This window comes from Miniopterus schreibersii, assembly GCF_964146895.1.
Source record: "Miniopterus schreibersii genome assembly, chromosome: 11".
NCBI classification, from domain to species: Eukaryota; Metazoa; Chordata; class Mammalia; order Chiroptera; family Miniopteridae; genus Miniopterus; species Miniopterus schreibersii.
The window spans coordinates 44,945,111-45,233,468 of NC_138111.1; the positions used below are offsets into that span (position 1 = coordinate 44,945,111).

A 288,358-nucleotide genomic window follows, 5' to 3' on the forward strand; every position below is an offset into this window, starting at 1 on the left:
TAACTCTCAATGTATAAGGCCAACACAAACATCAGCGGTGAGGAAGTTTGAACAACTGAATGTAACCACCGCCGGATTTCAGTCTGGACTTGAGCCCAACTGATTTGAATAATTTTTTTCTTTAATTTTCCCCTATTTTTCACTGTTGTCACTCCCAGCACAGCTCTAGTATGTGGAAGCACGATTGGGTCATTTATGGCCTCTGACTAAGCAGCTATGGGTTTGGATCCACGTGATGTAAATGATATCATTATTATAAACAAACAAATGAACCAAATCAACCCACTATTTATGTTGCCATAGACATCAAAGATGCTTCCATAGATATGAAATAAATGAAACATTTGGACCTTGGGAAAGCTTGCAAAAATGACCAGAGCCTATATTTATCCAGTCTGAGAACTGAGTTTAGCAAGTGAAGTTTTTGCGTAAGAGTGAGATGAAGCTTTTTGGTCAGCATTTTAGGGGATATTGGTGACTATCAAAATCCCCCAACCTAGGCTTCCCCTTTTAGCATCTTGGCTTCTCCGTGGGAAACTTTGGCTGCCTGTCTGCAAATCGAGCATCCAGCCTTTGACAAGACACAAGAAGCTGTTTCGCCTCAATGGCCTGCAGTGGTGAAGACTGAAAAGGGAAAGATCATGGAGAAGTTACTCAACAGACAATAATGTTTACATAACTGAAACTGAGTAGAAGAACTTCTGTTGTGCGAATTAAAGAAAATGCCATGTCAAGCTTGAGCAATAAAAAAAAAAAAAAACACCTAATATCAGCAACAGCAGATGACTGACCGCAAAGCCTTCACCTGTCAATCACCTTTCTTCCTTTCTGGATACAGATGGCTTAGCAAGCTTGGGGTAAGTTGTGAATGCTGATGTATATGAGATCAAATAAAAAGAACTCTTCTAGGACACTAAAGGTGTTTGGGGACTTGAAAACATGATTAAAATAATTCAGGCTTCTATCAGAAAACTGAAAAAAAAAGAATCATTGCTGTAAAACTTGCTTCATTGTAGGTGACAATAAAAAGGGAAAACATCTAACTGTGTATTGAGAAATGTACATATATTTGGAAAGAGTGGGAATTTGCTTTAAAGACCTACAGTTTGTCAGACCCAAGTTCCAATTTTATTAACTCTATGGCTTTGGGTCTGTAATTTAACTTCACTAGGCCTGTTTTCTAATGGGTAAAATAGAAGAAGGAATATATGAGGCAGCATATCTAAAATGCTTAGAACAATGCCTAGTGTAATCAATTTGTTTATTGATATTATTGATGCCAAGAAATAATTTATTAAATTATTTTAAGGTCCAAGAGCTATGATGCCAGCCAGACTGTTATTGTTGTGAATGACTTAAAAACTATTTTTAATTAAAATTAACTTTGTATTTATTATTGAAATTTTATTTATTTTTAAAAATTAAAAACATTTAAGTTAAAATGTTTAATTTTTCTTTTCATCTTTAAAGTTAAAATAACCATGAATTAAAGTTGTGCTGGGTTGATGGTCCAAGCTGAGAGTCTTAATAATTTTGGAATTTTTCATGTTTAATTAGAATTTCTTTTTTTCTTCAAATTGCACATTTAAAATTCTGGCATCAATTCCTTTTTGATTCAGCTGGCATCCCTCAGGTCTGGAGAAGGTTCATTTAATCCTCTTATTTATCAGCTTTGATCACTCTTAAGAGGTTTCACTTTTTATGACAGGCTCAAAAGCTCCCATTAGCTTCTCTAAGGCTCCCCTGATACATGCATACATATGTATATTCTTTTTTATGACTGTTTCAGGAGTATCTGGTTGAAGATAAGCCACAGATTCCATTATTACAGAAATGAAGAGAAGCAATAGTAAACACAGACAACCCACAGGTAGATGATGGGGGTTAAATGTTAGCTGTCTTATTTACTCAGTGTGTAATCCCCAGCAAATCATGTACATTTTCTGTGACTCAGTTGCCCTATTTATAAAATGGGACCAATCAGTATCCCTACCTCCTAAGAGTGTTACGGAAGTTAAATGGGTTAATGCACGTGTAGCACTTAGAATTGCTCTGGCAATATTTAGACCTCTGGAAACGTTAACCTGTATTGCTGTTCTCCTCTTTAGTGAAGAATCGCTAAAAGGAGTAGGCCGCACATTCCGCTGACCTTCTGCCACACTAGGCTTGTGAGATGGAATGTTCCACCCAGAGCAGCATCAGGAAGGGAGGCTGGAGTGAAATGTGTAGCACAGCTGACCTCTACTTTCGAGTGGGGGCCAGGCATGTCCTCACCTCCCTTCACGTATGAGAGGAGCCAGACTGAACTGGCGAAGCTTGATGCTAGCCTGTGGCCTTTCCTTTGCATTTTATTGACCTTTCGTTACCCTCTAGGCAGTAGAAAGTGCTGGTGTCATGGCCACCGCTCTTATTTGTTGCCTTACATTCTGGCTTTATTTGCTAAGGAAAATGCTCAGGATCACTGGCTAAGTGAAGAGGAATCTTGGGAGTAGGAAAAATCTTCCCCAAGCCCGACTGGAGCAAAATTCCCTTATATCCTCAGAAGGTTCCTCAAAAGTTAAGTAACATTTTTCAGCCAATTGAACTTCCTTAATCTGATTTCCTAGAAAAGCCAGATATTCAGAGAAGTTGTAGGGCACTGGTGATCTAACAACGAGGTCAGTAAATTCTCCCACAGAGTCCCTTCTCAGACCTGGAAAATCACCTACCAGCATAGGAACGTGTTCAAACCTACTGGAAGGGACAGCCTCCAACTACTTGCCCTCCCACAAACTGGTCATTGGCTTAATTGCCCTTCCACAACTAGGTCCTGAGTTGCTACAAAAGCCCTGTTTACATAGGTCCTGTCACATAGGCTGACCAGCCAGTCTATTTCCCCACAGTATGAATCACGCTATGGGGACATGTGTCTTCAGGTACACACCCTTTGATCCAGAGATTCCACTTGAGCAAGTTTTTCCAAGAAATGATTAGACAAGGGCTCAGAGGCCACTGTACAGAGTCATTCATGGTGCCATTGTTTTATAATATCAACAATATTGAAAATAACCTAAGTGGCCATCACCAGGGGATGGCTTAAATAAATTATGGTATAGCCATACAATGAAATACTAATTAGTATTTACAAATAATCATGGGATCTAAAATTATTGACATGGAAAGATGCCCACAGTATCTTTGATGAATGATAAAGCAGTTCACTGAGCAGCATTCTGATATAATGACACTTAAAATTAAAGTTTCATTCATATAGATGTATCCAGAGAGCTATATGGGTAATTTTTCTTTTTTTTATATTTAAAAATTATTTTACAATAATACATTGTGTCATTTTACAATCTGAAAAAAAACACTACTAAGCTTTCTACATTTTAATTCTGAGGGGAAAAATGAGCTAGTTGGGTTTTTTTAACTTTTTTATTGAATTTATTGGGGTGACATTGGTTAATAAAATTATATAGGTTTAAGGTGTACAATTCTATAATACATCATCTGTATATTGTGTTGCTATGTGTTCACCACCCTAAGTCAAGTCTTTTTCCATCACCATTATCTCCCCTATACCCTCTTTGAGCTAGGTTTTAATCATGTTTTGGGGAAGTGATCTTGTGTTGGCCACACCAACCAGGTAATAGCTTACAAATAATATAATTAATACTTATTGAGCACTTACTATGTACCAACAGGCCCTGTTCAAAGCACTTTCCGTGTCTCAAATCATTTACACAGCAATGCTATGAGGCGGGTCTTTTATGATCCCTATGTTACAGATAATGAAACAGGAACCAAAAGAGAAAGACATTAGATCGAGATCCCAGGGCAGGTAAAAATGAAAGAGATTTGGACAGAGGTCTGTGATCATGACCTCTGTGCAGCTCCACATGCAGTTCGCCCGCTCCTTGTCTTCAGGGAGCTGTGGAAGGGGCTGAGGGATGGGGCAGGATTCTGTCCTGGTCTCCCTGCTGTTCCTGAAGTCTCTCCAGCCACCCACTGGCCACCTGTTTACTTAACCCCTCTAGGTTTCAGTTTCCTCCTTGGTAAAACAGGGAAGCCTTCTCAGGCCACCCAACTTAGAATTAATTAGTCCCCTCTCTATGTCATACATGGACCTAGTAACTATGGCACTTAGACTCCCCCCACCTTCATTCCAACATCCTTTCAGGCTGGGAGACAGGCTCCAGTTTCACCCAGTGGAATTGTCCTCAGAGCAGGTGGAAGCAGTGGGCATTCTCCGTGCCTGCACTTACCACCTTGCGCAATAATTCTGTTCATTTGCCATCCGCTGCTCTAGGACATGAGCCCCTCAAGTCAGAGATAGTGGGTTGTACACCTCTGCATCTTGGAGCCTGGAAAATAACGTTGTTCAGGTAATAAACATCATTTGTGGAGGAACTGGAAATTAAAGAGCGTGGCCTTATGATTCTAGAGTAAGAGTTAAGGAAAGCAAAGCTTGCATATTAATTATTTTTTATTTTGTATTCTACCTCATCTGGCAACAAGTTCAGAGCAAGAATTGCTGGTAAATAAAGAAGTCACTAATTTTAACATGTGTCTACATAACAAATGTCCAAACCCATAGAGAATTTTTATTATGAGTTTATTTGAGCCAAACTGAGAATAATTGCTGGGTAGCAAAATCTCAACAGGTTGAGAAAATGCTCTGGAGAATGACAGTTTTGCAGTTTATTTTATACATTATAATAAAAGGAGGAGCTGTACGTGGGGTCCCATGAAATCCATTGGTGGTAGATTAAGGGAACAGGAGAAAGCAAAGCAGGGAAATCTGGAAGACTGGGTAAAAAGCAAATGACACATACTTCTATTACATTGGATAGGTAATAATTAACATTTACAGCACATAGTGATGGTATGCAGGGAACCAGGAAACAAGGAGAGACTGGTCTCCTGCTCTGGTGCAGTTAGTCTGGAAAAGACAATTACTCTGACGTTTCAAATGTAAGCTATCTTAGATGCAAAAAGACAACATATAAAGTGTTGTATCCTTAGCACTTTGGGCCAACCTGGTGCTTAGCTCACCCTCCATCTGCATGGGAATAAGTAGACTTGGGTACCTCCATCCAACAGAGCCATAAACATTTGAGTCCCTCCTTTCCACTCTCTGAAGTTGCCCAGAACACTCAGCTTCTTCCCTAAAGCAGCTGAAGTTGGGAGAGAAACGGGGAGAGAGCAGCCCGGTGCCAGTAATTAGCCTTTGCATTCACTCTGTTTCACGGGGCCTCCCGCCACTGGGCTCAACACACAAGTTTCTAATGTTTGTGGTCTGCCTAAAGTTCTGTAACCTCAATGCTGACACCACTATTTCAGCTTTGGGGACCCCTTGACCCATGAGCCACAGCTGAGGTGTGGGGCTTGATGCCCCACTGTCATGGTAACATCCTTCCTTCTCCCACCCAGAGGAGAATGTGCCACAACCAGAGTACCATCTGGGTGGCCTGTTTTGCTCCTATGTTTTGTTGCTCAGCCTCATTTAACACCTAGGACAGCGAGAGACCCCTCCCCTCCCCTCCCCCCCTCACCACCACCTAGGTGAGAGCGTTTCCTACCTGATCTCAGGGAGTTTTCTTATATCTGGTAACCCACCACTGAGGGCTCTTGTCCTTTGTCTTCCAGAATGCCATGTTTCTATGAGCATCTCAGCTTTGTCCCCAAAGCAGGCAGGCCCTGGGAAGGGTCTGGGATTTACCCTACTGGCGAGTTAACAGCTTAGCCTGGTACTGTTTCAGGGAGGCTGCAGGAGACTTTGTTACTTACACAGCAGCAAGCAGCATGAGCAGGTTCACCATGAACGTGAGGTGTTTTCTATGCGCCCCAAGTCCCATGGAGGGATGGAGGTGGGCCTGGCTGGACGCTGAGGTGGATGCAGCAGGTTTGCGACTTAACTGAGGAACAGTGAGCTGTGGAATCTACCACTTTTATGGTGAGTGCTCTGCAAGGCTGCTCTTTGCTAAAAGAGGCTACTTCATCCCTCAAGACTGCTCACTGCAAACAGAACCCTGAGAAATGGCGCAGGTAAAGGGCAGCCAGGCCGCATCCTTGGCCTACCCAGCAAGAAAGTACAGGAATGCACAGGGCCCATGCCAACTGATTCTCTCAGTATGTGTGTTGGTTAAGATGATTAGTTGTCCTTGTTGATCAGGATATACTTTATCTTCCAATTTCAAGAAAGGAGACAAAGAGAATATAGATCAACATGGTTGAAGCAGCTTTCCAACACGAAAGTTACTTCAGTTCTGATCCTAACTGGGGAAGCTTAGAGAGAAACATACTCATCTACAGCCATTTTGAAAGATCAGGTTGGTCCTGTGAATGTTCCCCATTGAAAGGAACTAAACTCTAGCATCATTCTTAGGGTTTTAGCTATTCTTATTTTGGAAAGAAAAGTATCATGTTAGATAATATGCTTGTAAGTTTTGAAGCATAATGAACACCTATGAACCCACCACTAAACTGAAGAATTATGTCCTCACGACACCCCTGAAGCTATCCATGGCTTCTTCCTCACATGTGGAGTGAACCCAAACAGCTAAAGCTAGGCTGGAATTGACCTCATGTCCCAGAGCCCTGAGGACTGAGCAGGACTCTGCGAACGGAAGAAACGGGCCACTGTCGTGGAAGACAACACGTCTTTGTAAGTTCTTCAATGGGGAGATTTTTTAAAGCCCTGACTGAAACACCATGCCTATTAATATCTTTAGCCTACTATGACCTTGGACTCTTTTCCTCAATAAATGTCACCTCAATACAAAGGGTAAATAGAAGAAATGAAGCAAAAAAGTACAGTGTTTGCTTCATAGAGGGTCTTGTGGTGACAAGGAGCCCAAAATGTAGAGTAGGCAGTGAAGAGGAGAGGAAAGCAGCCAATTCTGTATCTGTAGGAAGCAAGATAAGCAACTGGGAGTTGGTTCAAGAACTGGAAGAGTCAGGGGACTTAACCAGAAGCGCCTTGAACAAAACAGGTAGAAGGATCAACACAAGTTCACGACAGTGGGGGCTACAGGGACGGCTACGATGGCCTAACTCTTGGGCTTGCATTCACCTTCATCTTCCTCATCCTACTCATAGCCTGTGCATAGCCTCCCCATGCCCCTCACCTGTAATCTCTCTCCTGAACTTCCCTTTTGATTGAATTTTTATTTTATTTTATTATAAACTACATATAATATAAAATTAACCATTTTAAAGTGTGCAACTAAGTGACATTTAGTACATGTACACTGTTGGGCAACCATCATCGCCATTAAGTTCCATAACATGAAATCACCCCAAGAGGAAACTCCATACCCATTAAGCAGTCAGCTCTCATCCCCTTTCTTCACCCAACCCCTGCCAACCAATAATCTGCTTTCCGTCTCTATGGATTTGCCTATTGTGGACATTTCATATACGAGAATTCACATAACAAGGTCATTTGTGTCTGACTTCTTAACGTAGCGTAATCTATCAGGGGTTCATCTATATTGTGGCATGTATGAGTATTTCATTCCTGTTTATGGCTAAATAACATTACATTGTATGGATATACCACATTTTATTTATCCATTCATTGGTTTATAGAAATTAAGCTTCTTTTCACCTTTTGGCTATTGAGAATAGTGCTGCTATGGAAATTCTTGTACACATTTTTGTTTGAACACTTGCTTTTCTGTTCTTTTCAATACATACCTAGGGGTGGAATTGCAAGATCATATAATGATTTTATGTGGAACTTTGAGGAACCACCAAAATGTTTAAAATAGTGCCAGCCTGCTGTTGTTTTCTCTCCCAAAGTTGGAACAGATGGAAATAAGTTGATTGAACTGCATCATGAAGGATTGGATCTAAATGCAAAGAACATAATGAGTTGCTTGATTTTTAAAAGAGGCTGCTAAAAATGTTCAGCAAGTCTCTTTAAAGATGAGGCAAGGTATGAACATGTCTGGACTCACTCAGGGGAGTTAATGAAAATCCTCTCAAGACTTAATTTTCTGGATGTGGTCTATGATCAGGCATGGTAGGAAATGAAAGTAAAATAACTCATAAAGGCCGTTGGTGCCACAGGCACTTACTTCTACAAAGGTAAACAAATGACAAAGAAAGGTCAAGCCACCAAGCTGATCCCTTGCTCCCTAGCCCTTCCATGGGGACAGTGGGTCCAGCACCCTTTCTGCACGCAGTTCTCCAAAGGGGACACACTGGGTTTTGGTTTGTTCATAAACTTAAATGAGACCATTAAATCCGCTCATGGACTGGCAGAAAGATTTCCTTTTTCTTTTCCTCCCTCAACTAGAATTCTGTTTTCATAAATCTGATCACAGTGAATTTTAATTCACTTTAGTTGTCATGGCTTGAGCAGGAGAGGTCATTGATTAATTAACTCAGTACAGCATTTCATGAATATCTAGTATATAGAGAGTTGGGTCACAAAACTATTAATTAGGACATGATCCTATAGCTTTAACAATTATTTCTGTTTCTCTATAAAGCTTCATAATATGTGCACATGCACACATACCCCACCTTATTCTAAAAAGAATTTCAGGTAGGCTGCTGTTAAAATCTTTAGACTTCTTACATGTGTCTTATTTCTACTTCATTTTCTTCCTGAAGATCATTAAGAATGCAGGGCAGCAGGGAGAGGAGGATTTGAGAGAGAGTAGCCTCTATAAACATCCTTAATATTTTACATAGGGGAAAAATTCCCAGTGTCTTTATTCTTGAATAGTTTTACTAAATGCAGAATAACAACTCCACATTTTAAGAACTATTTAGCTGCAAGAATTTTAGATTTGTAGAAATGTTGCAAAACTAGTATAGAAAGTTTACGAGGGCCCTGTCTAGCTGATGTTAATAGTTGAGAATGATGAAAACCAGGAAATGAGCAGGAGTGTAACACTATTAACTGAATTTCTGATCCTTTTGAAGTTTCACCAGTTGTTCTCATAATGTCCTTTCATGTTCCAGGATCCAATCCAAGATCTTATATTGCACTTCACTGTTGTGTCTTGGTCTCTTTCTGTCTCTGACGTTCCTCATTCTTTCCTTGGCTTTCATGATATGCACTTGTGATAAGCACTGGTCAGTTACTTAGTAGAAGTTCTGTAATCTTGGGTTTTTCCAATGTTTTCTCGTGATTAGATTGAGGTTATGGCTTTTGGGGTTTCTTGGGCATATGATTCTTAAACCACAGAATGCTATTGTGTCTCGTCATTGCATCATGTCAGAGGACACCTGATCTTATGTCGTATTTCTGGTGATGTTAATCTTGATCTCTTGGTTAAGGTGGTGTCCACCAGGTTTCCCCACTGTCAAGTTACTCTTTTTTCTTTTCTAACTGATAAATATATTTGAATAGATACTTTGAGACTGTTAATGTCTTGCTTCTCCTCAATCTTTTGCCCACTCATTTTAGCATCCGTTGGTGGGATCTTACATGCAACAGTTATTACTGTGGTGTTTGCCTACTTGTGATTGTTTTTATCTCCTTAATTTCATCTACATTTGTTAATTGGAGAAGCTGCATCTTCTCCGTATGTTTATTTATTATACTTGTTATATAAGTATTGTTTCATGGACATTTTACTTTGTGGGTTATAATCTAGTACCGTCATTATTTATTTTATAACTTAAATTGTTGTTTTGGCTATTGGGAACTCCTTCTAGGTGGCTCCCAAGTCCTTTTGATACATCCCATCTTTTTTTGAACAGTTGATTATTTCTGTGATCGTAAGATATTCCACATACATTGCCTCTGCCCCAGGAGTCCTGGTTCTTTTTGCTGGAGAATTGTATTTAGAAATCGAGATCAGGGCTCTTGGTGTGCTTATTGATATGGCCATTGTTTCTAGATCCTCTCAGCAAGAACATGTACGTATACCAACCTGTGCATATGCATACACTCACACCTATTTCTACATCTACCTGTAAGTATATATTCAGGGTGGGACAAAAGCAGGTTTACGGTTGTTGGTATGAAAAAGAATATAATAATTAATAAACAATAATACAGGAATGAACTGTGGTTCGCATACTCACAACTATAAACCTACTTTTGCCCCACCCTGTATTCTAAACCATGAATTCGTACTGACACCTCTGGTTCCAACTCAGACTGACATTTCATTCCAGCCTTTCCCTTTATTTTTAAATTATTTCTCAGACAGCGCAAAACCTTTTCTAGAGGCCACCTGAATTCCTTGGTTCATGTTCCCTTCCTCCCTTGCAACCAGCAGTGTGGCATCTTCATGTCTCTCTAACTCTGACTCTCTTGCCTCCATCTTTCATTTATAAGGACTCTTGTGATTACATTGGGTCCATCTGGATAATCCCGGATAATCTCCTCATCTCAAAATCTTTTAATCATATCTGCACACTCCCTATTTGCCATGTAAGGTAATATACCCACAGGTTCAGAATGTGGATTTTTTTCTTTCTTTCTTTTTATTTTATTTTCCCCCATCACCATTTGGCCCCCCTATCTCTCTTCCACTTCCACCCCCCTACTACCCGCAATAACTGCACTATTGTCCTTGTCCATGAGCCCTTTCTCTCTTTTTTTTTCTTTTTTGCTCAATCCTTCCACCCACCCCAAGATTCTCCCCACCAGAGCTGTCTGCCTGCTCTCTATCTATGAGTCTGTCTCTATTTTGCATATAAGTTCAGTTTGTTTATTTTTTAGGACATAGACTTCCTGGGGGGAGGGCATTATTCTGCCTACCACAGGTACTTACTATTTCCAATGTTTGCTATTATAAACAGTGCCACAAGAAATAACCTTCTGCTCTCACATTTGTGTTCTGTTGGAGGTATATCTTCAGGGCAGATTTCTAGAAGTGGGATTGCTGGGTCAAAGGCAGGTGCCCAGGTAGTTTTGTCAGGTATTGTCACATTTCCTTGCCTAGGCTGTGACTACCATCATAACCCACTTTTCATTAGGAATTTGTATGTTCAGACCACCTTATTTGTTTACTTTTGGTTTCTGAGTTTGTGAGACTTCCCTGGACTTTCAGGTTTAGTATGTGACCCCCTTTTCAGTCACACAGACCATTCAAGCAAAAGAGACCAGGAGGCCCTATTTTATTTTGTCTAATTCAAGAAATTCTAGGCATTCTATATATATTATAAAATGTCAAACTTCCTCTCTTAGTTCAGGTATTTTACCACCAATGTAACCACATATTGAAGTAGCCACTATTTGTCTTGGGTTCTTTCCTTCCTTTTCTCCCTTTTACTCATTTTTTTGTATGGGGATCAATGTCACCAATGTCATCAAACCCAGGGGTCCCCAAAGGCTGAGCTATAGGGCATGTTACTTCAGAACCACCTCATCAGAGTTTCAAAAATGCAGATTTCTGGACCCCAACCCTGGAGGTTTTGAATTAGAATGTCTGGGGCAGTGCCCAGACGTCTCTACATTTTTTTCAAGTTCCCCAGGGGATTCTGATGTGCAGCCAATTTTGAGAACCACTGATCTGACTGCAAAACATGAGTCAGCTGTTTCCTCCTGCCCTTGACTATTTGAGCAGATGAATTACCATTTGAATCCACATGACACTGTTGATTTCCTTTTCCTGAGGTTGGTTGAGTTTAGATGTCCCCTCCACTTCGACCAAGCAATGCATCTGCTTCCCCAAATCTTAAGGCCAAATGACATTGGTCTTGGCTTCAGGAGATAGATTATTCCTTTCATTTAGTCCTGATCAGCCCTGGTTAGGGAGTCCCTGGGTGAAACAGCTGTGTGATATTGTGATTTATAATAGGAAATAAATATTTGGTCTTTTGTCCATTTCTGGCTCAGAGCTCCTAAAACCCTTGGAATTTCCTAAGTGTTGAGGGCTATAAAGGTGTCTTTTGTGATTTTAATGAGGTAACAGTAGGCACACCTAAATTTGGAGGCTGGTTGCCAGGAGAACCAACCATGAGATTAGAGGGTTGGAACTTTCAGTCACTACCCCTGACCTCCTGGGAGGGGATAGGAGCTGCAGATTGAATCAATCACCAATGGCCAATGATTTAATCAATCACACCTATTAATGAAGCCTCCATGAAAACATAAAAGGACGGGGTTCAGAGAGCTTTCAGGTTGGGGAACCAGAACACTTCCATGTGCCACTGTGCTGGGCCCAAACTCCATTGGCTTGAGGCGCTCCTTTTTTGGGATATTGATATCACCCTATGTATCTCTTCATCTGGCTATTGATTCATACCCTTTATTATCCTTTGTCATAAATCAGTAATCTAGTGAGTAAATTGTTTTTTGAGATCTGTGAGCTGCTCTAGCAAGTTAATCCAACCCAAGGACGGGGCTGGGGGAACCTTCAGTCTGTAGGTGATCAGTCAGAGGCCCAAATCACAATCTGGACTTGTGATTGGCATCTGAAGTGGAGGGCGGTCTTGTGGGACTGAATCCTACACCTGTGGAATCGGATTCTATTTCCAGAAAGTTAGAGTCTGAATTGAGTTGAATTGTGAGACACACAACTGGTGTCCAAAAATTGCTTCATTGGTGGTATGGGAAAAACCCACCCCTCACACAGACACTGGAATTGCATGCAGAATTTTAGGCTGGCTCTGGGGATCCTTTAGTCCCAGGTTGCTGGGACCACACCAGGTTCGTCTTACAGCCGGCCCAGGTGTCTGGGTCCAACAGAGATGAGCCAGGATCAGGAAAAAGAAGAGACTTTAGGCAGCACATAGATTATTCAGTTCCTTCGGTCTACCTTGTCCTCCTACCTCCAACCACCTGAAAAATGAGCCAGCCCTGGTCACACGCAGCAGTAGGTGGATCTCAGGCACTTATAGTTTTCTGTGCTTTAGAACTGTCTGAAGGAACAGCGACCCACTTGAGCAAAAAGCATAATTCTACACAAGCTTCCAGCCAAATCTGAGGCTAGGACCACAACCCACACTGCAGAAGGTGCTGGAACAAGGAGTAGAGTGCTAGCCAGGACTGTCTCTCCCGTCTGCTTCTTTCTTTAGTTACTCTCTTAAGAACTTCTCTGGGCTACCTGGTTGAAGGTGCTCTCTGCCTTCCCACCTACACATCATCTCCTACAGTTACATTCTGTACTTTTTATTTCACATTCTGTACTTTTTATTTCACATGAAGTAACTTACTATCTCTTAGACCCACTTCAAATGCCCAGAGGAAAGAATCTGATAAGCACATGTCTGTGGGGGTAGGAAGTAAGGTGACGTAGCACAGATATGGCCACTAGAAACCAATTTTATGATCTGGAGAAGTTTCTAGAGAAGAGGTAGATCTCTGTGCCCTAACAGGACACAAAGGTATTATTTTCCTTGGATGGGGGTGCAGGGACAGATGTCTGATGTGTTCCAAACCAGGCGAGCTGGGGCAATGGCAGAAACCCTTCTGAGTATCTGAACTATAATTGCAGCCCAGGGCCATTATCCAGGCCTCGGCCCCCATCAGAAGCATCTGCCTTCTCCCCACTACCCCTTTCAGTCAAGCTTCAGAGCCCCTTTCGCCCTTCTGAGAGAAGTTTCCCTGCCTTCTTCCTTTGTCCAGAAGGACACCCAGGAAGCTGGGGTTCGTTCTGTGTGACCCACTTCCCCCAACTGCTCAGTGGGCCAAAGAACGGTCGATTTGCAGGTGGGTTGGTGGCACAGGATCTGCTGGCTTCGGGAGGCTGAGTCAGCCATTCAGGCCTCAGGACAGAAGCAGCTGGACCCGAGCTCTAGGAAGTTACTAAACTCGTGATGGGAGATGTGGTGTCGAGGCAGCAGGAGCTCTGAGAAAGTCAGTAGTGAGAGGGAACAGACGGCTGTGCAGGGACAAGTAGAGACAGAGGGAGAGACAGCTCAAGAGGCCGGCGAAGAAAGCAGCTGGCGCTGGCGTGGTCTTGCTTCTGGTGGTTCCGGGCCCCCACCCATCCCTACATCACCGATTTGATTGTGAAGACTGAGCTCATTGAAATGTTTTGCTTTTCTAATAACTGTTGTCAACAATATTCTGTTAATCTTCCCAGCCTGCTGAGTAGAGAGTGACCTTCATCATGACGTCAGTTCAGTTTCGTAATGTGCAGGTCACTTGTTTCCTAATAGCGTTTTGAAGCATAATTCACATACCGTACAATCCACCCATTTAAAGTGTACCCTTCAGTGGCTTTTAGTACGTGCACAGAGTACAACAATCACTTTAAAAACATTCTCATCAGCCCTAGCTGGTTTGCTCAGTGGTTAGAGCATCGGCCCTCAGACCGAAGGGCCCTGGGTTCGATTCCGGCCAAGGGCATGTACCTGGGCTCCGGTCGGTGGGTCAGTGGGAGGCGACAGATCAATGCTTCTTTCTCACATTGATGCTTCCCTCTCCCCCCCACCTTTCTCCCCCCCCCCCCACTCTCTGAAAAGCAATGGATACAATATCCTCAGGTGAGGATTAAATAGGGGAAAAGAAAACCATTCTCATCATACCGAAATGATGTCCCATACCCTTTCTCCGTCACCCCTCTACCTCCCCCCATACCCCCACTTCTAGGCAGCCATTAATTATTTCCTGTCTCTATGGATTTGTCTATTATGGACATTCCATATAAATGGAATTACTGTATATAATATGTGGTCTTTGAGACTGGCATCTTTCACAAAGCATGATTTTTCAAGGTTCATCCACACTGTAGCATGTATCAGTACTTCATTCTTTTTTAAGGCTGAATTACCCACTCCATGGATGTACTAAAATTTACTAATCCATTCATCAGTTGCTAGACAGCTGAACTCTTTCTACTTTTTGGCTATTATGAATAATGTTGCTGTAATCATTCATGTATAGGTTTTTGTGTGGACAAATATTTTTATTTCTCCTGGACCTATATCTCAGAGTAGAATGCTGGGTCAGACAGTAACTCTGTTTAACATTTTGGAGAACTGCCCAAGTTCAGTTCCACTTGAAATTCCAATCCTATGCCCTTTTCAAATTTCCCAGCTCTCCTCCCAGGACAGGCTGAACTTTTGGCTCTGCCCTCTTGAGCGGGGGAGGGACATATCCCCAGGCTCCATCTGGTTCAGTCTGAAGTCAGTGGCTTGTTAAGGGCCCAGGACTGTGCCTCTGATTTCCCTTCCTCCTGCTTTGTCCGAAGTCACAGAAACTGTTGGGGTCTTCAGTGGTCACTAAGAGCTCAGGGACCTGGGATGAAGAGTGCCCCCATTTTTCAACAACCCTGCCGCTCTTCATCCCACCCCCACCCCCATATGGGACAGTCCAGCAAACCTCCCCCATTCAGAAACTTCAGGCAAGAAGCAGATATTTATCTCTATGTAAGGGCCCTCCTCTCAAACTTCGAGGATGTGTGTCCAACAGCCTCTTCTCCCCAAGAATGAGAGGGGAAGACGACAGTGTATGTTTCCTCTTAGGCCCTCAGAACCTCCTCCTTGTCTCTAATCTCTCTCTTTAATTTTTCATTGTAAAGGTGAGTGGACCAGTTCAACTTCTCCGACACCCCTTTCTTCTCTACTCTTACTTCCTGACCCAATCCTATCCCTGGGGAAACTCACCTGAGGAATTAGAACTTACTTAAATTTGAAATTTGTTCTTTCAGTAACTTTTTTCTCAACACAAAGCTATCTCTCCAGTTCTTTCCCATTCAGTAATGTGGGGGATGCTGGGGCAGGAAAAGTACCTAATCAATAGGTTACATCGACCCATTAAACAGACAGTAAACCTCCCTTTTATCTGAGTTCCTTTCAGGGAATGAGCTAAACATGAACAACCTTTGTTCAAAAAATAAACAACCATCTCAGTTGCTTTGGCCAGACTATCAATCTACACCTTCCCTTCCCTCCTTGTGAGGCCAAGCCTTCCTTACAGACAGAGGTCAGGTGGGATTCCAGGCCAAGCGTTTGACCTCTGGCATAAGTGACCAATCTCCATTCCCTGAGCTGACCATGACTCAAGGAAGGCAAATTTTCAGGTGGCCCCATGTGGACTCCTCCCTTCTCTCTTTCCTCTCACTGCCTATGACTTTCTCCCACCTCTGAATTCCCATCCCCATTTCAAAAGAGGGGGCCTGCCATCATTGCCTTTCATCACATTCCAGATAAACTCATATCAAAGCCTTGGTTCCTGACTTTGGGAATGTTGCTAAGACTGGTTCTAGATAAACTGCTGCCTCCTTGTCGTTGTCACCTTTTCCTGAGCTCTTCTTTTTGCCCACTTTCCAGAACCCTGGGTGCATTTCTTTCTCACTCTTAGGCTGTGTTCTTTTGTTGTTTTGTTTTTCCTATAAGGCCTAACTGAGAGAGAAAGAGTGGACTTACTTTTAAAAATATATATATATTCTTATTGACTCCAGAGAGAGGAAGGGAGAGGGAGAGAGATAGAAACATCAACAATGAGAGTCATCGACCAGCTGCCTCCTGCAAGGCCCCTCTGGGGGTGGAGCCTGCAACCCAGGCATGTGCCCAGACTGGGAATCGAACTGCCATCTCCTGGATCCTAGGTTGATGCTCAACTGCTGAGCCACGCCAGCTGGGTGAGTGGACTTACTTTTTGGACCTGAAACAGCTAACACTGATTTAGTGCCTGCTCTGTGGCAAGCACTGTTCTAGGTGCTTTATATGAACACTTACATCACATTACGTTGCATTGCATTATACACATTATGTTGTATTACACTGCATTTGGAGGAAAATGGGAAGAAAGTATAGAAATGGTTGTGGTAGTTCTTACCCCCTCTGCCTTGCACTCACAAGGTGATCCTGGTTAAGCTGCGTAATCTCTCTTCACCTAGACTTTTCCTCTGTAAAATGGAAAGGGGACTTGCAGACTGGTTGTATACACTGGTGAGATCATTATTATGCTTAGTATAGTGCAGTATTTATCACCTAAATTACAATTGTCCATGGCCAAGTATCATCTTACACACTGTTAAAAACAAAATTCATATCTATGATGATCCTATCCCAAATCTGAATTTCTATTGAAAAAACTTAATATAGATCTGGCTTCGGAGATAGACCATTATAAGGACAATAGCATTGTTGAAAATGAATTTTAAATAAGTTTTGAAAAAATAAAAATAAAAACAAAATTCGACTGAGTAAATTTTTAAAATCTTATTGGCTTTACTCAAGTATTCATGAATCCAGCAGTATCCAATTTAGCAAATAGAAAGGGGCTCCAAGGACCTATAAGAAATGAACAATTTTCACAGACAGGAGGGAGCAGGAACAAAGAAGTTATATTAGATGAAAAAGCAAATTCCCATCAGGATTCCTATCAGGCAGATTATCTAACTAGTGCTTTTCTAGGCAACTCTTTTTTTTTTTTTTTTAGATTGGAAAGGAAGAAGATGGTCTTTATTCACTGATGACATTATTGTCCATATACTAGAAAATCCTATAAAATGTATAAAAAGCTACTTAAACTAATAAGTAAGTTTAGCAAGTTTTCAGGATACGAGATCAATATACAAAAATCAATTGCATTTCTATACTTTAGCAATAAACTATTAAAAAATTTAAAACAATACTGTTTACAGTAGCATAGAAAATATGAAATACTTAGGGATTAATTTGACAAAAGATGTGCAATGAAAACTACAAAACATTTCTGAGAGAAATTACATAATATCTAAGCAAATGGAGATATGCCATATTCATAGATTGGAAGATTCAATATATATATATATATATGTATATTTTAATTTATCTTTAATGTTGAAAGTATTACAGGTATCCCATTCCCCGCCCTCTCCCCTTAACCCCCTATACCTTGCTTCCACTCCCTCCCCAGGCCTTCGGCCCATTATTGTTTGTGTCCATGGGTTATGCTTATATGCATATAACTTCTTTGGTTAATCTCTTCCCACCCTCCACACCCCTTCCCTCTTCCCCCTTTCCTCTTCCCCCTTCCCTCTTCCCCCTTCCCTCTTCCCTCTTCCCTCTTCCCGAGATACAACCGTCTGTTACATGCTTCAGTATCTCTGGATCTGTTTAGTTTGTCAGATTCTTTTGTTCATTAGCTTCTTCTTAAAGAAGACTCTTCAACAATTCATATAGTACTGGTCAGGTGATGATGAAATCCTTTAGCTTTTCTTATCTGTGAAACTCTTTACCTGACCTTCAGTTCTAAATGATAGCTGTGCTGGGTAGAGTAATCTTTGTTGTAGGTTCTTGCTTTTTGTCGTGTTGAATATTTCTGGCCACCCCCTTCTGGCCTGCAAAGTTTCTGTTGAGAAATCAACTGACAGTCATATGGGTGCTCCCTTGTAGGTAACTAATTGCTTTTCTCTTGCTGCTTTTAAGATTTGTCTTTAAACTTTGGCATTTTAATTATGATGTGTCTTGCTGTGGGCCTCTTTGGGTTCCTCTTGTTTGGGACCCTCTGTGCTTCCTGGACATATAAGTCTATTTTTTCCCCCAGGTAGGGGAAGTTTTCTGTCATTATTTTTTCAAATAAGTTTTCAATGTCTTGCTCTCTTTCTTTTCCTTCTGGCACCCCATAATATAAATGTTGGACTGCTTGAAGTTGTCCCAGAGACTCCTTACACTATCTTCATATTTCTAGGTTCTTTTTTCTTTTTGCTCTTCTGGTTGGGTGTTTTTTTTTGCTTCCTCATGTTCCAAATTGCTGATTTGATTCTCAGCGTCCTCTACTCTACTGTCGATTCCTTGTAGATTATTCTTCATTTCAGTTTGTGTAGCCTTCATTTCTTACTGGTACTTTATTATGTCATTGATGATCTCACTAGTTTCCTTAATAGTCTTACTAAAATCCATGAGCATCCTTATAACCATTATTCTGAACTTTGTATCTAGTAGCTTGCTTGGATCTATTTCATTTTAGTTCCTTTTCTGGAAATTTCTTTAGTTCTTTCCTTTGTGAATGTTTGTTTGCCTTCACATTTGGGCTGCTTCCTGGTGTTTGTTTCTATGTATTAGGTAGAGCTGCTATGTCTCCTGGGATTTGTAGAGTGGCTTTCGGTAGTAAGTGTCCTATAGCGTCCAGTGGCTCAGCCTCTCCAGTCACCTGAGCTGGGCCTTCTAGGTGCTCCCCTGTGTGGTCTATATGTGCTGTACTATTGTAGTTGAGCCTAGGTTGCTGTTGGTGTCACCTGGAAGAAATGACCCCCAGTCCAATCAGCTTCAAGGACCAGCTGAAACTACAGCCAAAGGGTTGCTGTGCTAGAGAGACCCCTATAGAGCAGGATTTACTTCAGTGGAGCTTTGGTGTTCACCAAGTCCGCCCCTTGAGTGTGTCACTCGTGGGTGTGGTAGGACTGTAATCTAACATTGTCGAGTCTGACCACCAGGTGCACTGTCTCTGGGGCCTCCTGGGAGGTGCAAAGTCAGCCTCTGCCAGTGCCTTGCCTGGGCCACCCAGCATGAGCTACACAGCAAACTGTAGTTGGCTGCTACTTGTGCTGGGCTTGGAGGTGCCCAGGAGAGGCCAAGCTATGGACTAATGCAGCTGCCGCTAATGCCACGCCTGGGGCCACTTATTGAGAGGTATGGGGCACGCTGAGGCCAGCTCCTGCTTGTTTGAGAGATTTTAGGAAAGTCCTAAGCATGAGGCTCGAGAGGCCACTTGCATAGAAAACCCCCTGGAAATGGCCTGGATGAGCCTGCAGGTGGGGAGGGGCAGGGCCTCTGGGAATCACGGGGCGGGGCCAAAGGTGTGAGTCAGGCGCTGGCGATTCAGAGAAGGAGACTGCCTGCCTGCTGTGTGCATGGAGGACTCGCCAAAGGAGCAATAGTCCCCGCCAGCTCTTCTGCCTGGGAGAAAGCTGCCCCTCACCTTTCGTCCCGATTTCAGACAGGTTAGTTCCTCCCCAAATGTCCTAGGTCCTTTCAAGCTGCTGCCCGGTGCTGGGGATCAGAGGGAGCGCGTCTGAGTGAGTCCGTGCACGGACCCTTTAAGAGGAAAGCCTGGGGCTCCCTCAGCCACAGTCCCCGCTAGTTTCACAGCTCGAAGTTGTGGGGACTTCTCCTCCCGGCCCTGGAGCCCTGGGTTGGGGGCCTGCTGTGGGGTTCGGACCCCTCACTCCTCCGGGAAACCCCCACCGCCGAGATTCCTTCCCGGGTTTAAACCGCAGCACTGGGTGTGGGCCCGAGGCCGCGTCACCGCGATCCAGCCCCGATCCGCCCGCGTCTCTGCCCCTGCTACTGGTCTCGGTGCTTCTTCGGTTCCCTGGTTGCAGGGCTTCTGTTCAGCCAGATTTCAGGAGGTTCTGAGTGATGGTGGTTCTGTATTTTAGTTGTGATTTTGATGTGGCTGTGGGAGGTGGCGGGTGCAGCTGTTACCTACACTGCTGTCTTGTTGTCTCCAAGACTCAATATTTTTAAGGTGTGAATTTGGTGTAAATTGACCTGCAGGTTCATTGCAATCCCAACCCAAATCAGAGCAGGCTTTGTTGTTGTTGTTGTTGAAATGGACAAATTGATTCTAAAATTCATTTGAAAATGCACAAGATGTAGAATACTCATGCCAACTTTGAGAGAAAAAACAACAAAGTTGGAAAATTTAAATGATCTGATTTCAAGACTTATTATAAAGCTATGGTAATCAAGACCATGTGGTATTAATGTCGAGATAGCTATATAAAACAATAAACAGAATAGATTCTATAAATAAACTCACATTTATATGATTGATTGATTTTCAACAAAGTAGCTAAGGTAATTCAGCAGAGAAAAGATAATCTTTTCGATAAATGGTTGAAACAATTGGATATCTATGTGCAAAAAAAAATTAATTTCAACCTCTGTCTTACATTGTATATAAAAATTAATGTAGCATAGATCATGGTCACAAATTTAAAATTTAATACTACAAAATTTTGGGGGCCTTAGGTTAGGCAAAGATTTCTTAGATATGACACCATAAGCACAATCTATAAATATGAATAAGTGAAACATTATCAAAATTAAAAATATCAGCTTTTGAAACATACTTTTAAGGGCATGAAGGGACATGTCACAGAATGGAAGAAAATATTTGCAAATCACAAATCTAAAAAGACATATCCAGACAAACCTCAACCAACATCATACTCAATGGTCAAAAACTAAAACCATTTCCCTTAAAAACAGAAACATGGCAGGGATGTCCACTTTCACCACAGCCATCAGACAGGAAGAAAACATAAAAGGTATCCAAATTGGAAAGAAGGAAGTAAAACTGTAATTATTTGCAGATGACATGATATTGTACATAGAAAACCCTAAAGACTCCATCAAAGTACTACTAGATTTGATAAACAAATTTGGCAAAGTAGCTGGATACAAAATCAACATCCAGAAATCAGTGGCAGTCTTATACACCAATAATGAACTTTCAGAGAGAGAAACTAAAAAAGCAATACCATTTACCATTGCAACTAAAAAAATAAGATACCTAAGTATAAACTTAACCAAGGATGTAAAAGACCTGTACTCGGAAAACTACAGGACACTGAAAAAAGAAATAGAGGAAGATTTAAACAAGTGAAAGAATATACCATGCTCATGGGTTGGAAGAATTAATATCATTAAAATGTCCATACTACCCAAAGCTATTTATAAATTCAATGCAATTCCTATTAAAATACCAACAGCATATTTCACAGAGCTAGAACAAACATTTTGAAAATTTATATGGAACCAAAAAAGACCCCGAATAGCTGAAGCCATCTTGAGAAAAAAGAATAGAGTGGGAGGGATCATATTACCAGACTTCAAACTGTACTACAAAGCCACTGTAATCAAAACAGCCTGGTATTGGTACAACAACAGACATATAGATCAACAGATAGAACAGAATCCCCAGAAATAGACCCAAGCCATTATGGTCAGTTAATATTTGACAAAGGAGGCAAGAGCATACAATGGAGTAAAGACAGTCTCTTCAATAAGTGGTGCTGGGAAAATTGGACAGCACAAAAAAATGAAACTAGACCACCAACTCATACCATACACAAGAATAAACTCAAAATGGATGAAAGACTTAAATGTAAGTCACGAAACTATAAAAATCCTGGAAGAAAACATAGGCAATAAAGTCACAGACATCCCACATAGTGGAATTTTCACTGATAACATCTCCTAAAAAAAAGGTCAAGAGAAACAAAAGAAAAAATAAACAAATGGGACTACATCAAACTAAAAAGCTTCTGCACAGCAAAAGAAAACAGCCTCAAAATACAAAGGAACCCCATGGTCTGGGAAAACATATTCACCAAGGATATTTCTGATAAGGTGCTAATTTCCAAAGTGTAAAAAGATCTCATACTCAGCAAGGGGAAGACACAATCCAATTAAAAAATGGGCAAAGGACCTGAATAGACACGTCTCCAAAAAGGACATACAGTTGGCCAAGAGACACATGAGAAAATGCTCAATGTCGATAATCATCAGAGAGATGCAAATTAAACCCACAATGAGGTATCACTTCACACCTGTCAGAATGGCTACAATCAACAAATCAACAAATGACATGTGCTGGCGAGGGTGTGGAGAAAGGGGAACCCTAGTACACTGCTGATGGGAATGCAGACTGGGGCGGCCACTATGGAAAACAGTATGGAGGTTCCTCAAAAAATTAGAAATGGAACTGCCTTTTGACCCAGTGATCCCACTTCTAGGAATATATCCTAAGAATCCTGAAACACTAATCAGAAAGAATATATGCACCCCTATGTTCATAGCAGCACAATTTACAATAGCTAAGATCTGGAAACAGCCCAAGTGCCCATCAGTAGATGAGTGGATAAAAAAGTGGTGGGGCATTTACACCATGGAATACTATGCAGCTGTAAAGAAGAAGAATCTCGTACCCTTTGGGACAGTATGGATGGACCTAGAGAATATTATGCTAAGTGAAATAAGCCAGGCAGCGAAAGACAAACATCACATGATCTCACTTATATGTGGAATCTAAAGAACTTAATAAACTGATAAACAGAATAGATTCAAAGACATGGAAGCATGGATCAGACTGATGAATCTCAGAGGGATGGAGGAGGGTGAGTGGGTGGAGGGGAAGAGATTAACCAAAGAATTTATACACATATATGCACAACCCAAGGATATGGACAATGGTGGGGAGAGGGACTGGGGAGGGGTGTGGGACGGGGTGGAATGGGTCATTGGGGAGAAAAAGGGACATATGTAATATTTTAAACAAAAATAAAATAAAATAAAAGACATATCCAGATTATGTAAAGAACTTCCAAAACTAAATAGTGGGAGAATGCACATCCTACTTTTAAAAAATTGGCAAAAGATTTAAATGGTCACTTCATTAAAAAAAGATACATGGATGGCAAATAAGCTCATGAAAGGATGCTTAACATCATCAGTCATTATATAAATACAAATTAAACCTACAATGAGATACCACTACACATCTTTTAGGCTGTCTAAAAAGTGTGGGTGAGAATATGGAGAATCTAGAACTCTCATTCACTGCTGGTGGGAATGTAAAATGGAACAACCACTTTGAAAAATAGTTCGGCAGTTTCTTAAAAAGTTAAACATACACCTACCACAAACATACACCTACCACCTAAATGACAACCATTTCACTCCTGGGTATTAATCTGAATAAAAGCATATATGCACTCACAGACTTGTGCATTGACGTTGATAGTTTTGTTTGTAATAGCCAGAAACTGGAAACAACCTAAAAGTCCAACCGAATTGTAGCATATCCATATAATGGACTATTACTCAGTAATAAAAAGAAATAAACTATTGATACACTCGGCAATTATGAATGAATCTCAAAATAATTAAGACTGATTCTCCCCCCACCAAAGCACATATTATAGTATTCCATTTATATGCAATTCTATAAAATGCAAAATGCAAACTAATTTATAGCGACCAAAAGCAGATCTATGGTTATTTGAGGAATAGTTATGGTAGATTGTGACTGGGAGGAGGGATTACACATGGGCAGAAGGAAACTTTGGGGGTTGATAAATACATTCACTGCCTGAATTGAGCTGATGATTTCAGGGGCCTATTTGATTTTTACATATATAAAAACCAAATAATACACTTTAAATGTGTAGGTTTTTGCATGTCAACAAAAATTCCCCATCTGAGGTGTGGGGAAAGGAGAATTCTTTTCAGATGAACAGTTTGTAAATGGCGCAAATGCAGCCTCAGTTGAAAACCAAGAATGCCCTCGCCCCGCTGGGCGTAGCTCAACAGATGAGCATCGACCTAGGATCCAGGAGACTGAGGTTCGACACCTGGTCAAGACACATGCATGGGTTGCAGGCTCGATCCCCAGTCGGGGGCGTGCAGGAGGCAGCTGATCAATCATGACTCTCTCACCATTGATGTTTCTGTCTCTCTCCCTTCCTCTCTCTGAAATCAGTAAAGATATTTTTTTTAAAAAAAGAGGAAATTATTATTAAAAACAAAACAAACAAACAAAAACTGAGAATGCCCTCCACTGAGAGGAGGGGAGGAGCACCTTTTACAGAGAATGGTCCCACCCTGGTTCCCAATTGACACATTTTATGCAAATAAATCCGAATCTGCACAGTCCTGATTGGTCGGCACTGCGTGTTCTGATTGATCATTATGGAGCAGTTCTGATCGGCCGGGATAGGTGCAAATGAGGTTATAGTTGTCCAGATTGGGTAGTATAGGGGAGGTCTCAGTTCACTAGTGGAAAGATGATACTAGGAACTCCCTACGAAGTGTTGAGTCGGGAGGCACAGCACAATGCAGGAGGCTGACAGCTCAGCTGGTGACTTTTCCTGAAATGCAGAGTGAGAGGCCTCAGTGAGCAAAAGCCACAGACTCTGATCATGAATTTGGGCCCTGTTGACCACGAGGAGTCCTCTTTGGCAAATATATTTCTTCTCAGGGTTCACATCAATAAAGCTGGGGTTTTTGTTTGTTTTTAATGCTCACCTGGGGATATTTTTTCCATTGCTTTTCAGAGAGAGTGGAGGGGGTGGGGAGAGAGAGACATCCATTGATTGCCTTCCTCACTTGTCCCAACTGGGCTGGGAATCGAGCCTGCAACTGAGGTACATGCCCTTGACTGGAATCGAACCCCGAGACCCTTTAGCCTGAGGGCCGGTGCTCTAACCACTGAGCCAAACCAGCTAGGGCTGAAGCTGTTTTTGTTTGTTTGTTTGTTTGTTTTAAAAGGGGGGGAATATAGAGAAAGAGGCAACATGTGATACTGTGAATTTCCAAGTTTTGCCATCAGACAAAGCTGGCCTGGTGTTCTTGAGCAAGTCACTTGGGATTCTCAGCTGTAGAAATAATACTGCCCTCTCATGGTTTAAGGAATAGTGGAAGCTTTGGTAAAGCATATGGCCCTTGGCTAGGCATTCAATTTTGGTGTTGTGCAAGGTGGAAGGGAAGCAGGCAGCCTGCATTCAGCTTCAAGTTCTAGTGCATTTTGGGGTTTTTTTTTTGTGTGTGTGTGTGTGTTTTAATCTTCACCCAAGGATACTTTTTCCATTGCTTTTCAGAGAGAGTGGAAGGGAGAACAGAGAGAGAGAGGAGAGAGAAGCATCGATGGGCATTAACTGGTTGCCTCCTGCAAATGCCTGGAAGGGCCAGGGATGGAGCCTGCAACCGAGTCCATGAATCAGACCAGGATTCTTCAGTCTGTGGGCAGTCACTCTAACTACTGAACCAAACCGGCTAGCACTCTAGTGCATTTTGGATCTGTGACTTTAAGCAAGTTCCTTAACTTCCCTGTGTCACTGTCTCAGTTGTAGAGGGGATTAAATGACACAATCTGTGTAACTAGCATAGTACCAGGTACACACCAGGAGAGGAGCCATCAGTGATGTTCTCGACCGGCTGGCAGGGGTGTCGGGGCTGAGGCCTGGGAAGGCTGAGCGGCTCAGAGGGTGGAACAGGAGCGGCAGTAAAACCCACATCCCGAAGTTCCAGCGAACAGTGGGACAGGCCAACCACGCCACCCCCACCTCCCAACCTGCCCTGATTAAGCAATACTTTATCCACTGGTTTAAGATTCCATTTGGGGAGAGACAAAACTATAATCAAGTCTTGGTTTGGTGATGAGAATCATAGTGTAACTCACTCCATTTTGAGCCTGTTGTCTTGTTTAGGAGCCCACACTATGCCTCTTAGGGATCTTCTATTAAGGGAACGATGCTAAATGAAATAAATTAGAAACAAACATAAGCCCTTTGCAAAGTTCTTGAAATGTTTTCTTGTTGCTGTTGTTTAGCAATTTAACTATACTTTCCCATTACTGATTTTTTTTTAAAAATTGTTTCCATATCTTTATAAAAGTAATTTGTGTTCATGGCAAATTATTTAGAAAATAAAATATAAGCAAAAAGAAGAAACTAAAAAATCACCTGCAAGTCTTCTACCTAGATGCCCCTGTTAACACTTTGGTATCTCCCCCTCCAGTATTTTTTCAAGGCACATAGATTTATGAGGCAGGAAAACATGCTGAGATATTAGTTTGAGTTGTGTGTGAGCCCTGTTGTGGAAAACACCCTTGCTCTGAGATGGGTCTGGTTGCCCAAACCTACTGGATGAAAAAAGAGCCCAGAGGAAAAAGAGTGGGCCAAGTGGGAGACAACTTGGATGAGACAGAGAAGGGAAACAGTAGGGAGTGCATCTCCCTCCTGAAGAGGGACAGGCATTCTGATGGGTGGTGTGTGACTCCTGTGTAGACACTAAACCCTCGGAGCCATGCAGGAGACATATGCCCATTCCTCAGGCCTCTGTGGTTCCACTATATAGTGGGGCTTTTCAGTGGTGAGACTAAAACCAGGTGGCAAGAAAGGCCAACTTGAATATAGACCTGGATGACCAATCTCATTTCTAGTGAGATAGGCTAGTAAACCAGGACAAGCTGAATAGGGAAACTGAGACAGATAGTTAACAGCCAAGCAGTTTACAGCCACCTAGGAAACTGCAAAATCCTACCTTCCCTAAACAAGGACTCTTGAAGAGTAAATGGTTTACACTTCTCCCTCTAAGGTGATGAAATAGCTTAAATCACCTTACTCAGTGAGATATCAAAAATCCAGTTAGTGTGATTTGTGCCAACCACACCAAAGGATGGATGAAGTCAGTGGAATAAATCTCATTTTGGTACATCAGCATAAAGCTGATGGATATTCAATTGAAACCCTCCCCTAAGACCTCCCCTAAACTCCTGGCCTTTAAAATCCTCAAGACGAAGGACCCAGGGTGCTCTCTCCCTCTCGGGAGCATGCCCCACACCTTTCCTTTCCCCCTGCCCTTCCTTCCCCCAGGCGTTACCTTTGCCTGCCTCTCTCCTAAGCTCCCAGGGCCCTTCTTCTGCCTCCGTAACTTATTTCTTGAGCCTACACAGCCCAGCTGGCTCACTTCCCTTGCCTCTGCAACCTCATAAATAAACATTCTGTTGTAATTTGAGTTAGCTCTGAATTCTTTTTTTGCCGAGCTCAAGAACCAAGATCCAACTCTGCTGGTAACACCTCGTGCCCCTTTGCTGTCACTGTCGTCGATACCGCAGGTAACACTGCCATAGCGCTCCCTCGGGGTCAGCAGGGGGCCTCTCATGCTGACAGGGCACGTGTTCTTAGCCCCATTCCTCTAAGTTTTCCTTATCCCCTCTCCATGCCTTGCCTCTGGCACACAGCTAGGACATGCTGATAGTCTTTCCTTGCCCTTCTTTGCTGCTTCTAACTTTAAACAAGTTTTCCTAGGGAAACTGTCAGAGATTGTTTGCTGCGAAGCGACCCCCGAAAGCAAAACCAAAACTCCGTAGGTTGGGCTTCAATTAGTTCCTGAGAAGCGGTTGTGGTTGGAGCTACTCTGACTTCTTTTTTCTTGTCGGGCAGACTTACGATGGCTTTTCCTTGTGCATCCTCCGGTGTCCCCGTGCCAGCTGGAAAGAAGCCTGGCTTGGGTCTACCGCTTGTTGCAGTGGCCTAGGCAGCAACCTAATTGTTTTGTTTTGTTTTGTTTTTTGGCTCTTTGTTCAGTTGGCTTCTAGGAAGGAATCTAATGGAAAGAGCAACTTTTATTCTTTTACTTTTCTTTTGTTTGTTTTTTTGCCTGAGGAACAAGTGCCAAGTCTTCACGTGAGTATTGAGTGGTTGAGATTTTCCGGTACTTTGAGTCGGAGGTGTGGGACATGATGGGGCTGTCACCGTGAGCTAAGTGTGGCCACACTTTCTCTCCACGTCATCGGAGGCAGGAGAAATTCCGCCTCAGACATTGTGCTCAGAGGCACAAACAAGCTAATTTCCTCCTGTCCCCAAAACAGTAGGATTTCTCTTGCTTGTCCCTTTGCTTATTAGTATTGTTGGGCAGTTTTATCAGGTGAGATATTTTTATGCACAAAATAAATGTGCACTGGGAAAAAAAAAAAGGAACTATTCCTGAGATTATCTCTCAGTTTAGAATTTTTGAAGGGTTAATGGAACTTTAAAGTGTGTTTTTCTGCCTCTGACATCTGTCCTGTTAGCAGGGAGTCAACAGTCTGGGCTGGCCTGTGTTTACAAGCTCTGCTCTAAAAGTTAGCTGTTTAAAAACAAAACAAAACAATAATTACATTAACTTATACTGCAGACAACCATTATGTAACAAAAATGTGATCTGGGGCCTACTAAAAGGTTTATTTTTCTATGTGAAATGATGAGAGGAAAGATTAGTAAAATGAAAGAAAACTGCAACTATTTATTGCTCTCTGCCTTGGTGCACATAATAGAAAAGAAGTGACAATGGATTCGTGTAAGAGAGGGTTGGCTGTGGATCCCTCGGTTTTCGAATGTTTCAGAGCTTGAACGATTTTCCGGAGCGGATCACATTTGAAAACCGAGGTACCACTGTACCAGTAATGAGTTCCCGAACACTAGAGGTGAGTAGCAGACACAATTGAAGCAGAACAAACAGCTTAAGACACTTTAGAGAGGCTTATCCACTTGTGTTAAATGCATAAGGATGGAAGACTATGTAAGGAGATATTTAAGATGCAATACTATTTCTTTAAGTACGTGAGGAAATTGAGAGAGAGGAAAAATAAGATTAGAAAAAATAAGATGAGATCAGACATGAGAGATTAGAATTCTTAAAGCACTTGTGAGATCCTAGGCATGGAAAGTGCATGTTTTTTTTTCTGGCTGAAGCAAGATGGGCCATACCAGGGAAGGTTCTGCAGGTCACTCTAAGGAGAACTTTACCTTATAAAGAATGGGAGCTATTGAAGCCTTTTAAGCAGGAGTGACATGGTCAGATGTGAATGTTCAGTATTCAGGAGATTGTTATGCCTGCTAGGTAAAGCAATAATCTAGTCAACAAATGTTAACAGAGTGTTTGTTTACTGCCAGACAATGTTAAAGGGGCTGAAGGCATAGTAGTAAGCAAAACAGACAAAGATCCTTGACTTAAGTGATCAGATTCTTACAAAAGATGGCAGGCAACAACATGATAAACAAGTACATTATATGGTATGTGAGACGGTAATGAATGCTTTGGAAAAGATACAGATAAGAATTGGGAATGCTGGAGGACTGGTGCTGTTGCAATTTTACATAAGGTACTTTCAAGCAGAAAGAGCAAAGGAAGTGCCTGGTTACAGGGATATGCACACTGGCAGGAAGGTTCGACCTTGGGGGGACGGATCTGGGAAAGAAGCTGCACAGGCCTAGAGTGGGCTTAGAGCCATTGGGCAGGGAATTCCAGCATCCCAAGGACCCAGATTGTGATGGGTAGTGGGGAAAAGTCAAGGGCTCTGGAAGACACCTCTCAGCCCTGCAAACACCTCACAATGCAGGGAGAGGCATGGCCACAGTGGGCTCCTCTAAAGCATGGAGCTCAAAAGTCCCCTCTTATCTGGGCTTTTGGAAGGACTTAAGATTTTACTCTCAGTGAAAAATTGAGCCATCAAAAGCTTTTGAGCACACCTGATTTATATTTTTAAAGAATTTTTCTGGCCTCTGTGTTGAGAATCAACTGTAGGAAGGCAAGGTCAGAATCATAGAGTCCAGTTATCTGGCCGTTACAGTAATCACCACAGGAGATCATAATGGCACAGGCTGATATGGAAGCAGTGAGATTCTAGATACATTTGAAGGGAGGGCCTATAGGACTTGTTAATGAGTTGGGTGTAGGTGAGAGATGAAAGGAGTGGAGGTGGATCCAAGGTTTGTGTCCACCACCTGGACAAGTGGAAGATGGAGCAGAGGGAAGCAAAACTAAACAGTAAAAATGACAGTGAGGAGGCCGTGCTATGGTATAAGGAGAAATGATGAGGAGCTGAATTAAAGCAACGGATAGCGAAAAGAGGAGGCATCATCCAAGAAGAATTCAGGAAGTAGAATTAACAGGACTAGGGGATGGACTGGATTTGCAAGATGAGAGATGAGTAGGTTTAAGCTGACACCCAAGATTCTGGCTTGAAGTGGGTATTATTATTATTGGCATTATAGGAAAATGGGGCACAAAGAGTGTTTACAAACTGTCCAAGGTCTTAGAAGCTAATCATTTCTAGAACCAGGATTTGAATTCAGATGTGTCTGACTTTAGAACCTGAGCTCTTAACCCTTGCATGGGGCATATTATCCCTGGAAGAAAGAAGGCTGTTATTTGGAAAATACCTTTACAACAGTGTCTGTCTCTCCATTAGCAGTAGCTCAAGTAGGCAGTGTGCAAGGAAAGTCCCCTTGGATGGGCAAGGAAGAAGGGGAAGTTAAGCCCAGTGGTGGCTGAGCGAGGAGTCCTTTCTGTTGCCAGAACTACATGTTATGTGCTATCCTTTCGTGCTCTAGAAGTAAGAATGCTGGACAAGTCCCAGGCCTGCTGGTGCAGCTTAAGATGATATCTTTTGTGGATATATTTGCATGTTTGATATATTTGCATTCTTCAGGTCTAGCTAAGGAGTGCCTTCAGCATTTCCCTATGGAAAGCACTGGATTGTGTTCCTGTCCCAGTTGTACTACCTCCTTCCCTAAAAGAAAAGCAAGAATACTGCCTACTGCAGGCCTCACTTTATATTCCTGTCTAGCTACTGCCTCATCACTCTTCTCTAAAGTGTGGCCTATATTCTGTTATCTCTATATCTTTACCTGCTATTTTCTTTGGAATCCACACAGGTTTTCATCAGCACCAGATGCACTGATACCACACTAATCAGGCCACCCATGACCTCCATACTGCTAAACCCAACTCCAGGAGCTTTTGGCTCAACTGATCACTCCCTCCTTGTAGCACTTTGTTTTAAACTCTAGGTTTTATTGTTATTTAGCTATGGTGAGGCCAACAAATCAGGAAATGACTACCATTGAAAAAATATTTTTTACACTCTTTCCCAAGAGAAAGAGGCATGCGACACCACAGGAGGCAGAGGGTGAAGGGGGAATGTGGTCAGAAGCCTTTATTGTGGTTTTCACAGGAAGGAATGGCAAGGTGTGGGGAGCAGGCTTAGAATTGGCTAGTTTGAATCATTTCAAGAGGCTCTGAGGCATAGGGGCTGTCCCTTGTCCTCTGGTACCTGGCCCTGGGGTGATTAGAATAGACAAGTAGTGGCACAGAGTGTGAGAACCCAGTTAAAAAGGTGGTTGGAGGTATGGGTTCTGGATTGGTTGGTGTGCATTTGAAAGAACTTCTTTTGAGGAATCTGGTAATCCTAGGCGCAGCAATCCCTCCAGAGTCATCAAGACCCCAGATGTCAAAGCATCAGAATACAGAAAATAAATGACATGGTTAATTTGCCTTTTTACTTTTACTCTCAATCCTCTTTTGCTAGTAGCCCCCTCTTAAAGATTGATAAATCGATAATGTTGGAATTCCCATATCTCAGTCTTTCAACACTCTCTTCCCTATCTCTATTGGTTTTAAGTAACACTTACACTTTGATGACTCCCAAACTTATATCTCCACCACCAAACTTTAGACCACCTATTATCCAACTGCCTAGTAAACATCTTCACTTGGATGTCTAAGGGGCATCTCAAGCCAAACACATTCCAAACATAATTCTTGTTGTCTGCTTCTCTGTCTTCTCCATTTTAATAAATTGTACCTGCATTTGCTCTAGCGATTCAAGCCCTAAACCTAGAAATTTAACTAGTTTCTATTTTTGTCAAGCTACATATATAACCTGTGAGAAATTCCCATCAAGTTTGAAAAATATAGAAGACAAATAAATGGAAAAACATTATGGCCCTGGCTGGTGTGGCTCAGTTGGTTGAATGTGATCCCAGACATCGAAAGGGTGCAGGTTTGATTCCTGGTCAGGGCACAGACCCAGGTTACAAATTCAATCTCCTGTCAGAGTGCATACAGTAGGCAACCGATCAATGTTTCTCGCTTACATCGATGTTTCTCTCATTCTCCCTTCCTCTCTCTCTCAAAAATCAAGAAAAACATATTTTGAAAAGAAGGGCACTGTGTGTTCGTGGATTGAAAGACTTAACATTATTATATGGCTATATTTTCCAATGGACATACAGATACAGCGCAGTCCCTATCAAAATTCCAGCTGCCTTTTGTGTGTGTGTAAATGAGTAAGCAGATTCTAAAATTGACATGTAAATACAAGAGAGCCAGAATAGTCTCCCCCCTCTCTCTTTCTCTCTCATACACACACACATACACACACACACACACACACACGCAAACATACAGATACACACCTGCAAAACTTGAAAAAGAGCATAGCTGGAGTATTCACATTTCTTGATTTCAAAACCTACAACAAAGCTACTGTAATCAAGTCTGTGGTACTGACATAAAATAGACATATAGTTCAATAAAATATAATTGAGAGTCCAGAAATAAACCCATACATCTATGGCAAATTGATTTTAGTAAGGGTGCCAAGACAATCCAACCTTTTAAACAAATTGGGCAGGGGCAATTGGATGTCCACACACAAAAGAATGAATGTGGAGCGTTGCCTCATACCATGTACAACAATTAACTCAAAATGCATCAAAGACCTAAATATAAGAGCAAAAGCTATAAAATTCTCAGGAGAAAACAGAGATAGAAATCTTTTTTTACCTTGGATTTGTGAGTGCTTCTTATATATGGCAGCTAAAGCACAAGCAATAAAAGATGAAACAGAGAAATTGACTTCATCAAAGTTAATTGTGCTTTAAAATTAAATGAAAACATTTGGGCTTCAAAGGACCTATCGAGAAGCTGAACAGGCAATCTTCAGACTGGGAGAAAATATTCGTTAACTATGTATTTGATAAACAGCTTGGTGGTTTCTCAAAAGGTTAAATGTAGAGTTACCATTTAATCAAGCAACTCCTACATATATACCCAAGAGAACTGAAACCATGTCTACACAAAAACTTGTATATAAATATTGATAGATTCGTTTGGAATAGCTAACAAGTGGACACAACCCAAATGTCCATCAACTGATGAGTGGATAAACATGTGGTTTAGACATACAATGGAATACTATTCAGTTATAAAAAAGAATGAAGTACTGATATGTGCTACAGAGTAAGTGAGCCTTGAAAATAGAAGCTAGACACAAAAGGCCACATATTGTATGATTCCTTTTATATGAAATATCCAGAATAAGCAAATCGATAGAGACAGAAAGTAGATTAGTGTTTGTCAGGGGCTGGAGGGAGAGGGAAGGGGACTGGGGAGTTTCTGCTAATGGGTATGGGGTTCCTTTTTGGGGTGATGACAATCTAAAATTAGTGGTGTGGGTTACGCAATTCTGTGAATATACTAAAAACCACTGAATTGTACCATTGAATCATCTGTTTTAAATATATACATATACACATGCATGCACACATGTACACCATACACACTCATAATTCTCTATATGTCAATTATTCTTCAATAAAGATGTTGGAAAAATTTTAATAAATTTAAAAGACAAATTATATATATGTACATGTACATGTATGTGTGTGTGTGTACTAAACCTTCAACAAGAACCATTTCTCACCTCCACTGACCCCACAACTCTAATCCAAACTATCATCATCTCTATGAAAATATTCCTCACTGATCATCTTGCTTCTAGTCTTGCCCCACCCACTCTCCTTCCCAACAATAGTCTATTATCTACACCAGAGCTGAGTCCTCTTTTAAAAATGTAAATAAGATCACATCATTCTGATCCAGATCCTCCGCTGGCTTTCTCCATTATACTCGGAGCAGCTCTGCTTTTACTTGACTTACATGTATGGCTCTAACACATTTCCCTTGAAGAAATGGTTCCATGGCTAATATAATTGTGAAACCCTTTTGGAAGACAAAATAACTGACAGTCATGCATCCTGTTCCTTTTTGCCTTCAATCATGAAAAGTCCTTGGATGGGAAAAAGACCTGTTAGCAAAGGAGAAAGTATAGGAGGTGAAATAGGACCAAGGTTGAGCACCCACTCAGCAGAGCCAGTTCTCTGCTCTTCCGGTTTAAACCTCTTAGTAACAGGTAGTTAGAGTGATGTGCGAACTCATTCACAGCATTCAAAAGAGCTTGACTACCTCACCTGCTCAATCAGCTATCAAATACTTGTTGAGAATCTAGCTCTGTGCTACTGAGCACTGTCCCGAGTGTCTGAAGCCCAGAGTTCTGGTCCAGCTGGGATAAATGGTGTGGATTATTTATTTGACAAGCAAGACTGGTTTTCAAGGGCCTACTACTGAAACTATGGAAGGCTCTGTGGGAGAGACAAAGAGATAACCACCAGTGTGGGTAAGTCAGAGGACTGCTTCATATTCAGAAAAGGCTATTAGAAAAGGAGGAAGAGCTTCTAATTTGGATTGGTAAAGAGGCCCTCACTTCCTCTTACCCTATCTTCCCTCTCTCCCATGCCCATAACTTCCCTTCCCAGATTCACTCCGCCATGGCCCACTGCTTCCCTTAAAGATTTATTTAGGAACCCTGGCTGGTCTGGCTCAATTGGTTGGGCGTTGTCCCATAAACAAGGGGTTGCAGACTAGATCCCTGGTACAGGGCTTGCAAGAAGTAGCCAGTCAATGTTTTGCTCTTTCTCTCTCCCTCTCCCTTTCTCCCTCTTAAATTAATAAAAATATATTTTTAAAAAATTTGTTTATAAGTCATTTCCCTGATTTTAGGAGTTGAGCAAGTCGCCAAGTCATGAGACCTGCAAAACTTTGGGAGGCCCTGAGACTTTCAATTGTCTGTTTCAGATCCAGAACAGAACATGTTCCTCCTGCTGCTAATTTTGAGCCTGGAACTACAGCTTCATCAGACAACAGGTAAAAATGAGCAAAGGGAGGGCCTGAGAAAGAGGCGCAGGAGATGGCCCCTAGCTGAAGCCAACGATGAGAATGTGGTCCTCAGGCTGAAGGCTTTCCTTGAGGGGAAGTGTGATTATTGGCTGTTACAAGCACAGCAAAAAGAATGGTGGCTTGTGCACACCCGTGTTCCTGTGTTACAAGAACAGGGACTGAGAGTATTGGTCCAGTGGAGGTGGTGACAAGAAGATGGAGCCTCTCAGACCATGCACCTCTGAACTGATACAAGAGGGTGTTGGTTGTTTGTCCTGAAAGGTGAGGTGCCAAGCAGCTGTCCCTTCTCTTCTGGCAGGGAGAGTGAGGAGACAAAGGTCAGGGGGACACCTAAAAGACTTTGTTACTCTAAATAGAGCCTCTTGCAGACATTCTGATGATTATTAAATATTTATTTTGTTGTAAGCAGTGGGAGCAGCACCAGGTGTTAGACTGATGGAGTCAGACTGGACCTGGGTTCAGCAACCTTGGTACTTGGGCTCTGGCTAGGAAAGAATTCAGAGCCAAGACTCAAACTATAAGAGAACATTTATTTGGAAAATCACAGAGGTGGAAGAAGTAATTCATAGAAGAAACAGGCTTAGGAAATAAGTTATAGAGGCAAAGCAAGGGCCTTAGGAGCTTGGGAGTGAGGAAGGTAATGGGGGAAAGGGGGGGGGAAGGCATACTCCTGGGAGGGAGAGTGCTCTGAGCCCTCCATCCCAAGGGTTTTAAGGATGGAGATTTTAGAGGAGTCCCAGGGGAAGATCTTAATAGAATATTCAGCAGCTTTCCAGGTGTGTCCTTTCACAGCCTAGGCCTCCACTGATTGATTGGTTGGCTCCAGGACAGGGGGTCATTATCCTATGCAGCTGGTTCCGAGGTCAGCTGTGGGATCACTTGTCTGGTTTTGCTGCTTGTCCAGGCCTAGAGCTGAAATACAACTGAGGCCTAGATATTACCTCTAGGGAGAAAAGGTCAGGGCTTCCAAACTCTGTGACCCCTGATATGCTAGGGAAAGAAAGGTCACCCTGGGGGTGAGATCCCACCTACAATTGTCCTTTGCTAGGCACCTGGGGCTTTCCTCCCTAGTGACCTCCTGTACTTGGCCCATCGTCCTTGCTCTGCCCATGTCTGTCTAGCTACCTACCACAATTTGAATTCCTCTTTTATACAGCAACAGTAGCAGCCATTGGTCATTCACACGCTAATTGTGGAGGCTTGAATTGGAAAATCAGAGTCTTCCTAACCTCTAAATGAGTAATGCAATGCCTTTGGATACAGAAGAAAGGAGTTTTACCAGCAGGTGTGGAAGGGCAGCAAGGAAGTTGCAGAGTTTGTTGCTCTCCTAGGCAAGGTAGTTCAGACCACTTGCGTGTGCAGTCAGGACCACGAGTGCGTTATTTTGGGTGAACACCAGGAGGTAAGAGAGGAAGACAGAAGCGGTTGCAGGGGATTAGGCCCTCGATGATAGCAGCCTCAATCCCACGGGAAGTCACCCAACATTCTGCCTTTGATTGAGAAAGAGTGGCTTCTTTGGCACTAATAACCTTTTGAAGAACTTTCCCCTCCCTTCTTGGTGATCCCAAACTGCTCTTTACCCAGGCACGTTCCTCTTCCTTCCTTGGGCTGGACAGCCTGGTCTGGAGGGGCCGTCCTTGGAGAATACACCAATATTCTGCTTACTCCAGCCCTGTCCTGTGGAGCCAGCTAAAGAAAGGTTTAGTGTTTCCTTTCTAAGGCACCCTGCCTGGCTGAGATTTTAGACATGTGAAAGGCACAAATGCCTCCTTGTTACCACAGAGCTTTAAGTCTCCATAAAGTGATAAGAAAAGCCAAAGTCAAAAGAAGGGTCTGAAGCTGCCGTTCCCCAGCCCCTGACAGGACTGGGGACTCCAGGAGAAACCTTGAGAATTGTGCAACCTCTGTGGGTTTGTAGCTTAAAAACACTGAGACCCTGGTTTTTTTGTTGTTGTTGTTTGTTTTTGTTTTGAATTTTCTCTTAAGACGGGAGAGAGCTAGGGTAACAAGGGGCATCATTTTTCATCCCTTACTGAATCTTTCTCCAGAGACAGTACTTTTCTTTCTAAGATAAGTAGCACAAGGAAATGAAGGTAGGTACTATTAGGGATACCAATGGGGCATAGGGAAGAGAATGTATATTTACTGAGGACTTACTAAATGCCAAATAACTGTGCTAGGAAATTTACATATGTTATCTTATTTAATCGTCACAATAACTGTTTGGTAGATGAGGAAACTGGGACTCAGAAAAGTTATTTAATTTATCAAATATTACATAGTTATCAGGTGGCGTGGGCAAGCTTCCTGCAAAGCTACTGTCCTTTCTATCTTACGGTGCTACAATGGTGATGGTGAGCAAGTATGGCAAACAATCCCTAGCCCACCCACTCTGGATTGGGTTTTTGGAGTTGATTATGGACACATATTAAATGTTTATTCTGGACATTCACAAAACCAAAAAATATATATGCTGAATTATGTTTATGAATTTACCAAGAGGAAACTATACACATATTGTATCTTGCTTTCTCTACAAACTTGGAATTCTTCTCTGCTACATATTATGCAGATAATATCAGTTCAATCAAACATTAAATACCTGCCTAGATTAGAATGCCTATTCCTCATGGGGTTTTTTGTTTGTTTGTTTGTTTGTATGTTTGTTTTTGAAGTCTTGACATTTCATGTCTCCCTAATTAAAGAGTTTCTTATAGAGGCTACCTGAGAAAGAAAAGGCCAAAAAACACCTCCACAAAAAAACAACTAAAGCATCTGAGGACCGGTGAGATTACTTCTAGAGAGCAGATGAGTTCTGGAATGAGTGTAAAAAGGGAAATTTTATTTAGTATCTTCAGTGGGTGGTGGTTGTTTGCTTTTTTAACAAGAAGTATGCATTTACTTGTATATTAAAATAAGTCTAGAAGTGGATTACTTATATAATTTAAACAAATTATTAAAATATAAGAATCCTTTAAAAAGAACATAGGAGCGATCAGGCTACAACATCCAGTGCCCAGGGAGAGTCATGGCTATTAGGGTGGCCCAACTGATGACCTCTCTTCCCACATTACCCTTGTGCATCCCTAGACCTACACTCTCCTTGAAAAAGAAAAAACAGATATATGAACTGGATCAATATAATTTCTTATTACCATCTCTGTTTAAATTTCTACTTTTAAATTTTATAAATAATACTTATAGCAGCATCGTTAGTCGTTAAAAAAAAACACACCCCAACCCAAATGCCCATTTACAGGAGGATGCATACATTACAGTGTATAAGCAAAACAAATTATTATATAACAGATAAATTAATTACAAAAACATGCAACTACACTGAAGAATTTTAGCAGCATAATGTTGAGTGAAAAACAAAAAAATCATGTATAGAAGATGACATCATCACAGTGTCCTTGTTATAAACAAAATATTGCTTAGGCATACATATATATAAGATAAAACTAAAAAAAAATGAGCAAGAGAATGATAAACACAATATTTAAAATGGTGATTACCTTTGGTGGAGGCAGTAGATATATGTCATTAGTAATATTCTAGTTCTTGGCTTTTAGTAAGCACTGGTAAGTATATATTTATTTTACTAAATTCAATTTCTTAAATTATTTCTGCATTTAAACCTTTATACCACACATACAGAAAACCACATAAAACAAATGTAAAGCATCATGTTACTGTAAGGTAAACACTTTTAGAGCCACCCAGGTTAAGAAACAGAACTGTGCCAACCTCCTCAAAACTCTTCACCTGCCCCCCTCAATATAACCTTCTCCCCAGAACACTCCCTTGAGCTCTATCCTATCTGCCCCCTTTTTATCCCCATTAAATAAATTACTAAAAATTATTAAAAGAAATTTTAGTAAGCAATTGGTAAGTATATGTTTTTTATAGTTTTTATATCAGCAAATATAGACATCCCTCATTTTTAAGAGGCTCTGCATACTTCATTGGACATGCTGTTATTTATTTAACCAGTCCACTATTGATGGACATTACAGTTATTTTATGTTTTTTTTTCCTGGTTTTATGCTTGAAAGAAATGTATCTCTCCTAAAAATTGTGATGAAAATTGATTCTCAGTATAATTCAAGTTAACCATTAATCATGTACTCTTTCATTACTTGTATGCTCTGAGGATGTTCTACTGTGGTAGCTATAAAACAGTTTAAAGTTTGAAGTAAAAGTTAGTGAAAAACATTTTCATTTTATTTTAAAAATATTTATTTTTAAATTAATATACAGTAAAATTTACTCTTTTTCATTAAAAAGTCTATGAGTTTTGACAAACGCATAGTCATATAACCACTACCACAATCAAGATCCAGAACAGTTCCATCGCTTGCCAAACAAGCAATGAACAAACACAAAACCTCCCCCAAGTCTTAAGCCCAGGCACCCACTCTTCTCTACCCTATAGTTTTAATTTTTTCAGAATGTCATATAAATGGGATCATCATTAGATACTTTGTGTCTGCCTTCTTTCACTTAGTATAATGCATTTGAGATTCATCCATAGTGTCTGTATCAGCAGTTCATTCCTTTTTGTGGTTGAGTGGTATTTCACTATATGTTTATACCACATTTTTAAATTCAATCCCCAGTTGAGGGACTTTTGGGTTGTTTCCTCTTTGAGGCAATATAAATAAAGTTGCTATAAATATTTGTATTTAAGTTTTTATGAGAACATAGGTTTTCATTTCACTTGGTAAATACCTAGGAGTGGGATTGCTGGGTCATATGGTAAGTATATGTTTACTTTATAAGAAACCATCAAATATTTCCATAGTGTCTTTATCATTTTTGCATTTCCACCAATAAGTATGAGAGTTCCAATTGTTCCACATCTTTGTAAGCACTTGGTATTGACATTGTTTCTATTGTGTGTTTTTAAGTCAGTCTGAAAGGTGTGTAGAAATACCTCATTTGGTTTTAATTTGCATGTCCCTAATATCTAGTGATGATAAGCATATTTTCACATGCCTATTGGCCACTTATGTATCTTCTTTGGTGACATGTGTATTCAAATTGTTTGACCAATTTTAATTGGGTTGTTTATTTTCTAATTGTTAAGTTTTGAGAGTTCTTTATAATTTTGAATAGAAGTCCTTTATCAACTATATGATATGCAAATATTTTCTCCCAATTTATGGCTCATTCTTTCATCTTTTTATAATGTCTTTTGCAGAGCAAATATTTTAATTTGATAAATTTCAGCTTATCAATTTTTTCTTTTATGAATTGTGCTTTTGGTGTCATGTCTAAGAACTCTGCCTTACTGAAGCTCCAAAAGACTTTCTTCTGTGTGTCTCCATGCAGAGCTCCTACACACGGGAGTGCATGAGTCAGCTGCCAGAGCATGCTTTCACCTTAAAGCAGAAACTAAAGTTTTCTGAAAACTGTGGCTGTGTAAAGCAGCCCCCCAGCCCACCTTTCAAGTACATTAGGTAGGAAGTAGGAACAAGCCTAACGTCCTGTTGTTAAATGGAAAAAAAAGTATAAAATTAGTTTAAAGAGGAAGCTATCTTGGGAGGCAATGCAAATGATTTATTTTGTGTTTCCTGGAGATGTGACAGGTGCTGACTCCCATTGATGCCTGATGGCAAATAAAATGCAAAGTTTCCTCAAGAAATTTCAAAAAGGCTCCAGCATTATAAGTGTACCCTAATCTTATGTGTGTTTAACTGGATTACATAGATTCTTATCTTTTGTTAAAATATGTAGATTCAATGGTCCAATATAATATCAAAATATGTACGTATTTTTTTTAAGGCTCCAGCATTACTCAAGGCAGCTGCTTTAATTTGTCTAACGAACCTGCATGTGTAAATTTTTTATGCCCTGGCCAAGCCCTTTACCCTTGCATTAGTCCTAAATGAATGGGGGGAAAAACCTGTTTTGTCTGCTTAATTTTGTAGTCATGAGAACTTTCTAACTTTCTCCTTTGTCTGATAACTTCAGGAGTTCAATGCAGGTTGAAGTTTAATTTAATAACCATGAGGCGCATAAAATAGAAAACAAATGTGTTTCCCTTAGCACAAAGATGGAAAATATATATATATCTCATTCATGGGTATAGTATATACATGCCAGTGGATATATAGTCATATCTGTAAAGTTGTTAGGAGTATAGATTTCTGAGCCACAGAGATATAAATTTGAATTCCAACTTCATGAGCTACATTTTTTGACCTTGGGCAAGTGTATCATTTCTTTAAGCCTCAGTTTCCCCATCTGTAAAATGGAGATAGTAACTTCTACCTTGCAGGATTTAGGAAGCATCAAATGAGATGATAATGTAAAGGTTAGCCCGTGTCTGCCTCATTGTGTTCAGTAAATGTTAACTATTATTCTACTCCCATTAAAAATCCAAATGCAGAACAGAGTTGTAACTCTGCTTCTCAAATGTTAATGTGCACTTGAATCACGCCAACAATGAATGCTAAGATGCAGATTTTGCTTCTCTAGGTCTAGGCAGGGCCTGACAGTCTGCATTCCTATAACTAGCTCCCAGGTGAAACTGAGGACAAACTGAATGACAGGATGATGGAAGATGTTTGCAAATACAGGTGTTTTATTTGTCTAACCAATGGTTCTCAGTGTTCTTTGCACATTAGAAGCTTCCAGGGAAATTCAAAAAAATGAATTTAATTTTAAAGGATCCTAAGTGGGGCCAGAGCATTAGTATATTTTAAAAGCCTCCCCAAATGACAATTAATCTTCTAGTTCTTCTGAGCTACTCAGACACATGATTCATGTTTGCTAATTGCTCTTTTCTCTTGTAAACATTAGCTGAAAAATGTCACCTGTCTGAGAGGTAGCATGCTTTATGCCTACAAGCCCTGTGCACACACCCCCTGTACGAGACAGACGGGGAAAGCAAGCAAAAAATGTATTTTTGTCTGAGGCCCTGACAGTCAAGAGGGGAGTTTTGCTGTATGCTGTGGGGAGTTCCAGAGGAAGTTATAGGCGTTCCTCTCATGAAAAGAAAGCATAACTGTGATAAATAAATTTGTTAAATAAATTCAGTAGATACTACACCCAGAGTCCTCTAAATCTTGTTATATCTCAGACTCAGACACTAATCTTCCTGGCAAACCCTGTTTCTCTTCCCTGCTTCCTGTTTTATCATGTGCAATAAAACAAAGAAGGAAGTACTGTGAGGAGAGTTAGAGTAGTGCAAATTCTTGAATCTGGCACATTGAAGATGTCATATATTTGATACATGAATAAATAAGTGCTATTCTTCAGGGCCGAGCAGATTTGGTGTCAAGCGGCTCTGTCTTACTTATAAGGGGGCTTCATAATTCAAGTCTTTGAAGAGGATTCTTATCATAAAGGGATCTACCTTTAAGAAGGTCCTGTTTGGGGGACCCAAGGTGAGAATTATTACAAGTGTTCAGTGGATTCCAGAAAATGGAATCATACAGGAAATTTGGAAGCATGACATCTCTTTTCACATACATCATCCCAGGGTGTTCTCAACCTGGCCAAGCAAATGCAAATGTGATCAGCATTGTTTTACACAGAAGCACTCATGTTCTATAGCTCTGCCCCACCCCCACCCTGCACAAAAGAATCCTTTCTGTACCATAGATCTCCGTTACAAAGGCATGTTCATGTTCTAGTCCTGGTTAGAACAGGGGTTGGAGGCCAGATGTAAATTTGTCAGTGATTTTTGATAAATCTCAAGTTTGTGCATAGCACTTATGATCAAGTATGCTGTGTGTGTGGTAATTAAGAATGCCAATTTGTGTGATCTTGGGCAAGTTGTGTTTTGATGAGAGGAAAACAGAAGTGAATACAATTAGATTCATTCTTTCTTTCTCCCTCTTCCTCTTTCTGTCTTTTGTTTGCCAAACCTTAACTGGAACTTAGTATGTGCTAGATAGACACTGGAGATACCAAAACAAAGTCAACCTGGCCACTGCTTTCATAGACTTGTAAGATAGTGGAAGGAAAACCATGAGTAAGCAGAGAATTGCAATGCGAATGATTTAAGCAACTTATAAAAACCCCAAAATTACTTACACTGTGAAATCTGTTGCCCAGGATGGTCAGGGAATGAGCTTTCCTGGTTAATAAAATATTGTCATTAATAAAGAATAGCCAAGCATTCCATATATGGAATGCCAATTACCACTTTCCCAAGAATTAAAACATGGTACAAAAGAAAGGAACCAGTTTGTTGACCACCCACTACCTGCCAAAATCAGATACTTCACAGGTGCCATTTTTCTTAGTTTTTACAATACTGGGAGGCAGAAATTAACCTTGTACCTTTACAGATAAAGAGGCTGAGACTCATAAAGTTAAAATGACATGATCAAGATCAAAGAGCTCATAATCCCAACACAGTCAGAATTTAAACCCAGGTCCATCTGTCACTAAATCCAATACTCTTTTCATACGCTTTTTATATGGAAGCAACTCCTCAAGTACCATATGTTTAGAAGCCTCCCCAAATATTTATTGTAAGGTTAGTCTGGCTGATTAAATGAATGAATGAATGATGCAAGCTGTACCGAACATAACTTGATCTAACCTCCTGTCATGATTCAGGATCTTGCTGTACCTTAGGTAGTGAATATCCATTCATTAACGATGGAGGCAGCAGGATTTTGTACAATCTCACCCTTTCTTTGTGCATGCACCACCTTCATTAGTTTACCATGTTTGACTATATGTTATTGTTTTTGTAAAATTCTTTAAACCATACATAAGCCAACTTTTATGTTTTTGAGAAAAATGGTAAATGGAAAACCAGCATCCCTGGTACTGGTAAACAGAGGATAGGAGCAAATATAAATGCAGTGAAAGTAGAGTGGTGTTATTAAAATCTACCTAGATACTACTATCTGTCTGGGAACTTCCTGTTTTATTAAAAAGAAAAATATTCATTGTTGGAGGTGTGAGAGTCTGGTTGCAAATTATGTGTAATGTGAAGGATTGAAATAGAACTGAAGAGGAAACAACTTCCTCTGAATAATCCAACTCCCTTTAGGCCCTGATTTTGCCCCATCTAAAATCATTTTGTATACTTCTAGTGGTACGTGCCTCACATTTTGGGAAATACTGCTTTAGTGAAAACTACAGATTTTGAAGTCAGATACCTGACTGGCTCTGGATTTTAACTTGACTAACTATATGTCCTGGAGCAAACCTCTTTGAGCCAGTTTCCTCAACTATAAAACAGTAATAATAATACGTAGTTCATGCTCATGTTTTCAAGATTAAATGATATAAAGAGCTTAGCATAGTGCCTGGCAAATAGTAGGCACACACATAATATTAGTTCCATTCTTCCTTTCCCCTTGTTGACAGAAAATAAGCTTCTACGGTGGGTTTGTATGATGGGTGGTTAAGAGCAACTGGGATTTAGCAATACCTGGGTCTGACCCTGGCTGTGCAATCTTAGGCAAGTTGCTTGACCCTTCTGTGTCTCAGTTACCTTTGCTAAAAAAGAGGGTGGTTCTACTTTGCTGGGTTTCCTGGGAAGACTAACTGAGATCATGTGTTAGCAGAGGCCTAACCCATAATAAGAACTCAATACGTGATAGTCGTTGTTATTACAGCCACTAGCGAAAGGTAGGTGATGTTTTGCAGGGAATGATGTAATTTGATTCACATGGGAAGAATGAGCCTGGATAATAGGTGGTAGGAGGGCCATCAGCTGCACAGGCGGGGAGTGCTGAGAGGTAAAAACTGCCACCTCAGAGCAAGGGATAGAGAAGTCTGCTCTTGCCCAGGCTGGATGGGGAAAGGAGGGAAAAGAGCCCAAGTGATGCCCAGACAATGACAGGTATTTCCTAGAAAATGGCAGTGGCCCGAGTCTCTCCAGCTCCCACTCTGTACAGAGCTGAAATGTGAAGGCAGACAATGGAGAGCGTCCTGTTTTCTGTTCAGCTTTATTCAGAGTGATGGCCCCTCAGGAACTGTACACAGTAGAACATGGCGACAACGTGACCCTGGAGTGTGATTTTTACGGAGATGATCTGGAAGTGGAACATGTAGAAGCCAGTTTGCAAAAGATGGACAGCAATGTGTCCTCGCACAGCGCCACCCTGCTGAAGGAGCACCTGCCCCTGAGGAAGGCCTTGTTCCACTTCCCCCGGGTCCAGCTGAGCGACGCAGGCAAGTACCGCTGCGTGATCATCTACAGGAGCTCCTGGGACTACAAGTACCTGACTCTCAAAGTCAAAGGTGAGTGCGTTCAGGGGCTGGGATCTGCCGAAGCATCTCTCCAACGGTGACCTAAAACGAGCTCAAGCTAGAGCTGGGAGGGTGTTTATAAGGAGACAGCGCTATCTCAGAGAAAAGAAAAGTACCTGTTCAGAAACAATTTTCGACAGATGAGTGTAAAGCAGCTGAGGTAAGAGGAAATGGGGGTGGGAGTTGCGGGAATAAATGGGGCTAGAGGAAGCCAGGAAATGAGACCTTGAAAGGTGGGAGGGTGCCAAAGACTGGCTGGCCTAATTCATAGTTTTTTCCAGGAGCAACACTACTGGATTATTAAGCTACTCTTTGAGAACAGCTTGTCCCTCCAGTCCAGAGTTATTTAAACCAGGGTTTGCCTTCCACTTGTGAATTAAAATGTCAGTTTAGTGAGTAGTAATCAGGTGGATGTCTTTTCTCCAATAAAATGACGGAATAAAATGAATAGAATACGTCAGAGGGTATCACATAGTAGGGCTGTTGTTTTGTGAAACCCTTGCTTCAGAGGGTGTGTGTACGTTGGCTCGTGGTGTAAAATATTTTTCTCACTCTGGGTCTGTCTACAACATTTGGGAAGCACTACTCTGCTCCTAGCTTCATTAATTGCAGATAAAGCAGAAATTCACAGAAGTGAAACGGGTGGCCTGAGGGAGCCCAGTGAAGTCAATAGCTGTCCCCATTCCTCTGGGCTCAGGGCTCTTTCCACCACAACAGGAGCCAAGAACCTAAATCTGAAGAGAATCTTCAAGTTCTTGTTGGCTCTAGGAAGGGTCATTTTGGGAAAGACATGTAACAACTATAAAATAATAGATTTGGCTCTGTCCATTGGCTTGTGGTTTTTAGTCTTCGTTGACTGTTCTGAGTTCAACTGTACCAGTTTTTCTCTGTCTCCTCCTGATCTCCTGTTAGACCTCTGTTCTGTCTTCTCGAAGGTCTGTGGATTTTGGTCCCTAAAGACTAGTCAGTGACCTTGGAAGCAATGGTGTGACCTTATGATCCAGTACAAAGAAGGACACACTAAAAGGATGAAGCATGAGGGTGAATGTTGTTTTCACCTGTGACCTTGGGCAGGTTATTTCACCTTTCGTAATCTCAAATTTTTCTTACCTGCAAAAGGAGGGCAACAGTAGCACCTACCACATAGGATTATTGTAAAAATTAAAGGAGATAATGGACATAAGGAACTGAGCACGGTACCTGGCATATGATATGACGAGTGTCCAGAGATTTGATTCAAACACCCTCAGTTGTTGCAGGGACAGTGACCTCCTCATACCTCAACTATCCACACGTCACCAGGAAAGCCTTTAGCCAGGAGGTACCTGCCTTCTGTCTTTACTGCATTTCTCACATCCGAGCTTAAACTGGGAGGAACTCCCAGAACATTGACATTAGTCAGAGTTCAATTAACAGAAAGAGAGAGGGCTGTACATTTTCATGATCCCCTAATGGACTCTGGTGTCTGCACCTCTAAATATCTGCCCCCATGATTGTGGATCTCTGTTTGAATGCTCTAATGCATGTAGGGTCTTTAGGCAGTTTGGGGCCAGTCATCCCACTTTTTCTCTGTGGCTGAGAGCTATTCCTCATTCTTGGGAAGGCACCCTGCCTGCTTCCTCGCCTAGACCAGGGATGGCTCAAGTGTGGAGCAGATTTATTCCTTAAATGTTAATTAATTAATTCCTTAACTTGTTAATGGTCTCCAAACAAGGATGTATGAGGGTCCCAAAGACTTTCTGAGGGACGCATAGGCACATGCACTTTTAGGAAATGAGTTTCTCAGTCTTCATCTTCCCCAAGCACTCTTTCCCCCAATTGAGTGTGCCTGAGAATGTGCCTTCCAGGCAAGGCTCTTGGGGATCCCCTAGAGCACTTCCTCTTTTAGTATTGCTTTCTCCCACAGCATAAAGGGCCCACCTGTCATCTGTCATGAATTCAGTGCATTGTCCCACAGTGTAAAAGGCTCCATAACCCTAAAACAAAGAGTAATTAGAAATATTGATAACTTATCAAACTAATGACTAACAAATCCTTTTGCAGCTGAAAAGGTAGCAAATTCTCTGTTTTCAACAAAATTGAAGGAGGCGCTCTGAGAGTGAGCAGCCAATAGTAAGAGATGAAGTAATTTTTGCTGTGTAAATCATAAGGCTTCCAAAAAATTAAGTGCATTACTTCCATCCCCACCAACTTATTCTGATAAACAAGATTCCTTAGCCCTTATAGCTATAAGAAATGAAAAGCATAAGTAGAATTGATGCTGAATCTTGTCTCATTTCAACCGTAAATCATATGGATCCTCAGGTTCATGAGCAAGTCAAGAAGAAAAGCTCCATCCATCCCATTAAGAGATGCATTTCCAGTAAACCTTTATCTTTTGTGTTTAATAATTATCAATATTCATATTTTATGTTTTTATTTTTATATGTACTAATAATAATGGGAATTAAATTTCAATGCAGAAGAAAGCTTTGATCACTTAGAGCCTTATGGTCACAAGAAAAAAAATTTAATTTCAATAGCCATACATAGTTTGTTGCTGCAAAGAAACATGGGGTAATCAATAAAAGAGCTTTTAAACATGATGCGTTAGGATAAAATCCTAAAGAAAAAGTGGAATGGGAACTGAGGTCCAAGGAATAAAAAAGAAACCAAGTAAATCTCTCACCATTAGAGAAGAGTTTTTGTGTGTATTTTTCAACGGGTGGTGGTGTTTATAAAAAACACCTTCTTTGAAATCTAGGTGACATTGAATACATGTGTAAGAGTGAAAGAATTGTTTTACTAAAAATATAAACGTTTCTAAACTGCTAAACGTCATATATTTTTCCAACCTAGAAACATGAAACACTTTAAGAATCAACTTAATATGTGAGAGGGTGCATACTGCATCCCAATTCTTTCAGGAGGAATGCGGGGGTGGGGGGGGCGGTAGTTAAAATCATCACCTCAGAGTATTTTACCCTGATCAGGGATATCTGAAGAAAGCTGGAGAGATCTGGGGCACCAGTTAGAGTTTGCTTAAATGAAATAGAACTAGAGGAAGGACAAGCTTTCTCTTAAAATGCCTGACCTATGATATCAACCTTGAAAATAGGTTTTTTAGCACCTTCTTTGATGTCTGGGCAACAGTTCATGTTAAATATAGTGAAAAGAGAACTGGTTAACAGATTTCAAAAGCGTAGAGGGGAAAAAAAGTATGTAGGATGGCTGGAGAGCCCAGAAGAGACAGTAATAGGAGGCTGCAGCTTCTGAAAAGCCAGGTTGCAACTGCAAAACTCTGAGTAATCTATCCAAGGAAGGGCAGGGAGCATGGCTGAGGAAAAGAACAGTGATTCTGAGAGGCTGAGAGAGCCCAGGAACTGAGCCTCTGCAAAGAATCCCCACAGGCACAGAGCAAGTACTAAGAATGGGAGGACCACACCCACCCGAAGGGCTTGGCAAAGCATGAAGGTGAGGATGGGGCAGAGCCAGCACCTGGAACGAGCTGAGGCGTACAGAATACTTGCAGCCAACGAAAAGGCCCAAGAGAGACAGAGTGCAACTTCAGCAAGTGGAGGAAGGAGGCAGCATGGCTTCGGTTCTTTCTTGCAAGAGCAATGGTCTTCAAGCTAAGAAGGGAAGGCAAAGGGCATAGGGGGGAAACAGCCCAAGAGAAGCGATATGGTGGTGAAAAGATGACTGCGTTTGGCCAATAAGCCCAGAGAGAGCATGTGCTAAAATAACTTACTGATGGGGTTCTGGTCCTGATGTCTTTTCTCCATTGAGGAAACAGAAGGGAATAAGGAAAGTTGAAGCTAAGAAAACAATGAATTTTGAAGGGGGAAAAAGCTCCTGGGAGTTATAAGCTGTTTAACCTAATGTTCCTCTCCAGGCCTTTTAACAGTCAAATTGAGAGTAACCCTGAAAGATTTTTGTAAGTGATTGTCAGAAACCTGCCTGGGTTCTCTAAGGCCAAGGCATGTAAAACTACATTTTTTAAAAACCTTAGTTATTGTCACTATGTTGATAAAGCAGATAATACTAGGTATAGCTTACTTTATTTCAGAAACACTAGAGTTGCCAGGATTTTATGAATCACATAGTCAGGGAAACAGAAACCATTTAAACCAGTGGAAACTTAAATCCGGAAATAGTAATTCTTTTGATGGAACAGACTGAGAAACCAACTGAGGAACAGGAAGCTGCTACCACAGGTGGGCTGGAGGGAAAACAGGAAGGCAGGGTTAGTGGAGGCCAGGGCCCAGAGTCACATCACGCACACACACTGGAATCCTAGTGGGCCTGTCTAGTGGTAGCTAGAGCCAGGGAAGAGATGTAGCTGTTGCCAGAGAGACCATTATAGCATAGAGCATGGGGGAGAAATACCCTAACTTTTCCCTCTCTCTCATCCTCCAAAATCCCACCATGCTCCTGTTGGCTGTCAAGAACCTGGAATGCGTAGCCTGCATGAGTCAGTTTTCTTGCAGTAAAAAGCGGAGAAGAAAAATTGAGGGATGGATCTGAGGACAAATAGGCCCAGGACCCACACAGCACACACCTTGTGCATAAAGTTGTAAAATGTGAGTTGAATAATAGTATAGTTAACTTTATCTATAACAGACTGAACAACTTGTAGTTGTTGACTCAGGGCCAACAAAAGGTGATTGATGGCTTGGGCCAACCTGGAGATAATTTCCAAGTGCCAAGGGGTATGTTATGGCCAACCAAGCTGGGGAGTAGTTCATTCATGTAACAAAATTGATCTTATGACCTTAGGCTGCATTCAAACCCTGTGTTGGGCCTAAAGTGTGCTCAGCACATAGGAGGTAATTAGTCACACTATACTTTGTATTGTTTAGACAATATCTGGAATATAGCTCATGTTACATTGGCAAAAATAAAGTGAACCTAAAGGCTGGTATCTAGAACTGGGTTTGACAACTGTGTCCTGTGAGAAACGGGTGAAAGAAGGAGACATGTTCTATCTACAGGTGAAAAGACTATATGGAGTCTCACCAGTATCTTGAAATACTTGAAGGGTTGACTTCTCATATGGAAGAGCTAATAATAATTACTAACACTAATTGAGTATTTATTATGTTTTAGGCACATAACTCGTTTAATCATTCTAACACTCCTGTTATGTATAAGTATTATCGTACCTATTTTATAAATGAAAAAGCTGAAGGCTCAGCAGGTCATGTAACCAGCCCAAGCCCAGTCAAGCCCAGTCAAACCTTTCAGACCCTGAAGCCTATGTTCTTAACTACTCTGCTTACCATGTGTTGTTTTACTAAGCCAAACAAGAACCAATGGTTGGAGCCACCATGAGGCAAAATTTGACTTGGCATAAGGATGACTTTTTTCCAATGAAAGTCAAACTTTTTAATGTCTAATGATGGCAATAACTACTTCTGGAAGTAGGAGCTTCTGTTCATAGATGTACTTAATGAAAAGTTAGTTATCTAGCAAGTTACTAATATTAAAAAAGAAGTATTATTAAAAAATAAAAAGGGACATCTCATAATGATAGAAAATGAATTCGGCAGGAAGACATAGCAATCCTAAATGTGTGTATAACTAACAACATAGCTTCAAAATATATAAAACAAAAACTGACAGGCCTACAAGGAGAAATAAACCCTCAATTATATTTGGAGACTTCAACTCATCTCTACTGTAACCGAAAGAACAAACAAAAAATAAAATAGAAGAGTTGAACAACACAGCCATTTTGACCTAACAAACATACATGAAACTTATGCCCAACAACTGCAGAATATTTATTATTTCCAAGTGCATGTGAAACATTGATCAAGGTATTTATCTAGCAAAGTTGCTAAAGAACATATTACTCATTGAGCAGGAAGTTGGGCTAGCTGTATTTTAAGACTACTCCTACCTCTGAAATTCTAAAATTTACTCATCTTTTCCTAAGAATAGTACCCTCAGTCCAGCTTCCACATTGTGTGTTGCTGATAGTAATGCCATTTCAGCCACTTCCCAAATACCGCAGAGGCTGTGGAGATGTCTTTAGGTTGTATAAATGTAGATGTGGTCTTTTGTCCCTTCCCCAAACCTTGCTGATTCTTTTAACTGAACAACTCTTCCCATCTGCTCACTCATTTATATATCCCCAAGTCCAAACCTTAGCCCAGCTCCTGATTCCTCACCCTCCTATCTCTGAAATCGCCTGTCAACTTGGCCATGAAGATCAGCTTCTTTTCCCAAGCTGCCCTGTGGGAGCAGGCCAGACCTTCACCCACAACACACTACTCCTATGAATCTATTAATTTCTCCTCCATCTCCCCCAAAGATCCCATAGCTTCAGAAATAACCTACAATATAATAGGATGAAATGATTATAAGAGGACATTGTGCCAAGGTGGAAAAAGTGCAGATAAAGAACATAAAATGAAAGTTAAAGTGAGTACTCAGATGCATGACTGCTTTGCTAGTATTTGGCTCCAAGGAGACTGGTGAGTCTAACCGGTTCAAGTCCTTCAGTAGGCTGGCTCAGAACCCGATTCTCCTCATGTACTAGCTCTGGGCACTCCTAAGTCCCCCTGGAAAACTTGCCATTCTATATTGTTCCATCCCTAGACTTCTGCAATTACATAGAAAACCATCCTCTGACAATGATTCCAATGCAGCATTCAGCATGCTGTAGCCATGGAGGGCATGAAGTCCCCTCTCCCCACCCACCCCAGGTTCCAGCTGTTTTCTTATTTACAAAACAGGAATATGAATTTTCCCACCTCATATGTCCTCATGTAGTTTAAATGACATAACGTGTGTTAAGGGGAGGGAGTCAGGTGTTAGAGCCACTCACCCTGGCTCCTCTCCAAGTTCTGGATTAAGTGAGGTATATACGCAAGAATCAACACCAAATGGGAAATGAACTCCATTTTTTAAAATTAATAACTGCACGAGCACATGATTTCCCCCTTTCCCCTCTTCCAATTCTGGGGCTCCTCTGTTAATTTACATGGGAGAACGTGACTTGGAATAGGGGCCTCTTGTTTCTTGATCCTTCAGCTTAACCTAAGAGTACTGGTTTGCCGATCAGACCCTAAGGTCACTCATCCTTCCAGCCTCATGGATAAGAAAATCTGCCCCACCTACCCAGCCACAAGCAGAAGCTGGATGACGTGAGCTGGGAAGATGTCAGAGCTTTCTGAGGCAGGCAGGCCAGCGGGCCCAGCCGAGTATGCTTTCCTGGAAGGAGACCAGAACTTCAACAGAGGGCCTGGGTTTTTAACAGCACTTGAAGGCGCAGTCACCCTGCTCTCCAGGGAACTGTGCACGGCCCAGTGGGCGTCTGGCTATAACTAATCAAATTAGCGACTCATAATATAGGGACACACAGGGGAGGTGCTCAAGGGGCAGACACAGGAGAGGGGCATGAACATTCCTTCCTTCTCCGCAGTATGTAAAAGCACAAGGCATCAAGCTCAACACCTAGAAAACACTTAGTAAATCATACATTTTTCTTTTTTTCTTTTTTGAAATCCTCATCTGAGGGTATTTTTTTTTCCATTGCTTTTCAGAGAGAGTGGAAGGGAGGGAGAGGGAAGGGGAGAGAGAGAGGGAAGGGGGAGAGAGAGAAACATCGATGGGTTGCATCCCGCAGGCTCCCTGACCAGGGCTAGGGATTGAGCCTGCAACCGAGGTACATGCCCTTAGCCTGAATCGAACCCGGGACCCTTCAGCCCGCAGGCCAATGTTCTATCAGCTGTACCAAACCGGCCAGGGCAGTAACTCATACATATTTTATCTTTTTCACATGGTTGTTGCTTCTCAAAGTTTGTGCCCATTTATATTCCCCAATTTTAAAAAAAGAAAAAAAAAGATTCATCACACTCATGCCATATGTCTATCTTTACTTCAAAGATTGTATTGAAATTCTATTTCTTTAGGAAATATTTTCTACTTAATAAAAGCTAGTGCTCATTCCCTCTTCCCTTCTCCAAAGATCAACAGGTTATTTTCCACATTCCCTGTCTCTGCATATGTGGTTAATCCTTATTTATTTTTACCTATCATTTAAGATAACTGGACAATTTGTCCTTGTGTCCTTGCTCTCAGTGTCACCATGTCTATTTACAGGGCAGGGAGCCATATCTGATTAATTCACTTAACGTATACAGCACAGAATTGTGTGTGTGTGTGTGTGTGTGTTGGAGAGAAATAAATAATAAATACACGTAATTTTTTTACTATTTATACACAGAATCTAGATTTTTATTTCTTCTCACCCTAATCTCAAAGCAAACAGAAGAAAGGGGGAAGTGAAAAAAATTTTTTCTCCTGAAGATGTTAGAAAAAAACTCTAAAGTGAGATGTGGGCTTAGCTAGTTATTCTATTTATGCACCCTCTTTCTTATGTCTTCAATTGTGACATAATTTACAGTAATATGGAAATCCACAGAATACGGTGGCATAAAGTACTATTGAGATTTGGAATCAAATTTCCAGTGTGCAAATATTGGCTCCACCAGTTATTAGCCCTGTGACTTCTAGGCAAAATACTCAACCTCTCTAGCTTTAGTTACCTCCAACAAAAATTGGGACTATCAACAATGCCATTTTTGTTGCATTGTAAGAATTAAATAATTCAATGTGTATAAAATAGCATGATATCTGAAACAAAGGAAAAAAGTATTTTTTAATATTGATAATGATTATTTTATTTCCTTCACATGGCATTGAGTACAGAGACTTATTTGTTGTTGTTTTTTCTTCTATCGTCCAGCTTCCTACAAGAAAATAAACACTCGCACCCTTCAGGTGCCAGGGACAGATGAGGTAGAGCTCATCTGCCAGGCTGAAGGTTATCCCCTGGCAGAAGTATCCTGGCCAAATATCAATGTTTCTGCCAACACAAGCCACATGGAGACTTCTGAGGGCCTCTACCAGGTCACTAGTGTTCTGCGCCTAAAGCCACTCCCTGACAGGAACTTCAGCTGTGAGTTCTGGAATGCCAATGTGAAGGAACTTACTTCGGCTATCATTGACCTTCAAGGTAAGAGCAGCCCTTCCTTCCTGGCTGTCAGGCAGGGTTCAGGCGAGACACAGGTGACACACTCAGAGTGAGTAATCTGAGGAGAGCGTAATGAAGTGACTATTTATGAAGCTGTGATCAGGATTTAGAGAAACTACTGAGGGTAGTACAGGATCGAGGCTTGTGAGGACAGGGGCTTCAACAATGAGGGAGCAATGACCGCTGTTAGAGAGGTGACTGGAACCTGGGGAAGGGAGCTGTAGGGAAAGCACCACTTGACAGAGCTGTGGCCTCTAGCAGAAGGATGCTGCCACCTGTAGTAATGCCTAAGGGTGGAAGCGGGTGAATAAATACCCCAAGCTCATGCACTTCCCACCCTCTGATCTGCTGGTGCCTCCCATTGACTGAACCCAGCTGGAAGTCAGAGAACAAGGGAGTCCACTGATCCATTCCATAAAGACCTACCTCTCAGAGCTCAGAACGGAGTGCTGAAGTGTAGATAATGGATCCGAAGAGGAAACAGAAAATATCTGGTAGGATGAATACCACTTTGCTGGCTTTCCTGCTGGCTAAATGGTTTGAGAGTTTTATAGGAAAACTGGCCTCTTAAAAAAATCTTGCAGAGCTTTGGCTGGCTATGCCGAATCCCATATTTTTAGAGCTTCATACAGGAGCAAAATTTCAAAAGATTTTGGAAGCCTGACCTTTTTTCATGTGCCAAGTAAGATCATTTATTTGCCAAATAAGAGCAACTAACATCTAGTATTGCAATCATTTGATAAGAGACAGGTCATTTTATCCCCAATGTGTAAGTTTCCTATTGCTCCTGTAACAGATTACTACAAACTTTTTGGGCTTTGGACAACACCAATCTATTAGTTTACACTTCTGGGGGTCAGAAGTCTGAAAAAGGCTTCACTAAGCTCAAATCGAAGTGTTGAGAGGATAGCAGAGGCACTAAGGGAGTACTACTCATTTTCTTGGTTTCTTCAGCTTCTAGTGGCCACCTGCATTCCTCGGCCCATGGGCCCTTCCTCCACTTCCGAAGCCAGCAATCGCATTACTCAGACCTCTGCTTTTTTCATCACATCTCTTTCTTTAACTCCTTGCCGCCTCTTCCTACCTTTTAGCAGCCCTTGTGACTGCAGCAGAAGCTGCCCCCCTACCTGAACTCAATAATTCAGGATTCTTTACCCATCTGGAGTTCCTTAATATAACCACATCTGCAAAACCCTTTTGTGATGTAGAGTAACATAGTCACAGGTCTCAGGGATTAGAATGTGGACATCTTTAAGGGACCCATTATTCTGCTACCATGCAAATAAAGGATATCACCTCAGAATAAAGGACAGTCCCTAGTACTGGTTAATTTAACTTTATAGAAAATTTACTCTGTTGTCATTACATGTCGCTCTTTGTCCTTTGTCTTAGACAAAACAGAGCCTAGGATAAGGGCTTGTGGACATGCAAATATTTAGGCGGTGATCTCAGTAAAAATGAGAGGTTTAAGAGGAAAGAAAAAAAGTCAAATATAAGGATATGTTATCAAAGTCGACGTGGCAACAGGGGCTCAAATATGCAAGGACTCCCTGGGCAGCACACAGGTGGCCTCCTAAGATGTTTACTCAAAGGACTTCAGGTGGAAGGACTAACACACCTTCTTTCACTGTCAGTGGTTGACAGTTACCCCCAGGAGCATGAGATCCCTTCCTCTGTGAGCTGTGCATGCATGTGGGCTGAGCTCCCCCAGCATCTGCAGCATCGGAGTCAACCCAGGACAGAAGGCAAATATCCACTTGACATGAGTCGCTGACCACGAAGTGAGTCAAAGTCCAACTAGGATTCTACCCACTTTGTGGCTGAAATCAGACATGAAGCTGACAGGAAGTAAGTCATGACTAAAGCAGTCTAACCTTTGCACTTGTGTCTTACATTAAGTCCACTGCCTCTGAGCCTTCAGGCAGGAAAGCAGCTACAATCTCTGCAAAAGACATCATATGCAAAAGTTGGTGGGACAAACTACTGTTCCTGCTGCTGCGATTGATCCCAATTGACACTTATCATCTACCTCAACCACCCTACATTCTAGATTTCCCTCACTCAGCACTTCACATGCAATAGTTTGTTTGCCTGGGGGACTCAGGCTTTCAACCCTTATTGCCCTGCCCTTAGCTGACTGAAGTTGCTACAATTGCCTGTTCATTGTTAATACTGGTCGTGGAAGTAACAAGGATCAGAATGGTGTATCCCCGAGTTCCAGACATAGTCTTCCTTGCCTCCATTATGTAATAGCTTTCAAGTTCTTCATGGTAATTAAGATCGATTACTCCATCAGTATAATAATTCTTTTCTTTGCCTGCTCGTCCACCAGTGGGTAGAACTCAAGCTTATGAGGCGGTAGCTATAACTGTAGATGCAATAGAACATATTTCTTGGTATATCCCTTGGTAGAAGCATTCGCCACGAGGAAACTGGACCTTTAATTCAGTAAACCCAAAATTTGTGGAGGTGAGAAGCAAACCTCCTACAAGTGGGTCACTGGAAGTAGTGGTGAGAGGAACCAACCTTCAGCACTGGGGGAGCCCTGGCACAGAAGCAGCACATGCTTGAGACGAGACTGTCAGGGGAAAGTGAGTCCAAACCTGCACAGAACCATCCATCATTTCGCCACGTTCAGCCATGCCTGACATTGGGTGGGGCAGACAGACCATGAATCTGGGCATCAGAATGATCTGCTCCATCTCAAAGTACATTTTACCATGGACTAGTACCAATCAACAGACCAGACTGAGAGTTAATTTCCTAGTTTTTTCTTCTGGGGGGAAAAAAACAAAAGCAAAACTTCCCGATACAATTCTTAGAGGCAGCCAGCTGTATTGTCATTTCCAAGCCCCCAAGTCCCCACTTCCCCACCTATCTACACTTCACTACGCAATTCCAACACTAACGTCAGCCCAGCTTCTCTCTAACTAAATTATTATGGTGAAGTGAGGTAGAAAAAGGAGTCATGCTAAGAATCTTGATAGAAATAAAGACATGAGAAACACATCATTTTTAAGGTCAACTTTGGATGAAAATAGTGAATTAGGCAAGCTGATTTTTCAATAATCTTTATCTCTGTTTTTATCAGAGACCACCAGGCTTGTCACCTTATGAAAACTGAACTATAACCAATTCATACTAGAGTTTTAGAGGCTTAAATACTAACAGTCCCCGGGGAATTTACTTTTCCTGGAATTGTTTGCTCAGTTGTCCTTTGTTATGTGGGATTTTCTGCTTGGTTAAGAGTAGGCCAGTGCTTTAGATGAAATGTGGTTTTCTAGAAGAACACTTATATAAGGCTCTCCACAGAGAAATACGGGCTCCGGTAAGATGAACTTGGAAATAACTAGAATCTGCCCTTTGCACCATTGATTACATCAGTGTTCCTTCTTCATGGTAGAGAAGTAGGAGGGCAGACTGATCATTTCTCTGGAAGCCTTGAGGCTATGAGAAGTTAAGAAGAAAATAAGGTGGCCCCTCTCTCTCTGGGAGCCAACATAGCTGACTGAATAGTCAACAGTTGTGGGAGGGATTTACGAGGTCTCGCATAAAAATGGGAAATCACTCATGAATGCAACCAGCAGGGAGATGGAGAAATCTTTGTGCAATTAGAAATTCTCAGCCTAGCTTTACCAATCCTTGCCAGCTTTATATTCATGCTACTATCCCCTGATATGATTCCCTGCTCCAGTCAGCTCCCCTTCCTTGCCCCGTACTCTGTGAGCTTGCTTGACCCCCTCCCACCTCCATGACCTGTGTCCTCAGGCACTTTCTTTCACATAAAATGTCATCATTCACCAGCTCCGAACCTGCCCACCCTCTCTCCAGGGCAGCTCTGGTAACTCCAGGGTACAAGCAATCTTCCCTCATCTTGCCTCCTGAGACCAATTACACCACTTCTTTGTTTGCCTGTAGCTGTACCTATCTTTCCCCTTCCCACTGCTATTTCATTTTCCATGTATTTTCATTGCTCCCATGAGTCTTCTTTATATCCAGAGTAAAGCAAAAGCAGAGTGCTCTGCTCATAATAAGTGCTCAATAAATGTCAGATTATTGGGTTGACGGCTTAGTCTTAAATGGTCCCAGACCCATCTTCCCAGCCTCCAGACCGTGTGGACAGTCAGATCTGAGCAGTCAAATGATGCCCTGGCTTGTGGTGCAAATACCAGCAACAAAATAACCACAGTCACGCATCTTTGCATGGGTTCCTGGCTTCTGTTTCTCAAAGGCATTTTAAGTTGTCTTATGACTCTCCCCTTTCTACTCATTCTCATAAGTGGAGCTGCTCACTGCTGATTTCTGTGGCCCACCACAAGGTTTTCCAGAAGTCAATGAATCAAACAAATACAGCAGTGAAGTTCTGTGGGTGGGAGGTGTTCCCACAACTCTAGAATGAACATTCTAACTTTTAATCTGAAAGTAGGAAGCAGTGGGATGACTGTCCTTTTGAAGTAGTTTTTTCTGCTCGGTCAGTTGTTGCATTTTCATTAGGAGATAGTGGGATTAGAGCCCAGATTCTTATAAGGCTGGCAGAGAAGCCCTTCTAGGAGGCCTGGCAGTGACTCTGGCGGTGGTCAAGCTCGTGGGCTCTGAAGTCAGGTGAACTTGAGTTTCAAATCCTTTCCGCTACCTACTAGCTTTGAGAACTTGAGCCACCCTAGAACTGTCCCTTTTCTCTCATTTGTAGAGCGAGGGTAAATAATGGTAGCTACCTTATAGGGTTATTGTGAAGGTTAAATGAGATATACTTGTAAAGTCCTTAGCACTCAGAAAAGATGGAAATGGGGGGAAATATGGCACCTTTAGCAAGAGGCACGGCTTCCCCGTGAGTGGATAGGACTGGCAGTAAGGATAAAGCACATAGCTTTCCCACACAGCCTCATATCATTGTGAAGTAGCATGCAAATATTAGAAAAGAACTTAGGAGAATATGTATTAGGATATAGGCTAAGAGACCTCAAAATATAGTGACTCAGACAAGACAGAAGTACATTTCTCCCTCCTGTAATATTCAGGGATAGAAGGCGGTTCAGAGCAGGTAAGTAACTGTAGTCCATAAAGTCACTCAGCGATCCAGGGTCTTTCCATCTTGTTCTGCCAGGGTGTTATCACTGTTGAACTGTCAAAATTAGGTCACTGCCACATCTACGTCTCAGCCTTCAGAAAGGAAAAAGAGACATATTCAGTGTTTTAAGGCCAGGTCTCAGAAGACCCATTCTCCTGGCCTGAAGTTAATTTACATATCTGGCCACACCTCACTACAGGGGAGGCTTAGAAATGTTGTCTCTAAGAAACCGTGTGTCCAGCTAACACCTAGCTAATACTAGGGGAGAAAGGGAGAATGGATTTAAGGAATAAGCCACAGTCTGCCACGGGGTAGCCAATGACAAGGAAGGTCGGGTTAGGTGGACTAGGTAGGTGATCAGTTCAGCACAGCAAATCCTTACAGACACCATTCATGTAGCTGGTGCTTGGCTTTATTGGGGATTCAGAGGTGACTTAAAGTCTTTGCAATGCAAATATAATCTGAGCAGACCGATGTCCTACTGGATGTTCAATGTTAGAACGTCTTCAAGGATGAGTGAGCTTTTGTGTGTGGAAAGGACTATGAGGGAACCTGGACAGGACAGGTGTTTGCATAAAGCCACTGAGATAGGGACCTTCCCTGTTGTGGAAACAGCGAGGGTCCCAGGACTCCTTGACTCGTGGTACTACATGCAGCAAGTGCTTAAATAGCACTTCCTAGGAGTGAAGGAGCAGACTGTAATCAATATGGGTCATGCACTGAGGGATGGTACCTAGACTTACCGTGGTGATCATTTCACAATATATACAAGTATCGAATCATTATGTTAGACACTTGAAACAAATATAATGTTATGTGTCAATTATACCTCAATAAAAAGATTTTTTAAAAGTATGGGTTATCCAGTGTGTAGATGAGCCAGGCTTTTTACTCCTTTTATTTCCTTTCTACACTCTTTTGGACAGAGACAAGTATCTGTTGGGCCCGAGCTCTGCATCAGACAGGTCTGAGTTTGTAATCCTGCCTTTGCCACTTACTTAGCAGTGATGATCTTCGATTATTTAGCATCTTTGAACTTACTTTGTCAACTCTAAAATGAGGAGCTCAGATTAAATGACGTCTATTCCCCTCTCAGCTAAACTGTCTATGGTTCTCAGAAGGCACCGTGGTAGGGGAAGGGAAGGGAAGGCGGTTGTCAGGACTGAGCCATTCCTCCTGAGCAGCTTTGCCAGGTTTTTCTAGGGCCAGGCTGTTATGCTGATTCTGTATAAGTTACTCCATGAGGCAAAATTCAGGTTTAGGGAAAAGTCACAGATTACCTTTGGTCCCCTCCCATCTCCCTGAGGGAACCCCCTCCAGCCCTGTCCTTTGTAGGTCTGGGGCCCTCATTCTAACCATTAGATATCTGGAGCTCTCCTTGATGAGGTTTTCCCCAGACCTCCAAACACTCTTCTCATCCACTTCTCTACTAAACTCATCTTTTCCTCAGTGCCAGGACTTTGATTAGCGGTGACAAGGGAAAAGTTCTAGTTATTATAATTCACAATGACTGGACTTTGTGTATCAACACTACCTACAATATTTTATTTTTTCAAAAGGATCATGTGACTCTTTGAAATTAAATAACTGATGATATAGATTCTAAGCAACGTGAGTGCTTGACAGAGGAGTGGGGAGACAGTTTGGGGCTGAGAGACTATCCTACTGGAAAGAGAGAGATGACAAAGAAAGAAACAGAGAGAGATGTGTCAGAATGACACAAAGCATGGAATCTGGAACCAGACAACCTGGATTATATCTCAGCTTTGATGCTCACTGTATAACTCTGGGGAAGTCTCCTAGGCCTCACTTTCTTTACCAGTAAAATGGGCGTGATAGTAGAGCCTGCCTCACAGGGTGGCTGTGAGGGGTAAATGAGCTAGGGCACGCAGCATGTAGCATGAAGTAAATGCTCCATGCAAGCTGGCCATGGTGGTTATAGCCTACCCAGGAGGCCAACTTGCTGGTTTACCTCCAAGCACCATGTAATCGACTGTTTTTCCTTTCACCCAGGTGAGATGAAACCTAAGGTCCCTCCAACTTTGCTGCTTCATATTATCACCCCTTTCTTCGTCATTGTTTTAATATTCATAGTTACAGTGATAATCCTAAAAAAACAACTCTGCCGAAAGCTTTATTCAAGAAAAGGTAAGTGAGTTTTGATCACGGTAACCATGTGGCCTGGGTGTCTGCAGTGTGAGGCTCTGCTCTGCATTGCTGGCCTGCCGGTTTTACACTAAATCCACTCAGGGCTTACAAATTGTATTGGGTTTGTCCTAATGATTTTCTCCCCCAGAGGAAAATGGCTCTAGTCTTCAGTGAGCTAAAACCCTTACACTGAATATCTTTAAAGGATATTATATTCTTGTGGCTGAAATTGTCTGCCTTGTTCTTTGCACCAAGAAGTGTCATCAGCCTCGTGAGATCCGTGTTATTTTGTCAATGTTGGGCAGCTATGTGGTCAGAGTTCACCTGTGGGATCCTTTCTGAGGATCCCTTCAGTTCTCATCTCTCCTTTCCTCATTCTGGGTATGGCTGGGCTATGCCCTCGCCCTACCCCTAGGAATCTGGATCTACTGGTTGTGTAAGAGACTGTTTAGGGGTGGGGAAAGCACCTGTTTGGTGGTGCCCTGAGGTCTTTCAGCAGCTCCCCACTCCTATTGTGCCAGCAGGGTCAGGGAGTGCCTGCAGCCTTTAAGCCTTGCTGGAAAAATCTGCAGTCCCATCTGGTTTTGTAAACCATCCCTTTGTCAGCACCCAGCCAGCTCCTTCCAAGATTGACACATGGCCTTGTCTATAGAAAAAGAAATAACATCTGGGAATAACTCAATAGGAATTTGGGGTGATCACTATTTGAGGATTGGGCGGTTTTTAGGTGGTGGTTGTCCTACATTTACCATCTAACTTCTATGTTTTCATCTGCCATGAAATATTGTCATACTCTATTTTTGCCCATGGCCCTGTGTGTGCACTGGTTTGGGTAATAACCACAAAACCCTCTACTGTAGAATCCAAGGAACTATGGTCAAAAGAAGTGGGGGGAGGGAAAGAGGAAGAAGAGAAAAAGGAAAAAGAAAGAGAGAGAGAAGCGACAGAAGTGGAGGGGAAGGGCGCCTCGCCATAAAGGAATCACAAGGTCCTGTTGGACAGAACTGTGACTAAACAGAATCACTTCTGCAAATCTGTGACCTTAGAGAGTCATGGCAGGTGCAATACAGCCCATTAGAATCTTACCTTCTGCCATTTTTCTTTCTACCTCCCTCATACATACCTCTCAGAAATAGCTTTATGCCAAGTTTCCAGGCCTGCGGCCCGAGACCCCTTTAGTCACCTGGAAAATGAGCAGCAGAGCCTTCTGTCTCTACTCCCTTTGAGAGAATAAAATGGAGTCATACTCAAAGGCAGAGCAGAGAAAAATCCTCGCCTCACCCTTCATCTCAGTCTCAGAGTGAGTGAGCTCCCGGCCGGGAGTGGCTCAGAGGTTGAGTGTCGACCTAGGATCCAGGCGATCGGGGTTCGATTCCTGGTCAGGGCACATGCCCAGATTGCAGGCTCGATCAATGACTCTCTCATCATTGATGTTTCTATCTCTCTCTCTCCCTCTCCTTTCCTCTCTCTGAAGTCAATAAAGATATATTTAAAAAATAAATTAATTAAATTAAATTTAAAAAAAGAGTGAGGACAGCAGTAGCTCCTGGGTGCAAAGCTCAGGCACCAACTGCAGTGGGAGAGTTTTGCTGCTAATAAAGGTTAAATGAAGACATTTGCAAATGATACCTGTTTTGTTTTTAATGAAGCAGAGTGAAATCATGGTTGCCTATTTAATACCCCCTCCCTCTAACTCACATGCATTGGGATCTGCTTTCTTACTTAGGAGATACACGGATACAAATGTGGAAATGCAGTGGCCACGCGCACACACTCACATGTCATGGAAAAAGGTTGAGAGCCACTGGTACCATGGATAGAGCTTTAAATCAGGGTCAGAAGGTTAGGTGTGGACCTGTGCTGTCATTTATTGGCTCTACGATCTTGCACAAACCACCTAACTTCTTTGAGATGATTTTTCTACCTGTAAAATGGGAGCGACATGGGAATGACCATTTTACAGCTGATTGACCCAATCTCACTGCCACGACCACGACCACGGTTCGACATGGACTAGAGCAGATCCCTCCTAACTCATCTCCCTGCATCCACTCCTGCTGTCTCCAGTAAGATCCATTTTCAGAATCGAACTGGTGACCTCTTGGTTCATGGATTGATGCTAAACCACTGAGCCACTCTGGCCGGGCACTAACATGGGCTTTTAAATTCTCAAACCTATCACGTCTCCTCTGTTCAGATCTCTTCCATGGCTTCCCATTGCTCACTGGGTGATGTGACTCATGTCTCCAGCTTTATACTGCATCACTATCACCTTTGTTACCCGAGCTTGAGACATACAGGATTTTCTAGTCTTCAGAGACATCCCCCTCTTTGAAATCTGAGAGAGTATTCTCTCTTCTTAAAATACTTTCTTTCTCTTGTCCACTTGAGTTGGTGTCATCCATTAAATCTCAGCCAAGCTGTCACTTCACCAAGCCTCCCCTGAATCCACACCCTTATCACACTCATTACACTAAGTCCCCTTGTCAGGTGCTTGCCTAGCACCTACTTCTCTTTTCCATATAGTCAGCACATAATTACATAGGAGCTGTTTTACTAGCTTGAGCTAAAAATGCAGTGGCATCTCTTTTAATTTTCCAAGTAATGCTCACGCACACACCTGCCCATCTTAGCAAGAAGTCCAGTGTCTCCCTCTTACAGCATGTAATTCCCCACCTCCCGCAAACGGCCAGGAAACCTCCTTAGCCCACAGGGCCAGTGCTGCCTCCAAGAAGGCCGCTGGGGCGCTAGTTTTAAGCTGCTGCTGTTTCTATTCCTGCCGAGCAACATCCCTGTTCCCTCCAGGTGTCTCCATCACCATACAAAGGCACCCTTGCCAGTCCAGATCCCCACACAGACCAGAGTGATGGAAGATGACAGCTCTCCTGGCTCCTCTCACATGTTCTGGCATTGCTGCCAAAGCAGGACCCTCAAGGGCTGATAAGAGAGGGCGGCCGTCCTGCCTCGGCCACAGCTGTGCCCCGCCAGCCTCTTCTGTTCTCTGCCTTCATGTTGAGCCTGGGACACCAGTCCTGACTTCCTTCTCCTGTGTCATTGCTGTTCTGAACTTCTCAGTCTATTGGAGAGAGTCAGTTCTAGTCCATTTCTGTCCAGAAAGCTCCTCAGCTCCTAAAAAGATTTACCCTCCTATGCCTCAGTGACCCTCTACACACCAAAGTGTACTGGGAGGACAGCTGTTGTCAGTGCATAAAAGGTTCTGTTTGCCATCTCCCACTAAGAGGAACCATTCGAGAAAGCAGGGCTCCAGGGTGATATTGACATTATTGCAAAAATAATGTCAAGTTCTGTTTCATCTGCCGGTCTTTAAGTTTCATGAATACAGGGACTGTTTCTCTTATTTGCCAATATATGCCCAGTGTCTAAAACATTACCTGGCAAACATAAATGTTCAAGAAAATTTTAAACATTAAGCCCACTATATGCAGGTACATATGCTAACCTGCTTTGTACAATATACTAGCCACATGTGGTTTTAAAATTTAAATTAAATAAAAATTCAATTCCTTGGTGACATTTTAAGTGCCTACATACTGTAAGGGCTCAGTAGCCACATGAGTCTCGTGGCTACTGTATCAGAAAGATATACAAGGCATACAATTATTTCCATCTTTGCAGAAGGTTCTATTGGACAGCATTGTGCTAGACCCTTTGCAATTAATTTCAGAAAAAGTGCTTGAAGCAAGAGGTAGTGTCTACTTTGTAAAGGAAGAAACTGACAGAAAATATTTCTAAAGTTATATAGCTGGGGCTTGAACACAGGCCTGACTCCAACACTTGTGGCCCTTCTGTTGCAAAAGTGCTTAATAAAAATGGGCTCCATCTGAATATATTTTACATTATCTTTGGGCAATAGAAAGAAAGTCTCAACCCAAACTCATTGAGTGACTTGTTCATTGACTTGCTGGGTCCATAGCAAAGCCAAGAAGAGAATCCAGTAGGAATTATGAGCTATAGAGACCAGGTCTCTAGAACAGATCTCTAGATCTCTATTTCTCAAACTCTCTATGGTGAAGAACCAGTTTTGGTTTTCTCAAACTTCTGATATGTTAAAATTGATACTTTTGTAATATGTACATACTGAAAAATTACTAAAGAAATGAAACAGAAAGAACAAAGACATAAAACAACAAGCCCAATTTTCACTGGGTTCAATAAATATAAGACATTTGAATAAGTATGATCCGAAAAAATATAACATAGTAAAATAATTACTATAAAGTTTTCTAAATGCTTACATTCTACTTCTGTTCGTATCTTGCTGTGGACTGACAACAAACAGTTCACATACCAGCACCAGCCTATAGACCACACTTTCGGTGGCACTGTCCTAAAAGATTGATCAAGGACTTTATAGGATCTAAACCAAAGGCCAAACATGCTGGTTTATGATGTATAAGAACCACAGAGAATGGCAGCACTGGCCTTGGGCATTAGAGAGGCCTTCACTGAAACTCCAACATCCCAGGGCAATATCTGTGTGTTAATCATTGGGCTCCTTTCAAATATAAAGCCTCTTGGAGGAGACTTGAATGCTGAATTAGAGGCCCAATATGGTCATAAGGGAGTTACTAAAAATCTGGTGTACAGAGCAAAAGTGGAATGAAGGATGGAGTGAATTTAGGAACCTAGGCAACTGCAGGAGATGGACATCAAGCCCTGGAAGAAAATAAAAGTGAGAGGGAATGTGAGATCAGGGACTGAGAAAGATGAAACCAGGGAACCGGTGGTGAGCAGCATCCCATTATGTGAAATTTTGCTTCTGCCAGCTGAGTTGCTTTGAACCAGTATCAGTCATTTACACCTTAGTGCAAATTAATTGATCAGAACTTTTGCTCTGTGTGGGGCTGAGAGAAGAAAGTGGCAGTAAATACTGAAGCAGAAGAGGGAGAGAATTCTGGAGCCACACATTTCCTGGACTGAATCCCGAATTAGCAGTCCCTCAGCCTCTGAGTGCCTGGGGGTCAGGGACAGACAAAGGAATGGGAATGGGGGCCTTCTTTGTTCACAATCTTGCCTAAGGGTATGGTTTTACATTATGCATTATTCAGGCTGAGGTCTCAAGCCATGGTAGACATTTAGACTTCCATATATGTGGATTTATTTGGATTTACTTTTTAAAATAATTTTTTATTTTTCAATTACAGTTGACATACAATATTATATTAGTTCCAGGCATACAACCCAGTGATTAGACACTTATATTACTTATGAAGTGATTACTCTGATAAATCTAGTACTCATCTGACTCCATATACAGTTATTACAATATTATTGACACTATTCCCCATGCTGTACTTTACATCCCCATGATTATACAGTAACAACCAATTTGTACTTCCTAACCCCTTCACCTTTTTCACCCATTCCCCCAACACCTCTACCATTTAGCAACCGTCAAATGTTCTCTGTGTATATGAGTCTGTTTCTGGTCTGCTTATTTATTTATTTATTTATTTAGATTCCACATATAAGTGAAATTATATGGCATTTGTCTTCCTCTCTCTGATTTATGTCACTCAGCATAATATCCTCTAGGTCTATCCATGTTGTTGGAGATGGCACGGTTTCATTCTTTTTTTTTTTTTTATGGCTGAGTCATATTCTATTGTTTATATGCACAACTCCTTTATCTGTTTATCTGTAGATGGACACTTAGGTTGCTTCCATATCTTGGCTATTGTAAATAATACTGCAATGAACATATGGATGCACATATGTCTTTTTGATTGGGTGTTTCGGGATTCTTTGGATAAATACCCAGAAGTGGAATTGCTGTCTTTTTTTGTCTTGTTATAGGCTTTGTTTTAAAATCTTTTTTGTCTGGTATAAATATTGCTACCCCAGTTTTTCTTTTTCTTTTCTATTTCCATGAAATATCTTTTTCCATCCCTTACTTTCAGTCTATGTGTCTTTTTGAAACTGGACACAATGGGTTCAGGCTGCCTGTGAAAACAACCCTAGAAAACCCTAACAGGGTCTGTGTTTGGCTTGTACATAAGATATGGCAGCACATATGCACAAAATATGACTCAAAGCCAGCTGAGCCTCTCCTGGGCACCTCTAAGCCAAGCACAAGTCGTAGCCATCTGCAGATTGCTCTGTAGCTCATGCCAGGTGGCCCTGGGAAGGGCACAGGTGGCAGCTGACCTTGGTCTGCACCTCCTAGGATGCCCCAGAGCCAGCACACCTGATGGGCAGCTTCAGACCATGCCCAAGCACTTCCACAAATGACATATTCAAGGGGCAGACTCAGCCTGCACAAAAGCCCTGCTAAAGTAACTCCTGCTCTGTGGGGTGGGCCCCTGCACAGCAGATCCTCCACAATGGTCACAGCCAGTTCTCATAGCCAATTGGCCTGGTATAAATTCCTCCCATTGATGTGCAACAGCAGTCAAGGCTCAATTACAACAGGAGGATGCACACAGCCTACACAGGGCGTGCTCCTGGAGTTCCCTGCTAGGGTATTCAGGGAGGCTGTGCCACTGGGCCCCATAGGACACCTACTATATAAGGCCACTCTACCAAGACTAGGAGACACAGCAGCTCTACTTAATACATAGAAACAAACACAGGGAGGCAGCCAAGATGAGCAGACAAAGAAACATGTCCCAGTGAAAGAGCAGGACAAAACTCCAGAAAAAGAATTAACCAAAATGGATACAATCTACTAGATGCAGAGTTCAAAACACTGGTTATAAGATGCTCAAAGATCTTAGGGAAAGAGTAGATAAACTTAGTGAGAACATCAACAGAGAGATGGGAAACATAAAAGTGGAGATAGAAAAAAACAAACACGGTCAGAAATGAAGAATACACTAACTGAAATGAAGACTCATTTGCAGGGAATCAACAATAGAGGAGATAAAGCATAGGATCAATCAGCGATTTGGAAGATAAGGAAGCAGAAAACACCCGATCAGAACGGCAAAAAGAAAAAAGAATTTAAAAAATGAGTATAGTGTAGGGAGCCTCTGGGATAACTTCAAGCACACCAACACTCACATCTTTCTCTGGAAAGAGAAGAGAGAGAGCAAGGAATTGAAGCCTATTTGAAAAAAATGACAGAAAACTTTCCTAACCTGGAGAAGGAAATAGATATACAAGTCCAGGGAGTGCAGAGAGTCCCAAATAAGATGAACCCAAAGAGGCCCCCACCAAGACACATCGCAATTAAAAGGCCAAAGGTTAAAGACAAAGAGAGATTCCTAAAAGCAGCAAGAGAAAAGCAGTTAGCAGTGCCAGGACTGGGGCTGCTTCGTGAGAGCTAGAGGGCATGCCAAGGCCAGCCCCTGCTTGTTTGAGAGATTTTAGGAAAGTCCAAAGCCTGAGCCAAGATAGGCCATTTGTAAGGAAAAGCTACTATAAATGGCTTGGGTAAGCCTGCAAGTTTGAGGAGCTGGCCTCTCAGGGAATCACCAGGGCAGGGTGAACAGTGAGCCAGGTTGAAGGAGACTCACATATGGTGCCCATCTGCCAGCTCTGTGGAGGGAGAGCTCAGCAAAGGAACAATGACCTCTGCCAGTATTTCTGTCTGGGAGAAAGCTGTCCCTCTAGCTCTTGACCTGACGCCAGATGTTTCAGTTCCTCCCAGTACGTTCTTGGCATGCCTTTCCAGCTGCTGTCTCAGCACGGGAGCTCAGAGGGAGGGAGTCCAGTAAGTCCATGTGCAGGCCCTGTAAGAGAAACTGCCTGCGACTCCAGCGGCCCTTGGTCTCCCCCAGCCTCAATCCACACTGGCTTTCACAGCCAAGTTATGGGGACTTCTCTTCCTGACACTGGAACCCTGGGTTGAGGAGCCTGAGGCTGGGACCCCTCGCTCTCAAGGGGGCACCTCTGCAGCCAAGGTATTCCTCCCAATTTCTATCCCCCCTCACGGGTGTGGGACCAGCTCATTCAGAGTCTCTGGCCCTCCTACCAGTTTCAATGTGGCTTCTTCTTTATATCCTTAGTTATAGGACTTCTGTTCAGTTAGATTTCAGGTGGTTTTCAATGATGGTTTTCCTGTAGTTTAGTTGTAATTTTGATGTGGCTTTGGGAGGAGGTGAGTACCGCATTTACCTATGTTGCCATCCTGACCGCTGGTCTGTTTTTGGATTTGCTTTTTGCTCTGCCACCTTTTAGCTATAAACAGAACAATTTCCTCATTAATTTTATTCCCTTACTGGGATTTTTCTTTTTCAGACACAACAATAAGATATGTCACCACAAACAGGAGGGAAGTGAACAGAGTTTTGAATAGTCATGATTTTTCTTGTTCACTTCTTTTTCTCTCCCAGCTTAAATTAAGAAAGAGCCACTGTTCTATTAATGCAAAAAGGATAACTGAATAGTTTAGGCCTGTACAGAGTCTTCCTGTTCAGTGGCTAGTTGTTCCTACAACCTTGCATTGTTCCATATCTTACTTGGAGAGCAAAGATGGTATCTTCTGTACAGCTACAGAACAGTTGTGTAGCCTTTGGTCTGTCTATAAGGCTAAGTGCTCCTGTGGAACACTGCACAGGGCATATGAGGCCACATAATTAGAAACAGTTAAAATTTAACATCAAAGGGGAGATGTTCAGCTGCGTGCAATCAGTAGCTGTTGTTTTTGCAACAATTGTTAAGTGTTTGGTGAGGGTTTGTGGGTCAAGGATAATGCTGGGGGAATAGAAGTCTTTTCATGAGGTTGACAGGCTTGGAGCTGGAATTTGTAGAAGGGAAAGGATGTGATCTGGAGGTCAGGAGAAGTTAGGTTGCTGAAATCATTCATGCTGGTTGGAGGAAAAGCTCAGACCCTGGCAAAGCAGTGTGCTGGGGACTGACAGGCCTGGGTCATGTTGTAAAATGGGTATTTTTAGCTTTCTTGGGAAAGTTGCCTGTCCTTTTGTAACCTAAAAATCACATGTTGTGACATATGAGTTCATGAGTTCACCAAAATGGTGATGGGCAAATCATAGGAATTTCTAAGTAATTTTGTATCAGCTACTCAGAATATTCATACTATTCATTTTAGAATTCTACTGAATATATCCCCAAAATTCCAGAGGCACCGATTGTGAAAACAACCCTAGAAAACCCTAACAGGGTCTATGTTTGGCTTGTACATAAGATATGGCAGAGCATATGCACAACATGTGACTCAGAGTGGTGAAGTTGGCCCCTACACCCTCTCTATCTCTCACCACTTCCCTGAAAGCCGCCTGTGAAAATATATCCTGTGACTGTATCCTCTCCCCTGTGCACAGAATCAAGGAAACAAATGCAGCATAGGCCTGGACTTGAGGTTCAGTGACACTGAACTTCTCTGAATCAGCAATAAGATTTTCTTGACTCAGAAGTTTCAACACTGGCAGTTTTGATTGAAACATTGATTTGCTGAGAAGCAAAAAATCCTCCATTCCTGTAAGTTGATCTGCTTGACCTACAGTGAGTTTCCATGGGAGAGGCCCCAGTGTTTGAGTTTCATGAGCTTGACATCTTCGTATAAGTGACTCCTTCAGCGCTCAGCATAAAGAAGAAATAGTGAAAGGCTTGAGAGCAGAGGTGGTAAACTCAGATGCCCACCAGGGCCAGGCAGGGATATTGAACACCCTGGAGTTAGCAAAAGCAGGGAACAGTTAACCATCCCTAGGCCTGAAGGGGAAAAGGAAAGGTGAAGTTACCAGAACCCTGGCTCGGAGTAAGGACAGCAAGAGGAGAGAGACACCCACAAGGAGCTATGGCCTTGAACAAAAGGATAAAGTCAACCTGCAGCCTGTCTGGGAGGTTGCTGAGGAATACGTACCCCAACCTCACTCTCCTACCCACTGCAATCTCCTTTCCCTCCTAGGCTGAGGGGAAGTGGGATGGCAGCCAGGGGGAAGAAAGCCCAGTGACACAGTCCACAATGTCATCCTCCTGAGTCTCTAGGAACAAACAGAATAGCAGGCACAGCGGGGAACTAGAAAAGATTCTGACTAGGGAAGCCCCATGAGCTGTGCTCCGGTCGTGCTGAGCTCTCTGCAGCCCAGAGAGGGAGGGAAGAGGGCTCCTGCATTAGGCCTGGAGAGAGGCTGAAGACTTGGACTAATGGTAGAGGGTTAGAAGGAAGGATTGTGAACCCTGCTGCCTCCAGATAGATGAGTTTTTTTTCCTAAAGTAGTTTCTCGCTCCAATCTGTTTTTGAGAATGTCTATATTTCCTAATCAGAAAAGTGATTCTCTTATTTGTGAACTTTCCTCCTTAGATTCGCCGTGTGGTCTCCCGAGCTGGGGTGACTTGATGAGACATCCTCAAGAAGCCTCTGGACTCTGATTGAGAATCCCTTGGCCCACAGAACTTCTGTTTATTTTTCAGATGCCCGTGTATGACCCAGCACTTTAATCTGGAGACTGCACCGCAGCTCCTGGCCACTGTGTGCGTAAAGGAAGGCAGGCAGGCCACCCCTTCACGACCCAGCACTCACCTCTGCAGCCTGTGACTGAGCAAGCACTTTTGCACTTTAGAAAATGGCCACATTGACCTTGGACCCTACCGAGTGTCCTGAGGCTCCTTCTTGCTATCAGACTGAAAATAGAGGGGGTTATTTTTCCATAAGTTTCCAAAGTAATTTCCAGAGCAGAGACGAATGGGAATTTATAGTCAATAGAGTTATTCCCATCTATAGGAAAAGCCTATTGAAACTATTAGCTCAGAGATGGGGCTTTCTACTAAGTGAAGCCGTAATTGGTGTGTTTTATGTCTTACTGGAATCTTTGAAAGTATTTCAGTTTAATTAAAAGGAAGCATTTAAGATTTATTCTCTCTTTTTTTGTTGTTGTTAAATATATCTTTATTGATTTCAGAGAGAGGAAAGGAGAGGGAGAGAGAGAGATAGAAACATCAATGATGAGAGAGTCATTGATCGAGCCCGCAACCCGAGCATGTGCCCTGACCAGGAATCGAACCCTGATCGCCTGGATCCTAGGTCGACGCTCAACCGCTGAGCCACGCCCGGCCGGGCAACAGGAAGCATTTAAGTACATAGAGTGGCCAACGACAAATCGTGGAGAAAAGCCACTGAGTATTTTTGTGAGATCTAAATCACAAAGCATTTATTTTACCTGTAATGACACCGTGTTGAATGGTAGTTTTGTTGTTTTAACTACATCTTTCCTTCCAAGAATTCTGTTGTTTTTTTAACCTTAGAAACTAATGATATAACATATAAAAATGTTGTCATGTTAATATGCTATGTCTGCAAAGATTTCATTCAGGTAAGTAACCATAATGGTCAAAGCCCCAAACTAAGGTTGTTTGCTGACCCTGTTTGGCTTTAACCCTTTCGGAGGTTCAGTTTCTGCGTCTGGGGTACGCTGATACCCACTAGTCAAGGCTTTGATTGTTGTCACTGTAGAAATCCTGTGGGATCCCATCAGGTGTATGGCAAGGGGGAGGGTAAGTGGGCACACCGACAACAGTTTCATTGTGTTAAATTCCATCTCCATGCCGGGGCCATGAAGCTCAGAGCATTGGCTGACCCATGAACTACCCAAATGTGTATCTTAGCAAGTATAACAGGGTCTTAGGTCAGAGGGACTAAAAGCAAGCTCTTGAACTGGTGCTCCGACTAGGGAGAACTTGGAATTAATGGGAATGAGGGCATGTGAAAGTGAGTAACAGACAAATCATATAACACCTCAATTCCTCCATTCCCTGTCTCTACAAATCAAAGAATGCCTTTGAAGAATAAAGCTCAATTGTTTATTTATCAAAGTGTTCCAGATATTCCAGTTTTGGCAAAGTGACCATCCAGGGCCCATCCAAGTCAGTAAGTTTCATATTCTATGAGGCCAGTTGGCTCCCATAGGTTTGAAAGCCTTTCGCTTGGATGCCCTCTTCAGAAGGGTGGGGTCCAGAATGGTTTCCCAGGTCTGTGTTGGTGTGGGGTCCCTGCTGGAGGAGCAGCACTTCCTAATGCTGTGGAGATCAGGGCAGGCAGACAAGGTCTTCTCCCCGGGGAAGCAGGCCCACCTCTTCTGAATCCCCATGTGCTCCCAGATATGTGGTCAGCATGAGAAATCCTTGAGGGGGCGGGGAAGGTTTAATTTAGGAACCCAGTGGCATAATGGTTTCTGTCTAAATACCACCGTCTTTGGTCCTAGATTGGGGCTATTCTCTAGAATACCAAATAGTGAGAGGGATCCCCAGCTCTAGTATCCCCAAATTCAGGCTCCTTCACAGAAGAGGACAGATTATAGGCAGTGTGAGAAATGCTCCATGCAACAGCATGCTGTCGTAATGTCGAGCATTTATCAAGTACTTACTACATGCCTGATATTATTTAGCATTTTACGTGTATTTATTGGGATACGTTCTCTCAAAACCCTCTGCAAAAGGCACTGTTTATGTCTCTATTTTAAAGATAAAAAGACTGAGGCACGGAGGGGTTAAGAAATGTGGTTAAGGCTGCCTGTTTAGTTTTGAAGGTATAGAGCTAAGAGTATAAAGCCATATTCATTATATCCCGTAATGTGCCCTGATTTCCTACCAGGTGGATCTCTACCGATTGCACATACCTTGTGGTCTCTTTTGCTGGTCAAAGATTAATTTCACTCTTACTCTATCTGGAGAGGCACTAGAGGAGGCTGGGTGGAGTGTAGACTCTGTCTTCAGAGATTCCAACCCCAGCTGAACTATGTATGAGTTATACAGCTTTGAATATATCAGTTGATGTCTCTAAGTATCAGATTCCTTATAAAAAAACACACAAATGAATAAGGAAGGTATTTAGCACCTTCCTTTATCAAGCACTTTCTGTGTATGTGTGGCAGACAGTAAATACTGATAAATATCAAGTACCATTGGTAATCCCCCTATGTACCGGCCCCTTTGCCCTTGCTAAATGGACAGTGGTCGGACACTGTCAGAGCTGCAGGATTACTGCTAAATCCTACTCCTAAGGGATTTCCAAGGAATTTCCAGCCAAGGTATATCAGCATGGGTTTCACGTCCGGTACAGGCTCTCTGCCACCCAGAACACATCCTTCCTGAAACCTCATTTCTCCCCTGGCAAAATTCTATCCATCCCTCAGATGTCAGTCGTGCCAGAGGATATTTTCTGGTTTTCTCCAACTGAGTATGAGCTCTTATCTCGGACACAGCTACTTCTTTGTTCCTCTCTAAAGCAGTTATCTTTCTCAGTTTTGAATCATGAGGATTTAAGCCCTTTATTGTTCCCCCTTGGAGTGTAAATTCCTGGAGGGCAGGAAGATTGTGGGATTTTGTCATTTCTGGAGCCTCTTGTATGTGATGGATACCTCATGCATGATTGGCTATGAGACTCAATATAATACTGAGGAGAATAGCTACACTTGACATTCTTACTTTTTATGACCTTAATATGATTGGCTAAAAAGAATATAAATGGTCATCTTTAAAACAAATGAGCAAGATGAGTTTTAAGTCTTTTTTAGAAAAGTACCTTTTACAAAGGAAGCAAAAATAGCATTTGGGAGAATCTGAGGAATTGAGAAAAACCAACCAAACAAAAACCACCTATGATCTCATCATCCAAGCAAAAGTATTTTCGTTTTTGCTGTCAGCACTTGCTCTTCAGACATGTACGTACTTTCAGCTGTAGCTGTAACATGTAATTTTCTATCCTGTTTTCAAATTTGTCATTGTACCATAAGCTCACACCTATGTTGCTGACTGGTCTTCCTAATTATCATCTTAAATGGCTGCAAGGGTCACAGATCCATGATGACGAGAAGGAATTGGGCCCAAACTCTATCCCCTTGGCCACTCTACACCTCTCCTTCCTTATCTGGGGGGCATGTTCCAAGATGCCCAGTGGATGCCTGAAACTGCAGATAGTGCCAATATATACTGTAGGCACAGTAAGAGATTAACAACAATAACTAATAATAAAATTGAACAATTATAACAATATAATCTAATAAAATTTATGTGAATGTGGTCTCTCTCTCTCAAAGTATCTTACTGTTCTCTACTCACCTTTTCACTTAAAGAAAGCATTTTACAACTTCTCTTTGGCATATCCTAATTTCCAGCATTACTGTGCGTATGCTTTGGGGCCATTACGAAGTAAAATAAGGGTTACTCAAACACAATCACTGCAACACCTTGGCAGTCAATCTGATAACCGAGATGGCTACTGAGTGACCATCTTCTGTCTCTTATGTATGGGAGGGAGCCTAGATAGCATGGATATGGTGGACAAAGGGATGGCCTCGAGGGTTGGGAAAGAGGGTCAGTATGAGATTTTATCACGATGCTCTAAAGGGCTTACAACTGAAAACGTATAAAGTTTTAATATTTAAATTTCCCATTTAATATTTTTGTTCCATAGTTAATTGCAGGTAACTAAACCCGTGGAAAGCGAAACTGCAGATAAGTAGGAGTGCTGTAATCCCCCCTTTTGACCAGTGGACCACAGTGGCATTTGGGGTCCCTAAGGATTAGTATCATTTTAGAGTAGTGTTTAGGAATCTCTGAAAAGTCTGGGTATTTCCATTTCTCCCAATGCATAAACACCTTAGTAATTGGCTTCAAGTCCCTTTGGGGATGACTTGAAGAAAGTTCTATAGTAAATATTTGTGGCATTGTTGCAGCGTCCTTTCTCAAGAGGTCTCTTCTGCCTTTTCAACCAGAAGCTTCAGATATTCCTCCTGTGTTGAGCTTGAAATATTAGATTGCCCATGTCATATTGCCTGGAGCCATCATGAGGTTAATTAAGGTTACCATATAGCTAACTTTCACACCATGTGCCAGACATGGCTCTAATCACTTTACATGTATAATTTCATTTAAACTTCACAATTCAATGAAACAGAAATTATTACTGTCTCCATCTTACATACAAGCAAACTAAAACCTGGTGAAATTTGATAAATTGCTCATAGCAGAGTTACCCTTAAGATTCTGCAAGCCGGCCATGTGACAAGAAATCAGATCATATATCTGTAACAGGGTCATATGGTGTTTTAAAATGATATATATGTTCAGTTTTCTCCAAAAGCCTGTGAGGTGACTGGAAGCAGGAACTGGGTTTTTATTTGTTTATGTGGTCCCAGCATCCATTACAAGGATTGGCACATAGAAGAGGCTTAACAAATATTGTGGAATTGAATTGAAGGCAAAGTGCATGAAGTCTAGGGAAAAGAGGTCAACATGAGAAAATGTGTTAGCGAATCCCAAGCCTGTCCCGTGGAGAGGGGTCCCTGGCCCACACATTCCTATCACCCATCAGATCTGTCCCTCCAGTGGCGCTGATTGCATCAAATTCACATAGCTTGATGACATCAGCCACTGAAATCATTCCAGCCATCACCCCCATGCCGCACCCCATATTGATTCTATGGTTACCAAGAACCTGATTATAATTTCACTTCTCATATAGCCTTTTCTCTGGGAATAGAATGTTCTGAAGCAAGTTCTGATCTGCACATTAATGGCATTTTTCTTCTTTAGTTGTAGAAACGTCTTTTAGGAGTTTGGTTAACACAATCCAGTTTTTTTCAGTCTAATTGTGAGTATACAGAATCAATTTTCTGAACTTTTTTTTTTATACCTCACCTGAGGATATTTTTTCCATTGTTTTTTCAGAGAGAGTGGAAGTGGGGCGGGAGGGGGGGGGAGAGAGAAGCATTGATTGGTTGCCTCCTGCACGCCCCTGACCAGGGTCAGGGATAGAGCCTGCAACCGAGGTACATGCCCTTGGCCAGAATAGAACCTGGGACCCTTCAGGCCATGGGCCTATGCTATAACTACTGAGCCAAACTGGTCAGGGCAATTTTCTAAACTTTTAAGGTAAGACCTTGATGTTGCCAACAGGAAACTATTTTCTTATAAAGGTGCTTATGGTGGTTATCAGCTGCCTCCTACTACATCTTGTCTATAACTGTATACTCTCAATAGTAGGCTCCTTTTAGGAGAAGTAAACTCAAAGAGAGTAGCATGTTTTCTGCTTAGTTCTGCTTGTTCTATAAAAATAGAATTCCATGTTCAAAGAGAACAGCTGCAAAAAGTCCAGAGGAAGCAACTATGCCTGAAATTTTGAGTAGTACAGATGGAGGAGAAATATAATCAGGCTGCTAATCAAATCAAATAGCTTCCCAGCATCTTAGTTCTCCTTGCTTTAAAATTTAAAAAATGAAATGCTGAAATTACAGTTAATTTAAAATATAAATCAAACAAAATTTAAGTAGGTCTTTTCAATCATTACATTGGCAAAGCTTTTAAATTACAACATATAATGTTCCAGAAGGTGTTGTTAACTTGGTAGACTCATAAATTATCAGTGGTCACATAAATCAGCACATACAATTATTTTGAAGGGTGATTTGTCTATAGATAAGAGGCCATATGATTTGTCATACCATTTGTTCAAGTAATTATACTTATGTATCTCTACTCTAAGGAAATAACCCAAAAATATAGAAAAAGCTAAAGGCATGGAATGGTCCATTGCAAATATAAGTAGATGGTTTTTTTAAAAAGCTTTGCCATAACAATGAATTAAAAAAGCAAGGTATAAAACTATATGACCTTAGATTACTTTTTTGAGGTCATTAAAAAAAGTAAACTCAGAAAAATATCCTTGGATATGTAGCAAGAACCATGTCAAGATTCATATTTTTACCCAAAAATACCATTCCAAGGATTTTTCTAAAGGAAATTTATAGACTAAAGTGAAACATGTATTATATGAAAAATAATATATTAATTGCAGTATTATCTAGATGGCTCTAAACTGGAAATAACCTGTCAGACAAAATGAAGGCGAGTTTGTCTTAGTAATTTGAATTTGCATGACACTATAGCCATACAAGTGACGGTTGGGAAGATTATATAGAAATATGAAATAATTGCTACGATATAATTTTAAGTGAAAAAAAAGTTTCTATATACTGAGCATTTACTCTGAGCTTATCACTGTGTCACTCAATTTACACACATTATCTCTTTTCATGCTCACAGAACCCAACATGTAGGGATGAAATTGTACAGATGAGAAAATTGAGACAAAATTGCTTAGTAATTTTCTCAAGTCTACACAGTAGAGCCAGGATTCAAACCTAACTAATATCAAAGCCATTTCTCTATATCCAACATGCTATAAAAGCCCTAGAACCCCGAGGATAATAAACAAAGGTCAGGGAAGGAGGGAGGGAGAGAGGGAGAGGGAGAGGGGGAGGGGGAGGGGGTGGGGGACAGGGAGAGGGGGAGGGGGTGGGGGACGGGGAGGGAGAGGGAGAGGGACAGGAGGAGGGAGAGGGGGACAGGGAGAGGAGGAGGGGGTGGGGGACGGGGAGGGAGAGGGACAGGAGGAGGGAGAGGGGGAGAGGGAGAGGGGGAGGGGGTGGGGGACAGGGAGGGAGAGGGACAGGAGGAGGGAGAGGGACAGGAGGAGGGGGAGGGGGAGGGGGAGAGGGGGAGGGAGAGGGACAGGAGGAGGGGGAGGGGGAGGGGGAGAGGGGGAGGGAGAGGGACAGGAGGAGGGAGAGGGACAAGAGGAGGGGGAGAGGGGGAGGAGGTGGGGGAGAGGGGGAGAGGGGGAGAGGGGGAGAGGGGAGGGGGAGGGGAGAGGGGGAGGGGGAGGGAGAATCGGAATGGGGCAATGATGTGGGTTGTCTTATAATAATTGTTTGCTTTCAATTGCAATGTTAAGTCCAAATAAATAAAAAGAAAAAAGAGAGAATGGACAAAAGGCTGGAAAGAAGTGTACTAAAATATTAATGACTTTGTTAAAGTGGTAGGGTTGTGTATAATTTCCCACTTTTTTTTCTATTTCATAAGATTTCTTGTAATTTATAGTACTTTTGCAAAATATTGTTTTAAGTGCTTGCTTTGGCAGCGCATATACTAAAATTGGAACAATACAGAGAAGATTAGCATGGCCCTTGTGCAAGGGTGATATGCAAATTCATGAGCCATGCCATATTAATAGTATATACGTGTGTGTGTGTGTGTGTGTGTGTGTGTGTGTGTGTGTTTTAAGTATTTGTCTTATGTGGTACATAGAAACTAGAGATCTGTAAAGCTTATTGATCAATGAAACACTGTGATGTATACTCCGGCATTGGTACTTCTGGCAATACAAGTGTTATTACAAATATGAATATCTGTCATTTCTTCAAAAAAGTTTGGGGATTACTTCCACAAAGTCCTTCATTTTTATTTTATTTTTTTTTTACACATTTGTAAAGAAAATCTAAAAGCTCATATTCCTTCCCTTTTTCCTTCATCTCCATTGCTTTCCCAACTGTAAAATTAGATTGGTACTAACAGTAACTGTCTGTTGATGTGATGAGATTATGAGGAACTTTTCTGTTCTTTATAGGCTTCCTGTATGTGAAAGGTTTTAAATCACATTTAACATTTTAAATCTGAAAAATAATGTTTACACTTAATGTGCTAAATTAAATTATCTTATTTAAGTTGCAAAGCTCCCTTCATATTTTGAAATATTAGAATTGTATTGTCTGTCTATTAAAAATCAGAAGTCACACAAATACCAAATATAGTGGTATTTTTGCCAAAACTTTTATATGTACAACCCATGTTTTTCCCCTTAGGTCAGTTTTGCCTGAGTTTTTAAGGGAATCTGAAGAGAAACTAAAAGATAAGCTTACTAAGTGAAAGTGTGAAAAAGCACTGGGGTTGCCAGCATCCTCCCTGCTTGATCAAGTGTCACACCGCGTCTGCACACAACGCATGACTGGTCTGTGACTGGGCATGTGACGCACATGTGATGGGATGGGCCACTCTATCTTCTCAAGTAGTGCTCTGGGGAGTTGTCCTCAAGCACCGCCTTCCTGAAAGCAGAAAATTCAAGGGGAGGGAGAGAGAGGGGTCTTTCTAAAGCACAAAAACTACTTTGAGTGTTCTAACAGGAAGGGAAGGAACAGGGAGTGCTGGATGCTGGGAGGTGACATTTGAAAGCTGTTAGGTCAAATGTCAGTCTGACAGGCTCCAGCTGTTATCCCCGAGAGGCAAAACAAGAAGCTGCGGCCCAGGCTGCCAGGGGCTCTGCTTTTCTGAGGGTCATCGCTGAGACAGGGAATTCATTGGACTATCCCGGCAGCATCCTATTTTTTTCAGGGCTGTTGTGGGGAAAAGTCCCCAGGATCTTTTGGAGCCTGTCTTGGGACTTTGAACCCCCGTTTAGCACTGCGTGAGGTATTTCAAGGGATACATAGTCTGTATTAGATCTGCTCCAGGTGGAGGGATTCATAGGGAGCTAGGGAAATACATCACACACAGGAAAAGTTGCATGAAAACAAGGCCACACACAATTAAGTGCCTGATGAGCGGAAACAGAACCTAAGACTCAAAGGAATTCAGAATGGGTGGGAGGGCCCCACCTGGGAGGGGAAGCACAAGGGAGCAGGGAGGGAATGAGCAATGCCCTGGACCTGGGAGATTTTCAGTGATGGGTAGAGAGTAGATAAGTAATGGGGGCAGGGCTGATATTCAAAAACATCACCAACCTGCCCGGCAGTGGCAGTGGCCCATTGGAATGGACACTAATCCAAATGCTGGGGAATCGTCCTGGAAACTCTGGCTGAGCCTGGAGTTACTCCTGGGTTGTTAGATTGTGGGAATATCAGGGAGTCCTGGAGGAGGGACAAGTCTCAGGAGATGGCCGGGGTGGTAAAGTACTCAGGGTGCTTGGGGCAGTGGTTATTTTCTATCCAGTTCTATTCACCACAATGATGCAGCCATGCCAGTGAGTATCTGCTGAGAATCAGCCTTGGATGAGGTCAATGGTAGAACCAGAACACTCAAAACATGCTTTTGCCTGTGGTATTTCATTCGATCTACCTACCTGTCAGTCTATCTATTTGTCTAACTCAGGAGTGGGGAACCTCTTTTCTGCCAAGGGCCATTTGGACATTTATAACATTATTCTCGGGCCATGCAAAATTATCAACTTAAAAATTAACTATGAAAAAAGCTCCTAGATTTATTGAATTTCGAGTCCTGCCTGCAGTTGCCTTGGCAGGGCCACACCAAATGATTGCTGGGGCCATATATGGATGTTCCTCACCCCGGGTCTAACTGGTCATCTCTCTGTCTGTTTCTCTGTGTATATTTGTCTGTCTGTTTTTCTGTGTGCCCATTCATGAGAGAATGAAAACACGGTAAAGGTACAGAAGTGAGAATGAAGGCGGCCTTCCTTCATCTTTCATTCAGTTATTCAGTCATTCCTCTAACAAACTCAGTGTCCCTGGGAATTGAGGGGCCTGCCCAGGGTTGGAATTGTCACAAGAGAACTAGGCATCCTGCAACAAGCCCTGATGTGTATTCAGGTCTGAAACTGAAAATGGCAACAGATGGAAACAAGAGAACTACAATCTGAGTATGAATCTATTCCAGGGGTCTAATCTATGCTAATTAGGTCCAACTGGAGGCAAGGGTAGATCAGAAACCCAGATTCAGTTTTGAGTCAGGAATTGATGGGCTAATAGACATTGCAAATAGTAGTAAAAGAAGCAAGTCAGGCCTAAATCACTTACACTGAGCATTAGTAACAAATCATCATCATCATCATCATTTAGATTTCTGTGGCAAGTTAAAATTTGCAAAGCATTTTCAAATGTCTTATACTAGTTGAGTCTTACTAACAGCTGGGAAAGGGAGTAGGGCAAACATTGTCATTTTATAGATAAGGAAATGGGTTAAAGAAGTTAAGTAACTTGCCCCAGATCTTTTTCAGTAGTATTACCAGTTGGGTAGCTTAGAGAGATAGCATAGGCACGTAATATCTTGATTTTTATCATAGCACATCACAAAGGGTTGCATTTACACACATGTGAAGAAGTGAATATAGCTGGGAAAAGAGGCCAAGCTGACAAAGCAACTATTAAAAAGTTGTCTTGTTTCTGTTTACCTCTCTCTGACTGGTGACTGGGATGAAGACATAGCAGATTAGCTTATACTATATGAAGATTAATAAAGCAGGGACAATATTCAGTTAGATATGTGAGAGCTTTCTAATTTAAGACCCCAGGTTGAGTCTCTAGCTCAAAACAAAGAAAGTAGAAAATAAAATCTTGCTTTTGATTCACACCCCTAAGACGGAAGAAGCTTGTGTTAGGAGTTAATAGGAAAAGGGAGCTTAATATAAAGTAATATGAGTAATGTCATACTCATGACCTGCAAATGTTCCACAACTACAAATGCAGGTCGAATTGAAATTTAATTGATGAAGAGCTAAGGATAACTTTAGTACCACTGATAGTAGGATACTGTTCAGAACTGGGAACAAATAGTCTTGCTGTGCCTACTATGTCTAGACCAGCCTGTATGTAGAGTACTTTGTTCTATTCTGAGCCCCACTTGCCAACTGGAACATTGATCAATGGGAATAGATCTGGGGGAAGCACCCAAGATGCTGATGGGACTGGAAACCACCACAGACTAGGAATACCTGAAGGAGCTGGGTGTATCTCACCTAGAGAAGAACCATTAAGGCAAGACCTGAAAGCCAAGCTCAATGGGTACACTTACACTGAAGTACAGTTTTGTCCAAAAGCTAGAAAGAACTCACTAACAGCTAGAGCTATTCATCAAAGGCTAATCTCCTGGTTGCTGGAAATACAGGGTAGGCAAAAGTAGGCTAAATTACCAGCCACCATTACCTAAAAGATAAATCATAAGTAAGGATACAAAATAATAACAATAATAATAATAATGAGGACAAATAATACAAATATATAACACAATAATTAATAAGTAATAATACAAAACTAAACTCTGCGTTTCTCATATTCAGAACTGTAAACCTACGTTTGCCCAGCCCTATACATACGGCATGCAACTGCCATTTTTCAGGGTACTCTAGAAGGTATTCTTCCGTTAGGAGGTGAACCTTTAAGGCCTCCTTCTTACCCTAAGATTCTATGACTTTTTAAACTAGTCACTTTACTTCTTTTGAGGAGGGGCTGGGGTTGGAATGAAATGGCTCTTGAATTCCCTTCCAGCTCAACCCTTCTACGAAGTACCTGGTCCTAAGGTGCAGCCTCACTCACGTCTCACAGCAACACCAGAGCCAGGAATCTTTCATCTTCAACTTGGTTCCCAATAGCTTATCCTCAGGTGAACTTTTCTCTACCAACTGAAACAAGCCCTTAAGATCTTCTAGTCAATACATCATCAATGAGCCCGGTTTCTAAACCTCATTGGTATGGTTCCTTGAGACCTATTGACATTCAACTTGCCACATTCCTTTCTCAAAATTATTTTTTCCCCTAAACTCTGTTTTTAAACTCAACCAGGGTTGCCTTTTACCTGGTGGCTAATGTCAGGATTACAGAAGGGCTGATGTGAAATTCTGGGTTTGGTTTTGAGGCAGTAACTAGAGATTTTATTGCCTCAAAAACTCGCCTCCGGGCAGGATCACTAAGTGACTGCGCCTGGGTGTGTTAAGAGGGACGCTGGGAAATGCCTACCCTTCCCCCGACACACACCGCCCCCATTTCTTCATCCTTCTGCCTGAACACTCCCCTTTAGAGAGAATTTCATTCAGGACTCAAAGCCGTTTTAGACTTTAAGCTCTTTAGGGGCCATTTGTTTATTAGTTCAACCAGAGCAATATACTACGCCTTGGGAGGAAGGACCATTTTTTAGGGATGTAAGGTCCAGGGGTATCTTTGGGAGCACAGTCACGGGAAAACCAAACTGTTTCCCTTTTTCATTTGTTTTGCCACTGATTTAGTGCTAAGCACTGTCCTAGACGCTAGGGATACAGTGGTAGCAAAACATCATCCCTGTCCTCAAGTGAACTGAGATGATGGGATCTTTCTCTCTAACCTTTTACATTGATGACATTCCATGTAGCAAGACATCACAAGATGACTAAATTGGGGAAAGCAGCTGGGGCATGTGTGGGGTGGGGGAGCCCAGGGCAGGGCCTTTACCCTGGTGGTAATAGCAACTCCTTTAGTCACTAAGGGGAGTGGCCAGAACCTGCTGATTTCATCAGTGGGGGGGAGGGGGGACCAAACCAAGGGAGGGAAAAGTGATCATATAGGGACTAGAACTGAACCTTTCATCCAAAAACCCATTTTTGCTGTAGGGTTTATGTTTTCTGGCAGTGATTTACAGAACTAAGTAGGAGTCACCCTGGGCAATATTGGTGAGGGTGAAGAGCTAAAATGCCCTCAGAGCTTTTTTTGGAGCCTCAGACAGCAGAAGGCAGAAAAAAGAAGCAGCATGTTGTGGTGGTTCTCAGACTTCTTACCCCAAAACACTGAAGGATAATTTAACACTCTCCATCAGTAACAACTTCTAATTTCTGCAGATATTCAAAACAATTCAGGGCACATGGCAGAATATCACGGAGAAGCAGGGCATGGGGAATAATTTCATAACTTCCTAGTTGAGCCTATATTTTTAGGCTTATGGGTATGGGCCTGACTTGAAGACACTAATCTGTCTCAGCAGATTGTTTCAGGGGGAAAAAAACTAATAGTTTTTTTTTAAATCACATAAGTATAAAACCAAGATTCTAATCTGAAATGGGAAGGTTGAGACCATTCATTTATTTATTTGTTCATTGAACAAATAGTTATTGAGCACCTGCTACATTCACACAAGGCACTGTACATAAAAGGCACTGATTATGTAAAATGGTTGTGTTTGCTGTGAGTAGAATTGCAACCTTGAGACTGGGTTTCCTTGGGGTCACAGTCAATGGACTCTTGTCTGTAGGAAAATTGATTCTTCCCACGTGGCAGCAGGATAGGGACTGAGGGGAGATACCCTTCCTATGAGGTCAGAGTAGGAGAAGCTTCGGAGGACTCAGTTTGATATTCTTCTTTTCTGGGTTGCTATTTCTTTGTGTCATTCCCACATCTCCTTCAGTGAAATTGGGTTAAATGTGACAGTCTGTTCTCTGTTTCGAGGAATTATAAAATGCACTGCCACTGGGGCCCCAAGTGGTTGCCTGAAGTAAGCATTCCTTAGGAATTCCCAGAAATCCTTGAGGAGAAGTGGAATTGACTTCCTTGTAGTCATGTGATGGGATTCGGCTGAGAGTTATTTGGATTATTTGGATATTAATCAGAAGTATGACCCTTTGAAGGCTGGACACCTCTGTTACACATTTGTCCTTGCGGGGGACTTGAATGATCCTCACAGAGGGACTGGGCACACTCCCATGATACCAGTCACTGGGCATAGGGGGACACGCTAGGGCAGCTCCCTCTCCACTAACGTGAATAATATTAAAAATGCAAGTTACTTCACATGATGGGGTAAAAATATCCTGATCCAGCTGTCTTGAACGGATTACAGGTTGCCAATCCAAGGTTATTTCCTTTGATTCCTGGCTTTTCCTTCTTTACCTACCATCCATGTTTCTCCCAAGTTCTGGCCCAGTTGTTCAAGTGAAACCAAAGAAGAATGTAACACATATGGAAATCTGCTAAGCTACACTCACTGTGTGTGCAGTTCTGCATAAATTCTTTCATTTAATCTCTTACAACAACTTGGTGAGATAGGTAGGATTATCTCCAGTTTTCTGATGACACATGGAAGCTGAGAGTCCTATGTCCAAAGTAATGCAACCAGTAAGTAGGTAGAGTCCTGGGGTCCTAACACTTTACACAAATCTCAAAGAAAAATGTATTTTAGGATTAGTCTAAGCAAAACGTAAGTAATTATAAATAATTGCCTATCAGTGGACACCAACTTCCAGTTGTATCTGAAACCAGAGCTGCAGGGGACTCAGGTGCAGACACTTCCTCTTCACCTTGAAAACTGCCACAAAGAAAAAGAAGTGAAAGGCAGTTGCAGGCAGATCATGGCAAAATCGACAGCTTTCTCAGGTGATAGGAGTAAAGGAGCCATATCTACCTGTCTTGAGGAATCAAACAGTTGCCTAGAGGTTAATAGAAATCTGTGGTTTCAAACCCAAGTTGTTTTGTACGTCTTGCCCAACAGTTTATACTTAAAATATATAACCCCCACTCATGCAAAATCATGGTTACATATAAAGGCATATCTGTGGTCTGCAGTTTGGTCATCCACGACCCTCTTACGGAGGACTGGCCAAGGAGGCCCTTGCAGACCAGTAGCAGTTTGTGGATTGGCTCAAATGTGCAGATTGCACTTTGAGAAGCACTGAAACTACTTTCCTTTCTGATACTGCAGCCTTACCATGGGTTACTTCTAGGATAAATCTAACCATTTGACCCTCAACGTGGTCTCTACCTGTCAATTCTTTGCAAATTATTTTTTTCCTCTTTTCACTCTTTTTTTAAAAAAATTCAAACAACCTGCAGGCCTGCTTAAAGCAGTCTTTAATTACCGCAGACTTTCTGAAGGAAATAAGAGAGATTAGCGGTCTAGATTTTATGTTCTTTCCAATGATTTCTGTGTAACTCTAAGGAAGACTGCTATTTTTTATCATCTCAAAGATTAAAGTTGCCTCTGACAACAGTAGGGTAGAACCTCAATATTTGCATGTTTCTTCTTCTGATTTTCCCCTTTCCTGATCCTGTACCCACATTTCTAGAGGAACCAGATGCCAGTGGGAAAGAGGTAGAGAGAACACGTAAGCAGAGCTACCAACTCGTGGTAAGCACCTATGTTGGTCTCTTCATAGTCATCTTGTAGAATATGATTTAAAAGCCAAACCAGACACCACCATACCACCCTCTGGGCCTTCCCTTAGTCATCCCTGATTTATGGTAACATCATTTTCTATCACAGAGTGATGATACCATTAAGGGGTTTCTATGCTGAATTACCAGAAAAATTTGGGGGAATAGTGTTATTTCTCTTTTGCTTCCTCTCCCCCAAAGGTCCACTCTGTGCACCTCAAACTTACTCTTCAACCTGGTCTTCTTTTGAGGGTAAATTAGTCAATGGTTCATAGGGAGACACCCAGCTTTGACCTCAGTGGCTCACCAGACCCAGAGCTAGTCCCCCACTCACTCAAGTTCAATAATGATCTTCCACAGGTGCGGTGCACCCCTTGAACTTGGATCCCCCCCTCAGGGTTCCCCTTGGAGAAAAAGAATCAGGGAAGTTCACATGCAGAGAGTTGAGCAGAGAACAGAAACTCCAGAGTCTTCCATTTTCAACTGTTCCTACTGTTCTGATGAGTTGCCTGGGGCTGGAGAGGGAGATCTAGCAGAGGAAGGATGATGGCTTTTAAAGATTTGGGGAAGGGATCTCTGGGAATTTCTCAGGGGATCTGAAGAAAGATTTGTAGAAAGCTCTGCAGTTACTGGGGAAATGTAAACATCAGTGCCTGACAGACAGTAGGTGCTCAGTATATACATTAAATAATTGAATGGTTGAATAAGTGACAGGGTGAAAGGGAAGAGGCAGGAGAGATGAGGGTGAAGCAGGGCTGCGTACAGGTGACACCTGCCTTCCTTTCTTTCTAGGCTCTTCACAGTTGTTTCCATTCTTTCCATTTGCTCCAGGATGATGCCCAGACACCACCTCCAAGGTGACGTCTTCTCTATCATTTCACCCCTCCAACCTCAGTAATTGTGGACTAGGAGTTCTATACCTCCTAGGTGGAGGCTCAAGATAAGCAAGCCTGGAGAGTAAGAAACAAAGAGAGAAAAGGAAAGGGCAAGCAGAGAAGTCTGCATTCTCTTCCTTCCATTTTAATTTGCTGGTGGTTATGGGCGAGTTAGTTACTTCCTTCACTCCTTTGTTTTCTGTAGCTGTGAATTGTAGGTAATATCACTGGGACACACTGAAGGTAAATCTGTGGGCAGTAGATTTAGGAAAGCATAAGGAAAATACCATGCTTCGTAATATCTAGAGAATATGCCTTAAAGCAAACCCTTAGTTCTGTCAGCTCCCATCTAAGCCGGTGCAACACAGACTTCAACATGACCATGAACCATGAGAGGGCTCATTAAAATGCAGGTTCAGACTCAGGAGGTCTTGGGTGGGGTCCAGGATTCTGCACTTCTAACAGGTTGCCTGCTAATGCCAAAGCTGCCCTACAGAGCTATACTTTCAGTAACAAGGACATAGGGTATAGGTCCTAGATCATTGCTATAGTATCTTCCAACTTTAAAATTTGCCAAGTCTCTGCCCCCCTCCTCCCTCCCCACTTGGCACTCTGCCATCATCAATGACTGGCAGAGCCCCAAACATGCCATGCTCTTCAAACCTATGTGTCTTTATGTATCTTCCTTCTCCCCTTCAGCCCACTTCTCTGGATAATTTCCTTCATGTCTTAGTTCACATGTCACCTCAGCTCCAGGAAATCTTCCCAGGCTCCCCATCCTACTAGGCAGTCAAGCCCTCTCTCCTCTGCCCATCACACTGTACTATAGTATGTTGTCTACATGTCCAGGGTCATAGCATAGGGTTGCCCAGGGTATGCCTTACGCAAGGGTCCCTGGCCAAGGAGCCAAGAGGGGGCTGAAATCCGTCCTGTTCTCCACTTGCCGTGCCGGAGCTCTGGTGCAGAGCGGCCTCCACCGGGAGGAAGGGATGATTTTTTCTAATTCACACAAAGATGCCATATGGGCTGATAGCCTGTCTTTTCTACCAGATGTGGGGGCTTTGAGGAAGGTATCAGTCTCATCCATCTTTATGATTTCACCGTGGAGTACAGTGCCTGTCAATGAAATGTTTGAATGAATAAATGATGAGAGAGAAAAATGAAGAGCTATTGAGAAGAATGCACAGGCAATAATTTCATTCAGTTCTAAAAGTAAATCAACTGAGTTGTAAGCAAGAGGTCCGGGATTTGTTATTGTGCTGCTGAAAAGGCAAGGTCCTCAAAGCCCCATTTAAAATATATATATATCTTTATTGATTTCAGAGAGAGGAAAGGAGAGGAGGAGAAACATCAATGATGAGAGAGTCATTGATCGGCTGCCTCCTGCACGCCCCCGACTGGGGATCGAGCCCGCAACTCGGGCATGTGCCCTGACCGGGAATCAAACTGCGATCTCCTGGATCCTAGGTCGACGCTCAACTGCTGAGCCACGCCGGCCAGGCAAGCCCCATCTTACTAAAAGGATTACCATAGCTATGAGTAAAAAGAGGTATAAAGGCTACAGTCAGCACCTTTAGAAGACTCATCAGTCCCAGCAAAAAAATAGAATGCCCAGAATCAACACCATATTGTCACGTCTTTTCAGAACTAGGGGCAGATGAGGGAGACTCTAAGGATATGACTTGGTCATAAGATTTATAGGCTACTGAGGGCAGCAGTTTCTATAGCAAAAAAGTCCTGAGGACAAGAAGAGGGGATGACAAAACCATGAATTTACCTAAAGGGGAGGAAGTCAGAAACAAAACAGAGAATGTGTTGGATAGTGAAAGTGAGGTTCCCACGACTGCTTAAGGGCCCCGGCTTGGTTGAGAAAGGCACAGCTCTAATAAACAAGTCTTGACACAGTATACCATATTATATTTATTGGGGTGGCATTGGTTAATAACATTATATAAGTTTCAGGTGTACAATTCCATAATGTATCATATATATATTGCATTGTGTGCTCACCACGCAAAACCTAGTCTCCCTCTGTCACCATATATTTGACCCCTTTTACCCTCTTCACCCTCCTCTCACCCCCCCTTCCCCTCTGATAACCACCCTTCTGTTATCTGTGTCTCTGAGTTTGTTTTGTTCATTCATATGTTGCTTTGTTTTACATCCAATCTTTTAAATGGAGTTTATTTGATCTGCTCTGACAAACTGTAAGCTCCCAAAAGTTGGGACCAAGCCTTAGACACTTTTTATCTTCCTGAGACTGTGTGATCTTTGTGAAATGAAGTAGGTACTGGATTTGCAGGGAGTTTACAGCTGTCGCTGATGATAAAATAAGGAAGTGCCAAGTGCTGGTAATCCTCAGCCAAAATATCCAGAATTTCACTTTGGGACTGTGTAGAGATTCCTCTAAGAAGCATACTGATACCCTGTAAAAATCCAGCCTCTGCTTTGCCTGTTGCGTCATCTTATTCTCATTAAGGCCGGTTTCTGTGGTTCTGTAGGAAAGGGAACTGAGAATCTTGAATACTGTATGCTATCATGTGACTTCAGGATAAAACGTTAGTTAAAACAAAACCTAAATTAAACGCACATGCAGAGAAAGTAGGGTAAGATCTCCAAATTTCCATTTATCTCTTACCCAAATTTAATCCCAGATCTCCATCACCTCAAGCCACTGCAGCAAACAATTGATAAGAGTGTGAGAAGTGTTTTGGGCCTGATCTTTTCATCTAAGGAACATTCTGGTCTAGTTATCTAGGACCAAATGATGATGAGTAATTATTTAAAAGAAGAGAGATAAGGTCTTTCTGACATGTTGACACCATGAGACTTAACATCGATAATCGCCCAGGAGCCTGTGGGCCATACTAGAAGCAAGAATTGGGCAATTGCAAATTTTCCTCCTTTAAAGGCAATAAAAAAATGCTGACTTAATGTACTTATTTCCTGGGTCATTTCTAGAAGAAAGGCAGGCTAGTTCATTTTTCCCCTCAACCCCCAAATAGCAAACAATTTTTTTAAAGGCTTTCAATTATTTTGAAATGCAAGCCCAATTTAGAATACATGAGTTCAAAAAAAGATCCCTCCAATGCTACCAACTAGCACAACCTTACTAATATCTTGCTGTAGATTTTCAAGTCATAGAGAAAATCAACACATGAAAAACTGTGTTCATATGTACATTAAGTGAACCAAATGCAGGCTATGCTCTTACACTCTGAGAATCATGGAATTGGGTAAGTGGAATAATCTGGAAATCTTAAACATCAAATTAAAAAAATAAGAAAACTCATGAATATGGATCATTATTTTCAATGGATGACCTGTCACATGAGTTTTTGTCTTTTTTTCAAACAAATTGAAAAAGTTTTTATTCACTTGTTTTCTGTTTCTGCATCTTGGAGGAAAGCTAAAAGCACCTTCTCAGATCCTGGTTGGCACCAATAAAATAAAGTCCATTCAGGAAAGTTAAAGAAATCTCAGAACAGTATTTATTAAGCAATTCAGATGTATCCTTTTGAAAAAGATTGACACTGGAAACCTGATTACTTAGAATGTCAGTTAGAAGCCATTTCTCCTGAGTGTCCATAACTTTTTTTTTCTTTCTTGCCCAGCTCTTCTTTCTTGACTTCTCTACCTGGTTCTCCCAAGAAATCTGAAGTGATCTAATTCCTTTGGAGATCACAGAGTAGGCTGATAAATGTCTTATTCTATGATAAGGAATTGTTTTGAAACTAAAAAATAACAGCAACAGTAGCCCTGGCTGGTGTGGCTCAGTGGTTAGAGTGTCAGCCCGTGTACCAAAGGGTTGCCTGTTTGATTCTCAGTCAAGGGCATGTACCTGGGTTGCAGGTTCAATCCTGGCTCTGGTCAGGGCTCGTGTGGGAGGCAACTAAACTATGTGTCTCTCTCACATCAGTGTTCCTCTCTCTCTCTCTCCCTCCCCGCCCTTCCACTCTTTAAAAATTAATGGGGGAAAAACCCTCAAGTGAGGATTAACAACAGCAAAAATGATAACAGCAACAACAACAAACACATCAAGTTCTTACTGGATGTCAGGAACTATTCTTGGTGCTTTACAACTACTCGCTCATTTAATCTTCATAACAAAGCCTCATAATCCTCCCGTGAGCTTGATGCCATTCCTATCCTCATTTTCCAAATGAAGAACGGAGAGTCATTTGCCTGGAGTCACACAGCTAGGAGGCGGCAAAGCCAGGATAGGAACCTGGCTGTCCGTCTCGGAGTCCACACCTCCAGCTGCCACACTCCATTGTCTCACGTGGCCACCTGTTTGCCCAGGTGAAAGCCACATTGGCTCCCCTCCTCCAGTATACCCACTCGAGTAGCGGATGCCAAGCTTAACAAGGCTGCATTCTCCAGCAACTCCCTCTCCAAAGGCCCACCCCGGAGAGGCGGGCTCTTTGCCCATGAAGCCTTGTTCACTCCCTGTTTGAAGGGGCGTGATGGATGGAGACTAACACTCCCTCTGTGGTACTAGGGGAAGAAGGTGAGTTTTCTTGTTCATTTAGCATGAAGAGTCTCTTAGGTTCAGAAGCTCCCATTCTCCTCCCTTCAATGCCACCAGCTACAGGAGATCTGCCTCAAACAAAGACAGGTTGTGTGCCGCAGATACAGCAACTTCGTGCCTCAACCTTACTGCTAACTGCATGTTTCATCTACAGAAGGAGTTTAAGGAAATGAGCAGGAATTAGAAAAATTTTGCTACTTGCTGACATAGATAAATCTCATCGGCTTTCACTTTTTCAGCTGGGAGTGAAACCAACATGATTAACAAAGAAACCCTCAATTGACGTATTACCAGTTCTGTTCCTTGAACAGGACAACATCACACCTTGGGATAGCAGAGCTGGAACATCATCTCCTATGTTTTACAGATAAGGAAACTGAGACCCAAGGGGACTAATGGCATGCTTATGATACCACAACTCATTTTTGACTTAAAAAATATATATTTCCTTTTTCGCTTGATTTCTTTTAAAAAAGAAAAGAAATTAATTAGCCTGTGTGCCCTCTGGAAATGGCTCATGGAATAAGGCTCATGACATGAAATCAGGCTTTTATTGCTTTACACAAAGGAAACCGCAGTCACCACCCCCAAAACCAAAAGGGGTCATTCTAGAGCCTAGGGCTCAAGTATTAGCATGAAAATGGCCGTTAGGCCCTCAGCTACTGGGTCACTCACTGCCCATTGCTGGCTGGTCCTTTAGGATCTGTTGGGCCTTATTGCCTGACTGCACAGATGCTCCCACAAAGGTCGTCTCCTTTGATCACACGTCTGTCACATGGGATTTTGCCACTGTTCTTGCCCAACTGCTCAGGCCAAGCCACCATAGGCATCTATCCTTCCTTTCCCATCAGAGGGCTCATCCTCTTTGGACTACTGTGCGAAATGCACTCAGGTCCCAACCCTTACAGACCCTACTGCACATTCGTTCCTCCCATTTCCCTATCCATGCCAGTCTCATGCATTCTCCCTTCTCCTTAGGGTCAGGCCACGTACTTTCCTCTTCTCCAAAACTCCAGTTCATACTCTCCCAGAGCCTTTCTAAAGCAAAGGTTATAATGCTTCTCTGAGACTAGGACACAAAGCTGGGTTTATATTCTCTTTCAGGGGATGTAGAGAGCAGAAAACAAAATCCCTGAACCAATTATTTGTATAATTGTATGTTTAATGTCTGACTCACCAGATTATAAATGTCAGGTATTGAGGATTGGGATTAAGCTAAGAGTTAGATTTAGGATCCTTCCATCTTGTTCATTTTTTGCATCAAGGCTTGGTAAATAAGGGTCATTCAATACATACTTGCAGAGCGAAGAAAGGGAGAGAGCAGGGAAGGGAGGGAGAGGAGAAGGGAAAGAAAGGGGGTAAAGACTAATCGCAATAGCCCATAGAAATAACCAGAGTCTGATTCAAGGTAGTCTCAGAGGGGATAGAGAAAAAGAGATGGAAATGAAGTTGAGAACAATTAAGACGAAATAATTTTGCCGTGAAAGATGTGAAAGACAGCAGTCAAGGACAATTGTGAGATTGTTTTAATTGATTAACCTAAATGTGACATGTGATTATGAGAGGAAGACTGGGTTTGGTTTTGTTGATAAAGGGTGGTGGAAGGTGGAGGCTTGTGACCAGTGTGTCCAGTTTGGAATCTGGAAGCTCTATGGGGTGGACGTGCAGGAGGCAGGCAGATGTATGGGTCTTGCTGTTTTAAGTACATGTGAACAGGAAAACCAAAATGAAATAATGAAGTGCACAAAGTTATCTTTAGGAGCTCCCTTTTATTTTAGAACCACTTTAGGTCCCCAGTTCCCTAATTTCTTCATCCATATCTGCTCTTGATAATCTCAGATAATCTCAGTTTAAAAGATAAACTATTGATGAGACACCATGCGTTAGCTCTCTCCCGTTGTACTATAATGCTAATATGAGAGCACAGCCTCAGACCAAAGGAATGATAACACCACTAATAAGAGACAGTGCTTATAGGCATCTTAATATACGCCAGGCTCTGTTCCAAGCAACACGGAGGTAGAAACCATTTAATAGGTGAAAAAACTGAGACACCAAGAGGTTAAGTGACTTGTGCATGGTCACACAGCCAATTAATAATAGATCAGGAAACATACCTTGGAACTTCAACTCTAGTATCCATTCTTGTAACTACCCTGGGAATGGAAGTGTAAGGGTGGAAATTTAAGAAGAGTGGAGATGGGCAGTAAATTTTGTGGAAGGACCCTCAGCAAGATTCAGATTCCATTGTGCAAGTCATTATGATGATAAGTGCTCTGCAAGGAATTGACTTCAGAAAACGCAATCTCTTTCAGTTTCATCTTTCTCATACATAAAGTAAGGAGAAATGACCCACGTTCAAAGTTACTCCTTGTAGCGATGTTTTGTAATAGCAAATGACTGGAAACAACTTAAATGTCTATTGATAGGAGACTAGCTAAAAAATGATTGTACATACATAAAATAGAATATAATGCAGCCATGAAAAGGAGTAAGATAAATCTCTATATACTACTATACAGTGATTTCTAAGATATATTATTACATAAAAAAAAAATGACAGTGCTGACCTGAGTATATGGTGTGCTACAATTTGAGTAAATAAGGGTGATAGGAACACACACACACATGTATGTGTAAATGCTTGTATGTGCATACATACAGGAAACCTATGGAATTTGTTGCTTTAGGAGAAGAGGGTGGATGGGGAACCAGAGAAAGGAGGAGGGAGCCTGTACCAATTAGGATCCCAGCAGGAAATACATGGCACACTCAAAAGGTGTAATGGAAAGGAGTTTAATAAAGGAATGACTTACAAAGGTGTGGACCGGGCTCAGGTGCCCATCAAAGGATGGTGATGTGCCCACCCTTGGGCTAGCTACAGTGGGGAATAATTACCATGCCTAGGCCCTAAGGAACAAGGTAAATGGTTACCTGAACCCAGAGAGAGAGAGAGCTATAGGTACAGAAGGGGCTACTGGACAGAAGCCATAGCCTTCTCTAAGTAAACCTTCAGCCAGCAGGGAAGGAGCTGGGAAAGTCAATACCCTGACCACCCCTTCTCCTCCTGCCCTCGGGTCTCTTGCCAGTGCTGCTCCATGGGAGAGCCCTACCAGAAACCCAAGTTTGAGGTCACTGTGGAGGCAGCCTTCTAGATGAGCCTCTTGGGGCCCCAGTGGACCTGGAGGGCAGACAGGGAGTATCTACTGAAGAAACTGCAATGCCCTTTTCAGTAAATTTAGAACTATGTGAATAGATAACTGTTTTGAAAAGTAGTCGATTTTGCACACACAATAAAAGAAATTTACAAATAAAAGATAAAAGGAGGGATTAAAGCAGACAGTTTCTAAATCTCTCCCGTTTCCAAATTCCCCTCATTTCTTTGGAGCCTGTTTTTCACCAAATCACAATCCAGAGCTCCACCTAGTGTCAGAGCGGCGGTGCCTCGCTGAGTTCGGGGCACAGTCTCATTGCAGGGGAATCCTGGGACTTTCAAGCTCTCTTCCCCAAAATGGTAGTGGAAATTTACTTAAATTCAACTTCGAACTAAGTAGTTATGATTTCCCCCCATATTTCAAACTGCTAAATAAACTTAGGGGTAAACAGCCTGTGACCCTAAGACTGTAAATCATGGATAAGCCCACTTTTGAGCTTGTCACTACCCTGTTCATATGTCCTTAATGCAGTGATTCTCAACCCTCACTACTAAATTGTATCCCCTGGGGAGTTTTAGGGAGCTCCTACAGGAGATCCTTAATTGTTCTGAGATGGGACTCAGGCGTAGATTTCTTTTAGGCCCCCTAGTCGTCGTAAGGGGCAGCCAGGCTGGGAGGCCCTGCTTCCCTGATTCCTTGCTGCCTACTAGGTGTGCTCGTGCCCCTTACTACTGGGGATGAGCTCTCTCCGCTTTAGACAAACTAGGTTAAGACCTTTCTCCACCCCCTGCGCCTTGCTCGGGCCACCCTCTTGCACTGCTCATGCCTTCAACCCTTTGCCCGCTGCCTCCATCTCAGCTGCGGGGTCTACTCCAGACCCTGCTTAAGGGCTGCCTCCTCCAAGAACTCCCCCCACACAGATGTTTCTTCTTCCGTGGAACCCCTGAAGATTTTAAAAAACAACTTTTATGATCTTTTTTTCCTTAATCAAAAGTTAATGCAGTGATGGAGTATTCTTTTTAATATTAAAGTGACAACAATTAAGAATAGAGCTACCATGTGACCCAGGAATCCCTCGTCTGGGTATTTACCTGAAAAATATGAAAACATTTATTCGTAAACACATATGCACCCCTATGTTCATTGCAGCATTATTCACAGTAGCCAAGACATAGAAACAACTAAGTGTTCTTTGATGGACGACTAAATAAAAAAGATGTGATACACATGTATAGTGGAACACTACTCAGCCATAAGAAAAGATGAGATCCTGACATTTGCAACAACATGGAGGGATCTTGAGAGCATCATGCTAAGCAAAATAAGTCGGACAGAAAAATCACAAGAGCGTATGAAATTGGATTCCTACCTCATGCAATACATAAGAGATCAATTATACATGTATTCAAGACTTTGGTGTGAAAGCTGATATTTTTAAATATCTAAAAGAAAATATAGGATGGTCTTTGGAGTGGGAAAAATTTCATAAACAAAACACACACCAATAAAAGCTTATCCAAAGCTGAAATGATTGACAAATTTGACCATATTAAAATTAACAATTTCTGTTCTTCAAAAGATCCCACCAAAGAATTTGTAGTCCAGCCACAAACCAATAGTATATATTTACAATGTGTATAACTAGTGATGTGCTGGTAAATGTTTAAAAACTAGCTTTCCAGGGGAAAAGCCATGGTTTGTAGGGTTTGATCATTTCCATGGAGGAAACACTCCCATCAAGGCCTATTTCAAGGTACCAACATGATGTCGCTCAACAGTTAGGGAGAGATGCACGAAAGTGCTCTTGTGAGACTGTGTTAGCAAGCTCCAGCACTCTACTGCATATGACCCTAAAGGATTTGTTTCCAGAATTTTTGAAGAGCTCCTTCTGTATATCAATAATTAAACATCAAACAAAACAATGCCATAGAAAAATGGGTAAAAGGAATGAATAGTCATTTTGTAGAAGAGAAAATATGAATAGAAATACATATAAAAAGATTCTCCACCTTCATTAGTAATTATATAAATGTTAATTAATATTCTAATATAAGCCATATTACACTTTTCAGATGAGCTAAAATTAAGAAGTGTTACTATACTAAGTAATTGCAAAGACTTGGATCAAGGGGAACTCTTTTAAGAGGATAAATGCTACCTAGCCGGTTTGCTCAGTGGTTAGAGCATCAGCCCATGGACTGAAGGGTCCCGGGTTCACTTCCAGCCAAGGGCATGTGCCTCAGTTGCAGGCTCAGTCCCCGGCCACAATTGGGGCTCATGAGGAAAGCAACCAACTGATGTGTCTCTCTCACATCGATGTTTCTCTCTCTCCCTCTTCCACTTGCTCTGAAAAGCAATGGAAAAAAATGTCCTCAGGTGAGTATTTAAAAAAAATTAAAAATTAAATGCTGGTGTGAGCATAAATTGGCGCAATCACTCTGGAATGAATTTGACATTATCTTATAAAGTTGAACATTTGAATGACCTACAATGCAGCAATCTGTACTCTTAGGTATGTATTGTAGAGGAATTCTTGCATAAACACACCAGAAAGTACAAACATGAACGTTCACAGTGGTATTTTTTTTAACAGTAAAAACCAAAACAAGAAAAATCCAACCCGAATATGTCAGTCAGGGCTTGTGCAGAGAAGCAGAACCACTGTGAAAAGTAAACACAATAAGGGATTTATTATAGGGATTTGCTGTATGCAGTTATGGAAGCTGGTTATACTGTATGTGTGAGGCTGGTGTTCCTGTCTAGTGCTGGAGTCACAGTCCACAGGACAGGCCGTCAGGACATGAAGCCGGGTAAGCAAGGACACACTGGAACCCACAGGGATGGCCTGGGATCTGCGTTAGTCTCTCAGCGCTTCCAAGTTTCTGGTGCCATTCATGGAGTTCAACTTAAGCACACCTGACCCAAGAGCTGGAGACTCTGAAGCAGATGATCTGAAAGGAGCTGGGGGGAGCTGTGGGCCTGCAGAGACCGCCTCAGTGTACGGAAATGTGGCCGTCCCTTCACTCCGTCTTCTGTACCGGGAACACAGTGCCTCTTGTCTTTTGACATAAGAAGACTAAGAGCCCCAGGAAAGGGAAGTGACCTATAACCTCAGAGCCTGTTTTAAAGAAAGATTCTTATGCATCTGCAACTCTGTCAGTATTTTGGATCTGGATACATGTTATTGCTCCTCTGCAAGGGACATTCCTGACCCATGTACTTGTGACTATTGCCTTTGATAGTTTACAACAAAATGCCCCACCGCCCACATTTTTATGAACATTGCGCTTATTGGGTTATGTTCTGATACGGTTATTATTCAGTGACCTTTTTTGTTCTTTTTTATTATTTTATTTTTTCTTTTTATTGAATGTAGTGGGGTGACATCAGTTAATTAAATTATATAGGTTTCGGGTACATAATTCTGTAATATGTTATCTATTGTGTGTTCACCACCCCAAGTCCGGTCTCCTTCCAGCATCCTTTATCCCCCTGCACCCTTTTCTACCTGCCCCCACCTCCCTTTGCTTCTCGTAATCACCATACTGTTGTCTGTGTCTATGAGGTTTTTTTCTTAATCCCTTCACCTTTTCCACCCGGCCCCCCAACCCCACTCCCCTTTGACAGCTGTCAGTCTGTTCTCTATTTATGAGTTTGTTTCTATTTTGTTTATTTTGTTCATTGGATTCCACGTCTAAGTGAGATGATGTGATACCTGTCTTCCTCTGACTGGCTTATTTCACTCAACATAATGCTCTCCAGGTCTATCCGTGCTGTCGAAAATGGTAAGATTTTCTTCTTTTTTACGGCCAAGTAGTATTCCATTGTGTAAATGTACCATAGCTTTCTTATCCCCTCATCTACTGATGGGCACTCGGGCTGCCTTGGCTGTTGTAAATAATGCTGCAATGAACATAGGGGTGCATATATTCTTTTGAATTCGTGTTTTGGGTCTCTTTGGATATATTCCCAGAACTGGAATCGAATCACTGGGTCATAAGGCAGTTCCATTTTTAATATGTTGAGGTAACTTAAAAGAGAGAGAGGTAAACTTCCTCCTGCAAGTGATTATTAAAACTACCAATAGAGACAATAATAGCCTGCTTTGACTTCCTTTATTCTTTTGGGTTTAGACTTGAGGGTTTAAGGTGTCTAGATATGTGCTGCTGGACTGTGGGTACCTGCCACAAATTGGATTCTCAGGGAAGTCAACTCTGAGGCAGAGATTAGGAAATAGGAAGTTTATTAGGAAGTGCTCTTGGGATCAAACCAGTCCTGGCTAAGGCCAATATTAAAAGAGAACAGTGTCCTCCATCCCAGCACAAGGGAAAGACAATTCAAGGGAGATACAAGATCCAGCTATTCCTCTCTATGAGGTGATTCTCCTTCAGTATCAATTTTGGAGGATATGTGTTTATTTTAATTAAGGAAGGCCACTTTTTTTTAATCAAGGGCCTATAAATATTAGTAGCTAAACATTTTTTAAAATTTGCAATTTGAATTATAATCTTCATGATCGGGGAGTGATTTAGAAAAATACTGCATTGTACTGATATAAACTACATATTTCTTATCTTAGACAACTGAAAAATGAATGTTTTCTGATTTTTGGAAAATAAAACCAATTTTCTCTAAGTTTCCTTTCGTTGTTGTCTTTATGTGGCGTCAACGGGCTCCCCATGCCCTCTGCACCACATTCCAAAATCTGTTTTTGCTGTTAGTTACATTGAGATGTTTGGCAACAAAGGAAAACCTAAGCAGGACCAACCCAGCTTTTATATCCTGCATGGCTGAACTGTAATGAAAGTTTGAATCTTTCCAGAAGTCTGGTCTTCACAAACTGTGGAGGAAAAACAGTTGGGGGGAAAAAAATGCTTTGAACATGTGAACCATGTAATTTCATCTGAACTAAGGAATTCCAAAAATACTTGCTTATTGAAAGGGAAGCTGCATTTTTGTGTTGGAACTTGCTGTGGAGAGGGATAAGTACTAGTTTTTTTTTCTCCCTTATTTTTTCTCATAGACATAAAAATAAAAATTAAAGAATGTCTGAGTGGCTGGGTAGGAAAATAGTGTGGAGAAGGTAAGCTGGACCACGAAGGTGGGCTTGCGCTAGAATCTACTCCTTTGATTGGAGATCTATCTATTGAGTCCCACTCAACTGGAGACAATTCTCTCCCCCCACCCCTGATGATAATTTGGGAGTCTGGCCACGTCTTCAAGACTAGTTGGCTGGAGACCCAGAGGTTTCATGAGTTCTGCTCACTGACACCAATGTAAATACCACGCCAGTAGCAAGACTGGAACTTCTGGGTCCCTCGTGGGCAACCAGGTCAAGCAGAACATTTAAAGGTCCTGTTTGGTTTTAGGTCTCTGTGAGGTCATCAGGTGTTAATAATAATATTAATAGCTAGAATTTGAGGAAATATGTACTATGTGCCAGTTAAAAACAATACTGGGTACTTTTTTACATGAATTACATTATTCAATCTCCACAACAATCCTTTGTGGAATTTGAAGCTTGGAGAAGTTATGAACCTAGATTTTGAAACCAACTAGTCTGTCTCCAGGGCCTGTCTTCTTCCCTATTCTGTGAGCCCTGGCTTTTGATAATGGATCTCAGTGTACCAGATTGAAATATCAGACACCAGTGCAGCAGGTGCCGTTGGGGACCTGCCCACGTCTCCCTGGGGCTTTAGCAACTGCCAGCAGCTGCACCACCTTGCAACGCCTTTCTCTAGTGGCTAGAGGTGACTGTGAGCATGGAGGCTGGGTGTTTGGAGACTTACTGCCTCCCAAAGCAGCCCTTAACTAATGATTGATTAGAGTTGGTGTACATATACATCTCCAGCTCCCTCGCTTCTCAGACCGAATAACTAAGATGCACGGGTTCTACACTGATTCCCAGAATTCCCCAGAGAGACAAAGCACCTGTTACCCGTAGTGCTAACATGCTTGAAAACATGCCCTTTATTTGGCTGTCTTCCCTTCCTTCTCTTACATCCCTGATGGCATTTCCCGAAATCACCACCAAAAGAAACTGTTTGTATGTGTATTCTTGTCTCAAGGTCAGCTTCTGGGGGAACTAAAATGAAGACAAAGATGAAAAGAAAGGTGGGTCTATGAAGGAGAGCCCAGGTGGAGGAGATGCTGCATTGCTGCATTGCTAGAGCACAGTGTTGCATCTGTGGGAAGCAGAATCTCATAGATGGTTCCCTGTTCTCGAAGGTGAAGTTCTTTGTGAGACAGGAGAGAAAGAGTTTGAAGGATTATTGAATTTTGACCCACCAGATGGTTCCTGATGGCTTGGTTGGGTGGAGCTCCTTTCAGAAGTACTCTTTCGCTCCATTCTTTTTTTATTTATATTTGTCCAACATTTAATAAGAAGAGAACCCAGGAAATGCAACCATTAGTACATGAAATAATGAAACAAGATAGAAATGCCAACATGTTCTCAATAGAACATTGAGGAAGCAATCATAAGTAAATGAAAGACAAAAAGAGCATATCTAATTTTGGAGGGTTTATAACTTGCCTATATAGTCTGAATATAATAATGCTATGTGCCGTGTTTCATACTAACTGAAACTGAATTAAGCTCTTTCGCCAACTTTACTACATTTAAAGGATAGTTTCTCAACTTGTGAGTCTATGGTCTTTTTTGATTAACTGAACTTCCAGTGGTGCCTAACATATTTTCAGGGACTAACATGGGCGTTGAGAAACTCTTGCTTTGTTAAGGTTAATGGCATTGTAAAGTGTTAACTATTGCATTCACCCATTTTAATTCTTTGACTGTCTTCGATTTCATATACCCAAATTTGTGTCTGTGTTAACTTAATTTTGCCTGAGAATAGACATTTTAAAAATTATTATAGGGTCTGAATAAGTTTGTTTTGAAACTTTTGCCTGGGGGTATTGTTATTAGTGCTTTCATGATTAACAAACGTAGAAATGCCCATTACAGCATTTTTATAAAATCTGTAGATTAAGAGATGATAAAACCTTTTTTTATAAAACTGTAGATTAAGAGATGATGACTAATTGGTTTCAAAATCTGGGTTCTTAACTTCTCCAAGCTTCGAATTCCACACAGGATTGTTGTGGGGATAGATATCTCTTCTAGCCACAAGAGGGAACTGTATGAGCAGTAGTAGGATAGTTCAAGATAATTATTAGAGGATCTCAGTACACATTCCAAATTCCTTGAGTCTTGAAGCATCCCAGTGTGCTTGCCACATTTTAGCCAAACAATATTTTCACCAGAGATTTGGTTGCGTTACGGAGCTGGATAATCCTCACTGCTTTTTAACGTATATTAACAGGTAAACTGGTTCTTATCTGCTTGGTCATGGAAAAACATGAACTTAACAACAAAGTATACGCAGGCAATGGTCACCTTTTTTTCTAATCCACACCCCTGGCTGATCTAAACCCATGTGTTTCCCATGTGGTCAAGATAAAAACATGGAGAGAGCTCTTGCCATCTTTGTCAATTTTCTTGTCCTTACTACAGAGGAATCCTGAGAGCCTCTGAGAACAATATGCTTGCTTGGGACTGGGGAAGTATAGGTTGAGAGGATCAGTTGGGACACTATGCTCCATCCCTGAGGGTGCTGAAGATTTCTCTCTGATGGGAAGCAAGAGGCAATGCAGCACAAGGCAACAACACAGTCAAATTCTCAGGATCTTTGAAGGAAATGAAGAGCCTGCAGTGCATTACATTGAGTATTTCTAGGGAGTGACTTGGGTAGGGACAGATTCTTCATTTGGTGAATCACATATTGAATGATTAATGTTGTTAAAATACTATCCAATTTGTTAAGAGATTAATTTCTTGATTCATTTACAGCTTTCAACATCATACCTGGGTGATGTGTTTCCATCTTCCCTTTTTCCTTCCACTGCTTATTTTCAAGAATTCACATGACCCTTTCAGTACATTATTGTTTTCATTTTTACTCAAGATACAAAGAATGTTATTCTCCATGTGAATGTGGAAATCTTGATTTCATTCATTTTCTTAGAGTATTTTTTCTGCATGAAGGATTGAATAAGAAAAAATATTCTTAAAAATTAAAAAGAAAAGGTAGTTAATAAGCCAGAAATACTGTGTATATTTAGTTAGTGAGAAAATAAGTTTGTGAAAAGAGACAGTATAGTGAAGTCATTAAGTGGTGAGGCTCTGGGTTCAAGTTTTGACTCTTCCACTTCCTAACTCTGTCAACCTTGAGCCTCTCTAAGCCTTAGTTCCTTCATTTGTAAAAAGTGATAATGATAACTACCTCATGTAATTGTTCAGAGGACAAAAATTAAGTGATGTAAAGTGCTTAGAGCAGTATCTAGCACATAATAAAAGCTGAATAAATACTAGTTATTATGATGATGGTGATTTGTGTAACAGCACCAGTTATTAGGAAGTTCTTCATGGCTAATCCAAAACATATTGCCAAGGGCATGGATTACTCTGAGCTCTTGGTTTCCAGCATTAAAAAAATAATAAAAGAAAAATCTGATAAGATAGGTGTTATTATCATCGCCACTCTACAAATGAGGAACAGTTATGGGTAGCTTAGAGGTCTAGTAGGGCCACAAGAAGGTGATCAGCATGGGCCAGCGATCATGATGTTGCTATGAATGACCTAAGGTCATTTCAACCACCTGGTCTCATCTATAGCAAACTTTTTATATCCTTCAGATGGCTCTTTCATCAGGACATCAAAAAAAATTCAGATTTACTGGAGAAGGAATCATGTGCACACTTCCTAGGAATCGAGTGCACTTTTTAACTTGTTTATGTGCTAATAGGAGAATTGAGAGATTTAGTAGAAAGATTCTAGCCCACAGATAAAGAGAGTACAAAGAGGGGGCACTTTAGTTTATTTATTCCTAATCAACTCCTTATCAAACTTATTAATATGCATGAAAATAATCAGGGTATTTGTTTAAAATGCTAATTCTTGGGACACACAATCAAGAAATTCTGATTCAAGAATCAACTACAACAGGACAGTGCACACAGCCCACACAGGGGAGCACCTAGAAGGCCCAGCTCAGGTGACTGGGGAGGCTGAGCCACTGGACCTTACAGGACACCTACTACACAAAGCCACTCTACAAATTCCAGGAGACACAGCAGCTCTTCCTAATACATAGAAACAAATACCTGGAAGCAGCCAAAATGTGGAGGCAAAGAAACATGTCACAAAGGAAAGAATAGAAGAAATCTCCAGAAAAAGAACTAAATGAAATGGAGCCAAGCAAGCTACTAGATACAGAGTTCAGAATAATGGTTATAAGGATGCTCAAGGGTCTTAGTAAGACTATTAAGGAAACTAGTGAGATCAGCAATGACATAATAAAGTACCAGTCAGAACTGAAGGCTACACTAACTGAAATGAAGAATAATTTACAAGGAATAGACAGTAGAGGACGCTGAGAATCAAATCAGCAATTTGGAACATGAGGAAGGAAAAAACACCCAAAAAGAAGAGCAAAATAAGAATCCAGAAATATAAAGATAGTATAAGGAGCCTCTGGGACAACTTCAAGAGGCCCAACATTCATATTATTGGGATGCCAGAAGGGGAAAGAAGAGGGCAAGAAATTGAAAACCTATTTGAAAAAATAATTACAGAAAACTTCCCCTACCTGCTGAAAGAAATAGACTTACAAGTCCAGGAAGCACAGAGGGTCCCAAACAAGAGGAACCCAAAGAGGCCCACAGCAAGACACATCATAACTAAAATGCCAAAGGTTAAAGGCAAAGAGAGAATCTTAAAAGCAGCAAGAGAAAAGCAATTAGTTACCTACAAGGGAGCACCTATACGACTGTCAGCTGATTTCTCAACAGAAACTTTGCAGACCAGAAGGGAGTGGCAAGAAGTATTCAAAGTGATGAAAAACAAGAACCTACAACCAAGATTGCTTCACCCAGCAAAGCCATCAATTGGAATTGAAGGTCAGATAAAGAGCTTCACACATAAGAAAAAGCTAAAGGAGTTAATCGCCACCAAACCAGTATTACATGAAATGTTGAAGGGTCTTCTTTAAGAAAAAGCTAATGAAGAAAGTAATCTGACAAACAAAATAGATCCAGAGACACTGAAGCATGCAATAGATGGTCGTATCTCAGAGGGAGGAGAGAAGAGTGGTGGGGGGTGGGAAGAGATTAACCAAATAAGTTATATGCATATATGCATAGCTCATGGACACAGAAAATAATGGGGTAAAGGCCTGGGAAGGGGGTAGGAGCGAGGTATGGGGGTCAATGGGGGGAAAATGGGACACCTGTAATACTTTCAACAATAAAAATAATTTTTTAAAGAAATTTAGTATATATATACACACACAATAGGATATTATTCAGCCTTAAAAAGGAAGAAAATCCTTTCATGTGCTACAACCTTGAGGACATTATACTGAGACAGCCAGTCACAAAAGGACAAATATTGAATGATTCCACTCATCTGAAGCATTTAAAGTAGTCAAATTCTCAGAAACAGAAAGTAGAATGGTGGTTATCAGGGACTGGGGGAGAGGGAAAAGAGAAGTTATTGTTTAATGGATACAGAATTTCAGTTTTGTAAGATGAGAAAATTCTGGTGATCTGTTTCACAGCAATGTGGGTATACTTATGCTACTGAACTGTATATTTAAAAATGGCTATGATGGTAAATTTTATGCTTTGTGTTTACCACAATAGAAGAATATAAACTATAAAAAAAGGTAAGAACAAAAAGAACAGTGTTGCCCTTTTATAATATTTTGGACTGTTACAAAACATAACAGTTAATATTAAGGTTTGGTTTGATAAAAATTTCATGGAACTTGTTAATTTCTGGAACTGTACTCATTTGGTGCTTATAATTCTTGACGTTGTCAGATTAAATCTAGTGGAAAACATAAGAATCATGGATGAGAATAAGACAGAAGCCCAAACTATTATATACCAGAATGGTTTGTTACAACGGGGAACTAAATTTGACTCTAAGTTTACTGATAAAGGAAATAATGGGATAGTGCAATGAATATGAATTTCTGTCCAAATTAATGAAGTCATATATGTCTGAATAGAGAGGGAGAAGGTGGAGGAAGAGAGAGAGAGATCTGATTAGAATTATGGTGGACTTTTTACTGTTTCACATTATGGGGTTAAACAATTTCTCTTTCCAATTCCTCTTGCTATTTTAATAAAGAATACACACAGAAAATTCAGGTATAGCATTTTTTATACTGGAAAACTCATTGAGACATGATCCAACAGAACAATTGTTATTGTTGCTAATTTGAGGGGCATCAGGTCTGTTTCCAACATTTTTTTAAGTTCTAAAAAGACTGAAGGTAAGAGAAAGAATAGTGACTCTCTTCCCATTTTGCTTGATTAGGAACAATGGACTTCTTCACTTGATTTTCTAGTTTGTCTTCATGCTCCAGCCCAGGGAGTCTCATTTGCATCCATTAAGGCTTATTAATAATAAGCCATCCTGCCTTTATGGTTAATTAAATATTTTGAGTAATATTTAACACTGTTTACTGTGAGGAGGGTTGTGGACAAGGTAGACTGGTTAGTCATATATGACCAGAGTTACTGAGAGGTTGTTTTTAATTTAAAGGTTTACACTTTCTATTATTCAAAATTTCAACCATAAAGAAAAGGAGCATGAATAACACAATAAATTCCCGAGTACCCATCATTTAGCTTCAAAAATTATATATATTTCCACCTTCTCCACTCACCTACAGATTATTTTGAAGTAAAACACAGACATCACATCATTTAAGCTGAGATATTCATTACCAATCTTCAGAAGGGGATAAATGATAATTAAGAACATAGCATAGGCCCTGGCCAGTTTGGCTCAGTGGTTAGAGCATCAGCCCGTGGACTGAAGGGTCCCAGGCTCAATTCCATGCAAGGGCACGTACCTCAGTTGCAGGTTTGATCCCAGGCCCTGGTCAGGGCATGTGTGGGAGGCAACCAGTCAAAGTGTCTCTCTCATGGGGATGTTTCTCTCTCTCTCTCCCTTCCACTCTCTCTGAAAAGCAATGGAAAAAATATTCTCAGGTGAAGATTTAAAAAAAAAAGAAACCCAGCATAGTCCTGGTCAGTTTGGCTCAGTGGTTATAGCATTGGCCTGAGGACAGAAGGGTCTCGGGTTTAATTTCTGGTCAAGGGCATGTACCTTGGTTGCAGGTTTGATCCCCCAGCCCTGACCCGACCTGTGCAGGAGGCAACCAGTCAGTGTGTCTCTCTCATAGTGATGTTTCTCTCTCTCCCTCCCTTCCACTTGCTCTAAAAATCAATGGAAAAAACATCCTTGGGTGATAAAAGAAAAAAATCCAGAATAGTCACATCACATATGAACTGTTTCTGTTTAAATAAATTGATTATATATATATGAATAGGGACATTTTCAGTGGTCACTTAACATATATGGTAATGTGGTAGCCCCCCCCCCACATACACAGAGTCTAATCCAGAAGCAAATACATCAGTTGCACATAATGAAAGTATAATGAGGTTGAATATTAAAAGCATATTAAAGAGTCATAAACTAAAGCAGTATCATCTTCAGTGAATATTATCATTGGCTCTTACGGAGGCCACCAAATATTGGGAGCGGTGTGCTTGGAACCAAATTCTGGTCCCAGTTCTGTGCCATCATCAGAAGTCTGTGAATGTGTCAAGTGCACAGGGTGTACTTTTAGTCTTGTGACTCAGGGTACCTATCCTCTTCATCTTCCCCTCGATAGTTTTGGGACTGTGCCTGAAACTCCCAAATTACTACATCATTCCCTTTGATTTGTCAGCACTGCAGGCCCCACTAAGAGCAAGACAAGTGGGACATTTTCAATCATATGCAACTTAACTGTTTTACATAACTTTTTTTCTTCATTGAAAAAGTAATAAATTCTTTAAGGTAATTTGGAAAATATACAAAAGCCCCAAAAAGAATATAAAAAAGCACCTATAATCAGTGGTAAGCACCAATATTATAGTGCATTTTCTTCCTTTTCTTTCTAAGCACTTTTTTTTTCCGTGAACACAGAATATTTTACGTACTGTTTTAAATCTGCTTTCATTACTTCATAGTATATAGTGAAATACTTCTATATGATTAAATATTCTTTCCCAACATAATTTTTTATTCTTACAAAATATTCCATTGTAAGGAAGGACTATAATTAATGTCTTCTGGGGGGCATTTATTCAGAATTTTTTTTTATATTTTAGTTATAATTCCAATTTGGTCCTGGAAGAGTGTGTGTAGCTTCCACTCAGTCCGCTGCCATCTTTAATCTCCTTTTGGGGGACATTTAAATTATTTCCTTTTAGCTACCCCTTCGTGGAGTGCATGTTAAAGCTAAAGCTCTGTACGTATCAGTGTTTATTTCCTTAGAAAATAATCACAGGAAAAAATAGTTGGGGCCAAGGGTATGCATATTTTTAAGCTCTCTCTCTTTTTCATTTTATTTTATTTTTATGTTTTTATTGATTTCAAAGAGAGGAAGAGAGAGAGAAACATCAATAATGACAGTCATTGATTGGCTGCCTCCTGCACACACCCCCACTGGGAACCGCTGAGCCACTCGGGCTGGGCTCTCTTTTTTTAATGTAATGACAACTATGCTTCAGATATTGTACCACATTATATCCTCACTAAGAGTTTGTAAATGTACCTCTGTTTTTGTGTACCATTACCAACATTATTTCTTGTAATAATAATAATTTAAAAAAGCCTGTGAGTTTGATAGATGAAAACATGCACCTATTAACTTTCTTTTATCAGCTTAGTCTTAGTTCAGAATAGAGTTCAGTAAGTTTGACTAGAGAGTGGTAGTGATGGAGTAGGGGAAGGAGGGGAAGCAAGATCCAGGGCATGGGAATTGCTAATCGATTTTATAAAATAAAGTTGAAATATGATACTTGAAAGTTGGAAAATCCAGTCCATGAGGTTTCTATTACAGTGGGGGAACTCTTAAGCAAGGGGTCAGATATTTCATCCCCCCACCCCTGCAGGGAGAAAGGTCCAGAGGATCTTTCCCTCTCCCTCTCCCTGAAGGAAGCAACTACTACAATTCAGTTCAGTCCAGTCTAAAAATCACTGGGTCTGTAGAAGGAACACAAGTTCTTTTCAAACCCTGTGACTTTAGGCTTTTCCACCACTCTGGCCCTGGTGATGTTATTCTCACTTTAAGAAAGTGAGAATAGCCCTGGCTAGATAGCTCTCAGTTGGTTAGGGCATTGTCCAGATACACCAGGGTTCTGGGTTTGACCCCAAGTCAGGGCACATACAAGAATCAACTAATGAATGCATAAGTGAAACAACAAGTTCATGTTTCTCTCTCTCTCTCTCTGTAAAAATTAATAAGTAAATTTTTAAAAAAGAAAGTGAGAATAAACCACACCAATCTTGAAGATTTACTGTGGAACTAAATCAAGTCATACATTTGAAAATATTTTGTAAACCTTAACTGTTACAAAGGAGTGTGGCAGGGGAATTACAGTCTAAAGTCAGCAAAGCAAGTAAAGTTAAAATTGAGTGCAACAAGTTACTCACGAGTTCCTTAAACTACACCAGTGCAGAAAGATGCTCACCTTAGGAGTCTGAGAACAAAGAGCCTCTGACCAAGAGCTGAGACAAATACACTCTCAGTAAAATTGCCAGTGGAATTGCTGCAGTGTAACTTATTTTCATTTCCCCTCTCTTTCTGCCAAGTGCATAAATGAATCTGAGTAAGTTAGAAGAAAGTATGATGCAGCTGTTATTCTTCTATAAATTTATATTGGCAAGTCAAGAAACCTCTCTGGGGCTCTTTGTCTAATGGTGTAGTTCAGCTGGATCAGGATTTCATCCAATAGTTCATTTGACAAATATTTTCATTGTTTATTATTTTTACTATGCTCCAGGCTGCTGTGCTGGAGTGGGGAGGTGCGGGGAGGAGGAGAACACCAGGAAGGAGACAAGAGTCTGACCACAAGAGGCTGGCAGTGGTGAGGCAGTTTCAACTTTGATTTGAGGAATCTGGTTCTTTGATCAATTTCTGGGGAATGCAGTGAATGTTTAGAAAAATTATGGAAAGGTACATATTGTTATGAATACCAGCTACAATGCTACATCTGATATGGATTAAGTTACTTATTTTTGTTGTTTATGTTGCTACTTTTTAACGTGAGTTAACTTCTTGTTTTTAACATGGGCTAACTCAAGCAATTTTAATTGAAAAGTAATATAAACATGGAAAACTTCAAACTGTACAAAAAAGGTAAACAATGAGAAGCAAGTCTTTTATTCTAAACTCCCCCCCTCCCACTCCACACTCTATCTCTACTCATGCTGTCCACCTAGTCACAGGTAATCACTGGTCAACACTTTAAAAGAAACAGTTGTTAAGGTGATCCCTGTGGTCCAAAAGTTAAACACTGAACTACAGAATGTCTCAAGACGTTCCAGCTCTAAAATAAAGTCCAAGTCTTTTCCCATACATACCCTACGGAGGGTGCAAAAGAGAAGGCCAGCCTCACCTTGTCTAACATAACTGGTAAAAGGACCGATGACTGCAAATAAATTAAAAAATATAGGGCGTCCCCCCCAAATGTATACACACACTTTGAATAATTATAAAGGCAGTGTTTATTAAAGTACATTTCATTTTCAAAATTGAGCTATCAGCTGTTACAGCGTGTATACATTTTGGGGGCACCCTGTATATGCTAGATTTAGTACTGAAGGACAGAGGACAGGACTCAGGCACTTTCCTTATTGAATAAAGGCTCCCTCTAGGACGTAAGCTCCATGAGGGCAGGAATTTCACTACCAGCTTTCACGGCAGACCTCAGCACACATTAAGACATCACTGGGCCTAGGACCCAACAGCCCAGGACTAAGGTCGCGCCCAGGAGCCCGGGGTGGAAACTGTAGCAGGGAGGGTCACGTGACAGCCCCCTCCCCCAATCTCCCCTCCTCCCCGGCCAGCCGCTGTCTCTAGAGGCCTCACCAATCCAGAAGGGAAGTCAAATTCGGCTAGGCCAGGGGAGGGGCGTGTACCGCAGCAACGCCCCGCTGGGCTCCACCTCCTTGCCTTGGAGTCTCGGGCGCTGGTCCACCCCTCTCGGCCCGACCATTCGCTCCAGTTTGCCAGCGGGAGGTGCAGAGGGGCGAGGAGCAAAGCCCCTTGCGTGATGACGCTGCGCAGAGGGCGCACGTGAAGATTAGGGCGGAGCTTCGGAGTACCGAGCTAAGGGGAGGGAGGAGTCTCCAATGCGCACGCGCGCGCGGCAGCCTTCCCACGCGGCGCAGTGTGGTGACGCCCGTGCGGCCCGAGGACGGGGCGGGGCCGGGGCGGGCCTCTGCGCTCCTCCCGCCCCCTCCTCGTCCTGACTCTCCCCCCCTCCCCCACACTGGGCCCCGTCAGCTCGGAGGTGCCTTCGTAGCTTAGCATCGCGTTGGCCCGGCCCGGCCCGGCCCGGCCAGCGGGCAGATGTCCCGAGCTGCCGCTGCCGCAGCCGCCGACTCTGCCGGTGGCGGTGTGGGAGGAGGGCGTCCGGCCCCGGGCCGCTGAGTGTGTCGGACGGGGCCGGGGGCCGCCGGGCGCGGCGGCGTCGGCGGCTCCGCGCGGACCATGTATTTCCTGAGCGGCTGGCCCAAGAGGCTGCTTTGCCCTCTGGGGAGCCCGGCCGAGGCGCCTCTCCACGTTCAGTCGGACCCGCAGAGGACTTTCTTCGCTGTGCTGGCCGCGGCCCGCCTCAGCATCTGGTACAGCCGAGTAAGTAGAGCCGCCCGCTGCCTCTCGCCGCTCCCTCCCCAGCGTCCCGGTACCTCCCTGCCCTCAACTTCCACCCAGAGTCCCGGACTCCTGCCCCTTCGCGCAGACCCACTCGTCTTGTCCGTCCACCTCCTCGGACCCCGGGTCCGGGCACGTCCTCCGTCTGGGGCTCCGGGGTTGATGCAGTCGCTGCTGCTGCCGAAAATCCCGGTGCCTCCCCGGGCTGGACGGACCGCCGTGCGCCGGGCAGACCCCGCGCGCTCCCTCGGCTGAGCCCAGACTTGCCCTCCTCTCCCTTCCCCCATTCCCCGAGGAACAGATTTGTTTAAACTTTCCACAATTAGAAATCTGGCCGCCGTCGTGTTCCCAGCCCTCTCGTTTTAAAGGCCGTTGATTTGGAGTTAGGGAAAGCCTGTTGGGCTTCTTATCCTGTGCCAGACTTTACAGGCCTCTCTGATAACTTCTTTCTAGCAGCTACTGCTCAGCCAGAGTTCGTTCTTTTTCCCTAAAGGTCTGGTTATGCAACTTCTCCCCTCACCCCGGCTTCTCCCCACTTTCAAGCTAGTTCTTTTCTTTGCTGTTCCTGGACACTTCAGTAGAGAATGCAGGGGTGGGGGAGAGTTAGTAGGGGCAGAAGCAGAACTCAAATCTGTCGGTGCTACACCCGTGTACTAACACCTGGCAATAATAAGGTTTGGGTAGAGCATTAAACTGAGTTCTGTTCTTGCTTTGTGTGAATCTTGTTTGTTTGTTTGTTTTCTTTCTTGTATCTAATTACTAAGTAGATAAGAGAAAAAGCTTTAAAAAATAGTGGATGGGATACACTCTATATTTTTTGCGAACTGTCTATAAAAGCTACAGAATAGGGTATAAAAGTGTTCTTGTCTATTTTTTTTCAAATAAGGCAGTCCTAATCGATGTCCGAGTGAAGTTTTTCTCTTTTCAGAGGTAGCTTGACCATGTGGGAATAGGTTGTGACGTTGGCTTTATTAGATCTATGTGAAATACTGGCTTTAGTTAAATTAGTTGAACTCCTCAGCTCTCTGTTTAACCATTTGAATGCCGACAAGGCCTTTGGCTATCCTTACATGCAACCCTGGTAAAAGCAATGATGAGATTTAGTCATTTCTGGTACCATATCTCCTTTGTATGACTATCATACTTAGACTGTAAATCAGACTTTTACTATTAAGTTTTGACGATTTAACTTTTAAATATACATTAAAACACAATAGGCTGTTATAAAGCTGGCAATGTGACTTCTGTCTGGTGTTTGATTGCATTTTTGAATATATATCTTGCATATCATTTGGTTCTTAAGTGAGAAACTAATTCCTTTACATTGTGTACGCTAATTGATACTTTTTTATGTTTGTGTGTGTGTAACTATTATATTACAGCACCTGCAGAAAAAAATAATTATAACTTGAATTTTAAATTGTCTTCTGAGTTAAGTAGGTAATTTCAGTCTAATGTAACACATTGTAAAGACTAAAATTTAGCTTTCCTTATCTCCAAAAAGGCAGACTTAACTTGTTTTTAGGCAGAACTTAACTTAATATGACGGACGAATAGACCAGAAGCCTGTAGGTTACTTTAATCCTTTGTAAAAGAAACAAAAATATGCCTCAATGTTGTGAATATTGAGACTATCTGGTTTTTGGTTTTTAGTCGTTTGTTTTTTGTTTTTTTCAGTTACCATGCATATACTCTGTAAATCTAAGGCAGTCCTGGAATTTAAAACTACTCATACTCCTTTCATTCAAACTCCTACCCTACACGGATAGCTACTTTCTACAGAAGGCTTGGGGCCACTACCATTAAGGTCCAGAGTACAAAAAGTTCGGTTGTAGAGAAGCTATGGGTTCAGAAGTATGAGTAAAATGAAATGCAAGACTATCTTAGGGGAGGCCGCAAAGTACTATAGGTTTATGAGTGGTTAATCTTGATCTTTGGAGTAAGCTTTGCCACTTTAAAAATGAAGTATTGGACCAGATGATTTCAAGGTCTTTGATTATATAACTGGGCGAATGGCGGACAACAGTAACTGGGTGAATAGGGAACAGGTGCCAGATTCCAGCTTCTAGTCTCCTCTTCCTGGGATGTGCTTTTTTACACTAAATCTGAAAGTTTTTATTTTGATTTTTTAAATTTCTAAACTTACTGAAACTATGGAAGTTAAAATAAAGTTAAATTAACAAACTTCTTTTAAACATGAAAACACCTCTAGCTAAGTTGAGGGGCTATCAGTTATTCCCACATAATTTAGTGTGAATTGGTGTTTGCATGAGAACATGAAAGTTTTGATTTTGGAGAGGTTGTATATGCAAGTAATTTTATAAAATAAATTTTGAAGCTCTAAAGGGTTTTACGGAGTAGTTGAGATCTTAAAAGCGACTTGAGGGCTTTTAGAGACAGGGAGAGACATCAAGGAGATGAGAGGATATAACACAATTTGCTCACTTCAAATTTTGGATCTCAGTAAGTTAAACTCACTTAGGAGGGATGTATTTTTTTTTTTTTTTAAAGAAACCTAGCCTTGTGGAGGGAATGTGCATTTATTAGTCTAACCTGGTTTTTTTAATGCCCCAAAGAACTGAACTATGGAAACATTAAAGTGAAATCTCTAAGAATAACTTCTGTACATTTCATGGGTCTTCTAGTGAACTTTTACATATTCCTATAGCTACTATTATATAGCCTAAGTACCTAATAGAAACCCAGTGCTATAGAGTCATATCTCTTCAAAATTCTTTCCAGACTCCAAATTTGAGAAATGTAGTGTAATACTATTTAGATGTGTTTATGAACAAAAGAGTTTCTGTGGATACTTTGTTATTTCATTTTTAGTGTGAGGGTGTAACTTGTTTTCAGTGTAACTTTATGTAAATTTGGTTTCTCTACTTTGTGATTCTACTTAGGAGTTCTAAAAACTACTCAAGAGTTTACAACAGAGATCATTTAGATATTTTTGAACCCAAAAAAGGGTGCTCAAAAAAGATTTGATATGTGTATGTTAAATTGGGGTGGCAGAGGTACGACTAGTTTATTCATGGGACAGTTGATGATGTATTTCTGCAAAGGGTATTGTAAAAGAACTAGTTTCAGCTTTGAGGATGAGTTTTTTAAACACATTATGATTTATGATTCACATGGGTGTTCTGTGAAATAAATTTTGTTTTACACTGTACCAGAGAGACTAGAATTATTCCTATGATATACTATTTAACTGTTAATGTGGAAGTCTACATATGTGAATGTGAATCACAAAATGATACCTTAGAATGCTGTAATTCTAAATTAGGCTTATCTCAATTTTATGGTCATTATTTCAAATATATAAATTAGCCTCAGCAGGATTTTTGAACACTTCCTGTGAAAGAAAGCATAGATGGGCCATATGTAAAGGGGATAAAGGGATATGCTCTATGTAGTAAAACATTTTCTCCAAAGACATTAGTGTGTTAATACGATAAATGAAAATTTTGTGAGTTATCACTGTAAAGGTTGCTAATAAAAATAGCTTATGAAATAAATTATGTGTCTTTGAATAGAATCTTGTTCTTGTTGGTGTATGCTAATAATAGAAAACAGTGAGATAGGTGTTCAAAGAAGCGAGTTGTTGGATCAGGTATCTAGTTAACTGTGTGAACTCAGGAAGGACATTTAATTTGTACCTACCTTTTCCCAACTCTCCCATTTCTCACCCTTTCAAATCTATTCTTTTACTCACTGCCTTTAGAAAGCCTTCCTTATAAACCACTGCTTGGAAGTCTGTTAGGGTTCAGCTTCGGTTAAAGAATGAAGTTCAAACTCCTTAGTTTGATATCAGAGACACTCCCCTCTTGGAGTGCTCTCTTGCCCCATCTCTGCCTATCAGAATATTATTCATCCTTAGCTTCTGTTGAAATTCTGCTTTCTATATGAGTCATTCTTTATTTACCATAACCAGAAGTATACTTTTTTTTTTTAATGAACTCTGTTTGTATTGTAAGTTTTCCGTTCGTTTTATTTCTCAACTATATTGTAACTGTTTGGAGGGCAGAAATGATCTTATTTTGTATTATTTATAATGCCTTGCACAAAACATGCTTAATAAGTATTTTTTAAATAAATAAATGAATTCATGATATCTGTCCTAATGTGTACACAGAATTTTTTTAAGGTTTAATAATTGGAAGATTTTAAGTGTTGACATGTAATTTTAAAAATATGGTATGGCAAATTACAGTTTACATTTAGAAAAACTTCTTTAAAGAGGGTTATATAAATACAAGTGAATTAAATAGCATTTTTTATATATAGTCCAAATTATGTTAGAAAAGTAGTTCTTGTTATTCACAATAGCCAAGATATGAAAACAACCTAAGTATCTGTCAATGGATGAATGGGTAAAGATGTATATGCATATACAGTGGAATATTATTTAGCTATGAGAAAGAAGGACATATTGCCATTTGCAACAACATGGATGGACCTTGAGGGCATTATGCTAAGTGAAGTAAGTCAGACAAAGACAAATATTGTATGATATCACTTATATGTGGAATCTAAAAAAGCCAAAATCATTGAAACAGAGGCTAGAATGGTGGTTACCAGGGGCTGGGTGGGCTGGGGAAAGTGGGATGTTGATCAAAGAGTACAAACTTCCAGCTGTAAAATGAGTAAGTTGTGGGGATCTAATGTACAGCGTTGTGATTATAATTAATAATGCTGTATTATATACTTGAAAGTTGTTAAGGGCGTAGATCTTAAATGTTCTCACCACAAAAAAGAAATGGTAATTATGTGACTTGATTCAGGTGTTAGCTCACAGTATGGTGGTGATCATTTTATAAGATACAAGTGTATCACACCAACATGTATGTTTTAAACTTAACAGTGTTCTATGTCAATGATATCAGTAGAGCTGGAAATAAAAGTGGTACCTGATAAAGGGACCTACTTTAATTTTATTAGATAATCTGTAGTTTATGAAAACTTAAATTATTGTGCAGTATTATAATCAGTGGGAACTGTTGGCTCCCAGTATGTGTTTTTATAAACATAACCTATGGAAAAAGAAAGACACACAAAAAAGAAGCAGTATAAACAAATAAAGGTATTTCACTCATCTTTAGTTGCTTGTGAATCATGATCCACATTATAGGTTAAACATTCATTCTGAGCTTACTGTGCGGTTTGTGCTTCACATAATGGGAAGCAAATTTTCGTGATTTTTGCCCTGTTCTCATAGAACCTATCCAGTCTAACTCATAAACTTGAGATTACCTTTCAAAATACAGTAATTTATATCTTTACTATGAAATGGAAAGCTAGCACCACTTGTATAAATAGAGGGTTACTGTATGAGGGAAATACAATAAAAACAATGTTATGGAAATCCCTTCCTGTTAAGGGCTCTTGCCCTGTTCTTAAAAAGGGCAGTTAGCAGATATACATGAGAGCGGTTTAAAAGTAAATTAGCACCTCATACATATTTCTTCCTTATCTAAACCAAAAGGGTTAAAAAAGAACTGAAAAAATTATTTTCTTACTATATGTTTAAATATTTAATACAATGTTTTTATGCAGTTTATAAAATTAGGAAAAATAAATTTTCAATTTAAAAATATTTTTAAATATTCTAGAATTCAGACTTGCTACAAAGTGAGACAGTTACTTAATTTTTTTTTTATTGACCAGCAAGCATCAGTTGGTTGGAGTCAAGGTATCTTATTTTGCTTTTAAGTTCATTATAATAATTGCTTTCCTTTGGGTTGCCATTACAAACCTATTTGTCGTCTCAAGTGATTTGCCTTATTTCGATCATAAATTATACATAAATTTACATATGAAATTTTTTTGATATTGCGGTTTTACAGTAGAATTTGCTGTGATTTAATTTTCTAACAGCTTTATTGAGGTTTATAAATATGTAAGTGCACCAGTGTGTGGCTCAGTGGTTGAGCATCAACCTATGTTCCAGGAGATCGCATTTCGATTCTTGGTTGGGGTATATGCCTGGGTTGCGGGCTTGATCCCCAGTAGACGTGCAGGAGGCAGCCGATCAATGACTCTCTCATCATTGATGTTTCTATTTCTCTCCCCCTCCCTTTCTCTGAAATTAGTAAAGACATATAAAAAATAAGTGCACAGTAATTTTTAGTAAACTTACAGAGTTGTGCAGCCATCTTCACAGTCTAGTTTTAGAACATTATTAATAACCCAAAAAGTATTATCCCCATTTGCATTCAACCTCTGCTTCCACTCCAACCCCCAGAAAACCATTGATTGGCCTGCTTTATGTCCCTTTGGGTTTGACTTTTCTGGAAATTTCATATAAATGTAATCATACAATATGTGGTCTTTTATGTCTGGCTTTTATTTAGCATAATGTTTTTGTGGAACTTTTTATTGCTGAGTATTCCATTGTATTAGTATACCACAGTTTTTAAATCCATGCAGCAGTTGATGGGTATTTGGGTTGTGTCTAACTTGGGGCCACTGTGAATAATGCTGCTATATAAACATTTGTTGACATGTCTTTGTGTGGATATATATTACCATTTCTTCTGAGGAGATATCTAGGAATGGAACTGCTAGGTCATATGGCAAATTTATGTTTAGCTTTTTAGGAAACTGCCAAACTGTTCCAAAGTAGCTGTAGTATTTTACATCTCCACCAGCAATGTATGAAGTTTTGTTTCTCTGCATCCTTTTATTGTAGACATTTGAGTGAGCTTGTTGAGGTATCTCATTGTGACTTTAATGATTAATAATGTGTTTATTAGCCATTTGAATACCTTATTTGGTGAAATGTCTATGCAAATTGGCTTTCCTCCCCCCCTTTTATTTTTTTAATTATTTAGAAAAGCAAGCAAGAATTTATTGGCTGCAGCAAAAATATACTTAGGACAGTGAAACAAGGAAGGACACAGAGAAGGCAACAGGAGAGCTTAGGCTGGGCTGCTTTGGCTCACTGGGAAGTAAGAGAAAAGAGGGCCTTGGAGACAGGTTCAGGGGGTTAGCCTGGGATGAGCTGCCGCTGCCCATTGCTCCCCTGGTTGCAAGTCTCATGGGGTCCCTTAGAGATTAGGGGATAGTGCCTGTGGGGGAAGGAGAGGTTCCAAGGGAATGGTGTGCTCCCTGGAGGAAGAGTGCTCCCCTCCTTTTAAATTGGAGTGTTTATCTTACTGGGTTTTAAGAGTTCTTTATATACTCCGGATACAAGTTCTTTATCAGATTGATATTATTTGCATATATTTTCTCACAGTCTGTGATTTGTCTTTTGTTTCTTCATAGTGTCTTTTGGAGAGCAAAAGTTTAATTTTGATGAAGTTTATCTTTTTTTCTTTTATGAATCATGCTTTTTGTATCTTATCTAAGAAACTTTTGGCCAATCCAAGGTCACAAGTGTTATCTATGCTTTCTTTTATAAGTTTTATAGTTTAAGTTCTTATACATAGGTTTTTCATGCCTTTTGAGTTGATTTTATATATGGTATGAGGCAAAGATCTAACTTTAGTTGTTTTTTTGAATACAGATTCAGTTGTTTTAGCACCATTTTTTGGAAAGACTCTTCACTATTGAGTTGCATTGGCACTTTTCTCAAAACCCAATTGATAAATATAATGGTTTATTTCTGTTTTTTTTCTGTTCAGTTCTCTTAATCAGTATATGTCATCATGCATGCATCACACTGTAGCTTTCTAGCAAGTTTAGAAATTGAGTGGTGAAAGTCCTATTTTGTTTTTGTTTTAAAAATTATTTTGCTTATTCTAGACTATTGCATTTCCATATAGATTTTAGGATCATCATGTCAATTTCTATCCCCAAAACCCTTGCTGGGACATTCAGGGGACTGCACTAAATTTGTAGATCAATACAGAGAGTTGCAATTTTAGGATAGAATCTTCCAGTCAATGAACACTCAGTGTCTCTCTATTTGGGTTGTAAAAAATTTCTCTTAGCAGTATTTTGTAGTTTCCAGCATATAGGTCTTTCCCTTTTGTTAAATTTATTCATAAATGTTTTATTTATCTTTTATGATGCTGTTTGAATGTAATTTGTTAACTTCATTTTCATATTGTTATTGGCATATAGTATAGATATAAAACTGATTTTTGTGTATTGCTCTCCTGCAACATTGCCAAAACTTGTTTGTTCTAGTAGTTTTTTTGTAGTTAGAACTAATAAACAAATTTAGCAATATTAAAAGACACAAAATTAACACACCAAATAAGTTGCATTTCTATACAGTAACAATAAACATCCAGAAATGAAATTAAGATGACAGTTCCATTTATAATAGCATCAAAAAGAATAAAGTACTTAGGATTAAACTTAACTAAGGAAGTGAAAGACTTGTGTGTTCAAAACTACAAAACGTTGGTGAAAGAAATTAAAGGTGACTCAGATAAATGGAAAGCTATCCCATCCATAATCATTGATTGGAAGACTTAATGTTGTTAAAATGCCAATACTACCCAAAGCAATCTACAAATTCAGTGCAATCCCACCAGTTTGCTTTTTGCAGGAATATAAAAACCCATCCTAAAATTAATAGGGTATCTTAAGGAAATCCGCTTATCACCCTAGCTAAAATTTTATCGATTTTGTGGATCTTTTCAGTGAACCAACTTTTGGTTTTACTGATCTTAGCCTATCCTTTGTGTTTTACTTTGTTGGTTTTTTAAATTATTATTTTTTCTGCTTGCTTTAGGTTTAATTTGCTTTATATTTGCTAGGTTGGAAGCATAGATTATTAATTTTATTTTATCTTTAAAATATAGGCATCTTAAGCTGTAAGTTTTTCTAAACACTGCTTTAACTATATTCCATAACTTTAAAAAAAAACAACAACTCTATTGATTTCAGAGAGAGGGAGGGAGAGAGAAACATCAATGATGAGAGAGTTAATTGATCGGCTGCCCCCTGCACGCCCTCTACTGGGGATTGAGCCCACAACCTGGGCATGTGCCCTTACCAGGAATCAAAACGCAGTCTCCTGGATCATAGGTTGTGCTCAACTTCTGAGCCATGCCAGCCAGGCTCCATAACTATTTTTTTGAGCAGTTTTTGGTTTACAATAAAATTGAGAGGAAGGTATACAGATTTCCCACCCCCTGCACCTGTATAGCTTCCCCCTTTAGCAACATCACTCATCAGAATGGATTTTTTAATTTTTATTTTTTTTGTCAAGGATGAACCTATATTGACATCATAATCACCCTGTTGGGTCTCAACCTCCTAGGAGGCTTACCTGGTGTAATCTGAAACTGGCCCCCATATACAGAGGGCATAGGAGACCTAAGAACAAGGCATACCATTTCAGATTGGTACTTGGAAGTTTTAATAAGCAAGGGAACTTAATGAGGCTTGTCTTGGGTGGCCATAAATGAGTAGATTACCATATCCACTTGCCAGATCTTAAAAGTTTTATATAAAGGCCTTAACTGGGGTCAGTCATGTATTTAATCTAGACAGTCTCAACAATACATTTCTATCTCAAGGCTATATCCTTAGAACAACTTCTGGAGAGCAGGGAAAGCAAGTGCACATTGCAAATCATAGGGGAGAGGATGGGGAGTCTCCAATTACCTGGGTCCGGCTCATGGGTCAGCAGGTTTTCATGTCTTTTTTATCACCTTCCCCAGCACACCCAAAGTCCATAGTTTACCTGAGTTTACTCTTGGTGTTGTATGTTCATTGGCTTTGGACAAATGTATAATGACATATATTCATCATTGTAATATACAGAATACTTTTTTTGCCGTCAAAATCCTCTGTTTTCTGCCTGTTCATCTCCCCTCATTCCGTAACTTTTGATGTATTTGAATTTTGTTTTCAGTTCGGTTTTTAAACTTTTTAAAAGCCATTTCTTTGAATAATGGGTTATTAAGAAATGTGTGGTTTAAATTCCAAATATATGAGGATATCCCCAAATCTTTGTTTTTGATTTTTAGCTTAATTCCATGTGGTTAGGGAATATATTTTATATTATTTTTTTTTGAGGTTATTAAAATCTGTTTTGTGGGTTAGTGTGTCATTTGTGTTAGAAAATTTTCTATGTGGACTCATAAAGTATGCATTCTGCTGTTGGCAGAGTGTTCTCTAAATGTTAGGTTAAACTGGTCGGCATGATTGTTCATATTTTCTATATCCTTGCTAATAATGCTCAGTCTAGTTTTAACAGTTATTGAGAGTGGAAATTGAATTGCCTGTTTCCTCTTTAAGTTCTGTCAGTTTTTGCTTTATGTATTTTGGGTTTGTATATATTTAAAATTATTATATGTTCTTTTGGTATTAACCCCTTTATCATTATGAAATGTTTCTCCTAATTTTTTTTCTTAAAGTATATTTTTTATATTATTACCACTACAGTTCTCTTATGGCTACCACTTATATGACATACTTTTTCCATCCTTTTACTTTCAAACTACTTATCTTATGTCTTTGAGTCTGAAGCTGTCTTATATGGACAGCTTATATTTAGATCTTGGCTTTTTTATTTTTTGTTACTGTTTTTAAAAATCTAGTCTGATGATCCCTGCTGTTTGGAGTGTTTAGTCTATTCACATATAATGTAATTATTGATGTTGTTGGTTTTACATTAGTTGTTTTGCTGTTTGTTGTCTGTATCTCTCACGTCTTTTATTTATCTGTTACTCCTTTAGTTATTTTGACTTCTTAACTATACTTTTAGAGTTACTTTACTAATGGTTTCTCTAACAGTTATAATATGGATTTTATTACAGTACACTTCAGGTTGAAATTTATTTAATTGTAGTAAAATAGCAATTTTTCAGCCTCTTTCATTTTGCTTTCATGTTTTTAATGTGGTAATGTATATATAAGATAAAATTTACCATTTTAGTAATTTTAAATGTGCAGTTCTGTGGCACATTGTTGTACAACCATCACCATCAGACATTTGCAGAACTTTTTCAGTCTTTCCAAATTGAAACTCCATATCCAGTAAACAATAATTCCCCATTTCCTCCTCCTTCCAGCCCCTGGCAAACAACATTCTACTTTTTGTCTCTATGAGCTTGACTGTGGTGGAAACACAATATTTGTCCTTTAGTGAGAGACTTATTTCACATAGCATGTCTTCAGGGCTCTTTCATGCTATAATACGTCCAAAATTTGCTTCCTTTTTAAGGCTGAGTAATATTCAGGTGTGTGTGTGTGCGTGCGTTTATGTGTTATATTTTGTATATGCATTCATTCATTGATGGACAGTTGGGTTGCTTTCACTTTTTGGCTGTTGTGAATAGTGCTGCTGTGAACATTGGTGTACAAATATCTGTTTGAGTCCCAGCTTTTGATTCCTTTGTGTATGTCCCCCAAAGTGAAATTGCTGAATCATATGGTAATTCTATGTCTAATTTTTATAGAAATTTCTTTTTTTTTTAGAAATCTTAATATCATTTTTGACTGTGGCTCTACCATTTTACATTACCACCAGAAATACACAAGGGTTACAGTTTCTCCACATTCTTGCCAATGCCTGTTCTTTGGGGGTTTTTAGACAAGAATTATTACATTTTTTATTTGTATTTATTTATTTTTGTTAATCCTTACCCAACGATATTTTTTCCATTTATGTGGATATCCAGTGAATGGTCTTGGTGCCCTTATTGAAAATCTTACAATCGTATATGCGAGGATTTATTCCTGGGCTCTCTGTTTCGTAGGTCTGTTTTGATTGCCATAGCGTTGTAGCAAGTTTTGAAATTAGAAAGGGTGAGGCCTCCAATTTTGTTCTTCTTCAAGATTGTTTTTGGCTATTTGGGGGCCCCTTGAGATTCAATATTAATTTTAAGGTGAACTTCCACATTTTTGCAAAAAAAAATTGTGAGAGGATTTTGACGGATTGCATTGAATCTGTAGATTGCTTTGGGTACTATGGACATCTTACTATTGTTTTTTAAAAAAATTATTTATTTTTTAATCCTCACCTGAAGCTGAATAGTAGGGTTCTATTGTATGGATACACCACATTTTCTTTATCCACTTACCTGACAATGGACATTTGAGTTGTTGCCATATCTTGATGGTTGTGAATAGAACTCTAGTGAATAGGACTGGAGTGAATATGGGAGAGCCATCTCTTCCAGGTCCTTATTTCGCTTCTTTGGATGAATACTCAGAAGCAAGATTGCTGGGTTATATAGTAGTTTTATTTTTAATTTTTTGAGTAACCTCTCTTTTCCATATTGGCTATACCATGTTGCATTTCCAACAGCAGTGTGCAAGGGTTCCAATTTCTCCACATCCTTGCCAACACTTTTTGAATTTGTTTTAGTAATGGTCACTGTGATGGGTATGAAGTGATATCTCATTGTGGTTTTGATTTTCATTTTCATGATGATTAGTAACATTGAACATTTTTTCATATATCTAAGCAATTTGTATGTCTTTTTCGGAAAAATGTTTGTCTTTAGGCTATTTTTTTAATTGGTTATTAGTTTCCTTGTAGTTACAGGAGATTCTCATATGTTTTAGAAATTAATGCATTATCAAATACATGGTTTGCAAATATTTTCTCCCATACTATAGATTTGCCTTTTCACTCTGTTGATGTTTCCTTTGTTGTGCAGAAGCTTTTTAGTTTGATGTAGTTCCTCTGGTTTGTTTTGCTTTTGTTGCATGTGCTTTGGTGTTATCCATGAAATCATCTCCAAGACCTATGTTATAAAGCTTTTTCTCTATGATTTTTTCTAGGAGTTTTATAGTTTCAGTTTGTACCTTTAAGCCTTTAATCCATTTTGAATTGATTTTTATGTATAGTGTTAAAGGTCCAATTTTATTCTTTTGCATGTGACTGTCCATTTTTTCCAACAGCATCTGTTAAAGAGACTATACTCTTTCCATTGTGTATACTTGGAACCTTTGTCGAAGATTAGTTGACATGTATGTCTGAATTTCTAGGCTCTTCACTCTTTAATTGGTCTGTGTCTGTCTTTATGCCAGTATTATACTGTTTCAACTGTTGTAGTTTTGTAATATACAGAAAGCCCTTAAATAACATCATTTTGTTATAATGTTGATGAGGTGCCCTAGGAACTTAACTCTTGTTTAGATCAACTAGCCTATGTTAAAATTGGCTTTATGTGTCATTTCGCTTAAAGTCACCAAACTGACTGACGTTGAGTATTTACTATATTTAGAAATCAAGAAGTGTGATGCCTCCTGCTTTGTTGTTCTTTCTCACAGTTGATTTGGCTTTTCGAAATCTTTTGTGGTTCCATATGAATTTAAAATTTTTTTTTTCTATTTCTGTAAAAATTACCATTGTGATTTTGATAGGGATTGCATTGAATTTGTACATTTCTTGGGGGTAGTATGGACATTAACAATGTTAAGTTTTCCAGTCCACAAACATGGGATGTCTTTTCATTTGTGTTTTTTAAAATTTTTTTCATCAGTTAGTATTTTGTAGTTTTCAGAGTGCGAGTCTCTCACGAGCTCTATACAGTCAGTAATTTATTATGTTATTAATTTTTGGTGCTATTGAAAATGGGATTCCTTTCCTGATTTCCTTTTCAGATTGTTTACTGTTAAGTGTGTAAAAATGCAATTGATTTTTATATGTTGATTTTGTATCTTGAAACTACTGAATTTTTTTTATTAGTGCTAAGAGGGTTTTTTGTTTTTTAATGGAGTCTGTAGTATTTTCTATATATAAGATAATGTTGCTTGCATACAGGGAGAATTTTACTTCCTCATTTCAGACTTGGGTGCCTTTTATTTCTTTTTCTTGCCTATTGGTTCTGGCTAGGATTTCCAGTACTGTGTTAAGTAGAAGTGGCGAGAGTAGGCATCCTTGCCTTCTTCCTGATCTTAGAGGATAAACTTTTAATTTTTTAGTGCTGGGTATGATTTAGCTGTGGGCCTTATATATGGCCTTCTTAATGTTGAAGCACTTCTGTTCCTAATTTGTTGAGAGCTTTTATTATGAAAGGATGTTGAATTTTGTCAGGCACTTTTTGTACATTTATTAAGACCATCATGTGATTTTTATTATTTGTTCTGTTAATGTATCACATTAGTCCATTTTTGTTTGTTGACCCATTCTTGCATTCCAGAGATAAATCAAACCTGGTTGGTGTATGATTCTTTTAATGTGTCATTGAATTCAGTCTTCAGGTATTCTTTTGAGGATTTTTGCATCTCTATGTATCCAGGGATATTGATCTGTGGTTTTTTCTAGTGGTGCCTCTGTCTGGCTTTGACATCAGGGTAATGCAGGCCTCATAAAATGATTTTGGAAGTATTTTCATCTCTTCAGTATTTTGGAAAAATTTGAGAATTGACATTAATTTTTTAAATGTTTGGTAGAATTTATCAGTGAAGCCATCTTGTCCCGGGCTTTCCTTTGTTGGGAGGTTTTCATCACAAATTTAATTGCCATACAAATTATAGGTCTGTTCGAATTTTCTATTTCTTCATGATGATTTAGTCTTGGTATGTTGTGTATCTCTAAGAATTTATTCATTTCTACTAGTTAAGTAGCTTGTTGCCTTACAACTGTTCGTAGTCATTTTTTATGATTCTTTGTATTTCTATGGTATCAATTGCAATGTCTTCCTTTTCATTTCTGTATTTAAGTTCTTTTTTTTCTTAGTCTGTCACCAGACTGGGGCCAGGCCTGAGTCTGCATCAGGCTGGCCTGTAGTGTATGGGTTCTTGACTTCATGCAGGAAAGATTTCACAACATAAGTCCAGGTCATTTTTTAAGACTTTATTAAAGCTAGACACAGTGAGAATTCAGGAGAAAGAAAATTAAAAGTTCTTGCTTAAAATAAGGCTTGGGCGAGCTTCAGAGAGGCATCCTTTGTCTTGAGGGCTTTTATGTGTCTTTGCTGGCCGGAACCCTTGGGGAGATCTCAAGGAGGGTTTCTGTAGAATATTCTTCATTTTTCCAGGTGTATTCTTAAATATGTTGATGTACCAAAATAAGTGCGTAGAAGGAGTAGGGTCATTTTCTGGTCAGCTTTCTTTGCCTCTATCTTGGATTTGTTTGACTCTAATTGAGTTTTTTGTTATTTCCTCCCCTGACTTCATCTGTCTTTGTATTTGGCTGGCACTAATTGGGAATCTGTTTTCTATCTCCCTTACCATGGTGATTTAAGCTACTTACTCCTTGGTTAGGGAAGAGAGGTATAAGCTATTTGCTTTCAAGTGTACTTGGTTAGGGAAGATAAGCTCTTGCTATTTACTAGCTGACTGTAAATTGCTTGACTCCTTTGGCCCTATTGTCTAACCGTTTGCCTCAGTTTCCCTTTCCCACTTGCCAAAAAAATTCTCCTGACATCTTAACTATCCTGCCTCAAGTCTAGCTGAAGGTTTGTCAGTTTTGTTTATCTTTTAAAAAACCAATTGTTTTGTTATTTTTATTTTGCTTTACTATTCTCTATTTCACTTATTTCTGCTTTAGTCTTATTTAACTTTGAACTTCATTCTTTTTCTATTTCCTTGAGGTATAAAATCAGGTTGTTTTGAGATCTTTTTAAATGTAGGCTTTTATCACTATAAGCTTCCTTCATAGTACTACTTCTGCTGCATTCATAGATTTTGGTATGTTGTGTTTTAGTCTTTGTTTATTCAGGATATTTTCTAATTTTCCTTTAGATTTTTCCTTTGACCCATTTGTTGTTGTTGTTCAAGAACATGTTTGATTTTCACATATTTGTGAATTTTCTAGTTTTTCTTTTGCTATTGGTTTCAAGTAGCATTCCATTGTGGTCAGAAAAGATAGTTGGTATGATTTCAGTCTTCTTAAATTTGTTAAGACTTGTTTTGTCACCTAACCATTACAGTATTACAGTATTCTGTATTTGTCTACACATTTACCCATACCAACCAATTTTGTACTTTTTTATGCTGTTGTATTGCTGTTTAGTGACCTTTCATGTCAATGTAAAGAACCCCCTTTAGCATTTCTGGTAAGTAGGTCTAGTGGTGATAAACTTCCTCAGCTTTTGTTTGTTTAGGAAAGACTCTCTTTCATTTTTGAAGGACAGTTTTGCTGGATGTAATATTCTTGTTTGGCAGCTTTTGAATATATCATTGCACTCCTTTCTGGCCTGCAAGGTTTCTGCTGAGAAATCCACTTACAGTCTTACGGGGGTTCTGTGGTACCCGACAAGTTGCCTTTTTCTTTTGTTTTCAAAATATTCTCTTTGCTTTTACTTTGGACAGTTTTTAAGTTCTCTTAGTGTGGATTTAAGTTCCTTTTTTGGGACTTCTTTGGACGTATTGTATCTGGATGTCCATTTCCATTTTCAGTCTATTTCTTTGAATAAGTTTTCTCGTCACTTCTCTCTTCTCTCCTCTCCTCTTCTGTGTATATACTGGTCTGCTTGTTGGTGTCACATAGTCCCTTAAACTTTCTTCACTCTTTTTTTTTGCACTTGTGATTGATTTCAAATAACCTTTCTTAGAGTTTGCTGATCCTTTTTTTTTTTTTAATCCTCACCCCAGGATATTTTTTTATTGCTTTTCAGAGGGGGTGGGGGGGAGACGTATTGATTGGTTGCCTCCCACACACCCTGACTGGGGTGGAGATAGAGCCTACAACTGAGGTACATGCCCTTGTCTGGAATTGAACTTGATACCCTTCAGTCCTCGGCCGATGCTCTAACCACTGAGCCAAACCAGCTAGGGCTGCTGATCCTTTCTTATCTAGATGTAGTCTCTTGTTGAACTCCTCTAGAGAATTTTATTATTTCAGTTATTATATTCTATAACTCCATGATTTCTATTTGTTACTTTTTTATATTTCTTTTCTCTTTGTTGAAATTCACTTTGTTCATCCATTGTTCTCCTGACCTTACTGAGCATCTTTCTGATGGTTATTTTTAATTACCTGTCTGGTAAATTATGTGTCTCTGTTTCATTAGGGTTTGTTTCTGGAGATTTATCTTCTTTCCTTTGTTTGGAACATACTTGCTTGTTTTTTATCTTCATTAACTCTGTGTTGGTGACTGCTTATTTGACAGAGCAGCCACCTCTCCCAGTCTTCACAAACTGGTCTCATATGTTAGAAGCCAGTCAGTCAGTTGGCAAGAGATTTCTGATAGCCTCTCAAACCTCATGTCAGTTTAATGCTCTTCCTTTGTTCTTTGCAGTTATCCATTATCTAGAGTATGCTGGGTTCCCTAAGTGCACTTCAACAAGTGAACTGAAAATTGTTCATCCTGAAAAGTTGGATTCAACTCTTTCCCTTCCTAAAGGATAAGCTGGGAGCTGGGGCCATACCCCCCAATCTCTGTGCTTCTGTGCTGAGCTAGGAGTGGGGTTAGGGCAACTCAAACACCTCTGTCTCTGTTTTCACTAGCTCCTTGGTGACCAGATTTGCCAGGTCTCATCAATGCCCTGTGAAAAGCAAGGCAGAACCCCCCTGTGCACTTTGGGCAGCCTCCAGAAAAGTTTGGGCATTGGAGCTGTGGACTAACTTGCTCCCCAGAGAGAAGTTGCAAGCTGGGGGTTATTGTCCACTTGTTTTGTGCTAAGCCAGGGGCAGGGGCTATGGCAACTGCCTTCCTAAATTTCTGTGTCTGTTCTCACTTAGGTCCCAGACAGCCAGATTTTTCTAGATCCCATCAGCACTATAAGACAGGCAAGGCAGAAGCCATTCCTTTGGATTGCCCCCATAGAAGTTTGTGCATTGGACATGTGGACTAGTGCTTTCTTTGCCCAGGAAAGAGCTGTGAACTGGAATCTTTCCTCTGCTCTCTCTCTGCTGAGCTGTGGGGAGGAGATAGGGTGACTATCAGTCCAAGCTACTGTCTCTATTCTCCCCAAGGTGGCTAGATTATGCTGGTTCTGTCAGTCTGGCAAGACAGAGGCCAGTTCTCTGGGGAGCTTTTGTAGAAAGGTTGGGGCATTGGACATGCAGCTCACCTCTTTTGCTCCTAGGGGATTAGCTGGGAACTGAAGGATTTCTTGGCATTGTATTGGGGGTAGAAATTCTGACAAGAGTGTGTCCTGAATCTCCCTATCAGGTTTGATGAGTCTAATTTCATGTTTATCCAGCATTCAGGTGCCTTTCAACTAGTTTCTGGAATACTCAAAAGTGGAATTTTTTCTGTGAATTGTTGCTGAATCTGTATTTGTGTGTGGGGTGTGTTCGGGGGAGAGTCCAGCTCTTCCTATTCTGCTATCTTTGCTGATGTCATTCCTCCCAAGGTACTTGTTTTTAACTTTCAGTTGATAATTGAAGTACAAACAGCTAATGTCTAGCAGTTTTAATGAGTTTGGAGCATTGTTAGCTTTTTAGAAACATTTGTACTTAATTTTTAGAGATTAAAGAAAGCTTTTAAGGGGATGGCCTATATAACTTTGACCATCCAAAGTAAAAGAAGCTATCCATAAAAACTGTATTCTGGTTGTAAATTAGTTTTTTATATGGATACAGTTAGCAATCCCAAACAATTCTATGTATATAGTAGGGTCAAACAAAGAACTAAATTAATTTTAAGAAATTATAGCCAGTTTTCTCACTGTCAGAAAAAATTTACAAGTAAGTAAAGGAGAAGGTTAGAGTGAACTGCTGTGCCTTATTAAAGTCACGTGTTTCTGTGCATAAAGACATGCATATATTGAAAGAAATATAAAGAGGTATATGTGTATAAATTGGTTGGTATAGGCACATAGATTTTACACTGTGTTTTTTGAGAGGACCTAGAAGCTAGAAGCAATGACACTAGCAACAAACATCTTGTTTCTAGATCTTGTTTTCTAAATACTATTCTCTAATAAAAAGAAACAGGAGTCCCTGGAAAATATGGCTGATTCTAGGGCAGGGGCAGAGAAAGTACAAGATGATCCTTGGAATCTTCTTGTGTGCCAGAAAGTGGATGTCCAGTTATTTCAGCACCATTTGTTGAAAAAACAATCCAATTCCTATCGTGTTGCTTTTGTTCCTTTATTAAAAGTCAGTTGACTATATTTATATGGGTGTATTTCTGGGCACTCTATTCTGTTCCATTGATCTGTTTTCTTTTTTTTTGCAAGTACCACTTTGTCTTCATTATATCTTTATAGTAAGTCTTGAAGTTGGGAATATCGGTCCTCCGACTCAGTTCTTTTCCTTCAACATTGAATTCGCCATTCTGGTTATTTTGCTTCTCCATATAAACTTCAGAATCATTCTGCTGATATCTCTAAAATAACTTGCTGTGATTTTGTTTGGGGTTGTGTAGACTCTAGATCAAGTTGGGAAGAACTAATATCTTGATAATGTTGAGTCTTCCTATCTATGAATTTGGAATATATTTCCATTTATTTAGTTCTTTTTAAATTTTGTTTATCAAAATTTAGTAGTTTTGTTCATATATATCTTGTACATACTTTGTTAGATTTATACCTAAATTTTTTTTGTTGCTAATGCAAATGGTATTGTGCTTTTAATTTCAAATTCCACTTGTTTATTTCTGATATATAGGAAAGCAATTGATTTTTTTTTTTAATCCTCACCTGAGGTTATTTTTTTCCATTTCTTTTCAGAGAGAGTGGTAGGGAGGAAGGGAGGAAGGGAGGGAGGGAGGGAGGGAGGGAGGGAGGGAGGGAAGGAGGGAGGGAGGGAGGGAAGGAGGGAGGGAGGGAGGGAGAGAGAAAGAGAGAGAGAAACATCAACGTGAGAGAGACGCATTGACTGGTTGCCTCCTGCACCTGCCCCGACCTGGGAGTGGGGAGCAAACCCAAATCCCAGGTATGTGCCTTTGACTAGAATAAAGCCCACTACCCTTCGGTGCGTGGGCCAACATTAACCACTGAGCTACACCAGGCAGGGTGAAAGCAATTGATTTTTATATATTAGCATTGTATCCTGAAACCTTACTATAATCACCTATTCTCACAATTTTTTTTCATGTTTGTTGGTTCTTTCAGATTTCAGGCAGTCATGTCTTCTATGAACAAAGACAGTTATCTTTCTTTTTTCCCCAATGTGTATTTCTTTTATTTCCTTTTCTTGTCTTATTGTATTAGCTAGGATTTCCCGTATGCTTTTGAAAAGGAGTGGTGAAAGGGGATGTCCTTGTTGTGATCTTAGCAGGAAAACTAAGTTTTTTACCAGTGAGTATGATATTAACTGCAGGTTATTTGTAAATGTTCTTTGTCAAGTTGAGGAAGCTCCCCTCTATTCCTAGTTTGCTGAGAGTTTTTATCATGAATGAGTGTTGGATTTTGTCAAATTAATTTTCTGTGTCTGTTAATAGCATCATGTGATTTTTCTTATCCCACTGATGTGATGGATTACACTAATTGATGTTCAAATGTTGATCCAGCCTTGCTTACCTGGAATAAATTGCACTTGTTTGTGTTTTATAATTCATTTTTATACATTTGTTGGATTAGATTTGCTAATATTTTGTTGAGAATTTTTGCAGCTATGTTCATCAGTGATATTGGCCTGTTGTTTTCCTTTCTTGTAATGTCTTTGTCTGGTTTCAGTATTAGGGTGATGCTGTCCCCATAGAAAGAGTTAGAAAGTATTTTCTCTGCTCAGTCTTCTGGAAGATTATAGAGAATTTGTTTCTTAAATTTGTCCCTTCAATATTTGGTAGAATTCACCAGTGAACCCATCTGGGCCTGTTTCTTTATATTTTTTATTTTTAATGATTATTGAGTATAGGTTCAACTTCTTTAAAAGATACAGTCCTATTCAGATTATCTTTCTTTTTGGTTCTTTTTAGTTGATTTGTTTGGATTAATTTAAGCTAATGATTTAATATTTGATTGTTATATTTTATTACACTTTTAGAATACTTTGAGTACTTTGTGATAAATTATCTTAAACTTGTTTTTATATATTCTTATGAGACATTAATAAAACACAACTGTCTTCTTTCAGCCTAGTGTGTTAATCGTAACCTACAAGGAACCTGCAAAATCATCTTCTCAGTTTGGATCCTACAAGCAAGCTGAATGGAAGCCAGATAGTACAGTGATAGCTGTGTCAGTAAGTAGATTTTTCAACTTTAATAGTGTTTTCTTATTAAATCATTACATTGCATTTGAACTTGGTTCTCTTAGGTGACTTCCTTTCAATCTTTCATACCCATTAGTGTGTTTATCTTCTGTGATGGGAATTGCTGAGCCAGATCTTCTATTCAGGTTATTTTTTCCTATATCTTCTTTCTTGATTCTTCTAATTCCTCCCATTTCTAACTGTAGTGGCCATATCCTTTTCTGTTTATTCTCCTCACTTACCTGCTTTTCCTTGAAGTCTATTTAATCCAACTTTTAAAAGCTTTTCTCTATATTCACATGGTACTCCCAAATTTATACAAGTCCTGCCCTCCGTTCCCAAGGATGTCTCACAAAAATGATAAACTTTGTGTTTATGTCATACTAAATTCTCATCTGCATTTGGATCTATTTCTGCATTTCTTTTTTGTTCCGTTAATATTCTTAAATCTGGTTGATTTTACCTTTTCAGTTTTTGTTTTGTCACTGTCGTCGCCATCATCTCTTGGACTGTTATCATTACCTAATATGAATTAGCAGTAATGTATATGGTTAAACATGTATTGAGCACTACATAAGTATTTTTATAATTAGTTTATGTGGATCATATAATTTAATCTTTAAGTCAACACTTTCAAGTAGGTACAATTATCCTTCATAGTAGATAAGTATTTTGAGGCTCTAAGAAAATAAGTTTTATCCAAAGTTACACAGATAGTGTATGTTGAAGAGAGGAATTTAAACTTAGGTGCTCAGATTCCATTTACTGTACTCTTAACTGCTACACTAACTTTTCTCTTTGTTTCCTGTCCTTTTCTAGTTCATGCTATGTAATGCTTACTGGGTTAATCATCTGAGAATGATCCACATGATCAGAAATATTGAGTAGTTTCTCACTTCCCACAGTAGGGGTATTGCAGACTACCAGCTACACACCAGGTCTACCCTGCTGCCTGTTTGTGTATGGACCATGAACTAAGAATATTTTTATGTATTTAAATGGTTGAAAAAAAAATCAAAGGGGGATAATATTTTTGGCACTTGAAAATTATATGAAATTTAAATTTCATTGTTTATAAATAACATGTCTTGGAGCATGAAAATGCTAATTTGTTTACATTTTGTCTGGCTGCTTTTAAGCTGAAACCGCTGACTTGAGTAGTCCTTATAGTGACCACATGTGACACTTCCACTCTTTACTGTCCTGCTCAGTGCACCATAAATTATGGTAACACGTTTATAAATTCAGTGTTTCCAGTGAATTCATGCATCTCTCCATACCATGACATTTTTTTATTATTTTTATAGTGCATACCTATTACATCAGAAGAGGGGGAAAATAGTCTTTGGAGTGTGGATTATTTTATTATTGAATTAGATGGCAAAATATTGTGTTTATTATGCATTGACACTAGTGAAGCCAAAGGAATATAAGTTGACATTACCCAACTTAGTACTTAGTTAAATAATAATCGTAGTATTTCCAACTCAGTGAAATTAATAGTTAGAAAAATTAGCAAAGTTAAAAGGAAAAAAAATCTCATCATACCAGAAATTCTTCACAAAAATGAAAATGAAAGTACAACCAAAGTAAGTTTGCTAGGACTGCTCAGTTTATTTGAATAATCAGTGCAGAGTATGAAATGACTGAGAATCACTTCCTATGAATATAGTTTGGGTAGAACACCTTCAGGTGTAAAGAGTTTCAAAGAAGTTCAAAACACACTAATTGAATACAACTTGAAGCAGAATCCACTAAGGTGTGTTTTAACTGATGATGGTAAAAATATGTGTGGAACAGAAAAAGGCTTATTTATTACTTAGTCGGACAAATTTACAAAGTTTGTGCGCATATAAGCATTTAAAGACTATGGTTACTTTAGTTTTTTATCGGAAATAGAAGCTAACTGTCCTGACTTGCTTAACCCCATAGCTGTTGATGGCTTAGCAGTCAGTGGTAAAGGTTTACTGTTAAATTTTTTAGCTCAGGGGCTGAGGTAGAAATTTTTTTAACTTGAAGAACCACCTGCAGGTACTGATCAGACACCGAATGACTTTGGAAGATAGCTTTTGCTGTATACTTGGTATTGTCTAATGACTTCAGTCCAAAACTACAAAACAAAACAGTGCTTATATGTGAAATGTATATATGGTAAAGTCATTTGATGACAACTAATGTTTGAATCACAAGTAATGTCAGACTGCTTTTCATACTTCCACTGCTTTTAAGAGTTAAGAGAAAAGAAGTAAGATTTCTATTTCCAACAAAAATTAGCAGCAGATATATTTCCTGAGTCCAGACTATACCATTTTTCAGAACTTGATGCAATTGCAAAGGAAACTTCCATATTTCCAAATCTATTTAATTGTGAAAATGAGAAATGTTCCATTTAACCTTCAGTTGGAAGTAATTAATCTACAATGTGAGGACATGTCAAAAGGTAAACATCAGGAGAGGAATCCAATAGACTTCTCTAATTGCCTACTTGGTACTGTATATAATCAATTAAAATTATATGCTCATGGATTGATATCAGTATTTGACAGTACTTGTGTAAAAAGACATTTTCAAATGTGAGGTATGTAAAATCTCATTACAAACCAGCATTAATTGAGGAAACTTTGCAGTCTGTTTTGATATAGGGAGCACTAACTTTAAACCTAATTAAGCAAGTATGTTATCCCCACAAACAAATGTCATTCTCTAGGGGATGTGTATTACAAAGAAAAAGTATACTCAATATTCATAGCTATTATATTTAGAATTTTGTAACAATAAAATTTATAAAAATTTGTTTTCTCTATTCTTTCTTTCTTTTTATTTTTCTGTATCTCTGATGCTTTGATATCTTGGGTCCTTGCTGACCCTGGAGGCACTGCAACTCCCAGGGCTAGCCAATTCCTAAAGATAGTAAAAGACTCATCTGTTGATATACCTCGCATATACAAACCAACCAAGTCATAGCCTGTAACTGCAACTACCTCCTTTATGGAACTCTTACACTCTGGGCCACTATTCCCCTGCCCTAATAACCCCAGGTCAGGTACCAGTCTCTATACCACCAATAAAGGGGAAACAGTCCATTAGCTTTCTTTTTAGAGCAGAAATAATTTCACATTAATTTATTAACCTTTTACAGTCTACTAATTATTTAAGAAAGCAAAGAAGTTAGAAGAAATTATTCCTTTTCACATTGGGGAGATAAAATGTGTACATAGGTGAAGATAAAAACAACTTACTCTTTTTGGCTATTGAAAATTCAATTTGTACTTTACCTGGTTATTGCTTACAGTCTTTTTCTAGAACCTTGTGAAGATGTCATGGTGAATTTCATTTTAGCTACTGTAGTCTGGCTCATATTAAATATACTGAGTAAATGCTGGTAGGATTCAAGTTAATTCATCTCTGTATAATTTAAAATATGAATTAATGTTTTAGCTGATATGAATTTTAATATACTTACTTGTAGGATCATAAGTGGACTTTATGAAAATAAACTTTTTAAAGAACAGTTTTGTATTTACAGCCAAATCAAGGGGAAAGTATAGAGATTTCCCTATGTTCTCTTCCCCAACACATGCATAGCCTCTTCCATTATCAGCATAGGTTGAATTATGGTGGTGTTATGTTACTTTTGGTGTTGTACATTCTGTGGGTTTGGACAAATTTATAATGATATGTATCTACCATTATAGTATATACAGGGTAGTTTTACTAGCCCCCAAGTCATCCTCTGTGTTCCTCCTATTTATCTCTTCCTCTCTCATACCTCTGGCAAGCACTGATCTTTTTTTTTAATCATCACCCAAGTACATGTTTATTGATTTTTTTTTGAGAGAGAGAGGAAGGGGATATTTATTGATTTTTGTTTTTAAAATTTTTTTTTTAAGAGAAGAAGTGGGGGGAGAAACTATGAGAAACTGACAAAAACAAGAAAAAAATTATCAGTAATTCTACCATTCATAGATAATCATTAATTTTTATTTCTGTCCTTATATATTTTTCATGGATATTTGCAGATGCTCTTATACTTAATATAGCACATGGATTTTGAAAAGCTATTGAAGTCTATTTGTTTTTAAATCCAAAGTGATACTACTATAAGTAACTGGTAATGTCACATGTTGATGGGGAACAGATTTGGTGAATCTGAGTTTTATAAGTAGAAGATTATCTGAAACATTTTTTATTTTTAGAAAGCTATCATAAATTTTCATAATCTACTTTTTTGACATCATGAACATTGTCTCACTTCGGCATTCTTCCGTCACTTGATTTTGAATGTCTGCATAGGGTTCTAACTTACAGATGAGTATAATTTTAAATTGATAAATAAATATAGGAATTTTTATCATTTTCAGACAAAATTGAGATCTCAATTTCATTTATTTTTTTACTTAGTGTATTAGGACTCTCCTAGATTAATATATACTTCTAATTTAATTTTAGTATTTGTACAGTACTCTGTAGTATGGAAGTTTCTTATTTACTTTGCTATTTTTTACTTGCTGGACATTTGGCAACTACACACAGTGCTACAGTAAACATTATTGTACATGTATCCTTTTGTATTAGTGCATTTATTTCTTTGGGGTACTTATCCCTGTGTGGGATTGCTGGGTCAAAGTATACATGTATCTTCTTTTTAATAAATATTGCCAAATTATTTTTCAATCAAATTGTATCAGTTCCAGAATTACTCCTTAAGTGTCCCTAAGATTCCTATTTTCCCTGAATTTATGCCTGCATTATTAGATTGATGAAAAATGGTCTTGTCATTTTAATTTTCTTTGTTTTATTGCTAATGAGGTTTGGCATCTTTTCATGTTTATTGGCCTTTTGCAGTTGTTCTGCAGGTTACCTGTATTTGTTTATTTTTTAAACCTAGTTCCATATCAGTTTTCTTCACTGTGGCTCCAGTGCCAGGAGCATTTTCTGCACATACGGTAGTCATTCACAGATTAAATTAAATAAGTAATACCTGAACATACCATTCTTTAACCATGGAAAAGGATATCCTGTCTAGGTATAAGATTCTTAGATTGAGATTCTTTTTTTTCCAGCCATGATATACTGTTCTGATGACCTCTGGTTTCTAGTGTTAGTGATGAGGTCTAGTGCTAATCTGATTCTCTTTCCTTTGCAGGCAGCCAGTTCTTTTTTTCTGAATGGTTTTTCTCTTTATGATTGAAATTTAGTCATTTCTTATTATCACTAGATAATTCTTTTCTTTTGTTTTTATTAAACTCTCTCCCTTTGTTCTCTTCTGCAGTCCCCCACCCCATTAAAACGGAATCTCAGCCTCTTCAAACTGAAGATTCAAGTATTTCTGTACTAGGGAATTTTTCTCCTGTTATTATTATTTTTTTGAAAATATATTTTTATTGATTTCAGAGAGAGACAGAAACATCAGTGATGAGAGAGTCATTGATCGGCTGCCTCCTGCATGTCCCCCGCCGGGGATCAAGCCCACAACCTGGACATGCGCCCCTACTCGGAATCAAACCACAGTCTCCTGGATCCTAGGTCAATGCTCAACCACTGAGCCATGCTGGCCGGGCTTTTCTATTATTTTTTAAATAATAGAAGAACAGAACCAAACTTGTCCTGTCCTGTATGATTTCTTAATTTTTTACTCATTCTAAAACCTGAATTTCTCCTCCAAGTCTCTCATTTTTCAATAATGACTTAATCTCTATATGTTCTGAGATTGTTTCCATTTAATCTTCTGGAATAAAAGGTTCACCTCCCACAAAAGTTTATTCTATATCAGGTCATCTGTTGAATTTTTCTTTTAGGAAATATTTAGCTCTGAAAAGTCTTATGTTCTAATACTGTCTGGAAAATCCTAAATATTTTTCCCTTAATTTACTTGCATTCTTCTCTCTCATCTATGTGACTCATTAGTAGGATCCATATATTTGAGCCATTTAGTTAGGTCTTCCATAATAAAGTTACTGAGCTTGCATATAAGTGGAATTTTTCTTTCTCGTGTTCTGTTAGCCACCCATTGAGGTCAGGCTTTCCTGTGCATCTCTCGGGCAATGCAGACCAGCAGATGTTAGCTAAAATGGCAGTTTGCAGAGGCAGACAGCTTACAAACTCTTGTCCTATGTTGAAGCTTAGGGATGAGTCACCTCTATTCCCAGGCAGTTTCTTCAAGTGGAAGGACCTTAAGCTAAAGGCTCCTTCAGACAATGAGGCCTGGGAGCAATAATTCACCGGTGTAAACTCTGCTGGCTGAAGTCATTGGGGTTATGTGGACAGCCCTATCAGTGTCCACTTGTGGGAACAGTCACATTCAGCCCTTTTCTGAGGAGAGCCATGGGCTTCTGCTTTTTAGATTTACGTAGGGAACCAGAGCCTCAAGGAGTAGCAAAACAGAACTTTCCCTCTGCCTGGTCCCTCAGCACCTGTTCTCTCCCAAGAGAACGGAAGAGAGCTTGATGAATCTGACAGCATCCTTTAGTCCATCCAGCACACATCTTGGTAATTGTACCATGAGACAAGAAGGTTAGGAATGTGGGCTCAGTCTTTCCATCTCACCAGAATCCAGAAGCTCACCTTAAACTAAACCATTTCTATCTGTTCAACTTTTTATTTGCATCTGCCTGCAACAGAGGTTATTTAAAATTTTTATTTCTTACTTTATAATATAAACTAATTCAGATGGAGAATCATTAGCTATATAATAATAATTTAGAAAGGTCACTAATATTTTTGTATTACCTGTTTAGTAAAGCAGTCACTCTTTGCAAATAGCCATTTATACTAAAAGATAATCTATTGAGGTACAATAAAAATAAACATTAAGGAATTGTATATTATCACGGAATGGGTACTGGATAAGTGAACTTTCCCGGTAACCAAAGTGTAATTGGCTTTGAAGCTTTACTGATTCCAGGGGTCCTTTTCCTCTAATGCATTGTACATTTTATTAGCCTCATACATAGAATATATTTATTATGAATTAACTATTTACTTGAGGATTCAAAGTTATTATGGCAGTAAATTTTTTGGATGTCTACTAGGAACTATTGTAAGTGCTTTATGTATATTAAAATTAATGTGTTCTTCATAAAATTCCTCTAAATTAAGTAATTTTACTATTCTTATCATACATTTGAGGAAAGGTACAGAGATTAAATAACCTGCCCCTGATTACATAGCTGCTATGTACCTAAGATTACATTATTGATGATGGAATTCTAACCCATGAAGCCTGGTTCTAGAGTTCCAGAGTCTTAATAATTCTGCTTTACTGTCTTTTCACTGTTAGCATGGTGGTTTAATCCTACTAGCTTGTGGAAGAAAGCTGAATCTAGGAGATGCTTTGGAACTTGCTTTTATAAAAAGTCATTAATAGAATGTGTAGGCAAGGGTATACAGTTGTATGATCTGCAGAGCAATACAGCCTGACTCTCTGCAGATGGTTAAGTCATGCCGAAGCAGCCGTCCCCGTGTGATTCTCTTACTGTCTGACCTGCCCCACCCAAGTATCATCATCGTGTGCTCTGACATGTCAGTTATATCCAAAATTCTATTTCTGTATCATCAACAGAGCCACGGTCACCTCCTTATCAACTTGTACCTTAAAAAGAAATCTCACTGACACTTTTTTTAATGGGGTGTGGAAAGAAAATCCTTTACCATTTTAAGAATTGGTTCATAGTGTTTGGGAGAGTGTTTTCTCTAAATATCAGGTGTAGAGTATCATTTTTGTAAACATACCAGGCCATAGTTATTCCTAGTTTTTCTAAATATCAGACAATGAATAGATATCCAGGCACAAGGAGCATTAAAATCAATTTTAAGTACTGTTCTCATCTCTATGATTATATCTGACAAATAGTAGCACCAGTGTATTTATTTATTGATTGATAGATTTTTATTTTGTTCTATTTGATTTGAGAGAGGAAGAGAGAAACATTGATGTGATCTAGAAACATCGGTCGGTTGCCTCCTGTATGCACACCTCCTGGGGATCTAAACCTACACCCTAGGTATGTGCGCTGACTGGGAATCGAACCCGCCAGCTTTTGGTGTATGGACGATACCCCGACCAACTGAACCACACTGGCCAGGGCAGCACTAGTGTATTTAGGCATATGTGTAAGTATTTTCATGGTAATCTTGCTTATAGTAGGAAAAAAACCCTGGGGCCCTTTGATTCTGCATCCTGTCTAGTCACCAGTGTGCTGCGAAGTCCAGTATCTAGTTTCCTGTCATCCTCTTTATTCTCATTGCCATGACCTTAGTAGAGGCCTTTTTATATTTTGTCTAGATTGCTTAGAAGTGAAAACTTTTAGCTAGTATTTTTCTCTACTTGAAGTGCATCTTAATTATGCATAGCTCTTATGTTATTATTATTTTCAAACCTTTCATTGGCTTCCCATTGCATACAAAATGTGTTCCAAACTGCTTAGCCTAGTATACTCTATTTCCCACTGCTGCCTTTAATAATTCCCTTCACAACCAGCTAATGGAAACATAGTCTGTTCTGCTGCAACCTGAGAGTTACTATAACATGAATTAGAACATAATTTACTTGGGAATAAGGGAAAGATGTCAGTTTACTTGAGAATTCCTGTGGTTTCATTGTGATTTTTTTTCCTCCCAGCATGTTGAGGTATTGAGTCACCAAATAACAGCTGAGAGCAGAGTATTCTAATGGAGTGGAACATAGTAAGTTGCAGAGCAGTGCAATACTGTACACAGTACGCATTCATCTCATTGTTTCCCTTCATCTTGGTGTGACAAAACTCAGTTTCGGAAGTGATTATTGTGTGAGTCTCCTGCATCTCTGAATTTTGCTCTTGTCTCCATAAACTGTCTCAGTTTCTCTGTTTGGCTCATCCTGGCTTACTAGCCTGTCTCACAAAATCTGAAAGATTGTACAAAAATGTTAGATCATTATCTTAGTGATATGATTTTGGGGTGATTAATTTTATGTATTTGAACATGTATAATAAAGAAAGAAAGCTAAAAACAAAAAATACCATTTACAAACCAGTGTAAAGAGTTTAAAAGTGCTAGTTCATTATTTCAGCCTTATTTTGAAGTCTGGCATGACAGTATTTGGGGTAGAAAATAAATGTCTAAATGAAGTCCTTATAAATTATTATAAAATCATTATAGAAATCTTTGTGATATATCATTTAGGTTATTGGAGCCAGATGCTTAATCTGTTCTAGTCTTCATAATAAAAAGGGTATATCCTAGGGAAGAAATTCACTATGAGTTGGAGTTCTGAAGTACCTAGTGAATTCATGTGAAGTAGAAGCACTGGATAATGGTAGAGGAAGGTATTGGGATTGCTGCCTAGAACTTAGGCTTTAGTTATATTCAACAATTGATTTGCCTTATGACACAGTTGGATTTAAATTTTTCCTGTTCACAGAAAATTACTATTTATAATATATGTCATGCATCAATCATAAAATAATTTAACTTGGGGTAGCAAGGGATAACTTCCCAAATGCCTAAACAAAGCACAACAAACAAGCAATTAATAGTAATACCATCAACCACCACCACAGCCTCCAGATTTCTTCTGAGTGTCATTAATACAGACATGTCTGCCTGTTCCATCTGCTGTTTAAGTAGTGATTTCCTCCTCTTGTCCTCTTTATAGCCTTTATTGCCTTTATCCTTATATTTCTATGACCCTAAGTCATGAGAACACAAAAGAAAGGGACATGAAGACTTGCCATTTAAGTTACCTACAGAAATTGTTGGGCCTCTGTGATTAAGGTCACATAATCTAGTAGTATTACTTGGAGAAAGAAAAAAATAATAAAGATACAGGATGATACAGGAAAGAGAACTCTGAGGTTCTTTATTTTACTTCTTCATTTACTTAGTTTGCGGGGGCGTGGGGTGTGCATACTAGAAGAAGGTATTGGAACTGTTGCCTACAGATTAAGCAAACAAGCTTATTTGCAGTATTTTGGGTTAGGAAGAGAAGGGCAATTATAACTGCATATAACAGATTTGGTATAGTTAAGTAAAGATGCTACTTTTTAAAGATGATTATTTATTACCAAAACTTTTAAATTGACATTTTCGTAAACAGTCCTGTCTTAGAACAATGATAAATGTCATTGAGATCTGGAAGTTACAGCATTTAATACGCGTGCAAAGCCATAGATACTTAGTAAAGATGATTGATACAGAATACCAAAATAGTAAATCGAGCTATTGCTTGTAATTTCATCTAGTATACTTGTATATAAAATTTCTAAATGCTGGTGCAAAATGATGCTATATTTTCCCTGGCATTGTAGTCTTCTAAGCATTTGCTAAAATTCTGAGTATATTATTAGCATTTGATATTCTGAAATGTTGAACTTTTGACCTCGAGGTCTGATATTCCGAAAAGCATTTGTATGTTATTTTTCTAAGTACTAGACCATATTATTTTACTTTTCTAGCCTATATAAGGTAGCAGTAGAGTTTACAAATTTTAAACAATCGCTAATCTGTATAGGGGTCATGATGCCTATGAAACTTGATATGGTTTGATTGAATTCATTTTTCTGTTCTTCCCATGTTCTCCACATTAGAGGAATATAATATTATACATTAGAAATTAGAATAATAATCTTATTGGCAAAAATCTTAGCTTTTTTCCTTTTGCATCCCAATATGTTGAACTAGAGTTGTGGAATACATTATGAAATAGTAAAGTTTATAGCTTACAAAACAAGACAAAACACCTGGCTTTGCTAAAGAAATTGTTTTCTCTGGCACTCCTTTAAGTAAAAAAAACAGAAAGCCAGTAGTAATGGGAAAAAATTTGAAACCTTAAATAGTTTTTTGTTTTTCTTTGGTTCTGCTTTGGTCAGAAGCCCACCTGCTCCTAAAATGGTAAGAATTCAGTGTTAGTATAAAGTAGATTGGGCAGAGCATTTGCCGCTTTGTTCCGTTTTGCCCAAAAACGTGTGGTTGGAAACAACGACGTGAAGTATTTTCCATATTTATATAAATGTAAAACGGTTGTTTGGGCTTCACAAGTCACAAATATGTGTCATGATCATAGAACGAAACTGTTTAATACAATTTATATTTTTAAAACATTTTATTAACTTAAATAAGCTGATGTTCAAATTTTGGAAATAGATTTGCTTTATTTTTCTTCTGTGTCACGGTATATTATACAGTAAGTCAGAGGCCAGTTCATTGGTTTTGAAACATGTAATTATGTTATTCTGAAGTTGTACTCTACAAACTTTGAGTAGAGTCAAAAATTTCATCATACTGTTATTATTTGGTGATATTGTTGCTTTAAAAATTTGGAAAAAATGTTTGCCATATTATTGCAGAGTTCCAGAAGGTCTGTATGTTTTGCAAAATAGTCATCCATTATTCAATAATACAAGTACTTTAAAATATTAATATCTGCAGTGTAATATGAACTATTCATTTCAATGATGTGAGAAATATTTTTAAAATATAAAAACCCTTTTCGTGGGTTATTAAACAGATGAGTTATATTAAAACAGTCATTTATAAAAGTTGTATAATTGGACTATAGCTTTTCTAAAGAGGGTTCTTAAGAGTGAAGTGTTTTTGCCTGGCCGGGCGTGGCTCAGCGGTTGAGCATCGACCTAGGATGCAGGTGATCGGGGTTCGATTCCTGGTCAGGGCACACGCCCAGGTTGTGGGCTTAATCAATGACTCTCTCATCATTGATGTTTCTATCTCTCTCTCTCCCTCTCCTTTCCTCTCTCTGAAATCAATAAAAATATATATATTTTTAAAAAGTGAAGTGTTTTCGAAGTAAGAATATATAAAATTTAGGGTTACAGTCATAGCCTTACCCTATAATCATGGTAAATAAAATTTATCTTTCAGACGGCAAATGGCTACATCTTGTTTTTTCATATTACAACTACAAGAGGGGACAAGTACCTTTATGAACCAGTGTATCCCAAGTAAGTTTGTCTTTCGTTCTTTAAATATTTGATATGCATACTTTGAATTTACAAAAATACTACGGTTGTCTGAAGTGGTTAAAATAAGCCAGCATTTCAAAAATAGTGTTTCAAAAATTACCAGGTCTTTTAACTGTCATTTCTTGAGTAAAGAATTCTGTGGTTAAGTAAGTCTGGGAATCTTTGATGAGTGTACTATATTCCTTCATGGACATTCAGAATTACTATTAATATATTCCAGATCTAGAATTCTTCTTTCCTTATCAGGAAGGAGCTAAGAGATCATGAGGGGAAGAGGGGAAATGTCTAAGTAAGCTGAAAGGGCACTTTTTGTTGTATATATATTTTTGTATGTAGATAGAAAAGAATTTGACTTTTAAACTATGTTATTCTATATATTTTGCATTGTTTTCTTTTTTAACCATACTTTTGAAGTGAAAGAACATTTTATTGAAAGAATGTTGGAAATAAAAGAACATATAATTTTAAAGCATAACATCTGTTTTAAAAAAGACCAAGCCATTAAAGTGTATGAAAATATAAATATAAATGAGTATCTCTTTTCTAGATGATGGAAGACAGTCAATGTTTATTTTGTGTGTAAGAAATTAAAGGGAAAATAGATTTTACTAGGTGAAAATGTAAATTTCTGAGAATTAACAGGAAAAAAAGAACAACTTAAAAGAGCAAGTAACAAACGGAAAAATTTTGCAATAAATAGGACCAAGGCTTACTATTTTTTATAAAGGAATAATATAAATTGCTAAGGAACACAAAGATTTCAAAAGATAAATAGGTAAAAGCAATCTCATAAGAGGAAAAACCTGTGTTAATTAGTAACTCTGAACATTAACTCAAAACAAAACATTAAATACAGCAATTAAAAGTACATTTCCGTATATAAAAATAGTTGTGGGAGAATAGTAAAATGTGTTCTTGCACACTTCTAGTATATATACAAATGTGGGAGTGAACTGTGGCACATTCTCCTCGAGTAATATGCATCATTAAGTATAATGTCTCAGAAAAGTTTATAAACTTGAGAATCTGATCATATAATGCCTAATGAAGAAACAAGTCACACAAAATTATATAGGTAATATGACCACAACTTTGTAAAACAAAACAAAACTCATCTAAAGAAAAAAACTCCTTAATGGTAGAACTGTAGTGATTTTTCAGCGTCTTTCAACTCCTGAATTTTCCAAAATTTTTGATACTGTGGTAAAAAAAAAAAAAAATTAGCCATGTATTCGAAAAATCTAAAACAAAAAGGCCACAATTTTTAAAAAATGGCATTGTGAAAATATTTCTAAAAATAACACTTGTTATATTCTTGAGAATACATTTTGGGAAAGACTAACATAAGCCATGTAGCTTAGTTTCCTTTTTTCATAGATTTTAGGAAACTAGATTTTGGCAGAAAAATTGTAATGTTAAAGTGGTATGGACAGTATAGCGGGTAGTTGATGTATTTAGAAATTTTAAATTCCGTTTTATGGGTAATATAAAGCTTATTTTTTCATTCTAAGTAATAATTTTGTGAACTTTATGAAGAACTTGTAATGAGTGTCTAAAATATAATTTGTGTGTTTTGAACTACTGCATCTACTAAACCCATTGTATCACTCAATTTAGACATGCTCTTGTCAATGAAAAGCAATAGTCAGAATAATCTGAACTTAACTGTATTAGTCTATACTACTATAGGTGGGCTGGGTAGGGAAATAACATCCTTTAACAGTGAAAATACTGTTTTCTTTATTTCACCTCACTAACATGATTTACATATATATACAGTGATCTGGAATAGTATTTTAATAATCATTTTTGTGTTCCAGAAAAGTTTCAGTTTCTTGCCTTCTGATTCTAAGACTTGGGGGGACACCACCACTTAACTAAGTAGTAGTCCTGACAGTGCATGAACTTTGCTGTATTAGACTGTGTATGTTAGGCTACAGAATAAGAGCACTGTTGTTGTTTTTTAATTTGAGTGTTCTTCCACATATCATATTGGAGATTTTGGGTTTTAATATATGAGCTCAATAAATGTGTATAACCTTAGAGCAGCATGAATAGTAGTTAAAGGAATAGGCTTTGGCATCAGACAGACCTGGAACTGAATGTCAGCTCTGCCTCTCTTCAGCTGTATGTCTTCTACTAAGTTACTTAATACCTCCAAAACCTGTTTCCTCATCCATAGAAAGAGATCACAGGAGTAATTATTTCCTAGGATTAAGTGAAATCACATGTATTAAATGTTCAGATAAGTGCCAGCTCATGGGAAAATGAATAAAGGACACCTGCTATTATTGTTAATGTATTTTTTCCTTCATCAAATTTTTACTTCATTTCTAATATTTTAAGTGATTTTTATATAAGTATATAAATTTCAAGTGATTGTATATATATAAATATGAAGTGATTATATATATATAAATTTATATATATTATGTATTAAGTAATTTTTTTTTTTTTTTTTAACATTTGACTGGGTAATGTACTTTTCCCCCCGAGTTTTACTCCTAGTAACTGCTGCATAAAATTTTTTTTAAATCTCTTATAGGGAAACAGTTTTGCAAAGCAGAGCAAATTGTAGGAGTTAGAGTCAGCCTGTTGTATATTTGCGTACTGGATTACTTTATGGTCAGGTTAGTTCAGTAAGTTTCAAGTTTTTCTGTAGAACCTATTTGTAAAATTGAAATAAAAATATTTTCTTCTTCATTTGTTTGGAGGATTATATGAGTTCAAATTTTTAAAACCTGGAAAATAGTGGCTCAAATACGTGTTTGGGTAGGGTTTTAAAAATGTTTACTTTTGACAGTGTATCTTCATCATTTGTGTCATTGTAAACATTTATTCAGTTCAAAATGCTGTTCTAAGCACTTTTTCAAACTCATTTAAACCCTGTAGCAACCCTGTAAGGTAGCAGAGAGAGGCCAAAGTAACTCATTCATAGTCACACTAGTAAGTGGCAAAGGATTCAGACATAAGTGTTGTATCTTCAAAGTTTGTGCTTGTTATCATTAATGCTATGTTGTGTCAACCGTATTTGTCTGTCTAGCCATCTACTTTGGGATTTATTTGGGAAATAGGGGAATCAAAAAGAGGAGAAATGATCTGGAGTGGTTTATAATAGTCCCGAAGGCCAAGCTGGTTTGGCTCAGGGTTAGAGTGTTGGCCCGCTGGCCGAGGGGTCCCAGGTTCCGTTCCCAGTCAAGGGCATGCACCTCTGTTGCAGGCTTGATTCCCGTCAGAGCATATGCAGGAGGCAACCAATCATGTCTCTCTCTCTCTCTCTCTCCCCCTTCCCCTCTCTCTGAAAATCAATGGAAAAAATATCCTTGGGTGAGGATTAAAAAAAAAAGGAGCATCATAATTAAGGCCAGTAATTAGTAGTTGTCTTCTCAACTATAGAAACTCTGTTGTCTCTTGTTTCTGTACTCTAAATCTTAGGAGTCCGTCACATTAGTTTTTCTAGAGTATCTCGACTTCCCCGTATTATGTGACAGGATCTTAACCTCAGACCACATATCATTTTCCTGTATGCTGCACCTTAGACAGGTCAGATGCCCCCATGATCTTCCACAGTTTCCATAGTGTTGTTTCCATCTTCTATAGTTTCCAGTGTTGTTTCCAGCATCTTCCTGTTGATGTTGGGAGTCAGCCTTCAACAATGATGGCAGTCTTATTTACTGCAAATGACTTTTTATGCCTCAGAGTATCATTTATTCTATGATTAATGAATGTTTCACTTTTATCTTTTGTGTCTTTATAAATTCTTTTGTATATTAAGCTATCCCTTCATGTTAGTTACACAGACCACTGGATAGACTTATCTACTGAAGGTTGCCTGGTTTTTCTTTTGTATCTTGGAACTTGCAGTGAAATTAATGAAGGAAAACTGCCAGGAATAAATCAGAACTAAGTGTGTGTTTAGCTTTAGAATGTGCTCCTTTGTTTATCTTTAAATACAGATTTATAGATCTTGAAACTGCAAATCAAATTTATTTCATTATTCCCTGGCTGGTGTGTTCAGTGGGTATAGCATCAGCCCACACACCAAATGGTTGTTGGTTTGATTCTGGGTCAAGGGCACATACCTGAGTTGCAAGTTTGATCCTTGGCCCTGGCATTTGAATACCTGAACAAAAATGCCAACTGGTCATTACCCTGAAGTCCACCAGTTGACAAACCCAACTTGAACACACACACACACACAGACACACACGCACACACACACACACACACACAGCGCTTATTATTAGCTTGTTCTCGTTAACTTATTAACCATGAATGACCAAAGATTGTTAGCCATTTTAGGAAAGTGTGCAGCATAAAAGTGACGTAACAGAGAAAAGGGAACTCAAAGGAAATAGGCAGTGCAGGGAACAAAAACACTTTGAGGAAATGATCATTAACAACCTCAGATAGTTACTGTCTAATTAAAGCAACAACAAACTATGGGTGCTATAAGAAAAGAGCAAAGAAGGGTAAGAAAGTTGCAGGGATAAAAAGTACAGTAGGCAGAAATAAAAGAATTAGGGGGAAAAACAGTTCAGGAACTCTTCCAGGATATAGAACAAAAGACAAAGTACAAGAGAAAGCTTAGCAGCTGTTCAAAAAAGAACAGAATTGGAGAACCTCATTAGTATATTAAGGAAATAAAATATAAATTTCCCAGACCTAAACTAAACACATCAGTCACTAGATTGTTACCAAGCTTCTATATGGAAAATAATCTAAAGCTAGAAAGTAAGCGGAAAGCTTTGTGAGCATCAAAATAATTTTCACAAAGCAAAGTACTTTGAAAGGTATTGCTCATAATTTTACTAATATTGACAAATTGGTTTCCAGGATTATAGGTGATTGGAGAGGGAGAGATGACTTAGGCAGGCTAATTGCTTCCAAGAGTAAGTGATAGCTGATAGTAAGAAAAGAGACACAGCTATTGAATTCCAACACAGGCATTGAGAAAGAGGGTCCTATGCCATGCGGGGATGAAGATTCCAGGGCAGCTTTATAGTCCTTTTGAGTGGTTGCATGATACAGCTTAGTTATGTTGACACTGACCCGACCACTCTAGTTGCAGCCATTTAATACCACAGAGTTTGCAAATTTAGCCATTTTGCTATTTATTACCAAGTTTTATGTGAAACATCTAATTGCATCCCAGAATCTCATCTAATTCTGATACATACCCAAAGGATAGAAATGGTGAGGTATGGAGTAAGGTAAGAGGAGGTGAGGATTTGGATCACTTTGGACATGCACTATACAGAATGGTGTGTGTCTCCCATAGTCCCATCTCAGAAAGGGCTGTTGGCCAATTCAAACAAAATGTCTGTTGGTTCTCCTCAGAGTTCACTTTTTTCTTGTGTTTTTTCCTAAGATTCTTTGTTCTCTCTTCGCTCCCACCTCTCCCAACATAAGTTACATTGGTCAAACACATTTACTTCTCATTGATATGTCTGCTATCGTAGGATTTAGGTCTGTTTTTCATTTGAGAACCTAAAAGACGAATACCTGATTTATAAGTCTGATTAAATTTACTTTATTTAATTGGGTGTATATTAGTCACAGAGTGAATAAGAATTCAATTTCTTCTTTAATCCTTTATATTTGCTATTTTTTAGAGGAAGTCCACAAATGAAGGGGACACCCCATTTTAAGGAAGAACAGTGTGCTCCAGCATTAACTTTAGAGATGAGGAAAATACTGGATTTGCAAGCACCCATTACAAGGTACAGTACTTTGGTTAAATATAGTATTTTGTGATGGCAGTAGGCAAGGTAGTTGGTTAATCATATGACCAGTAAAAAGGTTGATTTCTTTTCATGGAGGATAACTTTTTTAGCCCTAGAAATGATTGATTAACCCTTATAAAAATGTGAAAATTTATAGAAGGTACATTATTACATTTAAATTATTGTAATAAAGCCCATAAATTGGGTATAGCAACTGTAAGGTTATTTAAGAAGTTCATATTTTTGGTAAGATTTAGAATGTTTGAATGATACGACATAGTCCATGTTACTTAAAAAGATACAGATAAAAATCACACAAGTTGAGAAAAAAAGAAAGTGCCTTCATTTCTATAGCCTTTATAAGTTTTGGGGGGGGTATTTGTACACTTGGAAGAAAGCTGAGCTTTCTGATCCAAGTGTCAGTAAAGGTTTTGTGATAAGACCAGAGTACCAAAAGACCAAAAATTATTTTTTATCCATTGGTAGAAAATACAAATGACTGTACCTAAAATTTAGCTTTATTTCCTTAATTGCTTCACATTTGACATTTTAGTTCTCTGATGAGTGAGTCTTGTCAGAAGTGTATTTTTTAACTTAAAATTTTTATTACAATATTTATTTTTGTTTCTTTTTATTTTTTTAAACAAAGTTATTTTTAACTGAATCCAGGGTTAAAGTTGGGCCCACAAGAACCTTCTGGTTGTTATTGTGCCTGGTTATATACAAGCATGAAGTTATAATGGTAGAATTCTAACATTCTATGCATCAAAATGGCCAGCAGTTCTTATCTCTATTGCCCAGACTTGCTATAAGAAAATGAAGAGAAAAATTGGTAAAAGAAGTATTCTAACACAAAATATATTTTAAAACCTTCCTGTCAAAACGTCTGCAAGTAAACTTATGAAGGAAAACACTGATAAATTCGATTATGTAAAAGTTTTTTAAAAATCTGCTTAGAAAAACACACACACCATAAGTAAGATCAAAAGTCAACACAAACTGGAAACAAGCAAATATACCTACAGTGAATATTGCAAAAAGCCAGTTTCCATAATACACAGAATTTCTGTAACAAGAAAAAGACACAGTAGAACAAATGGACAGAGAATATAAACAATTTGTTTTTATTTTTCATATTCCAATTAATATATTAATAGATTGCCATTAGGACATTAAATAAATGACTCTGATACTTATTATAAATAGTTAGGTAACATATTGTCTTGGGAAGGGGATAGGGAAATGAGAACTTTTATACATTGGTGGTGGGAATATAAATTGATACCATATCGCCCTTGCTGGTATGGCTCAGTTGGTTGGAGGGTCATCCTGTGAACTGGAGGGTTGCAGGTTCCATTCCCAGTTGGGGCACATACCCGGTTTCGGGTTTGATCCCCAGTTGGGGCATGCACAGGAGGCCACTGATCGATGTTTTTCTTTTACATCGATGTTTTTCTTTTACATCGATGTTTTTTTTCTCTCTCTCCCTCTCTAAATCAATTTTTAAAAAAACGCAACTTAAAAAAATTGATACCATATTTATGGAAGTTGATTTAGCAATACCTATCAAAATTACAAATGTTCATGGCCTTTGCCTAGCATTTCTACTTCTAGGCATTAGTCTTGCACATATAATAATACATACTGGAAATGAAATAGACCACCTAAATGTCTGTCAGTAGGGAGCTGCAAATTCATTTTCTTACATCTGTACAATGGGAATAAGATGTATCTGTAAAAACAATGATGATACTCTTTACTGAAGAAAACTTCCCAAATATATTTTTGGGCAAAAAGGCAAGGTGTACTCTATACGATAATGCTATTGTTTGTTTTTAAAAGGGAGCTGGTGGTGTTAGACTATGTATTGTTCTGGAAGAATACCTTAGAAACTGAGCATGAGAACAGGGTGGGGGACAGTTTTGGGAAAAAGACTTTTTATTATGTACTCTTACTAAATGAAGAATTGTCTGGATGTCATATGGAAATATATTGAAGTATAAGAATGTAATACCTCTTTTTAGAATTCTTATTCACAGTTCTAATAAAAGGCTTCTTTCACTATTTTGTTAGACTATAGTAAAGATACTGGTACATATTAAATGAAATTGTATGCAAGTGGCTGGCTGTTGTCTTGCCTTGCTTAATCTATCTTTTTATATATTCTCATAGAAAAAGAATGCTTTTTGTTTTTGTTTGCTTAAATGTGATCAGGGTTACAAAAGATTGAGTTCACGTCATTCATCACGTTGGTCAAAAAACTTTTTGACCCTTTACTTCAGATTTTATTTCCGCTTCTAGATTCTTTTCAAGAATGTAACTTGTTGCATAAGGAATTTTGAATATCTGAGAGTACCAAACCGGGTGGAACTGTACAAGCATGGTGTTCTACCTCCACCTGGTGGTAAAAATTCTGTTTCATGGAGATGAGAGAAAAAGAGCCTTTAAACAAAGAATTCCTGTCAGGTGCTGCATTTTAATCTATAAATTTAGGTGATTGGAAATCTTTAAGTCTTCTCTTAAAGCTACAGTAAAATAATTGCATTTCAGAAGAACATTATTAGCACTTGCTGGATATTATAGAGATTTCCTATTTGATTTTGAATTTAATGAGAAGATATGAAACTTGGCTTTATTACCAACTATTATCCCTCCCACTACCCAAAATATAAGTCATATGAAGTTATGGATAATGGTTACACTGTTGCTTATAGGCGTAAGATGGCAAGAGTACTGCCGTCTTTTAAATTTTTTGTTGAAAAAAAGAATAGGATTAATGTTAAGCATCCAAACTTTGTTATAGAAAGGTAAAAAGTACTAACTGATATCATGTAATGAATACTAATAAATACCATAGTTTATTCCATATCTTGCTCCATCCCAGCCACTTAGGAAAGTCCTATGTAGTATATAGTATTTAATATTAGTTAGGTATTAAATATGTTTGTGTATTTAAGAATTGGTAATTATATACTTTTTAAAAACCTCTTGAATATCAGGTAGCTGTTATAAAGCCCATGTCAAAGTCAGTGATTGGAGAGGCTCTCTGAGAATATAGAGTATGTTTATGTGGTTTTGCGTGTACTTATACCCAGAGGTAATTTTCAAAATATTTAAAAACCAGTACAGCATGAAAACACATGGAATATTGGTTATTGGTGCAGGGTCCTCATATCCCCTGATGCCAAGAATTAATCCTTTAGTAATTAGATCTTTGTGAGGGAGGGAATCAGTGGTGGGCAGGCACTTGAGTGGCTTGTAGCAGGACCTATTTACTAACTTTAATTTAGTACTTTAACAACTGACATCAGCCTTTGTTAAATGAGTTTGCTTAGTTTCAATGAAATGAGGAGACTATATCTTTTCCTATAGATTTTTTTTATCATTATCACAGTTACTTTAAAGTCATTATCTTTTAATTCCAACATTGAGATTGTCTATGTATCTATTTATGTTGATTAATTTTTCTCTTCACTCTGAGTTACATTTTCCTGTTTACTCACACATGTAGTCATATTTTGTTACAGCATTGTGGGAATGATGATATAGAAATTCTGAATTCTGGTTTTGTCTAGCAGGCAGTTAAAATACTGCAGGATAACCTTGTCATATGTAGTAATTCTAGGAAGATAGGCACAAAGGAGAGGTAGAAAATATAGTTTGAAAAAATCTAGGCTGACTCCTGTTGAATGAAAATCACTGGTAAAACAATGGCTGTACTACTCACCGGCCTCTCTCGACATGTAGTAGCAGTTCTAAAACATAAGTTTTTGTATTCTGCTTACCACATGCTACATATAAATTTTAGCACAAAAATATAAATTTGAAATCAAAGAATATATAATACTTTAAAAGGTGAACTTTAAAACGTGGAATTTTAATTCATTACAGATGCTCTGGTGTTCAAGTGGTGGATCTGGGAAAGGGGACATGTCACGTTTTTTCAGTATTTTTAGTTTGGAAGAAAATATAGTAAATTCTTTATTGTCTTAGATCCGCAGGGGAATGAGTCATTGAACTCAACTCCCCAAAGAATTGAAGGTTTAATTTAAGAATTAAAGCATTAAAAACATTTTTTACCATTATGGATTTAAATGTTTATGAATTATACTCTAAACTTTAAGTATGAAAGGAAATTTAATAGTGTATATTAGAGTATATGTGATAGACACATAACATTTTATCATTCTTTTTTCTACTCTGATACTCTTGAGTACTCTTTTTAAAATCCATCTTATTTCCTTGGCTTTCTTGATACTAATTTCCACTGGTTCTTCCCCTGTTCTCTTTTTCTTTCTCTCTGCCAGTACTTTTGCAGTTTCATTTATGGATTCCCCTTCCCTTTTTTTTTTTTACTTCCGACAAACATTTACTGCCACATATATAACTAGCATTGCCTCAGGACCTGGGCATATAATAGTAAACCCAGTAGGCATTTATTTGCTATTAGGTAAGTAAATGTTAAATCTTGTTGCAAATATCAGTAAGTGCTGAGATCATACTACATAATTACTTTTCAGTACTTAATCAACTGAGAGGTCTTCTGAAGGGAGAAACTTGACCTTGGAATCTCCAACAGAGAGCATAGTACCTGCCACAGAACATAGGCTTCATAAATGTTTGTTCAATAAATGAATTTGAGACTCATGATAACCCTAGAAATACAGTGTTTGAGAGCTGTGCTCTCCAATACAGTAGCCACTAATCAAGTGAACTTATTTAAATTAGTTAAAAGTAAACAAAATTTAAAATTCAGTTCTTCTTTCACACTAGCCGTATTTCAAGGCTGCAGTTATTATGTGTGGCTAGTGACTACCATGCTCGATAGTACAGATACAGAACGTTTTTATCACTGGTGAAAGTTATGCTGGACAGGGCTAGAGGATTGTTACTCTGTACTCATGGCTCCAGATTGTCATCCTTTCATTAGTTGTCCTTTTTTATGGTTTCTCTGCCTCTTTTCCTGTCAGCTATCACTTACCCTTCCATCTTTCAATTTGTTGTTTGTAGTTTTTAACTCAATTCATCAAATTTGTGACTGTTGTTGCTCATAGTCTTCCATTTCTTCCAGAATTTCTGATTCTAGATTGAATTATACATAGATAAAGCTACTATATAACTAAGTTGTAAGTAAATGACGGTTTTGTAAGTGGTTTCATTATCTTCTCTGAATGAATATTCTCTAGGGCAATTACATTCATACTTATTGATTTCCCAGGATGCTCTCTTAAAAGGTAACTGATAATAAATTGCTTACTCCCCTACAGTTTGCAGTCTGTGCTGGAAGATCTCCTGGTTGCTACTTCTGATGGACTTCTTCATCTTATTCACTGGGAAGGAATGACAAATGGAAGGAAAGCTATTAATCTTTGCACAGTACCCTTTTCAGTAGATCTGCAGTCATCTAGAGGTAGTTAAACTTTCTGCATGGAGTAGAACCAGATGTTTACTACTTGATATAATCTAGTGAGATATTTTCTATGGATGATCATTGATTTTTCTACTTTGGAATTAATTATGCAAGGGAGGGGTGTGTGTGTGTATCTTAGTAGGAAGGAGTAGTTACATTGTTTAGTGTCTTCAGGTCATTCGTTTTGCCCTTTTAACTGTCCTTACAGGGCTCATAAGCAAAAATGTAAGGGAATTATTTATTATGTTTATATTCATATTTCATGTACTTTTTTATCATTAGCAGGTTCATTCCTGGGCTTTGCAGATGTGCACATCAGAGACATGGAATACTGTGCCACTCTTGATGGGTTTGCTGTGGTGTTTAACGATGGTAAAGTTGGATTTATTACACCAGTGTCCAGTAGATTTACTGCAGAGGTATGATCTATAGGCTTTGAATGTTTATTTTCTTTATTGTGCATTAATTTATAATCTGTGTTACTAAATTCCCTCCCCCATTTTTAAATTTATGATCTTAGGGTTTGTTGTTAATTTTAAGCCAAAACTATATATATAAATAGTATAAGTAGACCAATAATTATCTATTAGACGTGCTGAAGAAAAATGACAGCTCCTGCCCTCCCAGCTCTCTTCACATCCAATTTTCTTTGTGATAGGCAACTACTTTTTAATCTTTTACTGTTTATTTTGCTATTTATCTTCACTATTCTGTGTATTTCCTTTAATTTTTAGTTTTTAGGCTGTGGAAAATGGCCATATACTTCCCTCTTCCCTGCTTTCACCATGTACTTCCCAGTATAGCAATTGTGTTTTTCATTAGATTCTGCTTATTATTTAAATGGCTGTTGCTTTGTATATTTATATTAGTACCTGCCCCATGTAGGATGTTATGATTATTTTTCTTTTCCTGCAGATTTTCCCTCCCTCTTGCAATTAATAATTGTTAGTTTTTTTATATTTGCTTAGTTTCTATGTATTTACCACTAATTCAACCCCAAACTGTCTGCTGGTTGTATAAATATCCTCTCAGTTCTTTCAAATGCATTGGTGTTCTATCCATTTCATGTTCTTGAAGGCATTTCTCTTGGATCCTCTGGCCTGCTCCAGTTTGGACTGATTGCTCGCTATACACACCTTTAACACAGTTGTATTTGGGGCTTTCCATCATCTGGAGGACTTCCTTTGCTCCTTTATTTGTGTGTGATTATTTCACAATTAATTCATACATGATTAGTTAATTTATGAATTTGATTGCTGTGATAGAGACCCAAAATAAAATTCTGGATTCACTGGTAAGCTCTGTGGGGTCTGATTGAGTAAGGTCTTTACTATATGGTGAACTAACTGAATTTTTTCCTTCCCTTCCATTTCTGTATCCAGAGTTCATTTGAGGAGAGTCCTGCAGTCTTTTCCAGGAAATATATACCTGGCTGACTCAGTATTCTAGGATTTAAGTTGTGGAAGAGTTAGACTAGAGGCTCCAGATTCAGGATGTAAACTTTTACTTATCCCTGTTTTCATTGTGGTCCAGAGACCACTGGAGTTTTTTTGTTTGTTTTTCTCCAAAGAAAAAGCTCCAGTTTTCTGTTAGTGGAGGTGGAATGTTTCTTAGCAGCTCAAATTGGGAGGGTACTCCTGGAAGACCCAGCTGCTGCGTAAACAGGCTTTGAACCAATCCTGCTTTCAGTTCAGCCTTTCAGAGACATCTAACTTCCCAAGCCTTTTGTGAGCCCTATAATGTAAATGTAGCTGCTTCTCAACATTTTTTGCTGCCAATTAAGGATTCTACCCATCCTTATACTTTCCAGCTTCCAGAATTTTCCGATACTACCTCATCTCCTATTCTTTGTACTTGCCAGTTTATGCTTTTTGAAAAAAAATGTTTTCTGTTATAATAGAGAAGCTAAATATTTATGTTCATTGTGCTCTTTTTAACTGGAAAGGATTTTGAGTTTTGAGGGGAGTTGTTTGTTTTTTGAGGTTATATTTTTTTCCACATGGTATCAGCTTTAATGTTTCTAATAACTATTTTCCCCTACCATCTTTATTCAGGTAGTAAGGTACTAAATAGTACACTTGTAATAATGTGTCAGTATGTAAATAAGAATAAAAATAAGCTTTTGAAGAGCCTAATTTTTTTTTTACAAGGTACAAATATATTTATAGTTATGTTTGGGATTTAAATGTTTTTACTGAAGACAAAAATATTAGAACTGAAAAAGTGATTGACTCTTTTCTGAGTATCAATTTTTATTAGTACTTGGTTAAAGAAATTTTTCTAGTCAATTAAGGGTTAAAGTATAATGGAGGAGGTCAGTGGGGGGAAAAGGGGGACATCTGTAATACTTGCAACAATAAAGATAAATAAAAAAAATAAAATATAGTGGAAAATAGATGGACATTATTAAGTATAAATAAAATGTATAAATTATAAGAAAACAATACATATGTATTACTGGTAGTTAGGAAACACACTAGTGGCATCTTTATATTAGACATTATTTAAGTGTTTTGTAAAAATTCTCTGCAGCATTGTTTAATATATTTAACAGATAAGTTAAAATATGTCAGATTATGCCACTCCTCTGCTTAGAACCCTTTCAGTAGGACTGTATAATTAGGGCAAAGTCTACTGAGGACAATTAGAGAAGCTGAAGAAAAAATATTTTTTTTAAATGTGCTTAAAGGTTTTGGAGAGCTTATTAGACAGTAAAGAATGACCAGGCTAGGGAAGGCCAGAGGCCCAGAGAGCCCAGTGTTTGAGGATACAGTGAGCAGGAACAAACCTGGCCGGGTGCATCAACAAGGATGGATCTCACAAACACGTTGGGTAAAAGGAGCTGGACACAAAAAGATGTGTGCTATGATTCTATTTTATGTAAATTTAAAGGAAAAAATAAAAACATAGGCATTTCTAAATTAGAGCTTGTTTGGGTGCATGTTTAAGTGGTAATGGTTTAAAGGAAAAGAAGGAAGTGGTTGCCATGTCAGTCTGAATATTGGTTACTTTTGTGTTGAGGGTAAGGGTGTATTGATTGGGAGGGACACTGTTGGGGACTTTTGGGTACTGATAATTTTTGGCCCGAATGGTAATTCTACAAGTGTTTACTTTGTGATGTTATTGAGATGTACATTTTTTTGTGTGTTTTTCTCTAATGTACTTATAATTAATAATAGAAAAGGTTGAAAAATAAAGGCATCCAATGATTCCTGATACCTAAATTGGAGAGAAAGCCAAAGTTCCTATAGTAGCTTTCAAAACTCTCAAAGTCTGGCTTCCTGTTCCATCTATTACCTCATCTTCTACCTCCTCTTCCTCCACTCCACTCCTTCTGCACAGGCCTCTCTTATGTTCTTTTGAACATGCCAGAAATGCTGTCTATGAAAGGGCCTTTGTACTTAATGTATCTCAGTACTTTCCTCAAAACACACCTTCATAGGGAAAACCACTTAATATTACATCCTTCCCCCATACTCCCTCTTCCCCATAATTGCTGTATTATTTTTTCCTGTAGCATTTGCCAACTTCCAGTATACTGGATAATTGTTTTAACTTGTCAGCCTCCTAACAGATGTAAGGCAGGGATACAGGTAGGGATTTGGGTGTGTTTGAATACCTGACATTTCCTTAGCTCCTAGAGCAGTGCTTGGTGAATAGTGGGCACTTGAAAAATACTTGTTACAGGAATGAATTTCAAGCTAAGCAGTCATCTGAAGAAATAATGCCAGTTTTATTATTAAAATTTAAAAATGAATAAAGTTACCACAAAAAGAAGCAAATATTCCATGTTTAGATAGTAGGTTATATAGCTCATTTGGTAATTAAATTCTGTGGTAGTATATTTCAAAAAGAATTGTAATTATATTGGATTTTCTAATGTTTACTACTGGGAGCATCTAAAAATAAAGTGTATATTCTAGTGTGCTATTTTTTGTGCTTAATAAACTGTCACAATGAGCTTTGACATAGAATTTATAATATAAGATGTTCTTGATTTGACAAAAAAACAGACAATATAGCCAAGTCTATTCTATATCTGTATTCAGAATAAAATAGCATATAAGTTTCATAATAGTGTCATTCATTTATTGAATGCTTAATTTGTTGAATGCTAGGCATTATATTAAGTGGTTTACATGTATATATATTCTCATTTAATCTTCAAAACACTCTTAAGAGGTAAGTAATTTACAGATAAAACTGAAGCTTGGAAATGTGAAATAATCATTTCAGCAAGTGATTGGGTACACCTGAGATAACAGACTGTCAGAACCATGCTATTCACCATTCTACTATGAAGCAAAGGAATAATAGAGAATAGTAAGCAATTAACAAATCATGACTTGCTTCTAAGAACATACCAAATAATGGGAATGTAAAGAAGAGCATAGGGAAGACAGCCAATAGTAGTATAATAATGGTGTATGGTGCCAGTTGGGTACTGGAAATATCAGGGGGAGAACTTTGTAAAGTATATGATTATCTAATCATTATGCTGTACACCTGAAACTAATACAGAATATTTTTAAAAAAATAGTATACCAAATAAAATATACTGTTTCCCACTGGTTGGGAAGTTGAACACAGTGTGCTAGGTGACCACAAGAATAATAATAGTGAGCAACTTAGATGCAGTTTGTGCTATCAGGAGGTTTGTGTCCCAACAGGAAAAAGTCGTTTAATTTGGAGATCGAATATCCATTTTTTAGTGTTTTATATATAGATTAGCACTGGACTGAGCTCATTTGGGGAATATTTATTGAAACAGTTAATGAAATTCATGTTTTAAGGGAGAAAACTCAGTAACCCTGATGGAATATTTTTTAATCCAGTTGAAACAAAATATGATAAAGCCTGTGAAACTGTTTATTGAAGGAGAATTATAGTGTTTACAGCATATTTTGGAGAACACTTTTTAAGCCTTAACTGCTTTCCTTTATTATAGCATCTTCATGGAGTTTGGCCACAAGATGTTGTTGACGGAACTTGTGTAGCAGTAAATAACAAGTACCGACTAATGGCATTTGGTTGTGCAAGGTAATTGATAAAGACTTCTGCATTTTAAGTGTTATTGCCCAAAATAATGTTTTTTAAACATCGGATGTTCCTAATACACTTGTAAACTTTGTCATTTCCTTGTAATTGATGAATGAGCCTTAATATAAAATCTAACAGTATTTTATTAGATTGGGACAAACAAATCTAAAAGACAGATTTTGGAGATTATCTTAATTTGTAAAAGTGAGCTTTTCTTCGGTGGTAGGAAATTGAGTTTACAAGTTTAAAAAATTAAGTCAGTTAAAATTTAGGTTATTGTTTAACAGGATCAGGAAGATATTTTATTTTTTAACTATAATCCTTTATTTTTAAGACATTAGTGTTGACATCATCTTTGAATCAGTGGATGCGTCAGTTAAGGAGCAGATTTAAAGCTCATACATAAAATCAGTTCTTGCTTTAATTCAAATAATGTTTTAGAAGTAAAATAGAATACAGTTATTCAACAAATATCTGTGTGTCTGCCATGTACCAGGCACAGTTATAAGCGCTTGGGATACATTACAAAACAGCAAAGATACCTGACTGTCAGGCTTATATTTTAGCTCAAGTGAAAAGATCATACTGTGTGGGGCAAAAGTAGGTTTACAGTTGTAAATACACAAAACAGAGTTTATTCTTGTATTATTCTTTATTAACTTGTATTATTTTCCATACCAACTGTAAACCAACCTTTGTCTCACCCTGTATCAGCTACTTATAGTAATGCTTTACAGCATGTATAGTGCTCTTTAGCCTTCAAAACTTTATTAAATACAAAGTTCCGTTTTGCCCTAAAAATGAGACTCAGTGTTTCTGTAGAGCATGCAGCTAGTATAATCTCCAGCTACAAGTGTCAGAGTATCTTTTAGTGTAAATAATACACATGTATAAATCCCCATCTCATTACACTCTCAGCAATCCCTTTGTAAAGGGAGGAATCTTCATCCTCAGCACACTGCTTTTTACTGAGATGGTAAATGTAGAAATATACGTAAATTTAACTTAGTACAAGAAAGAAGAAAAATATTTTTTTTCATACTCATGGATTTGATTTGGTCACATTTTATTTAAAATTTTAAAATCTCTGCTCATGAGTACATTTGCCTATAATTTTTCTTACTCTTCTGGTGTCTAACTCTCCGCATCTCACAAACAAGTTGAGGGAGGGCTTGCTCCTTTCTTTCTCTTCTTTGCTCGTCTTTGAATATGTGGTCAGATTTATCATGAAGCCATCTGAGTCTAGAATTATCTTTTCGGGAATTTTTTGTCTTACTGCTTTAATTCAGGCTTAAGAATAGATTTAAGAAGATTCAGATTTTCTTTCTCTTCCTAAGTAATTTTGGCAGTTTATATTTTTCTAGGAATTGGTGTTTTTTCATATACACTGTCAAATTTATTGGCATAAAATTTGTAATATCCTTTTTAACTTTCATATTGTAAAGTAAAAACATACAGGAAAGTACATATTCCATATATTCAGTTTTACAAATAATTTTAGTACAAATACATATCTGTTCACAATTGGGTCAAGAAATAGAACATTGCCAGCCAATATAAGTTTTACCCCTGTTACATCCTAATCACAATTTCTGTCCCTTCCTTGACTCACTTAAAGGTAACCAATTTTCTGTCTTTTGGATAATCACGTCTTTGCCTTCGTAGTTTTACCACCCATGTGTGCATTCTTAAAGAGCATAATTTATTTTCACCTGATTTTGAACTTTATATGAATAGAATTACATTCTGTGTTACCTATCTTGCTTCTTTCAGTCAACATTGTGAAATTTATCCATGTTCTTTGCCTGAAATAGTTTTTGATTGATTTGTAAATAGTGTTCCAGTGTATGAATATACCATAACCTGGTTTGCTGTTAGTGGACACTTACATTATTTCTTGGTTTCCAATAAAGGGAGACATTCTTTTATAAAAACCCAATACCTTTATCACACATGAGAAAATTAATGATAAATCCCTACTAAGATCTGATACCCAGTTCATGTTGAAATTAACCAAAATTTCTTTTATAGCTCCTTTGTTCCAGCCACAATCAATTAAAATTCATGAATTATATTTGGTTATTATTTCTCTTTAGTTCATTTTTGCCAAACCAATCCTTACACCTTTTTTTTCTTATTTTGACATTAACTATTTTAAGAGTCCATGTCAGTTGTTTATAGATTGCCCTACATTCTAAATTTGTATTCTTCATAATGGCATTTAATTAGTTTTTCTAACACCTGGAATGACTGGAACGACTGGAACTTTGAAACTGGTTCTTGTTGAGCCAATACAGCCAATGACTAGGAAGCTCACAGAGACATGAGCAATGGCAGATGCACAGTTTCATATCACCTACATTCAGGGTAGCACCCAGGGGTCTAGCAAGGCCAGAGGTAAGAATCCAGGGGAGGTACTATAGCCCTTCCCCAGGATAATGAAGATAGAGTCTTGGCCTTTAGCCTTTCAGTCGTCTCAGTTTTCATTGGTGGGGAGTGTACCAGACCTCTGTCATGACCATGGGCTGGGGTGTGAGCTTTGTGACTGTAGCTGTGTGACTCAGCAGACTAGTGGCTTCTAGCTCTGATCTGCCATCACTTACCAGGATTAATTGCCTTGAACACTAGGCTATTGCTGTGTCCTTGAATTCTATAAGAAGCCAGCTTCCTTTTAGGATGCCATTTTGCAGGGGATGAGTCTTACAACCTAACATTTACCTTTATATTTAAAGGTTTTTTTAGATTCTAGTAAAACACTTTTGCCATACACATGATGTGTACTTTCTATGGCATTGTGTAGTGGTAATGTCAAGTTGTCCCAGGATTAATGCTGCCAAATTTGATCACTTACGGTGATAATAGCCATGTCTCTATTATAGAGATATGTTTTTTGCTTTGAGATTAGTATGTAGTGTCTTTTAATGAAAAACTTTTCTCTTACAATGGGCTGAGAAATGGAAAGAAAAATAATTTAAAGAGCATAGGCACTACAGAATACTTGAAGGGTTAATTTTCTGTTTTTATAAGTATTGACTTAGCACCTATTTCTTATATTAGAAATATTTGGACTCCTCACTGACTTGTTAGAGCTCAGCAACACAGAGTGACGGAGTTAGCACTTGACAGTTTGTCAGATGTAAACCAAAAACCTGCTAGGCACTCAGTGTTGTCTTTCCGCCAGGTGTTTGATTGGGCAGATAGTCTGGAAAGATATATTTAGACATTTGGCTTCTGACTAAGATGGAATTACAGATCAGACTTTATCTCCCCCTTGGGAACAAAACAAGAGAGTGGACAAAAAATATAAAATAGGTGTTTTGAATTCAAGAAATAGGACATCAGGCAACTAAAGACAGTGATCCCTGAAAGATGAGAAACAAAATAAGAAAATTCCACAAATGCCCCAGCTTTAGTTACTTTGAGGGTTTCCAGGGCATAGCATGAGGTTGGAAGATAGAGCCTGGCAGATTCCCTGAGTTGAGCACCTGGAAATGAGAGTCTGGGGAAAGCAAAACAGCTAAGGCTCATGGGACAGACACCAAAGAGAGAGTGGCACAAAGAGAGAACTCCCAGAGATCTGTAGAGAATCCCTTTTGAGTATTAAACCGAAACATCAAAGATATAAAGAAGACCCAAATGAAATATTGCAGAAGAAAAGATTAATATTAACTTGAAGAACATGACAAAATTATTTGAAATAAAATGGAGAGAGAAAAAAGAATTAAAATCAGTGTTAATGAGCTGTGGGATAGCTTCAGGTGGCCTGTTATTGCGGGTATTTTGTTTTGTCCCATTCCTAACCCTTAGAAGAGTTGGACCTGTCTGGAAATGGGTCAGAGCTGCTGTGGGGAAGCCATCTGACTTCTGCCACAGAGGAGCGTGCATAAGAGCCAGGATATTCTGGCAGTCCCAAGCCAGTGTCGTTCTAAAGTGTGCCAGAGCAGCCTTGGAGTTAAAATATTTTACAAACAGTATTTTTGTCAAATTTTTGATCTGAAAACTTCATAAGCAGAAATTTTTTTAAAAAATGATCATTAAGTTTAGTTCCTAAATGTACTTTAGAAGTAAGATAGATTTTGTTCTGCTTTCTGATCCTTCGTAAATTTGACCCTTGTAAAGATATTTTAAATGAAATAATTATATATACTGTATACACAAAAGAGCATGTATCATGTGTATAGATTTAAAAAGTAATGGAATAGCTCAGCCACTGTGGCTTCATGGTTGAGCGCTGACCCATGAACCAAGAGGTCACTGGTTCAATTCCAGGTGAGGGCATTTGCCTGGGGTCTCGTGCTCCGTTCCCCAGTAGAGGGGCCTGCAGGAGGCAGCCTGTGGAAGTTTCTACCTCTCTATCCCCCTCCCTTCCTCTCTAAAATCAATAAAAATATTTTTATAAAAACAAAAACTTAAAAAAAATAACAGGATATAAAAATAAAATTAAAATCTGTATGAATTACCATCTCACATGAGAAAAAGAACATTATCAGTACTGACGAAACTCCTGCTTGCCCCCTTCTTTATACCAGCTTCTCTACCAGCCCAGTCACCCATCTGCAGTTAGTTTGCATTAGGTCTTTGTTACATTTTTACCACAAGTATGTTTAACTACTATGTTTTGAATGCTTTTTACTATATAGAAACAGAATTAATTATACTATATATCTATGCATGTAACTAAATTTTACTTATTTTTAATGCTATATGGTATGTTACTATATGATTATACCATAGTTCATTTTTTCTTTCTCTTATTGCTGAACATTCAGATTTCCATTTTTTTGCACTTATACAGAATACCATAATGAACATTGTACATGACAAGGATATTCTGGGATATAGCTAGAGGTGAAATTGCTCAGTTACAGAATATGTTTGTTCAAATTTATGAGGTGACTACAAATTATTTACAAAATTGTTTTGTTCTAGTTTACATTCCTACCAGCAGTACATAAGAATTCCCATAATAACTCTTTTTATATTTGTATTTATATTTTTTATTTGTATTTATCTTTTCTCACTAAAAGTTTGTTTGTTTTGTACAGTGGTTCTGTTCAGGTTTATACAATAGATAACACCACTGGAGCTATGCTGCTGTCTCACAGACTAGAGTTAACAGCAAAACAATACCCTGGTGAGTCTCCTTTTCTTCTTCTTTTAACATTTTTAATGTACAGATACGTGTAGTGAATGCTAATTTCAAATGATGCATGCTATGTAGGTCAAGTATTGTTGAAACATACAAAAATATTTTATGTGATCCAAGATTTCTGTGTAACTAGAAAGGCTCCAGGGATACTGCTTTTGTTCCTTCATCTAGTCCTCTCTATGTTTACTTAGTTTCAGCCCCTATGTCCCTCTGGACTTCGCCCTATTCTCTGATGTGATTTCATTGCTTCTGTTAGTTTATTTCTTCTAATTCAATTTATTCATTCAACAAGTACTTGCTGAGTACCTACTGTAGGCCAGACACTTGTCTAAGTGCTGGATATACAACAATAAACAAAAGTCTCTTTCTGAACCCGTTAGTGACTCTTTAATGAATCCAGTCCACAGGATTAAGTTTAAAGTCTATGTCATTGGAAAAGCTTTTGATGGAAACTAACAGAAAACCCAATTTACTGTGGCTTAAACAAATAGGATTTATTTTCTCAAATAGCAAGAAATCCAGAGGTAAGCTGCTGCTGGCATTCATTTGGCCTTTTCTCCACAAGGTAGCTCCTAAGCTCCAAACACTACTTCTGCATTTGAGTCAAGAAGAAAAGAGGAACAGATCATACCTTTAAAAAAATTTTGTTTTGGTGGGGAAGGGGTTAGGAAGGCAAAATCTTTCTTAGAAGCAACTCCACCTACTACCTGCTCCAACTATCTTCCACTTACATCTAATTGGCCATAATTGTGTCACATAGCTACTGTGGGCTTTTCCAAGCCTTTATGGTAGAAGTGGGCAAGGGAGAACAAGGATGGGACTAGATGTTGGATTAAACAACCAACTGTGTCTACCACATATATAGCATGTAAGATCTTTTCCAGATTTGGCATTATTTCTTGGTTTCACTCTGGCCTTAGTGTCTCCATAATTTTACCCCTATGTTAAAAGAAATACCAAAAATTCTGTTGATTAAGTAGCTAGTTCTAAACAACTTATTAGGTGACTCCTAGCAACCTTGTAGCATTTTCAAAAAATAATGCATGTACATGAAGAGAAAAATATTTTAATTTTATTCTTCATTACTATTTTTTACTAACAGGATGTCTGTGCCTGTTGGACATGGTACAGTTTCTCAAACTGCCCTTGGAGTCAGATTGGGTACAATTGCCCACATTTCCTGTTCCACATTGATTTTCACACACTTCACTTTTTTCACAGCAACTCTTAAAAACCTGTCTTTACAAAGATACAACAATATCAAAATAAATGTAGTTCAACCTGATGTTGCAACTGTGAACTACCTGTAGCTAATAGTTTACGTTGAGTCCAACAGATACTATTATCACTATATTTCTCTTGAAAATTATCTCATGGTAAGGACAGTTTTTGCAGCAACTTATAAGAACAGAGTAATGTGTATTTTGAGAGAGAGACACACACACACATTAGTTGCCTCCTGCACCCCGACCAGGGACCGAAACCATTCCTGAGCATGAAACCCTCAACCTGGGCATGTACCCTGACCAGGAATTGAAACGGTGATATTTTGATGCACGGGATGGTGCTCAGCCAACTGAGCCACACTGGCCAGGGCCAAAGCCAAACACTTTTAAGGCTATATACACAGTTGTAGTTATTCAAGCTGATAGTGTCCCTAAACTGCTTTCATTTCCTGTAAGTAACTTGGGCACTGAGTTTGTTCTGCTTAGGTCAGGTCAAGGCTAATGGCCTTTCAGTTTTTAAATAACCCTCAATGAGCCAGATTCATCTCAATATTTGAAGTAGACATGCCTTTCTGCTTATTTCATCTTGAAAATACAGACTAAAAAATAACTCTTTCTGAAGCAATTATTTATTTTTAATTCCTCTCACAATTTCTTAACAGATATATGGAACAAAACAGGAGCTGTTAAATTGGTCAGATGGTCTCCTGACAATAGTGTTGTAATAGTGACCTGGGAATATGGAGGCCTTTCTTTATGGAGTGTGTTTGGAGCTCAGCTGATTTGTACACTTGGAGGAGATTTTGCGTAAGTCAATAAAGACAAATTTTAGATAAAATAACTCCACTGTCTCTCAGACAACACACACACACACACACAGAGAGAGAGAGAGAAACTTTATGTCATACAGATATCCTTTTCCTTATTTGCCTCTTACCCCAAAACAATTCGTAAGGTTTGGAATTAATTTTTTCAGAATGTATTGATTATGCAAACATCCATCCTCTTAAAACTTTATGTTTATTCAATAAAAATGCAGTTATTTATTGAACCCCTGTTGTGTATATGATAGCATGTTAGATTCAAGGCTAAATATGGTTTTCTTCAAGTAGCTTATTATTTAATAAGAGTGGTGAGCCATGCATATAAGTAACTACTAGGAAATGAAAATTACATTATCCCATTGGGTTAATGTAGATTATCCCACTGGATTGATAGGAGTGGTTTCCTCCGTCTGCCCACTTCTTACACTACTACGAGCCTCAGTCCTGACAAAACAAACACATGTTCCCAAAGTGCATGACCCTGCCAGGAAGTTACTTAGGACCTGGAAGGCTGTGCCTCAGTGATAGACCTGTGCATATTAACCAGCAGTCTCCTAGTTCATGCATTATTATGTATTTCTATTTTGAAGCAACAAAATCAATTTAATATTTTAAAAACTTAAAGCAAAATATTATATATAATTAGAAGACTCTTTTAATTAAGTTTCTGTACTCTTAGTTATAGGTCTGATGGCACCAAAAAAGATCCCCTTAAGATCAACTCTATGGTAAGTTCTTTCTATAAATAATGGTATAGTGTGGAAAACTTGAATTTTTCCTCATGTTGGTGTGATAAAATCACAAAACTATTTTAGCCTCAGCAAAATCTTACGCAGTTCTTGCTTTGAAAAAAAGGTTTTGTGTGTTTTGTTTTTCAATCAGGAGGCTGTTCAACTTTTAGTATTTTATTTGGTTTTGCTTAGATGTGTCCAGCAAGCCCATCATCATTGTGAATATAGTGCCATAGTGAAATGAGACCATTGTATTTCCTAAATATACCTCCATTTCTTGTATGACTTACTAGCACCCACTTCTCATGACCTCCTTTATTTTAACATAAAGTGAAATGCTAATTGGCTATTTTTCCTGGAGGATATGCTGTTGTTGGTTATTTCAGAATTTGAATATTTGAAGCCAGGAAAGGATAACAAACTTTTTATTGTTTTGATTTTCCCCCTCTTTTCTTTCTTTCTCGCCCTCCTTCTCTAAGAGCTGGGGTGCAGAAGGCTATCACCTATGGGTAATCAGCGGATTTGGTTCTCAAAACACTGAAATTGAACCTGAGCCCAAGAGTATAGTTAAAGAGCCTGGCATTCTGCTTTTTCAGTTCATCAAGAGTGCACTCACTGTGAACCCTTGTATGGTAAGTTTATGTAATTAAAACTGGTTTGGGGGGGTGTCTTTTTTTTTTTTTAGTCACTTTCATATTAGAATCTGACTCTGACACAGATGTGTTGAATATACTTTTAAAATTGGCATATTATCTTTTGTATATTTTCTGTGATTCGTGGGGGGGGTGGTGGTGGGGGGTGTGTGTGTGGGTGTGTGTGTGTGTGTTTAACCCTTTGCGGTCGTTTGTCTACTCTCAGCCACCAAAGCTTTTTTACCATTCCGGTCGTATGTCTGCTCTCAGCCACCACAGCAAGGAACTGTACGAATGAATCTTAACTCTATTCATTCATGTATCAGTTCATAATTTCTCTTGTTTATCCTTCATAATCTTGCATGTTATGTATCACTGCTCTTTCAATGGAAATTAATTCTGACCAGTACGACACCCATGTCCAAATTTAATACGACCGCAAAGGGTTAAGTATATCTTTATTGATTTCAGAGAGAGAGAGAGAGAAACATCAATGATGAGAGTCATTGATTGGCTGCCTCCTGCTGCATGCCCCCAACTGGGGACTGAGCCCACAACCCGGGCATGTGACCTGACCGGGAATCAAACCCCGATCACCTGGATCCTAGGTCGATGCTCAACTGTTGAGCCACGTCCGGCTGGGCCTTGTGGGTTTTTTAAAATTCCTATTAAATTTACGCTAAAATTTTATTTCTGAGCAGGTTTTTAAAAAAAATAAGATCATAAACAACTTGAAAAAAAGCAGTGTTTACAGATTTAGTTGAATAACTTGAAAAAAATTAGTCTTTATCTGTATAGTATTTCCCAGTGTGTTCCAGCAAGCATATGAGAAATATCAATAGCTGTTACACAGAATAAGAAAAAGTTCTGTTGTGTGAGTGTGAAATAAAGGATTTAAAGCTGTAGAGATTTCTTCATTGTAGGTCTCCAGGTATTCACATGCTAGTGTGCACTATGAAGTCCAGGAGCTGGTGTATAAAAACCAGCATTTCCCAAGCTTATGTAACTGAATTTTTAAGGAACCCCTTGAAAATAATATGCCTAGGAACCTGCTTTGGGAAGTACTGCCCCAAATTATAATGAAAATCCATCATGTTTTATCAATCTGAAATAACATATATTAGTATTACATGTTATTAGTACGTAATACTAGTACATATTAAGGTGTGCATATCTAAATATCTGCCACCAGTGGGTTTTTAGATACTTGGTGCAGTTAAAATGTACAACGCGTTGAGAAAGAATGTGTGAATAACCTGAATCTTTGATCTCATTACTGTAGTTGAAGAATAAGGGTCCCCAGAAAAACAAAAATAGAGCATTTCTCCCCCCACCCCCACCCCAAATAATAATTTAAAATTACCCTTGAGTTTTATGTCAACACAGTGTTTGTACTACAACAGAAAGGTGAGGAGCTCTGGGGTGCTGATCTGTCCGATTTGAATATCCAGTAAGGAATCTGTTTGTGTTGGAGAACACTGGCCTTCTGATTGAAAATGGCATAATCGCTAAGAGAAGAAAATGTCTTATTTGTCTAAATATCCTCAGAACCTGGCACAGTCCTTTGCACTAACCCAGCATTTACCAAGTGATCATTGAGTCGTTCTGAACCAGGACGATGGACTTGGACTGTCCTTCCTCCTCCCCGTGGTTTAAAAAATTCTCCAGCATCGTGTTACCCCCATCACCAATTTACCCCCTTCCTGCCATGTGGGCACACGAGTGAGCACACACACAAACTGTTCAACAGGACGTTTTCTTACCACCATTTGTGAGGTATTTTATGTGAAACTAATTTGTAAACTGTAGATAATGAGTGGTTGTGTTTAGTTTTCAGACGGAAAATCTCCCACAGCATTGCCATATTAGAGTAGCAATAAAAGATACTGCTATGGCAGTTGTAAACCTGGGCATGTTTTGGAATCTATAGGATAAAGGTTTCATTTACACTGGGAAGCCCTCATTAAAATGCTGCCTGTTCTTCTAAACATACAGTGCATGAGATCATTTTGTAGTCATGTCCTCTGTGGGGGAAATCAGCATTAGTATATATGGTGCATTTCCTATAATAAAACTAAATTGATGTATTTACTTACTTTCCCCTACCTAATACCGAGTTTTTATTTCCTTCTTGGCCCCTCTGCTTCCTTTTTCCCTCATCTAGAGTAACCAAGAGCAAGTGTTGCTTCAGGGAGAGGATCGATTGTACTTGAACTGTGGAGAGGCCTCACAAACCCAGAACCCCAGTTCTTCAGCACACTCTAAACCCAGCCGGGGAAAGAGCTTGTTTGCAGATGATGGTTTCGAGTCTCAGGGTTTAAGCACTTTACTTGGACATCGGCATTGGCATGTAGTACAAGTAAGTCATCAGTGGCCATTGGCTGAGTCCTTGGTAAGGTAGCACCTGGAGCAGATTTTTAAATATTTCCCCTGTTGCTTTAGAAAACAGAAACTTTTTAACCTTTTTGACTGTCATGTCTCTCCTGCTTCTCTGTGCTCTTGTTTTCTTGTCTCTGCTTCCTTTCTTTCCACTTGATGTAGAGCATATCCCCACCTGCTTTAGGACCATTAGTAGTGAGCAGTTTCAAAAACTGGAAGTTTATGTTTTGCCCTCTTACTAAGCAAAACTGTTTATTGTACTTCCAAACTTTTTTTCTTTTGGTATAATTTTAGCTCTGTGGATTTGCATAAGCAAAAAGGTAGTAATTTCATGGAAAATAACAGTATTGATGTAGTACCCTGTGTAGCAGCTCTCCTTGTAGTCTTAATAGGAACATATTGAGGTTACTTGTCTGACTTTAAACCAAAATTGGAGACTTGTGGTCAGGTTAGAACCTTATTGTTAATTATTTCATTATTACTTAATCTTGTTCCAAATTGCTTACTCTGGTACAACTTTAAGTTAGCAGTTTCTTGTAGTTATTCTGATAAATTGGCATTTAATATGAAAATTGTGAATTTTTATACCAAATAAAATTAACTTAGGTAAATCAATAAATTGAAGTTTCTTGAAAGAAACTTTCATACATAGTTTCAGTTCTGAGTGTTTTCTTTCCTCTTTTGATACCAAAATGTCTTAGGTACATCAGTGCCTACTCTTGGAGTATTGTTTTAGTTAGTTTCCATTTCTACAATTCTTTGCCTTACTTCTGCATTCTGTATTTTTCCTTTACTGGCTTACTTCAGCTCCTATGTCACTTTCAGTTGACTCTGGTTAGAGATAATGAGAGAGAGAAGAATGGTCATTATGTGAAAACTTTAAGGAGTATCTCCTACATTGACATGTGGCATACACTAAAGTAAAGTGTATTTAATTTACATTAATAAGTTCATAAAATCAAACAATGTGCGTACCATTTTATAATTAGTAACAGTTTTTAAATAAAACTTCATCAGCTACTTCCTTGACTAAAATTTTCCACTGCTCCCTTCTCTCCTATAGCCATTTCTCTGCTATTTTCATTTCCCCATACTTTGAACTATTCATTCTACACTGACCTAGCATCAATGCCAGTTCTGCCTAGCCAGGTCTGTGTTGCCAGAGAGCCAAGTAGAGCAGAGGATCAAAGAAGGTAGGTTTGGAACTCAAAAATCCCTCAGGCAATAACAAAAACTGAATTTCTTTCCAGCTCAAAAATTCATTGATTCTGTGATGCTTAGCCATCTACAAAGTATCCCATATTAGAACCCTGTAACACTGATTTTACAACTTTAGACAAAGTAGGTACTAGCAAGATTCTTCTGTTATTCTATTCTTCAGATATCTAAAATATTCAGAAAAATGAACTTGTCTAACTCTAGCACTAATAAAAATAATGCCAGAGTTGTACTCCCAAATAATCCAGTTATAATAGATTCATAGAATTTTTAGAGCTGGAAGGACCTTAGAGATCATGTAGTCCAACTGGATTTTATTCGTGAAGAAACAGGCTCAGGGGAAGTTAGGTGACTTACCCAAGGTCACAGCAGATTAGTGGCAGACTTACCCTTACCATAATATAAATTAAAGTGATAGTCTAACCTATTTCAGAACCTAGGTACTAAATGTTGAGTCATATAATATGCTACTGACCTTGAGCTAAAACCTAGAATGTGCCCTCTATTTTGTTTGCTGGCACTCCAGTCATGCGTCAATGCAGTGTGGTGGTGGTGTTTTGGTGGGGTGGTTTACAGTGTTCATGCAATCTAATGCTTTACTTTTCAGGCTCCTTAGACGTTAGTAATGATTCCCTGAAGAAACGGGTGCCTGTTTAATTCCCCCCTTCAGCATATGCTCTTGTGTAGGATAAGTGCCCAAATATTCCATCAGAGTGGTTTGGTTTGTATGCTTTTTGTACAGCTTAGAATTCATCAAATGAGCTCCAACTAATTCTGCTGCTGTCTGTTCCTCATCTAGATTACTGGATGTTTTGTTTGTTTAAGCCTTCTGCCTTACATTTGTTAGTTTCCTGATCAGAAGAGTCTGAGTTATGTTTTTTCCTTTAACTAAAACATCACAAATACATATTTGTCAGAAGCAAGGTTGGTAGCTTCTGGTAGAGATGGTGTTTTTTTTTGTTTTATTTAGTTTCCCCAGCTACACATGTTTTAAAAATTGAAAGTAGTTTGTTGACAGATGGAGAATGAATAATATGAAATTAAAAAACAACAACAATAACAGTACCCTCATGGTATTAGGGTATGTTCCTTCTTTGATTGCCATTTATTTTAATATTCAGTATTTTGCATAATATAAACACTTATTTCTGAAAGGTACATGAATCACCATCCAGTGTTCTGAAATGCTTGACAAACTGCTTGGAAAGAGTAAGCTTCACAAAATGTGGGAAGTAAACACCTACGATGTGTTAGGCACTACGTTAGGCATGTCAGCTCAGGATTTTAAAGACTATTTTATTTATAAATGATCTACTTTCATTCCTATGTACTAGGTGTGGTATTTGGCACAGATAAAACCTTTTAGGAAGCGGACTGTCACAATCTCACCAGTTACAGACAGAAGTAGTCTAGCAGGAGACAGGGTTTTAGCAGAGTGACATTAAGGGGAAAAATTAGGTTCCTTGAGAGACTGAAGAATCCTAAGATGTTAAGAGTAGAGATTCTATACCCTGGCGCTCAGTTTCTCAGTAGTGTGGCATGACTTTGTGCCCTGAGTATGGAATCTTGACCTGAGTTTCTGCATTATTCATTAGCTACCTCTTTTCCTTCTGCCATTTCTTGTTCTCGGTATAAGGAGCAGAGCTCCAAAGTTCAGGTGGCACAGATCAGTAAAGGTGACTTACTGGGGAAAAATAAAAGTTTTGTTTTCTCATTTTATGACGTCTTCAGACACAAAACTGCATGAAAAATAAAGCACTTTGAATTTTGAAAAGAAATTATTTGCAGCACTTCATACGCTTTTGAAGGTTAAAAGAATAAACTGTTTCTTCCTACAGATACTCATCAGAGGGTGATCATATGATAAGATTTGACCTAGGTTCCCATGATTAGAAACTCTTCCTGTTGGAATCCACTTTGGCAGTGAGAGCACATCTCACGCTTTACCCACTTACGAAACACCAAGATGTGCTGGCGGGTGTTCTTTTTCTGTCATGAGTGGCTGGCTCAGTCATACTCCAGATACATCCTTCTTCAAGTGGCTATTTTCTTCATCCAAGAAAAGAAAATAATTTTGCTTGCAGCCTCCTACAAAACTTTCCCTTTTATTTTGTCACATGATTGTTACATTAGATTATCCTTATTCTGAATTAATATCACCCCTCATAGTGAATTTTATTAATTGGCCTAAATGGTACAGCATATCAGTTGAGATACAAGTTAAGCATTCTTCAAGCATATATTGTGACATTATCTTCAGTTCTGTAGGGTGGGCTTCCACAAGCCAGCACTGAAGTTAAAATTTTTCTAATGTACTAAAAGCTATTAATTTCTTCAGAATTTACATTGGCTTACTAGGTAATAAGTGAAGTCTAACAAATGGTTTTATAAATAACTTTGTCAAGGTCAATGCAGATGTTTTCAACATATTTTTACTTGGTTTTCCTTTTGTCTTATTATGCAAAGAATCATTGGATTCGATGACATTTACTTGGCTTTTTAATTTTGCTTTCTTTTTTTGAATATGTAATACTTTTTATTTCAGTAAAATGAAAATAAAGTTGAATAAATTGAAGATTCTCTTATTCCAGGATCAGAAGATTCTTCCCTTGTACTCTCGTTCTGCTAATTTGCACCGCACATTCACCACCTGCTCATGAAAATTAGTTAATCATTAAGCCAGTAGAGAGATCACAGTCTTCATAAAGCTATAATTTATTTAATCTACATTGATAGCTCATAGAGGATTCATTAAGTTTAAAATTCTTGTTAGAGTGATACAAAGACCCCATGTACAAGATAAGATGTAAGACAGAAAACGTGAGGAGGTATTTTTACTACTTATGTTGCAGATAGAGAGTTAATATGTATAATATACTAAAAGTTCTTATAGATGAATAAGGTGAACACCCCAATAAAAAATAGAGCTTATACACAATCTTACATGTATATGGATGTTAGTTTACAAATAGAGTAAAAACTACCCAGTGGTTAACCCTCAGCAATGATATAACAGGAAAATTTCATTTTGTACTTTGTACATTTTTATATTGTTTAAATTTTACAAGCATGTATTGCTTTTTTATTCAGAATTTTTTTTTTAAATAATAAAAAGCAAACAAAACCCTTGCTGGGGCTCTAATTTTATTAGATAAGATTGTTTTGGGGATAGTTCAGATCAGCAAACCCAAACTGTGTTCATCTACACAACTCTTGGCGGGGGTGCTCCTTGTGGGTGCTTCTCTAAAAATCTTTTGTCAGTCTTGTTTACTGAGTGTTGAATATTTAAAACAAACAAAACAGTGTAGAGAAAAGTAGAAAAGCCTAATGTCTAGAAACTTATAGTGAAATTATTAAGACAGGAGATGTGAAATAATGGCTGGTATACAAATGGTAAATTCCAAGTACTCTGCTAGTAATACCCATGTTTGGAAACACTTTAAACATTGTATGAGAAAATGAATCTTATATTGTGATGTTAATGATTTAAGGTTTAAATCTATTTCATAAGTCTTACCAAACTGATGTGTTATTTTCTGTAGATTTCCAGCACCTATCTAGAGAGCAATTGGCCCATACGGGTGAGTTATTATTTTGTTGGTGTTAACTTTTTTTGGATAGCATTTGCTGCAAGAGGCATTCTGGGAATTGAGCCTTTTAGTGAATACGTTGATAAAAGTAAAAATTTTAATACTTGATCCTTTGTGCATTGTTAGTGTAAAATATCTATAATTCAGTTAAATGTAAGTTGTGTATAAATATATAGATTTTTAAATTTAGCATTTTACATCTCATTTATTAATAGCCTGTTTGCCTGGTGTAATACTGAGTTCTTTATATCTAATAAAGATATAGGTTTGCAAGGAAGAGTTTTTAATTTTTTTTTAATCAGTTTTCAGCGATTGATAAACTTGGACAGAATATTGCTGTGGTTGGCAAGTTTGGTTTTGCACATTACTCTTTACTCACCAAAAAATGGAAACTTTTTGGAAACATTACCCAGGTTGGTCTTTTTGAAATTAAAAAACTAACTTCTCAAAGTATAAGAAGACTACAATATGAAATAACTACAATGTAAATCACTGTTTACTTAGAAATAAAACAAAATACTTAAAAATGATGTTGGATTGTGTCTAAGTCAATTCTGATCAAGTTCTTGATACTAGAGGAAGGATTTTGTATTGAGATAGTTGGTTTGTCTTTAATTCTCTTTAAGATCAGACACTATAATTCTTTAACTTGTGAGTTCATCAGATGTGATCAGAATACATTTCCACAAAATTTGAGATCATTTTGCTGCTTGTCTGTGTGTGATATGAATATTTGGATAGCACACAAACAGATGTTAAATTTTGCATGAATCATATAGGAGGAAATGAGAAGAAATTAACATTTAATGGGTGCCTATTGTGTGCCAGGCACTTTAAATGCTTTCATATATTTTAGTGCATTGATCATAACAACCCAGTGAGAGCACTATTGTTACTTACCATTTTATAAAAGAACCTGGGATTCAGAGGCCAGCGGCTGATAAATGATAAAGCCAAAATTTAAACCAAGATCTTAATGTGGGAATAATAATGCTGCATGGTACCCAGTTATTTTGAATGATGTATTTTCTGTCTTAAAAAAGTGTTTATTTTTTCAATAGAATATGAGTCAGTAATAAAGGCCCTGGAGTAATGCTTAATTGGGAGTATGAGACTAGAGCAGAAATAACTTCAGCTTTCATTATCTGTTTAGAATATTTTATTAGTGTGTTACTTAATGTAATTTCTGGCGGCATAAAGGTAATTTTTTTAAAATTTCCTTTTAGGAGCAAAATATGATTGTGACAGGTGGCTTAGCCTGGTGGAATGACTTCATTGTCATTGCATGTTATAACATAAGTGACCGTCAAGAAGAGGTAAATTTTTTCTCTCAAAAATATCATGTTATATTTTAAAGATATTAAGGCTATTTGGATTTATATAAAAATAATTTATTGGAAAATAAAACTTTATTTTTTAATCTAGAATTAGGCATTTCTAGTTAATGGGATTTTCATTTCAGATTACTACTTTAAAATTTTTTCAAAGGGATAATCAGAACTTCTAGATAACTTTTTCTAATGATTTTTAACTGCTAGACATTCTCTATAAAGTTTGTAAGTAGCAAAAAAAAAGTTAAAAGCAGAAAAGTTTATAAGGGTAGCTGTCCTTACAGATTTATTAATTTATTGATTTGTATGTTTATTTTTTGAAAAATTCCTGGTATCCTTAAATCAGGTCTAAATATTCAGATCTAAAAGAAGTATCAGTACAGTCACAGTTTTGATCACTTCATCTTTTGATTATTTATAGAATGAGCCTTCCCTGTCAAAATATAAACATCCATTTATTACTAATGCTCAGATTAGTCTTTTAACTCCTCTTTCTTGAAAAATATCAGTAAATAGCATGGATTTAGTCATCTCTGGTAGGCATCTTGTTTTTCCAATTTTCTTTATTTTTGTTTTCTGCAGCTGAGAGTATACTTGCGAACATCTAATCTGGACAACGCCTTTGCTCATGTCACCAAAGCACAAGCAGAGACCTTACTGCTTAGTGTCTTTAGGGACATGGTGATAGTGTTCAGAGCCGACTGCTCAATATGCCTTTACAGTATTGAAAGAAAATCTGAGGGGTAAGTCCATAGCATGTGACAGGTCACTCTTTGTTCCTATGTAGCATGTTTCCTCTGTAGTTTTCACTTTTCAAAACCATTACTCTAATTTTATATTTAGTGGGATTGTTTGTTTGTTTTAGGAGTTTAAAAAAAGCAAGGAATTTTAGTGATATTCAAATGGTATTCTTTAGCTACCAAAATGAGTAAATAAATAAGCCTTACTAACTTCTTCAGATAATCTTACTGGATTCATTTGGGAAAAAAAAAAAAAAATCTAGTTTGGGATAGATAAACCTTTTAGATACTAATTTTTTCACAACCTTTAAAACAAGTAGTTAGTAACTACCCGAGTGTTCTAGGCACGTGGGGAAATGTAAAGGCTCCCATAGCGCAGGGCCTTGGGAAGCGTGTCCTCAGCGCTCACCTTTTCCGCTGAGCTGCGTGGCTGTGAGCTGGCAGGAGAAGCTGGCAGCCCTGTTGCGGCTATGTGCTGCCTGCATCCTTCTTGGCATCGTGTTGGCTTGCAGCATTTAGACCATGACTCTCGATTTTTAGTATGCGCTCAGGTGTTTTTTGTTTGTTTCTTTTTTAAAGGAGCCATGAAGTATGTATTTAGTGAAATAGCATAGTGATTGAGGAGTAATGTAAAGATAAAAATTAAGAGATCTTACTAGTCTAGATAGAAACTATATCCTTTCTCAACCAACGAAGCTATTCTCATAGCTTCTTCCCTAGCTTTTTCTTCCCTTTCACATCTCACTCCCTTTCTTTCTCCCTTCATCTCCACATGTTCTTTGGATGCCTCAACCTTGTCAGTTTGCTGCTTAAAAGATACTTGGGGAGGAGGAACTAAGGTCAAAGGCATTTGGGTGCCCCATAAGTATGAAATCTAATACTATTAGTAGCGGGGCATGTGGGGAGCAACCTTGTTAGCGTTGTTGAGGTGTGTGGGTTTCTTCTTTTTTTTTTTTTACAGTCCAAATACCACTGCTAGTATCCAAGTTCTTCAGGAAGTCTCCATGTCACGCTACATTCCTCACCCTTTCCTGGTAGTATCTGTTACTCTGACATCAGTGAGTACAGAGAATGGAATCACCTTGAAAATGCCACAGCAGGTACCATTCTATTCTGAACTCTTTAGAGTTTTCATCTCAGTTTTTAGTTTTTTGGTTGATACTGGGAACTATTTATTTGTTCATTAAGTAAATACTAAGGGTTTAGAATGTGCCTTGTATGCAGTTGCTGACCTACAGTGACAAACTAAGTAAACATAGTTTCTGCTCAACAATAAGGAAATAATTACATATATAAGTAATTATAATTGTGATGTGTGTACCAAAAAGTAGTACAGGTTACTCTGTCTATAACAAAAACCTGGAGTAGTCTAAACAATCAGAGAAGATTTCCGTACTATTTAAATGGAAACCTGAAGAATAGTGGTGGTTATCTAAATAAAGGGGGGATTTCAGGCAGAAGGAACAGTAGTGCAGAGGCCCATACATAAGGGAGAACATGACGCGTGCGGGGAATTGGAAGAGTTTCAGGGTGACTGAAGCATAGAATGTCAAGGCACGTGTTGATAATACCGACTTCAGACTTTATCTTAAAATCTCAAGTGTCTTAGCTGGGTATTACTGTATCTAAACTTTATAACATTTATTATAACAATAAGGAGGGAAATGAACTAGAGTAGGACAAAACAGGGAGTAGGGAGAGTAGATGGGAGACCATTGTCATGATCTAGGCGAATTGCATTACTAGCCCAGACTTGGGTAGTGACAAAGAAGAGGGACAGAAGTAGTATGAATGTAAAGTTTAGAGGACTCTATTAGTTAATTCTAAGGAAGGAAAAGGAGAATGCCACAGTTTCTGGTTATAAAGTATGTAGTGGTGCCACCAGGACCCAGGTTGCATAACTTCTATCCCAGGGCTCCTTCCATTATACCGATGATTTCCAAGCTTCATGTCAATGTGGAACTCATTTTCATGGGAAGATTCTATGTAGATTTATCATCCCTGACTGCTCATTTTGTCTTTTGCTTCCTATTATGGCACTTTCATTAAAGTCCTTTAAAATATAGGTCCCATTTCCTCTGCAAACTACATTTCATGGTAACCCGGTAGGTAGTCCTAGTTGATAAGGGAAAGTTTAGTTTTACAGAAGAATTCTGGGTAAAGATGTGGAAGGAATGTCAGAATTAAGGAATCACCTGAGGAAATAACTGATTCAGACAGTGGTTATTATTAGATGAAAGCATCAGATGAAAGGTTGGTGGGAACTTTCCGTGAAAGGATGAGGTGGTCATACCTCAGTCATCTTAATAAATCCTATCATCACTAAGGGGAGAACAGGATGTGGCCTGCTCCCCTGAGCGGTGCAGCAGGAGGTTCACATGGAGTCTCTACGCAAAACATTGAACCTGAATTGTATAGACTCATCTTCCATTCATAGGAAATACAGGGATATTTAGTTTAACACTACAGGAGACAATGCAGAACATTCTATAGGACAGCTACAACAAGTTAATAACGGAGAAAAAAGTAAGAAGAGACTCTTCTAAAGACTTCAGAGCCATAACAACTAAATGCAGTGTGTAAGTTTTTTTGTATCATGATTCAAACTGACTATAGAAAGACACTGTTAAAACAATCAGAGATTTTTAAATATGGACAGAGAGATGACACTAAGGAATAATTGTTAATTTTATTAGATGTGATACTGGCATTGTGGTTATGCAAGCAAACATATATATTTTAGAGATGCATATTAAGTGTATAGGGGTGAAATAGCCTGCTGTCTTTAAAATACTTTGGCAACATTTTTAAAAAGGGTTCAGTGGAGCAGATACAACAAAATCCTGGTAATTGTGAATCAGGATGATGGGAATATGGGGCTTCATTCTGCTGTTCTCCATACTTTTAATTATGTTTGAAGTTTTCATTCGAGGAAAAAGGGAGTCTTGGTATCTCTGCCCTCAGTTTTATATTCATTCGTATTGTTCATTAGTGTGTTGTATTAAGCATTTCCTACCCTAGCCAGAAAGCTGCTTGTGTACACCCACAGAGCCTGACAGAACGGCTGTACATAGGACACACTCAACAAGTATTGCTGGTCGTTTAACCTGTAAACCTTAGGGGTTGGGGAGAAAGTGCTGAAAACATGCCTATAAGTTAGTATGGGTTCAAGTTATGTTTCTTTCAGGCTCGTGACGCAGAGAGCATTATGCTAAATCTTGCTGGTCAGCTTATCATGATGCAGAGGGACAGGTCGGGCCCTCAGATCCGGGAGAAGGACAGTAACCCGAACCAGAGGAAACTTGTGAGTAAATGCACATCATCTAGAACGTGAAGAATGCATGGGTTCAGGATAAAGGAATAAAAGAACTTCAGAGGAGAGTATTGTCTTGTGATTTGGAAGCTGAGGAAGTATGTAAAATTAGTCTTAAGCCTCTGGGTATAAGACTTTGTGAAGGGTGAAGGATAAGGTCCTGAAATGATAAAATGTTCCATACTCCAGAGGTTATTGCTTAGGTATTATTTCCAAGTTCTAATGGGAAAATCATAAACTGGTGAAGTTCATAGGTTTTGTTTTGTTTTTAGATTTAAGTACACATAATCTGAAAGGCCAGGCTACTGTTATTAACTCCAGTTCTAAATAAATTACCCTAATTTTCCCAAAAAGTCCTACTCTCATTTTGAAAGTCTTAGGAAATTAGTACCCAGGAACTTAACCTACAGATTTAATAGGAAGAAACTTGTCTCTCCTTTTCCAGCTGCCGTTCTGTCCTCCCGTTGTACTAGCTCAGTCTGTTGAAAATGTGTGGACTACATGTCGAGCAAATAAAAAAAAGCGCCACCTTCTGGAGGCCCTCTGGCTGAGCTGCGGAGGGGCAGGGATGAAAGTTTGGCTCCCTCTGTTCCCTCGGGATCACCGCAAGCCCCATTCCTTCTTGTCCCAGCGGATCATGCTGCCTTTCCACATCAACATTTACCCCCTGGCGGTTCTGTTTGAAGATGCGCTAGTCCTTGGTGCTGTCAATGACACTTTACTCTATGACTCTCTGTACGCTCGGAACAGTGCCAGGGAACAGCTGGAGGTGCTCTTCCCTTTCTGTGTTGTGGAGAGGACCTCGCAGATCTACCTCCACCACATTCTACGTCAGCTGCTGGTCAGGAATCTTGGGGAGCAGGCCTTGCTCCTGGCCCAGTCCTGCTCCACGTTACCTTACTTCCCTCACGTGCTGGAGCTCATGCTCCACGAAGTGCTGGAAGAGGAAGCTACCTCACGGGAGCCCATTCCCGACCCCCTGCTTCCCACTGTGGCGAAGTTTATCACCGAGTTCCCCCTTTTCCTGCAGACCGTTGTTCATTGTGCCAGGAAGACCGAGTATGCCCTGTGGAACTACCTTTTCGCAGCCGTCGGAAACCCCAAGGACTTGTTTGAGGAATGTTTGATGGCTCAGGATTTGGACACAGCTGCCTCTTACCTTATTATCTTACAGGTAACAGCTGTCTTCTTACAAAGGTACAAGAATTGATGAACTTAAACTTCGGGAAAAATATGTCCTGTTTTGTTTTGTTTTAATCCTCACCTGAGGATATTTTTTCCATTGCTTTTCAGAGAGAGTGGAAAGGAGAGAGAGAGAGAGAGAGAGACAGAGAAAAACATTGATGTGAGAGAGACACATTGATTGGTTGTCTCCCTCACACCCCCCGACCGGGGCTGGGGATTGAGCCTGCAGCTGAGGTACGTGCCCTTCGCCAGAATTGAACCCAGGACCCTTCAGCTGTGCGTTGACACTCTAACCACTGAGCCAAACCGGCCAGGGTGAAATGTCCTGTTTTGACACTGTGATTGTGTTTAAGGAATTAATTCAGCCTTGTTTTCTGTTAAATTTATATTTTTCCTTGTGAAGAACTTAGTATTATCAAATGACAGAAAATTCCTTTGAATGTCAAAAAGTAACATCGCAGGGTTTTAAATTTTTATTTCTTTTTAGAGAGAGAGGAAGAGACACACACAGGAACATCAGTTTGTTGTTCCACTTATTTATGCATTCAGTGCTTGATTGTAACATTGCAGGGTTTTTAAAATCCTGTTTGTCTATAAATAGGCCTAAAACAGACTAATGAGTTTACAATATTATTTTGAATAATACTGAAGAAATGTATTATTTTACATAGTATAGTACATATAACATGCACATATTACATAAGAAACACAGTGAAGAACTATTTTGAATATTACTGGGTTTGTCTGATACCCCCAGAATAATAGATTTGTTTCCTTATAGTACGGAATTGATGAGGGGACTCTGATTAGACCATGGGTCATAACAGAACACCCTATATTAGGCTCCCCATAGCGCCTGTCACAGTAATTACCCTCATAAAGGTTTTTCTCAAAATAATGGGTTCTTCGAGACTCCTAAAAGTTTGCTTCATTATATATTTGACAAGGGTACTTGACACTTTGTGTTCCTATCGGTCTGATGTGGATTTGACAGGCCGCACTAAAGTTTCTTTCAGTGAGTGCAAAGTTGTGTTGCTGCTGTAAGAAGCTAACCATAAACCTGGTTTGAAACCGCCTAGAGCAGATTTCCTGTCTGCTTATTTTGCTTCATGACAGCTGATTTAAACCAGAGGAGAGAATCGAGCAGAGGTTGGATGGCCATGAAATTCGGATTCCTTGGTTGTTATTAAAGAAAAAGCCACAGAATCATAAAAATAGAAACAAATTAATGTAGCTATTTTTTTAGGTCATTCCTTAAACTTTCAGTGATCTCAGAAACAATGGAATTGGAAACTTGTGTTATACCAAAATTCCTAAGTTGCTGTGGATTGTCAGATAATCATCACAGTTAAACTTGTCTATTAGTCAGTCACCTTTCCATGAAGGTCATGGCAGGCAGTCGGTTAACTTTGTGAAAGAGCACTGGCTGGGTGGCTCAGTTGGCTTCTAGCATCATCCCCTCCACCAGAAGGCTGCCGGTTTGGTTCCTGGGTAGGGCATGGGAGGCAGCTGATCGACGTGTCTCTCTCACATCAGTGTTTCTCTCGCTCTCTCTGAAATCAACAAACATCTCGTCGGGTGAGGATAAAAAATAAAAAAAATGTGTGAAAGAATTATTTAGGATGCTGTTTGTGTGACAGTGCTACCTACTACTGCCCAAGCAAAGATTTTTTAAGTTACATCCTCAGAAAACTCTGTCCCAGGAGACCTGAGCTTTTTTGGAGTCTGGCAAATCTAGATTTATATTCTTGCTTCAACAAGTTAACTCAGTTTCCTCATCTGTAAAATAGGAACAATATACCTATTTTGCAGATTCCCTAGGAGAAATGAAAGAATGTATGTAAGGTTTGTATAAGATACCTGGCTTGTAGTCAGTTCAGTAAGTCATAATCTCTTACGTGGCAGAGTAATCGCCTCACTTTTTCTTGTCTGTTAAACTATCCCCTGCAGTGTTGCAGCTGCCTTTCTCCTCTGGGTTAGGGAACCATGGAGATAAAGATTTGCTCAGAGCCTCCCATATTATTTGCAGTATAAAAGGAATGCGTGTCTTCCTTGGTTGTTTTTGTAGAATATGGAAGTCCCAGCAGTAAGTAGGCAACACGCCACCCTTCTGTTCAACACAGCCCTGGAGCAAGGCAAGTGGGACTTATGTCGACACATGATTCGATTTCTTAAAGCCATTGGCTCTGGAGAATCTGAGACACCTCCATCCACACCTACAGCTCAGGTCAGTTGCAGAGTTGCAGAGCGTCTCTGGGCCGCGCGCCTGTGGCCTCTCCTAACCGCACTGCGCGTTGTGTGTCCCCCAGGAGCCCAGTTCAGGCGGCGGATTTGAGTTCTTCCGGAATCGCAGCATCAGCTTGTCCCAGGCGGCTGAAAACACCCCTGCCGGTAAATTCAGCCTGCAGAAAACACTGAGCATGCCATCTGGTGCTCCTGGAAAAAGGTAAACGGGTGAAGAGCTGCTGTGCTTCTAGGGCCTTCAGTGAGACATTGCATTTCAGGGCATTTGCAGAGTCACGTCTTGTAAAAACAGCTACTTGATCCAACTGCACTACCTTTTCCAATTCCCAGAAGCTTGGAGACCACATAAAAGGCTTCCCTACCTCTTCCTCCAGAGTTCATGTCTTGACTCTCTGTAGTTTCTGCCCCTCGTATTAGAATAGGCCTTGATATGCCTGTTCTGAATGTAACTAAATTCCTTCTGATCGTAGACTAAAAAGAAAGATAATAAAGCTGCAAGTAATCCAAAGCCTTCTTACAGTCAACAGTTTTTTCCTCCTTTCCAACTGTACCCCTGGACAAAAATAAAAATTCATTCCTTGTGTACTTGACTCTCTTGTGACTCTCTTCATCGGAGAAGTCACTAACACAGTGGGAGAGCAAAGAGGAAGTGTGTCTGGAGACAAACCTACATCACCCACGGATGAGTTACTGCTCCTGAGAGGTTAACTACGAGCTCATACTGAACATGAAACGGAATTTCCTCGGCTTGTGAGGTCCTCGTATTCCTTCTTGCGTTGCATGTTTGTGGCTCTTGCTTTTTCTCCTTCGTAATCCTTTTGTATTGTTTGTATTGTGTCTACAGTTCCTGGCACATAGTGAAAACTTACGGAACATTTTCTTTTTTTTAATCCTCACCTGAGGGTATTTTTCCATTGTTTTTTCAGAGAGTGGCGGGGAAGAAGGGGGAGGGGAGAGAGAGAGACAGAAACAAAAATAGATGTGAGAGAGATAAATCACTTGGTTGTTTCCCACACGCACCCCAACTAGGGCTGGGGATTGAGCCTGCAACCAAGGTATGTGCCCCTGGCTGGAATCCAACCCAGGACCCTTCAGTCTGAGGGCCAATGCCTTAACGACTGAGCAAAACCGGCTAGGGCATTGAACATTTTTTCATTGTAATGTTTAACTGCTTTTTCTTATCACAGCCATTAACATCACCCCCATTCGCAGCATATACACGATCATGGGCTACATACAAGTGAAATGCAACCTATAAACAACTGTCGGGCAAACATTAGCTTCTCAGCCTTACCCTGAATTTACTGACTAACACATACTCAGTGCTCACTGTGTGCTGGGCACGGTTCTAGCATTTACACATATAGGTCTTTAATCCTTTCAACAACCATAAAGAGTAGATAAGGGTAGATACTGCTGATACCCACATGGTTCAGGTGAAGAGACAGAAGCCCAGAAAATAAACTTGGTTATTTTCATACAACTAGTGAGTAATAGAGCCAGGATCTGAATCCAGGCTGCCCTGCTCCAGTACTGCCTCTCACCGAAAACACCATATACCATTACCAAATGAGTTACACACATCAGCTCCATGAGTAAGGGGGGATAGAATTATTATTATTTTTATGTTGTCTACGTAACTCACATTAAGAGACTTCATTCCACTTCTCCTTCGTTTCTTTGATCTGGTTTCCTTCCCTCTTCCTTGGCCTTTCCAAACACAGCATTTATTTGCTCCCTTTCTTTCCTTCAAGCCGTTACTACCCTCTTTTCTGGTTTGGCTTTGTCTCCTGTTTTTCCCTATACCGTGTAGTCATTCTACAAATATGTTTTAAGAGCCTGCTGTGTTCCAGGTATTGTTCAACAGGTTGTGCTATCACATGGAGGAGAGGACCTAATACTTTATCTTCCTCTTCAATCAGAATTAGATGTTGGATCTCTTACCTCCTTATCAGCATTATTGATGCTACCGTGTAAAAGTATGTGAAGTCTTCCAGTAAAGATTTTTCTGTAGCTTCCTTGTGTTCCCACTATAGGTGGAGCAAAGACAGCGACTGTGCAGAGAACATGTATATTGACATGATGCTGTGGAGACATGCTCGGCGTCTCCTAGAAGAAGTTCGGCTCAAGGACCTGGGTTGCTTTGCAGCCCAGCTGGGCTTTGAACTAATTAGTTGGCTCTGCAAGGAACGTGCCCGAGCTGCCCGAGTAGACAACTTTGTGATAGCCCTGAAGAGACTCCACAAAGATTTCCTGTGGCCACTTCCCATCATCCCAGCCTCTTGTCTCAGTTCTCCTTTCAAGAATGGCAAATTCCGAACAGGTAGTGCAGACTTTGTCACTTGTACAGGAGAGTTGTATTTTACCCTGTTTTGCTGTTAGTTGATATTCAAAGAATTCTTTTCATTCCATACTCAGGAATAGGAAAGAGCCAAGTTTTTGTACATCAGTCAGCTCATCCACCATTTGATCAAAGATGTAAATAAAGACTTGTGACCTTGAAGTCCTATTTATAAATCTAGCCATTGTTACTGCAGATTATCAACAAGCTGAGGAATGACTGAATATAGAACCACCACACTTATTATGGGAAGGAGTTTTGGAATTGGTTAATCAAAATAAGCTAAATTGTTACTTACCTGACAGGACTTACTCCAGAGAAATGGTAAAAATGCCCTTCTTCTAAGCGAGGAGTGGGCAAAGTGAAACCACTTTGGTGAAAGGAAAATTTTTTAAAGTTTTTTAGTTCAGGTCTTTTTAAGGAAGACTGTTCTAATTATCACTTAAGAAAATTCAAACAAAAGCCTTTTATTGTGGCATTTGGAAACTTCATATCATCTTAGAACCAAGGAAAATCACGTAAAAGATTAACAGAATGAATTTTTGCCTAGTTCTAGTAAGATACGATGCTATAAGATGACTGTTAGATGGCATTATATAGTCAGTCCATTTTGTTACAATCCCATATCCCTGGTTTATGGGTGGATGGTGCAGTGTAGGACAGTAATTGTCTGAACCTCTAGTATTGAGGGAGTGGGGGTGGAGAAGCTGAAAGATCTGAATTGGAAATGGCAGTGTGCGCATCTTGAATTCCCATTTTTTTCTTTGTTTTTGGACCTGCCTTGCAGTGGGAGAGCAGCTGTTAAAGTCTCAGTCAGCTGACCCTTTCTTAAACCTTGAGATAGATGCTGGCATCTCTAATGTCCAACGAAGTCGGACCTGGCTCAGCAACATTGGCCCTACCCACCATGAGATAGACACAGCCACGTCCCATGGACCACAAATGCAAGATGCCTTCCTGTCACCTTTATCTAACAAAGGTAAGTGTCATTTTAAGTCTTAGTTCCTTTTCAGTTCCTTTGGGAGTTGATGTGCTGTAGCACTTCAGAGAGAGCTTCACTCTTTTAAAAAAAAGCCATACCTTGTCATCCCTCAAATGTTAACAATAATCCCTTAATACCGTCAAATATCTAGTAAGTTTTCAGATTCCAATTGTTTCATAATTCATAATTGTCTTATGGCTTGAATCAAGATTTAAATAAGGTTCATAGATTGTGATTGTTATGTTTTTAACTTTCTTTTTAATGATTGTTCCCCTCCATTGTCTTTTTTTTTTTCTTCCAATTTATTCATTGAAGAAACTTGCTTCATAATGTGGATTTTGGTGATCGCATCTTCATGATTTAGTTTAACAGTTTCCTCTGTATTTCTTGTCATTTGGTAATTGAATCTAGACTTGATCAAATCATAGCTTTTTTTTTAATAGGTAGTAGCATGTTTTTCCATCTGAAGGCACATAATGCCTGGTTATCTCTCTGATGGCTTTTAAAAAAATACCTGTTACTGCTAATATAACATGGGAATAATTAAAGTAAAACGTTTCCCACATTGTTAGCTTATAACTTTGGCACTTCTTCGTCAGGTGATGAATGCAGTATTGGTTCAGCCACAGACTTGACTGAAAGTAGCTCCATGGTGGACGGGGACTGGACAGTGGTGGATGAAAATTTCTCCACGCTTAGTTTAACCCAGTCAGAGCTGGAGCACATCTCCATGGAGTTGGCAAGTAAAGGGCCTCACAAATCCCAGGTCCAGCTTCGGTGAGTTTCTCAGCATTTTGAAAGCACAGAATACTTGGGATATTTGGGCAAATAAGGTACAGGGGCTACTTTCCTGGCAATGATTGTCCTTCTGACATCTGTAGATTCTTCTTAGCTCCATACATTTCCTTCTCAGTTATTCTGCTGCTGTTTCTATATAGGTATTTGCTGCACATCTTCATGGAGGCAGGATGTCTGGACTGGTGCATTGTCATAGGCTTGATTCTTAGAGAATCCTCAGTAATCAACCAGATTTTGGTTATTATGCAGACAACAGAGGTGGATGGAGAGATGTTACAGAATATAAAGACAGGGCTGCATGCAGTGGACCGATGGGCCTCTGCAGATTGGTAAGTGCTGGTTTTCATCGGCTTGTTTCTTGGCTGGCTGTTGGTGAATCCTGTCTTTTCCCATTAAGGCTGAGCTCTGGTTCATTTACTTGGAGATTTTTAGGTTGGTCAAAATAAAAATGCATTCTTATGTTCATTTTTAAGGCTGTTTACTTTAGTTACCTTTCTGTATGTGAAATTTAGATGAGATAGTGTTGGTCATTTTAAAATGGGAATGCACATCACTGACAAGATTGATGCAGTACAAATGATCTTAGAATTAAGACTGGAACTTAAGGTTTGTAATTCTGTGGAATTAAAGATAATAACCTAAAAATGTCTGCTTGAAAAGATAAAAACTTCGTCTATGTGAATTTAACATTCCGTAGCAGTTACTGGCAAGCCCAGATTAAAGAGCAGTGGATGGTAATAAAACTAATAGGACAATATAGAATAAAGGACACTTGAATTAAAGAAGAAAAAAAAGTAGTGGATAGAAGTTTAGGATCCTGGGGTTCTAGCCCTTTGTCACCCATTATGTGTGGATTTTGGGGCTTCCCTTACTTGGATCTGGTTTTCCTTAATTGGCAGTTTCATTCAGGTTCTCTGAGACTTCTTTTTCAAGTCTAAAGTCCTATTGGTCCTTACACTATGGAATGATTTTTAACTGTAATACTAGATAATTTGCTCCTCGTGCTCAGAAATTTAAGACTCGCACTAATGCTGTGCTGGCCAGGGCATCTAAGGAACCCTCCTCCTCTCCCCCATAATCTGTCACTGACCTTACCATACCCGTGTTCAGTAGGAATTTATCTGTAACACTCCTTGGGGCTTTTTGAGTATTGCAGGTAAGAACTAACTACCTTTTTCCTCTTAGTCCTGGATATAAGCCATTTTTGAACATCATTAAGCCACAGCTACAGAAGCTCAGTGAGATAACAGAAGAGCAGGTCCAGCCTGAAGCCTTCCAGCCAATAACTGTGGGCAAGTCCCCTGAACAGACTAGTCCCCGGGCAGAGGAGAGCAGGGGCTCCTCGGGCCACGGAAGCGTCCCGCAGGGCGAGGTTGGGGGCAGCAGCATGGTCGCCCGGAAAGAAGACGACACAGCCAGAGCCGAGGAGGAGGAGCCTTTTCAGGATGGGACTTACGACTGCTGTGTGTCCTAACCGCGGCGGGTGCTGTCACCCCGGGCCGTGTTAGCTCAGCAGCCGCAGCGTGCAGCTGAGGACACTGTGACCTAGTTGGATGATTTAACCAGGGAGCTCAGCACAGAGACTCTGATAAGGTATTAAATTTTAACTAACTTCTCTAAGAAATCTCTGACTCCATAAAAATGTGATATCAGAATAAATCATCTTTCGTAAAAAATTTTAAGCTTTAGTGGAAAGTAATAAAGAATACTGTACAGACGTACATGAGAATATTTGGGTTTTATTCTTGAAGGTTGGTGGCTTTTAAACCATAGGGATTGCTTTGCCCCAGATGAGCTTGCTTTTTTCCCCACTACGTGTAACTTCTTACATGTCTTCTGGCTCATCGTGTGTCCAGACTGCTTTTTAAACAGAAACGCTAAGGTGCTTGCTGTAGCTCATCAGGTACCTGAGCTCCCTGTGATGCCCCTTGGGTTGAGAGTGCTGAACTCTACCTGGGCCTCCTGAACAGATGCCTGCCTGGCACAGCACGTGCCCGTGTATGGACAGGCCCCTTGGCGTTTCTAGCCTGTTAAATCCCAGTCCTGAGTTGATGGGAGCTATCTACCTGAGTCAGTGTGCGAGCCTGATTCTGCTAGATCAGCATGGGCAGAGGTCTGAGGGTTCTTGTCAATTATGCTGATACCACTAAACTATTTTGTATCAAAGAACTTTATCTTTTTGTGAATACTCTTGTGTAAATATACTCAAAGGCACTGTTCATATTTTTAGGGCTTGTATTATTATAACTTGTAAGGTTTTATGCTGGATTCTGCATGGCTTTATATACTCACTCTTGGAATAAAGACAGGGCTTGCTCTTCTTTCCAGATATGAGCAGTCTTCATAGAGGAAGACAGGTTTATTGGCTTGGTCATAAAATAACAGAAAATGATCACACTGATCATGAAATGAAACAGGTTTTGTGCAAATTAATGTAGTTTCTTATTTATTGCTTTTGTAAATTGAATAAAAATGGGAGTTTTATGTAAATAGACTGCTGAATCCTGTATTATCACGGCTAACTAAAAATTAGTATGTAAAAAATGCATTCTTCATTGTAATTTTAAAAATATTTTATGTATTTTTAGATATGACTTAAATTTTAGTTTTCGTACATTATGAAAACTGCATACTCCTTAATTGCTTCAGACTAAACACATATCCACTGTATGTACTTCTAATTACAACAGTAACAGTATTAATTTAGATAGCTTGTTTGTACTGTGCAATTTGAACAAAGGAATGCAATGTTATTTTTTACAAAAACAAACTTATTTTTATAACAACAATGTATTTGATGTGGACCAAATTCATACCACTATGTAAAACAGCCTCTCTTCTCATAGTGCAATTACAGTTTAGAAATAAAACTTGGTCCTCTATCCTTGTTTTTAAAAGTAAATGGCTAGATTTAGTTGTCCTAGCCAGGTTTCCTTTGAAGGGAAACTCAAAACCATTTTGAAATTGCTTAGTTCAGAATTCATCAGACTGTTTTAAATTATTGTGTTTGGTAATTTACTATCATTTACTTTACAAGTGCAATAATTTCACATACTGAAACTCCTGAACGGGTGGAATATGTAATTATTGATACCTGGTCCTTCTGGTGCTACTTTATTTAAGCCTTTGTTTTAAACCACCTTTCCCTAAATCTTAGGATAGCATTGTTTCCCATGTGAGTACATCACGCAGCTCAGCAAGAAACTGAACAAATTTCTTCTCCTGCCCTAGTCCACTAGGAGAAGACTAGCATTACTTTTGTGCTTGGTGTGAATTCAGTCAATAAAAATGATTTACCATAGTAAACAGCTGTGATCTTTTCCAGTATCCAGTCTGCTGCTGGGTTCATCTTGCACTCTCCAAAGCAGGGCATCAATAAGAGCTGTATTCCTGTGGTTAACGCCATAAATGAATTTTCTAGAAAATATATATTTTTTTCAACTAATGGGACTTAGTGGCCCCAAAGCAAAAAAAGGACAAATTTACAGAAAAGTTATCTGGTAATTTGATATATACTTTAATTTTAAAAACTCATATTTTTATTTTACCATGTTTGGTTCACATATCAACTGTTTAAGCCATAATTTTAACCAATGAATTTAAATTTTCAGTATAATTATTCAGAGTTTAAATTATTAGCTAATACCAAAACAAGAAGTCATTTGGGGGTAGAGTTAACCTTTGCTTGTAATTAAAGTTGCTGCTATTTCTGTAATGTGTATTTTTTTACTTGGTAAAGGGCAATAAAACCATTACATGAACTTTTGTTTGTTCACCATCTCAGGTTAACAGCAAAAAGTGTGTTTATTAAAAGCCACGTAACTATTCTTTTGATTATATAATTCCACCTCTTAGAATTTTTCTTATGAAATAACTTAAATTCAGACAAGCTTAATATTTATATATGCAGAATTGTTTAGAATAGGAACATCAAGAGTTGGCAGCATCCTAGGTGCCTGAGAACAGGAGATGAGAACAGACGACCCATGGTGAGGGCATGGAAAACGATACACAGTCATGCATACCACATGACTTCCACCAAACAGAACTTCATGTAAAGGTCTGGAGACCAGGCATCATCTCTATAGGCGGGATTAACGGCGATGCTGACTTTTTCCTGTTGTGCTCTGTTCCTGAGTCTGGGGTCTGGGGATTTGCCTATTTCGGACATTTCATATAAATGGAGTCATGTACTATGTGGCTTTTTCTGTCTGGCTTCTTTCACTTAGTGTGATGTTCATCTTTGTATGTCAGTAATTCATGCCTTTTTAAGGCTGGATAATATTCCATTTTATGGATATTTGTTTAGTCATTTAAGGAATTGGGTGGTGCCTACTTTTTGACTGTCATGAACGATGCTACTATCACATTCATGTGCAAGTCGTTTCTGTGTGGACATGTTTTCAGTTCTGTGTAAGAGTGGAAATGCTGAGTTATGGTAACTAGTTAATTTCTTGAGGAAATGCCTAACCATATCCCAGAGTGCCTGTGCTATTTTTTTTTAGTTCCCACTAAGCAGTGGAGGAGGGTTATCCAGTTTCTACCGCACACCCTTGTTACTGTGTTTGGTTGTTGCCATCTGCGTTAGTATAGAAGTGGTGGTATCTCATTATAGATTTGCATTTCGTTTATGGCTGTCTTTTCGTGATTATTAGCCATTTGTATAATGTTCACATCCTTTGCCCATTTCACAATTCGGACATTTATGTTTCTGTTGTTGATTTGCAAGTTTTTATATATTTTGGATACTAGATGCTTACCAGGTACAAAGAGTAGTGTCCTGTGAAACCTTTCATAAACCGAAACAGCTTAAAGCAGAGAGTGTCCTCTGCTTCCTGAAAGTTTGTGCTGTGGTCTTGGCTTTTTTGAAAGACCTATGTAAGTACAGAAACAACTTTTTTTATAAAAGTGAAAGTCCTCTAATTTCTGTTAGCAAAAACAGGTACCAATGCCAATGTTTTCTTCTAAGAGTTTTATAGTTTTAGCTCCTACATGTTGGTCTTTGATCCATTTTGAGTTCATTTTTTGTGTCCTATGAAGTGAGGGGTCTGACTTTGCTTTTTTGTACAGGGATATTCAGTGTTCCAGAACCGTATACTGAAGATTTTTTTCCCATTGAACTGTCAAAATTCAATAGACCATGAATGTGTGGGTTTATTTCTGTACTGACTGTACTGCACTGACCTGTGTGTGTCTATTCTTAATGCCAGTGCCACATTGTCTTGATTACTGTTGCTACTTTGTAGGAAGCTTTGAAAGTATGAGTCCTAAGTTTTTCTCAAGACTCTTCAGGCTATTCTGGGTCCCTTGCACTTCCAAAGAAAATTTAGGATCAGCCTGTCAGGTTCTGCACGTGCACACACAAAAGGCAGCTGGGATTTGATAGGGACTATATTCAGTCTGTAGGTCTGTTTGGAGAATATTGCTGCCATCTTAATATTAAGCCTGCCAATCTTGAACATAATGGATCTTTAATTTCTTTCAGCCATGTTATATAGTTTGCATTGTAAACATCTTGTACTTTCGTTAAGCCTATTCCTAAGTATTTTATTCTTTTTGCTTTTGCAAATAGAATTGTTTTATTTTTGGATTGTTCTGTTAGTATGTAGAAATACAGTTGATTTCTGTATATAGATAGATATTGGATCCTGCAACACTGCTGGGCTCATTTATTAACTGTAATAGTTTTTTGTGGATTCCTTAGGATTTTCTATATAGATGTCACCTGCAGCTAATCTGGATGCCTCTTGCCAAACTGCCCTGGGCAGAACCTCCAGTACAGTATTCAACAGAAGTGAGTAGTGGACATCTTTGTCTTCTTTCTGATGTAAAGGGGAAAGCCTCATTCAGTCTTTCATCACAAATTATTAAGTTGATGAAGTTCCCATCTATTACGTTCTGTTGAGTGTTCTACGATGAAAAGGTGTTTGGCTTTGTCAATTTTTGTTTGCATCTATTGAGATGATCATATGGCGGTTGTCCTTTATTAAAATGGTATACTGCATTGATTTTTCAGGTAGTAAACTTTGCATTCTTGGGATAAATCCCACTTGATTATGGTATAGGGGTGATTATCACACATTATATTTTTACAAATCAAATAATGTAAGTAGTATTAAATATATATATTGATGTACTTCAAAAGTGGCTAGGATATTTTTTAAATAAAAACATATAAAGAGGCATTAAGTGCATTTTGGCTTTATTAGCCATAAATTCAACAAAGTATATTAGGAATGTCATTCAGCCATTATAACTTGTACTGAACTCTTTTGGGGAGTGGTGGTGCCCTTTCCTTATGTGGAGATTGGGATGAGCTCTTTGGCTGAAAGACAACTTCTTCCCTCCTTCCTGCCTCTATCCCCCAACAAAAGACCATTTTTATTAGTCCTTCAGTGATTTTCTTTGCCATTTGATATGATTTAAAACTGCGGAATAGCCCTAGCCGCTTTGGCTCAGTGGCTAGAGCATCAGCCTGCAGACTGAAGGGTCCTGGGTTCGATTCTGGCCAAGGACATGTAACTTGGTTACAGGCTCGATCCCTGGCCCCAGTCTCTCTCTCTTCCCCTCTCTGAAAAGCAATGGAAAAAATATCCTCGAAATTCAGATGCACCACCTCATTCCATAGCAAAAAGGATTCCAGTTTAAGTAAACTAACATTCCCATGTTGAGTTCTTTGCTCACATGACAAATTAAAATAGCAGTTATAACCACATGAACCATTTAGGCCTTTTAACAGCTTTTTTTGTTTGTTTTAAAGAGACTTTAAAAAGGCTCTGTAGACTTGAAATAACTTCATATATGAGGATACAGAACACAGACAATAAAGATCTATTTTTTGTTAAAGATACTAACCAGTATATTAAAAAAGTTTATTTCAGTAACATTGTAAGGCAACAATTAATCCTCAAGTCAGCAAACCAGTGAAAAGAAAGTGACAGTCATTCTTCCTAAAGTTTCCTGAGTTGGCAGGAAGGTTATGGCCCCCTCAGTGGTAACATTGTAGGAATCCTATCGTGCTTATTTGCATCTGCTGAACTGTGGAAACAAATACTTCATACAACAATCATTTTTAGGTTAACACAATGTAAATTATTTCTTAAAAGAATTCCTTCAAAATCACAATTCTTTACACTTTCCCTGAATGTGCAATACTGTGCTACTCACATTTAATTTCTGCAGGAAATGTGTTTTAGAAATGAGTTATTCAAATGATTAGATACTAAAAACAGAAAACTACTGAATTCTTAAATTTCAGAGGCTGCTGATCTGACAGTGGTGTGCTTATTAACAGAGCCATGATATAGGAATTACTTAACCATTTCTGCCATTAAAACAGTCTCCCAGACTATTAAGCATTTTGTTACCAACCTTCTATAATATGGGAGCTTTATAATGCTAAGGAAAACCATGATTGTTACTTAAAAGTAACAATATCCCTCCCAAAGGAAAAAAATCACAACACACTTGGGGTTTTGCCCTTTCTTTTCTAAAAATAATTTCTGGTAATCAGTTTCACATTACTCAAAAGGACAAAAAATGCTTGTATAGCCATCCCTTGGAATCCAGGTGGTGTGTTACAGCACCCCCTTGGATATCAAAATCCATGGATGCTCAAATCCCATATAAAAATAGCATAGTATTTGCATATAGCCTACATATATCTTCCCAACATTACTAATAATGCCTGATACAATGTAAATAGTTGTTATAACTGTATTTTTTAAGGACAAGGGGAAAAGTCTACAAGTTTAGTACCGATGCAACCATTGTAGGCCTAACTACATAGTACATGTCAGTAACACTTTTTTCCTGAATATTTTCCATCTGTGGATGTGGAACCTACAGTTGCAGAGGACTGAGTTATTACTGTTTCTAACTTTTCCTCCACAACTGTGATACCATACAAGCTATAAACACTTCAAACTTTATTACTGCTGACAGATAAATGTGGCAGGAGTCAGGCACTTGAAGCTAGTAATGTGTGGTTTCTACAAAGTAAAAAAAAAAAAGCAATGGCTCTGGTGTCCATGCACATCACAGCCAGCATGTTATCACAGCTCTGGCAGCAGCTCTGTTTGTGTGGGCCCAGTGAGTTTTAAAGAGCCACGAATTAGGCAGACAGGCAACATGAGGAGCATGATTAAGAAATCACAAGCAGCTTCAAGAATTTCCTCCCGTGATACACACTTACTATACTCAAATTTTTACTATAGCTTTTCTTTAAAATGTTTTTCGGGGGCCTCTCCTTTTACTAAACTCAGAATTTGTCTAACATTTTACATTTCTCAGCGAAATGTAAAAATGTAAAAGCTAGCAAAATTTACCACTGATCTCACCAAACCCTTCCACTGCTGGAGCCAGGAATCCATCAGAGGCACTGCTGTGATATGCCTCAGAAGCTACACGGCCACCTTCTTCAAAATGAAAAGCACCTTCAAGTCCTAGGGCTGCCATAACACAGGATCTGAACCCCAACAGGTACAGGGAGCTTGTTCAGGATAAGCCACAATCTCAACTTTCAGGAAAGCCAGCTCTGCTGGACAGTGAGTTACTGAGAAACCAATCTGGTCAGCTGGTTGGAAACAGAAAAATAAGGACCCTGTGCATCAATAAAATTATGCCCTTAAGGATTAACCTTGGATAACAGAAAACTCCCTCTACAAAACAAGGAATAAATATTTATAAAATGCTCAGCTGCTATGACCCCACTCTCCTCCCTCCCCAGAATAGCCACCTTGGCAACTCAATGCTCTGAGACAGGAAGTTAAGGTCCTACACTTGCACAAACAAGCATTCTGAACCAAAAGAACCTGTGAAAACCCAGAGAGGACTACAGAATTGGAGAGGGGGAACAGATACGCTTCAGAGGGAAACAGGCATTGAAACAACTTCAGAAAAGCATCATGACGATGGATTTCAGTGCCCACTCGTCAGGAATCACCAGCTGAACCCAGGCTTCCACACCAGGGGTTCTGGGCTTCACTAGAGACCCAGAGCACATGCTTGAAGTTGCCTGAAAAAGCACTTCTTCGAGCACAGGCTGGGACCTCAAAAGCCCGATGCTGCTTCCTGGTGACCTACAGCTAGGCCTCAAGGGGAACCATTACTGCAGTGATGACAGTTTACCCACCATCCACTGACAACAAATGCTCTTGGGCTTCAACTGGAAATGTCGTTTGTCTCATTAATTATGGTCTTGTAGTACTCTCGACATCTTTCATGACCCTCAGGGGACGACTGCTGAAGTGGTTTGTTGGCTTTTGTCCGTAAGGTCACATAAAGTGACATGTTAGTGCAGTGGCAGTACCCACATGTGCTTAAGCGCCAGGAAACTGGCATTTTCAAGTGTAAAAAGGCCATGTGCCACTAACCCACGGCATAGCCACTACAGTGCTCGGCCCTGAACACTGTTAGCCCACACAGCTCTTTGAACACATGCTCATTAAAATTCACTGAGTTACATTACAAATATCCACGTAGCGTAAGGAGAGACCATGTCACCGGAAGTATCCCACGGGGCATTTACTCAGGGCTCATTCACAAGATTAAAACACATAGAGACTGTAGGTGCACACCCAGGCAGAAGGAAACGTCCAGTCTGGGAACTTCGCTTTCAGAGCATCCAGCTGGGAGGATCTCTTGTCTTCCCCAGAAAAATAGTGCGCAGCAATCGCCACAGTGACTACTCCCTCAGGCTGTTCTTCCAAGACCTGGCAGAGAAAAGCAGTTAGTTTTCTAGCTCTATGAAGGCAGAATATTGATCCCAAGTATTTGATACTTGCCAAATACCACCTGGGAACCTGATCAATTGATAGCAGCAGTGCTGGGAAATTCCTACCTGTACTTCTATCCAGAACTGCCATGCAGAGGCTTGGAGTCCATGGGAGTAAAATACAAAGTAGTCCCCTCCTTTACTTGTGACTGGGGTGCCATTGCCAAGAGACCACTGAGAAAGTGTTGACCCTTTGTGGGTTCGAATGTACAGTGACATATGGCTTGGTCCTGTAACATAAGAGGAAGAAAGACCAGTTATAACTATCTTTTAAAAAGCATCAACAAGAAGAGCAGTTAAGCCACCACCCAAACCAGACTGTGAAGTTCATGCCCTTTATCATTTTAAGACACTTGTTGCAAACTAAATGGAGGTTTGCCCGTCTGGACTTTCCGTGCATGCCAACAAGGGTAAGTAATGAGGTACAGCAGGAAAGGCACAGACTTGACAGTGAGAAAACCTCGGTTCAAGTCTTGGCCCTGCCATTGAAACATCCAAGAACCTACCACTTGTGAGAGCCTTTCTTCAGAAATCTAGAGAACAGGCTTCATCGAGCCAAGACATAACTACAAAACCTATAGCAAAAGAACTGACACTGAGGATTTTAATATACCCAAAAATATTACTAAGACAGGTGCTGAGGTGTGAGGGTGGGAGACTAATGGACAAATGCTGCAGAAAACAAACATGAGGGAGGAGGAAAGTCTAGTGAGCATACTCACCCACACACATAGGGAAAGGTTAAATAATGGGCGATCCAAATAAAAATAATCCTTTTTAAGTTAAAGAGCAAAGATGACACCACAGCAAACAGGATATAACAATTAAAACATAAAACAGCGACAAAGATGGAAAGCATCAGTCATAAAATGTGATTAGATCTAACTCAGCCACTAAAAGAAAAAGGGTTGCAACTGGGCTTACAAAGCCAGACCTAGTCATACACTATATTCAAGAAACACACTTAAAGAGATTCTGAAAGGGTTAAAATAAAAGTATTTCAGGCAAGTGGACACAATTTTAAAAAGACCTCTGATATATATAAAAAAAAAAACGACAAAAAGCATTAAAAGTAGAGACACTTTAATACTAAAAGCTGCAATTCACATAAAAACTTAATTCTGCACACCAAATAACATAGCAACTACTTTATGAAGCAAAACTGCAGGAGATGTATATATAGGAAAACATACGAGACTAATATTCCACTCAGTATAAGACATCAATTGAACAGAAAACAGTGGTATAAAAGAGCTAAACAAAATGACCAGTGAAATAGGCCGTATGATATATGTATTAAATTTTACATGCTGATAATACAGAATATATCTCCAGTGGGCATAAAACATTCATAAAAAATATTAGGTCACTAAAGAAATATCAAAGTTCTATAAAACTGAGAATATTACAAATAACACTGACCGTAAATCAATAATAAAACAGCCTTCTACGTGGAAATTAAAGGTCTATTTAAAAGACTCGGGTAAAAGAGGAAGAAATAGGAACAAAAATTATGGAAATTTTTTTAAATAACAAAAATACTACACATACCAGAAACTGTTGGATACAGGTAAAGCAGTGGTAAGAGGAGAATCCATAGCAATAAACATTGTTTTCAGTAAAACAAAAGAATAAAATGACATGTAAAAAAGGACAACAAAGTTAAAAGAAAGCACAGGTTAGGAAATATGATAGATACAGATAAAAACAGACCTACCTTGAACAATCAAGTCTGTTATTTTTTTAAATTAATCAGATAACCAACCACCAGGCTAACTTGATTAAGAAAGAGACAGGAGTGGGGGAGGGAAATGGAGCAATAAACAAGTATGCAAAAAGAGAAATAAAAATAAAAAGAAGTTTGTAAATCACATCGGACTACTTTGCAGAACTCTGTACTAATAACTTTGAAAACCCAGATGAAATGGATACTTTTCTAGGAAAATACACGCGACCAAAACTGAACACAGAACTATAAAGCTTAAGCAGACCAATTATCCTAAAAGTTAAGAAGCTACCCCACAAAAAAGGCACCAGGCCCAGGGTGGTTTCAGAGAGGAATTCAAGCCAACTTAACCAAATGGTTCCAATGCTCCATAAACTGTTCCAAAGCATTGAAAATTAAGGAAAACTTACCAACTGTTTTCATGATATATAACATTATGATGTTTTTACATTTATAGTGCATAACACTGATACTTAAATCTGATAGAGTAACACACACACAGACCAATATCATACATGAGTACTGATGCAAAATTTCTAAATAAAATATTAGGAAACATCCAAGATCACATTAAGAAAATAAAAAAAATTTTTAAAAATACCCAAAAGAAAAAAACCTATGATTATCTTTACAGATGGCTAAAAAAAGCCTTTCTCAAAATTAAAAATACTTAGAAAAAAAACATTCAAGAAATGACAACTGATGAATGTTTGCTTAACATGATAAAAATAATCTACCTTAGTCCTAAGCCTAGTATCTTACATAATAGGAAAACACTAGAGACCTTTGTGCTGTTATCAAGAACAAGGCAAGAATGCTACTGACTATAGCCATTTAGACAAATCAATTAGACACATAAGAATTGGTAAAGCAGAAATAAAACTACATTTGCAGATGATACGCAGTAGTCAACAAGCTATACCTAAGTCTGTTTTTGTATAGCTCTCAGGCTAAGAATGGTTTATATGTTTTATTCATTAATCTTTTTTTAAAAATTTATCTTTATTGTTGAAAGTATTAAAGTTATCCCCCTTCCCCCCACCAAATGATCTGCTCCACCCCCATGCCTTCCCCATACTATTGTTTGTGTCCATAGGTTATGCATTTATGCATATAAGTTCTTTGATTAATCTCTCCCCACCCACTCCCCACCCCTATTTTTTCAGTTCTCACCTGAGGATATTTTTATTAACTTTAGAGAGGAAAGGAGAGAAACATCAATCAGGTGCATCCCATACACACCTGGACCAGGGATCGAACCGAAACCTAGGTATGTGCCTGACCAGGAATCGAGCCTACAACCTTTTTGTTGTATGGGACAACACTCCAACCAGTTGAACCACTGGGCCAGGCTACAATGATTTATATGTGTTTAAAGTGGTTAACAAAAAAGAATCTACAACAGAGACATGGCAAAGCCTAAAGTATTTACTATCTGGCCCTTTAAAGTTTGGCAATTCCTAGTATGCCTGGAGAACCCTACAGTATCAAGATTAACTAGAAAAATAAAAGATTCAGTAAGGTAGCAAGATATAAAATTGACATACAGAAATCAATTACCTTCATACATACAAATTATAACCCGTTAAGAGACATATTGGTAGAGAAAACTCCCAATTATAATAGAAAACCTAGACAAGAAAAATGTTATAAAACTTGAGAGACAAAAGTAGGTTTGAACAAATGAAAGGAACATTCCAAGTTCGTGGATAGGGAGACTCAACGTTATAATGTCAGTTCTACTTAATTTATAAATTTATTACTATATTCCCCCAAATACCAATAGCAGTAGGTTTACTATTAAGATTTAATATTGAAGTTCACATGGAAAACATGCAAAAAATAGCAAGGAAAACACTGAAAAACAAAAACTACAAAGGATCTTAACTGTCCCAATCATTCATCTATAAGCTTCTATAATTTAAAGTGTGGTAACTGGTGCACAGACAGACCTATACATACACAGTCTAAAAAACCTTTTTTTTCTGATTTCTTGACATTTGTAATCACAAAACATAGGGCTGCATATGTGCAACTTGCCTGTCAAGAACCTGCATTTTACAGGAATTCTCCAAATTGTGCATAAAGGATAGAGAAAGGTTTGGATATTTTTTGTGCTTCCCATTAAATGTTCTTTCAAAAATCATAATTAGCTGCAATTGCTTTTAGAAACGCTAAGCTGCTGGTCACTATTATAAATCTGAGGAAAAAACACTCATGCTTATTAAAAATTTTAAGAACTGAAGGCAAGAAGAAAAAACTCATTACTTACCTGATGCTTCAAAGGTCAGCTTTATGGAATCCCAAGGTGTCTGTTCTTTGGATATAAGTCTGAAATGAACAGGTTCTCTTGGAGAAACTTCTGAGGCAGGAAGGTACCAGTTTTTCCTATTTGGAAAGGAATTCAGTATTCACTATTTCAAAAATATTTAGGATGCTTGTGTTCAGAATATATGAAACACATTTTGAGGCATGAAAATAAACTCTGATAGATATAATGAATAATGCCAATTCCTCTGAAGCTCAGGTTATTGCAAAATAAAACCTTCCCAAAGTTAAGAATAAAGGATCGTAGGGTGATCTTGAATTTCCTGCCCAAACCATTTCTTCTCATCTAATCCTCCACTGCCAAATGATAAAAATTTCCCAGAAATGAAATAATTTGAACTTGATGCTTAACTGCTACCTATTAGATCAGTTAAGAGGACCACCCTTTCTAACTACAGTGGTACCTTGGTTTTCGAACGTCTCTGTTGACAAACATTTCGCTTTACGAACACCATAAACCTAGAAGTCAATGCTTCGGTTTTCGAACACACCCCGGAAGTCGACACATGCCACATGGATCCCACTAAGTGCAAGATCCTGAGGCCTAGCTGTCGCCTGTTGATCACTCAGTTTTCAAACGTTTCAGAACTCAAACGGTCTTCTGAATCAAACAGATCACATTAGAAAACCGAGGTACCACTGTACTGAGGTTTCTACAGGAAAGAGTTTAAATTTGAGAAAAGCAAAACCACACTGAATGCTTCATCTCACTAAAGAAATAGAACTTTGGCAGTGATGGAAAAAAACAGTGTGAACGGCACTTGACTCTGTTAACCAGTTTAAATAATGAAATGCTGATACAGTGGTAAGACCTGAGAACAAACTAACCCCCAACTGAAGCAGAAAAGTAGTGAACCAACCAGATTAGAAAGTGCACTGGGAGATACCATGGGAAACCACAGAGGGGTGCGTCCTCCTCACAGTGAGCTCGGATGGTGTCATTGATCTCTGGAACCTGAGGTGTGACATGAGACATTCCAGTGTAGTCAAACCCGTTGATCCATATTCCAGAGTCTCGTTTAACTACTTGTCCATCCAAGTCATGAAATGTTCTTGTCATATGCTGAAAAGAACAAGACTGGTGAGAAAACTACCGTTTCAACTCCTTCACCCACTTCCCCACCCCGGATTAAAAACTGAGTAAGTCTGACAATACCAAGCGAGTGGGTGTCTGTGGAGCAACAGGAACCCTCGTATACTGCTGGGGGCAGTGTGTGCTGGCACAGTCACTTTAGGGAACTGTTCAGCATCACCTAGCAAAGTTAACATGCACATACCCTTCAAGCTAGCAATTCCACTCCAGAATATGCACCTTAGAGAAACTTCTGCAAGGTACTAGAGTCCTGATTCAACACTGCCATCTTAGCAAAAACTGGAAACAACCCAAATGTCCTTTAACAGTAGAGCGAGCAGACCAATTGGGGAAGTCATCCTAAACAGAATTCTGTTCAGCAAGGAAAAATAATGCACTACAGTGACACGAATCAACATGGAAGAGTCTCACATGCTCTTAGGCAAAAGGGTATTTATGGAATGGCTTTACCTGTAAGAAGTTCAAAAACGGGCAAAACTGTATGTTATGGTTTAGGGATTTATACATATGTGGTAAAATAAAAGGTAATGATTAACTCCAAACTTTAAGATGTTGGGTGAGTACGACTTTGGGGGCTGGGGAAGACTTGGATCAAGAAGGGAAACTTGATTTTCTTAGGTACTGTTAATGTTCTTTCTTTTAAACTCAAAGATGGATTGTTTTATTATTAGTTTTATTTCTTAAAAATATTTTTTGGCTTGTTAAATTTTTCTTACAAATATATTTCTATATTTAAATTTCATATAAAAATTTTGAAAACCATGAACACTAGAACTCCTTTTATTATTTTAATCTTCATCTTAGGATATATTTTCTGTTGCTTTTCAGGGAGAGTGGAAGGGAGAGAGATAAAAAGAAAGAAACACTGACGTGAGAGGGAGACAACTGGTTGTCTCCCATACACACGCACCCTGACCAGGGCCAGGGATCGAGCCGGCAACTGAGTTACATGCACTTGGCTGGAATCGAACCTGGGAATCTTCAGTCTGAGGGCCGAAGCTCTAACCACTGAGCAGAACTGGCCAGGGCTAGAACTTCTTTTAGACAAGGGCTTAAACAGTAGATACACACACACACTTCCCTCTCAGTGTTACACGGGGCTAATTCATGTGCAGAGAAATACGGGAATCACAGCTCACCAACAGACGACAGACTTGTGCCTAACAGAATTCTAGGGAAGGGCACCATGTTCCACCTGGAATAGCTTCATTAACAACAGAAAGCAGCCTGAAGAACATCAAACAGGAAAAGAAAAGGATTGCACAGGGCAGGGGCTGGTGACCTATAGCTCAGGGCCAAGTGGTGCACTACCATTTTTATAAATAAAGCTTTATTGGAAAATGGCCATACTCATTTGCTTAGGTATTGTCTGTGGCTGTTTTCACTCTGTAAAACAGGAGCTGTAACAGAGACCATATGACTGAAGATCTTAAAATATTATCTGGCCCATTACAGGAGAAGTTCACCAACTTCTGGCACCAAGGAAGAAGCAAACCCAAAATCCAAGCAGAACAGGAGCTTTTAAAACTAAAAATCTGGCTTTTCCTAAATATTACTGATTTAATTAACTATGAAAATTAGAAGACATTATGTTGTACACCTGAAACTAATAAAGTATTGTCACAGAAAACATTAAATCCCCTAAAAATCAGCTGTTCTTCACCAAAGGTTTTGCAAACTGTAAAATGTCACATAAAATGTATCACAGTGTCTCCTCCGGTATATAAACAAGGAATAGCTGGCCCCTTTTCAAAAATCTCCTGATATTTAAGTTCAGTTATTATTATTACTTATGCAAGTCCCTCAATGAACTACCTAGGGTGTGCCTCTGGCCTTTCCGTCAGGCTCCCACCACCTCTCCCAGGGAAGAGGCCAGGGAAACGCACCCTCCTCCTTTCCCTGCTCATAGCTCCAGCTCTGAAAAGTTTGCAGAAAAATTGGAAATATAAGAAAATTCTAAGTCTCATTTTATTGACCACATACTACTTTGAGAGTTACCTAAGATAATTTTACTACCATTTTAAAATAGCTGTTTTGTTTTGCCAGTTAATAGTTCAGGTTTTTACTGGCCTACAGATACTTTCCAGTCTGTACTTCTAAAGCTCGTTACCCCATGATACATGTTTGCTGGTCGTTCCAAGTGGGTGCATTCTCACAATCTGAGCAGTAGTAAAAACAGCAAGCAGATGTTTCCAATTTGGTCTCTTGGGAAATGTCTACCTGATAAGATTGCCTATTGATGGTCAGTCTTTTTCCTCACGGTCTTACACAGAACAGTTGAATACAACTAAATAGGTCAACAGGAGAAATGTCAGTTGGTTTTCCTGTTGACTAGTGAAGCTCAAAACACGCAAGGCTTTCCTCTCCAGAATTCCAAATAGCTCACGCAAAACTGCTCTCACCTGAAGAAACACTCTCTTTGGCTTCGGACTGGCAGGATTGGAGCTGTATGGGAAAAAAGTTCCACTGCAAACAAGGAGGAATGTAATTGTACACACCAAAGTCAAAGTTAGCATGGTTTTTTTGGTGCTTTTGGCAAGGTAGATGAAGTTAATCTGAAACACAAAAATAGAAAGATTAACACTGGCAGAAAGGTGGCTTTAACTGACTTTATTTTGTGACAGTTATGTGACAATGAAGAAAATTTATCAGCATGTGCTAACGTACTGCAACACCCATTAAACAAAGCACTAATTACAAAGGACTTCCATCACAAGTCAACCTAGATAAATGAGAAATGCCCCCTTTTCGACGGGCAGCCAGATAGCAACAGGGAAAAAGGAAACTGAAACAGTGTCTCTGCTCAGTTGGCAAAGAGACTAGATGATGTAGATCCACCGCCAGTCAAACCATGACCTCATTTTACTTCCTATCCTCTCAACATGCTGCTAACACTGCACAGCAGACTATTTAACTACCAAAACATCACATCAGGCTTAAACAAACAGAGGTAAGCTTTTAAGCATAAAATGGCCTATTTCAATAAAACTCAAATTTCATTCATGATGCTTTTATAATGTGCCGCGTTGGATCCATTTAGATGTATTTTCAAGACTTTGCCTATGTTCCTGCACATGAGGAAAAACTACAATATAAAATCATACTGTCCCTCCCTTCAGTGCCGAGTTCACCAAACTCAGGCAGGAAGAGTGTCTCAGTCTAAAGGTGGCAACCAAAATCCTAAATATGCTTATTAATTGTAATGAAGTCACTGAATTAAAAGTTGTAGGGGGCACACATGACTTAGATCCCTTAGGGGTTCTGAAGGAGCCACTATGAGAAACCATGATCTAATCCCAACTCCCCCCTTTGCCCTCTCCCCCTTACCACTACCTTCTAGGGTCAATAAGTAGGGAAGAACATAAATATGAATATATTTTTGAGATGAGAATAGAAAATTTAGCAAATAATCATGACCTACCATATACTCTACTACATAAAATTAAAGAATTTTATATCTATAATGTTAAAATATCCCATTCAGTATAATCTCCAAAAAAACAATACTGGTCTTAGGTAAAGGATCTTACATTTTTACACTGTGAGCACAGAAGTAAGTTTCCAAGGACTCAAAGCAGTGAGTTAGCAAAACACAATTTGCTACCCCCATTTCACCAACATAACCGTGACAGCCCCAGCATAGGTGAACCCCCAAGAAACCTGTTAACTAATCACTTGACAGAAATGTAATTGCTTGTTAACAAATATATTTGCTAGGACTAGAAGAATCCCCAAGGACTAGAAGAAAAGCTCTCTGAAATATGCATTGTGTTTCAATTCTCCATTACCCAAAGAGAATGGGCTCGCTATTAATAAGCCACTATCTTTTAACACACATAAAACAATGATGGGAATGGTAACCCACAGCATCGAAGAGCAGCAGAGCTATTTCACATAATGAAAATTGCATGAGGTTTTAAAGTATCCCAAGAGGTACTCTTAATAAAAAGCTTTCCTAAAAAACATGATTTAGAAGATAATACACTTTAACCCTCTTTCTTACAGTTTCCGAGATTCCATGCTTTGGGGTCGTTCTCAGAGTTCATCTTGAACCCTTCCACGTGGAACAGGAATGAAATGCCCATTCACTGACTATCATTTAAATACTCTGGGGAGCCCCGTCCATAACTTAGCTGACTCTAGATTAGGAACATTTTAGGATTTTCCATCCATCTCTGCAAATACCAGTAAGGATTTTAATCACTATATTAAGGGTAAAATGGCTGGCACACTCAGATTTCTTTTAGGACTAGTACAACTGACCTCAAATAACAGTGTGCATAGGGATTACAAGACTGTTTATGCCCTTGCACATACAGCTATTTATTGGCTATTTAAGGGCCTTGCATGGATACCGCTGGTCATGCATGTGGTATTCTGACCTGCTATCTCTAGATCCTAACGTCCTCCACACAAGACGCCCTTCACTGTGTCAATATGAAAGAGCTCACTATCATCTCCACCGAGGAAAGAACTATAATAAAAGTCACAACTACTTTTTCTACTTGGTCCCCTAGCTTCAAACTTCAGAGTGTGCCTATGGGCATTTAGTAAATATTTCTTGTTCTTAGGAATTCCAATGAAAAGTGCCACAAACAGACCTGCCTCCCGGGGCGGGGCCCGTGTCCTGAGTCCTGGAGAGTGTCTGCACCATGCAGAGGGCAGAACTCTGCTTGGAGCCTTCTCTGACCATCGGGGGCTGGTCATCAACTCTGGATCAGGTCCTTCCTTCCCTCTGGGAGAGGCCCCAGGGAAGAGAAATGGGTGGCAAAGGTGGGACACTCCAAGGGCAGGACACTGATAAAGCAAAATGACAAGCCTCCGATACTCTTTCATTACTTGCTAAATAAAGGCATTTGGGGTTATAGGTGTACATCTCTTGAGGAAACAGACTCAATTAATGAACTTGGCTGTGCGAACAGTAAGGTAAGTAGACTGGTCACGGAAAAAGCCCCATCAGAATTAGTCTTCCTTTACTAACAGCACTGATAAAACTATGTATTTATTATCACTGCCCTCTAATTAGTAAATTCAAGACACTATTAGGAATCATTCCAAAAACTTACCACCAAGCAACCTCTACCAGTCCTCATTTGGTAAGCATTCCGCAAATTCACATTCGGGTCATTTGAAAAGAGGGATCAGAGGATTTTGGAGGATGAGAGGGCAAAAATAACAGAAACCCGATTCTACATTTTCTTACCATACCAAACCCACAATATGCACATCCATTCACTACTTCTTTCGCTTAAGAATTTCTCAATAAGTTATAAGCAACACTATTTCATAGAACGGTATGGCTAAACTCATCACATTTATATAAAACATAAAATTAAAAAAATTTTTTTCTTACAAAATAAGAGGAGAGAATCATTGTACAACCAGCCAAAAGAGAAGCCAGCACAACATCAGGTGGGATTTCCGAACCACTCCTCCCCAGGATAGGGGTAAACATCTCAAACACCGCCCAGATGAGGTACAATGCATAAAGGTAAGGAATAAACATTCCCAGAAGGTAAAAGGCAATAAATTTTCCTCGGGCACCTAGGAAAAAAGAGAAAGAAACCATAGATTCTGAAATTCTGCAGTGAGAGATCTGTTGTTCAGTACGGGTGCACCTTGGCACCTATCAGAAATTAGGTTAGATGTGACTCTTGCCCTTTGGGTATACATTATCTAGTGAGATAAAACACTTTCACTCAGAGAGGCTAAAGTACAAATAAGAATTAAACAAAATGTGTAAGTAATATATTAGCATGTGTTCATAAACGTGAAAATGGGATAGGGTATAAGGTATAAGATAAAAATCGGCATGATCTGAAAATAAACATCTACAATTTAGAAAACCTTCCCCAAAAGATCAAAAAAAGCAATAGTCCCTGGAAGCCTTAAGTATTTTAAGGTATTTTCCCATTTTTATCAAAACCAAAAATACCCTACCATGCTGCTCAAAGTCCTTGTGCACACAAAGCTTTGTGAGCAACGGAAATGCCACCCAGACAGCACTAATAAATGCCGAGCAAAGTCCTTGATAAGTGAGAGCTATAAGGGAACCACAATTCACAAACAGCGGGATGTCAAAAAACAGTTCTCCCAGATACTGGTCACTGGCGTTCTGAAAGAAAGAAACACACACAAGAGTCTCATTCATGGGCCATTTATAAAAGATACTCTATTTTAATACAATTTCCACTGTTCAGAGGAGCTACACATTTTGTTTTAAGCAAGGTCTATCCTTTAGCTACCACCTATTATGAAGTAATAAATTCAGATGGCTGTACAGGAAAGGGGATTTAACAAGATGGAGTAAAAACATCCTTGTATAAGATCTGTGTTCCTCCACCAGGCTATGTAAGTAAACTTTGGAAATGTCATAAAATAGAAAAACAGAGTCTCCTAAAAACATTCACTTCTGTAAGCTTTCCTATTTAGATACAACTTCCAAGGAATTTCAGGCAAACTAGAGAAATGGCCTGTGAAGGAGTCCAGCCGACCCTCTGTATCTGCAGATACTGCATCCACTGGGCTCAACCAAGGACAGATCGAAACTACTTTCTTAATGTTACATTGTTACTGAAGGGTACTGAACATGCACTGACCTTTTTCTTTGTCATTATTCCCTAAACAATACAACTGTTTACACTGTATTAGGCATAAGTAAAGTAGAGATGAGTTAAAGTATACGAGAGAATGGGCTTAGGTTGTATGAAATACTATACCATTTTATATAAGAGATTTGAGCATCTGAGGATTTTGGTGTCCCGGGGGCCTGGAAACCGATCCCCCAGAAACACTGAGGATGAGAGTGTAAGCTGCTGCAGTGCCACAGACAGCACACCTGGAAAACTGCAGCACTTTTAAGCAAATGGCCATCTGAGATTTTGCTTGATTCCTGAGTTTTTTCTATCTCCATCTGGTCTTGCAGTTCAGTGATTTTCAACCAGTGTGCCACAAGAACTTTGAAAACACGCAATACTTGACCATTTAGTCAGTAGCACTGACCTCTTTTCCCTTAGACTATGAAATAAAAAAATGACAACAGCCAACACAATAGCCATCCGGTGTGAATCAAAATTATATCAATTTTTTTGTCAGAATGGCAAAAAAATTTTTTTTTGGTGTGCCACAGAATTTTAGTAATTAGTTTATTTGTGCCAAATACGGTCATGTGCCACATGATGATAATGACAGACCACATGTATGCTGGTAGTTCCATCCCATTATAATGGAGCTGAAAAACTCCTGTCTCCTAGCGACACTGTAGCCGTTGTAATGTCACAACACACTGCTCACGTGTTCACGGTGATGCTGCATGGCCATTCTATAAAAGTACAACACATGCAATCACAGCTGGAGGCTCTGCCACTTAGGTTTGTGCAAGTGCACTCAATGATGTCCGCACAATGATGAAACTGACCAACGGCACACTTCTCAGAATGTATCCCTGGTGTTAAGGGCACGTGAGCATACGATGAATCCCACTTGAGTTTTTCTTCAATCCTTGAAGGCAGCAAAAAGAAATCAATAAACATACCTAACACTTACCACATAATAAAATCTTTTTGCGAGGGTATGTATAAATATTATTTTGGCTGCAGCAGCAGTTCCATAAAGACAAACGGAGACATAGAAGTGGTTATACCATGAGAGAGACTGTCCAATCAGAGAGATGAACACTGCTATAATGAGGACGGTCACCAGACTAGTGAACCAGCTTATCAGAGTGATACCAAGTCCACAGAAGAAGTCCTTCCTGTAGTTAGCCACTAAAGAAGAGAAAACACAACGTGGAGACCACCATCTTTATCAAACAATCTTATAACCCATCAGTAGAGTTAGAGCAAATGTTAAAACAGAGAAATTACTATGTAACTGAAAAGTACTGAAATGGCCCAGGCATAGGTTTGTTAAATTCTAGAACAGGGAAGGCATAAGGAATAATATTTAAGTAACATTTACTGAGAATAATTTACTAAAGACTCAAAGAGATAAGTCTTCCAGGAATCGTTCAGCTACGTTCCTGCCTGGGAAAGTGGGTCATCTTAATCTGCAGCCCTTCGGGATGCTTTGTGTACTGAAATAGCGAGAATGGAAAACAAAGTTCCCATAAAATCTTGCTAAAAGAAGCTATCACTGGAAAAGAAGGAGCACAGGAAATAACTGGTGATAAAGGATTCTTTAGATTAACTGCTGAATATTTTATCTCATGACAGCACGTACCAGTTTAGACTATAAAACATTTCAAGCAAAAGGGGATCAATTTACCTAGCAGCAGTTCCTTCATACTTCAGAACAGTGTGCTATCGGTCAGTAACGTGGACAAGATGTTTCAACGGGACTTATCACTAAAAGTCAATCTGTACAAACCATTTTTCAGTAGTTCCTACATGGTACTTCCTATGGAGTGCGTAAGTAGATAAAAACTGCCTGCTTTACCAAGACTAGAAGTATACTGAGCCTGTTAATCTGATATTCATTTAGAAATTTCTTACAATATAAATCAAATACTTTTCTGAGGATTTTTATCATCTTGGAAGGATATAAGCAAAAGAACTAAGAAACTTCAGGCAAACTCTATACCCATGCCAGCACTGCAGTTTGAGGGGAAAATACTTACTCTTATGTTTGGGCTGTAACAATTTTTTGCCCAGGTACAGAACAGCAGCCATTACCACCATGCAGTTAATTATGGAGCCAACGCGAGAGGGGTAGGCAATGACAAACAGGCCAAGCACATCAAAGAAGACCATGTTCCCATGGCGATACTTAGAAGAAGAAACCAACATATCAGATGTAGCTAGATATTTAAGAACTGCTAAAATGTTGTCACCTATTAGTAAAGAAAAGAAAGATAAAGTTGAATAAGCGGTCCAGTTCTGAGTAAATAAATACCTAAAAAGAATGTGTTAAGAAATAGCTCACTACCATCTTATTGCTCGACCCTACTTTTCTTACTAAATTTTTCAAATAAGCTCCAAGCTCCTACACTCTGTTTCCTCTCCACTTAGAAACTCACCCGACTGGCCTTCATCCCTTCCCACCGATTAGAACTATTCTCTGACCAGTAATACCTTCACTGTTGACAAACACAGCAGCTGCTGCTTAGTGCCTCTTCATTTACCAGGGATTTAATGCAGCAAGTGCTGCTCTAGAATTCAGTGGTGAGCCAAGAGACAAAGGCCTCTCATCAAGCTCACGGACACCAAACATGTTATTAAGAATTAATAAGGACAAATCAACAAACGACACGTGCTGGCGAGGGTGTGGAGAAAGGGGAACCTAGTACACTGCTGGTGGGAATGCAGACTGGGGCGGCCACTATGGGAAACAGTATGGAGGTTCCTCAAAAAATTAGAAATGGAGCTGCCGTTTGACCCAGTGATCCCACTTCTAGGAATGTATCCTAAGAATCCTGAAACATTCATCAGAAAGAATATATGTACCCTGATGTTCACAGCAGCACAGTTTACAATAGCTAAGGTCTGGAAACAACCTAAGTGCCCATCAGTAGATGAGTGGATAAAAAAGCTGTGGGACATTTACACCATGGAATACTACGCAGCTGTAAAGAAGAAAAATCTCGTACCCTTTGGGACAGTATGGATGGACCTGGAGAATATTTTGCTAAATGAAGTAAGCCAGGCAGCGAAGGACAAATATCACATGATCTCACTTATACGTGGAATCTAAAGAACTTAATAAACTGATGAACAGAATAGATTCAATGAAATGGAAGCATAGATGAGACTGACGAATGTCAGAGGGATGGAGGAGGGCGGGTGGGTGGAGGGGGAGAGAGTAACCAAAGAATTTACAGGCATATGTGCACAAGCCAAGGACACAGAGAGAGGGACTGGGGAGGGGGATGGGGTGGAACGGGTCATTGGGGAGAAAAAGGGACATCTGTAATATTTTAAACAAAAATAAAAAATAAAAAAAATAAAAAGAATAAATAAGGAGCCCAGCCGGGAGTGGTTCAGCGGTTGAGCATCGACCTAGGATCCAGAAGATCAGGGTTTGATTCCCGGTCAGGGCACATGCCCGGGTTGCGGGCTAGGCAGCCGATCAATGACTCTCTCATCATTGATGTTTCTATCTCTCTCTCTCCCTCTCCTTTCCTCTCTCTGAAATCAATAAAGATATGTTTTTTAAAAAATTAATGAGGAATGTCAATTATATCTGAGTAAAAACAATGAGGAGAGGTATTCGAGTTCCCGAGGAATATATGGGAGACTAATGGAGTCTGAGGAGTCAGAGAAGCAACCCTGAGGAAGTGATAGTTACAGCTCGGGACAGTGGGGGAGATGGTCCAGGCGAGAACTATGCAGATGAAGGCCCTGAGGAGGGAAAGTTCCGAAAACAGAAACGAGAGTCGTGAGGTGAGACACTCATTAGCTATGACAGGAGCGTCATTACCAGGCAGAACCCGGCACATCAGAGGCCTGCAGTGAGTGTATATTATATCAATGAATGAGTTTGAGTTTAACAGAGCAGAAAAACGCCTTGAATGACTGGTGCTCATCCCACCCCTGACTTTCTCTTCTTTCCACTTAGGACACCACACTGTCTTACTGCAGGATTTCTAACATTGCTCCCCTGCCTCCCTAAAAATGTGTTTTCCCAAAAGCTCAGATTTAGTCCCCTACCTCTGCTTTGCTCTTCCAAAAACACCTCCATTCTCTGCACTTTCTGTGGTATTCCCTATGCCTTTCACTCCCAAACCCGTGTAACAAGTTTTGCCAGGAGCTCTAACACTGTACCTCTATTTGCATCTGTTTGGCTCACAGTGCTCATGGTCTCCCCCTGTCACTGCTCTGGATGAGGGTCACCTTCCCGCAGCCCTGTTAGTCAGTGGCACATCTTTCCCTAGCCAGCGAGGCTTTACACTTTGCAGTCATCTTTGCTGCCGTCCATCTGATTCATTTTCTCTAATTTGTCAAGTCTTGTTGAACTTACATTCAAAATGTATCTAATTCTCCACCCTCCACTCTCCTTTCTATCTTTTGTCAACACCACAGTCTAGGTCCTCATTATTCCACACCTAAATTATTGTCTCCTGGCTTAAATTACCCAGCTCACGGCTCTCCGCACTCTCCACCATCCACGCCGGACAGCATCATGAGCCTGGCAGCATTGGAAGCCATCGTTCATACATGTGCTCAGGCCTTTAACGAGTCCTTATTTCTACAGCATCTTCCTGCTGATTTTTAAAGCTGCCTACAATTTTCTCTACCCCTACACTTCTACCTAGTTTCCCTCTATTTCTGAAAATACAACTCCCATTAGACTGTAGTCTGACAATCTACTCACCGACAGCCACCCCCTCCACCCCACCCCTGCCAACACACAAACACACCCTACCCATGCCGGGCTCTTACTTGGAACATACTCTCCACTGGGCCAAATCCTACCAACTCTTTAAAGCTCAACACCAGACTCACCTCCCCTGACTACTCCACATCTCTCTGGAAAGCACTTTAACTCCCTTGCCCCTGTGCTGTCCTGACACATGTCCTATAACCCTCTCACCTGCCCTCACCACCCAACCTTGGATCAATGTAACTTTTCTCCACCTGGGCAAGCGGCCCAAATGTGTCAATGCCACCCTCCAATGTACAGCTTTCATTTTGGCAACACACTCATCGCTCAGCAATCCTACCATAACCCTGGGTCAACTCCCTTTCTAATTCCCCACAATGAAGTCTTACGCTCTTAATTGCTAAACTAGACTTCAAGGCTACACTTTAAGCCCTCATATCTCTATCTCCAAAACCCCAGCTCATTCATACCATACACTGCCTCCCTAATGCTCAGGCCACAAAATACTTATAGATTTATAGGTCATCCCTAATATTCCATCTTACCATATATGAAAAGTCTAAATTAGAATACCAACCTGCTCTCTGAATGGAATCTGTTAGAATTCTGTCCGCTGTGTCATACTTGGTGTGATAAATGTATCCATTCTCAATAAAAGCTAAGTCTATTCCTAAAACATACACAAAAAAAGGTCATTTTGCTTTAAACATCAACTTGTTTTAGGCCTATTTGTTTAATATATCAAATTCCTAAAAGACCAAATGTCAAAGGAGAGGCATGATTGCTTTGTCACATTTATGGATGAAATTCCCTTCCAAATTCTTATAAAATCTAAAGCTGTGGTACATAACTCAATACAGGAGTGAGGAGGTATACTATTACACATTACAAGTCACACAGCAAAGACTAGGAATACTGAGCTTGGGAGGTCCTAGAATTTTGCCATCTATATCCTTGCCAGGCCAGAACCAAATTTTAACTTAAAATAAGCTGTACAATCCACCAAGGGTGGTGGCAAAGCAAAATAGCAATGAAAGTGAAAGATCCCCTAAAGGATCTGTTACCGTCTTTTGGGAATGAACTGCCAAACAGTTCTCCTCTGTTTTTGTCACAATGTGGGGCAAGATGACATGTTCTAGAAAAGGCAAGTATTTAAACTAAACTAGAGCTTAAAAGAAAATATTAGGAACTTAGTTTCAGTGAGTCAGAAAGCACAGCTCTCACATAGAGAAGGTGCTCTCAGAAAATGCTGTTTACTCACAAACTTCCAAAATGTAAAACTTGCTATAATTAAGCACTGTCACACATAACTGACAAAATACCTGGAATGTTCCCAAAATCCCTGTAGATGCGGAAGTCAGTATCTGAAGGAATGATGCCACTCTGAAAAACCTCCTGAGCCACCACAGATGCAAAAGGGTGTTTAGCTGCTGAAACATAAGCTTGGACCAACCAAGGATTTTCAGGACCTGAAATGAAACATGGCAACATAAGGTTAACACAGTAATTTTTTTAACATACAAATTTTTAAAAATATATTTTTATTGACTTTAGAGAGAGAAAAAGGGAGAGGGAGAGAAAGATAGAAACATCAATGATGAGAGAGTCATTGATCAGTTGCCTCCTGCACAACCCCTGCTGGAGATTGAGCCCGCAACCTGGGCATGTGCCCTGACCAGGAACCGAACCTTAATCTCCTGGATCATAGATGATGCTCAACTGCTGAGCCACACTGGCTGGGCCATACTAACTTTTTAAACACACCTAAAGTAGTTACTGTGGTGGTTTGGGAAGAAAGGTCCAGAGTGGTTTGGTTTGGTATTGTTAATCATTTTTTTCTGTATTGCCCAACATTTCTCTAGTAAATATGTATGACTTTTAGAAAGAAAAATAACCTTTCAGAAAATAAAATTATTTTTAATTATAAAATAACATTATAAAAAGTTTTAAGTTTAAAAATGAAAAATCGTTCAAGAGTCCATCATCCTAAGAAACTATCATCAGTTTCATATCTTCATTTTATATATATATCTTTATTGATATCAGAGAGAAGAAGGGAGAGAGAGAGAGAGAAACATCAATGATGAGAGAGTCATTGATCGGCTGCCTCCTGCACGCCCCCGACTAGGGATCGAGCCCGCAACCCGGGCATGTGCCCTGACTGGGAACTGAATTGCAATCTCCTGGATCCTAGGTCGATGCTCAACTGCTGAGCCACGCCCGGCTGGGCATATCTTCAAGTTTTTTTAAAAAATGTATGATTGTGTGTACGTAGCTATACTCATAGGGTATATATACTCTGTACATTGCTTTCACTAAACATTATGTTAAATGCCTTTTCCTATGTTGCTAGATATAATGGTCATTTTAATAAATGCAAAACACTGAATATACCATAAAGTTCCTTATTACTACTGTTTATAATTTTTATCATTATTGATATACTTTTTTCAAATGTGGCAGTTTTCTCTTTAGCATAGCGAGATAAATTGTATTATTGTTCCCAATTATTCACTCCTCCCTCCCATGTAGCTTGTAACACCTCCCTGTGGAAGCAGCACATATACTTCTTCACCCTATTAACTGCAGGCTTGGCCACGTGAATTGCTGTGGCAAGTCAATTATGAAGAGAAGAGACATGAACCTCAACTGAGACTTTTAGAAGCCTTCACATGGTCCATCCCTCTCGTTAACTTTGGCCATGAGATCAATTCATCCCTGACTGGGGCTTCTCCTTCAGCCTGGATCCTGATACGGCAAGGTTGCAGGGCACATACAAGAATCAACCAATGAATGTATAAATAGGCGGAATAAGTTTCTTTCTCTTTCTCTCTCAAAATCAATAAATTTTAAAAAAAATTTAAAAAGAATTTCACCAGACAAGTGTAAACCTTTTTTTTTTTTTTTTGGTTAATCCTCACCTGAGGATATTTTTCCATTGATTTTTAGAGACAGAGGGAGGGAGGGAGGGAGGGAGGAGGGAGGGAAGGGAGAGAGGAGGAAGGGAGGGGGGAGGGAGGGGGGGAGGAGAGAAAGAGGGAAACACTAATGTAAGAGACACACACTGACTGGTTGCCTCCCGCACACACTCCCACTGGGGCCAGGGATCGAGTCTGCAACCCAGGTACATGTCCTGACCAGGAATCAAACCTGCAACCCTTCGGTTCATGGGCTGACACTAACCACTGAGCAACACTGGCCTGGGCACAAAATTATTTTTAAAAAGAGTCTAATGGAAACCCTAGAACTAAAAATCTTAATAACTGATCTTAAGAATTTTAAAAGATGGTTTAATACAAGGTTAAACACAGCAAAAGAAAGGATTATAGGTTAACGAATTAAAGCACAGAAAGAAAAAAGTATGAAAATAAGTATGAGAGACCACAGTAAAAAGGTCTAATATATGACTAACTGGAGGCAAAATGCAGAGGCAATGCTGAAAGAGAGAATGACCAATAATTTTCCAAAACTCACAGAAAACATTGAGCTGTGAATTCAAAGAGCTCTACAAACCCCAAACAGAATAAATATAAAGAAAAAACACACTTAGCACCAAGACCGTTGCTTTTGAAAACCATTATCCACTAAAAGGAGGTGGTTCCCGCAGAGAAATGGCTAGTTCCAGAACTGGGGCTAGGAAAAGACAAGATAAGTCGGAACATCTTGTGCCAGAAAGCAAGAAAATGCTCAAAGGGGCGGGCCAGAGGAATATCAAAAGGTCTGAGACCCTAGTTGAAGGCACTGCCTTTGGTCTAAATTGGAACAATCCATGCATGAAACTGATAGTAACAATACATAATATACAAAATAAAATAAAGATACATGAAATACTGAAATAAATACACAAATAAAGGAGAACAGGAAGCACTCCTTCTAGAATTCCAACTTTGAACTACAGATGGAATGACAGCCAGAAAACTCAGCGTCTGGCTAACGTTACAGTAAAAATGCTTTGGGGTGAGAATCAATGGTTGCTAAAAGTAGGATCAAAGTTTCATGAGAGACAGGATATTAACAGTTTCAAAGTACCTATTACAGAAAGAAAAAAAGTAACTTTACCAAGTAGAAAAGCCTGGCAAAAACCGTAATTAAAGGCTCAGAAGTTGATCAGACAGACATCACGTGCCTCCTGATGAGGTACACTGAAAGGACACAAACGTGAAAAACAGAGAAAGGATGATAGGGAAACAGACTATCGACCTTAATCATGTTAAAACACTAGTATTAAAATATTATCATACAATTAAATAGTAATCATTAAAATTTTACTATTAAAACCACACTGAAAAACAGGTAAAGCTAAACTCTAAAGGAAATAAAGTATCATAAAACTTGAGATAATAGCTATGCTTAGGTGAGAGGTAGGGAGCTGTATTTGAGGCAGCAGGTGAAAACTTCTGGAGGCTGTGGCAAGAGTCTATTCTCTTTTTTTTCCTTATTTTTATTTTTATTTTATTTTTATTTTTTAAATATATCTTTATTGATTTCAGAGAGACGAAAGGAGAGGGAGAGAGAGACAGAAACATCAATGATGAGAGAGTCATTGACCGGGAATTGAACCCTGATTGCCTGGATCCCAGGTCGATGCTCAACCGCTGAGCCACGCCCGGCCGGGCAAGAGTCTATTCTCTTTCAAGAATGGGGGTGAAAGGGGTACTGACCTGACAATAATTAAGTTTACACTTTTATGTTTTTGTTACATACCTAATAAAACATGACAATTAAATGCTGTTTGGCCCTGAATTAGAACTCAGATTAAAAAACAAAACAAAAACAGCTAGGACATTATTGGAATAATTAGAGAAATCTGAATATTCACTATTCATTAGATAATAGCTTTATATTATTGTCATATTTCTTAAGTGTGATTAATGTACTGTTATGAAGAAACATATCCTTGCTCTTTACCTTCTGAGATGGCTATGGTGAAATTATCTATGGAAATGGTTTTCCTCCTTAATTGTGATAATGTAGTGAATACACAGATTTTCAAATATTAAACCATCTCCATTTACCAGTCAGTAAAGTTTCAGGATATAAAATCAATATATAAAAATGAGTTGCATTTTATACACTAATAATGAACTGTCAGAACAAGAAATTAAGAAAACAATCCAGCACCATTCCTGTGCAGAGCCCACCCTTCACACAGCCAAAGCTTGGTTTCTTTGGGCCTGATGAACTCTGCTGGCATCACCCTAAAAACTTCAAGACCCCGACCTACCACAAAAGTCCATGGTCACCCAAGGGTGGTGGCTGGCCTTGGTGTACCCTGAGACTTTTACTGAGTGTCCTCAGTCCCAGCAATGGCACTGGGTATGAATCTCTTTCAATCTGGTGACCACTACTCACCCTGGTCTGGTGACTCACTGAGGACCTACCTCACACGTGTACCACCAAAGGCTCTTTCAGGTACTGAGCCCAACAGGCAGCCAACAAGCAGAGACAGATCTTGGGGTGCCTTGGGCCTTCTGCTGACCTACCCCAGGGCCTGGTGCTGGGGGAAACCAGACTTGTTGCACAGCTTAGTCACTCATACACACGTAGGCCCAGCAGAGGCAGCCAGACTGTGGGTTGCTTTGCAGCCGCAAACAGGTAGCCCAGGACCAACCACAGGCAGCCTCTGACATTGACTTGCACCAAAGTTCCTAACAAGAGGACCCAGAAATAACACACCCAGTAGTGGGATTCAGACGACATCATAGCACAACCTAATGGATATGCTCCACAAGCAGCATATCCAAACGGAGATCTCAGCGGACATGAGATCCTGCTGGGGCAAATGTTGCTTTGTGAGGTGAGGGTGGCCCCTGCACAGCAGCTTGTACACTGTGGTTGGAGTAAATCTTCATAGTCAGCCAACCCCAATCATGAAGGGGCCAACAGAAATCAAGAATCAACTGCAACAGAAGGGCTCACATAACCTACAAAAGGGTTTGTGGAGTATCTAGCTTCCATGATCAGAAACACTGCACCACTGAGTCCCACCGGACACCTACTACATAAGAACACCATACCAAGACTGGAAAGCATAGCAGATCCACCTAATACACAGAAACAATTACAGAGAGGCACTCAAAACAGAGACAAGGAAACATGCCCCAAATGAAAGAACAGGAAATATCCCCAGAAAAAGAACTACATGAAAGCAATCTACCAGCTGAAAACAATGGTTATAAGGATCTCAAGGGACTTAGGGGAAGAATGGATGAACTCAGTGAGAACTTAAACAAATGGATAGCAAACATAAAAAAGAACACAGAAACCATAAAAAAGGATGAGTCAGAAATGAAAAATACAATATCTGAAATGAAGAATACACTAGAAGGAATCAACAGCAGGTCAGATGAAGCAAAGAATTAAATCAGTGATTTAAAATACAAGCAGCAGAAAACACCCAATCAGAGCAGCAAAAAGATAAAAGAAATTCTGAAAATGAGGATAATTTAAGGGACCTTGGGCAACATCAATCTTAACATCACCATTGCAGGGTAACAGAAAGAGAAGAGGGAGAGCAAGTGATTGAGAGGCTATTTAAATAAAGAGGTTTCCTAACTGGGTGAAGGAAAAAGACACACAAGTCCAGAAAGCGCAGAGAGTCCCAAACAAGTTGACCCCAAAGAGACCCACACCAAGACACGTAATAATTAAAATGACAAAAGTTAAAGACAAAGAGAGAATCTTAAAATCAGCAAGAAAAATAGAAGTAGTTACCTACATGAGAGATCCCATAATACTATCAGCTGATTTCTCAATAGGAACATTTCATGCTAGAGGAACTGGCACGAAATAATCAATGTGATGAAAAGTGAGGACCTACAACTAAGACTACCCAGCAAGGGTAACATTTAAAATTGAAAATGAAAAAAAAAACCAAAAACTTCCCATACTAGGTAAAGCTAAAGGAGTTCATTACCATTACAAAAATTGGTATTATAAGAAATGTTCAATAAAGGGACTTCTTTAAGAAGAAAAAAAACACAAAGAGGAACACAGTTATAATAAACAATGGCAATGCCCAGCCAGTGTGGCTCAGCGGTTGAGCATCAACCTATGATCCAGGAGATTGAGGTTCGATTCCCAGTCAGGGCACATGCCCGGGTTGCGGGCTCGATCCTCAGTAGGGGGCGTGCAGGAGGCAGCCCATCAATGACTCTCTCATCATCGATGTTTCTATCTCTCTCTTTCCCTCCCCCTTCCTCTCTCTGAAATCAATAAAAACACATTTAAAAAAATAAAAGTAAAAAATAAAAGTAAACAAAAACAAAAAAACCCCCACAATGGTGATAAATACATACCTATCAATAATCTCTTTAAATGTAAAAGACTTAAATGCTCCAAGCAAAAGACATAGGGTAGTCCTGCCCCGGTGGCTCAGTTGGTTGGAGAGCCGTCCCATAGACCAAAAGGTTACGGTTGGATTCCCAGTCCAGACACATACCTAGGTTGCAGGTTCTATCCCTGGTCAGGGTGTGTATGGGAGGCAACAGATCAATGTTTCTCACATCGATGTTTCTCTCCCTTTCTCTCTCTCTCTTTCCCCCTCTCCCTCTCTACAAAGAAAAAAGAAAAGACAAAGGGTAGCTGAATGGATAAGAAAACAAGACCCACATGTCTGCAGTCTATAAGCAACCCACCTCACAATGAAAGATACATAAAGACTAAAAAGTAAAAGGATGGAAAAAGATACTTGATGCAAATGAAAGATTTTTTTAAAACCAAGGTAGCAATACTTATATCTGACAAAATAGACTTTAAAACAAAGGCTATAGTAAAATCAAAGGACAGATAAAAGGCTATCCAGGCAAGAAAATGCTAAAGGTTTGTAAATGGTAATTACAAACTTTGTAATTAGTATTACAAGAAATGTTAAAAGGTCTTCTTAAGAAGAGTAAGAAAAAAAATAACATGGCAATAACTATATACTTATCAACAATTACTTTAAATGTAAATAGATTAAATGCTCCAATAAAAAGACAGGGTGGCTGAAGAGACAAGAAAACAAGACCCTTACATATGTTGTCTATAACAGACTCACTTCAGATCAAAAGACACACACAATCTAAAAGTAACTGGATGAAAAAAGATATTTCATGGAAATGGAAACAAACAAATAAAATCCCAGGTAACAATACTTATACAAGACCAAATAGACTTCAAAACAAAGGCAATCACAAGAGACAAAGAAAGACCTAGCAATTCCACTTCTGGGTATTTATCCAAAGTTGAAACCAGCAACACTAATTCAAAAAGACATGTATCCGTATGTTCACTGCAGCATTATTTACAATAGCTAAGACATGCAAGCAGCCTAAGTGTCCATCAAAAGATGAATGGATAAAGAAATGGTACATATCTACAAGGGAGTATGACTCAGCCATAAAAAAGAATGAAATCTTGCCATCTGCAACAACATGGATGGACCTAGAGGGTATTGTGCTGTGTAAAATAAATCAGACAGAGAAAGACAAATACCATATAGATTTCATTTATATGTGGAATCTAAAACATAGAAACAAGTCACAGAGAACATTTTGATAGTTGTCAGATAGGAGGGAGGTTGGTAGTATGGGTGAAAAAAGGAGAAGTGAGTAAGAAGACTGAAATCATATAAAACATCTTCTCTGACCACAATGGTATGAAATTAGAATTCAATTACAAGAAAAAACTAAAAAAAACACAAACACATGAAAGCTAAATAACACGTTACTAAACTATGTATGGGTTAACGAGTTTAAGGGAAAAAAATCAAAAGATACCTTGAGACAAATGAAATGGGAACACTGGTGTTTAAATTTACATTTCTTCTAAAATAAAACAATTGTTTCACATGGCAGCTTCTTAAAAAGTTAAACATAAATTTACCATATGACCCAGGAATTCCATTCCTAGGTATCCACCCAAAAGAAATGAAAATACAGTGGTACTTCGGTTTTCGAATGTAATCCATTCCAGAAGACCATTTGAGTTCTGAAATGTTCAAAAACCAAGGGATCAGCAGCCAACAGCGAAGCCTCAGGATCTTGCCCTCAGCGGAAGCCGTGTGGCACGTTCGACTTCTGAGGCGTGTTCCAAAACTGGAGCATTGACTTTCCGGTTTACCGTGTTTGTAAACCGAAATGTTAGTCAACGGAGATTTTCGAAAACCAAGGTACCACTGTATATGTCCACACAGACTTACACACAAATGTTCATAGCAGTACTGTTCATAATAGCCTAAAAGTGAAAACAACCCAAATGCCCGTCAACTGATGATCAATGAAATGCAGTTTGATCCATACTATGGAATATAATTCAGCCATTAAAAATAACAAAGTGCTGATACATGCTACAACATGAATGAATCTCAAAAAATATTATATGAAGTAAAATAAGCTAGACTGCTAATGACTCTGGGGTTTTTCTTTGTAGTGTCTTTATCTGGTTTTGGAATTAGGATAATGCTGGCCTCGTAAAATGAGCTTGGGAGTCTTTCCTCCTTCTGAATTTTTTGGAATAGTTTGAGAATGATGGGTATTAGTTCTTCTTTGAATGTTTGGTAAAATATACCTGTGAAGCCATCGGGTTCAGGACTTTTGTTTGTTGGAATTTTTTTTTTAATGTTTCTATTGATTTTTTAAAATTTATTTATTTTTAATTTATCTTTGATTACTGCTTCAATTTTGTTAGTTTTAATCAGTCTGTTCAGATATTCTGTTTCTTCTTGATTCAGTTTTGGAAGATTATAAATTTCTAGGAATTAATCCATTCCTTCCAGATTGTGCAATCTGTTGGCATATAGTTGTTTCTTTTATTTTTTTTATATGCTTTTATTGATTTCAGAGAGAGGAGGGAGAGGGAGAGAGAGATAAAAACATCAATGATGAGACAGTCATTGATTGGCTGCCTCTTACACGCCCCCTACTGGGAATTGAGCCCACAGCCTGGGCATGTGTCCTGACCAGGAATCAAACCTCGATCTCCTGGATCATAGGTTGATGCTCAACCTCTAAGCCATGATGGCCGGGCCTTTGGTAATATTTTCTTATAATCCTTTGTATTTCTGCAGTGTTAGTTGTTACTTCTCTTTCACATTTGATTTTGTTTATTTGAGTCCTTTTTTCTTGATGAGTTTGTTAAAAGTTTGTCAATTTTGTTTATCGTTTTAAAGAAGCAGCTCTTGGTTTTATTGATCTTTTGTGTTGCTTTTTTTTATACTCTTTTGTTTATCTCTGCTCTGACCTTTATTATTTCATTTATTCTATTTGCTTGGGGCTTTTTCTTTTTCTAGTTTGTTTTTGTTTTTTTAGGTGTAAGGTTAGATTGTGTATTTGAGATTTTTCTTATTTCTTGAGGGAAGCCTGTAATGCTATGAATTTCCCTCTTAGTACTAGTGTATTTTACACTTTAAATAGGTGAACTATACAGTATTGTGGGTTAAATCTCAATAAAGGTGTAATTTTTTTAAAAAAAAAAATGCAATCTCAAGCAGGTCATAAAATAGCAGATACAGTATGATCCAATTTTTGTAAGATATATATCATATAAAAATATATTAATGTATATGTATAAAAAAAATTCCCAAAGGGTAGAGACTAAACTATAACCCCAGGTTGCTCTGGGTGGTGGATTACAGGGGCATGGATATTTTCTCACTAGAGAAAAAAAGGAATCTGTGACTCCTTTGCTGATGCGCTTTCCTCTACTTAAGGTATGTAGTATATGAATTTTTCACAATGAACATATATTATTGGTTTAATCTGTTTAAATTTTAAAATAATGGATTATTAAGTCAAGCCTTCTTGACTCATGATATAAATCACTAGCCTGATAAATCAAGGCATTTTTTCATGCACTCTGGCTCTGTTTTAAAAATCAGGCAGCACTGATTACTCTAGTCACTAAAAACTCCCCCAAAAGAATCTCTCTCTCTGAAGTGACAATGGAGCACTCGAGAGTACAAACTGTTTTAACGGAAAAGTTTCCAGAGCAGGACAAGTGCTTCCGTGCCGGGCAAAGGCCTGTCCCAGCGGCCGAGGATGGGGATGGAGCTTTACTCTCACACAGAGCCCCAAGTCCAGGAGGCCTCCAACCTTCTGTCAACCGTGGATATGAGCTGCCAGCTTTCTGAAGGCCACACCTGCAGGAAAGCCAGCCTTTTGTAGTCAGTGGCGTCTCAAGGCGAGGGAGGTATTGGCATGTCAGAAAGCACCTGAGAAGTTTTGGGGTATGCAGTTTAGCCACAAGAATAAGCTACCAAAATCTAGAGGGAAAACACTGTATATAAAAACTCAGAGAGCCATGGCTAGTTTGCTCAGTGGTTAGAGTGTTGGCTCACAGACTGAAGAGTTGTGGGTTTGATTCCCGGTCGAGGGCACATGCCTTGATTGAGGGTTCGATCCCCTGCCCTGGTTGGGGCACGAGCAGGCGGCAACCAATCGATGTGTCTCTCTCACATCCATGTTTCTCGCTCTCCCCCCTCCTCTCTCCCTTCCACTCTCTCTAAAAAATCAATGGAAAAAATATCCTCAGGTGAGAATTTAAAAAAAAAGGTTTTTTTAAAAAAAAAACAAACTCAGAGAAAGAGGGAAACATTCTCTCCAAATCTTTTGCAGGATGCTCCTCCAGAAAAAATTAATTTGAAATGTGGGCATTTTATTTTAAAATGAGTAAAACATTTAAGTTGTATATATATTGCTAACTAGTAACAAGGCTGTTATTGTCTTATTATTAATCATATTGCAACGCAAAACTTTAAACAATACAGAAAACTGTGAAGAGTCTAAGTAAAGCAGCTATGACAGCTCTGGTTTTAAATTCATGAAGCAATGGAGAGTCCGAATCAGTTTTTTACATTTTGCCCCACCCTCCACTCCAGTCACACCCATCATAGCTCCACCAGCCAACACTCACCATCTGGCAGTGCCTGTTTTTATACAGTTGTTTATAACCTTCCAGATAATGCAATTATATCTAAAATGTATACAACTGCAGAATTTTTACATAAAACTATCTACATTTAGTAATAAGAGTACAGGCTACAAGCTAATTAGACCTAGTGAAAGTGAGTTCTCAATAAATGTAAACAAAGAAAATGACTTGGGTCTAGATCTCACTAATCCTAGGTAAATGCATTTGAATCTCTCTGGACTACATATATGCATATATAATGTATGCATTAATATAAAGGCACAGAAAAAATTCAGGAAAGGTATAGACTAAACCTTAGGACTAGATTTTCCTTGGGTCACAGGAATATAAGGGGCAGAGAACTGTGATGATAAATTAAAAGCATGAATAAGAAGGTATTTAACATATAATACACTTCTTAGAGGGAAAATATACAAAGACACACTCCTGCCCATGTGGAGCCCTGACATTTTCACCAGAGGAAAGAAAGATGCAGTGTCCTCTTTGCTTACAGAATTTTTTTTGCTTTTTGATCGAGTGGTTGTTGTATCAAGTGTTCCTTCTATACTGAATGAATCCAAGAATTTGAGAGAATGGGTAACAGTGTAGCATCTACTTACTCCTACAGATATTAGATAGAAGCTTCTTCTCATTAGTTGGATGAATAGTAAGCAGAAAAGTCTGAGAGTTGAAAAGAAAGCAGAACCTTGCTTCTGACCTCATAACCTTGAGATTCTCAAAGGTTTAGCTGAAGTAAAATATATATACATTTTGAAGGGCAAAAGTTTAAAATAAGTTGTATGGAGAATATTAAATTACGGTATTGTTTAGGTTAGAAAAATATACTTAGCGTATCTTCATAACTTAAACAATACATGTCTGTAAAGGGTGCTAAAAATTAAGTTCCTGTATCGCCTTACTTCTCCTAACCCATCTCACACCCCAACACACTCATTATAAAACTTCTAGCAAATGCCACATCCCTAGCTAAAATGAATTACCCAAATTACTAACAGAATTGGGAATGGCATGGAACTTCCAATGTCACAAAACTGAGCTCTGAATTCTGCTAAGAATGATGACAATTGATACTTAATTGATAAGTTATCCTTATAACTTATAATCTTGTTTTCCTTAGAAAAGTTTAATCATAAAACTAAAAATATTTCTCTGGCTGATTAAATATTACTGGATTTTTATGACATTTAAATTAATGATATATTTAAAGTCCTTTAACTACAGGTAATTTTTTTCATTTTAATCCATGAAATCACTGTCATTTAATATGATTTACATCATAATTATCCATAATGCATAAAATCAAGTTCACCACCTACCTATATGACAATCTGGTTAATCGTTAAGAACAAGGACTCTGAACCTGTACTAGGTTTAAATCCTGCTGTGTCATTGACCAACTGTGAAACTTAGGGGAGTTATAATCTCTTTTGCCTCAGTTTTCTCATCTATGAAATGAGGGTAATAACAGTACTTTCCCCTCATGCTGTTTTGAGGATTAAGTGACATCTATATAAAATGCTTTGAACTTTTGGCGAATAATAAGCACTATACAAATATTAGGTTGCTATTAATATTATTTGGTTAAAATTTTTAACCAAGACAAGCTAAAACTACCTCATGCTTTAAAAAGAACATTCATTTCATTAGAGAGATTACTTATTTTCAAAAACCGTCCACTTGTATAAAAACAAGAATTACGTTAAAGTATACAATGCAATTGCACTCAAATACAAAATACAGGGTGGGGCAATGCAGTTGTTTGTATGGAAATAACGCAATAATTAATAAATAAGAATATAAGAAAAAAGTCTGTGTTTCATGTACTCACAACTATGAACCTACGTTGCCCCACCCTGTATAGCCACACATACCTGTTTGGAATACAAGTTCTTTCCCTCCTACACCTGCTGCCTCTAAGTTAATAAATGCACGAATCAAGTTGGCCCAGGGGTGCTGAGTAATGAAACCATGACTGGCCTGAATGAGAAAGAAAACAAATATAGGTTAAACAATCTCAGATTATCAAAGTCTCTATTTGCTTATTTTAAAGACAGAATGTCTATGTTGACAAGGGGAAGAACAGACAAATAATCATTTTTTCAAAGGCACTATCCAAAGACACGCAGCTGTTTCTCTATGTGCAATGACTGTGCGCAGTTTGCTGAGTGGAAAGTCACCAACACAGAAAACTGCCTGATTTCCATGAGTGTTGCCAGACAACATCCTCAGTAAGTGTGAGGCTGCGTAAAGAAAGGACAAAAAAACAGAAGGGACGATCCACATGGCTGGGTGTTCATGCTGCGTGCCTGCCTCAAAACATCTCTGAAACTCTACAGAGTCAAAGAAAACCTGAGGTGAATGATTATACCATCACAGAGCCCTTCTATAAATCAAACGCTGACAAGATGCACTGTTCTAAGTTGTTCCCAAATGTTGAACATATGTACGTAAGTGGCTGTAGAATCTTTACAGTACTCCAGGCGCAATATTTTTTGTATATGACTTTATGATACTGCTCAAATGAATAATCAAAATGCCTAAGTTGTTATTATTATTATCAGTTCTTATTGAGGCCTAGTATTTAAAACAATGAAATTTCACCTGCAAAACATTTTCCTCAGCACCATTAAAAAGGAAGATGACAGCATGATGCAAAGCTTCAGGGGACGTTGACAAGGCGTGAAGGACCTCCAGCATCACTGAGCAGCTGACTGCATCATCACTGGCACCTTTAAATCAAAAGAATAGGCTTGCTCCTCAGACTTCAACATCTTTACAGTATGAACCATCAGGGCTAGGAATGGGGTTTTCTCATCAAGGGAGCATCACGTGGCTATAAGACCGGAAGACCAGCTCCGTCTGTCGCCATCAGGCGACCATTACACCCGCCAGCTTTAAACTCCGCGAGAACAGGAATCTCTGTCTGGTTTGCTTGTTCACTTACCCTCAGTGTCTAGAAGCATGCCTAGCCCGGAGTAGTCACTTAAGTAATATCTGTTGAATAATCATGCAGATGGGATCTAAATTAATACTAAAATTTGACATTCTCTGCCTGGGCCAGTATGGCTCAGTTGGTCGGACCGCTGTCCCGTACAGGTTTGATTCCTGGTCAGGGCACATAGCCAGGTTGAGGGTTCAATCTCAGGCTGGGGTGTATGAGGGAGGGAGGCAACTGATCAATTTCTCTCTCATATTGATGTTTCTCTCCCTCTCTCTCTAAAATCAATAAAAGCATGTCCTCAGGTGAGGATTAAAAATAAATAAATAAGTAAATAAATAATAAATGAAACCTGGCATTCTCACCAGCCCAAGGCAATTTACTCCCTTCTTTATCCTGGTTCCACGTCCTCTATAATATTCTCACTTCTGGTGTTCACAGCTTCCTAGGTATCTCCCCTCCTACCTACTCCTTTCCTGCTAGTTTTCCTGTCAAAATCATAAAACCTTCAGGTCACTTGGCATTTACAGAGAGGTCCGTTTGGATGGTGTAGCATTTTTTTAAGGTTTTGCCGAGATGTGATGTGATGAAGACACCAGATCCAGTAAGACAGGAAAGGAGACTAATGACCTAAGTAGTATCCCTGATCCCAGCACGGATAGAGTAGAGGACCTCATCAAATCGCTTAAACTTCTTGATTCAGAAACTTTAAATATTAAAGGTGATTATAAACATGGCTTTAATGCCTTGATTTTTTAAAGCACTATAAGAGGTAGCTAAGGGAACAAATTAGATATTTGATGATATTAAGGAATTATTACTTTTTAAATGAGGTAATTCATAGTATTATGAGCATGTTAAAAAAGGCTTCTTGTCTTTCAGGGATATAGACTGAAATAGAGAAACTGATACAGCTGTTTCAAAATAATTAAGGGTTCAGAGGTAGAGATAAAGAAACAAGATTGGACTGTCGAAGCTGGATGACATGTACACTCAGGTTCATTAAATGATTCTGTTTTTGTACGTATTTGAAATTTTCCATAATAAAAAGTTTAAAGAGAATCAAAGTAAATAGGCACAGTAATAACCCAGACAATAGCAATAGCATTTTCGGGTTTATACACTGGGAGGCAGGGCGCTACAGAGGTTAGCACGGGTTTGTTGTTTTTTAATCCTAACCCGAGGACATGGGGAGTGAAACATCAATGTATGATAGAAACATCAATCGGTTGCCTTCCGTGGGTGTTTGCAGGACATTCAACCAACTGAGCCACTCCGGCCGGCAGTTTAACATGGATTTTAAAGTAAGAAAAATTTGGAAGTAAATTCTAGCTCTGTCATTTACCCTATAACTTCCTGGTCTAGAGAGCAGGCTAATGATATCTACCTCATAGGTGTGTTGAGAGGATTACAAAATGTGGTCTGCATTCAATGTTAGTTTTTTCTTCTTTGCAAACTTAAAGCTCTGTAGCTAGCTAAAATGCTTGCTGCGGTGTTGTTAAATTCCAGACTCCACACCTACTCAAGAAGAAACTACTTATTACCTATTATTACTTGTCTTGGCAGTGAATACTGGATTGTATTTTAATCAAAGTGAAACTAAGTAATAACTACTAACTACTATGAAGCCAGAAGTTTATGTAGCTATCAGTAAAAACTGCCACCTTCAAGGAACCAAATGAAATTAATGGTTTTTAACTCTGAGACTGTGAGTTACTTTAAAATAAAAATCAAACCATAAATTTTTTCTTTATTCAAAGAGAAAGGGAAATGGAAAGAGACATATCTATACAGGGTTGATTAAAAAGTTAAACTGTCCATTGATCTTCCTTTATTTTAATGGTTCTGTTGTCTGAGAACAGAACTAGAGAGGGAAAGAAAGTGAAAGAAAGTTAGAGAACAGTATAAGGGCTGAGTGGTTAACCAACATCTCTTTCTATTTAGAATTAACCCTGAAATTGAAGCCACTCCTAAAATAACTCAATGTCTCTTCTACCGACAACCTGGAACCAAGAAGCTAACCCAAGAAGACATTTAAGTCCTTTCTATGGGTAACATTACTCCTAATTGGTAATAGTCCCAAAGGTCCAGCTATGTTGCTGAGAAGAACTTTTAAAAAATGCCCATGTTTCAATTAGATCATCCACTGAAAGGATGTAGGTGATCGTCTATTTTATGAGTGTGCTTTTAAACTATTTTTAGCAATGTAATATTGACAGAAATGTCCTTGGGAATGTTGGTACAGGTGATCTTAAAAAATTTTAATTTAAAATGAGTTCCAATGACCCAAAAAATGCCACCGTTTCATTATTGGACTCTGTATATATAACACTTGGCACTATGTTTCTGATACTTACATACGTATCTTATATAATGCTCTTAAATAACCATGGTGTCGATCTGTCCCTTCCTAGAATTTAAACATCATAACAGTGGGCACAGGGTGACACTTATTTTATTACTGCTTTGAAATAGGCATAAAACACCACTGGTTTCCCTAACACACACAAAGATATTTCTGACTTTATTAAAACAAATGGGCATATACTGCTTTTTTGTAACATCTTGAAAAAATATTTAATAGAAACAAAACAATTTAATAATAAACATGTCATTGGGGCATTGTGCCCAATGACACAATGGAAGTGAGGGAATGATGTCCTTTTCTTCTCATGCTACAAATGCATGTAACTCTCTCCTACCCTAAATAATTCACATTGGTCCTGCTGACCTCTCTACTGACAACTCATCTTTTTCACCAGATCATTCTGTACTCCATGTGCTCAATCTACTGTTTTGTTGAAAACTCAAAAAGTTGTTCTTTTTCCAAATCTAGTTGCTTTTTATCATGTAACCTTCTTGGAAATATGTGTATGATTTTTAAAAAGCATGTTACATTCTAAATGCAACTGGCAAGCTTTCTAATTAAAGATGTCCTAGAATGAATCATTTTATCAAGCAAATAAATGTTATATTTTGTGTAACTCTAGATTATCATTTTGGGACTGCCATAGTTCAAACAATCCAGAAATAATAACATTAAATAACAATTAATAGCAAAAAATAAAAAGGCATTTCTCATGCCAGGCACTATTCTCTAAGCAATGCCAATAGGAAAGTACTATTATCTCCATTTTCAGATCAGAAACTGAAGAAAGAAGAGGTTAAGTAGCTTGCCAAAGGGAGCATTAATTCTCCTTCCTTTCAAATGGAGCTGAAAGTACTGACTGGCCAGGAAACCCAGCAACTGGTCCCACCTGTCTCTGATCAGTGGTGATCAGCTAAGTTTATTCCTGTGTCAAATGAGGGGGTTTGAACCAGATGCTATCTCAGGTCTTGTCTACCTCTAACATGCTATGATTCCATCGTAAAATGCTACAATTTTCTATTCCTCCCTACTTAGAATCTCTTTCATAACTACTAAAAACATTTTTCTGATGAATCTTATTTTTTTTTAATGGAAGTTCAATTTTGGGGATTCTCAATCATTCAAAGTATTTATTGTGTCAGGCACTGTCCTAAACATCAAGTATTTTGACAAAGTATTTTCAAAGGAAGATTTATGGATTAATGAGGTATTCTAACAGTACGGCATGCCCAGCGGGCCAAAATTCTCACTTTACAGGTCAACAGAAACTAAGAAAGACGTCCTCCAAACCCCGCGTCTGTGAAGGCAAGGACTGCTCCTTCACCCCGTATCCCTAAAGCCTAGTATTATACCTAGCTGAGTAAACACTTGAAGAGGCAGAACCTAACTCCAGGACTCAGGGACACATACTGGTAACGCTGATAAAGCTGCTTCAGTCTACCAGCAATATTCCATGTCTTGTCACTGGGCTGCTGGCACTAATGTTTAAAAAAAAAAATAAAGCACTTGAGAGAATGGCAAGGGGTTAGACTTAAACTAAATGATACTATTCTAACTATGCTGCCTGCCATCACTAAAGAGGTTTGTCCAAGAAAACGGTGTCCCACAACTAACCAAGCAGCTTGGCATTAATAAGCTTTCTAGGCTGTGATGACTTCAAGATGACTAAAAAACAGGTACATACCTGGTGAGTTTGCCACCGAGTCAAAATGACAGTTAGCCAGAACAGCATGCTGGGCTCCATCTCTGGGTTCCAGCTTTACCACAACGTTGGTGATGTTGTCATAGTAGCTTGTAAAACCTCCCAAAAAGTCAATGCTAAAGGAGCCTGTGGGCCGCTGTACATCTACTGAAATCTTGTGAAGGCTGTTGCTTTGAACTTCAATCAGTTTAATCTGATCCAAAAGGTAATGCACAGTCAGAATTTCATTTTCTGGACTTCCTGTAGTCCTGGGGCCAAAGGATGTTATGTGTTCAAGATAATCCCTGGAAGCCACCAAATGAGCGATGATTAACACGTAGCACAGAACAACTTCTCCTCTACAATTTCCCCCACCCCCCAAAACAAGTTGTTTTACTCCTCAGATTAAAAAGAGCTGCCTTTTTGGAGGGAACACTTGATGAAATATATGACTGTCTAACCACTATGCTGTACACCTGAAACTAACACAATACTGAATGTAGACTATAATTGAAAAATAAAATGTTAATTAAAAAATACAAAATATTTTTTAAAAAGGTTGCCTTTTATTATTTCAGGACAGTTCCATCTTTTCGTCTTGTCTCCCATGAATTCATCCCTTCAGAGTTTCCTCTGCCCACTCCACTCCCAAATCCTCTCGATCCTCATACAGAGGCTAGAGATTCTATTCAAACGGGTAAATGCTGAAGACCAGACAGCCCAGAATGCAACTCCATTGTGCCACACTCTGGAGGGTTCCTGATTCTGGGTTACAGAAACCAACGAGTAAAGACAAGTCAAGAGATTAAATAAACAAACAAGCAAACACTTTTTTTATTGCACGAAATGGACTCAGCCCTGCCTGTGTGCGTGCCCACAAGGCCTAATAATAACTTCGGTTCAGGCCAAAACCAACTCTACCCCTAAAACACACAAACAAACATGTTTTGTCTTTTCACTGCATTCCAAGCGGGGGGGAAAGCAGGGTGGTGAGGGTGTGTTCTGGAAAGTCCTTAATAAAATAAGTTTCCAGCACAATGTATTCAAAAGAAAAAGGTTTCAAATCACAGTGTCTGTTGAAAACTCTGCTAGCTTAAGATTTTGAGCTTTGACACATTTATGTTACAACACTTGATTTTAATCACGCTTCTAGCACACTTAATGGGGTTAAGCCAGTCAGAGAAAGAGGAGCACCGCAGGCTTTCAGTCCTATGTGGAATTTAATGAACAAACTGAACTACCAAGCAAAATGCAGACAGACTCATAGATAGAGAGCAGGAAGGCAGCTCGGGGGGCGAGGAGGGATGGGGGAGAGGGCCTGAGCAAAAAAGAAAAAAAAAAAGAGAACTCGTAAATTGGCCAACAGTGTGGTGACTGCAGGGGTGGAAGGGGGCGGGTGGTGGTGGGAGAGGGCATAAAAGGCGATGGAAAAAATTAAATTTTAAAAAAAAGGTCAAACCTTACACACCAGGAGCCCAAGGATAACCTCCGGGAATCTGAGAACTTCTGCAATTTTAAAGTTCTGAAGCGCAGTCTTCCAGGCTGAGCCTCCATAGCTTTCCCACGTGAGGACTGTGACCCTCAGAAAGTTAGACCACTGACTGCACTACCCCTTCCGACCCCTCCCCAGGACCCAGATGTACAAAACCGGCTAGGGACATCAATTCCACGATCCCTCATCTCACGTGGAAAGCAGAAGGGCTTAGCAAAAAGTAAAAGTTGCACCAGAAGATGAAGGACGGACTCACAGCCAAACCATCTGCAGGTGCGGCGGAAAGGGGGCGGGAAAGCCGGTGCCGTCCCCGCGACAGCCCCCGCCTGCACCACCCGCTTCGCAGCGGCGGAACGGGGAGTCCAACCGAGGGACGCGCAAGGGCACCCCACCGCACGTGCGGCCCGGCGGCGCCGGCGAGCCTGGGCGGTCCCGCAGGGGCGGGTGCACCCCGGTGCGGTGCCCGGGCTCCGGCCGGGGACGCGAGGGGCACGCGCGGGCCGGGCGTGAGAGGCCAGTACCTGGCCTGGCGCGCGTTGAACTCCGGGGGGTGTCCGGTGGCCCCGCGCTGCACGAGCTGCTGCAGCGACAGCTGCACGAGCGCCCGCAGCGCGAGCAGGTAGAGCGCCAGCGCCAGCGCGGCGCGCCCCTCCGACAGCCCGGTGCCCGCAGCCCCGCTCGCGCCGCCGCTCCCCGCCGCGCTCCGCTTCCGCGTCCTCGCGCCGCCGCCGCGCGCGTCCGCCAGGGCCTCCGGCGCGCGGGACGCCCTGTCTGCTTGCGGCGCGGCCGCCGGGCCGTCCAGGCGCTCGCCTCCGACGCGGTGCCGCCTCACCGCCGCCGACTCCGAACCCCACTGCATGGCCACGAGCCTCCGACGCCTGCCCCAACCGCCCCAGCCCGCGACAGCCCCGGGAGCAGCCGGGGCCGCCGCCGCAGCGCCTCCTAGTGAGCGGACGGAAACTGCAGAGGGTCAAACTTCTGCTGATTGGCCCGCCGGCCGCGCGGAGCCCCAGTCTCTAGGGCTAGGTCGTCGGCGGGCACGGCGGCGGGCGGGCCGGAGGGGCCGACCCCGGCTGGGCGTGGTGGGTGTGCCTTCTGGCGCCGGGCTTCCCCGCGGGGCGTGGGACGGAGCTTTCCCAACGGAGAGAGACCCATAAACCTAGAAACGTGAGAAAAGGGAGAGATCGCTTTTAGAAGAATGCACGTGGTTGCGCCAGGCAGAGGAAGAAGGCAATGGCCCAGCTTTCCGAAGGAGCATTCATTGGAGCAAGCTCCGGACATTGTAGGCTCTTAACGTTAAAAAGAGGGCTGCGCCAGGGAGGCCCAGACCCACGCTTCCACATCACAGACGGCAGCTGGGTGAGGAAACCGGCACGGTCGCCGCCTCCATGAACAACTGAAGACAAACAGTAGCGATTATCTATTGAACACCTGCCATGGGCCAAGCACTGTGCTCAATGATTTAATAATACATATCTCCTTGGAGCCTCACAAGAAGTCTGGGAGGGAAATATTTCTATGCCCTCAATAGCTGAGACACTTACAGGTAACAGCTGAAGAAGTTTAATGGGAATCAGGGGGCCCTCCAAACAGCCCTCAATTCCACTGCTGGATGTGGCACCGGAAAGCCATCCTCTAGCCTTCGCCCTGCCCATGCATGAGCCTCTCTGCTTCCAAGTTCCGCCTCCAGCATGGACTCGCAGCAGCACCCACCACTCACCGAGAGGCCAACTGGAAGGCGCAGCCTGCCTGTCTGCCCACCTGGCACCGGGGGCTGCTGTGCTGCGCTCCCCAGCTGGCCGCCTTCAAAGCCCTTCCCGCTCACCGCCTTTCCTTCTCCCACAGGAGCTTCTCACGTGCTGTTAAGTTGCCTGGCATGTTGTTCCCTCCCCTCATTGCCTAGTTAACTCTTATTTAACCTTCGTAGGTCAGCGTTAAGTGGTACTTCCTCAAGCAAGACCCTCCTAATCTGAGGAAGCCAGTCTCCCCCTATTCGTAGGACCCCGCAGCGCCGCGTGCGCTAGGTAATTATTTAATGTTTTCTTCATTAGACAGCAAGCCCCATGAAGGCAGGAATCATGACTGGCTTTGCTCACCGTTTTCTTCTCTCCTCTTAACACAAAGCATGACATGTGGCCTGTAGTCAATACATAGTTCTCGAGTGAATAAATGGAAACATAACTTTACAGCAGCAGCATACATTTAGCTCAATAAGATTCTTCTTAGTCTGTAAGGCCCATGAAACCAAAGGCAATGTCTATATCTTATTTATGCATCACTGTGTCCCCAGTGCTTAGCTCTGTGCCTAGCAAATGAATATATATAGTCTTTTATAGGAGCCAGCCGCCTTGCTATTCTTTCCAAAAACCCTAGCGCCTCCACCATCCCTGGAAGACAGCACCTCAGAAACAACTCTGTCCACCACAGCATAACAAGTTACAGGGGTCTGTAGTTCTAGGCAAAGGGCACAAATGTCTGATTTTTTTTTAAGCTTTACTTATTTTATGGTGTCACTTGCAGGGCTGGGTGGGTGTCAGAAAACCTAGGGATAAGGTGCACCACCCAGGAGCTGGGTTACTGGTTAAATCATTTGGGCTCTCTGTTTCGGAAGGGATAATGTAAGTTAAGCAGCTCTGACAGTGTACTGAGAGGCAGTGTACAGTAGTGGAATAAAAGCCCGGCTGTTGAAGTCAGCTAGATCTGAGTTCCTGAATCAGGAGCCGTCAGTACTCGTGGCATTATGCAAGTTAGCCTCAGAGTTTCAGTGTCCTTAACTGTGATAATGGAGATAATGCCTGCCTTCAAGGGCTTCAGTGAGGATTAATCAGCCAATACGGTGAAAGATCCTCACACAGTTCCAGAATTTTTCCTTATACAATCTTTTGCAGATGGGATTAAAAGCCATTTTCCTATTGTGATAATCATAGAGCCCTAGGAGGGAGAAGTTGAGTTATTATAATTGGGGTCTTGGAAGGCAGTTTCTCTCTAGACTCGTGTAAACTATGGTATTCACATTTGAATATTTTTAAGCTACCAGTTGTTGGATATCTACTGTGTCAGATACTGATCAAGGTGGGAAAACATACAGAAGAACAAATCAATGTTTCTGCCTTCAGAGAGCTTATATTCTGGTGGGGAGATAATAAGCTTGTGTGTGTGTGTGTGTGTATTTGTGGGTGAATAAAATGCCATATAAAGTGCTATGAAGGAAAATAAAGCAAGGAATTAAGAATGGCCAAGGCTGCTGTTTTAAGTTGGGTGATCAAAGACGTTCTCTCCGAGGAGACATTTGAAGTGACCTGAATGAAATGAGGAATGGGGCCCTAAAATCCTGAGGCGAGCATGTTCCAGGCAGAGGGAAGTGAAATGGGATGTTCAGAAACAACAATGAGCAGGGCATGTGGGTAAGGGGACAGTGACAGAAGCAAGGTCAGCGAGGTAGGCAAGAGCCAGTGCAGGGGGCCTTCGGGGTCACCGCAAGGACCTGGGGCTGGTTTAAACAGTAAAAACTCATGCTCCATGTTATGTTTTATGATATCGCTCAGAGTCTTGGTATCAGGCCGAGCAGTGCAACGACCACACCTAGATCATAGAGGCTAATAAAAGACTTTGCTAGTGTCTGGCCTTTTAAGTGTTTGGGGCAGCTAAGCTGTAGTTTTATTTGTGTGGGAAGCACACCACAATGAATTGAAACACATTCTAGTTCCCACATGTCAAATTGCTGATGAGAACAGAACGAGCCTAGGCTGCCCCATCTGGTGAGCTATTGATCACTGGGGTTGACTCAGTTCATTGGGTTTTGCCGACAGTTATGTTTTTCTGTGTGTCTCTTTAGGACAAAGTGAGAGCTAGACTTACCTACAGGCATAAAGACACCCCAAGTCCCTTCAGTTTTGCCATCTCTCCCGTATTTTCTAGGAACCTAGCTAAGGTGAGTAGAAGGGCACGTGAACTGTTAGAATTCAGATAAATTGCCAGTCTCTGCCTTCCACAGAGATCACCCCATATCCTATGTGAGTCTTTCCTCAGAAGAGGGGCTACTAGGACATTTGGTGCAGGTTCTCTGGGACTGAGGATGCCTTTTACCTGATGTTACAGTGACATTAAAACCAAGAGGTAACAAGAGAATCCAAACCAGTTGTAAAAGCCAGAAGCAGATGTCCAGAACTGATGGGCAGAGCAAGTTGAAGACTGACAAATCAAGAACAAAGACTCCAAAGGCAAAGGAAATCTCAGGTAAATATTGAAGACAGGTACTGTTGCCTACAGATAGGTTTAGTTTAAAATTTTTTTTTAAACCCTCACCCAAGGATATTTTTTCCATTGCTTATCAGAGAGAGTGGAAGGGGGGGGGGGGAGAGAGAGAGAGAGAGAGAGAGAGAGAAACATCGATGTGAAAGAGACACATCGATTGGTTAACCGGGGCCAGGGATTGAGCCTGCAACCAAGGTACGTGCCATTGGCTGGAATCGAACCCAGGACCCTTCAGTTGGCAAGTTGACACTCTAACCACTGAGTCAAATCAGCTAGGGCTACAGATAGGTTTTATGTGCTTATTGAGGTGGTATAAGGGTGGGCCAGCTTTGTTTAAAGTGCCAGAAATGAAGGCTCGTGACCAGGTTTGGGGATCAGCATTAGGTCTTTTGTTTTTAAGTTTTTTTGGTTTGTTTTTGTTTGGTTTAGATCCCTTCAGGCTGACACTGGGCCTTCCTAACTACAAAGCTCTGCAATGGAACATTATGGAGCTAGTGACAACAGTCAGCTATAGGGAGCACCTCCAATAAGCCTGGAAACTGCAGTGCTGGCAGAAAAGGGCATTCTAAAAGGTACTCAGGCCAGATCTGTAAATCCCCTTTTTCTTCAAAGCTTTTCTACCCCCATGAGCCGAAGGAGAGCATGATGGTGCCCCACTGTTACCTCCCTTTCAATCTCAGGTGGGCTCCGTAGTTCCCTGTAGCTGGTGGCCACATAGGAGTTAGAAAACCAGATCAGCAGCATTACTAGCTGAAACCATCATGTCAGATTACCCTTTTCCATGGCCAATTAGAAAGGTGATTCTCTGATTTTTGAAATGACCTAGATCTAGCTAAAGAGGCCTTTTGGAAACAAATGGGGTAGAGAAAATTAGCTCCTTGGGGGAAAGAAAATAAAATTGGAACCTTACACCGTATTACAAACCAAAAAAACAAAAACAAAAAATCAAGTAGAGTTCAGAATATAGCAACATTTTTTAACCCATAAAAAATAAGGTAAATATAATTAAATAATTATAATAAGACTCGAAATGGACCAAAAAAAAGTGGAAGAAATCGTAAAGGGAAAAATCACATGTTGACAAAATTGAAAACTTCTATATGTCAAAAACAATCACCAAAAAAATAAAAAGTCAAATGACAAACTTGGAACATTATTTTCAACAAATTTTAAAAACAAGGGAATAATATACTTTATACCCTGTCTCTATCTGTCTCTACATATAGACTTAATTTATATATTTATATATTGTTTTATATTATATAATTTACTATAATTTAATAGATATATTTAATTTAATATACATTAGCAGATGAATGAATTAAAAAACTGTGGTACATTTACACAATGGAATACTATCCAGCTATAAAAAGGAAGGCTATTTTACTCTTTGAGACAACATGGAGAGACCTGGAGAGTATTATGCTAAGCGAAATAAGCCAGTCAGAGAAAGACAAGTATCACATGATCTCACTTATATGTGGAATCTAATGAACAAAATAAACAAAAGAACAAAACAGGTCTAGAGGCCCTAGCAGCTTTGCTCAGTGGTTAGAGGGTCAGCCTGCAGGCTGAAGGGTCCCAGGTTCAATTCCAGCCAAAGGCATATACCTCGGGCAGGCTCGATCCCTGGTACAGGTTGGGGCATGTTCGAGAGGCAACCAATTGATGTGTCTCCCCCACATAGATGTTCCTCTCTCTCTTTCTCTCTCTCCCTCCCCCCTCCCTTCCACTCTGAAAAACAATGGAAAAAATATCCTCGGGTGAGGATTTAAAAACAAAAAACATCAGGAGACACTAAAACATGCAATAGACTGACCTATTTCAGAGGGAAGGGCTGGGAACAGGAAGAGATTAACCAGAGAAGATATATGCATATATGCATAGCCCGTGGACAAACAATAGTGTGGGGAAGGCCTGGGGAGGGAGCTGGAGGGGGAGAGGGAGTCAACAGCAGGGGGTGGGGTGGGGACCATCTGTAATACTTTCAACAACAAAGATTCTTTTAAAAGTCAATAAGAAAAACACTAATACTTCAATAGAAAAATATGTAAACCATTTACCCTTTGTATTAAAGAAACACATGAAAATATGGACCACGTTTAATGCCTCACATTGAAAAAGTTTTTTGTCTTGTTTTAAGTTATAATATGCCTTGCTGACACAATTTTAATGGCACTTTTATATGGTGCAGGTGGGTTACATATGGAAAGGACCTTTCTTGAAAGCAATTTTAAAAATATGATGTGAAAGAGAAATATTTTAAATATTTTAAAAACATATTTTAAAAATAAAATATGTGGAAACTGCATCAGCATATAAAAATAAAGGAGAGGTCAAATAAATTACAGTGCATCCAGAGTATGGAACATCATGTAGTATTAAATACAACATTACCAAAGTCTGTCAATAATGTGGGGGAAAATGCTCATAAGTATTAATAGAAAGAAAAAATAAAGATACAAAATTGAATAAAGAATACACTATACGAAGAGTAAATATATGTAAGGAAATGCATTGAGGCATTTCTCTATTTTTCCACCTTTTTTTAAAAAATATGTTTTTATTTATTTCAGTGAGAAGAAGCGAGAGGGAGAGATTGAAACATCAATGATGAGAGCCTCCTGCAAGCCCCCTACTGGGGATTGAACCCCAAACCTGGGGATATGCCTAGACTGGAATCAAACCATGACCTCCTGGTTCAAAGGTCAATGCTCAACCACTGAGCCACGCCAGCTAGGCTATTTTCCACCTTTTCTACCACAAGCTCAGTGTTCCCTTTAAGAGTCTCAGGCATGAGATCAGGCTCCTCAGCCCTGTGCTCAGGAAGACACTTAAAATCTACTGCATTTTGATCCTTAGGAAGGTAGTTTATAAACTGATTCCAACATGGATGTGATCTAACAAGGGAACACAATGTCAAAAAGCTCATCCCTGGCCTGTGCTCCTCAAGCACATTTCTGAACTAAAAAGTTTAGGGTAAAGATCAATTGCTGAAGCAATAAAAGTTTTTTGAGAGAATTTTCATATAATTATTCTTTAAATTCAGCCCGTGATGCAGAAGAGTTGATGCATATATTTTTAAATGGTTATGAATTTTGAATTTTCTTTTCCCTCCTTCATAGCACATTCCATGGATTAGAGGGGGAAAAAACCAGGAAGCCAAAAGTCTCTAGGGATTTATTTGAGGGTCACATACCCAGGGCTTTGCATTTCTCCCTGGGCTGCTGGGCAGGTGAGCCAAGACAGAAGGGGTGACTCAGCAGTTTAGGGGCTAGGGGAGGCTGACTCCATGCTGAAGCCTGGTTGTTTCAGTCTACTAAAAAATTAGTGAGTGTGTGCACTGCCAGGGCTTGGCGCATTTAGAAGCGCATGTCCAGAGACCCCCATCTCTGCTTGAGCCCCACTCTGAGTACCTATCTCCTCCTGCAGCCCCTAGAGCTCCTCTTGCAGGCTCTGTCCTGGACCGGTTTCACATAGCCTGTGAGCCAGTGACCTTCATCGGGTCCTTACTGGCTGAAAATAGCCTCTGCAACTGCTGCTTTTCCAAGATGCTCAGAGGAGAATAGGGACAATGATAGAGCTTAGGTGAGAATGACAAGTATTTCTCAGCATATAGTCTGAGGACCAGGTAGCATAAGAATCACCTGGGGAACTACTAAAATCATCTTTCTGTTTCCTACTCACCCACCGCATCTGACTCGGAGGTAGTGATACCATTGGTACTAACTGGTCATGAACAATTGGAAAGGAGCGACGGGAAGGCCAGGTAATAAAAGCATGCCATTTGTGCCAGGAAACTGCTGTTTAACACTCTCCAGATCTGTTCCCTGCCGAACCTGGGGGAAGGGACTGGACAAAGGAAGAATAGACACATGCTCCTGATTACTCTATGGTTCTAATTTCTCTTAACACAAGGAGCTCCCCAAATATCCTAGCAAGGGGTAAAGCTAATGTTTCAGGGTCTCCTGCAAGGTTGGGAGCCCAAATTGAGAGATCCAGAGATTAAAACCCAAGTGAAGAACAGACCGTGGTTATTCACATGTGCTATTGTGACAGCAAGGTATCTGTGACTTACTGGAGTGACAGAGCAGAGCGTTTACAAATCACTTCCTGATATGGGCTGAGACGGTAAGAATCAACCAGATCAGATCAGCATCGCAGGGACTGGGGTAACCTGCAACCCGGAGCTCCACCTACGTCAGGAATTTGGGGCTCAGCATAGCCAGATCTTATAATTTTTCAAAAAATGGCAGAAGTTCAGATATTTGCATAAAACCTGCAGCTCTGTTAATGTTCGAAACTAATTTTACAAAGAGAAGACAGTTCCATGTGCCAAACAGAACAGGTCTGGAAACTGGATTCCTCCCACTGGCTGCCAGTTAGGAGCCTCTGAGCCCTCACCTTTAAGCCTTGAAGGACACACTTGCTAGAGATGAAATATCTCCCTGAGAATCAGGTCATAGGTGGAATTCTTCTCCCTCAATTTAGGGGTAAGTGTACAGTGCTAGAGTGGGTGGGAGGTAGCTAGCAGGCCTCTTCCTCCTCTCTCTCAGGTGAAGGTGCATCTTATCAAAAGCTTCCCTCCCAACCCCCACTTCTATCCACTGCTCTGTTTATTTGGCACTAAACAAGGAATAAGTAGGAGAAACTGTTCTGAAATTTTTGCTGATGCAGAGCTGAAGGTTCTGTACTGTAACACAGTACAATTTTCTAACACACTGAAGCATGAAACTGAAATGCGTAGTTAAAACCCCGTTCCACCCTCCTGGATTTTGGACCAAGCCTGGGGCGATGCAGCTGTATTTACTCTCCCTGTATGTCCTATGGGGAGGAAGGAAAAGAAGAGCAGAGAGTAAGTGGGTCTAGAATGAAGCCCACAGCCATAGAAAACAACAGACATTCCTCCACAGCGGCCAGTGCCAGCAGCACAGCTTCTTAGTTTGAAGTGTCATCTTCTGTAAACTCTGAGGGCTTTCTCAGGAGTTGAGACTCAATCAAACCTACACACTGGTTCTGATATTAAAGAAAATGCTTTGTTCTTAAAATTAGATGCCCTGTCTTGGAAAACACTGGCATCCTAAATCCTGAGCTTTCCTTCCTGCAGTTTTCTAGCTCTTTCCACCCAGGCTCAGACGTAAGTGGCCAAGTAGCCACAGTGACCCAGCAGGGGAGATTAAATTCGATTTTTGTGAAAGCTAAAGAGAAACCTCTACAGTCCACCTTGATGAGACCTGACAAGGAGCCTCTGGGGTCAGACTAAAAGGAGCTGCTCTGGAAGAAACCTAGGCCTGCTACCTGCATCCCTCCCCACCCCCATTCTGCTTACACATAGGCAGATTTTTTTTTTTTTTTTAGCTTTATCAGCCTTTTAAGAAACCATACATAGATTTCCAGTTGACACTCCCGCTTTCTGCTCTCTCTCGCTCTCATTTCTTCCTCCCAGAGACGCCATCCTGGCTGTAGAGATAAAAATCAACAAATAACACATTCTTTCCATCCAGTCCACCATAAATTATGGCTGGGCCGAGCATGCGGGCCTTCTGGTTCTCTCCAGAATACAGGTATGTCCTGGCCTCACTGGTGGTTTAGTGGGTTTCCTGCTGCACAAACAGGAAAATGTCCCCCTCATGTTGTCTGGCCCCTCCCTGGGAACAGTGGAGGGCCTTTGAAACTTAACACGCATACTTGCTGAACCTAAAACCTGGGTCGTGGTGATTTACCTGTTTCTGTTTTCATAGGGCAATCTTCAGTGTTCTTTTGTGTGTTGGCTTTAGAAAAAAAAAAAAAAATTCTTGTTTATTTTTAAACTGTAATGCCCCTGACCTGTGACCCTGAGAGGATCTGACAATTATTTGTGCTCTTAAAAAAGAAGTTTCTTAACGTTTGGGAAAGTAGGGAGGAAAGAGAGAAAGCAGGAGAACAAGAGAATAATTTGTTCAAGCTAATTCTCTTCTGTCTTTTCTGTCTCACAAAAATTACTCTCAATTAAGTGATTATTTGGACCCTTCCTGCCTGTGGGTTAATCACACCCCTCCTCATCTCGCTCTCCTTCCTTTGCTGCCAGGTTTTTCTGTTATCTCTACCACAGGGAAGGGAAGAAAAAACTCAAATTAGTTCTCTTGGATTATACCAGAGAGGGTGGTGGGGTCCAATTCTTATCTTGGCCCTTCTTCTTAGAACAATGGGGTAGTTTCCTCCGAGGAGAGCACTCCTTGCTGAGAGCAATTTGGGTACTTATGTGAGGAAACTTCCTTGAGCGAGCCCCTTGAGAGCGAGCCAGGACTCCAAGGCAGGAGGGCTTAAGGGAAAACTGAGGGGGACTCAGTGGGCCTGACAAGCCATTGACGATATAGGGGGAAGTTCAGAGGGAGAGAGGAGATTAGTGGAACTCCACTGTTTGGGGCAGGGAGACGGGGGGAGAAGCCACCTGGAGTGTCAGGCAGGCCTGGGCGGGCAGATGTGGTGAGGCAGAGCTTCCTGAACTTGATTGTACATAGGAACTACCCGGATCTGAGCCCGAAGGTCTGGGGTGGGAGAGATTCTGCATTTGTAACAGGTTCCCTAAGAATGCTGGTGCTGCTTTACCACATCGGTTAACCACGCTTTGTGAAGCCAAGCGGTAGAGTTTTTGGGGAGCTAGACACAGCAGGTGAGATGAGGGGCAGGAGAGAGCAGGCAAAGCAGTGTGCACTCGCCGTTAAGGCAACAGATGGATAGTCTTGCGGGGAAGCAGCCAAGAGGAGAACAAGACCCCCCTCCCTAGCCCCCCTCCACCCCCTGCCATGGTGGATAGACCTGGTTTCAAATCCTGACTCTGCCACTTATTTACTGTGTGGCTTAAGGAACTTATTTCATCCCTCTGAGCCTTAGTTTCTTCATCTGTAAAAACAAGGGTAATAAAATCTCCCTCGGCCATTTCACAGGCCTACTCTAAGGGTTAGATGAAATATATATGAGAAAGTTTTTTTAGATGCCAAAGTACTTTGCAAATGTAATCTATGATTATGTTGTAATATGGCAGAGTTTCACCCACATATGAGTAATAGCTACATCTAACTATGTTTCTCAGAGGATTGGGCATCACTCCCATGAGTGTGAAGAGGGGCAGATCCTATCTATTTCTCCATCCTTCAAGAGTACACACGCTCTGGTCCTTGCCCTGGGCCTTTCCTATCTCTGGCTCAATATCAATCATTTCTCTTGTTTTATTGGATGATCATGCCTTTCTGAAAGAATGAAGAACTCATTTGTGTTGATGGAACTCCTGTTTTCTATTTGGAACTATCTCACATTTCACCTCCACTCGGGGCAGAATAGTTGATTTTCCTGTTTGACATGGAACTAGAGGCCCTTTCTTTAGGGAATTCCAATGGATAGGTTGCAAACAGTTGCAGATGCCTTCTCCGAAAAGCAGGGCTCATTTTCCCTCAAGTTTGACAGAGAGTGATAGTGCCCCTCCCACCAGACTTAGTATATTCCCTACCCTGTCCCCTCAGCACCACACACAGGCACCCCAGGTCTCCAGGACTCCAATTGCCCAGGGGAAAGGGGGAGGAGACTCTGGCAAATGAAATTTTCTGTTTAGCTCACTGCTATATCTAGAAAATATGCCCCTCCCATTCTTATAATTAAAAATCTCTCTAAAACATCGCTCTCTGATTTGCTACCTAAATTAGGAGAATATCCTGAACAATTAAAGTTTTTCTGAAGATCAGGATTTTGTAACATCTGGGCCATCATCCTGAATATCATCACTGGTTACACAGTGGTGCTAAGATGTAGACAGGCTCCAGGTTGATTTTTTAACTAAAGCCCACATTTTTCTCCTGCACGGATAACACCTAACAGGCAAGCGGTATGACAACTGCTTAACAAGCATTCCTTTATTTAATCCTCAAAACACCAACCAATCACAACAAAACAAAAAACCCATGAAGCTGATTTGTTACTAACCCTCCTTTACTCTTATACTTTATTGATAGACTAGCTTCATATAAAATTGTTAGGCTTTAAATAATTTTCTCTGAACATTTTTTTAAATCCTCACCTGAAGATACGTTTATTGACTTTAGAGAGAGGAAGGGGGAGAGGGGGAGAGAGAAACACCCATGTGAGAGAGAAACATCGGTCGGTTGCCTCCTGCACGTGCCCTGACCGAGGATCGAACCCACAGCCTTTTGGTGCACAGGATGGCGCTCCAACCAGTGGAGCCGCCTGGCCAGAAACCCACTTTTATTGAAGAGGATACTGAAGTTCAAAGAAAGGACTTAATTTACCAAAGGTCACACACATAATAAATGGCCTTGGAGGGATTTGAAGGTAAGTCTGTGTGGTAAGCAAAATAAGAGCCCCCTAAGGATGTCTGCACCCTAATCCCAGAACCTGTGAATATTTGCCTTATTTGGCAAAAGGGACTTTGCAGATGTGCTTAAATTAAGGGCTTTGAAATGGGGACATTATACTGGGTTATCTGGATGGGCCCAATATAAACACAAGAGTTCTCATAAGAAAAAGAGGGAGGCAGGTGAATCAGAAAAGTGATGATGGAAACAGGTCAGAGTGATGTGGGGCCACAAGCCAAAGAATACAGACAGCTTCCTGGAGCTGGAAAGGCAAGGAAATGGATTCCCTCCAGAACCTCCAGAAGGAACACAGCCTAGATGAGCCATTCTGGACTTCCGACCTCCATTCCTGTAATTTATAAATATGGGCTGGTTTAAGCCACTAAATTTGTGATGATTTCTTACAGCAGAAATAGGAAACTAATACGCCTATTGATATGAGGAGTAATGGGGGAAAAATAAGTCCAGTTTTGTCTATAAGTCATATATATGTTGCTGTTAGACATTCCTGGTTTTCCATGTAGATTTAGGGAATCATAATGTTTTTAATGCTCAGAGTCTGAACTCTTAACCACTGAGCTGAACACCCCACCTTTGTCCCCCAAAACCCTTTGTTGTTTGAAGGTTGTTTGTAGCTAGAATTCTGGTTTAATAGGGATTGCTGCAGAGAGGTCTATAAAGTTTATTTGTATTAAAAATTATTGGTGAGACTACTTGAATATCATCTTTCTAAAAGAGTAGTGTGAATAGGTTTATGGAGGTGTCAATTTGAGTGCAGATGGATGCTGGAAAGAGAAGGAGGGACCCATGTGGCTAACCATGATCAGACTGGGCGATTCTGACCTAGCAGAGAAAATGAATGGAGAAGCCTTTCTGAGCTTCAGTCTTTCAATCAGATAGTCACAGCCTGTGGGGAATAGAAGCGATCCCTGAGATAGTCATTCAGCCTCTTCATTTTCCAGATGAGGAACTTGGTTCCAGGGAGGAGAACTGCCCTGCCCAAGACAGTGAGTGAGTCCTGGGCCAGAACTAGGACCCAGACCTGGATTCTAATCCCTGTTTCCTTGCTTCACCTGCTTCCCTCATTTTGGCACTTGGTGTGTTTTGTGTACACTAATTGAGCATTTCACATAAAAAAGGTCATAGTTTGGTCACTGAAGGTGATATTTGTAGACATTCTCTCAGATCACCAAGAAATGTGCACACTTGGCCAAGAAAACCCATGCTGCTATAACAAGTTTACTCAGAGCTACATGTGTTATAAAATAAGTCATTGTTATAGCACATCTTTGACATGTTTAGTTCTTGTAGAATTACCTATGATGACAGTGGCAAAGTTAATCACCTGCCTGTTGGAACATATATAAATCCACCCACATGTTGACATAAGATAGATGAAACTAGGTCAAAAATCAGTCCTTTACCCAAGCCCCCAAGCTCACACACACACAGGCTTGAAATCAATGAACCCAGAGACCCAAGATATCCATCTGGGCTTGTGGATTTCAATCCAGCCTCCTGTACACGTACACACACATACACATACATACCCACCAAAAAAATGCATACCTGGTGACCACAGATATACTTAATTCTTTCTAATCTGCTTTCCAAAATATGAGCTCATTTTTAATTTACCTGAGTGCTTACTATATGCAAGGCATTGATCTAGGTACTGGGAATACATAAATGAATTTATCCCAGTTCCTGACTTGGTGGAGCTCCCATTCTAGTTGGAAATTTTACCAATGAGGAAACAACCAGAGTGCTTAATAGGCCCAAGGACACACAGCCTATCGTTATCTGAGTGGACCAGAGCCAAGGTCTCTTCCCCTTCAAGCTTTTTGGACAAGTGTAATCTGTCAATGGGCTGCACTAGAATTACCTGGGATTCTTGTTTAAAATATGAAAATTTCTGGCATTCTGAGAAGGAGGATGGGATATTAGGAGGAAGAGTGTGGCTGGGAAATCCGAATGTTTAATGAGCTCCTCTGGTGACTCATGTACACTCGGGTTTGTAAATCTCTGAGTAGATCCAGTTGTCAATGGGTCTCCACCCATCTGTACGTAAGAATTGGCTGGAGCATTTAAAAAAATACAGTGGAAACTTGGTTCTTGAATTTAATTCCTTCCAGAAGGCTGTTTAAGAAGTGATTTGTTCAAAAATCTAATAATTTTTTCCCGTTAGAAATTGAATTAATTTGTTCCAGACCCTCAAATGATTCCTGTTTTAACCTTTCTTATATACAGTACATGTCTAATGCACTGTTAAGTCTCTAAACAAACACTTCTTTTCTTAAATTTATCTAACTACCCCCTACTGAGACAGGCCAGTAAGCCAGGACAAGTGGAATAAGGAAACTGAGACAGACAGCAGAACAAACTGACAGAGCAATTTACAGCAGACACAGGTCACCTCCTTAGAAATAACATCTAGGCCTCAGTTGTATTTCAGCTCCAGACACAGAAAAGGAGCAAAACCAGGTGGGCGACCCCAGGACCAGCTGCAATGACTAACGACTCCCTGCCCTGACACTGACCAACTAGTGGAGACCATGACCCTGAAGGAGCAAACCTAGAAAACTGATGAATATTCTGCTGAAACACTCCCCTGAGACTTCCCCTAAGATTCCCTCCTGTAAGAGAGAGATACAAGCCTCAAGACAAAGGAGCCAGCGAGTGCTCTCCCTCTGGGGGGCATGTCTGTGCCTTTCCCTTCCCTCTCCCTTCCCCCACAGGCTTACATTACCTAATCTCTAAGGGACCCCACAACACTTGCAACCAGGTCAGCAATGGACAGTGGCAGTTCATCCTGAGCAAACTGCCTGAACCTGTCCCCAAGGTCCCCTTTTCTCTGACTTCTTAGCGAGCCATAGCAGCCCGGCCTAGGCTCATTTCCCCAGCCCTTCCTTGTTTCACGTCCCCAGCTTCACCTGGACTTTTGCTGTGAAATTTTTCCTGCACAAAGTCAAGAACCCGCACACTACCCGCAGGCCCCAGGCAGACTCATTCAGGGCCAGGTCCCCTGTCTGGTAACAGTAGTCACTAAGTTTTTCTTAAGTCTTCACTTTAGATGCTGTTATTTATAGCACAGGTAAGTAGCAGAGTCTTATGTACTCAGTCCCTGGGATCTTCAGTTGCTGCCATATCAAGGAACCATTTAAAGGATATTTTAAATGAACAGCTTACAAACCCCAACAATATCTATTTTTTAACCTGTAGTATCTGTATCTTAATAAACTGCCTCAAATCTGCATTTTGAAATGAGACATTATAGAAAAATTAATAACAGCAACAGAAAAGGTTCTGTTCACCACACGGAGACATGTTTTTATAAGTGGGATGAAAATCATTTCCTCTTTCAAAGCCGCAGGGCCATCCAGCTGTCAGTTCCTTTCACTGGGCTGGCCGGGGAAGGGGAGGTGGTGGACGCTTTTCCTCTGTTCTCTTAGGGTTTAGTCACTGGGACCTGTGAATTAAACTGACAAGACAGATTGACAGGAGAAAGGCATGCAGATTTTATTGATGTTAATATATTTTTTAAAAATATGTCTTTATTGATTTCAGAGAGAGGAAGGGGGAGAGAGAGAGAGAGAGAAACATCAATGATGAGAGAGTCATTGATCGGCTGCCTCCTGCAGGCCCCCTGCTGGGGATGGAGCCCGCAACCCGGGCATGTGCCCTGCGGGGAACTGAACTGCAGTCTCCTATATCATAGGTTGATGCTCCACTGCTGAGCCCAGCCGGGCTGATGTTAATATTTTTACGTGCGCAGTGGCTTCACAAAAAAGAAGTGAAAACCCAAAGAAGCAATTAGACTTGGGAGCTGATATATCATTTTAACAAAGGGTAATAGTGGAAAAGTGACTAGACAGAGGAAAGGGGATCTGGGCTTCTAGGGGCAATAAATTGTGTGAGAGTAACTAGGAAATAATATACAGGGGAAACTGGTGGAAGACAGAGATCAGGGTTATTTTAGTAAGATCTTTTATGCAGATTCATCTTGGTGTTGGCTTTCCATCTACAGTGATAAGGGTCACTCTCCTTACCCTGATAGAGGAGGTAGGGGAAAATTTATGCCACCTTCACAGAGAGAAATGTATGCCCTGCTTTAAAAGGGGGGGAAGGGCAGAGAGCTCTTCTTACATCTGCTGTTTCTCGATTGCTTTCAGCTCAAAATAACCAATATACTAAAGTGGCATATTTGAGGTAGCATCTCCCGATGCCCTTCACCACATCACCTGTCATCCCTCTCACCCCGTGGCTGTGCTCAGAGATCCCTGGGTTTTCAGTGCTGAGCTCCCAGGAAAGTTACACTTGTCCTGTTAGGAATCACACTCTGCTAGTAAGGACACAGCCACTTGAAAGGAGTCCAGTGGATTCTGCTCTCCAGTTGTGTGTGTTCCTAAATGTCCTTCAGCCCTGAGAAACAAGTGCCATGAAGCCATGGAAGTCAGGTAGAGGGCAGTCAGAGGCCCTGGCAAGGAGGCTCTGCCCTCCTCCACCACCCCAAGTTCTCCAGGAAGTGGCTCTCAAACTTAGCATGCATAAGAATTACCTGGAGGGCTTATTTAAAACCCAGATTCCAGGGCTCTGCCTCAGAATTTGAATTCAGGAGATCTAGGATGCCCAGCAACTTGCTTTTCTAATAAGCTCCCAAGGGTGACCCCTCTGCTGGTCAGGCGACCACACTGAGTAGCACTGCCCTAGTGTTAGGACTATCCACCTTCCAGTTGGGCTGACAGTGGAGAGAAAGGAGCTGCTGGGGGCAAAGACCCACTCAGGACCTGAGGGAGGAAGGGGGCCATGCTCATGTCCGGTATCTAGAAGCTAGAAAGAAAATAGCTGGGGTTTTACATAAACTAGTATTCATCAGGATTCTGGCAGGAAACAGATGGCACACTTAAATGGGGTAAGAAGGGAGTTGAATACAGGGACTGTCTACAAAGGTGTGGCCAGGATGCAGTGAATTCCACAAAGGACTGGTGAAGCACCTTGGTGCTAGCATCAGTGAGACCTGTTATCGGCCTAGGCACCTAAAGGGACAAGGAGAGGGAGCTGCTACCAGAAATCTGAAACAATAGCTGTAGCTCCAGAGAAGCTTCCTCAGGGGAGCTGTGGTTTTTGGCAGATGGATGAAGTCAACCTCATGTCAACCCAGCAGGTAGGATCCTGCCTGGGGGATAAATACAATTGATTCTCATTATTCAAGGTAGTTCTATAAAGTTTCTGCAAACACTGAATTAGAGAATACAGAATCATTGCTCCTAGGGGACGCACAGGGTTAGATTCCTGGGAGTCTCCAGCCACATGATTTTTATCAACTGATCAATACATAACCTTTTTTTGTGTGCATTTCTACTTAAAGACACCTTATTTAATATGTATTATTGACTCATTAAATTTAAACTCATGGTCAATGGTGCTGTAATTCATGCCTGAATGAAGCTTTTTAACACATGATTTTCTCCATAAGGAACACTAGGCAGGCCTTTAGCATGTTTCTTGGGGACCATTTTAAACAGTAAGATCACCAACAAAACCCACAAAAGTGCAGAGAACATGGCACTAACTAAACTGTGAAAAGCACAGCTGTTTATAGTTTGAGAGCCAAAACAAGGAGGCAAAACGTCTCCTTGTTTGAACTCAGCGGAGAATGTGCACGTCCAGTGACTAAGATTTACCACTCTGCGTGTCTATGAATGACCATGAACTCACCATGAGCATTGATTGGGGAGTTATAAATAGATTTTAGCAAGTAGGCAAATTCAAAACTACAGAATCCACAAATTAAGGAGGGCCAATTCCACCTGGACTTCACTCGTCTTTCTCCCTCTAATTCAGTGATTTTTTCAACCAGTGTGCCACAAGAAATTTTAAAGCATATAATATCTGACTGTGTACTCCAGGGCACTGACCTCTTTTTCTTTAGATTGTCAAATAAAAAAGAAATGACAACAGCCAACATAACAATAGCCATCGGCGTAAATTAATCAAAATTATAGCTATTTTTTGGTCAGATTGGCAAAAAATATGTTTTTTTGGTGTGCCACAGAATTTGAGTAAAGTTTATGTGTGCTGTGAGATGAAAAAGGTTGAAAATTGGTGCTCTAATCTATTGGTGCTTCCCGTCATTGTCCTGAAACCAACCAGAGGACAAATGAACCTGTGGGCACAGTTTTATAAAGCTCAGCTTTCTAGGGTATCAGGAAGGGTGGGAAAAGGTGGAGAGTGGATCTGGAAAGGATCTAGAAAATGTTCAGCACACCACCCCTTGTTGTTTGTTGTCCCCCCCTAGGGGATCTGCCCATTTTACAAGCCGTTAACTCATTCATTCCCTCACTCATTCATTCACCAAGTGTTTCCTGAGCACCTGGCACTAAGCTATACACCATGATCTGTGTAGCAGAGGGTTAAAAAGTTAGAAGCTATCGTCCCCATGGAGATATCTGGGTGCTTCCTACAAATATTTTTGGTGCTCAGGAAACAGCAGGACGCAAAAAAAAATTCCCTGCCTTGACAGAATGCACAGACCAGAGCAGGAAAAAGACCAGTGAGTAAGGACCTTGCCCTCGGATGGTAAGTGGAACTTGTCTAGGGAACACTGAGGGGCCCCAGAGCTGATCTGGGCCGGGAGGCTGACCCTGGGACAGTCAGGGAGAGCTTTCTAGAGGCAGGAAAGAGTGTGGTTGGAAGGACTCTGAGTCAGTGCCTGGAACCCACAAAAGGAGAAGTAAAAACGGTGAGGGATGAAGCCATGTTCGTGCACAAATGTGATTACGTTTTGTGTTTAAATACTGGGAAGGGCCATTGAGAGGAACAGATAAAGCACCTAGGAGCTCCTAGGAGGCTAAGGTCACACTAAAGAGAATGAAAAGGACCAGACGAGGTATTTCAGAGCTCCTGGAGTTCCTAAAGGACAGACTCGCTTCGCCTCTCCCCATCCTCTGTGCCCGCCACACACAGTGCCCAAGTGTCACCACGCGGGTGGCGCTCATTTTTCTAGCCCACAGCTGCCTTTAATGGCCCAGGGAGGCCCACCGCCCCGTCTTGAGCTTGGGAGTCAAGTTGAAAGCAAAGTTCCCTAAAGAGAGACTCAGAGCTTAAAAAGGGTAAAACTGCCTGGGACAAAAGAGGCACGGGGAGCTGTTCCAATCATGTCATGCAGAATGGCCCTCTTTGCCCTCATGGTGGCCTTGAGATCAGAGAAATCACTGCACAGACTTTCCGGGCTCAACACCAAGTGGACACACTAAGTAGAAGTTAGGGGAGGGGAGGGGAGGGAAGGGGAGGCGAGGGGAGGGGAGGGGAGGCGAGGGGAGGGGAAAGGGGGGAGGGGAGGGGAGGGGAGGGGAGGGGAGGGAAGGGGAGGGGAGGGGAGGGGAGGGGAGGCGAGGGGAGGGGAAAGGGGGGAGGGGAGGGGAGGGGAGGGGAGGGGAGGGAAGGGGAGGCGAGGGGAGGGGAGGGGAGGCGAGGGGAGGGGAAAGGGGGGAGAGGAGGGGGAGGGAAGAGGAAGGGAGGGGAAAGGGGGAGGGGAGGGGGAGGGAAGGGGAAGGGAGGGGAAAGGGGGGAGGGGAGGGGGAGGGGAAGGGGGAGGGGAAGGGGGAGGGGAGGGGAGGGGAGGGGAGGGGAAGGGGGAGGGGAGGGGAGGGGAGGGGAGGGGAGGGGAGGGGAGGGGAGGGGAGGGGAGGGGAGGGGAGGGGAGGGGAGGGGAGGGGAGGGGAGAAACAGCAAAACCTACATTTCCTTCACTGTGGCACTGGGCTGGCTCCAAGCTGCGGTTCCTTGTACGCACCGAGGCCAGGAGTTCACCATGGCCCTACTGTGTGCCGGACTCGGCACTAGGCCCTCTGACAGACATGAAGTCATTTCCTACTTCCAGTAACTCTGAGAGCTGGGCATTATTTCCTCCACTTAACGGATGAGGACTATGGGGCCCAGAGCTTAGTAACCAGTTCCCCCTGCAGGCCTGGCAAGAGGCAGGCCTGAGACTTGAATTTAAGCCCCTGACTCCCAGTCCTGTCCTCTCTCTTTTTCGTTTTGCTCCCTCCTTTCTCTTCCTTTTCCTGATTAGTAAGGAGGAAGCCCTCTGGAAACAGTATCTTCTCTGTTCTAAACAGGCCTTAATAGAGCTTTGTCATCTGGCAAAGATGCATTTTTGTTTCTGGGAACTCTGGGAGCTCTTGCTACCCTCTTGGGAGTGCCTTGTTCTTTCAGCCTTTCAAGCATTTCCCACCCTTTGTAGCATTTAAACCTAAGAGCTGTATGGGGATAGTTAGGGGAAGTTATTATCTCTATTTTACAGATAAGCAACCTGTGCTCAGACGAATTTAGTGACTTATCTCAGAGTCACATACCCTTGACCTTGAGAGAAAATAAGAAAGGCTCTTTCGACTCCCAGCCTCTTTCCCCTGGCCTAGGAATGGCAAAGGGACCATATATATATATTTCACTGAGAGAAGAATTCTGAGACTAAGTTCAGGCTCAATGGAAGAGACGCCTGCAATTGATTAGCAATATCAGCCATGGAGAGGGAAAGAGTTAAATGGAGGTACTATCCTGACTTGTAATAACTATTTCAAAGCCTTATGTTGTTTCTTAATTTAATGAAGAATTATGCTAATTCTATTAGCCTGGCACATAGTTGGTGCTCAGTACAGAGAGGTACTATCATGTATTGAGTGACTGCTATTTATCAGGCCCTGGGCCAGGCTATACAGCTACATTTACAACATTCAAGTTAATCATAGATATACACTCAGATTCAGCTAAATTTAAACTTGATGAGCTGTTTATATTCACAATACTTCTAATCTATGGTGTTTTTCCCAACACCAACAAATGCTGTAGCTCTCTGGACACCAAGTGGGTGCCCAACAATTCAATTCAATTCTGACACTACCCAGAGATAGCAAAGAGCCCAAAAGCTAAGGGCTCAGTCCCACAACACTGCCCTCACTTCGGATACCAGCAGCAAGCCCCAGGTTGCCACCTGTACTTCTGACCAACTGGTTATAATTTTGGGGGTCCCATGACCCCCTCCTTGGGTTCAATAATTCACTAGGGGGTGGGGTGAAAGTTCCACATTTCTAATCATGGCTGGGTCTTTCTGGACACGGTGCTGATGCTTTTTAGCGGCCCTCAGTCACCAGTCATCTGATTAGCACACAAAACTCTTATCCCTCTGCTGATCCCAAGGGTTTCAAGAGCTATATGCCAGGAACCAGGGAAAAAGACCAAATATATATTTGTCACACATGGCCTTAGATATATCGTGAAAAAACACATCTCTTTTATACAGATTTCAATACCAGGATTAAAAGAACCCTAATAAAGCTTTCTTAGGCACCTAATACACTTACATTAAGTTTATAAAGACATCACTTATATATGGGATAAATGCCAGTGTCAGTATCTTAGGTGTGACATTTGCTGCCAGGGAGCAGAATGCGTGCCAGAGCTCTGTCCTATTCATGTTATGCCTCCGATGTCCGGCCAACTGCGGGCATTCAGAGAGAATGAATGAAGCCCAGAGCCATTTGCTGATCATTTAACCAGGGACATGTCTCATGTCCTCCCTCTAGTGGCCATGAAAGTTTCCAGGACAATTCCTGTACCCTTGGTCTGCATTTTCTTTTCAATGCTCTTAATATGAATACTCTGAACTTCCCAGATCACTGGTGATCGCCTTCTGTGTGTATGTGGACACGTGCCTATGTGGCTACAGACACCAAGGAGCAAACAGCCACAAGTCAAGGTGTTCTTCCAGCATTCAGGCCCCTGATGGTTACATAGAGGACCACAGGCTCTGCCCTAGGCGAGGGAGAGGAAGTGTGGGCTCTAAGTCTGGCCAAGGTATCAGCGGTGGGCAAGAGAGAGCCATCCTGCCCAAGAGGCTGATTGCAAAGCTCGAGTGTAGCTTAGCGAGGGGAGCAAGAAGAGGGACATCGCAAATCTCATCCGTGGGAGTCTGAGCTACGGGCGCTGGGCCTTCATCCCAGTACCGCTTGTTTCTCAGCTCTCTGCTCCTGACCCTGGGACGGCCTGCTCAGGTGGGAGACGAGATAAGACGCGCAGGGCGTGTCAGGCCCAGACTCGGGAGCAAGAAATGTCATTTGCTCTATACTTCAGTTTCTCAATTCCATTCCTATGTCATGAGCCCAATTCCCCAGCACTGGAAATATATCTCATTTGACAGGGGCCCAGTTGACCCACTGCTATTTGTCTTTGCCAACCCGTGCTGAGACGTCTGGGTTCTGACCTTCCCAGATGTTTGCCCCCAGTCTGCCAGCTGGGGGGGGGGGTGTCTTGGGAGTCATTCTGCTTTTCTCGTGCCTCTGGGAAGCCATCGAAGGTCCAGCCAGCCTGAGCCACCTCTGCAGTGGTTCCTCTCGGAGGTCTGGTCAGGGAAGCAGAGCCCAGAGCCCCATGTGGAACCCACCAACTTTATCTTTCCCTTTTGTTGTTTGGTCCCCATTTTCAGTCAGGGAATCTTTTCTAGTCTGGGGGATGGTAGGGAGCTTGGTAAGAAGCTGTGTTCTCTGTCCGGATGAGAGACAATAAACACGCGATAGTGAGTGTGTGTGTGTGTGTGTGTGTGTAACCCAAGGAAAAATAAACCACCAGGAGGGGAAGAAAAATCAGTTAATTACTCAAAGTACTATCCCAGGATGTCATTATTGGCCTTAGGCTATGCTGGATTTGAGTAACAAAAAGGGCACTTAGGGAAACATTTTAGCTTCTTTTTATTCAAGGTATATGACTGAGTCTTTAAAATTGTACCTCCTGATTTTTTTACTTTTGTTTTTGAGGCAGTAAGAAGAAAGAAGCAGGAGCCATGTGAGTCAGACTTGATTAAAGACCTACTAAAAGAAGGTTCATGTCCCTCTAAGGGGTGGACAGCTAACTGGAAACTCAGACCCAGAAGGTAGTGTCCTCTGGAGACCTGTCAAGAAAAGGAGATGGAAGGTACTGAGCCAGTGTGGGAGCCACGGGTTTACTATCTCCCAGTGTACACAGAGCTCATGAGCGTTAATCCTGGAGAAGGGACAAAGCTCCAAAGTCCAAGGATTCCTGCCTGTGCAACAGCATCATCGGGGCGGGACACGGCCTATTCCATTTGCCCAGGTGATTCTGGGGAGATGGCTCCTGGCCCCTCTCTTGTTATGGGGCCGCTTGGATGTAGTCCCTCCCGTTACCAAAAGTGGCCAGATGTCCAGGGGCTGCCTACCTAGATACAAGCCAACAACCAATCCTTTAAAAATATAGAGCTAAAAAGCAATCACATTTCTCATTTCACAGACCATTGGTGCCTAAGTCCACACTCCTGCATTAAAACCAAGGGTCATCAGCCAGCTTAATAACCTTTAAGGCCAAGGGCTTTCACTATTTCAGGTCACAGGCCAATCACCAAAGCAAGATCTCATTACCGAGTGGTATTACTTGGGACCATGGGATGGATCTTAGGCCCTATAAAGGGACTTGTCCCAAGGACCCCAAGCCAAGACAGTGTGTGATAATCCAACGAAATACTATAGGAAAGCCCGAATCCAGATGTTTCCCTTAAACGTGGCAGAGTTAAGGGAGCTAAGGTTTGTGTACAAGAGGAAGAGACTGAAATAAGAGGGAGAGATTAAACATCTGTTTCTGGTAGCACAGGGATTCAAAGAAAAATTCTTGTGAGACAATTTCTGCTTTGAGTTTGGAACCAGCTTCTGGGGCAATGGAAATTCCACTAGTCTCCCATAATTATAGGAGGAAGAAATTCAGTGCTCTTAGGGAAGGGACCAAGACCCTGCTTTCTTAGACTGATGTCAGTTGAAAGGCCCCTTCGAGGACACCCAGGGTGAGTCATGTTGCGTTTCTGAGTCACATCTGCACTTTACTGCAGCTGCAGCAGGGTTCAAAGGCAGGAGCCTCTGCAAATGTTGCCACCCAAGGACTTAAAATACACTGTTATAACCTGAGACTCAGCAAATTCCAAGAATTGCTTTCCCATCACCACCACATTTTTAATTTTTACTTTCTGATTACAGTTGCATTCAACACTATTTTGTATTGGTTTCAGGTGCACAGCACAGCAGATAGACATTCATAAATTACCAAGTGTTCCCTCCGATAATTCAAGTGCCCACCTGGCACCATACATAGTTATTACAATATTATTGACTGTATTTCCTGTGCTGTACCTTATGTCCCTGTGTCTGTTTTATAAATGCCAATTTCTACGTTTTAATCCCATCTCCTTATTTCACCCACCCCGTCCATCACCACCACATTTTTTAATGACCAAACCACAGAAAAGCCAATTTCCCATTTTTACTCTTTGCAAGTTCCCTTCAAGGCTACAGTTGTTTTTTCTGAGGTAAGAAAATGAAAGCGATAAGAACCACAGGGCAAAACCTGCTCTGCCCAGCAGTGATAATGTGAGGCTGAGGGCGTGTTGAGCTGTGGAGAGGGCACGGTGCCCAGATGACCTTCTTTGGGGCTGACACAGGTCCCCCCTCCCAAATCTCACTGTGGACTCATTCTGTAAGGACAAGGAGAAGGTGAAGGGCATGCCTACTCTTTGAAAGTCAACAGAGATTCTCAGGGCCTTCCAAAAATAATTTTAAAATATAATTTCCTTATCACAGAAGTCAGACTTATTCATCATCAAAACTTAGCCACTTAATTGTAGCTTTCCAGACATACAGGTGCCTTTTTTTTTTACAAAAATGGGATCATTCTGTTCCATAACTTGCACCTTTCACCTAACAATACAGTACGGGCATTTTTTTTTGGTATCAACAAAGATTTACCTACATCATTTTTTGTGACTGAGTAATAGTTGGATTATATAGATGCATTATATTTTGCTTGAAACATTTGATCAGGTATTTTGAACATTCCAATTTTTCACTTTTATAAATAACATTGCAGTGGACAGCCTTGTAAGATGCATTTCTGTTGTCTACACCCATTTTGAAAAAACAAAGTATGATAGCCTGGCCAGGTGGCTCAGCTGGCTGGAGCGTCATCCAGTAGCTCAAAAGGCTGTGGGCCTCATCCCCAGTCAGGGCGCACACCTGGGCTGAGCACTCAGTTCCCAGCTGGAGCAAGGACAGGAGGCAACTGATCGATATTTCTCTCTCTCTTGCTCCCTTCCTCTCTCTCAAATCAGTAAACACTTCCCTCTGGATGATTTAAAAAAACACACAAAACAATTTATGATCGATGTTGCCAAACCGACCACCACGATATATCCTTCTACTAGGATGGTACACTTTTACTAGCAATAAAGTATCATGTTTCCAATTGTTGGATATATATTGCCCTCTTATTGCTTTAATTTATATTTCATTGACCAATGAGGTTGACATTTCCTCACAGATTTGTCTGAAGCCATTTTCAAAAGGGAACAGAACCTCTGAGTGAGAATTGTTACATTTTTCCAGCCTCTGCTAACACCCAGTATCAGTAGGTGCCACTGTTCACCCGGGCCAGGAAAGGGCTTAACCAGGGGAAACACTGTAGAGCAGACAAGCTCCTCACTAGGAGACAGAACATTCTCCCACATCAGGTTCCACTGCCTCCTTCCTCACCCATCAAAACCCACTGTCAAGACAAAAAGCTGAAGGCCTGGGGCTGGGTGGGAACCAGACAGTGGGGGGCAAGGGGGGAAAAGTGGGGACATCTGTAATACTCTCAACAATAAACAACTTTTTTTTTTTTTTTTAAAAAAGAAAAAACATTGAAAGCTCATTTATAGAAGAGACTGGTAGCAGTTTTGCTGAGCTACCCTGCCCAGAAATATTCACATTTAACACATCTAAAAACCTTAAGCTTTTTGGTGGGAAGAAACCAACACTTCCAGACTCATAAGAATCTTAGCCCCCTTCTTACCAGGAGGTGATTTGATCTCCTGGAAGAGGGTGAGAGCTAGACAGAAGGCTTGTGTTTCAATATTAACCTCTCGTCCCCCAGAGCCTCAGTTCTGAACGTCAGCGAGCAGGTGCCCTGCAGTTCCTTGCAACTGTTGGTGCCTAACGTGTGTGTGATGCTGAGTTCAAGGGCAGTAACATGGTATTAAACGAATAAGCTGAAAGATGTCAGGCTGCCTCAGCTACAACATGAGATCAAACCTTTGGCTCAGTATATTCTGCTGGGAGTGGTTTCAAGAGAAAAAATTGCTGGGGGAGGGGTGGAATCTGTATTCATGAAGATGTTTATTGCAACACAACTGGCCAACCACTTGGAAATGAGATAGTAAATTATGGTACAACTGCTGGATTAGAAGTTAGGCAATCGCTGTGATCACACACACACACACACACACACACACACACACACACACAGAGAGAGAGGAATATAATTCAGCCATAGAAAAAGGAGGAAACCTGCCTTTAAAGACAACATAGACAGACCTGGAGGACACCATGCTACATGAAATAAGTCAGACCGAGAAAGACAAATACTGTATAGTCTCACTTGTAAGTGGACTCTGAAAAAGCCAAACTCATAGAAATAGAGAGTAGAATGGTGGTTGCCAAGGGGCTGGAGTGTGGAAGACATGGGGAGATGTTGGTCAAAGGGTACGAATTCCCACTTAAAAGACAAACAAGATGTGGGGATCTAATGCACAAGGTGACTATCATGATCACTACTACATTAAATACACAGAAAGTTTTTAAGAGAGTAGATCTTAACGTTAACACCACATACACACGTAAAAGTCACAATTATGTGAAAGGACAGAAATGTTAATTAACCTAAGTGTCCCAATCATTTTCAATAATCTATAAGTATGTATAACCATCACGCTGTAAGTTACATATGTTATATGCCAATAATATCTCAATAGCTGGGGGGAAAAGTTAAGCAACCATTAAAAATGACTATCAGGAATATTCCTTTATATAAAAGTAAATGAAGAACTTATATATACAAAACGGTATATGTACTATGATGAACAATTATCCTTTAAAACATACACTCAAATGAAAGAGTCTAGAAGGTAATAAAACACATCAGGGGTTATATCTGGGTTCCGAAATTAATATTAAATTTTATACCCTATTGTTTTTGCACTTTTCAAGTTTTTGGCAATAAGTATGTATTGCTTTTAGAGTAACGTTTATCAAAAAATTATAAACATTTTTATCACTCTGTGATTGTGTATATGATAGAACATAAATAAATAAAAGCAGGTTTTAAAAATGCAGTCATGCTATTAAACATATGCATATTCATTACATATGGAAAAGACTCAAAGGCAGCTCATGGAAATGAAAGCCCCTCAGTTTTGGGGTCATTTTGGGGGCTTTTTTTTTTTTAACATCAGTTTGCGTTAGTGTTGGGACTATGCTGTTTGTAGAACTGTTCCGAGTTACCTTTGTGATTTTTAGGTTGAACAGAACATATCAGGTTTGGATGAAATGACTGTTCTGAGGCTTCACAGAGCTGCTCCTCCACACAGCCTGGAAACTGTGCCAGATGCTATTAATAAAGATAAAAACAAAATAATAGCCCAGAATTGGTGGATGCTTTTGAAATCATTTGCACATATATTATCTCACCTCTCTCTCAACCACCTGAAAAGACTAATTTAGGGATGGTTGAACTTATAATATCACAGAACTGGGGACATGGAAAAATCAAGGCAAACTGCAGTCAAATTTGAAAACAAGATATTGAAACCCAAAATACTTGCTTTGAGTTAATAGCGTTATTAAAGGTTATTTTTACAAATTAGACGGTGATGAGAGAGCTGGGGAGATGAGAAGACCAGCGTGGAAAGAGGGTAGAGAGAGCATGAACTTGTACAGTATTTTCTGTTCCTTTTCTAGCTGTGGGCCTGCAGGCAAAGTTGCACATGCTCCCTAAGCCTCATTGTCCTCATCTGTAAAATGGGACTAGTAATAAGAATGGATTGTTTTGTAAACCAAATGAGTTGATTTGTATATGCATGTATTTGTAGAGTGTGTTCATTAAGTGAGAGGTGTTATATTTCTTCTTTTTCCCCAAACCAGGAAAGTAGTGCATTTTCACCTCACAAATTGGGGCCCAAGTGTGTGGGAAACCTGCAGTCCTCTGACTTATCTTAGGGAGTCTGGGTGGCAGGGGGAGGGTCTCTGCCGTCCTTGTGTAGTTGGGTAGGAGGGAGAATCATAGGGCAGGGGTTCCAGAGGCCAACTTTGGGCAGCTGGAGGGTAAAGAGGGTGGGCTTCACCAACTTTGCAGTTTTGCTGGTGAATCACTGTGGTCAACCGCCTGCTGCCAACTTTGGGATGAAGGCATAAAGAAGAGTGAGCTGCCCGGCTGGTGTGGCTCAGTGGTTGAGTGTCGACCCATGAACCTGGAGGTCACAGTTTGATTCCTGGTCAGGGCACATGCCCGGGTTGTGGGCTCGATCCCCAGTAGGGGACCTCACTGTTTATGTTCCTACTTTGGGAGCTCCTGCCTGCTATATCAGACACTCACCCCAAATTACCTTAAGCAAAAGAGGAATCGATTGAAAGAATCCTAGAGCATCTTAAGCAATCAAAAGAAGGCCATGTAACCAAACCACTGGGCCTTAGAAAACAGGGACCAGGATATCAAGTGATGTCAGCACTTCCTTTATCAGCTACCTGCTCCTGGACCAACCAACCAAGTCAAGAGGGAAGGTTCTATAAGAACATGAAAATTCCCACTTACACCTCATGAAGTTGGGATGGTAGGGGCTGGTTCTCAGAAGGGCATGTTATTCCATGGAGAAAGAGAAGGGTAATGGCACTCAGGGTCTCTTTTTTCAAGAAGTTGAGGTGGCACCAAGGACCTGGGCCAGGCCCTGGAAAAGTCTGGGAGTGTTGGGGGACTGGGTGAAAAACATGAAGGGATTCAGAAGTACAAATTGGTAGTTACAAAATAGTCATGGGGATATAAAGTACGCCATAGGGAATGTAGTCAATAATATTGTAATAACTGTATGGTGCCAGGTGGATACTTGAAATACTGGGTCGACCAATTTGTAAAGTATATGATGGTCTAACTACTGTGCTCTACACCTGAAACTAATACAAAATAATATTGAATGTAAACTGTAGCTGGGGGGGTGGGGAGGCCAATAGAGCACCAAAAGACCTGTGCGTGCAAATATTTTGCAATTTCAGGACTCCAAGACTTAGTGAGAAGTGAAGCTTGAAGGAGGTTTCACAACAGACCAGTGGTAACCATACAAGTGTAAACACAGCTCTCATTATAGTATTTGTTAATGATCACCCTTTGTTAGTGGCTATTGGCTCAAATTCATCCTGTATAAGTCAAGGGTGCTAAATTCAAGGTCCAAGACAGTTTAATTCAGTGGTCTACTTCCCTGGTAACTATGTGACTTAAAGACTTCTCTGAGCCTCAGTTTTCTCATCTTTAGTGTGGGGATAATAATACTTGTCTCGTAGGTCAAAAGATAATGAATGTATACAGTCTTGTGGTAGCTAAGCAATGGCCCCCAAAGATATCCTGGTCCTAATTCCTAGAACCTGTGAATGTTACCATATGTGGAAAAAAGGTGTCTGTAGATGTGATTAAATGGAGGATTTTGAGATGAATAGATTATCGTGGATTATCTAGGAGGTCCCCAAATGCAATCAGGAATATCCATATAAGAGGGAGGCAGAAGGAGCTAAACTACAGACATAAGACATTGGGAGTGTGGTCACAGAGGTAGACATGGGAGTGATGAAGTCACAAGCCAAAGAATGCTGGTAGCCACCAGAGGATAGAAGAGGCAAGGGAGGGATTGTCCCCTCGAGCCTCCAGAGGGAGTGTGGCCCTGCCAACACCTTGATTTCAACCCAAGGAAACTGATTTCGGACTTTTGGCCTCCAGACCTGTGAGAGAATAAATTTCTGTTGTTTTAAGCTACCAAATTTGTGGTAATTTGTTACACCAGCCCTAGGAAACTGATGTAGATCCCATTGAAATATAAAAGATTGTTTAAAGTACAGGTCCTGTCATGTCTTAGACTTTCCCAATGTCTAACAGTTCCAAGAAAATGAGAAAAATGTAAATTCCCATGCTCCTACGCTAGCCAGTTTGCTAGAGAGAAGCAGAGACAAGATTTAGGAGAAACGTCGTTCAGCTTGGGGGCAGGCGGTTCAAGTTCAGCGCTGTGGTGGTTTTACTGGGTCTTGACAGTTCTTCACAGGAGACAGAGAAGACTGCTCTCAAGAAGCACTGTGTTTCTTTAGCAACTCTACCAAAAGGCAGGGGTGAGGCTCCAAAGGGCCTTATGGGGTTGGTGAAACTACCCTGCTTCAAGAGGGGCAGAATTTTGTTGGTTTTACTGTAAAGTGAGGGGACAGAGAGAATGAGGGGAACAAATGAGCAAGTCTCCAGAAGGCGGAGCGCCTCTGATGCCTTTCTTCCAGCCCCTTTCACCTTCACTCACGTTACAAAAATCATAAAATGCTTGGTGTATTGGATCCCCCCAAATTTGATCATGAAAATTTAAAAATATACAGGGAAGCTGAAAAACTTAAACAGCCATCACTCATATATATCTACTACCTCAATTTCCCAATTATATCTTACTCCATTTATTCCACATCTAATCATCTGTGCATCCTTGTGCTCATCCATCAACCCACCTTATTTTTGGTACATTTTTTAGTAAGTTGTAGACACCACTATCCCGCACTCCTGAACACTTTTAGCTGAGTGCTTGGAGTGGTGGGAACCAGAGAAGGTCCTTGTCTTTGCTTCTGAACTGACATGAGGAAGAGTCTGGGGGGCAGATGCGGCTACAGGACCACGAGAAGCATGAAGGGTAACGCCGCCGGGGAGAGCACTCAACCTGGGGGGGCTGGTTTCCCGCAGGCCGGCAGCTGGATTTGGAGGCACCTTCAACCACGTCCTCCTGGGGAGCGGGTGCCCCTGAGGTCCGCACTGCGTTCACAGGCGGAGGCCGGGGGGTGCTACCTGTGTGTGGGCAGCCGGGGCTGGAATGGCGCTTACAAGTCCTTTTCCTGTTGGACACACAGCAAGTTCATCCATCGGTACAACATTGTAAAGGAAAAAGATGTATTTTATTTTTTAAAATATCACCAAAAGGAGAAGAAAGAGATAGACGGAATAGAAAAAATATTGGAAGAAATATGACTGAGAATTTCCCCAAACGAATGCCAACGCCAGACAACAGATCCAGGAAGCTCAGAGAACGCTACCAAGCAGGATAAATGCAACAAACAAAAACCCAACCCAACCCGAACCAACAGCAACATTAAAAAAAACACTACACCTAGGCGTATCTTATTCAAATTGCAGAAAATAAAAGACAAAGAAAAAAATCTTGAAAGAAGCCAGAGGGAAAAAAAGGCCTTACCTATAGAGGAGCAAAAATAAGAATTACATCCAACTTCTCAGAAACCATGAAAGCAAGAAGGGAGTGGAGTGACATAGTTAAAGTGTTGAGAGCAAAAAAACCAGCTTGGAATCCTAAATCCTGTGAAATCATCCTTCAAAGGTGAAGGAGAAATCCTTTTCTCAAACAAAAATTGAATGTTTTGCCAGTAGGCCTTGCACAAACTGTTAAAAGAAATTCTTCAGAGAGAAGGAAAATGATATAGGTAAGAAATTCAGATCTAAAGAAAGGAAGAGTGTTAGGAAAGGAATATATGAAGGTAAAATTTCAGATTCCTGAAGTAACACACATGTGCACCCCCCAGTGCTCTTAGACTGAGCACTGTGACTGCAGGGGGAAGGCAGGACGACTCAGTGACTCAGAGTCACTGTTCCCTCAGGGACAAGGGAAGGCTTCCTAGGAGCCGGCGCTGTGACGCGGCCGGGCCTGGGTGAGGGGTGCTTGCCTCCCCCTGGGCTGGGGGCCTCGTGTCCCCCCCCCCGCCGTGGGGAGAGGAAAAAAGGCAGGCCCAAACCTGCCCACGAAACAGCGTCCTGTCCAGCCAGAAGCTGGGGGCTTAGCCCTCAGGGAGGCTGAAAGAGAGAAAAAAGCAAGAGAGACCACGCGAGGGAGCCTCTGACCACAGGAAGCAGCAGCCCCACCGCAGGCCAGCCGCCACCAGACGCCGCGTGGTGGACACTTCACAGGCCCCAGAGGTGGCCCCACCGCAGAGCCACGGACCAGATGCTGCAGACCCAGCAATCTGCCATCTTTCTGTCCCTTCCATACCTCTAGCTCGAAGCAGCCTGGGGGGAAATACATGATTCATAGCTTTCCTCCCTATTTTTGTGCCTTGTTAGCCATAGACAGGGAAATCCCCAGGCTGGAGGTTAGATCTTTAAAGTCCCAGGTTCAGGAGGGCTGAAATGGAGCATAAGGACACAAGCACCACTTACGGGGGGGAGGGGAGTTGGGAAATGGAGCCCCGCAGGGCCTGCTGGGTTTGCCTCTAGGAGACCCTCTGCCCTCAATGCTGAATGCGCCAGCAGGAGCAAAGACAGGCTGGATCCCTCCTGCCACCGACTCTGGCTCCAAAACAGTCTCCTATTCAGCGGTTTTCCGTCCAAGATTGTGGGACTGCTCAGTCTTAATTCAGAACCAACGGGTCAGTTTAGGTATTTGCTTAATCATGTCACGGGACCAGCAAATGCAATGCCTGGGACGGAACTTGCAACAATAGTGCGAAGAACTCTTAGGAGGTGCCGGGGACACTGGGTTCAGGGCTAGGCTTTGCCACAGATCTTTGTATGACCCCGGCAGGTCGTCTCACTTCTCCATGTCTTTGCTTCTGCCTAAGAAGAAACCATTTCTTATCTAAAATTCATTTAGACCAGTCCAGTCTTTCTGCGGAGTGCAGTGAGAGAGAGGAGCAGGCAGGGCTGGGCTGATGTCTGGTGGCAGGGCAGGGGTACCCCTGTCCTTAGAGCTAGTACCCCCCGGGTTGTGAGGTTGAGAATGTTCCCACGGAGGCACAGTCTTAGCAGACACACACCCGGCCCAACACTGAGGGTGTCGACAGGCAGGGATGGACTGGCCCAAGGCCAGGGAGGGGCAGCTTAGGGGACACCCCTGGCCTCTAAGGAACAGGAGGTTCAGGCCTGGGGCTGCTCAGCTGGCCTTCCTGGGAAGCTGTGGGTGGGCTCTCCAGCTGGAAGGGGCTTTTTCAGGGGTTCTCATCATCAGTCTACACTTCTGCCCCTACCAGATAATTGAATAAGCCAATGGTTCTCAAGCTTTAGCTTGCGTTAGAATCACCTGGAGGACTTGTGAAGCAGATGACTGGGCCCCATGTTTAGAGTTTCTGATTCAGTAGGTCTGGAGGGGGCCTGAGAGGATGTTTTTCTAACCAGTCCCCAGTGGCTGTTGAGGCTGCTTATTGAGCCTGCACTTTGAGAACCACTTAACTACAGAAAAGCAGTTTTATTTTATGTGATGCCATGGTGGACACTTAATGTATATCATTTATATAACACTCACCATAGCCGGGTAGAGATGCTGGGCAGTCTATGAAACTCTCTCTTCTGTGTGGAATTGTGTCCCCCAAAACACACATTGAAGTCCTAACCCCCTGTACCTCAGAACGGGACCTTAGTTGGAAATAGGGTAATTGCAGATGTAGTTAGTTAAGATGAGGTCCTATTGGAGCAGGGTGAGTCTCTAATCTGATATGACTGGCGTCCTTATAAAGAGCCACAGACACACAGAGAGAGGTCAACACCATGTGAAGACAGACACACAGAGAAGACAGACCTGGGATGACAGAGGCGGAGATTGGAGTGACGCATCTACAAGTCAAGGAATGCCAAGGACTCCCAGCAAACACCAGGAGCTGGAAGAAGCAAGGAAGGATTCTCCTTACAGGGTTCAGAGAGAGCATGGCCCTGCTGACACCTCAATTTCAGACGTGTAGCCTCCAGAACTGTGAGAATAAATTTCTGTAGTTTAAGCCACCCAGCTGGTATTACTCTGTAAAGCAGCACTTGGAAAATAATACTCAATAAAAGCTAAATGCCCCTTTAGCTATTCTCTCCAGATGACTTTGTTCAGGTGCTGTGACTCCACTGGAAGGACCAGGGAACCCTTCCTGAATCAAAGAGAGCTAAGGACATGGGGTGGTCCGGTACAAAGACATTGCTCAGTGGGTGTATTCCATTCTGGATAGTGACAAACCAACCCAACCTGGTCCTTTGACAAGAAAGTGACAAGAAGTATCAGAAGGAGCAGTGGGTGCCCTTTGCTGACAAGTCATTACAGCTGCAGTCATCTCCTTAATGAAGATGGGCTTGCCCTGGGCCTCCATGAAGCAACTACAAGCTCAGCCTTGAAAATGTCCTGTTCTTCCTAATAATACATTTCTTTGCCTCATCTGAAGCCACTCATGGGTCTCTCTTTGCAACTTGGAAGAAACTAAACAAGAATAAACTAAATAAAAAAAATATATTATCCCCATTTTACAGTTGAGTAAACTGAGGCTCAGAAAGGTTAGGTAACTAATCCAAGGTCGCAAGGCCCCAAAACTGCAAAGATAGGACTTGAACCCCTGGCTTCTATTCTACAACTCATGGGAAAGGCCCAAGCAGAGACTCTTGGGGGTGAGGTAGATTCTAGTGTTAGCCTCCTGCCTTTCAGTCAGTGGCCCAAGGAGCACCTGGCAGCCTTGCACAGTCTCCTGAAGGATTTCCTCTCACAGGAAACAGCAAAGGCCAGGGATGAAGCCTAGCTTTTCAGCCCTATGTGACTGCACGGGCCACCATTTGCTGAATGTTGCAGAGGGCAGCCCTGTCTTTGTCTCTCTTGCATCCCTTCCTGTAGTGTAAAGCGAGGATATAGCCCAATTCCCCCTCCCAGTCAGTGGAAAGATGTCTGCCTGGCCAGCGGCCACAAGGAGCAGAGAAGCCAGACTGTTTCCTGTGTCCTTGAGGGTTAACAAGCTCCACCAGACCCTTTGTTTGGCCGGCCCGAGGGTGGTTCCCAGCACAGCTCCCTCCCTCTCCACTCTGCTAGCTGCTAGATAATCCCTTGCTTGACCCTGGCCTTCACTGAAACTCCCTAACCAGCCACCAGCAGGTCTTCCCCAGATGTAAGTAATAAAGGCTGTGTCTTTTCCCTCTGGTCCTCCTTGTGGTTTTTTTTCGGTCTAGCAAAGAACAGTGTGGCACTCCTGGGGTTGGAGCTCTTGCAGAACACTTCCTTATTTCGGTAACAACCACCCATATTCCCTCTGAAAGTTTCTCCTCCCCTGTTTCATCAGCCTGGAAGGAGTGTTAAATACCACACTCCAGCCCAGACCACTCAATGCCTGCGCAAAGATTTGGCACAGGACCCAAGCCACCCAAACAAGATTCTCCAAGGACTCTAATTATTGTACATAGACAAACATGGATGAACATGGTTAGAGGTGATTTCTTTCTGACGGCAACAACCTGAAGGATCACCCACTAATTCCTTCTACCTGTGTTCACAGGACTGCTCAATTCTATTCCTTCTTAAGACCTGCCTTGTTCAGACTTTTTTTTTTTTACTTCTGTGGGACATCTTCATAATCTTCCATTAATTGCCTTATATCCTCAAGTAGCCCTAGTTGAGTTTCTGTTGCTAGCAACCAAAGAACCCTGATACAAGAGCCTATTCCATGCCAGGCACGTGAACCTTCACCTAACAGCTTCCTGACACACAGCTACTGTGTTCCCATTCAGCAGATGAAGAGACTGAGGCTGAGTGTCTTGGGTAATATAGGACACACAACCAGTCTATGCTGTAGCCAGCATTTGAAACAGAATCCAAAGCCCAGGCTTTCTCCTATTCATCCCTTCACGTCACCAGTCCAATGCCCTGCCATTTAAGGACAAGCTGCTGCTTCTAGATCTTTAAATATGATTTGCAGTTTACAAAATGTTTTCACCCACAGTAACACATGTAATTCTCATAGCCACCTCGGAGGAAGATATTTTCATGACATTGGAAAGTAGGTTGACCCCAAGTCTGGTCAGCCTCAATTTTTTCCTTGCTAAAAACCTTTCTGTGACTCAACACAGCCTGCAAAGTCAGTCTGAAAGCCTCAGCATAGTGTTCCAGGGCCTTTGAGATTCAGGCTTCAGGCCAGCACTTTCTTTCTGGTACTTTGAGCTCCAGCCCCTATAGAGCTATTTGCCATCCCCCAAATCTGCCAGGCTGTTCTGCACCTCGGAGCCCTCCCTCCACCTGGATGTCACCTTCCCACTCTCACCTAAGTCCTGACTAGGGAACGTCTATTTTTCCTCCCCCCTCATGCCTGGTGAGCCCTTGCTTACCTTTCCAGACTCCAATGAAGTTCTTCTTCCTCTCAGAAACCTCTCCTGTGCCTCCTGCCCCCAAGAAAAACCAGTACCCCCGCTGTATCCTGGGCAGGAATCTGGGGTGGCTCTAGCATTATCTGACATCATAGTGGACATTGAGGTTGACCCCTCAATATTTTCCACCCCAAAGGTCATAGAAATCCAGTCCTGCAATCCCACCCTTCTTGACAGAGGCTGGTCAGAAGCGGCCATGGGATGCTTAAATCCCATTTTTGATTTAGCAGTGCTTTTCTCTGCCCACCAGAACAGCCTTGGAACCTGGCCACTGCTCACACCGGCGCCAGCTTCTGTGTATGTGTGGGGATGACACTAGGTCCCCCGGAAGGCCTCCCAGCTCCTTCCCGGAATCCAGCCAGAGGCCAACAGAAGCTACTCTGCTCTAGTGGCCGAGGGAGGGGCTCCTGCTGTCCTCCAGTTGCCCCCAGGCTGCTAGGGCTTTCCTGTAGGTCCCCGTGTAGACACACCTTCATTCTTCTGTTCTGTCTCCACCTTGCCACTGCCCCTTCACCTTCAGAACTTCTCCGCCCCACCCCCTGTACGCCGGGCCGCAGGCAATGACTTGTTAGCTGATTAGCCCGGCCGCCCTCAGGTCACAGCTGACCGTGAGTTCATAGGATGACCCCTCCATCCCTCCCTCTCAAGGCTGTCTGCGCATTCGCAGGAGATTCCAAGAGGTATCCGCTTTTCTCACACTTCAGCAATTTGCCAGGCACTGTGCTGGACGATTTTACATGTTATTTCTCAAGTCTCACGGCATTTTAAAAATTACTGTTTATTCTCATTTTGTATATGAGGCTGCTGAAGCTCAGAGAGGTTAAGTAACTTGCCCAAGGTCACACAGGTATAACAGGAGCTGGGACTAAAGGCCTTTTTGTCTCGGTTCAGGGCCCTGCTGGGTGTAGGGAGGGAATACTGTCTGCAGCTGGCCTCAGACACCACAGATGTGCCTACTTGAGCTCTCTGCCTTCTAAACAGCAATTTCTGTTTGTTCAGCTTCTATAAAAGGGCAGCAGCATCAACCCCATGTATAGCGATGTCCTTTATAACATTCTAGAATTTTCTGGTGGGGTATATGTGAAGGAGCAAACCCTCACACCCCAAAGCCACACAGATTGAAAAGATGAAGTGCAGCCCGGCCAGGCATGGCTCAGCGGTTGAGTGTGGACCTAGGATCCAGGCGATCGGGGTTCGATTCCCGGCCAGGGCACATGCCCAGGTTGTGGGCTCGATCAATGACTCTCATCATTGATGTTTCTCTCTCTCTCTCCCTCTCCCTTCCTCTCTCTGAAATCAATAAAGATATATTTAAAAAAAAAAAAAAGATGAAGTGCAGGCAGTTTGGACTCCAGGGCCCCTGCTGCCAGCCTGTTGGGGTGGGGGGAGTCGGGATGGAGAAGTAAGGAAATCACCGGAAGTGTGGAGGGTGAGGGCAGGAGGGCCTGGCCTGGGCTTTTCGGGGTGGAGCCAGAGGCTATGGCAATCCAAGAACGGTGACTGGCACTGAAGAAGGTTCTAAGTCCCAAGAAAATGAGTAAAGTGGATCCTGGCCCCTGAGCACTGTGAGCCGGAAGGCTTTGAAAAGATCAGAGGGGCATCTCTGCCATCAGTCCCCCTCGGCTCCACCGGGCTTCAGCAGGTGGGCCCGTGGTGCAAGGCCAGGCCCACCAGGTGGCAGCAGAGAACCAGTCAGGAGCCAGCAAGGTGCAAGCTGTAACCCTGGAGCTGGGGACAGGGAAGTGGCAGGTTGAACTGGGCCAAAGGGGTAATGGGTCAGCACACTATGTTGCTAAACTTATTCTGTACCAGACACTGCCAAGCACCGGGTGAGCATGATCTCTTTTAACTCTCACAGCTAAACCTAGGGAGTACTTTTCTTAGCCCTACCAATCAACTGCCTCCTGCATGCCCCCAACTGGGTACTGAGCCTGCAACCCTGGCATGCCCCCTGACCAGGAATCGAACTGGCAGCCTTTGGTGCATGGGGCGAAGTTCAACCAACTTAGTCACACTGGCCAGGCTAGCCCTACTTTTCAGATGCAGGCAGTGAGGCTCCAAGAGGTTTATGACTTGCCCAAAGTGACACAGATTGAAGAGATGAAGTGCAGGTGATTTGGACTGTGGAGCCCCTGCTGTGAGCCTAGGGGTGGGGGTGAGGAGGGTACTGTAACAAGTCACTAGGAAGTGTGGAGGGTGAGGGCAGGTAGGGCCTGGCCTGGGTTGGCCCTGGAGTAGAGCCTGAGGCCTAGGATAGTCCAACGACAGTGACCAGGAGCCTAGTCAAGGGGAATTTCTGGGGCACTTCCAGGAAACAGGATGTGGTAGGATTTTCAGGCTGAGGTTCCTTGGTGTACCGTAGGAGCTCCAACCCTGGGAGGGCCACACTGTTTCTTGCTAGTCCAGAAAAAGCACATGGGGGGCCAGAGGGGAGAGACATAGCCTTTATTACTTACATCTGTGGAATTTCCTCACTGGGCCAGGGTAGGCTAGGGGCTTATCTAGCCAAGGGGAGAGGGAGAGGGAGAGAGCAGTGCTGGGAGAGGCCTGCATGCAGGCCAAGGTCAAACAGAGGCTGGTGAGGGGCTTATTAGCCATCAAGGACGTGGGAAACACTTAGTTCTGGGCTGCTCTGCTCCTTGTGGCTGCTGGCCAGGCAGACACCTATCCACTGACTGAGAGGGGGAATTGGGCTACATCCCCATGTCACCCTACACTTGTGAAACCTTATTTGAAGAAGCCACCCCAGCCAATCCTGGGCACTTCAACCCGACAGGACTGGGTACCTCAGAAGCTGCAAACCACTCAAAGGCCCAAAGAGATGCATGCCTTTGTAAGATCTGATCAGGACTTTCTTGCTGAACTCCAAAGAGCACAGGAACTGGAGGGTATGTCCCCAGACAGGTCATAGTGTCCCTTGTGTGCTGGGTCTGGTCCTGTATCCCCCTCTGGGGCGAGGCATGATGCCAGCTGCTTTGCAGTCTCCATCCTGGAACAATGCCCAGGCGCACTCAAGGCCCCTGAATTAGCACCCATCACCAGCAGACCTAAGTTACACTCGGGAGCTTCCCTTTCCCCTGAGACCCAGTCAGTACCTCCCTCCTCTCTGGTCTTGCTGCCAATCATCCATAATACTTTCAACAATAAAGATAAATTTTAAAAAATTAAAAAATAAAAGCAATAACTAATGAACACACTGTTGTTTTTCCGAAATTCAAATGTACCTGGGCATCCTATGTTTTAACCTGCAGCCCTACAGAGGAGGGACCAGCATTTAAAATAAGTGGCTTCCCCAAGATGAAATCCTGAGTTGGGGAAAACAAAGGCCATACTGAGCATGACTTTTTGAGGGGAGGAATGAAGCTGATTTCATTCACGCCAATTAAGCAATCTCAGATGACCCCATCAGAAATCCAAACTCGTGACTAACATGGGATTCAAAACCAGGAAAAAAGAAAGAAGGGAAAGATTAAGAGAGGAGAAGCAGTCTTCACACACAGGGCAGCTGCCACGGAGGACGGCCCATTCGGGAAGGTAAGAGCACCCACTGCCCTCTCAGGCGCAGTGTGGACCTGTTCTTTCAGAACAGGGTTGGGAGATCCTGGTCACTCCTGCGCCCTCCCTCACGGCCTCCCTGAAGCTTGGCCATCAGCAGAGTTTCTCCTCAGTGTTGGTAATACCCAAATGCCCACGGTTCCCAGTCTCCTAGATGCTCTCTCGAGGCTGCCAGCAGCAGAGCAGCAGCCAGGGAGAGCCAGCCTGTGAGCAGCACCGGCTGCCACTCAAAGGACTGCTGCTCCTGGGTGGGGTCGGGCCAGGGCATGGCTGTCCTCGCACCGTTCCCCAATGCTCTGAGCTGGAGGCATAAAAACAAGTTCATACAGAATTAATTGGGTTTCGTGTCTGTTATTTTGAACACGGGGTTCAGCCTTGCATTATTCACCTGAGCTGATCAGTGAGTTCAGCTGTAATTTCTTTTCTACCACTGGGAAGGGCAAATTACAGAGATGCCCCAGTGGAAAGGGCTCGTGCGGTGAACTCCCACTCTGCCCTCCCCCTTCTCTCCTGCTGTTCCAAACAGGTTCATTAATATAATTCTGTGGGGATCGGACCTTTGAAATTCATGAGAACAATAAGAGGGAAGAAAAATACATAATAGCAAGGGGAGAAGGGAAACCGCTGTTGGGTTTTAACAGGAACACTTTAATCACAACCACTGCAGTTCATGAGCTGTTTGTTTGTCTATTTGTATTATAGTTTAAATTTTTGTATTATAATGACATATATAAAACACACACAAACATTATATATATTTAAACCCTAGTCATGAGACTTGAACAAGGGAGAAGCAGAAATTGATTTTGGGACAACAGATTGTTATAAAAGTCAGGCAGTGGGCTTATTCAGCCTGTTTTAGGTGGGGTGACTGTGGACTCCACCAGACACCTGTATGGGATGGTTTCCTTTGTTGGAAAGTGGGCTGGGAGGGTGCTGTGCTTGGCCACAGACATTAGGTCATCATAGCCTTCTATTTGTCCAAGGATTGATATCAAATAATACCTTTGGAGAGAAATAACTCCTTTTATTAACCACAGTCTTGGGGCAAGGAAAGTAAGGACGAATAAAAATGCCTTTCGTTTGCTTGTTTCTCTACAGTGTATGCTATAGAGTCAAGTTGAAGGCAAATGAAGAGCATTTCCTCCCCAAAGAATAACTCAGTTTTAAAGTATTTTGCTTTTGTTTTTAGTTTCTTCTTTGAACTTAATTTTCTGTTGGTAGAAGGGATTAGAAACCTGAGCAATTTCCACTCGGTAGCAATGAAAGAAGCAGGCACACGTCCTCTCATAAAGGGAGACCAGGGCCCCAGCTGTCATTCCTGGTCGCCTAGAGGGAGTGTCTTTGTGGGTCTTTATGAGATGACGAGCGAGTATGCTGTGGATACATTAAATGATGCCCATGTGCCTCTGCTGTTAGGTGTCCTGTGACCCTACAAGATGCCTGGTGAAGAGGCCCAGCTCGTCTATGGGTACCCCAGGAGAGGGCACGGCCACTCCTACATCACCACTCAAGAGTAAGTTCAAAACTTTTGCTAACACAGCCTCTGGATTCCGCCGGCACACATCAGTCCATCTCTCCAGTGTTTATTTCTCCAGAGAGTAATAACTGGCAATGAGGTGAGGAGACGCTGTGGGCCCACAAGGGGCTCCCACAATAGCTTCTCTGAGGCTGAGCAGGCGAGGTGCTAGGAATGGTAAAAAGTTGGATCTGTCCATTTGTCTGCATTCTTGGCTATCTGGCCTTTGCTGTGGGCTCCCAGGCCAAAAAACGTATGTTTGGAAGCAAGTTGCCTCTTTCCTCACACTGGGTTCTGTCTGCTGCTCTGTCTGGGGCTCCTGAAGGTGGTCTGTGGACAGAACAAAGGTGAGTTGCCAAAGAGCAAGTGAGGCTGAAGGGCAGGCCTGCGATTCCGCCTGCGACTGGCTCCACGGCAAACCTGGTGGTCAGAACATTTGCATCGTAACTGTTCCTATGGAAAGGCGTTTGCTATTACAAATCAATTAAAAGTAAGTGTTTATATGATTAAGCATTTCTAAGGGCTAAGCATTGTATAACCTGCCCAAGATGCTTTTCTTGCCTTTGAAAGAAATTTTACAATCTAGTGGGAGAGTCAGGCACGAGGGTAACTTCAGCAAGAGAAAGTGCTGTAATGGGAGCAGGGGCTGTGGGGACGCGCTCTGCACAGACGGGTGTGGTGGTGGGAGGGGAGCTCCACCAACGGACAAACAAGGAACCGTCTCTTTCTTAAGTGGTCTGCTGACAACTTCCTGCAAGCCTACCCTACCTTGGGAAAGGACTGTTGACCAATCTTTCCTAGAGCAAACAGCAGGGGCAAGCAAGTTTTAGAACCCAGCCCAGGCACTGAGGGAGCATTTTCTCAAAGACCCTGTGGGATTGTCTAAGGTCCCTGTATGGTCACTGGGGGTGGGGTGGGCAAATGTTCAGAAAAATTGTCTCAAGAACAAAAGTATATTCTTTGGGGGGGGTACATTGCACATGGTATTAAGTAGGATATTGTTTCAGCTTCTGCGTGATGACTCAATAGACTCTACTGCTATGGAACCTAGAGAGGGGTTCTCTCATGTGAGACGGCATAAGTCACCCATGAGCTTGAAGAAATGCAGTTTTCTAGGTGCTGCCACCCAAGAGGCTGATTCGGTCAGACTGGGGGTGGGGGGCCCCGGATCTGCACTGTAACGCACATCTCGGGTGACTCTACTGCAGGAGGCATTAGGGTGACACTCTGAGGCCCCCGCCCAGCTGGGTACTGGGTTTCTCTGGCATATGCTGGTGGTTTCCGCTCCCAGTCAGTCCGTCCGTCCCTCGGGGTGGTGAGTGCAGCATGACTGTGTGTAAAGAGCTGGGACAGAGCTCTGTCTGTGTCCTGGTGTCCAGGGCTATAACCGCAGACCTGGGGGCGAAATCAGAACACAGGCAGGCTGGGAATCAAATCAGCTGCCTTAGTCACGAGCGCCCACCAAACGCTCCATGTGACAGCTTCATTTCAGGAAAGGGTGATCTGGTAGGAGAAGCGCTGGCCTGGGCGATGGGGGACCTGGGTCTGGCCCAAATCCTAGACTTACTTGCTGGGTATCTCGGGCTAGTCGCTGTGAAAGCGGGTTCTGCCACTCACCTGTTGTGCAACCTGAGGCATTTTACCGGCCTAACATCTTGGGATGTCAGCTGTAAAATGAACATCCTACCTACCTCAGAGATTGCCATGCAGATGGAACAGGAGCCTGTATGTGGGGGGCTTGGCACAAATTGGTGCTTAGTGAATGGTAGAGCAGCCCCTGAGGTGGTGCCGAAGCTGCTGAGTCACGGTGGGTTTCAGCCTCATGATCTATAAAGTGGTGGGCTGGCCGGCATGATTGGGTCTGAGTTTTATCCTGCACTGTCATGCCATGTTTCTCTCTATCCCACTGGGAGATGGCCCCTTGGTCCCTCGGCGTCTTGAGATGGAGGTGGTCCGGCAGGTGGTGCTGGGCAAAAGTCTCTCCAGAAGCCTCCATTAGACTTTATTTTGCCTGCAGCTACTCAGTCTCTTAAAAGTCACCCAGCTCTGCAGAGCCTTTCTTTAGCAAGTCACAGATAAAAGCCCCTGCACTCTGCATTTTGTTGATGTTGTTCATGCTGGGAAGTAGAAAATCAGGCAGATGTTAGCTAATTGGCAATCTTAGAGAAAGCAGAGCCCCAGGGCCTGGAATCGGGTAAGTGATGCCTCCCACGGGCCACCGGACATGGGACCCCCTAGGCTGGCTTGGACTTCTGGACGGCATCCTGCTGCTGGCAACCAGACCCTTCTCAGTGATGCTGCAGCTTCCCTCCAGGGTCAGCTTGGACACTTCTTCCCAGGGCTGAGCCCCAGGGCTGTTTCTTTTAGTAATCCATCCATGCCTGGCCAGCTGGGAGGTACTAACCAAATATCTACGAGTCCCGACCCCAAATGTCATCTGGCCTCTCTGACCTGGCAGCCAGGCTGGCTGAGAGGTCAGGGCTCTCATGTCAGCCGCCCCAGGGCTCTACCACCAGCTCCATTCTGAGGTGCCTCTTCCAGGTCCCTCAGGTGAGACCAGGGTAAGCAGCAAGCACTAACCCATCTGACCCGGTCCTTGGTGACCTGCACTGGAATCTTGGAGCAGGTGGAGGCCAAGCTGAGCATAAACACAGGGCACATGTCCTAGCTGGGCTGGGCTCTGGCATCCGTATGCGATGGTTATAGTCTCAGGGACCTCTAAATCCTACAAGCCCTACTTCCATCCCTTCAGTCAGAATGTGCCAGCTCTAAGCTCTCAATGGCTGGTTCCCAAGCTCTCTCCTTTTCTTTATTACCTTTCTCCATCCCCAACCAAAACTTGCTCTGTGGTATGTTGCTGATCCCTTTATTCTCACTAGAGTGTCGATGACTAACAAAAGGTTAAAGTCACATTTTGCCACAAATCCACATATTTTTAGATAGTTATTTTAAAAAGACATTAAATTGTTCACTCATTTTTCAGAGAGACTGGTGTTATGGGGGAGAGGATGTGAATTTGTTATCAGCCATAATTCATTTGTTCCTTTTTTACTCATTTGTTTGGACATCCACACAACTGTCCATCCATTCATCCATCCACCTAGCTTCAAAAAATATTTCTTGAAACACCTATGTGCCTGACCTTTTCTAGGTATTGAGGACACAGATTTTAAAAACAGAAACAAACTAAAAAACTCCTCTGGGAGCTCTTTTTGTATTTCTAAAAGAAACAGGTAAGCACACTGCTGATTAGCAGCACAGGGAGGCCTATGAGAGAAGGCGGGATGGGCTGCCATCAAACTGGGAGGAATGAGGCTGAATCTAGGAAGGTGAATATGTTAGGAAAGAAATGGAGAGAGATGGGCAAGGGGTGAGGTGTGGGGGAGGGACTGGGCTGAGAGGGCCCAAGGGAGAGTCCATTTCAAATCCTACGCTACCTTGAATCCTACGCACCTAACCTCGAATTTATTTCCTCATCTATGAAATGGGGATGAGAAGTGGTGCCTGCCTTCCAGGGCTATGGTGAGAACTGAATAAGCTAATGTATCTGGACCGTTTAGCTTGGCACCGCCTTATAGTAGATGCTAAGTCAGTGCTAATTTTCACCTCCTTTTTGTGGACTGATAGTTGGGGAGAATGGTTTAAACCGGTCCCAATGAAAAGGTAATTCAGCCTCAATAAATATATTGTCCATGTAAGGGTCAGTTGCTACTGCACCTCTTGCACCAGGAACATGGGTGCTTGGGCCCATGGCAGTTAGAACGGCTCCTGCTGGCACGTACCTGAGGAGCCCCTGGATACAAGTGCTGGAGGCCTGGTGGGTGCTCGGTGTGCCATGTGGTGGGAAATGACCTGGGGACTGGACAGTGCTGTTCTGGGCTGGCAAAGTCCCTGTGAAGACAGAGGAATGTTTTATCATAATGTGGGGAGAGGCTTCTGTACCAAGATGGATTTGTCTATCTCTTGGGCCAGGATCGTAGGGATCGGCATCCTGACAGTGATCCTGGGGCTCCTGCTGTTCCTTGGCTGCTGGTACTGTAGAAAACGAAGTGGATACAGGAGATTGAAGGTAAAGCTCCCACGGCCTGGATCCTTCCAGATCCAGGACCCCACTTCCCCTTTTCTGTGAATTTCCAGGCAGTGGGGTAACGTTCTCACGATCACCTCTAGCTCTGATTCCTGCTTCTGATGAGTCTTTCTTTACATTATCCTTCCTGCATCCCTTCCTTGGCCTCTGCCCAGGCGTCAGCCCCAACCAGGCCCCAACCAGTGACCACTCTTTGGTTCCACTCAGAGCAAACTTGAGTGCCTGGCTGTGTATGCAGCTGAGCACTGGTATTCTGTGGGGCACAGGGGCAGGTTCATGGTCCTCTTGCACAGCCACCAGCAGCTTAGAGACACTCCAGGTCCTACCAGTCCTTCTGGGGAGTCTCACAGCCTCCGTTGCTCCACCTAATGGCCGCTCCTCTCACCTGCCTCTTCACTCCTTTCCTCTCACGTTGCCTGGGAATTCTTCCAACTCTGCTGTACCAAGCAACCCAGTATACCTAGGACCCGTCTGGCCATCAGGGCGATGAGGTGACCATTCACTCCTCCGCAGCACAAAGGACCACCAGGTTTCTAACAGGCTCCATCTTCCCTTGCTGGCCAATGTGGTTCTAATAGGACTTTTTCTTCTTTACCTGTATGATCAGGAAGCTAAGAAGTGACACAGCCCAGTCTTGGGGCAGCAGGATATTCCACAAATGGGAAACATCAACTGAGTCTCTAAACTATAAAAACTACAGGTGTCAGAAACCTCGCTTCAAAGCCAGGTAGCACCCTAGCACTCACGCATCCAAAGGCCTTGGCCACAGTGAGCAAGGCAATGAAAGGAGAGCTGCCTTTCTCTCCCCCGCCCTCTCCTCTCCCCCCCCTTCCTCTCTCTCACCCTCCTTCTCTCTCCTGTCTCTCTTGTTATTACAGATCTGAAAGCTTCTGAGGTTGATACATGATGAAAAAAAAATTATCTTTACAGAAGATGTTGGAAAGTCCCATTCCTCACTCAGAGGAAAAGGTTCTGCGACGGAGGGGGGATTGGTGTGGGTGGGAGGCCGTCGCTCGGCAGACAGAGGAGGAGAGGGGAAGGTGAGCGCTGTAGCTTCAAATTCTCCTCCTTGCCAGGAAGCTTGGGCAGTCCCATGCGTCCCTTTTCCTAAGACCCATCTTGCCAGAGTGTCCCAAATACAAACCATGAAGGACAGGGTGAGTTTGGGGGCCGACATGCCCCTGGAGCAGCAGCTCTCCAGGGTGTTGACATCTCGTGGGAAGGAGGAGAAGTTGCTGAGTCTGAGTAAGACTCCAAACCAAGTTCCACAGGAAAGCCTTGGGTTAGGAGGTCAGGGATGGGGCCCCTGCCTCTGTGACACCTGTCTGTGGCCGTCCACAACAGGTTAGTTGGGGTGGGGCGAGGGGCGCTTTGCTCTCTGCCACAAAACTTCATTTGTACGCCTAGCTCAGGGTTATGACATTGCCTGTAATCGGCTATTTACTTTTGTCTCTTCCACCCGTCTGTCCCCCACTTATGAACTGCAGTGGAGACTATTTCTCATTCACCTTTGTACCTCCAGTGCCTGGCACAGTGCTTGGCACACAGCAGTCACCCAGTTGTATGGCATCGGGTTTTGGCCTCATTGTCTGCCATTGACTTGCTTGGTGACCCTGGATTTTAACTCCTCTAAGCATCATTTGCTCTGTTCTATACCTAGACACATGATATAATATGATGTACATCTGGTTTTGTTTAATATATGTATTTTTTCTATATGGTTTGTATTCATTCTATGATTGCATATAAAAAATCACAATGATTTAGCTTTTCAAGGAGTAAAAGCTATTTCCTAACTCTCCGCAATTGCTAGCTAGATGATACTGGGCAAAAAGACAATGTGTTTTGGTTTTTTGTTTTCTTGTTTTTTAATTTTCCTTTCTGCTTCAACATGCTCATCTTAAACTCATTCAACTTAAGAGGAGCAGAGAGTCTTAACACTATGGGCTCAGACACTGAATATTTTGCCTGGTAAGGTTCAAGTTCAACCGACCATCCCTCTATCTATCGCTCTGGGTCTAGATCAGTGATCTACAATTTCTGGAATTTTTATGTGTTTAGAGTCCCTGCCAAAAATACTGTCATTTATTTTTAAAATTAATATTAAAATCTTGTTTTTAGACTTTCATGTTTCCTGAAATGCCAGGTTGGGAATCAGCAAAGAAATGTAGGTAAAATTATGTAAAATAGTGCATTAAGTGCTGCATTTAATTACATAATTATCTCCCTGTCTCTCTTTGGTGATTCTATTTTCATTTTAAAACAGAAATACATAAATGACAATAAATGCAAGCTCTGGGTATCTGAGTTAGTCCACCTTTAACAACCTTCATTAAGCTTGGCAATGCCCACCTTCCCACTTTCACTGAACACAGAATGGTAGCAAGGTTGGTTGGAATTTAGATCTCCTAAAATTTCTTCCTTGGCTAACAATTCCTCTTAGGCCTGGAAAATGTCTTTTCAGAGGAAAGACTGCTCTTTCTTCAGGAAAATGATTTATAAGGTGCTGAAAGTTTGTTTTTGTATTTACCAATGTCACTCTTTCACCTGGAAGTTTAGAACACAATGCTTTTGATTCTTAGAGAATATTTTGAGGCCTTGCTGACAGCTGAGTTTACACCCATGTCTCCTGGTGTCTGTTTCTCGGTGCATGGCCAGGCCAGGGGCCCCTGAACACGAATCACCCGGGGTTCTTGCTAAAATGCAGATTCTAGGACCAGCTCTGGTGGAGACCCAGGAAACCGCATTTTGACATGCACACTGTGGCAGGTGAGAGATTTAAAAAACAGAGAAAAAGAATAAAAGCGATTGTTAGCAAAGGGAGAGACAGACGAACTAAATACCTTTTCTGAGGCGGATCTCTGGGAGCTGGGGAGGGAAGCAGAACCTCCCTGTGTCCTCAGGTCAAGATTAGGGTCCTTTGGGTGACTGTTCTAAGCCACTGAGTTTGAGGGAGGTTTGCTATGTAATGATAAATAGCTGACACGTGGGTATTTGATTCAGTTTGCTTGTGTTTTATTTAGTATTTTTTGCACCCACTTTCAGAAGGAAGATTGGACTATATTTTCTTTTCTTCTTTTTTCACCCTTGTTATCTGCTTTTTGTACCAAAGTTATACAACCCTTTAAAAATGAGCTAGGATGTGTTCCTTTTTTTCCTAGTCTCTGAAAGCATCTGGGTAAGTTTGAAATGATCTTTTCTTCAATGTTTGATTAAAAAGAGACAAACTAATGTTAAAAAAAAAAAAAAAAGATTAGGGCCCTTGTGCACATATCCTTCCAGGAGGTAGGGTCAATAATAATTTCAGGCCGGAGTTTAGGAAAACTACTTTACAGTCTGCAGACTACATAGGTATCAGCTGAGTCCATGTCTGGCCTCGTCCAGTTGATGTTCCAAACACTGCTCCTCCCTTGGAAACCTGCTTTGATGCCCTTCTCGCCCAGCCTAGTGCACAGACCCCAGTGACCAGCCAGGGTCACAGACAAGCCCAAAGAGCCACCCTCCCTGAGCCGGCCTCCAGAGAGCATGCTGCTAACGCCTGCTACCTGGATTTGGCTCACAGATATGTTTGGGTCTGTATTTTTTTTTCTTTTTGATTAATCTTCAAATTTTCCATTGATTTCAGGTAGAGTAGGACGGAGGGAGGGAGGGAGAAACATCGATGTGAGAGAGATATCAATTGGTTGTCTCCCGCACGTGCCCAGACCAACCCACAACCCAGGAATGTGCCCTTGACCGCAATCAAACCCACTACCCTTTGGTCCACAGGCCAACGTTCTAACCACTGAACAACACTGGCCAGGCTGAGCCTGTATTTCATTTATTTATTTATTTTCTGGATTGAAACTATATTAGACACAGACAAAGGTGGAGGACATGGGTGGGGATGGTAGGCTTCACTTATATCTACAATGATGATTGAAATAAAACAGTACAGTTTTCAAGGTATTTGAATATTTGGAGTCAAATGATTCTTCAAATCATTTGGTTTATTTATTGTGCACAGAAAATCTTTTATTAGGGATTGCAGGAAAGCTAGTGTCAATTTTCCAGAGCAGCCCACTTAAGTCAATGTAATGGTTCCTAATAATTGATGTTCATCATTTTTCTCTTTCTCTCTCTCTCCCCCTTTCTCTCTAAAATCAATCAGAACATAACCTCAGGTGAGAATTAAAAATATGTATATAGCAAGCATTTATAAAATGAAGAATGTAAATTTCATATAAAACTTCATGTTTTAAAATGTATGGGCCTGTATTTTAAAAAACTGAATTAGGTGCCAACATTTAAAGTAATGTTTTATATAAAAATCTTGATTTCTAGTTTCTTTTTAAAAAAATTAAAAGTTCTGGGAAAAACTGGCAGCTATGCAGTGGTTGTCCCTTCAGATGGGATGTACACGTCCTGCTTTCCTATGGCCCCCACCTGACCCCCTTGATCCCCTTGCATTACCTGCCTGGTCCCTCTAAGTATGTGAGTAGAGCTGAGCTGCCCCAGGCACAGGCAATAAGGTGCATTGTCTATAGAGCGGTGGTTCTTGGTGTGGTCCTGGACCAGCAACATCTCCTGGGAACCTGCTAGAAATGCAAATCTGTGGGCCCCGCCCAAGCCAGACTGTGTCAGAAACTCTGGGCGTGGGCCCAGCCGTGTTTAGCAGGCCCTCCAGGGAATGCTGATGCACGCTCAAGTTTGAGAAGCACTGTTGCAGAGAATTTAACAACAGCAATCAAAGTGACTAAAAGTTAGCCTGTTTTTTATTGTCACAAAATGCCAGCATTTCCTCAGTGTCAGTGATGAGATACTCCCTCTCTCCAGGGTGGACTACTCCTGCAGTCTCCACTTTGTGGTTTGTGTGTCTGTCTTGTACAAACTGTTGTCATTCTGTTCCAGGGGTGAAGACCACCATCCTCTAACCCTATGCAAAGCCTCCCCCCAGTAACTCAGGGTGCATAATTTAGCCTTAGCCTGACTTGTCATCATGTTGCAACTGAACTTGGAAGCTCAGGGCCACACCGCAGCATTTCTATCACAGTACACGCATTCACAGTGTTTAAGATATTTTGCTGTCATTTTGGGAAAGGCAGAAACAGAGTGTATCCCTGCTGTCACGCTGTCAGGCGCTTGTCCTCGCTGTGATACCAGCTCCCGCCTCACTAGCTCTGATCTCCACGTGCAATCATTCTGAGGTCCATTTTTTAGATTCCCATTTTCTCCTTCCCTTTAAAATATTCATTGACTACTGGGTGTCAGGCACTATACTAGGAGCTTAACCTCTAGTTAATTCCTGCAACAGCTCTGAGAGGTAGGTGATGTTATTTTCATATTACAGATGCAAAAACTGGAGTTCAGAGGGGACA

The 288,358-nt window shown here is 40.5% G+C and overlaps 4 protein-coding genes across 19 annotated transcripts in view; 3 read left to right on the plus strand and 1 right to left on the minus strand.

Annotated features, from left to right (window-relative positions):
• Positions 1 to 19,661: 19,661 nt before the first annotated feature.
• On the plus strand, positions 19,662 to 73,385 carry PDCD1LG2 (programmed cell death 1 ligand 2). Of its 9 annotated transcripts, none has more exons than XR_013999847.1 (7): positions 19,662 to 19,775; positions 35,083 to 35,151; positions 45,109 to 45,405; positions 54,152 to 54,421; positions 61,521 to 61,655; positions 70,901 to 71,057; positions 71,881 to 72,430. XR_013999847.1 is itself a non-coding variant. In XM_081151320.1 (6 exons), exons 2-6 carry the CDS (start codon positions 35,097 to 35,099, stop codon positions 72,002 to 72,004), a joined length of 771 nt encoding a protein of 256 aa, XP_081007446.1. In that variant the 5' UTR covers positions 19,662 to 19,775; positions 35,083 to 35,096; the 3' UTR covers positions 72,005 to 73,385. The 9 variants fall into 9 exon arrangements, 6 of the variants coding, with proteins under 6 accessions (XP_081007446.1, XP_081007443.1, XP_081007445.1 ...); XR_013999848.1 differs by lacking the exon at positions 19,662 to 19,775 and adding an exon at positions 27,386 to 27,457 and having other exon boundaries at positions 71,881 to 72,431; XR_013999849.1 differs by lacking the exon at positions 19,662 to 19,775 and adding an exon at positions 27,904 to 28,028 and having other exon boundaries at positions 71,881 to 72,424.
• Positions 73,386 to 112,213: 38,828 nt separating this feature from the next.
• Positions 112,214 to 194,123, plus strand: RIC1 (RIC1 homolog, RAB6A GEF complex partner 1). 3 transcript variants are annotated; one of them, XM_081151963.1, is made up of 26 exons: positions 112,214 to 112,581; positions 133,430 to 133,537; positions 145,403 to 145,482; positions 151,119 to 151,226; positions 156,497 to 156,639; positions 156,922 to 157,058; positions 161,588 to 161,679; positions 166,725 to 166,813; positions 168,717 to 168,861; positions 169,558 to 169,606; positions 170,089 to 170,241; positions 172,406 to 172,600; positions 177,381 to 177,419; positions 177,731 to 177,841; positions 178,655 to 178,744; positions 179,342 to 179,502; positions 180,461 to 180,599; positions 182,687 to 182,803; positions 183,258 to 183,986; positions 186,066 to 186,224; positions 186,307 to 186,443; positions 188,278 to 188,564; positions 189,370 to 189,561; positions 190,164 to 190,341; positions 190,503 to 190,691; positions 191,548 to 194,123. In XM_081151963.1, exons 1-26 carry the CDS (start codon positions 112,438 to 112,440, stop codon positions 191,834 to 191,836), a joined length of 4,260 nt encoding a protein of 1,419 aa, XP_081008089.1. In that variant the 5' UTR covers positions 112,214 to 112,437; the 3' UTR covers positions 191,837 to 194,123. The 3 variants fall into 3 exon arrangements, with proteins under 3 accessions (XP_081008089.1, XP_081008091.1, XP_081008090.1); XM_081151964.1 differs by having other exon boundaries at positions 112,246 to 112,581; positions 156,925 to 157,058; XM_081151965.1 differs by lacking the exon at positions 186,066 to 186,224.
• Positions 194,124 to 196,550: 2,427 nt separating this feature from the next.
• Positions 196,551 to 237,886, minus strand: ERMP1 (endoplasmic reticulum metallopeptidase 1). Of its 4 annotated transcripts, none has more exons than XM_081151966.1 (15): positions 237,514 to 237,886; positions 235,504 to 235,805; positions 231,115 to 231,242; positions 230,385 to 230,490; positions 217,926 to 218,072; positions 217,181 to 217,273; positions 213,902 to 214,114; positions 212,830 to 213,050; positions 211,225 to 211,399; positions 210,638 to 210,828; positions 207,687 to 207,839; positions 205,052 to 205,254; positions 204,136 to 204,251; positions 200,204 to 200,367; positions 196,551 to 200,075 (listed from the first exon to the last, which is right to left on the minus strand). In XM_081151966.1, exons 1-15 carry the CDS (start codon positions 237,849 to 237,851, stop codon positions 199,911 to 199,913), a joined length of 2,715 nt encoding a protein of 904 aa, XP_081008092.1. In that variant the 5' UTR covers positions 237,852 to 237,886; the 3' UTR covers positions 196,551 to 199,910. The 4 variants fall into 4 exon arrangements, with proteins under 4 accessions (XP_081008092.1, XP_081008094.1, XP_081008093.1 ...); XM_081151968.1 differs by having other exon boundaries at positions 197,203 to 200,075; positions 205,052 to 205,146; XM_081151967.1 differs by having other exon boundaries at positions 197,203 to 200,075; positions 205,079 to 205,254.
• A 37,763-nt stretch (positions 237,887 to 275,649) lies between these two features.
• Positions 275,650 to 288,358, plus strand: part of MLANA (melan-A) — a 14,209-nt gene continuing 1,500 nt past the window's right edge. The window contains exons 1-3 of one of the 3 annotated variants that reach the window (XM_081150479.1): positions 275,650 to 275,669; positions 278,815 to 278,911; positions 282,887 to 282,983. In XM_081150479.1, the coding sequence (XP_081006605.1) occupies positions 278,835 to 278,911; positions 282,887 to 282,983 (174 nt within the window). In that variant the 5' untranslated portion in view covers positions 275,650 to 275,669; positions 278,815 to 278,834. Of the gene's footprint in view, positions 275,670 to 275,871; positions 275,952 to 277,107; positions 277,375 to 278,814; positions 278,912 to 282,886; positions 282,984 to 288,358 lie in introns of those variants that run through there. The other 2 variants (XM_081150478.1, XM_081150477.1) reach the window with 2 other exon arrangements.

Coding starts and splice junctions, on each gene's coding strand:
- PDCD1LG2 (XM_081151317.1), top strand. CDS start 35,097: ATGTTCCTCCTGCTGCTAATTTTGAGCCTGGAACTACAGCTTCATCAG. Junction 45,406..54,151: donor CCTGACTCTCAAAGTCAAAG/GTGAGTGCGTTC, acceptor TCTATCGTCCAG/CTTCCTACAAGAAAATAAAC. Junction 54,422..61,520: donor GGCTATCATTGACCTTCAAG/GTAAGAGCAGCC, acceptor CCTTTCACCCAG/GTGAGATGAAACCTAAGGTC.
- ERMP1 (XM_081151966.1), bottom strand. CDS start 237,851: ATGCAGTGGGGTTCGGAGTCGGCGGCGGTGAGGCGGCACCGCGTCGGA. Junction 200,368..204,135: donor GCTGACCTTTGAAGCATCAG/GTAAGTAATGAG, acceptor CTTATGTTACAG/GACCAAGCCATATGTCACTG. Junction 200,076..200,203: donor AGTTCTGGATAGAAGTACAG/GTAGGAATTTCC, acceptor TTTCTCTGCCAG/GTCTTGGAAGAACAGCCTGA.
- RIC1 (XM_081151963.1), top strand. CDS start 112,438: ATGTATTTCCTGAGCGGCTGGCCCAAGAGGCTGCTTTGCCCTCTGGGG. Junction 151,227..156,496: donor TTGCAAGCACCCATTACAAG/GTACAGTACTTT, acceptor ACTCCCCTACAG/TTTGCAGTCTGTGCTGGAAG. Junction 166,814..168,716: donor AACAGCAAAACAATACCCTG/GTGAGTCTCCTT, acceptor ATTTCTTAACAG/ATATATGGAACAAAACAGGA.